The 284,084-nt window shown below is 42.1% G+C and overlaps 4 protein-coding genes across 9 annotated transcripts; all 4 read left to right on the top strand.

Moving 5' to 3' along the window:
* Positions 1–56,755: 56,755 nt before the first annotated feature.
* Positions 56,756–179,047, top strand: rapgef4a (Rap guanine nucleotide exchange factor 4a). Of its 3 annotated transcripts, XM_061235011.1 has the most exons (31): positions 56,756–57,208; positions 69,729–69,871; positions 74,838–74,926; positions 79,040–79,186; positions 115,736–115,808; positions 125,647–125,711; positions 127,518–127,568; positions 127,689–127,795; positions 130,343–130,464; positions 133,054–133,237; positions 136,657–136,741; positions 136,845–136,905; positions 140,596–140,672; positions 141,999–142,145; positions 148,403–148,518; positions 149,462–149,547; positions 150,212–150,290; positions 153,214–153,364; positions 154,716–154,804; positions 156,771–156,801; positions 158,274–158,352; positions 158,569–158,715; positions 159,535–159,632; positions 159,945–160,070; positions 160,185–160,363; positions 161,088–161,178; positions 161,447–161,497; positions 175,356–175,443; positions 177,147–177,211; positions 177,300–177,354; positions 177,968–179,047. In XM_061235011.1, exons 1-31 carry the CDS (start codon positions 57,126–57,128, stop codon positions 178,093–178,095), a joined length of 3,093 nt encoding a protein of 1,030 aa, XP_061090995.1. In that variant the 5' UTR covers positions 56,756–57,125; the 3' UTR covers positions 178,096–179,047. The 3 variants fall into 3 exon arrangements, with proteins under 3 accessions (XP_061090995.1, XP_061090997.1, XP_061090996.1); XM_061235013.1 differs by lacking the exon at positions 69,729–69,871 and having other exon boundaries at positions 56,758–57,208; XM_061235012.1 differs by lacking the exon at positions 127,518–127,568 and having other exon boundaries at positions 56,758–57,208.
* On the top strand, positions 105,491–108,229 carry LOC133125106 (uncharacterized protein K02A2.6-like). Its single transcript, XM_061236832.1, is given in 4 exon segments — positions 105,491–105,550; positions 105,782–106,175; positions 106,981–107,789; positions 108,179–108,229. Coding segments are annotated over 4 exon segments (1,314 nt in total).
* Positions 179,048–180,691: 1,644 nt separating the features above from the next.
* map3k20a (mitogen-activated protein kinase kinase kinase 20a) lies at positions 180,692–234,775 on the top strand. Of its 3 annotated transcripts, none has more exons than XM_061234384.1 (20): positions 180,692–180,780; positions 184,410–184,599; positions 185,750–185,837; positions 193,740–193,841; positions 194,285–194,350; positions 194,525–194,553; positions 194,702–194,839; positions 196,035–196,121; positions 198,500–198,574; positions 199,329–199,435; positions 203,273–203,408; positions 220,739–220,783; positions 221,004–221,037; positions 221,183–221,322; positions 221,685–221,747; positions 221,838–221,930; positions 227,647–227,763; positions 228,325–228,399; positions 228,675–228,825; positions 232,543–234,775. In XM_061234384.1, exons 2-20 carry the CDS (start codon positions 184,441–184,443, stop codon positions 233,193–233,195), a joined length of 2,358 nt encoding a protein of 785 aa, XP_061090368.1. In that variant the 5' UTR covers positions 180,692–180,780; positions 184,410–184,440; the 3' UTR covers positions 233,196–234,775. The 3 variants fall into 3 exon arrangements, with proteins under 3 accessions (XP_061090368.1, XP_061090371.1, XP_061090370.1); XM_061234386.1 differs by lacking the exon at positions 180,692–180,780 and adding an exon at positions 183,731–183,960; XM_061234387.1 differs by lacking the exons at positions 220,739–220,783; positions 221,004–221,037; positions 221,183–221,322; ... (4 more) ...; positions 228,675–228,825; positions 232,543–234,775 and adding an exon at positions 204,747–209,285.
* Positions 234,776–248,383: 13,608 nt separating this feature from the next.
* Positions 248,384–254,727, top strand: cdca7a (cell division cycle associated 7a). Of its 2 annotated transcripts, none has more exons than XM_061236412.1 (10): positions 248,384–248,465; positions 249,615–249,749; positions 249,926–250,048; positions 250,159–250,377; positions 250,462–250,539; positions 250,728–250,922; positions 252,108–252,242; positions 252,352–252,501; positions 253,838–253,974; positions 254,178–254,727. In XM_061236412.1, exons 2-10 carry the CDS (start codon positions 249,648–249,650, stop codon positions 254,206–254,208), a joined length of 1,170 nt encoding a protein of 389 aa, XP_061092396.1. In that variant the 5' UTR covers positions 248,384–248,465; positions 249,615–249,647; the 3' UTR covers positions 254,209–254,727. The 2 variants fall into 2 exon arrangements, with proteins under 2 accessions (XP_061092396.1, XP_061092395.1); XM_061236411.1 differs by having other exon boundaries at positions 248,400–248,545.
* The last annotated feature ends 29,357 nt before the right edge of the window (positions 254,728–284,084 follow it).

Here is a 284,084-nt window from a genome sequence, read left to right as displayed (position 1 = left end):
CAAAGGGATCTGCTGATCCAAGAACAACACCCCTTCTTCAAGCCATCTTGCCTCATGCTCCTGACCGTGATTCCAAGGCGCCAGGATGCTGTTCTGGCAGCGATCCACCAAGGCCCTTACTCTGGGCCAAACTTGGCTTTTGGCAGGACTGGGAATCAAACCCCGGTCCTCGATCTGCAACTGCAACAAACTGCAACTGCAAGTCTGCTGCATCTTAGCCTGTTGCACCACCACAGCCCTCATTCTGATGGTTGACGCTACTGACCCTGCCACACAATTGGCTGATTAGATAATCGCATGAATAAGTAGGTGTAATAGCAAAAGATTTCCTAATAAGGTGCTCAGTGAGTGTATATGACTTACATGTATCATTTCATGTTCATTAATTTGGTGTTCCTGGTCAAAAATGACTGCCCCATTATAGCTCATTATAAATCCATAATAGTATATATATTATCACCTAATGTTGTGTCAGATCTTTTTAGCAATTTAGATTCTTGTGATCATTATAAGTTTTGAACTTCTATTTGCTATTTATGGCCTATATGGACTATAACAAATACTCAGATTACATTTACATTTTAGTCATTTGGCAGACGCTTTTAATCCAAAGCGATTTACAAGTGCATAGGTTCTTCCACAAGTTAAAGCATCACATCCATAACTAGTAAAATACACAAAGTGTTACAGTGCAATTTTATATATATTTTTATTTTTATTTTGGGGGGGGTTAGGCAAGAGGGATAGGGATATCAGAAAGGGGGGCGGGGGAAATCAGGAGGGAGGACTAAGGTACAGTTTGAAAAGGTGTGTTTTTAGTCTGCGTCAAAATAGGGGGAGGGATTCTGCTGTCCTGACAGTGGCAAGTCATTCCACCACTGAGGAACCAGAATGGAAAACAGGCGTGAACGTGCAGCTTGACTGCCAGGTGCTCTTAGTGAGGGAACCATAAGGTGACCAGAGCTGACAGACCGGAGTGGTCTAGCTGGGGAGTAGGGAGTGATTAAGGATTGTATGTAAGGTGGGGCAGTCCCCTTAGCAGCCTGAAATGCCAACACTAGGGCCTTGAATCGGATGTGTGCGGCAATAGGAAGCCAGTGGAGGCTAATGAGGAGCAGGGTGACATGAGCCGACCTGGGCTGACTGGTGATCAGGCGGGCCGCAGCATTCTGGACCAGCTGGAGGGGCTTGATGGCACAAGCTGGGAGACCGGCTAGGGGGGAGTTGCAGTAATCCAGGCGGGAAATGACGAGCACCTGGACTAGGAGCTGGGTGGCTTTCTCCGTTAGGAGATGACGGATACGGCGTATATTGTAGAGGAAGAACCTGCAGGTTCTGGCAGTGGAGGATACTTGTGGAGCCAGGGCAGCTATCAAGAGTCACCCCAAGATTCTTTGCCGTATGGGAGGAGGAAACTACAAAGTCCTCAACAGTCAGTGAGAGGTCGATTGACGGAGAGGACTTAGCAGGGATGTAGAGAAGCTCAGTTTTGGCAAAGTTAAGCTTCAGGCGGTGGGAAGTCATCCACGCAGAGATATCAGCCAAGCAGGCAGTGATCTGTGTGGTGACCTGGGTATCGGGGGGGAAGGAAATAAAGAGTTGGGTGTCATCGGCGTAAGAGTGGTAAGAAAAGCCATGGGAAGAGATAACAGAACCAAGAGACATGGTGTATAGCGAGAAGAGGAGAGGACCAAGAACTGAGCCCTGATGGAAATAACACCATCAAGTGAGGAAGATGATACACTTCAACATGTTCAAGAAACAAATGAAGAAGTTATTCAAAATCTTCAAGAAGACACCAGCCTCTCCAAGAGAACAGCCATTCTCACCTCAGCAGGTAAATGTCCCTGCCATCAACTCAGTCCTAAAAGAAGAGACTGAGACAGAGACTGAGACTGAGACTGAGCAAATGAAATGTATTGTGGTATTTATTAAAGACTACTCTGTGTCAAAGTTTAACAAGGACATTGTTGAAAGTTTTTTTGAAAACATTTACAAATTTTAAATAGTGGCACAAAATAACATCAGTTGTGTTCCCGGTATGATTTTAGTAGTAAAGAAAGGACATAGGTGCAAAACTACACATGAAAACTTTACCATATTACAAAATTAATGTCTGAACACATTAAAGAACAACAGTAACAATAACAGTATTACTAACAATAACAAAAGCATTAAAATGTTCACAATCTGTCAATCAATGCTGGTTACATTTTGTGTGTTCTCATGCACATGTTGAACAATACGTGGTGGTTGTTGCCTGTGCCTTGCAAATATATGCACTGCATTTATGGCACACAATGCTCATTTTTATGCATGTCTTGGTGCACTTCCTTTTGTTCCAAGTTGGTCATGCTTACCACAATAGTTTTGATTGACTGTCAGGAACAGTTCGAAACAGGATTTTATGTCATCAGCCAATGGCGTATCTCGTTGGCCTTGGAGTCATTCTGATAACATTTTCAGCCGACAGCCAACCTCTCCTCTCAGGAGAGGATGAAGACCAGGAGAAATTCCCATTCTTTGACCTGAATGTAGCAATTTCAGCAGGGCCCTCTTCCTCATCACCGGATTGTTCCACATCGGTTGTCTAGATCATATTCTGTGTTGTCTTCAACCTCTGACACTTCCTCCTCTAATGTGTCTGCATTGCCAGTTCCCTGGCCTCTCTCCTCACCAGTGTCTTGATCAAAGATATGATCAGGATCCTCAAATACAGTTTATCATTTGATCATTGTGCTGCCACCAAATTAATTGTGAGCAAAGCCTCAAAAAAGCTTTACCAGAGCTGCAAGTTCTACTTATCATTGAAACAATGCCGTGATTGTTTGTGAGAATGCCAATAGGTGTGGTTTCAATGGGGGAAAAGAGTCTATTGGGGAAAGGATCCTGTGGGGGTTTCTATGGAAGCCAAGAAGGGGAGTGATGTGCGTGTGTGTGTGTATGTGTGTGTGTATGTGTGCTCAAACGCACATGCATGTGAGGGTCTGGGAGAGGAAGTGTGTCCATCTGATGAATGGGCATGTGCCTGAACCCATTCATTTCTAATGTCCGGTCATAGTTAAATACACCCCAAATCTTTTTTTTTTTTTTTTTGTTGATATTTTCAGCTTTATTGGACAGTATATAGTACAGAGAGACAGGAAGAATGGGAGCGAGAGAGAGGGGAAGACATGCGACAAATGTCAGACGGTCGGATTCGAACCGCCGACGTCGCAGCTCGCAATGAGCATGCAGTCAGTGTTCTACAGGCTGCACCGAGACACCCACATAAGACAATCTTATGACAATAAATTAACTACATTTTTCAGAGAGAAAACATTGAAATCGGTCAACTTCGACTAGAATACAACAGTAATTAAGTAATCTTTTTTTTTTTTCTGAAAAACATAGGTACCAAAATTACTTGCACCCCGAAGTTAAATTTGTTCAAATCAAACAAATGTACATGTTTAAAGGGCAATAAAAAAAAGAAAACATGGAATGCTCACAAACTTGCCAGGAAGAGGACGCAAGAGTACTTTGTCCCCACAGACGGCGATGAAGATGGTGAAAGAGGCCATAAAGAACCCAAGGATCATGGTTTAAGAATGGCAGAGAAGGGTTGCATTTTATAGTCACCAAGTCTCAAAAAGAACCTTACTGAGCAAAATAAATCATACCATACTCAGTGGCATAATGAATTCAAGAAAATACCAGGACATTCTGGCAGAAATTCTGGTTGTCTCTGCTACTAAGCTGAGACTTGGTGGCAGGTGGATTTTCCAACAGGACAATGACTCCAAACATACATCAAAATCCACACAGAAATGGTTAAATGAAAACAACATCCATGTTCTGCAATGGCCATCTCAGTCTCCAGACTTATGTCCCATCAAAAACCCGTGGTCTGAGGGTAGTCCATAAACTTAATTTGAAAAATGTAAGACCATTGAATTGAATAAAGCACACTATTGGAAAACAAAGTTTATGTCAATAATGGTATTATTTTTAGGTTTACTTTTTTTTTGTGCATGTATAAGTGTGCTAGTAATTAGGGGCCTGACTGTATATGCATATGCTCACTACCTACACACACAATCAATCAGCCAAAACTATAGATGGCCCCATGATGTGATTCACTCTTAATTTGAGGAAGAAATAATAAATTTGCTCTTATACTGACAGTATACCACGTACCTTTCCTGTGACTATTGCTCTCAGTCCAGTCTCAGACTATTCAAAGTGCATGAGAAATATTACAGAAATCATCATCATCATCTAAAAAAATTATTATTTTTAAGAACCTATTAAAACACAAGATTGCTGGGTGTCTCGGTGGCGCATCCTGTAGAGCACTGACCGCATGCTCAATGCGAGCCGCAACGTCAGCGGTTTGAATCCGACCGTCTGACATTTGTCGCATGTCTTCCCCTCTCTCTCGCTCCCATTCTTCCTGTCTCTCTATACTATACTGTCCAATAAAGCTGAAAAAGGCCTAAAAAATATCTAAAAAAAAAAACAAAAAACACAAGATTGCTATGAGATTGCATTAGGTGCTATATCACTGTTATCAAAGTCAAGAGACCCTTCTCGTTATTCTAGCTCAATGCTTTCAAGATCAGCTAAGAGGGGGGAAAAAGAAACATGAAGAAAACTATAAGAGATGAATAGGCATTTGGTCAGTCTGTCTTGTTGTGGGTTAGAATACTTGTTTACTAGCTGGCTCAGCCTGCCTCTCACCAGACTAATACATTCCAAAAAGGGCCATAAAGGGATGCACATGGTCAGCAACTATGCTCAGGTATGCTGTTTGATATTTGGTATTATGCTAATTTGGTATTAAGAGGCCTAATGTGTGCCAAGACATTCACCATTACACCAGCGGCAGGAGCAGCCTGCAATGTTGATACGAGGCAGGATGGATCCATGCTGTTTGCGCCAAATTGTGACCCAACCATCTGCATGTCACGTCAGAAATCGAGATTTGTCAGACCAAGCGAGTTTTGATGATCACGTGCCCACTGCAGCCTCATCTTCCCATTTGTAGGTGACAAAAGTGGAACCCAACAGGGTATTCTTCTGCTTTAGCCCATCCACTTCAAGGTCCGACATGTTGGATATTCAGACAGCACACTACAGCACATCACTGTTGTAAAACAGCTTGAATGAGTCTGCCTATTGTCCTCTGACCTCTCTCATTAGCAAGGGTTTTTTTCCCCACCAACTACTAAAAACTAGATGTTTTTTGTTGCAGATTGCACCATTTCTGTAAACTCAAGAGACTGTACTGCGTGAAAATCCCAGGATGGCAGCTGTGCATATGTTCATTTTGAGACTGTGTAGGAAGGAACATGTTTATATCATAAACCAAATCTCTTTGTTATGCAAAAACATTCAGATCTCAAGTAGTTTATCCTGATAAAAAAAAAAATACATAGGGAGCAAAACTGCAGTGGCAAGTAGATGATTTCAGTTAATCTTGGTGACACAAACATATAGATCAGCATCACCTGGCTCTCTGACATTTTCAGCAGAATCTGCATGGTGTGCCATTGCAGCGAAGACTACATATGTAGTTATAAAACAATACCACTTCGCTATCGGTATCAGGTGGATATTTGTAAATTCGGCAAGCTAGCTAATTGTTCATTTGCTTGTTGCTACTGATAACGAACTGGTATCATTTTATAACTAGATATATATTCTTCGCTTGGATAATAAGCAATAGTATTCAATGAGATGTTGAATGTTCTTTAATTCAATGAGTTTCAATGATCGCTTGTCTGGAGTGCAATTTATCTATTTACGTGTTCAATCATGCATGTTTAGCTAAACCTTTATTTGTCTCAAACTGTAATTTGCATTTGTGGTCAGTACACTATCATATCTTAGTTATATAGCCAGCTAGTTCCATAGTCAAATAAGTTGCTTGCTCATAATATAGACGGTTAGCTACACTGAAAACTTCAAAAAGACAAAATATATAAATATTGCTGTGCAGCACACTAAAGTCAACATTTCATAAAGTCACCTGTTCGGTGAACATTTTCTTACTAGAACATTACTAAAACACGGCAGGCTCTGTCACGTTTGTCACAGTGCCTGTTGTGATTTCAGGGTTTTTGTTTCTGCAATTCCTCTGCATTGTCGGAAAATAACCATGGAAGATGTTTCAAACGTAATGTAACTTGTGAGGAGAGAATGATCAAATGTTTACTGCGTAATTCACTCCGTAAAACAACAGAAAGTGGCGCAAGTATAGAGGAATATATTTAGACACGGAATGCCCAAGATGCTAAAATATATTTAGTAGCATGAAGTCCGTAATAGTTTAATATGTTGTTTTGCGGGACTGAATGAGAACGAGACATGCTGGCTGATTTTGACATCTGTGCTGTACTACAACTCAACAAAATATTGAGGTCTTTCTATGCTTCAGTTCAAAATGGGCTCCGTTCAGTTGCATGGCACTGAAGTCTGAAATGCAGCGTCAAATTTCTATAAATTGCTTAGTATTATTTTGCGAGCTAAGAGATTACATTACATTACATTATTGGCATTTGGCAGACGCTTTTATCCAGAGCAACGTACAGTTGATTAGACTAAGCAGGAGACAATCCTCCCCTGGAGCAATACAGGGTTAAGGGCCTTGCTCAAGGGCCCAACGGCTGTGCTAATCCTGGTGTAGCCACAATCTTATTGTGGCTACACCGGGATTAGAACCACCGAAGATTAGTTAATAGCCTAACGTTTTATTTTCTTTCAGTGATGGTGAAAAGAAATAGTGAACCGGTGCTTTAGTTGGATTTTAGTTGCAGCAGGCAATTTTAGGTTGTGTGAAGATTTGTTTTCTCACCAACAGGGACTATTTGCTATACCATTGCGTTTCAATTAAGACACACAAAAAAAAAACAAAAGCATGAGATATAACAACTGTACAGACAATGGCTGGTATCTAGCTTCCCCTCGAATACCGCAGTTTCTAAAGTTTTTATCATTCATGGTACTCTACCTACCTCCCTCGCTTTCTTGGGAGTGGCGACAACACCACCATATCCTCTAAACTGTCAAAATTGTTCATTATTTGCTTGATGCAGTCTACCTGCAGCAGCTACAGCAAGTGTAGTCCTACGGCACAAAGGATTCTGGTACTGTGGCTAATGAACTGTGTAGTGAAAAGTAGTAGAGTCCTACAGCACAGTGGCTCTGATACTGGGCTAATAAACTGCATGGTGAAGTAGTAGCAAATTAACATAATAATAATAATCACAATTGGGCATTTTGGAGAAAAAGAAAACATAAAAAATGTAAAAATATTCAATATACTGGATCTCAATAGATTTGTAATGTGACAAACCAGGGAATTAAAAGTAGCTTTGAGTATTAATAAGCTCCTTCAGACCTCACTAGCAAAACTGATTTAAGCCAGTACATAACTGAAAATTGATTATCTTAAATATTTTAAATTGCCTCAAACTAGCAATGTGAGCAAAGAATCATTGGTCAAACCAGAAGATTTTGTTGTATCTTCAAGAACATCAATGGTTTGATATCCTTTCAGAAATTGCTGGGTTCTTTTCAGACATTTCCAACAACATGCATCCCGCCATGCATATAATTCCAGCCAATGTGACAGTAACACCACCTTCACAAAATAGCCATGAGCTGAGCCAGACTTTTAAAAAGGAGGCAACTCACCTGAAAGCCAGTCTCTCCACCTGGAACAGAAAAGATCACCAGCAGAATTAAATGTGGCGTAGCAAGCTGCAGGGTCTTTGTGGAGGAAAAACAATAACAAAAAATAGTTCCAAGCAGCAGTGATGACATCTGATTTCAATCAGTAATCACTGTTCCACCTAAGATGCACAGAGCTATGTCCTTGAAACAAGCTCCAGTCTTTCCTGGAATGAAGTTAGCACCATTTCCCTGGTGGCCAAAGGACCTAGATTTCAAAAATACCACCCAATCAAAGTGGTAGGGGAAGAAGCTGCTTGAGGCTAGTGGGAGAAATGCTTTATACTTCATATTCATTGCTGATCTCTGTATTAGTATAATCTGTATGTTCAGATGTCCTTTCATAAAGTACACATGCAATATCTTTGTATTTTTTGTACTAGAGGTAGACAAGCAGTAACAATAAATTATTTATCTGAGAAAATCAACAAGTCAATGCTTTCAGACAGAGCAAGAGTGATAACTTCTGAAAGATCAATGGCACTATAGGATCAAGAGAAACTGTAAGTGTGAATCATTATTGTAGTGAGTTACGTCCTTCAGGCAGATTCCCAATCTGATGACCCCCTTCCCCTTTTTTGCAGTGTTCTAGTTTGAGGCTTTATAACTCCAGAGATGAGGATCATAGAGACATGAGAACTAGCTTAAATGAAGGAAGACACTTGTACCATTTACAGTACTAATTAATTTAGTTTTCATAATTTATTTATGAATAAAGTGCTACAAATACAAAACAAGGCGGCACGGATGGTGCAGTGGGTAGCACTGCCGCCTCACAGGAAGTAGGTCCTGGGTTCGAATCCCCGTCGGCCGGGGCCTCTCTGTGCGGAGTTTGCATGTTCTCCCCGTATCTGTGTGGGTTTCCTCCGGGTACTCCGGTTTCCTCCCACAGTCCAAAGACATGCAGGTTAGGCTGATTGGAGGGTCTAAATTGCCCATAGGTATGAGTGTGTGAGTGAATGGTGTGCGTGCCCTGCAATGGACTGGTGACCTGTCCAGGGTGTATTCCTGCCTTTCGCCCAATGTATGCTGGGATAGGCTCCAGCCCCCCTGCGACCCTGTTCAGGATAAGCGGGTTAAGATAATGGATGGATGGAAATACAAAACAATGTATGCCAAGTTAAGTTGTTCTCCTATATACTGAGTCACAAACAGGTAAGAGATAAACATATACATTTCCTGAATTATAAACTCCATGACCCCAAGAAAAATCTGAGGGTGATATGCAGAAGCAATAAATATCTATGGCGCAAAATGTGAGCAGTGTACCCTGGTGTCTCCAAATATATCCAAAATGGCTAAATTGTGCAATGCTGTATAATCAATAGCATATATATTTTACAACAATTCAACTGATTTGGCTCATGAAACTCACTTCTGCTTCATTTCAATGTGGGAATTACTATGTTTTCATCAGCATTAAATACAAGATACCGGTATGAATAAAATATTATTTCATTGTGAGTAGTATGAATTCTAACAAAGCATACCACTATGAGCCAGGATGCTTGCTTGCACAGCATGGAATCAGCATCAGTGTTAACATACAGTGGTGTGAAAAAGTGTTTGCCCCTTCCTGATTTCTTATTTTTTGCATGTTTGTCACACTTAAATGATTCAGATCAAACTAATTTCAATATTAGTCAAAGACAACACAAGTAAACACAAAATGCAGTTTTTAAATGAAGGTTTTTATTATTAAGGGAGAAAATAAATCCAAACCTACATGGCCCTGTGTGAAAAAGTGATTGCCCCCTAAACCTAATAACTGGTTGGGCCACCCTTAGCAGCAACAACTGCAATCAAGCATTTGCGATAACTTGCAATGGGTCGCTTACAGCGCTGTGGAGGAATTTTGGCCCACTCATCTTTGCAGAATTGTTGTAATTCAGCCACATTGGAGGGTTTTCGAGCATGAACCGCCTTTTTAAGGTCATGCCACAGCATCTCAATAAGATTCAGGTCAGGAATTTGACTAGACCAGTCATCATTTTGTTTTTCTTCAGCCATTCAGAGGTGGACTTGCTGGTGTGTTTTGCATCATTGTCCTGCTGCAGAACCCAAGTTCGTTTCAGCTTGAGGTCACGAACAGATGGCCGGACATTCTCCTTTAGGATTTTTTGGTCGACAGCAGAATTCATGGTTCCATTTATGACAGCAAGTCTTCCAGGTCCTGGTAGCAGCAAAACAGCCCCAGACTATCACACTACCACCACCATATTTTACTGTTGGTATGATGTTCTCTTTCTGAAATGCGGTATTACTTTTACGCCAGATGTAATGGGACACACACCTTCCAAAAAGTTCAACTTTTGTCTCGTCAGACCACAGAGTATTTTCCCAAAAGTCTTGGGGAACATCAAGATGTTTTCTGGCAAAATTGAGACAAGCCTTAATGTTCTTTTTGCCCAGCAGTGGTTTTCGTCTTGTCTTGTATGGTCGAGTCATGAACACTTACCTTAACTGAGGCAAGTGAGGCCTGCAGTTCTTTGGATGTTGTTGTGGGGTCTTTTGCAACCTCTTGGATGAGTCGTCGCTGCGCTCTTGGGGTAATTCTGGTTGGCCGGCCAGTCCTGGGAAGGTTCACCACTGTTCCATGTTTTCGCCATTTGTGGATAATGGCTCTCACTGTGGTTCGCTGAAGTCCCAAAGCTTTAGAAATGGCTTTATAACCTTTTCCAGACTGATAGATCTCAATCACTTTCTATCTCATTTGTTCCTGAATTTCTTTAGATCTCAGCATGATGTCTAGCTTTTGAGGACCATTTGGTCTACTTCACTTTGTCAGGCAGGTCCTATTTAAGTGATTTCTTGATTGAGAACAGATGTGGCAATAATCAGGCCTGGGTGTGGCTAGAGAAATTGAACTCAGGTTTGATAAACCACAGTTAAGTTATGTTTTAACAGGGGGGGAAATCACTTTTTCACACAGGGCCATGTAGGTTTGGATTTTTTTTCTCCCTTAATAATAAAAACCTTCATTTAAAAACTGCATTTTGTGTTTACTTGTGTTGTCTTTGACTAATATTTAAATTTGTTTGATGATCTGAAACATTTAAGTGTGACAAACGTGCAAAAAAATAAGAAATCAGTATCCGTATATAAGTAAACCAATTAAATTACCTGTTACTTGTTACTCGTACTCGGCAGTGTGCATGACATAGCCCCGAAGCGGTGTCATTTAAACAGTCCCCCATACTGCATTGTGATTTGCAGTACACTGAAACCAAGACTTTCACCTGAAGTAAACTACTAAAGCACCCTGTTATGCAGGTAAATCTCTATTGAATATTTATCTGGTTAATCTCAACATTAATTAAAAACCGGAACCATCAAAATAAATCAATGTGTGTAGGTGCATGAATAATCTTACAAGGAACTGTAAGATAGGCTGAGCCGTGTTAGATTTCAGTGTTTTATCAAGCTTCAAGATATAATTGATTTAAAATGTTTTACATGCAAGTTCCCACACCTTCAAATGCATGTTCCCACAGTCACCCTGTTTCACCACTGAATGAATTTCCTTTGGAGTGCTTTGATTTGAGGTCTAGGTGCTGATAACCATTTGTCTTTAGCCTAACCAGGAAACCTGTCAATAGAAATGATCATATCTAAGGGAGTGTTTTGAGGATGAAGCGCTTCCTTTCAGCTAGTTACCATTTGTTCAGATACTGCATAAAAAAAGGCATTCCCAGTAAGGATTGTGTACGTTTGGAGAAAGCTCAGGGGAACGTACATATTACCTGGAACCACAAATTAAGAGCTGAACTTGTCTTACACCCTCAAATTTCAACTAACGACTCTTTCTTTCCTGAAGGAAGAAGACACAAGCATTTCTTCAGCCTCCTTCCTGCTCATATCAAAACCACTATCCACGTTGTCATCACACTTGCCTCTTTAAACACACACACCCACGTTTTCTTAAAGCACTATATACTCTTAAGCAACACATCCGTCAGAATTTGTTACATAAAATAATGCAGAAAAAAATCACTCAATTTAAATACCCTAAAACACTCGTGTGACCAGCGACCACACACAGAAGCAATACACCTTATTCAATACACTGGGCTAGCATGGATTATCAGTATATGTTTCAAAATAAGTAACTTCTGAATAAAACTGCCCCATACGTTGCTATTGGGTCTATCCATCACCCACACTACAGTACAGTCAGCCTAAACTTGCCGGCTAGGCTACCAACCACTAAGGTTACAATACACAGGCTTATTTCAATTCAGGAGCTAAAAATGGATTAATTGACATGATCATTAAAACACTGTATTTACAAATACAGATTGATTTCTTTAACAACCCCAAATGGAGAATGCAGTAAATCTGACCCAGGTAGACAGCTCACTAAATACAAAGTGCCACCATTATGCTTTGAAGTATTTTGGGCGTTATGGCCTTATTCAGTGCAGTAATCCTGCTTTGTGAAATACCACCAGTTCAGATTGTTTGCTAGCTACAGCTGATACTGTAGCTAAAATAGAATTCTGTGCTATACATGCATGTAGCAACAGCAATAAGCCAACAAGTCCACCAAGATAAGTATTTGACATTATAGTAGACTAGCTGTTGTATTAACTAACATGAAGAACCAGAAATGTGGAGGTGTTGAGTAGTTAAACGAAGGTGGCTAGACATTTTAGGATTTTTAGATGTCCTCACACATTAAAGTGTGCTCAGATCACAGGTAATCTGACCAGGAAAATCAGTAGGACAGAACAAGCCAGCTCTATAGAATCCGAGATCCAGTATCTACAGCAATCTAGAAAATCCACCACAACATCACCGTGAACAACTTCAACAAACGAATCAAGCCGATGGCAAAATCACCCACACGTGTCACAGCACAATCCCAGTACCTATCTAGCTGGCTAGTAAACACGTTTAGTGAATAACTAAATAACAAAATTAACAAAATATACTACCTTACAACTAGCTAAAATAATGTCCATGGACACAAAATGGTGACTACATCCTCCGTCCTTACAAATAACTTAAACATGTTTAATCCTGTGGTGCCGATTTTTAGATAGTGGTAAGGTAGTACATTTTGTCAATTGCGCTTTTTTCTGGTGGTGATTCTAGCTATTTAGTTATTCACTTTTAAACGTGTTTAATAGCCAGCTAGCTGATTTCTCTGGTCAATACCTGTCATCTGAAGTGGTCTGAACGCACTACTCAGCGCCTCCGTTGGTCCTTCGTGTTACTTAATCTATTTAATCTATAGCACAGTTAGTGTACTATAAACGCTTGTTTTGGTGGACCCTGTTGGCTTATTGCTGTTGTTACTACATGCATGTATAGCATTTTAACTACAGTATCTGCTGTAGCTAGCTAGCAATCTGAACTGGTGGTACTTGACAAAGCAGGATTAGTGCATTCCCCTGTCAGGGTTGTTAAAGAAATCAATCATACTTAAGTACAGTGTTTTAATGATCGTGTTAATACATTTTTAGCTCTTAAAATGGTGAAGTAGGTGAATTGAAATAAGGCTGTTTATTGTAACGTTAACCGTATGTGGCGGTTGGTAGCCTAGCCATCTACTTTAGGCTCACTGCACTGTAGTGTACGTCAAACGTCACCCGATAGCATGGTATGGGGCAGTTTAGTACCAACATTAATTGAAACGTCCCGATAATCCATGCAAGGCCAGTTTATTGAATCACAGATTGCCATGAGAGTTAACGTTAGAGGTCCGAGGATCTGGACAGGAGTGTGGTCGCCGGCCACACAAGTGTTTGTGATTTATGGTATGTTATTTGAGAATTATTATTATTCTTTTTTTTTTTTTAAGATATTTTTTAGGCCTTTTTCAGCTTTATTGGACAGTATGTAGTAGTCGGATTCGAACCGCCGACGTCACGGCTCGCAATGAGCATGCGGTCAGTGCTCTGCAGGCTGCGCCACCGAGACACCCTATTTGAGAAATTTTTATCTGCATTATTTTACTAATGTAACAAACTGTGACGGATGTGTTGCTTAAGAGTATAGTGCTTTAGGACAACGCGGGTGTGTGTGATGATTTCATTCATGTTGAGATTAACCAGATAAAGATTTAATAGAGATTTACCTGCATAGCGGTACAAAACTGTAGTAGTTATGCTTCGGATGAAAGTCTTGGTTTCAATGTACTGCGCATCGGGGACTGTTTTAACGACACCACTTCTGGGTTATGTTACGCCCATTTCTGAGTACAAGTAACAAGTAACAGATACTTTAATTGGTTTACTCGTATACGGAAACAGATACAAGTAATACCCTACTCGCTCAACCGTAGTGAATGAAGTACAGAAACTCCTGATAAAACCCTTCACGGCATCCCATAAACTACGGGGATCATCCACAGAATTTTTGTTAAAAGCGATACGTTCATCCAGTTCGGACTGGAATTGTGTTTTCAATTTTTCATTTTTGCTATAAGGAAACATTAAAACGCCAACAAGGTGCACGGTTTTTTTCTGCAGTCAGAGTGGCCCTACTGATAACTGCCTTATCTGAAAGAGAAAGTGGGATCATATCAATATTTTCAAACATTTCAACATTTTCAAAAAGATCTTTGGAAACAAAAATATATTTGATTCTGGAGAACGTATGATGCATCGCAGAAAATAATGAAAAATCCCTGGCAGATGGATGAACAAGACGCCATAGGTCAATCACTGCAACATCCTGTGCCCATCTCGTCAAAGCTGCAGATGCCAGACTCTAATCCCTCCACTGCAGCAGTCCTATCAATTACGTGATCCCAAACGGCATTGAAATCAGCACCAATAAGTTCAAGCATCAATTTGTTAATAGTGCATACAAATTTGCATTAATACATTTGGAGTATAAACAGATACAAAATTAGCATTTTTTATTAGCGATAATTGTTTTAATAAAAGTTATTCTTTCATCTGGATCACCTCCTGTTCCTAAATTTGTAAACTCCAGGTTGCGTCTCACTAAAATAAGCACACCTTTAGTTTTTTAAGAGAGGAAGAGGATGCCAGGACATGGTAATGTTTGTTTTGCACTCTCTGTCTTTCTGTAAAAAATTTGAATTTCCCAAGAATCTCACCAAAATTAAAATAGAGGAAGTAATCAGTAGACAATCCCAGGGTTAGGCACTCCAGGTGCTTCTGTTATAATCCTTCCAAGAAAATTTGTCATATCGAAGCAGAAGATTCTCACAGAAAAAAAAAAAGAATAAGAGAAGGGTCATAACCATAATAACGCTATACCCAATAGCTATAGAACCAGATTTTAGAAGATGGAACAATACTCCACAAAGCAGGAGATAAATATCCACAAGATAAATATGGAAATAATGCAGCCACTGAATTAAGAGAGAGACAATCGCACTTAAGCTATCAGAAGCAAAAAGGAGACTTGAATTAATCTTGTGAGCGCAATTGAGAATCAGGTAGCAGGGTCTGTGCTGCTCTCTTGTGTTCTTGCAATGAATTTGATTGAGCGGCTGTCCAACTCCAGTGGAGATTTCCACGCTGCGTTGAGCAATAGGTCTCTATCGGTGTAGCGAAGACAAGGCACATTAATTTAGCAGTTTGCAACAGAAGCAGAATTCGAACACTAGAATTTGAACACTAGGAAATAATAAATTCCATTGAACCATTGAACTGGGAGTGGAGGAGAGAACACCAGGAAACGCTACGCAGCTATCCTCCTCAGATCACATGGCTCCTACTTGTCTATGTCTTTAATGTTCTTTGTTTGAGGTAGTTTACCCTTGTCATTAGACTTAGACATAGATATTATGTTGTAATTTAATAAAATCTTAATCTTAATTTGTGCATTTTGATACACATTGATCCAACGAGTTGATCTGCCTATTAAAAAATTCAGGAATTTATTTGGATAAGTGAAGGGTTTTACCAGTTGATACGCTTGTGTTCGGTATTCAGAGTATTGAACATTAAATGAGGGTGTTGATTGTTAAAATGGCTGGATTTGCAAATTGACAATATTTCACCTTAAACTTCACTCCCCTGACAGGATGATCATCATTATCTGACAGCACAGATAGAATTTTCAATTGTGGGACAAAGCATAGTGTAGTTACTGGGGTTAGACACTTCCCGGTTCCGGGAGCGACAGAAATGTCTGTCAGGGATTCAGGAGCGGATGCTATAGGCTCTCGCCTACTCTCTTGAGTGACTGACTTTGCCCTTGAACAGTCTCAGGAGGAAACACTGAGTTGAGTCACTGACCAAGTAATGAAGATTGATGGGAAGCTACCCAACCAGAGTTGCAGAGGCGCCATTTCATTTTTTCTTCCATGTGGGAATCCTGAAAGAGAATGTCATAAAACTTGTCCGGTCCCACATGACAGCCACCTGACTCCGGAGCAGCAAGTAGATTTAACTCAGTTATAACAATAATTTGCTGATGCTTTCAAACCCCTACCAGGAAGAACAAACCTTATAGAATACCGCATACATACCCCTATGGGCACTTTAGTTAGAAGTCGCCTGTATCAATTACCTGAACACAGGATTGGGCAAGATGCTGGAGTAATTGAGGGATCGCAGTGAGTGGTGCATTCCCATTGTGCTTGTTCCCAATCCAAATGTGTCTTCAATTCTGTGGGGATTACTGAAAGGTAAATGCAGTTTTGAAATTTGATGCCTATCCCATGCCTCCGGTGGACGAGCTGCTGGATTGGTTGGGCACTGCTCTTTTTTTTTGACACTGTATTTAACCTAGGACTACTGGCAGATTCCCCTGTCTCCAGGGCCCAGGAAAAAAAATGTCCTTCCCCACTCCTTTCAGTTTACACCAATTTGTCATTCTCTAGTTCGGTTTGCATGGGGTTTCCAGTGGACGGAGCAGTGCCAGGTGGCTTTCTGAGGATTAAAGCGTGGTTGTGTGGAAGTCCTCTTTTTATTACACTTTTTTAAACATTTTCTCCTGTAGACCGATGACTTGGATAGAGGACTTGGGGTGGTGTTGTCCCAGGTGTTGTCCCACTCTCCAGTCCTGGGGAAACACTTTGTCCTCTGTTCTGATTCTGACCCGCTCTAGTGGCGCCACCATATGACGGACACCAATGCCTGGATTACCCAGTGGTATCTGACCCTCCGGCCATTCCACTTCCGGGTAATTGTCGTCAAATGCTTGTGCCGATTTCCTCTCCCGGGAAGGGTGGGGAGCCACTCAAGGTGGAGGTGTGTGGCACATTGGCTCGGTTTGCAAGAAGGAAACAGGGCAAGACCACACCTACTGGTTAAGTAGGCGCACACCTGGACTATATTATGAATCTGTCCAGGAGTTCATAAAGTGGGCTTCTTTCCACAGTAGGCGGGTGAGACCAGGAAACCACAGAAGAGCAGAGAACCAATCTGAGACGAGACACCAGATCCTGTCAGGGTGAAGGCTGAAGACCTTTTGCTTATTTTTCCCGTTTGTTGGCGAGCTCTCTCTTTCCCATAACCAGCCCCCTTGAATAAATAAAGACTGGAAAATTCCAACTCTGTGTCCAGCTTTTCTGTCCCCCCAGGTGTGACACCAACATTAATTTTATATTTTAACCTTAAGTATCACCACTTTTCTTGACACAAGCTTGTGGTTGCTATTCTTGAACCCTTTTGACTACTGGCATAATCCTGGTCTATTATGAAAGGTAACCCTTTGGGGTGAAAGTGGAAGCTTTCTTTCTCAATGAAAATATGAAAACAGTGTCAGCGTCACCCTCTCCCTACCTCTCTCTGTCTCAACCTTCCTCTCCATGCACTCTCCTCAGACACCAACAGGTTGAGAAGATCATAAATAAGATATAGTAAAAATAAATACAATAATCACAATAATAACATCTGGTATACTAATATATTCCTGGAGGTCCATTGATTTTGATTTGTCAAACACCCAACCCCCATTAATAAGTCAAACACATTCCAGAATTTCACATGCTTTTTAAAATTAAAAAGCAGGCTGGCTCCTTATTGATAAACATACTGAATAAATACAATATTTTGAGAATCTATTTAGATGCTCACCAATATAAAATGGTTATGTTGCTTAAAACGCCCTCTGTTGTGGAGTCAAAGGAGTTTTCACTGTCTTCCTCAAAAAGATTCCTTGGAACTCCTCCAAAGGAAGTCCTCTATTTAGATATAGGCATCGCAAAACACATTTTTGTAAAGCTTCAACCTTTTTCAAATCTCAAGAACTGTTTGGCTAAAGCACAACAGTCTCATTGAAAATGCTAAGGTTTTGTTACACAGGTAAAGAAATGCTGTTTTGCTTTATGCAGGCCTAGCAAACTAGACACCTTTAGAAACATAATTTCATTAGCTGAAATGCTTTTCAGTTGTCACTTCGATAACAGCCCAGTAGCATTGTTGAGAAGAAGTTAGACTTTACTTTCATAAACACAAATGGGGGTAATTCTCTGCAACTGTATAACCGATACTGGTCAGAAAAGCTCATACGTGGGCTCATCGTTTTCCAGTGAGCCTACATAATGTAGATAATTGCATTCTTATCTACAATGACTTATGCAATGGCGAAACTGACAATGATAATTCCTTCTGAGAAATTCTAAGTGTACAATGGACATTCTCTCAACGTTTCTCAGAGTTAGCAGGTTTTTATAATTGGAAACTATAATGCATTTGATTCACTGGACCTTTGCTGTGAAAAGGACACTGACATTAACTTATTTCTTCTAGCATGTGGATTTTCAAAATGCAGAGAAGGCGAGGTCCCCCCACACTTGTTTTGCTACCCACATGTTACAAAATAAGGAACTGTTGTCGCTAAAGCAATGACATCCCAAAATCTGTTATACATTACATTACATTACAAGACATTTAGCAGACACTCTTATCCACAAATTCAGAACTCCACTTCGAACCCCCGGAAACTGTTCTCCATTTTCTCCTCTCTCCTCAACGCACCGCCTCCTCAACCTCAGTCCTCCTTCGCTGCTGATGACTTTGCTGATTTTTTCGATGAGAAGGTCACAGTTATCCACAGGTCCTTTACAACCACTGCCCCCCTTACTGTGCCCTTCCCCCCCTCTAGGCCCATCCCTTCCTTTTCCACTTTCTCCCCCCTTACAGACTCTGATGTTTCTCAACTCTTGCTCTCCCACCGCCCTACAACCTGTGCCCTTGACCCTATCCCCTCTTCTCTTCTCAAGACTATCACACCTGACATTCTCCCATTTGTCACCTCCCGTGTCAACTCCTCCCTGTCTTCCGCCTGTTTTCCAGCATCCTCCAAGAGGGCCCACATCACTCCACTGCTAAAAAAGCCTACTCTGGATCCCTTCATCATCCAGAACTACCGCCCGGTATCTCTTCTTCCTTTTCTTTCTAAAACCATAGAACGAGCCAACCTGCTAGACCCCCATCAGTCTGGCTTCAGATCGAGCCACTCGACAGAGACCGCGCTCCTCTCCGCCAGTGAGTCGCTCCATGCCGCACGAGCAGCCTCCCTCTCCTCTGTCCTCATTCTTCTAGATCTCTCTGCTGCCTTCAACACTGTGGATCACTCCATCCTCCTGTCCGCCCTGTCAGCAACGGGCATCTGTGGCACAGCCCTGGACTGGATTGAGTCCTATCTCTCTGGTCGCTCCTTCCAGGTTGCCTGGGCTGGTACGGTATCGACACCTCAGCCCCTTGCCACAGGAGTTCCCCAGGGCTCAGTCCTAGGCCCACTTCTTTTTTCTCTTTACACTCATTCCCTTGGCCCTGTGATCACTGCACATGGTCTATCCTACCACTGCTATGCGGACGATACCCAACTCTTCATCTCATTCCCACCATCTGATACACAGGTTTCTGCCCGTATCTCTGCTTGCCTGAGTGACATCCAGAACTGGATGGACAACCACCATCAACCCAGGTAAGACTGAAATGATATTCATCCCTGCTAATACCTCTCCCCATCTGGATCTCTCCATTTCCCTCAGGGATACCACACTCACGCCATCACCCAGTGCAAGGAACCTCAGCGTGGTGATGGACAGCAAACTGTCCCTTTCCGAGAACATTGCGGTGGTGACCCGGTCATGCAGGTTCTTCCTATACAACATACGGAGAATCCGCCCCTTTCTCACCCCCTACTTGACCCAGCTCCTGGTCCAAGCGATGGTTCTGTCCCGCCTGGACTACTGCAATTCCCTCTTGGCTGGCCTCCCAGTGTCCACCATCAGACCCCTCCAACTTATCCAGAATGCAGCAGCTTGTCTGGTCTTCAACCTTCCCAAATACTCACACGTCACCCCCCTGCCCCCTCCAAGCAGTTAAGGGGTCTTCCTCAGCTTACCCACAAAAAATCATCAGACCCTACATCCCTGCCAGACCTCTTCGTTCAGCCTCCACAGGCCGCTTGGCACCTCCCCCTCTCCGAACCTCCACCTCACGCTCACGACTACTGTCTGTTCTGGCTCCACGGTGGTGGAACGAACTCCCTGTTGAGCAGAACTGTAGAATCTCTCCCCACCTTCAAGCGCAAACTGAAGAAGCACCTCTTCAAGCAGCACCTCTCCCCATCCCTCCCTACCTCCCTGCGAACCTTAATTGTTGTCTTTGTGATTTACTTTGTGTTTCAGTATTTTTAGTTGGCTAGGTAAGCAGTGTTTGGATAGTTAAGTTTGGTCACTTTTGATTTGTTGTTTGTTTGTTTATTTGTTTGTTATAAAAACTTTTTTTTTTTTAATTGATATGCCCTGGTCCTTTGTTGTACGGGTAGCAATTGAAATTGTACTTCCCTCTAGGGTCTTTCAGCGCACTTATCCCTGGTTATGGGTATGCACTTTGTTTTGCTCTGGATAAGAGCGTCTGCCAAATGCCAATAATGTAATGTAATGTATCCAGAGCGACGTACAACAAAGTGCAGATCAAACACAAGTACATGTGTGAAGAGGACCTGAGAGGACAGTACGGTTCCGAGTCCTAGTGTGACCATACAGATACAATCAGAACCCTTGAAGAATACATCAACTTCCAAACTAGCATACCACAGTTCGCAGCTAGAATACCTCGAGGACGACAATACAATAGCTAATAGAAAACACAACAATATCTATATCTAACTATATAAGTGCCTTATAGTCTATGTCATATACAGTGGGGCAAAAAAGTATTTAGTCAGCCACCAATTGTGCAAGTTCTCCCACTTAAAAAGATGAGAGAGGCCTGTAATTTTCATCATAGGTACACTTCAACTATGAGAGACAGAATGGGGGGAAAGAATCCAGGAAATCACATTGTAGGATTTTTAATGAATTAATTGGTTAATTTCTGGCTCTCACAGACCTGTAACTTCTTGAAGAGGCTCCTCTGTCCTCCACTCGTTACCTGTATTAATGGCACCTGTTTGAACTTGTTATCAGTATAAAAGACACCTGTCCACAACCTCAAACAGTCACACTCCAAACTCCACTATGGCCAAGACCAAAGAGCTGTCAAAGGACACCAGAAACAAAATTGTAGACCTGCACCAGGCTGGGAAGCCTGAATCTGCAATAGGTAAGCAGCTTGGTGTAAAGAAATCAACTGTGGGAGCAATTATTAGAAAATGGAAGACATACAAGACCACTGATAATCTCCCTCGATCTGGGGCTCCACGCTAGATCTCACCCCGTGGGGTCAAAATGATCACAAGAACGGTGAGCAAAAATCCCAGAACCACACGGGGGGACCTAGTGAATGACCTGCAGAGAGCTGGGACCAAAGTAACAAAGGCTACCATCAGTAACACACTACGCCGCCAGGGACTCAAATCCTGCAGTGCCAGACGTGTCCCTCTGCTTAAGCCAGTACATGTCCAGGCCCGTCTGAAGTTTGCTAGAGAGCATTTGGATGATCCAGAAGAGGATTGGGAGAATGTCATATGGTCAGATGAAACCAAAATAGAACTTTTTGGTAAAAACTCAACTTGTCGTGTTTGGAGGAGAAAGAATGCTGAGTTGCATCCAAAGAACACCATACCTACTGTGAAGCATGGGGGTGGAAACATCATGCTTTGGGGCTGTTTTTCTGCAAAGGGACCAGGACGACTGATCCGTGTAAAGGAAAGAATGAATGGGGCCATGTATCGTGAGATTTTGAGTGAAAACCTCCTTCCATCAGCAAGGGCATTGAAGATGAAACGTGGCTGGGTCTTTCAGCATGACAATGATCCCAAACACACCGCCCGGGCAATGAAGGAGTGGCTTCGTAAGAAGCATTTCAAGGTCCTGGAGTGGCCTAGCCAGTCTCCAGATCTCAACCCCATAGAAAATCTTTGGAGGGAGTTGAAAGTCCGTGTTGCCCAGCAACAGCCCCAAAACATCACTGCTCTAGAGGAGATCTGCATGGAGGAATGGGCCAAAATACCAGCAACAGTGTGTGAAAACAGACTTACAGAAAACATTTGACCTCTGTCATTGCCAACAAAGGGTATATAACAAAGTATTGAGATGAACTTTTGTTATTGACCAAATACTTATTTTCCACCATAATTTGCAAATAAATTCTTTAAAAATCAGACAATGTGATTTTCTGGATTTTTTTCTTCTCATTTTGTCTCTCATAGTTGAGGTATACCTATGATGAAAATTACAGGCCTCTCATCTTTTTAAGTGGGAGAACATGCACAACTGGTGGCTGACTAAATACTTTTTTGCCCCACTGTATAAGGCTAATCATGGTGGTGAGTTTAGGAGGGAAAGGTATAGCCTGAAGAGATGAGTCTGCAGTCTGTGCTTGAAAGAGGTCAGAGACTCTGCCATTCTGACATCCACAGGGAGGTCATTCCACCACTGTGGACAGACAGCAGTCGAGAGTGAGAAGTGCAGGTATGGCGAGGGGGAGGTGCCAGATGGCACGAAGTGGTGGAATGGAGGGGTCTTGCTGGTGTATATGTCTTGATAAGCCATTGAATATATACAGGGGCTGATCCCTTAACTGCCTGTTACGCGAGCACCAAAGTTTTAAATTTGATGTGAGCCATAACAGGCAGCCAGTAGAGGTTGCTGAGCAGGGGGGTGACATGTGAATGTCTGAGAACATTGAATACCAGACTGGCTGCAGCATTCTGGATCAGTTGTCTGATCAGGGGTCTGATGGCAGATGCTGGAAGGCCAGCCAGCAGAGAATTGCAATAGTCCAGGTGGGACAGGACCAATGCTTGGACAAGGAGCTGAGTGGAGTAGGTGGTGAGAAAGGGTCGGATTCTCTGGATGTTGTATTGGAAGAACCTGCATGCCCGGGTCACCATAGCGATGTTCTCGGAGAACAACAGCCTGTTTTCCATCACCACTGCAAGGTTTCTTGCACTAGGGGATGAGGTCACTGTGGTATCCCCTAGTGAGATGGAAAAATCGGAGAAGGGAGAGGTTAGAGCAGGGTGTTGAGCTTTAGATGGTGGTTGCCCATCCAGCTCTGGATGTCTCTCAGGCAGGCGGAGATACGGGTAGATGGGGGGAAGGAGAGAAAGAGTTGGGTGTCATCGGCCTAATAATGATATGAGATGCCATGAGCAGAGATAACAGGGCCAAGGGATCTTGTGTAAATGGAAAAGAGGAGGGGTCCGAGGACTGAGCCCTGGGGGACTCCTATAACAATGGGGCGAGGGGTTGACACTCTTCCAGCCCAGGTTACCTGGGAGGACCTGCCAGAGAGATAAGCTTTAATCCAGTCTAAGGCTGTGCCACAGATCCAGCCAGAGGACAGAGAGGAGTTAACAAGGGAGGTGACAAATGGGAGGATGTCAGACATGATTGCCTGAAGGAGGTTTGAGGGGATGGGGTCCAGGGCACAATTAGTAGGGGGCGGGGGGAGAGCAGGAGGTAAGACACATCAGCATCTTTAAGGGGACAGAAAGAGGAGAAATGGGGCAGGCACAGAAAGGGAGGCAGGCACAATGCTTTCAAATGGTATATCCAGTTATAGCGATTGAAAATTGCACCAAGTTTCTATGGTCATCAAGATCTGAATGTTCAATCTAAAATCCACTTTTAGATTCCTTACAATTATTTTGGTTGTATAAGAGAGTCGGCTGCTTTTCTGAACACACTTGGACAACAATGACCAGGCAAATGGTGTTCTATTTAGCCCACCATATTTGTACAAAACTGTACAAAATACAGTTTTGTTTACCTTTACTAACAATAAAACAAAATCTAATGCAGACATGCAGATACATTTCTTGTGCCACATAATTTAACATGCAATGCTTAATTTCTAGCCAGCTGTCTCCTTTTGTGAGGTACCGTTCAGAGGACCCAGGCACAGACCAGGAGTATGCAAAAACATTGTCTTTATTCAGACCAATAACAAGCCAGGTAATCAGAGATCAACAATGCCAGAATCGAGATGCAAAAGAATAATCTAAAAACAAAGCAGAGGTCAAAAATCTGTGAAGTTAAAGGCTGAGGTACAAAAGGGCTAGGCAAAAACAGTCGACGAAGGCAGAATAAAAAAATCAAAAACCAAATAATCATATAACAGGAAGGGTAAGGCAAACTCGAAATCTAAGGCAAAAGGGTGTCGTTCAAGAATATCAAATAATCAGTCTTACTGGTAATTGGCTACTGAAAATTGATCAATGTTCTGACAAGGAATAAAGCAGAGACTGAGGTTTAAATACATAAGGGGAAGTGACATACTAGACAGGAAGGACTTGAAACCCAGAAATTTCCAAAACCACCCGAATAGTGCAACACGCAGACAGGGGAGTGACTTGGGCTCAGAAACATCCTGACACAGACATAACAGGGGATGACAAATTCAATGAACAGTGATAAACAGAAAACCAGATATGATGATGATAAATAATAAATTACAAGAAATAAACAAATAACTAACAGACAAATATTGTAAAAAGTGTTACGCAGAAAATCTGTTCCAATATATGTCTCTCAGAAATGTCAGTACACCAATGCTTAGACCAATTACACCAATGCTTTGGAACACAGCCAGAATGCACACATAAATTATGTTTTAAAAGGTCAAGAAATAAGCATAGAAGAAAATATGTACTGAATTAAAAAATATAACATTACAGTTTTTAAGCTGTGCATTTCACCACATAAAATTACACTTTTCCAAGTTAAAGATAGATCCATAAAAACATACATTCTGTGACCACTTTATTGCACACCAGGTTGTTAAAGCGACCGCATATTAACTATTATCTAATCATGTATCAACTCAATGCATAAAAGCATACATTTAGACATGGTTCAGAGGTTCAGTTTTTGTTCAGACCAAACATCAGAATAGGGGAGAAATGTGAACTAAGTGACTTTGTGTCATGGTGGAGGTAATGACTCTAGGTGGCCACCAGAGGGCTGGGGCTCATTGGTTGCACCTGGAGTTCATTAGCGCCAGAGGATTTCTCCTCCTAAAAGAGTACTTAAGGCCAGTGCTGGCAGTCCATCAACGCTTTTGTGTTCAACCGTTCGCCCTTGCACAAAGCCGGTAACGCACAAGGTAGGCTCTGCTAAATTACAAGTCGGGTACTGTGCTGGTGTGTGATTCTCAACTCAAGGTAAGGAAGGCGTTCAGCTGGTAGTGTTTCCTTCACTGGCGCCTTCCTTGAGAGTCTTGGTTTTCTTTTTTCTTTCTGGCTCGTGTGAGCCGGTGGTAGAGGGACGTTGTCCCCGGTAATGTATTTTGGTTTGCATTTTCTGTCCTGAGCTACGCCTCGAGGTTTTTATTTTCGTGCCTAGTTTTTCCCGCTAGGTTGTACTTTATTTTCATCCTCGGTCTGCGACCGTCAGTGCTCAGTTATTAGCACTTATTTTGGTTGAGTGGTTCGCCCTGTTTTCAAAGGGTTGTTTTATTTTCTATTAGCCATTTTTGGGCTTAATTTCTGTTTGTTTAAAAAAAAAAAAAGGCTTGTTCCTGTTATTTTCTTTTCCTCCCCCAGTTCTGATTTCATGGCTGTGTATCCCTATTCCCCTTCCTCCCGGGATTTAGTGGCGAACATGTTCACTTAGAAGGGTTTTACTCTTGGTCGCTTCTGGCTCTCCACCCAGCCTCAACATTACACTTTGACCATTTAATTATTGTTGGTGCTAGACAGGGTGGTTTGAGTATCTCAGGAACTGCTGAACTGAATTTTTACACAGGACAGGCTCTAGAGAGTTTAATGGTGTGGGGAAAAAACACATCCAGTGAGCGGCAGTTCTGTGGGCGAAACGCCAGTGGTCAGAGGAGAATGGCTTTGACTGGTCCAAGCTGACAGGGAGGTGGCAATAAATCAAATTACCACACATTACAACAGTGGTATGCAAAATAGCATCTCTGAAAGCACAACACGTTGAACCTTGAAGTGGAAGAGATACAGCAGCAAAAGACCAATAAGTCTAAAAATAAGACTAATAAATGCATAATAGTGGTCACTGAGTATAAATGGAAAAGGAACAAAGCCTGAGTGCATTTGTGCATGTATGCATTTACTGCTTCAACTGCACTGGATAATCTCCGTGCAACCATGCCTGGGATCTGAAGCCAGGCAGGCAGGCAGGCAGACAGCCACCAGTCTAGCATTTCTCCTGAGAGTTCAATAGAGGGCATTGCCATGCTTACTGTCTCCATGGCAACTTCTCAAACAGTTTTTTCTTTATTTGGTATCTGTACAGCAAGGGGAGACGGAAAGAGTCAAATTTGGCTGTTGGTTTACCAAGACAGATAATATGTGTTTTCAATCTGAATCAGATTACATGTGCCTGAGTGAAGGTGGGCATACAGCATATAAAGCAAAGGAAGTGTGAGAACTAGTTGGGAGTCAATCTGGACGTGTTCTTAACCTGGGGTTGTTTGGAAAGTAGATGAGGTATGAAAAGTAATTTGTAATTTGAGACATTAAGAGAAAATAAGAAAATTCAGATTCCCCGCGTGCTTCCTCTGGCAGTATCCAGCCACTGCTCTTGGAACATATAAATTAGCAAAGTGACCCAGAAAACAAAGTTCTCTTGTTTTCACAGGGCAGCCACTCATAGAAGAAAGTTGAGCAAACATGAAGCTCACCTGCTGTGGTTTGGTTGTCTTTCTATAAAATGGAACAAAGCAGGGTTCTATGGCAAAATGAAATGTCAATCTTTAGCCTTGCCAAGCGTATATACAGTACATATATACAGCAGATTTAGGTTGTGCTGTTGAGGACATAATTGCAGGCTTTAAGGAATGCACTTTCACGGTAAATGAATGGAACACATTCACAATGAAGATTTTATTTAACCAATCAATAAAAAAAAATAAAAAAAATGTGAAGGGGGCATAAAAATAATAACACATTTTAAAATAATATACAAACGTAACATTCTCAGGGGGGCATAAATTAATTACAATATACACTCACCAAATACTTTATTACACCTACTTATTCATGTGATTATCTAATCAGCCAATTGTGTGGCAGCAGTGCAATTCAATTATGTAGATACGGATCAGGAGCTTCAGTTAATGTTCACATCAACCATCAGAATGGGGAAAAATGTGTAGGATCCACATTTCCCACAATCCCACAGGACAATTCCGCGATGTCCACCCCGCATGACGTCTAGCTCGGTTCAGCCAATCCTGTAATGGCGGGAGCAATAAACTTTTCCGTATAAGAGCATGGTAAGCTCTCGGGAAATACCCCTATTTCCCATCCCTTCTTCGACGCACCCTCTTGGTCCATTCTCTTCACCTCATCTGCTCCGAGACTCGGACAGAGTCTGATTTCTGCACATCGCACTACCAGGCCTACGGACACACCTAGTTACCTTGCGGTAACTTAGTGGCCTATAGGGAGTGGAAACTGGTGTACACGGAACGCTACATCAATTCACTCCTGCGAAGCACAGCAACAAACTTTTCCACCCGGAAAAAGGACCAGCGAACATCTTTTCAGCAACCAAACGGACCTGACGACAGCGCGTGGCTGAGCCGGGAACACCCCAACTTTGAGCGCCTCTCCACTACATCATTCACATTACCATCGCCGCTTCTACAAGGACAGCACGTCTTTTGGATCCAGCAATGCGTATGAACTCAGTAAGACAACAAACATTCAGGCATAGCCAGTGTTTAGTTTAGTCTTAATTGATATTGTGATGTACGTGAATTGGTTCGGCGTCTTTCACGTATATATATAGAGTAAACTACGCAAGCAGTCTCTTCTCACAGCTAACACGCCCACTTTCCCCATTCCTTTGTCCAAGGGACACGTGTGCTTGCGCACGCATACACACATACCCTACTAACTTACCCTACTAACTTCCCGTTAGTTCATCTGTTCTGTGTTTGTACGTTTGTTTAATAAATATATTTTATTAAACCCGGTGTCTGTTTTGGCGTTACATAGACATGACAGCCGAGTTAAAGCAGTCTTTCAAAGAACTTATCTAGACTTAACTAGAGGTTATCGGTATGTTAAATCATTAATATTCAGGTTATTTTAATTATTGATTAAAATACAAAATTTGTGGTTAGATATTTCTGATAACAGTATTTTATGAGACTGATTACATTTTGCAGTTATACTGCTACACTACATTAATTGGGTTTAGTAGAGAGTAAAATCCCTACGTTATTTGGCAGCCCGTGCGAGGACCCTACAAATGTAAGCACCAGGAAATAAAAGCTGAAATTCTGAACTCGTCTCGTGTTCATCTTTTTATCTCAACCCCAAATGTATTCAGTGTAAAAACAAAGGAATTGACCTTGCTGTTCCAATACTTTTGGAGGGGACTGTACATGGTCTCCTTTGGAAAAAAATTACCAGATTTCATCCCTTATGCATGTTATAATCTGTCCAATTCTAACGTGAGAATGACAGGGTCAGATCATAATCATAAACTAAAAAGAGGTTGCTCTCTCGCCATGGCATCAGTGGTTATTTACTTTCTTTTAACTTGATATATATTTCTACGCAGTCTCATGGTGCATTATCATGCTGGAAGTAGCCATTAGAATATTGGTACATGGCATGTGGCATGGTCAGCAACAATACTCAAATAGGCTGTGGCATTCAAGCCATGATTGATTGGTATTAACGGGCTGAAGGTGTGCCAAGAAAACATTCCCCACATCAATACACCACCACCACCATCCTGGACTGTTGACACAAGGCAGGTTGGGTCCATGGATTCAAGCTGTTGGCGCTAACCTACCATCGGTATGCCTGATGGTAGAGATTCATCGGATCAAATCAAGATTCATCAGACCAGGCTATATTTTTCCAGTCCAGTGTGGAGATGCTTGATGACGGTTAAGTACTATGACAGTGCCGATTTATATAAAGGGTTTTACAACAATGCCTTGATTGAAGAATTGAAGTAGTTCATCAAAACATAAGTGGGTGTAGTTTGAGGAACCAATGGCAATGTCCAAGTCATCCCAATCTGCCAATTCAGCGTACAGATCCATCTCAGCTGGATGAACACGGAGGTAGGGGTCTTCATTGCAGATAAAATTTGCAGCATCTGGATACAGTCCAAAAAGATACACTGGTGTTTGTGTGTGCAGGTGTGGTGGAGGTTTCTATATCTATCTTGATACTTCTGTTGGGAGAGTAAGTGCCACAAAGCTTGCTAAACGCAACCTTTTACAGTTGTGTCTTAGAGGTAAAAATAGATTGCTGAATTGTTGAATTACGCACCTGATTTATCTCCCATCTCCAGGCCCAAACATGTGCCTGTCCTTCTCAACATTGAGGAGACCATTAATTCTGACCAAATTCCCAACTCCATTTGCAGAAATGCAGCCCCAAACCTGCAAGGAACCTCCACCATGCTTCACTGTTGCCTGCAGACACTCATTCTTGTACACTCTCCAGGCCTTTGGCGAACAAACTGCCTTCTGCTACAGCCAAATATTTCACATTTTGACTGCTAGAACCTGCTGCCATTTTTCTGCACCCCAGTTCCTGTGTTTTTGTGCATAGTTGAGTCGCTTGGCCTCATTTCCACATCGGGGGTATGGCATTTTGGCCGCAATTCTTCCGTGAAGACTGCTTCTGACCAGACTTCTCAGTAGATGGGTGTACACTGGTTTCTGCCAATTCTGAGCTGATGGCACTGCTGGACATCTTCCGATTGCGAAGGGAAGTAAGCATGATGTGTCTTTTGTCTGCTGCACTAAGTTTCCTTGGCTGACCACTGTGTCTACGGTCTTGCCATGGTCTTCAGCAACCTCACCTTGGAAGCAGAGTTTGGCTGTTCCTCACCCAGGTTTAACCCTCCTACACAGCTGTTTCTGTTTCAGTTAAGGATTGTGTTTCAACCTACATATTAAATTGATGATCATTAGCTCCTGTTTTGTATAATTGGTTCATCACACACCTGACTATACGCCTACAAAATCCCTGACTTTGCAAGTGTACCCAGAATAATTGATGCTGGTTTGAAGACAAAGGGTGGTCACACCAAATATTGATTTGATTTAGATTTTTCTTCTGTTCACTCACTCTGCATTTCTATTTTTGAAAGCATTCTTACTTTACAGCATTTTTTCACACCTGCCTATGTCCCCCAATCCAAAACAGGATAGTACAGTTAGGGTGGCTGAGATACGGAATTGGAAAATTGGAATTGGGTTTGAAATGGGGTGGGACAATAGAAGGCAAGAGGCAGCAATGCAGTGGGGGTATAGCTAAGAAAAGGAACCGGAATTAGGGTAAATGGAAAGGTGATTTCTAATATTGTATATATGTTGTGCTAGTATACATTCAATTGTATTCCCTGTCTCTCCTACATATTTTATACCACAGTGTTTACACTTTATAGCATATATGAGACGGGTGCGTGGGGGTTGGACCCAAAATGCACGACTCAGAAACAATAGTAAAATAAAGTCCCGTTAGGGCTTTATTCGGGACGAGTCCCAGGAGCGTAGTCAATACAAGCAAAGTCCATACACGAAGATCCAGCCAAACAAATACAAAACAAACAAAAAGCACGGTGCCGAGGGAAGAGGCAATCTCGTAGTCGGTAGGCGTGCAGGGAGGTCCGGTAGCAGGAGAGCTGTCAGCGAGGCAGATGAACAGGCGGACGGCAGGCAGAGGCGTAGTCGTGGGCGAAGCGGGAGTCGAAACCATGAAACAATCAGCGGGGCAAAAGTACAAAAACGGTAGGCGGGGACGTAGTCGAGAAACAAAACGAAGGTCACAAAACAGAAATCAATAGTCGATGGTCAGTAAACAGGTGTGGATCGTAACGTGTAATCAAACAGTAAATAATGCTCAAGAGTTGCGTGAAAAAACAGAGGCAGACAATTTCGCAGTGAACAGTTGCGCAACTGGGCTATAAATGCAGGTGTAGACAGGTGTAGACAATTAGTTAGAGCGTAGCAAGGAAATGGAAAACAGGTGCGATGGATGACAAGTTTAACAAGGAGATTAGTAATCGTTAGTAATAAACCTATCCTGCCCTAGCATTAGTAAATTAGTAAATGACATGCACGAGAAACGTAAGGAAACATGAACACATGATTAGTCTTGTTAGTTTCTACCCAATCCTGATCTAGCGTTAGTAGTTTTAGTAAATAGACAAATAGAAACATTAGGTGAGTGAAGGACAGAACGAGAGAGAGAGAGAGAGAGAGAAAAGGCGGAACGCAAGGTTTGCGGAAAAACATGTAAAAGTGTATGCATAACAACGACCAGTTAACGTAACAATAAACATACATCGAAACATAACACAAAGCGAAACTAAGACGATAATCACTCAACATAACCAGGTAATATAATCGTAACAAGAAATAAACTAAACAACATGACGAACCTAGACTAACATAATACATGATAAGACACTACGTGACTAAGACAACATGAAAAAACATAAATCAACATAAAACATGGTGAGACAGACCTGAAACGTGACAGGACCCCCCCCTTAACGACCGACTCCTGGCGGTCCTTGGAATTTATCAGGGTGGTCACGATGGAAGTCTCTGATGAGCGATTTGTCCAGAATGAGACTGGGAGCGACCCAGGAACGCTCCTCAGGGCCATAGCCCTCCCAGTCAACCAAGTATTGCACCCCACGGCCCCTCTTACGAATGTTCAAGAGTTTCTTAACCGTGAATGCGGGGTGGTTGTCAATAATGCGGGGGGGAGGTGGTGGGGGATCCGGGGGACATATGGGGTGAGAGGATACGGGCTTAATACATGAAACATGGAATGTGGGGTGAATCTTAAGGGAAGCAGGGAGTGACAGTTTAACAGAGGAAGGATTGATGATTTTGTGGATTTTAAAGGGACCAATAAAGCGGGGTTGCAGTTTGTGAGAGGTGGCTTGGAGGGGAATGTCCTTAGTGGACAGCCAGACGGAGTCACCTGGTTTGTAGACTGGAGCTGGAGTGCGGTGGCGATCAGCAAAACGCCGATTGCGGTCTGCCGTGCTTAGCAGCGCGGCCTTGGCATCCCTCCAAACCTTGGCGCACCGTTTCATGTGGATGGCGAGGGAGGGAACAGCGATCTCGGCTTCTTGGTCAGGGAACAGTGGAGGTTGGTAGCCCAGGGAGACCTCAAAAGGTGATTTCCCGGTGGCAGCGCAGGGTAGGGTGTTGTGAGCGTACTCCACCCAGGTAAGCATCTTGCTCCAGCCGGCTGGGTTCTTGGCCGATACGCAGCGTAGAGCGGCCCCCAGGTCCTGATTGGCCCTCTCAGTTTGGCCATTGGATTGAGGGTGGTAGCCCGAAGAGAGGCTAGCTGTGGCCCCGAGGGCCACGCAGAACGCTTTCCCGACTTGGGAAATGAATTGGGGACCGCGGTCAGATATGATGTCCGATGGGAGTCCGTGGATGCGGAACACCTCTCTCACCAGAACCTCCGCGGTCTCTTGGGCGGTGGGCAATCCAGCCAGGGGGATGAAGTGTGCCGCTTTGCTGAATCGGTCCACCACCGTCAGGATGGTGGTGTTACCCTCGGAAAGGGGAAGTCCGGTCACGAAGTCCACTCCGATGTGACTCCAGAGTCGGCTGGGCACCGGCAATGGTTGAAGCAGTCCAGCAGGGGCCTGGTGAGATGCTTTGCTTCTGGCGCATGTGGTGCAGGCCTTGATGAAGCGTCTGGTGTCGGGGATCATGGCACTCCACCAGAATCTCCGCTTCAGCACCGCCAAGGTGCGGGTAAAGCCGGGATGGCAGGAAAGGAGGGATGAATGGGCCCATTGCAGCACCTGTGTCCGAGCGGCTGAGGGGACGTATAGGCGTAATCCGGGGTTGGACCTGGGATCGGGCTCCTCCCGTAGAGCCCTCTGGATCACCGCCTCGATCTTCCATGTGACGGATCCGATGGTGCAGGGGGTAGGAAGGATGTTTTCGGGGATCTCACGCTCAGAACAGGTGTTGAATTGACGGGACAGGGCATCGGGCTTAACGTTCTTCGAACCTGGACGGTAGGTCAGAGAGAAGTTGAACCTCCCGAAGAACAGCGCCCATCTCGCCTGTCGAGAATTCAGCCTTTTGGCTGTCTGGAGGTATGCCAGGTTCTTGTGGTCGGTCCAAACGATGAACGGCTTCTCGGCCCCCTCCAGCCAATGTCTCCACTCCCCCAGTGCCAGTTTGACTGCCAGCAGCTCACGGTTTCCAACGTCGTAGTTCCTCTCCGCCGGGGACAGCTTCTTGGAGAAGAAGGCGCAGGGGTATAGTCGGTTGTCAGCGGCCGCCACCTGAGAGAGCACTGCTCCCACCCCTGTGTCGGAAGCATCCGTCTCGACCACAAACTGGCGGGTGGGGTCGGGGTGTACCAGGATGGGAGCGGAAGCGAACAGTCTCTTGACCTTGGTGAAGGCCGTCTCAGCTTCGGGGCTCCACCGGAATGGCACCGCTGGGGACGTGAGCTTGGTTAGGGGGGAGACCACTTGACTATAGGAACGGATGAACCTACGGTAGAAATTGGCGAATCCCAAGAAGCGCTGGAGTTGCTTGCGTGAGGTGGGTGTGGGCCAGTCGGTGACCGCCAGAATCTTCTTGGGATCCGCCCTGATCTGTCCCCTCTCAAGGATAAACCCAAGGAACTCAACTGTGTCGGAGTGGAAGACGCACTTCTCTGCCTTGACAAACAATTTGTTCTCTAGAAGCCTTTGTAGAACTTGCCTGACGTGGTTTTCATGATCCTTGGCATTAGTGGAGTAGATCAAGATGTCATCCAGGTAGACGAACACATGGCGACCCAACAAGTCCCGAAGAACGTCATTCACCAGGGCCTGGAACACAGCAGGAGCATTGGTGAGGCCGAATGGCATGACCAGGTATTCAAAGTGTCCGAGAGAGGTATTGAAGGCGGTCTTCCATTCATCGCCCTCACGGATCCGGACCAGGTGGTACGCGTTGCGAAGATCCAGCTTGGTGAAGATGGTGGCCTCGTGAAGTGGGTGGAACGCGGAGTCCATCAGGGGCAGAGGATACTTGTTCCTCACCGTGATGTTGTTCAGCTCCCTGTAGTCGATGCACGGGCGTAGGGAGCCATCCTTCTTCTGGACGAAGAAGAATCCCGCACCGACGGGAGAGGAAGAAGGGCGAATTAGTCCGTTAGCCAGGCAGTCACGGATGTATGTCTCCATAGCCTCCCTTTCAGGTCTGGAGACGTTGTAAAGGCGACTTGAGGGAAGTGACGAACCAGGAAGGAGCTCGATGGCGCAGTCGTAGGGTCGATGAGGCGGCAGAGACTGAGCTTGTATCTTGGAGAACACTGCGCCCAGGTCATGGTAAGGTGTGGGAACCCTTTCCAGGGAGGGCTTGGGAGTCTGTGGTGGAGCTGGTGCTCCCTCTGCTGGTGGTGGAGCGGAACGCAAGCAGGACAGATGACATCTAGAATCCCAGGCTTGAACTTGATTGAAACTCCAGTTGATCGTGGGGTTGTGTTTCTGGAGCCAGGGTAATCCCAAGATGAGTTGGTCATTGGGGGACTGGATGACGCGGAACTGGATCATCTCTCGATGGTTCCCAGAAATGACCAGTTGACAGGGAATGGTAATGTGCGTCATGCGGCAGAAAGTCCTTCCATCCAGCGACCGCGCATTCTCAGGGTGGGGTAGAGGGAGGGTGGGAATGTTCAGTTCGGACACCAACACTTCGTCGATGAGATTGGCGTCCGCTCCAGAATCCACCAACGCGTTAATCCGGGTTGTTCTGTCGGGAAGAATCAACAGCGTGGTGAGCGTGGGACGATGGTTCTCTCTGTCAGCACCCTCATGCCTGTCGACTGCTCTCACCTCTACTGGTCGCCTGGTCCTGAAGGAGCACCGAGCCTGGGTGTGACCCGGCCTCCCACAGTAGAAGCACGAACCGGTGGTTCTGCGGCGTGCTCGTTCCTCGGTAGAGACCCTGGTACCGGCCCGGGACAGGTCCATGGGTTCGGGTCCCTCCGACTGCTGCTCCTCACGTCGAGGACTTGGGCCCTGCCTGGGGTACAGGTTGCCGGGAAGGATCGGTCTCTCCGACCGGCGTTGTCTGGCGCGGTTGTCCAGGCGGATTGTGGTGCGCACGAGTTGGTCGAGCTGGGTGATGGGGTCCAGTCGCGCCAACTCATCCTGGAGCGTCTCGCTCAGGCTGGCCAGGAAGAGATTCGCCAAAGCTGCATCGTTCCAACTAGTAGCTGCTGCGAGGTGCGGAAGTCGATGGAGTGGTCTGCCGCGGTCTTCCGTCCCTGGCGCAGAGCAATCAGTCTCTGGGATGGCTCCTGGTCGCTGGATGCGTGTTGGAACTCCTTTCGAATCTCGTCGGCGAAGGCTGGGTAACGGGGAGGGAAAGAATCCCCGGACCACACTGCCGTAGCCCAATCCAACGCCCTCCCCTTGAGTAGTCCCATCACATAGCCAATCCGACGGTCGTCGCTGTTGTAGGTCTGGGGCTGTTGTCTGAATACAAACTCGCACTGGAGTAGGAACGCCTTGCACCTCTCAGGTTCTCCACCGAACCTCTCCGGGGGGGGTTGTTGGGGCTCCCAGAATTGCCAGGCTCCCGAGGGGTTGACCGCCGGGGAAGTGGGTGGGTGGGTGGGTTCCTCCCGTGGTTGTGGCAGGACCGCAACGGCGAGCCTCCTCATCTCTGCACACAGTTCACGAATCTCTAGGTGAAGCTCGGAGATTCCTTGTGAATGCTGCCGGACGATGGCTCCTTGTTCCTGGAGGGCGTGGAACATGGCAGTTGAGTCAGCAGGGTCCATAGTGGCGAAATTGTTCTGAGACGGGTGCGTGGGGGTTGGACCCAAAATGCACGACTCAGAAACAATAGTAAAATAAAGTCCCGTTAGGGCTTTATTCGGGACGAGTCCCAGGAGCGTAGTCAATACAAGCAAAGTCCATACACGAAGATCCAGCCAAACAAATACAAAACAAACAAAAAGCACGGTGCCGAGGGAAGAGGCAATCTCGTAGTCGGTAGGCGTGCAGGGAGGTCCGGTAGCAGGAGAGCTGTCAGCGGGGCAGATGAACAGGCGGACGGCAGGCAGAGGCGTAGTCGTGGGCGAAGCGGGAGTCGAAACCATGAAACAATCAGCGGGGCAAAAGTACAAAAACGGTAGGCGGGGACGTAGTCGAGAAACAAAACGAAGGTCACAAAACAGAAATCAATAGTCGATGGTCAGTAAACAGGTGTGGATCGTAACGTGTAATCAAACAGTAAATAATGCTCAAGAGTTGCGTGAAAAAACAGAGGCAGACAATTTCGCAGTGAACAGTTGCGCGACTGGGCTATAAATGCAGGTGTAGACAGGTGTAGACAATTAGTTAGAGCGTAGCAAGGAAATGGAAAACAGGTGCGATGGATGACAAGTTTAACAAGGAGATTAGTAATCGTTAGTAATAAACCTATCCTGCCCTAGCATTAGTAAATTAGTAAATGACATGCACGAGAAACGTAAGGAAACATGAACACATGATTAGTCTTGTTAGTTTCTACCCAATCCTGATCTAGCGTTAGTAGTTTTAGTAAATAGACAAAAAGAAACATTAGGGGAGTGAAGGACAGAACGAGAGAGAGAGAGAGAGAGAGAAAAGGCGGAACGCAAGGTTTGCGGAAAAACATGTAAAAGTGTATGCATAACAACGACCAGTTAACGTAACAATAAACATACATCGAAACATAACACAAAGCGAAACTAAGACGATAATCACACAACATAACCAGGTAATATAATCGTAACAAGAAATAAACTAAACAACATGACGAACCTAGACTAACATAATACATGATAAGACACTACGTGACTAAGACAACATGAAAAAACATAAATCAACATAAAACATGGTGAGACAGACCTGAAACGTGACAATATATGCAGTTTTTTGTGTTAGTAGTGGTGTTCCTGACTGTAGTGGCTTGTTCTTAGAATACTGGGCCCTGTGTAGGTATAGTGTTAATTTCTGGTACTTTGCTACTCACCAGATGGTCTTTAAGATTTTTATTCTTTTATATGCTGAGAATTTCATAGTCCTGGATTATGTTTGTGTTCTGTAGGGTGCAAGTTAGATTTTGTTCATTCTTTCTGTTCGCAGCTAGGCTAAATGCTGAGTACGTGGTGATTAGCGGGATGATTTTCCGCACATTTTGTTGTCTTGTGGTTACGAAGGTTTTCCAGACCTGTCTAGGGAAAGATCTGGAATACCCCCTTGGTTTTCATGCATTGAAGAGTGTCTTGGTAGCCTCTTCAAAATCTATAACCTGTGTGCAAATCCTGTTGAACCTGAGCAATTGTGATTTGATCAGGCCCTTGAAAGTGTGTTTAGGGTGGAGGCTGTTTTTATATGCATGTGTGTCTGTATCTTTGAAGAAAACTTTAGCATCTGAAGTATGTGTTTGGGTAAATGAGGGTCCCTTGTATGTGGTAGTGTCCAAGAAATCTATTTGTTGATTGGGCGTGGTGTATTTAACTGTTATAGCTCTATGGTGTGTATTGAGGATTTGTATAAAGCGTTTGAAGTCTTCTAAACTGTGTGTCCATGTTCCCCATATGTCGTCTAACCATCTAAAGTAATTTGTGGGTAGTAATTTTCTGATCTCTTAAAAAAAAAAGATAGTTTCAGTTTTCTGTGAAACTCCTCAGCTTCACCTCTGAGGGTTTCTTTTTGTTTTTTCCTTGTGTTTGCCATCGGTATAAATGATAGGCCTTTGTCCAGTAGACTAATTTGGTTTTGGGTTGGTGAAAAGTTTTGGGCCAGCAGTATAATATTCTTGTTCCCCTCCCTGTTTGTGTTTGGGTTTATGGGGATTCTCAGTTTAAATATTGTAGCCAGTGTTTCAACATCTTGCCAAGCTGTTCTCTCTGTCCAGTGGATGTCATCCTGTGTAGTGTGGAAGTCCCCCTCTGGAAGCTTGGGAACATGTGGCATGTTTTTTGAGGATGTGATTATTAATCTCCTCTTAGTTGGATTTCTGGCAGGGTTCCAGGTTCTGGGAGAAATCCTCAGCATGGTCTGCAGCTGTTTGATTGCTGTCTTTTTAGGGTGCTGGTCCTTGTTGTTTATTCCAGCGGACAGGATTATTCTCTGTAATCTTCTTCCATTTTCTCCAGAGGTCCTGCAATGTGGTAAAATGTTGGGTAGCTGTCAATCTGGAGGTCCCCCCTGGAGTGGGACTGGATCCTGGAGAGGAGTGTTACATCACACTCTAGGCATGACATCACACTGTGGGAGCATTACATCACACTGTAACACTCTTCAATTACTCTATACATCCTCTGCTTCGCACAGCTAAGTCAGGTGGTCTCGGTTGGGCGTCTGACGAAATGTTTTTGTCGCTTTTCAAGATAAACGTGGAAAAGCACTTCCGCCCATCCTTTGCTGTGGGATGCACATGCAGAAGATATTCTGTCCATCTGCCAACAGTTTACACACTTTCCTACTTTTTTAAAGCACCTTCAAAAGAAAATGAAACCTTTTATGAATTTGTATTGTGGATGTCTTTGCTGCAATTGAATTGGTTTATAATGGTGCATCATTTTCTGTAAAATGTTGAGTTCAGCATTTTCCATGTGATTCTTTTTGTGATGTTAGGATGTCCATGTTTAGGGCTGGCGCATATCAATCCTGTAAAAAGTAAACTGAGTTCAAAGACTGAAACTGCTCAATTTTCTGAAAAACAGAAACCTTGCAAAAGGGTCTGGTCTAGGTTTAAATTTATTTAACATCAGCATTGTGGCATGGAGCTTTAAGTTCTTGTTCCTCAACAAAAGGTTCAAACCCTTGCTGTGCTCATTCGGAGTGAAAGCTGTTTTCATTTAGCGTTCAGTACCTGAGATTGGAAGTACATGAGTGCAGGGTGGAATCTTTACATGGAGGGGTTTGTAGTGGAGGATTTGGCTCCCTCTGCTGGAAACCACCTGCATGTAGATTACAAATCAGAATTTGCCAATCAATTATTGACACAACAAGTTATATGAATGATCTATTGTGTATTAAGTCCAGTGGTCTTGGACTTGTCTGGTAGGGTCGGCTAGGCCATATTGGGTTGCAGTGGTAGCTGCTCCAATCCAGAATGACCGCCCACACTAGCGCTTGGGTGAGATTAAACATTTATACAGAACAGATCAGAGATGGGAACTGAATCAATGCCTACTCATTGGTACTCTGCTTTTGTACTGATAACAGTGCAGGATGGGAGAATTTCTCAAAGTTAGGGTCATGACACCAATTAAGTGAATCCCCACCACCAGCAGTGGAGATAAGTTTGCACATGACAGAAATATGCTGACAAATGTACAGACATTTCAATACAGGACATGATGGGATGCACAAAACACTTTGAGAAACAAAAGGAAAAGCCACCTAGGTGAATCATAGCCTTTTGTGTAGAGCTAACTGTTCTTGGAAAATTTTAGAAAATGTTTTGCTACATTTTGCTGCGTTTGAACGATAGGTTTCCTTCTAATGGTATGCAATGTTTTGCAACAGGCTTTGATGGGGCTGAACGTGGCCCTGGTAGAGTAAACCAATGCAGTCCGAGTCCAGTTCACAAGCAGTTCTGATCAGGATTGGCATGTCAATCGGATACCAATTGCTATGGGGCAGAGACACTGGAATTCCTGAAATCAGAATCAGGAGAGCATCAGTGATATTATTTTGCAGTCTGGTATGAGCATACCTCTAGCAATGAAATGATTTGTAACAAGTAGCCAGGTTAAGGCCTTTGCACATTGACTGTGATTTAGTCGCAAATAAATACTAAATGTGTGTATCACTCCTGAATTTTAATGTCTTGAACATAAAATACAAAACTTTGGAAAAGCCTAGCTAGCCTACATAATGTCAAGGTGAGCCAGTTCTGATAGTTTTGCTTCCCCAAAATAATGTTGGCACTTTTATAAAGGCATAATCGATACATGCACATACTGGTGGACACATGCTGGCTGGAATGGAGCAAACCCAGTCTAATTTTAGCTTTAGGCTTTGGAGTAAAACAAACCAATGCCGCGGACAGTAATTGGCATGGTTAAATTATGTCTTCTCAAAACGGCTTTATTTTGCCAGTATAAGGACATGCTTTGCAATGTAGATCTTGCTTCTTCTTTTTTTTTGCACAGGTGCTGGGTACAGACATGCTTCTGAGTTCCGAACACTAGGGGAATAATTGAAAGCATTAGTTAGGGCCTTTTGCAAACCTGGTTCCATGATGTTTAATAAACAGAATGGCAATGTGCAAAATACAGAAAACACAGTTTGAGGGAAATCATGTTATTCACACTAGGAATGTTCTGAAATAGAGAGAATACATAACATTACATTGTAGAAATGTTTAAGTTTCAAACGTGCTAAACACTTTTCTGTAAAAAAAAGAGCATGATAATTTGGTGTACTTTTGAAATACATACGTGTTTATCCTCGTCAAGGCGATTAGGTTTTAAACACTTTAAACTAAATCTTGCGTGATTGCAGACAATTATTTTTATAGATTAGATCGAGCTAGGGATAGAGCCGACACATTAAATGGAGCAGAAATTCCTATGGAAAATCACATGTTCATATGCTTTTTCAGTTACGTTAATCAGTCTTGACGTGACACTGCAGCAGGGGCGGTTCAAGGATTTTTTTACTGGGGTGCCCAAGGGGGGTGCAAGGGTTGTCTCGGGGTGGCCACTATATCACTAATCATTTTTGGGGTTATTTATGTTTATTTTGTATTGTTCCAAGTGTGAAAGCATTACAAGTCTACTAAGACTAAACATAAATGAATATCCTATAGGCTACAGATAAGCTAATGTACAGGATGACATTAACAATGACAAATAAATAGGCTATTGCCTCTTTTGTCATCAAAACCCTTCTCTGAGTTCAGTTAAGGCTTTTCAGTAGACAAAAGCTCTAAGTAAACCACCTTTTATCTTCCTATAAATTGACACAAAGGGCACAATTTTGAGGCTCTTACTTTAGTGTGCTGTGCACTAAAACAGGCAGTGTGGCAAAGTCTACACATACAATAGACTCAGAGCATTCCATTCCATTTTCCATGCCACACTGCCTGTTTTATGGCACTGAAGAGCCTCACAATTATTACTAATCTGAATTACATAGTATATCATACATTACATCATATATTGTTGTCATAAGACAATTCTATGTTTATGGACCAAGAATGTTTGACCATATTTAAGGCTATTAAAGTCATGGACTGTGCTCTGCGGAACAAACTATAAGGTGTAGACAATTCCTGCCATGGTACACCAACATAGTACTAATATTTACAGGCTTATTTCAATCTGAGAAGAAGACTAACATGAAGTGAATGGATAAGTAACACATGCATCAGAGCTGGTGAGAATGTGATTTTGGACAAAGTAAGAATGTGTATTACCATCATGATGTACCTGAGATGTAGCCTATTACAATAAATCATGTTCTGACCTGTAACTAAGCCTGTTCAAGAATTTATGGTCATGGATGTCTAACAAATTAACTCAATATGATTAAAATGATTAATTAAATTAATTTAAATGATGATAATACACATTGTTGCTTTGTCCAAAATCACATTCTCACCAGCTCTGATGCATGTTACTTATCCAGTCACTTCGTCTTCTTCTGAATTAATACAGAGAACGCAAACTCGACATTAGGACATAATAAAAAATATCTATTTCAATTAAATCTTTTAAAACAATAGAGGGGTCAGACACAGGGATGTCACAATGTGACATGAGAAGAATGTTTACATGTAACATTTTAAAGAGCTTTTGGAAGCTGTATGAATGAATTATTGTCTTGAGTACTTGCAACATGTCACACAAAATGTCTAAATATTATAAGAATTATGTACCAGTGCCTACACAGGGGGTACAATGTTATTATGTAAATACTGTCATATCCCATGTTTGCTCTGTCTTTGGCATTTGTTATTTGTTTTTTTCATGTCAATATTTTTGTCTGCACTCCCGCTCCATAAACTGCCTCATGTCATTCATTGTTTTCACCTGTGCTCTAAACATCGAACAAAAAGTTTGGAAATTTGTGTTTGGTAGATTATTTCTTTGTTGTAACAATGCTTCTTGGCAATACATTTTATACTGTTGGAAAGCCTGTTTATTTCCCTTTTAAATGGTGCCCCATTTTGTAAGGAACATGCATTTGTGGGATGAGCAGCACAGCTGAGTATGTGGGCTCATGTAAAATTAGCCAAATCTTCTCTGACAATGCCAAACAGCTTATTCTGCTGTTGCTATTGACTCTTGTTTGGTGGATTGGATGATTGACGTCTGTCAGTAACAAGGAAGAAACAAGACATACTGGCAATTTTACAATTGGCATTCCATTCTCTCTACTCCCAAATTCTGGAGGTAGTCTCTGATGAACCCTGCTCTGTGGGGGCAAACCTTGCCATCTTGGAGGAAGGAGTTCGGTCCCAGACTGTGGAGATATGGGATTGCCACTGGTTGCAGAATCTCATCTCAATATCTCTCTGCATTGAGATTGCCTCCAATGATGACAAGCCTCATTTTTCCAGTGATGGAGATGCCGCCCCACACCATCACACTGCCTCCACCAAAAGGTGTTACTCTTATCGGTGCAGCAATTAGTATAGCGTTCTCCCTGTCTTCTCCACACTTTGACCCGACGATCCAACTTCCGTTGGCAGAATCTGGACTCATCGCTGAACATAATGTTCATCCACATGTTCAGGTTCCAGTGCAGGTGTTGCCGACACCAGCGCAAATGGGCCTGACGGTGAAGGGCAGTCATGGCAGGCCTCCTGGCAGCCCTATGAGCCCAGAGATTGGCTGCGTGCAGTCTGTTCCGGATTGTCTGGGCCGAAAGCTGTGTGCCATATCATCCTGCAAACCTAGACTGCAAATCTGTAGAAGACAGCCTACGGTTCCTAAGTGCTGAAACATTTCATGAGCGCAACCCACATACTCAGCTGTGCTGCTCATCCCACAAATGCATGTTCCTTACAAATGGGGGACCATTTAAAAGGGAAATCAACAGGCTTTCCAAAGGTATAAAATGTATTGCCAAGAAGTATTGTCACAACAGAGAAATAATCAACCAAACACAAACTTCCAAACTTTTTGTTCAACGTTTATTTCCGCATTATCTGTTTACCTCATTTGTCTTGTGTAGCTATAGTATACAGGTATGTATACATCTTTTAGTTTGCTAGATTGTAATGTTATTTCGACTTACCTTCCAGTATTATTTTCATCGTCAGCTCTGTGTATTGACCTGTTTCTGTTTATTCTGACTATTGATTTCTGAACTCCATTTTTGTACTTCTGCTCCATCGGATAACTTCTGGCTTACAAACTTTGTTTGTGACCACGACCATCCCTTTGTTGACCCTCGTTGCAACTGTCTGCCGGTAATTGAACTCCAGTTAGAACTACAAAATAAAACCTTGACTTCTGGGTTGCGCTTGGTTTTTCTGTCCCCACCTGACAAATACACATTATTTCAAACCATCTGTGAAAACGTAACGTTAGCTTACTAACTAGATAAGTTAGCTATTTAGCTAGTAGTACACAAAGGGGCCATATTATATTAAAGAAGCACAGCATTCAAGTAATTTATTTTGTTCGTTAGCTATCTAGTCACTAGTCTTCAATTTAGTCAGCTAACGTTAGCTAATGTCATTTAATGATGAGATTTAAACAATATTTCTACCGTAATGTTACCATTGAACATATTCAATATTATAACCTGTCACACTGACAAGCGCAAAATAAAGTTTAGAGGCTTACAAACTGCACCATATAAGCTTCCAAGCTGTGCTTGTCTTGGTGATTCTGGCTTTTTACAACACATTTGTCTTGCAAGCGGAAGAGATGGTGTCTTCATGAAAATAGATTGACTGACAAAACAGCCAATAACGTGCAAATCAGATTGGCGCTTCTGACAGGTGCGCTTTTGATCCACATTTGGAAGGCAGTAAAACAGGAACGATGGTGATGTTATAACACACTGACTATGTGCGGGGTGACACTGGGGTGGTCAATCGGATTTTACCAGCCACCCCTTTAGAACCACCCTTGGCTTCAACCAATTAGCAATTAGCTTGCATGCACATCTGCCGGAATGTAAACAGGCCGTCACTTTATGACGTTAGCCATACAGACACTAATCGTCCATTGCCTTATGTAAGTTACAATGCAGGCACTTCTCATTTATTAGCAAAGGCTACCGGTTATTGATCAAGGTGGAGCAAAAAAAATATTGTCTAGAATTTAAATATTACTACATGCACATGCTCATGTTCATGTTCGCTAAGTATATATGCAGCCTCAACCACAGAATTGATGCTCTCCAGCTCTGAAGAAAACCCCTCGTGTTCTCCTTTGGATTCATTTTCAGCTAGGTGAGGATATGCCGTAGCCATGTTGATACAGTAGGTGGGTCATTCTACAGAAACGGTGGCATTCCTGTCTCTCACCTTTGCAGCAAGCAAAATACTTTAAATGGACTTAATGATCACATGTAATATATATTTTTGATAAATATATATATATTATAATAATAAAAACATATTTGAGTAATGTAATGACCAATTCTTGTTTTGTCATTTATATAAAATACCAAGGCGGCACGAATGGTTCAGTGGGTAGCACTGCCGCCTCACAGCAAGGAGGTCCTGGGTTCGAATCCCTGTCGGCCGGGGCCTCTCTGTGCGGAGTTTGCATGTTCTCTCCGTGTTTGCGTGGGTTTCCTCCAGGTACTCCGGTTTCCTCCCACAGTCCAAAGACATGCAGGTTATGCTGATTGGAGAGTCTAAATTGCCCATTGGTATGAGTGTGTGAGTGAATGGTGTGTGTGCCCTGCGATGGACTGGTGACCTGTCCAGGGTGTATTCCTGCCTTTCGCCCAATGTATGCTGTTATAGGCTCCAGCCCCCCTGCGACCCTGTTCAGGATAAGCGGGTTAGGATAATGAATGAATGAATGAATAAGCAATTTGCTTGTCACTCTGACCATGTATCAAAGTCTACTGCCATATTTAGAGTTTCAAAAAATATTTTTCTCCTACTTTAAATGTCATCAAGACAAATGTCACATGTATGGAATGGAAAACTTAAAAAGCGGAAATACCCTAAATATTATAAATAATATAGCGTTAAGAGTGGTCACCCTATTTCATGTTATTGGTGTTACTGCCTCACAAAACCTTTATTTAGAAAAATTATTTTATTTCTTTTAGAAGTACTTCCTGGGTCAAGAGGTCATTGAAGGAAGTGTGATGAACATATGCACATGGTGAGTCTGCTGTCTCTCTTCATTTTTTATAAATTTGATGATTTATGTGTTAATTCTTCACAAGGCTTTTAAATATGTCATTGGTGTTAGTCATTTCATAGGAAGAGAAAGGGGCAGATTCTCCTGATGTTATATAGGAGTAATCTGCATGACCGAGTCACTGGCGCGATGTTCTCGGAGAGGGACAGTCTGTTGTCCATCACCATGCCGGGTTTCCTTGCACAGGGTGATGGTGTCACTGAAGTATCCCCTAGGGAAATGGAGAGATCCAGATGGGGAGAGGTTAGAGCAGGAATAATCTTTACATTCTTACCTGGGTTGAGCTTTAGATGGTGGTTGTTCATCCAGCTCTGGATGTCACTCAGGCAAGCAGAGATGCAGGCTGAAACTTGTATCAGATGGTGGGAATGAGAAGAAGAGTTGGGTATCATCAGCGTAGCAGTGGTAGGATAGACCATGTGCAGTGATAACAGGGCCAAGGGAATGAGTGTAAAGAGAGAAAAGAAGCGGCCTAGGACTGAGCACCGGGGAACTCCTGTGGCAAGGGGTTGAGGTGTCGATACTGTACCAGGTCAGGCAACCTGGAAGGAGTGACCAGAGAGGTCAGACTCAATCCAGTTCAGGGCTGTGCGGCAGATCCCCATTGGTGCCAGGGAGGACAGGAGGATGGAGTGATCCACAGTGTCGAAGGCAGAAGAGAGAGGAGAGGGAGGTTACTTGCACGGCATGGAGTGCGGTCTCTGTTGAGTGGCCTGGTCTGAAGCCAGACTGATGGGGGTCTAACAGGTTGCTCTTAGAAAATAAAGAAGAGAGTTGATTAGAAGCAGCTTGTTCGATTGGTTTAGATAAAAAAGGAAGAAGAGATACCGGGCGGTACTTCTGGATGATAGAGGTGTCTAGGGTGGGCCTGCAGCAGGGAGATGTGGGCCCTCTTGGAGGATGATGGAAAACGGCCAGAAGACAGGGAGGAGTTCACAAGAGAGGTGAAAAATGGGAGGATGTCAGGTGTGATTCTCTGGAGGAGAGAAGGATAGGGTCAAGGGCACAGGTTGTAGGGCGGTGGGAGAGCAGGATTTGAGAAACATCAGAGTCTGTAAGGGGAGAGAAAGTGGAAAAGGAAGGGATGGGCCTAGAGGGGGGCCAGTGGTTGCAAAGTATCTGTGGATGTTTGTGATCTTCTCATCGAAAGACTCTGCAAAGTCATCAGCAGCGAAGGAGGAGAGGTAGAGGAGGAGGGGTGCTGAGGAGAGAGGAAAAATAGAGAACAGTTTCCGAGGGTTAGAAGTGGAGTTATGAATTTGTGTTTGATAGTATTTTACCTTGGCGGCAGTGACAGCAGAAGAGAATGCCCCCAGGAGATTGGTAGGTTGTGAGGTCCGACGGGCCTCTGGATTTCCCCCACTTCCTCTTAGCTGTGCAAGGGCTGGCCTTGGAGGTATGTAGGGTGTTGGACATCCCAGGACTGGGAGGGGGATATGTGAGGTGGCCTTCAGACAAGGGCACAGAGAGAGTCAAAGGCAGAGGAAAGGGATAAAAGGACAGTGGCAGATGCAGAGTCAGTGGGGAGTTGGAGAAGGATTCGAGAGGGGGGAGAGAGGCGGTGACAGTGGTGGCTGAGAGGGAGTTGAGGTTAAAGCAGGCTGAGGAAGTGGGGGTGGGAGGACAGGAGACAGGAGGGAGGATGCGGAGAAAGTATTGATGATCAGATGTATGCAGAGGGGTAGACATGAAATAGGAGCAAGACCAGTTCCTCACGAAGACAAGGTCTAGGATGTTGCCCACTTTGTCGGTTAGAGGAGAGTGTTGCATGGAGAGGTCGAAGGAGTGGAGTAGTGGTAGGAAGGCAGCACCCTTCAAGGTGGATATTGAAGTCTCCGACAAGGATCAGTGGGGTGCCATCCTCAGGGAAGGAGCTGAGAAGGGTGTCTAGTTCATCAAGGAGACTTCCAAGGGGCTCTGGAGGATGATAGACAATAGCAATAAGGAGAGTAGGATATTGCGACAGAATGGTACTCAAAAGTGGATATGGACAGGTCAAAGAGGGGGAGCACAAAGAATTTCCAAGAGGGGGAGATTAACCACCAGCACGGCCGGATGGCTGGGGAGTGTGAGAGAAGGAGAAGGAGGATGAGGGCAACATGAGAGGTGGTGTTGCCAGGTGTGATCCAGATCTCATGAAGAGCAAGGAATTGTAGGGACTGGAAAGAGGCTTATGCGGGGAGGATGTCAGCCTTCCGAGTGGCAGTCTGGCAGTTCCATAGTCCCCCTGTGACCACAAAGTTCTCACAGGGGGTCAGTAGGAGGTAGCAGAGGTTGGAGGGGTTCTGGCACCGTGGAGGCCCATGTTGCAGGGGGAGTCTTCTGTGAGGGAGAGAGCAGACTGGGATGGGGTGAAACATAACATAACAAACTGGGACGGTGTTGCTCTGAGCACACCTATAGGCTACGCTAAATTTCTTAAAATGAATACCAAATCAAGGCTAATCTAGTGACAAATACCCATGCTATCAAAACAATTTAACAATCACTTACCAGGTAGCCTACCAGTTTCAGTGATTCAAAGCACACTGATAAAACAAACAGTCTCAGCTGTTCAAAATAGCAATTTACAAAGTCTGTTTGTAACCTGGTCTAGTGGAACGGCCTGCAGCGATACCAACACAACTGGTTGAACACTTTTTATAACTAACATAAGGTATAAGAAATGAAAAGGGTGTTAAACATCTACTGTTTTGTGGACCCTTTTCTAAGAACCTTGATGACACGGTGAAGGCACATGTGGATGAAGCTGTGGCACTGGCGCCAGGAGAATCTCCAGGCACAGAACAGCCTCCAGCAGCAACCACACAAGGTGATGACAATGGAGATGGAGAGAGGAGCAGCACCCCTTCCATCACCAAGAGGTAGAGTTGGCATTTCCAATACCAGTATTGGAAATGCCTCCGATACAGTCTAAAATGCTGGATCGAGAGTGTAACGTTAGTCAGAGCTAGCGAAATGTCAGCAATTTGACAATATTTTACACTGGAAAATCCCACCAGTCAACCGGTGATGTGCACTGTATGCAAAGCTTTAGTTTTGAGGGGTGGCACTAGTTTTGCCAATTTCAACAACAGCAACCTTATAAAGCATTTGAAGATGCATCACACAAAAGAGCATGATGAGTTCGCCAAGGCAAAGCAGCAAAAAGGACAAACTGCAGCATTCCAACGATGTGATAAATTCCACAAAAACTGATAAACTTGTCAAATTCATTGGTTAGGACGACCAACCCCTGTTGGTTGTCAAAAAACGTGGGATTTCACAGCTTAGTGGATAATTTGGAACCACAGTACAGTTTGCCAGGTCACAAATATATCTCTGAAATTGCCCTTCCCAAACTATATGAGACAGTGAGGGAACACTTGATAACTGATATTTAGAGCTCCGACGTGTGCCCAATGTCTTTGCTCAGTTTAAATGCACAATGGGTGGACACAGCTGTGTGGTGCTGCAAGCAAACTAATTCCGTGGGTCATATACTGGCACGTCAATTGCCGAAAGCGATGGACAAGATGGACGTGTCGAGTTTGGGATGCTTCGCCCAATCGATCCAGCTAGTGGTGCACAAAGGGCTACTATGACAGCGAAGTGTGAGCAATGGTGAATGGTAGAAAGATCGTTGGGCACTTTAAACACTCGCTACTGGCTACTATACACCTGGAGGATATCCAAAAATTTGCAAATGGCCACCAAACGTCTGCAGCAAGACGTGGAGATTAGGTGGAACAGCACGTTCTATATGGTCGAGTCTACTGGAGCAGAAGTAATCGATTTCATCATATGGAGCTGACCACGACCTGCCAGCGACCCTGACAGCCAACCAGTGGGCTTTGCTGGAGAAAACCATTTGAAGAACTGACCAGGCAGATTAGCTCCTCCACCTCCTCTGCAGCTGATGTTATCCCCTCAGTCACTGTGCTAAAACGGCTGCTTGCTCAGGAGAACCCTTCTCGAGTCTATCAAAAAACGATTAATCCATTGAGGATGAGCCCTCGTATGCAGTTGTAACTCTCTTGGACCCACATCTCAAAGACAGGTATGTCTTGTGTTAGAATGTGGAAGTAATGAATATGAATATGAATATGAACATGATGTAAACAAAGTGTTACTAATTAGGTATTATGTTCCAATACTTTTGCTCACCTAAAAATTGGGTAGTCTGATACAATGTATATATATATATATATTTTACTCAAATAAGGGCGATGCAAAAATGAGTACACCCCACAACAAAAACTACTACATCTAGTACTTTGTATGGCCCCCATGATTTTTAATGACAGCACCAAGGCTTCTAGGCATGGAATGAAGAAGTAGACAACATTTTGCTACATAGATCTTTTTCCATTCTTCAAGAATGACCTCTTTTAGAGACTGGATGCTGGATGGAGAGTGATGCTCAACATGTCTCTTCAGAATTCCCCACAGGTGTTCAATTGGGTTCAGATCAGGAGACATACTTGGCCACTGAATCACTTTCACCCTGTTCTTCTTCAGAAATCCAACAGTGGCCTTAGATGTGTGTTTAGGATCATTGTCATGTTGGAAAAGTGCATGACGACCAAGGGCACAGAGTGATGGTAGCATCTTCTCTTTCAGTATAGAGCAATACATCTGTGAATTCATGATGCCATGAATGAAATGCAGCTCCCCGACACCAGCAGCACTCATGCAACCCCACATAAGGACACTGCCACCACCATGTTTCACTGTAGGCACCATGCATTTTTCTTCGTATTCCTCACCTTTGCGACTCCATACAGTTTTGAAGCCATCAGTTCCAAAAACATTTATCTTCATATCTACATTTGTCTCATCACTCCAGAGTATAGAGTCCCAGTAGTCTTCATCTTTGTCAGCATGGGCCCTGGCAAACTCTAGGCGGGCTTTTTTGTGCCTGGGCTTTAGGAGAGGCTTCCTTCGTGGAGGCACCCACGCATGCCATTCCTCTGCAGTGTACGCTGTATTGTGTCACGAGAAATAGTCACCCCAGTTTGGCTTTCTACTTCCTTAGATAACTGCAGTGAACTTGCATGCCGATTTTCTTCGACCCTTCTCATCAGAAGACGCTGCTTTCGAGGTGGTAACTTCCATGGACGGCCTGGACGTCTCTGTGAGATGGTTGCAGTTCCATCTTTTTTAAATTTTTGTATCACTTTTGCTATAGTATTCTGACTGATAAGTAAAGCTTTGCTGATCTTCTTGTAGCCTTCACCTTTGCGGTGTAAAGAAATTACTTTCTTTCTCAGGTCTCTCGACATTTCTCTTCCATGTGGTGCCATTGCTAACAACATGAAATGGGAAGGGAAGTAACACCCTTTTATAGTCAACAGTCTGCTGGACACCTGTGTAATGAATTAGACTCACCTGTGGTTGATTATTGTTAAATTAGACATTTGTAGTCTAAAATTTAGCTCCAGAGACTTTCAGTGGGGTGTATTCATTTTTGCATCACCCTAATTTGAGTAAAACTGAAAATTTTGTTCTCTAAGTTATATTATTAACCTTACTTTCATGTTATTAAACAGATGTTAAATAAAACTTAGTCTTGTCAACATTTTGGAAATTGTTTTTGTGTTCATTGAGATATTGTTTAAAATGTTACTTTTCGAAGGGGGTGTACTCATTTACGCTGAGCACTGTATATAAAATTTTTTAACGCACTGGTATCGGATCGGTACATAGAATCTGCTGATGCACAAGTTCAGGTATTGGAATCGGTATTGGGAATGAAAAGATTGTATCGGAACATGTTTACCATGCCAACCAAGTCTATCTGGATTGTTGCGAATCACCAATGCAAGACAGAACATGGTACCATCAGAAATTCCATTGCCATCACCACAAGAAAAAGTAGATTCTGAGGTGAAACTGCCTGCAATCAGTGCTGATGGTGACCCACTGGCTTGGTTGAAGGCACACGTGGAAGAAATACGACTCTTTCCAAAGTATACAGGAAGCTGATGTGCATCCTGGCTACTAGTGTGCCTTCTGGTCAAGACTGAGCACTGAAAATGTGAACATGCTCACATTTCTTCACCATAACATGGACTGAAAAGGCTGAAAATAGTTATGTTGGATAGTTGAACAATCCTGTTGCAGAAAAAGTGGTCCTGTTTATTTTGAAAATGTAGGTACAATATTGAATTCAGTTCTAAAATACAATACAGTTCTAAAATATACCTACTTTCCCCCCACCTTATTTATGTTTTTGATATTAGTTAGTGAATCTAGTGCATTTTCCACCAGCCGCCGGCAGTTTCGCTCGTTACTGTTATTCTGATCAGGTGATCAGAATCAGTTAGATACTTTGGATGCTGCAATTGTTAGGGTAATTATTAGATCGCTAGATTCCATTTGGTAATCAGCAGGTTATATAGGTGTGCTGTATAATGGAGAAGGACAGCTATAACCACTCAGAGGTTTATTGCACTGGCGGATAAGGTCACTGTGGTATCCCCTAATGAAATGGAAAGATCAGAGAAGGGAGAGGTTAGAGCAGGGATGAAGATTAGCTCCGTCTTGCCTGGGTTTAGCTTTAGATGGTGGTTGTCCATCTTGCTCTGGATGTCTCTCAGGCAGGCAGAGATATGGGTAGAGACCGGTGTGTTGGATGGGGGGAAGGAGAGAAAGAGTTGGGTGTCATCGTCATAACAATGATATGAGATGCCATGAGCAGAGATAACAGGGCCAAGGGATCTTGTGTAAATGGAGAAGAGGACTGGTCCGAGGACTGAGCCCTGGGGGACTCCTGTAACAAGGGGGCGAGGGGTTGACACTCTCCCAGCCCAGGACACCTGGGAGGACTGGCCAGAGAGATAAGATTTAATCCAGTCTAAGGCTGTGCCACAGATCCCTGTAGATGCCAGGGAGGATAGGAGGATGGAGTGGTTGACTGTGTCAAAGGCTGCAGAGAGGTCAAGAAGGATCAGAAAAGATAAGAGGGAGTCTGCAGCCTGAAGGGATTAATTGACAGAAAGGAGTGCAGTCTCCGTTGAGTGGCGAGGTCTGAAGCCGGACTGGTGTCGGCCGCCTTCGATACAGTCAATCATGAGATTCTGCTCTCATCGCTGTCTGGGATGGGTGTCACAGGATCTGCACTTGCTTGGTTTTCCTCCTACCTCTCTGGTCGTTCCTACCAGGTGACTTTGAGGGGCTCAGTCTCTGACCCTCACCTCCTACAAACTGGAGTCCCGCAGGGCTCAGTTCTTGGTCTTCTCCTCTTCTCACTATACACCATGTCTCTTGGTTCTGTTATCTCTTCCCATGGCTTTTCTTATCACTCTTACGCCGATGACACCCAACTTTTTAAAGAATCTTGGGGTGACTCTTGATAACTGCCTCACCCTGGCTCCACAAGTATCCTCCACTGCTAGAACCTGCAGGTTCTTTCTCTACAATATACGCCGTATCCGTCATCTCCTGACGGAGAAAGCCACCCAGCTCCTAGTATAGGCACTCATAATTTCCCGCCTGGATTACTGCAACTCCCTCCTAGCCGGCCTCCCAGCTTGTGCCATCAAGCCCCTCCAGCTGGTCCAGAATGCTGCAGCCCGCCTGATCACCAGTCAGCCCAGGTCGACTCATGTCACCCCGCTCCTCATTGGCCTCCACTGGCTTCCTATTGCCGCATGCATCCGATTCAAGGCCCTAGTGTTGGCATTTCAGGCTGCTAAGGGGACTGCCCCACCTTACATACAATCCTTAATCACTCCCTACTCCCCTGCTAGACCACTCCGGTCTGCCAGCTCTGGTCGCCTTATGGTTCCCTCTCTAAGAGCACCTGGCGGTCGAGCTGCACGTTCACACCTTTTTTCTGCTCTGGTTCCTCAGTGGTGGAATGACTTGCCTACCACTGTCAGGACAGCAGAATCCCTCCCCCTATTTCAACGGAGACTAAAAACACACCTTTTCAAACTGTACCTTAGTCCTCCCTCCTGATTTCCCCCGCCCCCCTTTCTGATATCCCTAAAAATTATAAAACAAAAGAAAAAAAAGAAAAAATAATAAGAAAAAAAAGAAAAAGAAATTGCACTTATGATGACTATGTTTAGAACAACACTTCATGTGTATTTTACTCGTTATGGATGTGATGCTTTAACTTGTGGAAGAACCTATGCACTTATGCGCTTACCAACCTATGCGCTTTGGATTAAAAGCGTCTGCTAAATGACTAAAATGTAATGTAAAATGGTGAGGGTCCAGCAGGTGATTCTATGAGAAGAAGGAAGAGAGTTGGTAAGAGGCAGCTTGTTCAATAGATTTGGATAGAAAAGGAAGGAGAGATAATTCTGTATGCAGGATGGGTCCAGAGTGGGCTTCTTCAGAAGTGCGGTAATGTAGGCCCTCTTTAAAGATGTGGGAAAGCATCCAGAAGACAGGGAGGAGTTCACAAGTGAGGTGACAAATCATTTGCAGAACCAAAAGAATGTTGTGAAAAACACAATAAAACATTTAATTATAAAATAATTGTTTTATCTTTGCCGGGGCCTCTCTGTGCGGAGTTTGCATGTTCTCCCCGTGTCTGCGTGGGTTTCCTCCGGGTACTCCGGTTTCCTCCCACAGTCCAAAGACATGCAGGTTAGGCTGATTGGAGAGTCTAAATTGCCCGTAGGTGTGAGTGAATGGTGTGTGTGCCCTGCGATGGACTGGCGACCTGTCCAGGGTGTATTCCTGCCTTTCGCCCAATGTACACTGGGATAGGCTCTAGCCCCCTGCGACCCTGTTCAGGATAAGCGGGTTAGGATAATGAATGAATGAATGAATGTTTTATTTTGCCTTCATAGTGTTACCAGATAATCGTAAAACCGTGAAATTGTGGTATCCTCTCAGACTATACCATCAAAATCTCATACCATGACATCCCTAGTGTATACCCAGCTAACACCCAATGCACACATAAAATGATGCGAACGAGTGAACAGCCGAACAAGGCAAAAAAATTAATAGAAAACATTTGTTTCAATGAAACAACGAACAGAGAGAGTTGTCTGTCTGAACCCAAATATTGCTCACTCTGTCTCAATTTCAATAATACTTGGTTTGTGACTGCCTCTAAATTGCTCCTATTGGTGGAAAACTAATGACCATCACAAAGGCCGCTGGTTTTTGATGAAAATTCTGTTTTGAAAAATGAAGGTTCCAATTTTGTCACGGCAAAATCATATCAAGACAGGTTTGTGATACGACAGCGCCCCCTGATCACTCACTTCGCAGTATGTTTGGATGTAGTGTAAAACTGAATTGAAATAAACATTTAATTTCATAAAATTGGCCATTTCAATGTCACTTTCAGAGTCTCAGATTTCGGAACAACCTTCATTCCCATGTTTGGCTCTCTGAGGTTCTACTGTATTTCTATAATATGGCGGAGAGGGCTGTGTGTTCAATCCATGAAATATGCTGCAAATCTGATTTGGGAAGGGCAAATAGAATATTTATATGATATGAATTGTCACGTTTCATGCTTGTCACATCATGTTTCATGTTTAGTTATTGTCTTAGTTATTTTACTGTCATGTCACGTATTCTGTTAGTTTTTATGTTTTATTTCTTGTTACGTTTCATTGTCATGTCATGTTACATTTCATGTTTAGTTGTTACGACTTAATTGTTAGTCTTGTCATGTCACGTTATATAGTTTTGCAAACTTGTTATGTCACGATTTATGTTTGTTTCATGTTATGTTCTGTTCATTGATTAGCATACACTTTTTTGTGTCTTTTTGCAAACGTTGCATTCATGCTTTTTCTCTCTCTCCCTTTCTGTCACTCACGCTTCCCTAATTGTTTCAATTTCTTCCTTGTTTTTCTTCCTTTGTTCTTACTAATCTACTAACTTTAGATCAGGACTGGCTAATACTAACATTCTAACCACGTGTTCATGTTTACCTTACGTTTCTTGTGCATGTCATTTACTAATTTACTAACGCTAGGGCAGGATAGGTTGACCACTGCCTGCCTGTACCATGAACTTTGTCTGCTGTTTTTGTGCTTTTGCCCCGCAGAGCAGACTTCGGTCTTGACTCTTGTGCCATCATTGACCCCGAGGCTGCCTACTGTCCATTTGCACTACTGCCCCGCTGACAACTTTCCTGGTTACTGGACTTTTTGCATGGTGTACCGATTACGAGACTGCCTTCTCCCTCGGTACTGTACTTTGGTTTTGGCTGGATTTCACGTGTATGAACTTTGCTTGTCTTTCGACTATGCTCACTGGACATTCCCTGAATAAAGCCCTGACGGGACTTTATTACATCTGTCGGAGTCCTGCATTTTGGGTCCAACCCCCCACGCACCCGTCTCATGAATAGATGAATGTGTGCATAGGTGTATGCAATGCATGCATGTACATGTGCGTGCAGAGGTGTGAGAGCAATTTAGAGATGAATGCAGTGTGACAAGAACTGAAGTCATTACTCCAAAAATAAAATTTCTAATCTATTTTTATCTTTTAGTAAAAATTAAAAACACCTCAGCCGAGTGGCTAAGGTGCATGACTGGGAACTGGAAAGTTGGTGGTTTGAGCTGCATGCAGCTGTTTGGGCCTTGAGCAAGGTCCTTAACTCCACATTGCTCCAGGGAAGACTGGTATCTGCTTAGTCTAACTGTTAGTCGCCCTGGATAAAAACATCAGATAAATAACTAAGGTAATGTAAAACAAATAATTTCATTAATCAACAGTGATTATTTCTCAGCATCATTATGGCTTCCTTTCCTTGAATTGGCTCTGGTCCCCATTTTGACAAACGTAAACTCCAAAGGCAATCAAAACCCTAGAATCAAGACAAATCAGAAATAGCTGAGAAGCCAAATGTCCAATTAATTTTGGTCCCCTAAAATGGAGGGACTGTGTATTAAAATAGATGTAAGTCCTAAATGGATCACCTGATATGGATGTAAATACCTTCAAATTAAAGATAACAGTTAACACTTTAACCTCATAATCAATTTCAAATTCAATGTGATGCACAGCCAAAATAACAGAAACTGTACCACTGTCCAAAAATTTATGGAGTGCACTTCAAAGATCCTAATTTGTTGCCGGATTTTACTATTTGAGAAGGTGGCACACAGGGGCCCCTATAATAAAGTGTCATCACATCAAGTATCAAGAAAACAGTTTGCACAGGAATAGAAAAAAAATACTTTTTCCTTTTTGTTCCGCAGAAGTTATTTTTCTTTGCAACATTTATTTATTTTCTCTCAATCAGAATTATTGTCAAATGATTACTTTGACAATTTTTACTCAAATATGATTCCGCGGTAAAAGTAGCCACTACCAACTACCTCCAGGCTACGCCGCGACTACCTCCCATGCAGACAGAATGCGACAGAGCGCCTATATCGACCATACGTCGCTTCTCACGACGTGCTGTCTGTTACAGCATGCAGCCACTTTCCAACGATTTATTTACTGTCCAACGAGTGTAGATATGACAGTGAAAGGCTACTAGTTTGCCATTTAGCCCTACTATGCTAGTTTGCACGCTATGTAATGTCTGATCCGAGTGATGGAAGAAATAAAAGATAAAAAAAGGAAAACAAACGAAACCAAAACAAAACACTGAGGCTGAAATATAATGCCATTACGTCCTGCTTTGCTATATACAAAGAACCCGCCAGTTCATTCGACGGGAATTGTCAGGCCAGCCAGAGTTTGAACGATGCTTCCTCTGAGCAGAGGGAATAGGAGAGAGAGAGCCCATTATCAAGTGAAGGTGATGTAAATCGTCTTCTAGCTACACCGGGTCCATGATTTCGCCAAAGATGGTAGCGGCTCACACTTCTGCCCATGCTTCTGCGTCTGCAGAATGGATTATTTGTCTCGATAAAAGGTGAGTCGCAGTATTTCAGTGCGATTAATTGGCTACGAAATCGCGTGTTACGAAAACGGAATTACTGATTCACAAGCAGAAAAGTAGGCCTAAACTGTAAGTTAACAGAAAACATTGAAAACCTGCGCACTGCCGGCTGTTGCTACCATTGTGTGCTGGATGGCTTAACGAACGTGTCAACAACTCATATTAATGTTAGCCTATTTTAATGGTTAATATGTAGGCCCATGTAGTACATGCCTGTATTTTACAGATAATGTAGGCTGAATTATTCTTGAAATCAAATTGGTAAATATGTCGATTGTATGATAATGTAGAATGCATCACAGCAGATAGCTTGTGTTTTAAGAAGCATGCAGGCTAACGTTATACAAATATATTAAATCTAATTTTAGACACATCGCGGGGCATGTCATTTCGAGACATATACTGGAAATGCAAGGACGCCTAATTTAGAGCGTCTGAACAAAATGTAATTCGTTTAGGCTACTTATAAAATCTATAGCTTAGCTTAGTTTAATTAATCGAGTATCAGTATCAATCAGAGTGAGGAGGGAAGGCAGAGCCGCAGTGGTTGCGTGCAGCAGACTCGATTCGGTAATCGAGGATAGCCTAATGTTCGTTACTGAATATTGTTTTCTGAACAGAATCAGTTTTGCTATAGCTTACTAACACATAGCCCATTTTGTTTGTACAGGCCTACCACCGAATACATTTGCCTAAACGTTCGTGTAGTCTGTTATCTTATGTCTCTCTTTTGTCATCAGTCAAATTGAGATGAAAAGAAAACATTGATCGCCAGAGTGATTCGTATTTTACCCCTCATACCCCATTTTTTTAAATGAGAAAGATGGTTCTAGGTTAATGTAGCCTACTGGACTTCTGTTCCATCTATACAGACGCACCGATCCTCACCACGTTATCTTGGAACATTTTAGCAGGATGCATCATGCAGAGCTCAGGCTAATTACCGTGTTGATGTGATCCGCGGGGAAGCCATTCTCAGATCCCTTCATAATGTATTTATGACACACGGGCTCCTCGCATTGACCTTTTAATGGACTCATGAACATGTGCAGCTCAAAGATGTTGCGGATCATCTCTCTGCAAATCAATACTCTAACATTTATTCGACAAATCCTCCTCCGGTTTGGAATGGCAGGATTTTCAAGTCGCATGATAATGATGATTAATACTGACCCCGCTCAGAAGCCAGAAATACGCTACCCTTTAATGTCAGGCATTTCGTGAGTTCTGAGTTCCTCTGAGAGGTATTTTAAGTCTTTGATCTAGTAGGTGCTGTAAATTCCACAGTTCCCTCACAAAGATGTGTTGACAATATAGAATGCATAGCACCTATGCCAAGCTATTTTAACAGTTTCCTTTTTTGATATTGAATAATGACTACTTAACAATAATACATTGGAAATGTATATATTCTAATACCAGAATACAAATTATTGATAAGTTATGTGTCTGATAAATGACTTGCCATACCCACTGCTGTATGTGGGAGTGGTCAGCGTAATCCAGCACCTCTCACCTTAGCTGCATGCTCTGTACACAAAAGCTGAGTTTGAACAGCTAGTGAAATGCAAAGATCAAAAAGCATGGAGGGATGATGAGGGCTGGCGACAAAGCAAAACACATGGCAGGTGATGAAGGCTGTTTTTTCTGCAGTCTCCTCTATACCATGAAACTTGTCAGTCCCACTTTATTTAATGTGGTGTGATGAGAAGCTACTTGTCTGAAAGATCACTCCTCTAACACAGATGAAGCATTTTCAACGAGCTTTTCCCGTTGCTGGCCCTGGGCAGAAGCAGTGGCTTTGTTCGCTCATTGCCGCATTCTATGTAGTGTCTCAGGAAGGCCCCAGCATTGAATGTGTTAGTGCAGTAGGGCTTGTGCTGTTTTCTCCTCTGTGAATGGGGCTAAACACAAACTGGTGGTTTTTGTGGTGTGTTACTATATGCTTGCAGCTCAGATCAGCAATGCACACGGGACTTTAGACCATGGACTTCACATTTAAAAAGGAGATTATCATGTTACGCTGATTCCAGTAAAAGGATACTGCTAGAAGCATCTAATTCTTAATAGGATATACAGCACAGTCCTTATCTGTTTGGACAGTGACAATATATTTTTTTGTTTTGGCTCTGTACTCCAATACACTGGATTAGAAATTAAACAGCACAGCGCTCGCCAGTGTCACTTTTCATGATCCGACCAATCACATCTAGGATGGGGCGGGACTTAAAAGCACCCCCACGACATAAACATTACCTGGCTTTGTAAAATTGTTTCAAATACAATGGCAAGAATATGGAGGCGAAGATTGCTTTAGCAGTGTCAGTGTCCTTCTATTTGTTGAACTCAGTAAATAAATAAACAAACAAGGAGCGATATCTTCCGCAATGGACCGACGGTATACGTTAGAATGTTTAGGTGAGATGTTGTCATTGATACATAACCCACGTGCACCTCTTTATTTCTCAGTGCACCGAAGGGTTTTTTTTTGCCGCATTGTCCCAGTTTAGTGGACCCCTAAAGTAAAGATTTTTTGCCTTAATTTGAGGGTACTTGCAACCATACTGGGTTCACTGTGTCACTTTTGAAATATGCATGTAAACTCAAGGCATTTCACTCATAAGCCAGGGCCTATATTAATTCATGACTACTGGTGATGTAGTAGAGAAGTCAAAATAATTTGGAATAATGTACATGCTGCAATTCTGAAAATGGCAGCTGGAGTCGGAAGCTTTTCAGCCAGTCAGTCTTTGAGGATGGAGCTTGAGGATTGAGGAGGGATGCAGAGATTAAAATTCACATATGACAAGTTTATTGTTTGGTTGCAGGGATCGCGCCCCTTGCACTCCAAAGGAGTTGCTCGTTCACTTTAAGGCACTGCTTACTGAAACCCTCCTGTGGCAGCTCAGTGAGCAGTTATGTGCTGCATGTAGGGCTGCCAGCAACACAGTAGGATTCAATTCTGGAAAGTCGGGCACATCACTGCACTGAGTGTGTGCGTTGCCCTCGATCATGGGTTTTTAGTATTATCCGGAAATGGCTGGATAACCCCTTTTTGTCACGGTTCTCGGCTTTATTCGAAGTATTGTTCAGGCACTACCTTTTTGCGCCGCTAGAGGGCCTTGTCACATTTCTGCCTATATGGCAATTCATTTCACTTTGGCAATGAACGGCGATTTGGTAATTCCCTTGTGCTGACAACTGATTCCAATTGTTTGCCATGTGTGGTCTTTCTATTTAACTTCCGTTTCTCATTGAATCGGGCTTGTTTGTTGATTTCCCCATAGCACATTATTTTTATTTTTCATTTCTGCATTATGTGAGGTGTGACTGACGTCCCAGTTACCTGTTGTGTCTGGGTTTATGGGAGCTGAACATGCAGCTATTCTTTGGCACTTTAGGGCAGTGGGGACAGTCTGTCCTGTTCACCTTTTATGGTGTGCACAAGTGTTAGACACCCTACACTTGGAGGATGGGCTTCCTCTGGGAGGTGGGACTTCAGATTCTTCCCTCTGTCAAAGCCAAGTGTTAGGATTCGGTTTTATAGCACCCTTTGCTGTATGCTTGCTGTCATGCTGTGCGTCCAACAGTTACCTTTGTCAAGTAAGGAGCTGTAGACTGAGTTGAAGGTGAATGGGTGAAGTGCTAATGCTCGCTTGTAATTAAAGAGGCTGGCTTAGACTTTCTATAATTTAGGGCAAGTGTAAGGGAGAAGACAATGTTCACCCTGTTCGTATGTGGAAATTGGACACACCATAAAGCCAAGACTGTTTCCTGTAGTGTGCGGTTTCCCTGTTTGGCAGCTGCCTGACTTTACTTTAGTATAGCGAGGTGTTTCTTTTTGTCACTTTCTAAACATGTTATTTTCGTTATTGTCGTCATCTATGTCTGTCATTGTATACACCACTAAGTCTCGATTCGCCACTGTCGTAGGTAACATCCGTATTAGAGAGACTCCTGCACACTCCCGATAGTCTGGGGATCTACATGAGAGATCCCCTTGGCGGATTGTTTAGTTGGGTTACTTTTACATAAGCCTTTTGGCCAAGGTACTTTTGTTCCCTTCTTCGTTTGTACGTATTACACTAAGGATATATACGCAAGTTTGGAGTTATCATTCCTGCCAGTAAGAACTGTGCAAAGCTCCGATAGCCCGGAGTTCTATATTGGAGATCTTCATGGCTGTTTGTGTATTTATGAATAATGTATTTGTCAAAACATTCCTTCAAGATGGTGCTACCCATACCATTAAGCCAGCTCCTGCAAGAAATAATAGATTGTTGCTGGAGATGAGAGACCATTTCTTCAAGCCGACAGCAAACCTCACATTATGCTGTTGAACTCGGAAAGTGCTTTGGTAATGACAGCATATATGTCAATAGTGAAAGATAAGGGCGACTTGGAAGACTCCTCTCCTGTTGACATCACGATTCTGGCTTTTGCTCACTGCAGCTACCTACTGGTAAAGAGTATCACTTCAAAGTTAGTCTTATCTATTGTGTAGCATTATGAAGTTTCAGACGCCACTCTTGAATATAATGTTAGCTGACGTTAGCCAGCTTTGTTTACATTGCTTCAACGCTGTACTTTGTTTTCACTTGTCATCAGCCTGTCTGGCGGCACGGATGGTGCAGTGGGTAGCACTGCCGCCTCACAGCAAGGAGGTCCTGGGTTTGAATCCCCGTTGGCCGGGGGGGCCAACGGGGGGGGCCCCGTTGCATGTTCTCCCCGTGTCTGCATGGGTTTCGTCTGGGTACTCCGGTTTCCTCCCACAGTCCAAAGACATGCAGGTTAGGCTGATTGGAGAGTCTAAATTTGCCCATTGGTATGAGTGTGTGAGTGAATGGTGTGTGTGCCCTGCGATGGACTGGCGGCCTTTCGCCCAATGTATGCTGGGATAGGCTCCAGCCCCCCTGCGACCCTGTTCAGGATAAGCGGGTTAGGATAATGAATGAATGAATGAATCAGCTTGTCTGGGGCACTGTGTAGAGCAAGTCTTGGCAAAGGCAAATAGTTTCAAGTGTCACTTTTAGACAAGCAGCATAACAGTCACAGACGTGGGATGTTCCAACAGACATACTGGACCAAGCCATTTACCTTGGGACCAGTCTGAGCAATATGAGCAAGGTTTGTGGTGTGTTTGTGTTTGAAATGCGAAAGTAGAGTACATGTGTTGGCACATTATTCAGAAGATGAGCTGATGTGTAGTGTAAAACTTGCAAGTTGCAAAAAGGCAGTGTTTTCATATTGTGTAGCAAATGGTATTTGTGTGTTTTTGTGTGTTTGGGCTTAAAAGCTGGCAATAACATTCGTCGAACTGAACTAGTCAAGCACTTGAAGTGTCATTTCTCATTGTCATTTATCCATTAAAAGCCATCTCATACTGGTTCTCATTTAATTTTGTTTTAGAGGTAATCCAAATACAACTGATGTTTCCGATTCTAATCAAATCCAAGATGAGCAGATTTTATTTTCCCAACTTCATCTTCGCTGTAGTCTTCTCCTTCTCTCCTTCTCTCCTTCTCCTTCTCAATTCTCTTATACGGGAAAGTTTATTGCTCCCGCCATTACGGGATTGGCTGAACCAAGCTAGACGTCATGCGGGGTGGACGTCACGGAATTGTCCTGTGGGAATGTGCATATCACCGGAATGATATGCTCACGTGAATCCGGGATGTTTATGTTTCTCCGCGGGGTTTCTTCCGCAAGCATGCGGCTCTCCCGTTGTCCTCCCTGAAATTGTTCCACGTCTTCCTCGAGTGGAGTTCAGTAGTTGCTTGGTAGAGGCTATCGTCCACACTGACGACACACTGGCTCCGGGTATCTCCTCTTCCGTCATGAGCCCCGCTCTGCGCTCGAGTTCTGCCTTTTGTAGGGCGTCGGTCTCATTCTTGAACTCGGTGCACCTGTGCCTGTTCAATTAGAAATTGTTAGTGGAGTGCATTCCACACGCGCCTCGCCCCGGTGGTGCTGGCCTTGGTGCTGATTCTCCCCCTGGGCTCTCTCCAAGGTGCCGGTCCCTTAAATGCGATATTGGGAAATACTCAGCATTAATTATTTTCCCCAGCTCCTGGCTCTTGGCGCCGGCGCACCGGCCGTTCCATTCCAGTGGTGTATCGATCCTCGATTGGGCCACCACATTTCCTCCCCCTCAACTCCAAGCCCTCGGTGGGAGCGTCACAATACAGGCCCTCGTTCATCTGGGACAGGGTGTCAGCATTTCCCTGGAGCCTCCCTGCTCTGTGCTGTGTAATTCCAGGAACCAACGGGTCACCCTGCTGTTAGTGTCTTTGCACCGATACATCCATTTCAGGGGGGCGTGGTCAGACACTAGGATGAATTCTCGCCCCAGGAGGTAATATTTCAGCTTACCCACCACCCATCTGATGGCCAGGCACTCCTTCTCCACTGTGCTGTAGTTCTTCTCGTGTTTCCGGCTGATGTACAGTGGTGTGAAAAAGTGTTGGCCCCCTTCCTGATTTCTTATTTTTTTAAATGTTTGTCACACTTAAATGTTTCAGATCATCAAACAAATTTAAATATTAGTCAAAGACAACACAAGTAAACACAAAATGCAGTTTTTAAATGAAGGTTTTTATTATTAAGGGAGAAAAAAATCCAAACCTACATGGCCCTGTGTGAAAAAGTGATTGCCCCCTAAACCTAATAACTGGTTGGGCCACCCTTAGCAGCAACAACTGCAATCAAGCATTTGTGATAACTTGCAATGAGTCTCTTACAGCGCTTTGGAGGAATTTCGGCCCACTCATCTTTGCAGAATTGTTGTAATTCAGCCACATTGGAGGGTTTTCGAGCATGAACCGCCTTTTTAAGGTCATGCCACAGCATCTCAATAGGATTCAGGTCAGGACTTTGACTAGGCCACTCCAAAGTCTTCATTTTGTTTTTCTTCAGCCATTCAGAGGTGGACTTCCTTGTGTGTTTTGGATCATTGTCCTGCTGCAGAACCCAAGTTCGTTTCAGCTTGAGGTCACGAACAGATGGCCGGATATTCACCTTCAGGATTTTTTGGTAGACAGCAGAATTCATGGTTCCATTTATCACAGCAAGTCTTCCAGGTCCTGAAGCATCAAAACAGCCCCAGACCATCACACTACCACCACCATATTTTACTGTTGGTATGATGTTCTTTTTCTGAAATGCGGTGTTACTTTTACGCCAGATGTAATGGGACACACACCTTCCAAAAAATTCAACTTTTGTCTCGTCAGACCACAGAGTATTTTCCCTAAAGTCTTGGGGATCATCAAGATGTTTTCTGGCAAAATTGAGACAAGCCTTAATGTTCTTTTTGCTCAGCAGTGGTTTTCGTCTTGGAACTCTGCCATGCAGGCCATTTTTGCCCAGTCTCTTTCTTATGGTGGAGTCATGAACACTGACCTTAACTGAGGCAAGTGAGGCCTGCAGTTCTTTGGATGTTGTTGTGGGGTCTTTTGTGACCTCTTGGGAAGGTTCACCACTGTTCCATTTGTGGATAATGGCTCTCACTGTGGTTCGCTGGATTCCCAAAGCTTTAGAAATGGCTTTATAACCTTTTCCAGACTGATAGAAAGTAATTGAGATCTTTCTCATTTGTTCCTGAATTTCTTGAGATCTCAGCATGATGTCTAGCTTTTGAGGATCATTTGGTCAACTTCACTTTGTCAGGCAGGTCCTATTTAAGTGATTTCTTGATTCAGAACAGGTGTGGCAGTAATCAGGCCTGGGTATGGCTAGAGAAATTGAACTCAGGTTTGATAAACCACAGTTAAGTTATGTTTTAACAGGGGGGGCAATCACTTTTTCACACAGGGCCATGTAGGTTTGGATTTTTTTTCTCCCTTAGTAATAAAAACCTTCATTTAAAAACTGCATTTTGTGTTTACTTGTGTTGTCTTTGACTAATATTTAAATTTGTTTGATGATCTGAAACATTTAAGTGTGACAAACATGCAAAAAAAAAAAAAAAAAAAAATAATAATAATAATAATAATAATAATCAGGAAGGGGGCAAACACTTTTTCACACCACTGTAGGTGATGGGGTGTTCTGTTGCATCGTGGATTTGTGACAGGACTGCTCCAAGTCCTGTGTCCGAAGCGTCAGTCTGTAACACAAATTTCTTAGTAGAAGTCCTCAGTTGTTTGACTTTGAGAGTAGCCGGCACATCTCCTTCATTACTCCCGACATAAAACAGGACCCCTGGTCAGTCAGGACCTCCTTGGCTATCCCGAACTTGGAAAATTCCCCGGTTCGGCCACCATGGGTTGCTGTGGGGTCGGGCCGTCCGGGGTTCCCGTGGGGGGTCGCGACGTTGGTCTTCCCTGGGCTTGGGGTGGGGTCTCCTCGCTGTCATTCTCCCCGGACGGGGCTGCCCAAACCGGGTGTGGCTCCAGGTGGCCCCTACGGCGGGATCGTGGGGTGGCGGCCAGCCTCTTCGGGGTTGGCCTCTCATCCCAGTAACTCAGAAACAGTGGACAGTCTCGTCCCAACAGCACCGCCACCGGTAGGTTTTCAACCACTCCCACCTTTCCGGGTGATTATGGTTACCTCGGTGATGGGGTAGTGTCGCACATCACCATGGATACAGGTGATGGTGATGGCTTCGCCTCGTCTCTCTCCTGCTAGGGCAGGTCTCACCAGCGTAATGGCACTCCCAGAGTCCAGTAGGGCCTCGGCGTCTTGGCCCCCAATCCGGATGGGCAGCCTTGGGGCGGCAGTGCCCTGGTGGCCATGGACTCCTCCCTACCGGGACAGTCCCAGCTCAGATGCCCCTCCTGGCCACAGGCGAAGCACCGCCTCGTCTCCCTCCTTCGGGGCGCCTCCACCCGGTCGTCCTCTTTCCACCTAGGTCTGGTCCGAAACTCAGGTCGGACCGCAGCTGGAGGTCTTCGTGGGCTGTCGGTTCTCGTCGTCCTGATCATCTCCTGTGCCACCTGGTGGTTCTCGAGGAGATTGACCAGGGCATCAATGGTCCGGGGTCCCTGTTCGGCCACATACTTTTTAACTTCTGGGGCCAGGGCCCGGACACAGCGGTCCAACACCACCTGGTCGAGTAGGGGCGGTCCGTCGCCCTCTACCAGCCAGCTCTTGGTCAGCCGTCCCAGGTCCATCACCTGGGCCCGCGCAGGGAGGGCGGGGTCATAGATCCACTGCTGGAACCTCTGGGCCCGGAAGGCTGTAACCATACTGGGCTAGAATGGTGGCCTTCAGGGTGGTGTAGTCATGGGCTTCGGCTGGGGGTAGGCCTCGGTAGGCTTTCTGTGCTTCCCCGCTGAGGAATGGCGCGAGGATGGAGCCCCAGGCATCTTGGGGCCATTTCTCCAGATGCGCCGTCCGCTCAAATGTCTCGAGGTACGCCTCAACCTTGTTGTCCGGCGTCTGCTTGAGCAGCTCATCCTTTGGAGCTCTGGGGGCTGCTGCCGGAACAGTCTTCAGTTTGGCCACGGCCTTCTGTAGGGCGCCTTGGGAGCGCAGTAGGGCGTTTATTGCTTCCTCCATGTTCAGGGGGCAGGGTTTAATTTTGCGTCGGTTCTCTCACACACTGTAACTGGGTTCACTTTGCCCGCATTCTCCACCATATGTGGTGACCCGCTGGTTGAGGGAGAGAGAGAGAGAAAGCAAAATTGGTAAACAAAAATTATTTTAATTTTTTGTTAGTGCCTTCAGGGCACATCTCAATTGTCCAGAGCAAAAAAAGAATTCCTTTTTTCCACACACGGCTGTGTTCACCTGTCTTTGTCCGTTGCAGGACCTTCCAATCGGAGTGGTTCCCCGGCCTCGGAAGTCCTCCTTCCCAGCGTAGTCGCCCGTTTGGAATGATCCCGTCTAGGGTTAGAGAGGGAGAGGTTAGTGGGCTTCTAGCCAGAATGATATGCTCACGTGAATCCGGGATGTTTATGTTTCTCCGCGGGGTTCCTTCCGCAAGCATGCGGCTCTCCCGTTGTCCTCCCTGAAATTGTTCCACGTCTTCCTCGAGTGGAGTTCAGTAGTTGCTTGGTAGAGGCTATCGTCCACACTGACGACACACTGGCTCCGGGTATCTCCTCTTCCGTCATGAGCCCCGCTCTGCGCTCAAGTTCTGCCTTTTGTAGGGCGTCGGTCTCATTCTCGAACTTGGTGCAGCTGTGCCTGTTTAATTACAAATTGTTAGTGGAGTGCGGAAAATGCATCTTGTTATCCTTTATATGTCATATCCCTAGTTCATGTTAACCTGTTTGCAAAAAACAAATATTGTATTCATTTATTGGAGATGGTGGTCACAGCTTGCATCGCCAAGAAGAGAGGCTCCCAGGGTTGCCAGGTCTTGCCAAATTTCCATCACAAAATCTACTCTAAATATTCTGTTCAATTTAGGTGTTTTAAACAGATAAAAGAGATCTTATTTGAATATATTTTCTTAATTTTCACAACTGGACTTTCAAACTGCAGACATGGCAACACTGGAGGCTCTCCCATCGCCTATTCACGTCATTTGGTCAAAACAAAGATAATAACGTGGCTAAGATAAAGCGCCTCTTTTGGAAAATCTTCACGGAAGACTTGATGGGGAAATGAGTGAGATTGTGTTGGGAGCAAATCGCGGGTTCAACGGCAGAAACCCATTGTGACAGCATTATCAAGTGAACGGAAAGTGCCAAGCTATGATTGGACCATCAATGATAAAGGGATTGGACTTAGTAATGGTGAAAGCAAATTCTAGCAATGCTGACATGGATTTGGGGTGTGAGTCAAAAGAAGAAGAGGAAGTATGAAGTCTAGGATATGAACATTGTGACGTATTCCTGCTTGTAACATTTGAATTATTTGCATTGTGTAGTGTTGCATACATTTCTGACCAGCTACCAGCTTTTCAATACATATAGTCCCATACAAAAGTATTGGAACAGCAAGGTCAATTCCTTTGTTTTTGCTATACACTGAAGACAATTGAGTTTGATGTCAAAATATGTAAAATATGTGCAAAAGTATTGGAACATGTGACTGACAGATGTTTCTTGTTGCCCAGATGTGTCCTGTTAGATTGATTGGTTAAATATATAGTTCTCAATGTTTACACTTGGTTTTAGCCTTGGGTTTTTCCTGTGAAGACTCCATTTGTGTTAGGTAAAATAAACCATGAAGACCAGAGAGCTGTCTTCGGGAGAAACGCAAGCCATTTTGAAGCTTAGAAAAGAGGGGAAATCGATCAGAGCCATTGCATAAGCATTGGGGATCGCTTGTACAACAACTTGGAATGTGCTGACAAATAAAGTAGCCACTGCCGTACTAAGCAACAGACATTGAACTGGTCGACCATGGAAAACAACAGCAGTTGACAGAAACATTGTGAGAGCTGTGAAGAAAAACCCCAGTACATCACCACAAGATGCAATCCACTCATCAGGTGTATGAAGTCGAGATTACAATTTGCAAAGAAGTACGGAGATAAGCCACAAAAGTTCTGGAACAGTTATGGACTGAGGACACCAAGATTAACCTCTACCAAAGTGATGGAAAGGCCAAAGTGTGGCGAAAGAAGGGATCTGCTTTTTTTTTTGCTACGAGCTCATTTGTATGGTGGTGGAAGTATCATGGCTTGGGCTTGCATGGCTGCTTCTGGAGAGTGCTCACTAATCTTTATTGATGATGTAATTCACGATGGTAGCAGGAGGATGAATTCAGAAGTGTACAAAAACATTCTGTCTGGCAACTTACAGAGGAATGCATCCAAACTAATTGGGAGGAACTTCCTCATGCAGCGTGACAATGCTAGCCTAGCTTGAACTGTTTTTTCAGTAGGGTAGTAATATAATGCGCATAACCACACATGGACATAATGTCAATTATTACAATAAATGTAAAACCAGAGTGGCTTAACCTCTGAGCCAATAGCTAGGCCTATTGCACGTCTCGGTGTCGCTTTGCTTGAGCAAACTGCAGAGCTAGTCTAACCTGCTTGCTTAGTCAGTGGTCAGGTGCTTTCGTGCTGCTAAAGCCAAATAGTTTTTCAAAAAAATCAATTTAAAATCTGTGTGGATTAACCTCTGACTTCAGCCAATGTATCCTTATCGCAAATTTCAATATTGCAAGAAAACATTGAGAGCCGGAACATGGATCTGTGTCCATGGGCGTGGCTTTTGATTGATATATATATATGTATGCTGTCGTGATGAATGATAAATGGAACGATAAATAGCATGTGGTGGTGATGAATAATACAAGGTGGATCTTTTTAAAATCAAATAAACACCACTTTAATCAAATCACATGCAGTCTTTTGTTAATTAATTTGTTGAGTTGCATGCGATGTGATGGATTGTTAATTTGAGTTCATTCATTTGAGTTTTCATGATTAGTCGCTGTCATTTGATAATTGGAAATGTGTCATGGAATAGTTTCCATAAAATGTAGGATTGGGAGTGGGATTGGTTTTTGTCAGAAGAGTGAACTGAGCTGTGAGGGACAATTATTTGGCTTGGTTTTAGTGTTATCACAAATTGTTGACCTCTAGGCCTGCAGAACGATCTGGAGAAGACATTGACATCATATTGGCCCGTCTGAAAGATGTGAAGGCCTTCGAGAAGTTCCACCCCAGCCTGCTTCAGCAGATCGGCCTCTGTGGTTTCTACGAATGCCTGGAAAAAGGGATCACATGTAGGTCATCTTCAGTTTCTAACAATGTCTAACTAACAGTGCCCTCGAAAAATGCTAAATAGATTATTATGAGGTGGTGAGTTGTGTTGCCACCATATTGTATTTGCAAGTTTTATTATTTTACAGTTTTGACAAAACCACCTGGTCTGTTTCCCAACAAAACTGAAACTTAAAGGGAAAGTTAACATTCAGTTTTATTTATATTATTAAAAATGAAATATAATTATTTAAAGTATCCTTCACTGCACAGAAAATGTGTCTGGACCAATCGAAAACATGCACAAGAACTGGAGCAATTTCAAAAAATGAACTATCCCTTTAAGCTTTTATGCTGGGACTTACAAAAGTCTTATAATGAATGTGCAAAATTTAAATGTGTCTAGCAAGATGCCAGGTGGAGTACATTATAGGATGATGGAGTAAAATGTATCATTTGAGGCAATGCCCCTCCTCTGGGTGATACATTTAAAACAAAAATGTTTTATGTTTTTATTTGTTCATTTGTTGGGGACAATGCAATGTCTTTGTTACAAGCGCAAAATAGATTTTCTGCCTATAAGGTTCATAGCATAGCAAAGGCTCATTTCTAACCCCCTTCAACAGCAGCAGCAGCAACAACAACAATGACAACAACAATAATTGTAATAATAATAATAAGCTTTTATTTCTCCATGGTCTGAGCGATTGCTGCATTTTCTTCATGCTAAAGTACTCAGACTATATTTGGTGCCGTGCTTCATTTCAGTGAGTTGATCACTGTGCTTCTACTAGAACAAAAATGAAACCAACATGAACAGAACTTACTAACTGCTGTAAAACATATGATGAGGACATTGTCTAATAAAAGTTTGGGAATTGACCCAGTTTTAAAATCATAAAATCTCTACATTTTACAAATGTCAAATACATTCACTGAGCACTTTATTAGGAACTTTATTACACCTGCTTATTCATGTGCTTATTCATGTGATCTAATCAGCCAATTGTGAGGTAGCAGTGCAATGCGAACAATCATGTAGATATGGGTCAGGAGCTTCAGTTAATGTTCATATCAACCATCAGAATGGAATGATTGTTGGTGGTGGACAGGGTGGTTTGAGTTTCTCAGAAACTGCTGATCTCCTGGGATTTTCATGGACACTAGTTTCCTCCCTTTAGAGTTGGTGCAAAAAAATAAAAAATCCAGCAGCAGTTCTGCAGACAGAAAAGTTGATTGTAGTCCATGCACCACAATTGTCTGAATTTGGCACTGATTGGCCACATAGAGTGGGCTCCAGAATGTTTGGGACAAAGACATTATTTGTCTCAGCACACCAGAATTTTAGATTTGTAATCAAACAATTCACATGTGGTTAAAGTGCACATTTAGTTTTTATTTAAGGGTATTTTCATACATTTTGTTTCACAATTTAGAAATGACAGATGTTTTTTTAAGATACTTAAATGTTTGTAATGTTTGGGAGATATTAATGTTATGTAAATGAATATAATCATATCTAGTACCTTATCACATATCCTTTGCTTGCAATGACTGCTTTAACCCTCCTATTATGTTTTGGGTCAATTTGACCCCATTGAGTGTTCTCTTAAAAACCAGTTAACCCTGGTTTTATAATTTTATAATTTGGTGGGATTAAATATAGTGAAAATACAATAAACATAATGCATAATGCTAAAGTCCTGTATTGACTTGGCATACAAATGTGTTCTGCACTGTTATTTCGACCCTCTGTAACTTTATGAAATGTAAGAAAAAATACAAACATTGATTTTTTTATCAGATTTATTTGTGAATGATTCTGGTGGCCCTTTTCATTACAGGTGCCAAACTTTTACTTACTTTTCCGTAGGCTTTAAAATGAGATGTTTCTGACAGATTTTTCATATTTATGGATAGAAGGCTAGTGATTTGGGAGACAATAAGAAGGTGACACACTATGTGTCAAAATTTGTCTATTAGAATATTTTTCTGTTTATTTAAACTGTTTGGCTCAATTTGACCCCAAACGAATAACCGGTCATAAAATCTTAACATAATAGGAGGGTTAAGTCTGTAACCCATATAGTGCCCTTTAAAAGTATTGGCACAGCAATTAAATTCCTTTGCTTTTGCTTTACACAGACAATTGAGGTCAAAATATGTACATGAGATCACAGATTCAAATTTCAGCTTTTACTTCCCAGTATTTTTATCTAGATTTGTTAAACAGCTTACAACGTAAAACCTTTGCATCAGTCCCAATTTTTAGGTGAGAAAAAGTATTGGAACTGACAGGTGTTCCTTGTTGCCATTTGATTACATTTGCTATGCTTTATGGGATGCATATTCCCATTAAGTACCGTTAAGTACACGGTCTGGTACCTTTGCCTTTTTTCTGTTTTAAATTAGTTAATGTAACGTCAAGGATGTGAATGTGCATACTTATGCAAATGTCCTAGTGTACAGTCGTGTGATTGCATTGTATCCACTAAGGGATCAAGATACTGATACAGAAAATATGTTAATATTATTGGTTTGCTAATTTAGTTGTGCTATAGAAAAAGAGTGCATTCACAATAACATAGGGTGCATTGCAATTGCACGTTGGTCATTTTTCTGTGAAAGACCCATTCCGAGTAAGCCATTCAAGAGTTGTAATGAAGCACCTTCATTTAAGGGGGAGCAGGGGATAAGGATGCAGTACCGGACTGAGGGACAAGTTAACCCAGAGGGATAACCACTGAAGTCAGCAAGTGATAGAAAGGGATAGGGAAAACAGAAATAGAGGAAAATGCTAAATAAGCGCTCCCACTACTAGTGGTCAATACAAAATGTAAGTAAATGCCGCCACGGTATATCTAATCGAATAGAAGGGCGAAGCGGAAAGCCAAAAAGGGAAACCAAGCGGGGAGCTAAAGAAAATGCCACATGCAGTCTGGTGAAACAAACAAAAGAGACAAGGGCAAACTGCCCTCTAGGAAACCCCTACACACTAAAGAGACAACAGAGGCTAGTGCTCTGTAGCAATTGGCAATGAGTCTGCACTGAGCCTAAGAAACAATAGAGTTTACACAGCTGAAACCCATCAGGAGTAATTAAGTTCAGAGAAACCAATGAGTGGGGGCCTCCCAGTGGCCCAGAGCAGAACCACATTGGCCACCTCACACCACCTCACAGGACCCCCTTGAAGTTAAACCTATTGAAGAAGAGGGTCCACCGAGCTTGCCGAGGGTTCAGGCCTTTGGCCTCCTGGATATTAAGTGAGTGAAGATTGCGCAGGGGTCAAGTTTATGGGGGAGATTGTTGGGACAAAACCATCCCAAACTCAACATCAGAGGCATTCGACTGACAACGAAGGGCAGAGAGGGATCAGGGTGGATGAGGATGGGAGTGAAGGTAAACCTCCTTTTTAGCTCTGTGGGGACCAACTGAACGGGGGGAAGGGGTGGTAGCCTTAATTGAGGGCAAGAGTGGCGCAGAAACTGAGCTGACATCCCTAATAAATCACTGGTAGGAGTTAACAAAGCCCAGAAATCGCTGGCCCTTGTCTGGCCGAAGCCACTCCAGTACTGCATTGACTTTGCTGGGGTCCATCTGCACACTACCCTGTGACACAATCTACAAAAACCTGACCATGGGTACGTGAAAAGCACACTTCCTAACCTTAAGATAGAGGTCACATGGGCAACATGATCCGGAGAGTATATTGTACATAGATGAATTGTTCGAGCATGTCCCTGAGCACGTCATTGACTAGTGTCTGGAAGACCGAGTTAGAGTTGGATAGCCCTAATGTCATGACCTGGTACTCATAATGCCCCCTAGGGGTGTTGAACGCTGTGTCCCACTCATCCCCTTCTCGTATGCACACTAATTGTAGACGTTTCTTAGGTCCAACTTGTGAACAGGTGCTCAAAAGCGGTGGTCATGAGGGGGAGTGGATAAGGGTTCTTCACCGGTATGATATTAAAGGAGTAGTTTTGCTGCATCATGGCCACTGATATCATGGTCAAACACTAATTTTGGCCATGAAAAGTGTAGAATTTGAAAAGATAGGAATATTCCATGAAAGAGCAGTGTCTGAGAGGAGCGAATTATGAATGCCACTCGGGCTTGATCAGTGCTGAGTGCTGTAACTCAAACACCAAGCTACAGGGAGTGATAAACCCTTTACATTTCCTGGAATGCCCATCATTATTAACAGGTGGTGGCACAGAATGCATTTCGGTTGGAGTTCGGGACTGTAGGTGCTTGTGTTACTGCAGTGTTAGGTGACTGAAACGAAGCAGATGGCCATAGCTTCTGTAGCTTCTGTAAATGTGTAAGTATTTCTCTTAATATCCTGGCATGAGTCTTTTTTTGGTCTGTGATTCTTTGGAGCATCTGCTCATGAGTGCTCAGCTTGATTCCCTGCATGGCAATAGCCTGCCCATGCCCTTGCCCAGCCATTTGGTTATGGAGTGGGGATAGACGTGCTGCGTTCGTCTTTCGCAGACTCATTCTGTCGGAATAGTGGGGAATAAAGTCGCAGTAGTGGGCTGAGGGAATCCATAAATTAACCCAGAGTGATAACCACTAAAATTGCAATAGGCATAGGGATATTCAAAGGGACAGAGAAAACACAAATAGAAGAAAACACTAAATAAGCGCTCCCCCTACTCTCTGAATCTTCTGTCAGTGGTCTATTAAACCCCTACACACTAGAGAGACAGCACTGTATAGTGCTCTGCAGCAGTTGGCAATGAATCTGCACTGAGCCTAGGAAATGGGGGAACTTAATATAGAGCTCACACAGCTGAAAGCCATCAGGGGTAATTAAGTTCAGAGAAACCAATGCGTGGGAGCCTCCCAGTGGCCACCACCTCACAGTTAAGGAAAATATGTATTTTATGCATTTTATTAGACAAAAGCTTTAACTATACGGTGGATTCTTTTGAAACTTACCCAAATAGTAATGATAATGATAAAGGTTGTGCTCTTTTTCAGTGTATCGTCAGGGAGACATTGGAACGAGCTGGTATGCAGTTCTCTCTGGTTCCCTTGATGTCAAAGTATCTGAGACGGCCAACCATCAGGCAAGTACAACCAACAATAACAGAGAAATAATGATGCAACTTAGGCTACTGAACTAGCTCCCAGAAAGCGACAGGTTTTAATCGTGGGTCTTCACTACAATTGTGGTATTGCTGGTGCTTACCTCTAAATCCATAATTAAAAACAAAAGCATATTGCATTGTGTGTTCAGTCAAAAACACATAACACTCAATAGTATATGGGGGGGCGGGTAATGTTTTTCAATGCTGTAGGGACCACAAAAATACATTTCTCGCAACCCCACAGGACAATTCTGCAACGTCCACCCCGGCATGACGTCTTGTTACGGTTAAGCCAATACCGTACCGGCGGGAGCAATAAACTTTCACAATATGAGAGCAAGGCACCCTCCTTTCTCTTTGCCCCCTCCTTCACCTCATCTGGCCTCCGGCTTCTACAACTGCATCAACGTTCTGCTCTCGACACTCAGACAGAGGCCTCCACACCGCACCACCAGGCCTTACGGGCAGACCCACCTTACCTTGCGGTAACTTAGTATAGTGAGTGGAAACTGGTGTACACGAACCGCTACGTCAGCTTACTACTACAAACTGCAGCAACAAACTTTTCCACATGGAAAACGGACCAGCGGACATGTTTCAGCACCAAACGGTTCGAATTACATTGCACAGCACACCCCAGCTGTGCGCATCTGCCCACGACAACAATTCACGGCCGCTTCTACAAGGACACCACCTCCTTTTGGATCCAGCAATGCAGTGGACTCAGTAAGGCTAAACAAACATTCCAGGCATAGCCAGTGTTTAGCTTAGCTTTAACTGAAATTGTTCATCTGTATTTTACTATTTGTTTTGTGCATTCTGTTGGCTGTGTATGTACGTGGATAGATTTTCACGTATGTATAGAATTAAACTACGCAAGTAGTCTCTCTCTTCTCACAGCTAACACTCTTTACACTCCTACCTAGAACTCTAACTACCCAAGCTAGCTACTTTTACCTTTCCTTTGTTCATGCACACACACACCTACCTTATCCTACTAACTTCCCGTTAGCTCGACCCTATATTTCTTCTGTGTTTGTACATCTGTTTAATAAATATATTTTATTAAATATATTTTATTAAACCCGGTGTCTGTTTTGGTGTCACATAGATATGAGTGCTGAGTCAAATCAGTCTTTCAAAGAACTTCCAACCTTCAGGTTATCGGTATATTTAATCATTGATTAATCATTGATTAAATATATGTCACATGTCTTCACTTAATAAAAACAAGGAAGTGTATACGACCACAGCTGGGTGCCACCGTTGCCTCCAGGAAGTCAATTCCGATCTTCAAATTGCGATTTGTTCTTCAGAAGATAGGCGGCAGAAGATTCTATTAATCATTGATATTGGTTATTTTAATACGAAATTTGTGGTTAGATATTTCTGATAATAGTAATTTTATGAGACTGATTCCTTTTTGCAGTTATCCTGCTACATAATATTAATTGGCGCCATACTTGAGGATTATGAGTATGAAACGTTGCATGTATCAATCCTAGCAATCTCCATATTACGTTTACATTTTAGTCATTTGGCAGATGCTTTTAATCCAAAGCGACTTATAAGTGCATAGGTTCTTCCACAAGTGAAAGCATCACATCCATTTGGGGTTAGACAAGGAGGATAGGGATATCAGAAAGGGGGGCGGGGGAAATCAGGGGGGAGGACTAAGGTAGAGTTTGAAAAGGTGTGTTTTTAGTCTGCGTCGAAATAGGGGGAGGGGTTCTGCTGTCCTGACAGTGGCAAGTCATTCCACCACTGAGGAACCAGAATGGAAAACAGGCGTGAACGTGCAGCTCGACCGCCAGGTGCTCTTAGTGAGGGAACCATAAGGCGACCAGAGCTGGCAGACCGGAGTGGTCTAGCTGGGGAGTAGGGAGTGATTAAGGATTGTATGTAAGGTGGGGCAGTCCCCTTAGCAGCCTGAAATGCCAACACTAGGGTCTTGAATCGGATGCTTGCGGCAATAGGAAGCCAGTGGAGGCCAATGAGAAGTGGGGTGACATGAGCCGACCTGGGCTGACTGGTGATCAGGCAGGCTGCAGCATTCTGCACCAGCTGGAGGGGCTTGATGGCACAAGCTGGGAGACCGGCTAGGAGGGAGTTGCAGTAATCCAGACGGGAAATGACGAGTGCCTGGACTAGGAGCTGGGTGGCTTTCTCCGTCAGGAGATGACGGATACGGCGTATATTGTAGAGAAAGAACCTGTAGGTTCTGGCAGTGGAGGATACTTGTGGAGCCAGGGTGAGGGAGTTATCAAGAGTCACCCCAAGATTCTTTGCCATACGGGAGGAGGAAACTACAAAGTTTTCCAAAGTCAGTGAGAGGTCGATTGACGGAGAGGACTTAGCAGGGATGTAGAGAAGCTCAGTTTTGGCCAGGTTGAGCTTCAGGTGGTGGGAAGTCATCCACGCAGAGATATCAGCCAAGTAGGCAGAGATCTGTGTGGTGACTTGGGTGTCGGGGGGGGAAGGAAATAAAGAGTTGGGTGTCATCGGCGTAAGAGTGATAAGAAAAGCCATGGGAAGAGATAACAGAACCAAGAGACATGGTGTATAGCGAGAAGAGGAGAGGACCAAGAACTGAGCCCTGCGGGACTCCAATTTGTAGGGGGTGAGGGTCAGAGACTGAGCCCCTCCAAGTCACCTGGTAGGAGCGACCAGAGGTAGGAGGAAAACCAAGCAAGTGCAGACCCTGTGACACCCATCCCAGACAGCCATGAGAGCAGAATCTCATGGTTGACCGTATCGAAGGCGGCCGACAGGTCGAGGAAGATGAGGACAGAGAGGGCTTTGGCTTTAGCAGAGTGGAGTGCCTCAGTGACCGGGAGCAGGGTGGTCTCAGTGGAGTGGCCACTCTTGAAGCCGGACTGGTTGGGGTCATGGAGATTGTTGTGAAGAAGATAAGTGGACAGTTGGGAGCAGACTGCCCGTTGCCAGAAGAGAGGAGAAGGTTGAAAACAGTTTGCGGGGATTAGAGGCGGCCGCGTTAATTTTCGAGTGAAAGAAGGAAGATTTAGCTTGAGAGACAGAGGAATGGAAAGATGATAAGAGGGCATGGAAGGAAGCCATATCACTGGAGAGACAGGACCTTTTCCATTTTCTCTCCACTGCCCGCAGTTCAGTTCGGACAGCTCGTAGAGCATCAGAAAGCCAAGGACTGGGGGGGGGAGGCCCGAGGACTGGGGGGGGCACATAGCGTGTATGGAGGGGCTTATCTCACAATTTGTGCGCCCTGTGCCAGGACTGAGATGTATAAGTTTCTAATAATCATCCTCACTATTTTGTTGAGTGTAAAATCCCTATGTTATTTTGCGGCCCGTGCGAGGACCCTGCAACGGCATTCCATAGTTTTCCTGCCACAATCAAATGTAATACTGACTTGAATTCTATTAACGGGACAACGCATAAAGCAGTCATTCTTCTTGTATTTATTGGACTGCAGAGTGGCGGGGAAATGGTCATGGTGCTGTGATAAAAACAATGATGATGCCCTACTCTGCAGTTCAATAGATACAATGACGAGGGTTGATTTGAATTGTGTCACATTCAGTGCGGCACCCAATGGTCACAGAGCAAAATGCAATCGGCACATTATAGAATAAATAAAATGTCTTCGCCCTTCTCCCTCACAGGTTCTGGTCAAAAACAACAAACTAATAATTAAACTAACATAACAAAGAGAAGAAAGCAAAACTGGGTGACACCTTGCCGCTCTACCCTGTCCAGCTTTTCAGCTGACCAGCTTTTTTTGGTTCTTTTTCTGACAAATAACCAAAATTTGGAATGCGGAATGTGGAAGTGTGGTTCCTTATTTGACCAGCTAATTTCAGGTGCAAAGCACTAATACACAGCCTTACTTCAGGGTGCTTTGTGTGTGAGATTCTTGACCTTAGGGCCTCACAGGGCCTTTTGGCCAGATTTAGCCTTCTCTTTGGGACGATTGGGGTGATTGGAGGAGAATGAACAAATATGTGTGAATTGGCTGAATCATCTTCCCACAAAATGACCAAATTAACCTAGAAGGAGGAGTGACTGCCAGGATTGTCACCACACATTGTGTTGTCTTTTTTGTGCTTTCTAAAGGATGCTGTCACTATCTGCACCCTGGGGATTGGCACAGCCTTTGGGGAGTCGATCCTCGACAACACTCCCCGGCACGCCACCATTGTCACGCGGGAGTTCAGTGAACTGTTGCGCATCGAGCAGAAGGAATTCAAATCACTGTGGGAGGTGAGTCTGTAGCAGGCTATTGTAGATGCTCTATTACTTAATCTATTAGTGTTATACTCTAATCAGTTGGTTGCATTTACAGGGATAATCGTTTTATTAAAGAATCCAATGTTTTCCCTGGTCAATGAAATAGCTGGTGATTTAGTGTAAAGAAGTGTAAGTGTTGCCACGTGGAAAAGGGGATAACATCGCACGGTTCTCAGTTTTACAGAATACTTAAAATACTGCGTCACATTCAATTTTGGTCAAAAATGAGATAAATGCAGATTTGGAATCTTCAAATACTTGTCTGTCATTCAGCTATAAATCCATTATGCCTCACAATGAGAAAATATTTTTTCAATGTAAAAATATGAAAGTCTACCATGAAGGTCGCATTTCCTGTTGGTCCTCCACATTCTTCTTTGTTGTTCTTTGCTGGTGCATCAGATGTAGCTTTGCAAATGAAGTGGTGATGAAAATGACATATGTTAATTGACCGTTCATAAGCCCCACCCACTGAAGCGACCACTGAAACATTCCTTCCAGATTGGGCTAACAAACTCAACATGTTCCCAACAGAACACAGGAAAGTGGCCGCTTCTTCCAGAAGTTTAGATCTGTAAAATAGTAGTTGGTAGCTAGCGCCAGCACAGGGGATGTGTATTGACCATCAGTCACAGTCTTTCTAACAGTGGATACACTCTTAGAAAGCCATATAAGGTGGTGTGAGGCGGGTGCGTGGGGGGTTCGACCCAAAATGCACAATTCAGACAACAGAAATGTAATAAAGTCCCGTCAGGGCTTTATTCAGGGAATGTCCAGTGAGCGTAGTCAAAAAACGAGCAAAGTTCATACGTGTGTGGTACAGGCAGGCAATGGTCAACATAACAGAAGTCAATAATCATTGGTCAACAGGCTTGGATTGTAACTGGTAGACAATAGCTTGACAAAACGCTTAAAAGTGCATTGACAAACAGGAGGCAACCATTTCGCAAAGACAAGACATTATATATATGCTTATATGCAGGTGCAGACAATTAGCTGGAGAGCAGCATGCGAATGGAAATCAGATGTGGAGGATTGACAAGTTAAGGAGATAATTAGTAATGTTAGTAATAAACCTATCCTGCCCTAGCATTAGTAAATTAGTAAATGACATGCACAAGAAACGTAAGGTAAACATTGAACACGTGGTTAGAATGTTAGTATTACCCAATCCTGATCTAAAGTTAGTAGATTAGTAAGAAGACAAGGGAAATTGAAACAGTTAGGGAAGCGTGAGTGACAGAAAGGGAGAGAGAGAAAAAGCATGAATGCAACGTTTTGGTTTCACCATGTAGAAATTACAGCAGTGTTTATACATTGTGGTGAACCCTCTGAGGTTATGATGGCATAGTCTTCTCTTGATGGTTGTCTTTGACACATCTACGCCAACATGGATGTAGGTGTATTTTTGATCATTTTTACATTACATTACATTATTGGCATTTGGCAGACGCTCTTGTCCAGAGCGACGTACAGTTGATTAGACTAAGCAGGAGACAATCCTCCCCTGGAGCAATGCAGGGTTAAGGGCCTTGCTCAAGGGCCCAAGAGCTGTGCGGATCTTATTGTGGCTACACCGGGATTAGAACCACCGACCTTGCGTTTCCCAGTCATGTACCTTAACCACTACGCTACAGGCTGCCCCTGTATCTTCACCTTTCGAAGTGCATTATTCTGTCATCCACTACACTAGTCTTCTGTGGTCTACCAGGTCGTTTACCATTGCTGAGCTCACCAGTGCATTCTTGCTTTTTAACCATGTACCAAACAGTGGATTTGACACACCTTATGTTAACGACAAATGATATAGTAAGTCTCGACCCACGTACAGGAAAGGACTGCATGCAACCTTTAGTGCCAGAAAGCCATTGGAAAATGGGTCTCCCTGCAATCTGATAAAGCAGGTGAAGCAGGGATAAAACACTGAACCTAATAATGGTCCAGTTTTATTGGGCAGGTATACAGGAAGACTGGTCTTCCCATCAAAAAGTGTTAAAAAGTAAATCCTGCAGCTAATCCAAAAGCACTTTTGCACCTATTATCCTTAATAGAGGTCCCTTTCGAAATAATTGGCGTGGACCATTAGAATGGAGCACAAAAGGAATATCTCTTTGTAGTAGTCACAGTAGACTGTGCAACCTGGTATCCGGAGGCAGTTCCCCTAAGCAGCATATCTGGATGGCAAGTCTATTAGAAGCAGCATCTACCACCATCAAACAGCGGTTCAATAAGACTCAGAAGACAATGATTTGTAAGTTTATATTTAAATTTTTGTCATTTTTGTCATTTGGCAGACGATTTTAATCCAAAGCGACCTGCAAGTGCATAGGTTCTTCCACAGGTTATAAAGCATCAAATTATAACTAGTGAAACACGCATGAAGCTGTTCTAATCAGGAGAGAGGACTAAGGTATAGTCTGAAAAGGTGTGTTTCTAGTCTGCGTTGAAATCTGGGGCGGGATTCTGCTGTCCTGACAGTAGTAGGTCATTCCACCACTGAGGAACCAGAACGGAAAACAGGCGTGAACGTGCAGCTCGACCTCCTGGTGCTTGTGACTGGTGGTCAGACGGGCTGCAGCATTCATTAATGGCATTTGGCAGATGCTCTCATCCTTACGCAAATAGCTATCGATCCACAAATGTGTATGGAAGACCAAAAGGGTCACAATTCACCAGGCTTTCTCCACGGTCCCTTTGCTCAGATGGTTAGTGCGCTTAAATAAACCTTAGCACTTGGTAACACTATTTTAATGTGTCTAACAATGGTTAGTTAGCTGACATGACCTTGCAAGGCAGTTTCTAAGGTGTATGTTAGGTGGTTGCTAAGGTGTTACTAGGTGGTTGCTAAAATGTTTCTTGGTGGTTGCTAAGGTGTTGCTAGGTGGTTGCTAGGGTGTTGCTAGGTGGTTGCTATAGCCTTTCTAGATGGTTGCTAGGGTGTGGCTATGTTGTTACTAGGATGTTTCTTGGTGGTTGCTATGGTGTTGCTAGGTCATTGCTCAGGTGATCCAAGATGGTTGTTAGGGTATTGCGCTGTGTTTGCTTAGATGTTGCAAGGTTGTTGCAAGGATGTTGATAGGTTGTTGCTAGCTGGTTGTTAAGGTGGTTGCTTGGGTGTTGCTCGGTGGTTGCCAGGTGGTTGGTGCTTGTTTGGGTTTTGCTAGCTGGTTACTATGGTGTTCCTAGGTGGTTGCGAGGGTGTTGCTAGATTGTTGCTATGGTGTTGTTTGGTGGTTGCTGGAGCATTGCTATATGGTTGCTAGGGTGTTGCTAGGTGGTTGCTAGGGTGTTCCTAGGTCATTGCTAAGGTTTTGCCAGGTGGTTGCCCAGGTGTTGCTAGGTGGTTGCTCAGTGGTTGCTAGGGATTTGCTAGGTGGTTGCAGGGTATTGCTAGCTGGTTGCTAAGGTGGTTGCTTGGTGTTTCTGGGGTGTTGCTAGGTGGTTGCTATGGTTTTACTAGGTGGTTGCTATGGTGTTACTAGGCGGTTGTTAAGGTGTTGCGAAGGTGATTGCTAAGGTGTTGCTAGGTGGTTGCTGCATGGTTGCTACGATGTTGCTAGGTGGGTGCTAGGTGGTTGCTATGGTGTTACTAGCTGGTTGCTAGGGTGCTGCTAAGTGGTTGCTAGGTTGTTGCTAAGGTGTTGCTAGATGGTTGCTTGGGTATTACTTGGTGGTTGCTAGGTGGTTCTTATGGTGTTACTAGGTCGTTGCTAGGGTATTAATACTCAGTTGTTCGGTGGTTGCTAGGTATTCATAACAGCCAATCAGAGAGGTGAAGTGCTATTACACCATAAAATGCAAATTGGCTAATGCATTAGACAGCCCTATCCAGAGCAACATATATTGTTGCTTGTAAGTCAATATGGATAGGACTGTTTGCAAAATAGAAGTAATGTCAGCTGTGAAGTAAACTATTAGCCTAGGTAGGCAGATGAGATTTAGTGATTTAGTGACTGGAGCACCTAATATGCTGCAAGATGACATTTTTTGTGACGTGCAGTTTACCCTAATTTACTCTAATTTGTCTGTGGTTAGTTTATCCGTTACAAGCTTACCTTCATAGCTACTACCAAGGTCAGGCTTCAAGCAATTTTCAATGACAACATGATTACCATTTGCATGTTCAACCTAGTTTAATTATGAATAGGCTTATACTTTATGGCATCAGCATACATACAAATACAAAGCAAATTATATAAAATAGGTGAACATTTAAATAAATGTAAAAATAGTGAATTGGTGGTTGGGTGGGGGCCTTTCTGAATAGGACAACAGTAGACCATGTTGGGAAATGGGCCAGTGGCTACACAATTGCATTAGGTAACACGCATGTATCTCTCCTTCCCTTCCTGCCCATCCCCCCAGCTCAATAAAATTCACCAACAGGAAGAGAGTGAAGACGGGATGTGACATGCTTTCTGCTGTTCCTATCTCAGTAGAGATAGTTTTCCTCCATGGGGGGGTCAGAGATCTCAAAGGCATAGAGAGTGCCTGTTGGAGCCATAATGATATGAGTTGATATTATATATGATATTATTATTTGTCTACCTATAGTAAGCCTCCCCCTTTTGGCCGGAGCCGCAACTGCATCTATTTAATCAGCCAAGTAATTTGCGGCACCTGTGTTAGTCCTAGGGAGACGGGGAGACGGAATAGTTTTTTGACCACACAAACAAAAGAAAGGATACAAAGAAAGAAACACACAAAAAAGGCCAAAGCAAAGTCTATTTTTGTTTATTGTAAAAAGTCAATTTGGAGAATATTGTTGTTCAATGTTTAAGCAGAATAAAATGCATTTTTTGTTTCAACTTGAAATCGGATCTCCACGATTGTTTGATTGTGCGTCAAACCCCCGCTCCGGCTTGGACAGTGGCTATTTTGAAGCATCAGTTTTTTAGACGAAATACGCCACTATAACAAGTAAAAAAACTCTCCGCAAAGGATTGACGGACGAAAGCTCAACGGACACAGCCAGATACCGTTTGCATCGGACAAAAGGACAGCCCCCGAACAAGGATTCGCCGGTCGTGAGTAACCGCAACAAATTATGTATGGGCTGATCTGCGTGAGGCAGTGGTTTGGTCAAACATATTAAAAGAAAGCGCCCCGTGCGCTATGAATGGAATGTTTGATGACGGTGGAAACGGGAATAATAACACAGTGCTGTGAATAATACGTTGCATTGCAGATATTGGATGAACCAAATAATTAAGGAGTTTAAAAGACACTATGTAAAGTAAAGACTGATTGCAACCGCGGTCATAACTATAAAGACGGACTGCTACGGCTGTTTTAATGCGCCAATAGAGCGGACTAAAAAAAAGCCACCGTCAGCAACGCACCACGTTATACAGTGTGATTACAGTAAAAATGACTGACAATACTGGGGCCGCTGGTGCGGCAGAGGAAATGTTAACTTCACTCATTGCAACTCGCAGGGGGAAACTGAGTGTATGCACACGCAGGATGAATGAATTAAAAACTTTTCTTGTGGATGATGGAGATGTGGAGAAAGTAAATGACGGCCTTGCAGCATTCAAACAGGCTGTAAAAGAATTTAATGATGTACATAAATCTGTGCAAATGCTCTTATCAGAGGAGGGGCAGGAGAATGAAAATGTGGACTGGTATGAACCCAGAATTACTATTTTTAAATATTTTTTGAATGAAGTACAAACCTGGAAAAAGGGTCAAATTGCACAATTACATGTCACCCCTCAGGACAGCATTTCTAATGTGTCACACAAATCCAACAAATCCCAGACAGGATCAAAAGCCTCCTCAGTCTCTTCAGCATGCAAGAAAGCAGTGGCAGAGCTGGCAGCTCTATTAGCCCGTGCTGAGGCCTTAAAGACCCAACATGCCTTAAGACTGGAAGAAGTTCAACTAAAAACAAGAATGGAAAGGTTGGAGCTGGAAACCAATATAGCAGCATCAGCCGCCAAAATAAAAGCCCTTCAGAGTTTTGAGATGGATGAGCAAATCCAAAAAGACGGCATGGACTCTTATTTTGAAGCCAGCAAGGAAAAGACCACTGAGCTTGTGGAATCAGAGCCGCCAGTGGCTGAATTTATTCAACTAGGTGCTCTTCCAAAAATACCACTTCAAAGGGTTGTTTTTGATCGCCAAGGCAGCAGTCAGCAACCTCCAGCAGGGTCCAATCCATCTAGATCTAATGAGAATACCAATGCAGCTACTAACCATGATGACATCACCACTGTTATGCAAAGACAGAGTGACATTGTTGATCTTATCATCATGCAACAAAAAATAGCCTTACTCCCCACTAGGGAGATCACAGTGTTTGACGGTGATCCGCTGACCTATCAATCTTTCATCCGAGCATTTGAACACTTAATTGAGGATAAGACAAGTAACTGTCAGGACAGGCTCTACTTTCTTGAGCAGTATACTTGTGGCCAGCCCAGGGATTTGGTCCGCAGCTGCCTACACATGGAAGCAAGCAGAGGCTATGCTAAAGCTCAACGACTATTAAAGGAGCACTTTGGGGATGAGATCAAAGTCACAAGTGCTTATTTGGAAAAGGCATTGAATTGGACAGTGATTAGACCTGAGGATGGAAAGGCACTGCACGCTTATGCACTCTACCTGAGAGGATGCTGTAACGCCATGCACGACTTGCACTATATGGAGGAGCTTGATATGCCCTCCAATCTAAGGCTGATTGCATCTAAGCTTCCTTACAAGCTACGTGAAAGATGGAGATCAGCAGCCTATGACACGTTTGAGAGGACCAATACGAGGGCTACATTCCAACACCTAGTGGGATTCATGGAGAAACAAGCTAGAATCCTTTTGGACCCACTGTTTGGGGATATACAAGATCCTCTCTCCAGTAAAAGGGTGGTTTTAAAGAGCAGGATAGCTGACCTTAAACAGCAATCAAGAATGCCAAAGAGTAGAGGGAGCAGCTTTGCCACTACAGTGGCAATAGTGGGTGATGGCAACACCAATGACAACTCTACTACTCTGTCATTCAAACAAAACCAACAAGGCAACACCCCAGGTGCTCGTACTGCCTCATGCAACTTTTGTCAGGGCAACCATTCAATAACTGATTGCCAACAGATCAAGGCACATACTCATGAGAAGAAGGTGGAGTTTGTGAAGATGAACGGCCTTTGCTTCGGATGTTTAACTAAGGGTCATCTAAGCAAAGACTGCAGAAGAAAGCTAACATGTCAAAAGTGTCAAAGGAGGCACCCAACTATATTACATATTGAAACAATGAAAACTTCAAACCAGGAACCTCCAAAGGAGGTGGGTCCTAAGAAATTGAAGAAAACATCAGTCAGCTGTGCTCTTGTTTCAGCTGGGGAAGTGACTGGGGCTGGTAAGGATTGTGCACTGGCTATTGTGCCAGTCAGAGTCAAAGTGGCCAAGGGAAACAAGTTTGTGTTAACTTATGCTTTCCTCGACCCTGGCAGCTCAGCAACATTCTGCACTGAGAACCTAATGAAGCAGCTGAATGCTAGCCAACGCAAAACAAATATTCTCCTTCGAACAATGGGGCAGAAGAGACCTGTCAGGAGCTATGAAGTCACTGGACTAGAAGTAGGCAGCCTGGATGGCAGCATATACCTTGACCTACCAAAAGTCTATACCCAGGATAAGATCCCAGTCTCAAAAGAAAACTTACTCACTCAAACTGAACTGGAAAGGTGGCCTTATCTACAGGGGATCCAATTAAAGGAAATTGATGCAGACGTTGAACTCCTGATAGGAATCAACGTTCCTAAGGCGATGGAACCCTGGCACATAATTAATAGCCAAGGGAATGGACCATATGTGGTGGAGACAGTTTTAGGATGGGTGGTCAACGGTCCACTCAATTATTGCACCGATATGGTAGGGTCTGGACCTCCTACAATGACGGCCAACCGAATATCGATTGCTGATCTGGGGGAACTCCTAGTCAGGCAATATAATCAGGACTTCTCAGAGAGAGCGTATGAGGAGAAAAGCGAAATGTCAGGTGAGGATCAAAAGTTCATGCAGATTGCATCCAGCTCAGTAATCCTCAAGAATGGTCACTACCACTTACCCTTACCTTTTCGCAACAAAGAAGTGGTCATGCCAGACAACCAAAAAATGGCAGAGCAGCGAGCCATGACCCTGGTAAAGAAATTCAAGAAAGATGAGGTCTATGCTGCAGAATATAAAGACTTCATGGAGGATGTAATCAGCAAAGGTTACGCAGAGAAAGTGCCCCGAGACCAACTCCACCGGAACGATGGCCAGGTCTGGTACATACCTCATCATGGTGTTTACCATAAGCAAAAGGCCAAGCTTAGAGTAGTGTTTGACTGTACATCATCGTACAAAGGCACATCTCTCAATAGAGAACTCCTCCAAGGCCCTGACCTGTCTAACACCCTCATTGGTGTCTTGCTCAGGTTCCGCCAAGAAAGAATTGCCATTATGGGAGACATTGAAGCAATGTTTTACCAAGTACATGTCCATAACAGCCACAGGGACTTTCTAAGATTCTTATGGTGGCCAGGTGGAGATACCAAAAAACACCTGGAACATTACAGAATGAAGGTCCACCTCTTTGGCGCTGTGTCATCTCCGAGCATCGCTAACTTCGCTTTACAACGGACAGCAGATGACAACAGTGGGAAGTATGATGAGGAGGTAATGGAGACAATCAAGCACAACTTCTATGTGGATGATTGCCTCAAGTCAGTAGCCACAGTAGAACAAGCCATTAGGCTCACCGAGGACCTCAGAGATGCATGCTCTCAGGGAGGCTTCACACTGACCAAATGGGTCAGTAATAGCCGCAGGGTCCTGGCATCCCTCCCTGATAAGCACAAAGCAACACTAGTAAAGGCACTGGACTTGGATAGAGAAAAGCTGCCTCTTGAAAGAGCACTTGGGATCCAATGGAATATTGAAAGTGACACATTTACCTTCAGAGTCACTATCAAGAGCAGACCTCATACGAGAAGAGGAATCCTCTCCACAGTCAGCTCAATATACGATCCATTGGGTTTCCTTTCTCCATACATCCTGAAGGCCAAGCAAATCCTCCAAGAGCTCTGCAAGGCAAAGTGTGGTTGGGATGAAATCATCCCAGAGAAATTATCCAAGCCATGGCAGAGATGGATTACAGAGTTAGATCAGCTGTGCAAATTCCAAGTTGATCGATGTGTGAAGCCTGAAAACTTCGGTCAGGTCAAGACATCAGAGCTGCATCACTTCTGTGATGCAAGTGAGCTGGGTTATGGCACTGTCAGCTACCTCAGGTTCACGAACAATGTGGAATAGGTCCACATTTCATTAATTCTGGGGAAATCTAGGGTGACTCCACTCAAACAGATGACGATCCCCAGACTGGAGATGGCAGCAGCAACGCTAGCTGTGAGGGTGGACAGGATGCTGAGAAGGGAGCTTCAGGTACAGCTTGAAAGCTCCACTTTCTGGACAGACAGCACATCCGTGCTGAAATACATCCTCAACCAAACAAAAAGATTCCATACTTATGTGGCCAACAGAGTTGCAGTGATATGTGACCTATCTCAAGAGAAACAATGGAGACATGTGAGCTCCAAAGATAACCCGGCTGACGACGCTTCACGTGGGTTAAAGGTAGAACCTTTCCTAAAATCCACAAGATGGCTGAAAGGTCCAGAATTCCTGAAGAGAAAGGAATGGCCACAGATCCCAGAAAAACTGGGACAAATCCCTCCGGAGGATCCAGAGGTAAGAAGAGACTTCACTGTGAACAGTGCTAGCGTAGATGAATATAATCCAACCAGCAAGCTAATTGAGTACTACTCATCATGGACCAGATTGCAGAAAGCTGTTGCCTGGATTTTGAAACTGAAAGGACTCCTTCTACTGCTAAGTCACAACAAGAAATCTCTAACAAAGACTGATCCAGCATCAGAGCTGACAACTTTAAAGTATTTAAAGGAACAAATGGACCAGTTCAAAGTTACATGTGGAGCACAAAACCTGTCTGTGGAGGACATGGACGAAGCAGAAAAGGCCATCATTCGCTTCGAGCAGAGACAGCACTTTAAAAAGGAACTGGCACTCTTGGATACAGGGAGACGGGTCAAGGCAAGCAGCTCCATCTGTAAACTGGATCCAATTGTGGATAAAGGAATTCTGAGGGTGGGAGGACGAATAAGCAAAGTGGCTATGCCATTAGAAGAGAAGAATCCAATCATCCTGCCCAAAGACTCTCATATATCCAAACTGATCCTACGACACATTCATCAACGAGTTGGACACTCCGGTAGAGGTCACATGCTCTCCAGACTAGGTCAGAGATTCTGGCTGCCTTGTGCCAACTCGTCTGCTAGGAAAATCACAAGGAGTTGTGTTTTCTGCAGGCGCATGCAAGCAAAGGTTGGAGAACAACAAATGGCTGATCTTCCAAAGGATTGTGTGTCTCCAGATCTACCACCCTTTACCCATGTTGGTATTGACTACTTCGGACCCATAGAGGTGAAGCGAGGCCGTGCTCACGTGAAACGGTGGGGAGTAATCTTTACCTGCCTGGTGAGTCGAGCCGTCCATTTAGAAGTTGCAAGCTACTTAGACACTGACTCCTGCATCAATGCCTTGCGCAGGTTCATATGTCGAAGAGGACCAGTAGCAAGCATTCGAACAGACAATGGGACCAACTTCATAGGAGCACAGACAGAGCTAAGAAAGGCTCTGAAAGAATTGGATCACAATAGGATTCAAAATGCATTACTCGAGGACAGAGTGAAATGGACATTCAACCCTCCCTTTGGAGCCCACCATGGTGGAGTATGGGAGAGGCTAATCAGACTTGTGAAGAAAATATTATATTCAGTCCTGAAGGAGCAAAGACTGGATGATGAGACATTACAGACCACTTTGTGCGAGGTGGAGGCAATAATGAATGACAGACCAATAACTACGGTGTCAAGTGAACCTAATGATCTAGAGCCTCTCACTCCAAACCACCTACTTCAGTTGAAAAACAAACCAGTTATGCCACCAGGACTATTTCAAAAAGGTGACCTGTACTCCCGGAGGAGATGGAAACAGGCACAATACCTTGCAGACCTCTTCTGGAGGAGATGGATTAGGGAATACCTCCCACTTATGCAGCAACGGAGCAAATGGAATAACCCTAAACGGAACCTCTGTCTAGGCGATCTTGTCGTCATAGTGGATAACATGGCACCCAGGAACTCATGGCTTATGGGCCGTGTAGTGAAGACCTTGTTAGGGTCCAAAGGTCTTATACGGAGTGTTTTAGTAAAAACCAAGACCAACATCTTGCAGAGACCAATTGATAAACTCTGTCTACTACTGGAGGCAGATGGCTAATCTCAGCCAGCTAAGATTAAGAGGTTTCCAGAGTCAACGGTCAAGATGCACCTATGGGAGTTATGTGCTGGTAGTCCCTGATTCCCAGAAACCAGCCCTATACATCCACATGCACATACATGCCCCTGACCCCTGAACTCTTGCCCCCTCTTGCACGCCTCTGACCCCTGGACTGCTGTATTCCACCTACACATAACTACATACACGTAGAACCTAAACATATATGGACTTTGAACATTCTGGAACATTCATGAATTATGATGTGTGTTATGTTTAATTTATTGGCTCCATTAAATTATGATTGATTAATTGTTTTGCTATGATGTTAACAATTAGGGGCCGGTATGTTGGAGCCATAATGATATGAGTTGATATTATATATGATATTATTATTTGTCTACCTATAGTAAGCCTCCCCCTTTTGGCCGGAGCCGCAACTGCATCTATTTAATCAGCCAAGTAATTTGCGGCACCTGTGTTAGTCCTAGGGAGACGGGGAGACGGAATAGTTTTTTGACCACACAAACAAAAGAAAGGATACAAAGAAAGAAACACACAAAAAAGGCCAAAGCAAAGTCTATTTTTGTTTATTGTAAAAAGTCAATTTGGAGAATATTGTTGTTCAATGTTTAAGCAGAATAAAATGCATTTTTTGTTTCAACTTGAAATTGGATCTCCACGATTGTTTGATTGTGCGTCAAACCCCCGCTCCGGCTTGGACAGTGGCTATTTTGAAGCACCACTTAAATTTACTGGGACCAGACCCTCTTTGTTCTGTAGATAAACATCTTGAATGGAATACATGCAGGGCACGCCATGTCCTGAGGAAACAGGGTTGTATGATAGGTTGGTCTGAGTTGTCCTTTGTTTGTCTGTCGTGCAGTGATTGTACATAGATCTGTGCTTGGTTGGCTAACTGTTTTCATTTTCTCTTCTGTTGTGTAAGTACATGTTTGCCCTCTGGTATGATTTTTTTTCATGGATAGACAGACTTTATGGAACATAAAGAACATGTGGTTGTTCTGATTGGTTCTGATTTTAGTCTAAAAGTTTGTGACTATGAAAATAAGTGGGTTTCCAATTTCTGTCCACTAAAAATGTAATGCACAGTATTGATACACGTCTTTTATCATGATTTTATTTTGTGTGCTATTTTCTACACTGCTTAGAAGAGAGCATCTGGGATGTTGCAGAAAAAGTGCCACAGACTACCCTCTGCATTTGAAACTTGAAGAATGCATGCCTGTTATTGTTGTTTTAGTTAGCAGGCCTATATGGCAGCGTAATATGCAAATACTTGGAATGCTACAGTGCTTAAAGTCTTTTTCCTGTTCCTGATTTCCTTTATTGTTGAATATTTGTCACACCGAATGGTTTCAGACCTTTACAAATTTAATATTAGTCAATGGGATCTGAATAAACAAAAAAACTTTCTATATAAATTCTATATTTTTATTTTTATTTCCCATTCATGTATGTACATTTTGTGTCAAAATTAATAACACAAACTGGGATTTCCACACTATAAAGGTAGCACAATTCAAATGGTTATCTAAATGTAAAAAGAAAAACAGAGCCAATTGTCTTTGCATTAAGGGCATTCACACACCATTCAAGAAAGCTGTCAATATTTAAATATATTTAGATACTCGCTAATATGAAATAGGCTCACGTCAATGAAAATGAAAATTCCAATTTTTTCATTCTAAAATGTCAACCTTTTTGGCCATAAAGTCTGATTTCGTTTCGTTACGCAAGCAGAAAAATGCTGTTGTTTTATGCAAGCCTAACAAACTATACATCGTTGGAAACGTAATGTCTTGAGCTAAAATGCTTCGCAGTCGTTACTTCAATACCATACTACTAGCCGGTTCTTCACGGAGCTGGAATTATACTGTATTTATTGCTCACAGATGGGGATCACGCCTTTACTGTGCAACTGGATTACCGATACTAGTCTTGTATGTGGGTTCATTCTGTTTCAGAGAGCCGATACAAAATGTAGACAATCACATTCCTAAGTACATTTGTAGAAGTATGCAATGGCGAAACACCCAACAATGGTCATCCCTCCAGAGAAATTCTATGGACATTCTATCAACGGTTTTGGAATTGCATTATTATGCAGTTGGTTTGCTGGGCGCTTGCAATGAAGAGGACACTGACATTACCTTATTTCTTGTAGTATATGAATTTCCAAAATGCAGAGAAGGGGAGGTCCCCCCGCGCTTGTTTTGCCACTGACATGTTACAAAATGAATTGCTAAAATAAGGGCATCTTAAAATAGTTTATAGAGATAGAAGCATGAATTTAACGCTTTCAAATGGTATATCCTGTTAGCATGGTGATTGACAATTGCACAGCGTTTCGCCTTTTATTTCCCTCTGTGCTTTCCGTAATCTATTTTCTGGTCATTCAAACTTATCTTAAGTTTCTCCTTTTCCCACTTTTTGATTGTCATGCACACCTGATTCTCGTTTCCCCTTGTCATCCGTTCTATATATACCAGTCTGTTTTGTTTGTTCAGTGCCAGCTCCTGCCATTCTATCTAGCGTTTCCTCTGTCTGACCAGTATTGTCTACTGACCAGTTTTGTTTTCCACCAATGCCTTTTGGATTCTCCTTCTGTTCGTGGACTTTGTTTGGATTACCAGTTAGAGTCGTTTGATTTCATTACTGATTATCTTTGGACTGCTGTATTGTTATCAAACTGCCTGTGACTATGTACAGAATTTTTTTTGCTGCACCTGTTTGCATTGTTACCGAACCCTTGCATGGATTATTGTTTACTGTAACTGTTTTGTCTGCTATACACCTGTTTGTCAGCCATCAACCTTCGCCTGTTTAACCCGCCCGAGAGCCAATAATTGGAATTCCTGTGGTTTCCTGATTGGGTTCATTGTTCTGACAGAACAATCTGGCCAAGTATGAACCCAGCAAACCCGACCCAAGAAGCTCTGAGACTCAGGGATAGAGGCTGGGCGTGCACGATACCAAGATGTGGCAAATCTACATCACCAGATGGCTACCCTGGCGTGCACCCAAGCTACTCAGTCCCCGACTGTTCCTGCTCCCAAGCCCATACGTGCCCACCCGGGACCCCGTCTGCCCCCACCTGAGCACTACGCTGGAGAATCTGACGCTTGCAGATCCTTCCTGATTTTCGAGCTGCAGCCTTCCACCTTCCCGACCGAGTGTTCCAGGGTTGCTTACGTCATCACCCTGCTGGCTGGGAGAGCACAAGAGGGTGATGACATAAGCAACGAGGCTGTCTCTGCCTCTACTGCACCAGATCGGGTCATCGTATCAGCAACTACCCGGTAAAAGACAGATGGACAGTTGTGATGGGTGGATCAATGGAGGCGCCTGTCAGGACCTCCCTGTTCAATTGATGGGCGCCTCCATTGATTCATCCCTCTCGAAGTCCCGATCCACCCTGCACGCCACTATTTCCTGGGAGGGGGTATGACACCAGGTGCAGGTCCTCCTTGACTCAGGAGCTGACGCCAATTTCATCTGCCTGACTCTGGTCCATTGGCAGGGAGTCCCCAACACCACTCTCACACAAGCCCTCCAGACCAATGCTCTTACGGGCATCCCCCTGGCTGAAGTAAACACTGTCACATCTCCTGTCAGCCTCCTGATCTCAGGGAACGACCAAGAGAAGTTTGCCTTTTACGTGATGAATTCACCCCTGATTCCTGTGGTTTTGGGCAGACCTTGGCTTCTACGCCACAACCCCACAAGTGGACTGGGTCCAAGGGACCATCTATCACAACATTGGTCAAGTCTTCAGCAAGTCATCAGCCTGCTCCCTGTCTCAGGTCCTATGACTGTGGCTCCACTCCCCCTTGGTGGTGTCAGTTCTTATTGTCTACTCCCTCGCTGCTGGTCTGATCCATCCATCCTCTTCGCCTGCTGGCACTGGATTCTTCTTTGTGTAGAAGAAGGAAAAGTGACTCCATCCCTTTATTGACTACCGAGGGCTCACGACATCACGGTGAAGAACTGCTACCCCATTCCGCTGATCTCCTCCGCCTTCTCCTCCCGTCCAAACTGCCAGTATTTCACCAAGCTAGACCTTCGTAATGCCTACCACCTTGTTTGCATTCATGAGGGGGACGAATGAAAGATGGTCTTCAACACCCATAATGGCCACTATGATTGCCTGGTCATACTGTTTGGGCTCAGTAATGCTCCTGTAGTCTTCCAGAACCTGATCAATGATGTCCTGAGAGACATGAACTTTGTTTACCTGGACGACTTCTTCTCTGCCACATCGGCCCTGGTCTCATGTTGCCCTGGAATTTGTTACTGACTTGGAGACTCCAAGAGAATGTCTGTGGTCCTCACCATCTTGGACAGATTTTCCAAGTTTGTTCACTTCATAGCCCTACCTATCCTCCAATGAGACAGCAGAGTTCCTGTTCCTCCATGTGTTCCGGCATCACGGCCTTGCCCTGGAGGTAACCACGGGCCCTCAGTTCTCCAGTAGCTTCTGAAAAATCCTTCTTGTACACTCATCGGTGCCAAAGCCCAGTTATCCTCCAGCTCCCACCCCCAAACCAGCGGCCACTTACTGACTTTTATCAGTAAATCGAAAAATACTTTAAAACATTACTCGCAAAACACAGATTTGTTAATAATTCTTGATGAAGTTTTGAATTTGTTATGCCACTCACACATGAAAAGCGCGTTGCTTTTTTTCAAGGACACCCTGGGAGAACTCGTGAGACTCCCAAGTATTGCATGTGGCATGTTAAATCCCCGACAAATCATTTAGCCTAGAAAAAATAATGTATCTAAAAACTATTTCCGCTAGTCTACCACAAATGTGTGTTTTTTTTTAGACATTAGCAGTTTTGGGAAAGTGATCTTGTGTTCTAGTACTTCTGGAAGTTAAATTTTTGTTGATTCAAAAGGATAGTCAAACTGCCTCAGTAGCCTAAATTACCTGTGGAATTATCACAGTTTCCATTTGGGGACATCGGTGCGGTTTTGGGAGACCTCATGTGGAATCTGAATGCCTGGAGTTATCTTTATCATATTTTTTACAGAAGTTGACATGATGTTTCTGCACACATATAAAGTAGTCGTGGGTTGGGCCTTGATCTCAAACCATCCAAACTATAGAAACATAAGGCATATGTATTATGACATAGATTTGTTCTGTCTCAAATTTTGGAATGCTACAAGCTTCTTTCTTGTGGCAGTAAATAGTTTTTGAGATATTGATACTTTTATAGGACAAGTCGAAATAGATGGAAATTACCCTCTAGGGCAGGGGTCGGCAACCCTTGTCCTGGAGAGCCGCAGGGTGTGCTGGCTTTTGTCGTTACTCAGCACTTAATTGATCGATTAAAGCAGTAGATTACACAGTTAACTCGCCTCACCTGGTTTCTGGGGTATGAATCAGTTGCTGGTATTAAGGCATAAACGAAAACCAGCACACCCTGCGGCTCTCCAGGACCAGGGTTGCCGACCCCTGCTCTAGGGGGACAAAGTGGAAAGGGTTAAAAAGTCATTAGTATTCACCTATTTCAAAGTGTCTTGGAAAGACGTGGTGCCTTCCTGAGTGAGAAACACACCCGCTGCCAATGCCTGAAGAGTCAACTCACATAATTCTTGGAGTAGCTCTTGAAAGATTTTCACAACATATTTTGGGAAACACTCTTGAAATTTTCATGAGCTGTCTTGAAATTGTGTGTGAAATACATTGTCCATTTTCAAGACTATTGGGAAACTCCAGCTTAGCGGGATGTCTACCAATTTCAGACAGTGGACCACCTTGCTATCTGGGTATTAACTAATCAGATTGCAAGATTTGTCCAGCCTGTTTTATAAAAGCACTTGTCTAATGAAAGTACACATCAGTGTTCAGTGTTACTACCTCTTAATATTTTTTAGAATTGATGTAGCTCTCTGCAGCCATTGTCTTTCAAAACCCCAGGAGCCTCTGTGTGCTCTCGTCTTTTCCAGTGGAGTGATGTCTGAGAGAAAGTGTACCCAGTGGGCCGCGATGATTGGAATACAGTAATCACAGAGTAAGTGATGCGTGAGGGAAGTCAGCTTCTTCTGGCTCCCGGCTCACGCATTGCATATGAGCTGTGGGTTTTGTGGGGGATCTGGAGCTGAGACTCCCATGCACTATGTAGAATAGCCGTTGTGCACTGGGCAGTCTTTGTCAATGTTCCAGCAGGATAAAGAGGATACAGAGATGACCCTTGTTTCTGGAGAATCACACATCTCTTGATAGACTACGTATTATCTGTCAGTTTGCATGGGGTGCTGATACCTCTCCGCTCCCGGGTGAGTTAAACAGGTTTTTCTAAAACTTTGGAAAAGCCGTCTTATTTAACTGCTATGCTATCTGCACTGATAATTTACGACCAGAGAAACTTTGCAAGCATACATATTCATACCTTTATGAGACGTATTTAGCTTGGCAGTTACTGAAGAGCCACCTGTATATATTGAACCATATGTAATCCTGGCAAATCATTCAGCATATGTAGTATATTGTGCATCCACTTGTGAAGTACTACCCAGACTTAAATATGCACAAGCATGTTTTTATTATACATTTTTAATGAGATTTTCAACATTTATATACTTTATAATGTAACATTATATTTATACTTGCCCAAACATATTTTTGACAGCAACTATAGGCAGAATTAAATATACACTGATCAGCCACAACATTAAAACCACATAAGTATGATGATATGTGTACTTATATAAGCAGATAATCATAAGTGAATTGCATTAAAAAATTAAATGAAAATGTAAAAATTAAATGGAAATTTTACATTTTAAATTAAAATGGAAACATGGTACATACTGGTGTTCATGATGATGATAAAACCACCCACGCTATTTAAAAATGGCATCTAATCCTACATCAGTTTCACCCTTCCTTCCCTCCATTGGAATTACATGGGACTGCATGTGGTGAAATTTATGTAGGAATATCCCATGCATTTCGAAACATGGCGGTGGCTTTATTATTATTATTTTTTTTAATTCTACAGGTCCTGGAGCTCCTGTTAAGATAGATCATGAACACCAGTACATACCAAGATAATGATTTTAATTAAAAAATGTATTTATTTATTATGATTATCTGCTTATCTGCTTATAACTACACATATCATATAATGAAATATTAAGTGTTTATAGACAAGTTTATACAGTTCATGAAAAAACTGGTTTAAGCATGTGGTTTTAATGTTGTGGCTGATTGGTGTATGTGGCAGTAGGTGTTCTGTGAATTCATTGGCTGACAAGGCATTCATGACAAGGCATTTATATTTTTTATTTGAACACAATCTTGCCTTAACCCAAGATACTCAATTTTGGGGAATAATTAGTGGCATTAAGTGTTTTATAGATTCACCAAGGACTTACCAATGATGAGTTCTCCATCTCATTTGCTGTTAATTCTTAGCAGCAGATGTTGCCTGTATAGGACAGTATTAGAACATATGGACAGTACTTTCCAAGATGTGTTTTCACTGAAGGGTTGTAAAGGTTTTTAGGAGTGACTTTACTGTTATGAAAGTTAGTCCTCTCTCCATTTTAGTGAAGTGACTGGCCCACATCAGAATTCAGTTTACTTCACACAGAAATATAGTGTTCTCTCGTTGTCACACCTAAGGCTGATTGGGGAGTCATTCTGCGCCTTTATGTACTCAGTAATGAAAAGGGTAGGTGACTAAATCTCTCACACCTTCGCCCTATGGCGTGGAGAGTCACGCGTCATAACAAATACTGATGTAGCCTTAACATTTCTGCCTTTTGTGTAGTAGCAATAGTAGTTGAGGCTGCCTGCTACTCATACTTTTAAAGTAAATAGGATATCCCACATTTTTTATATTTAAAAACAATCCAAAACAGATGTACAGTGCAGTCCTTAAGAATTTGGCAGTAGTACGATTTCTGTTCTTTTGGCTCTGTACTCCAGCACATTGGATTTGTAATGAAGCTATGAATATGATGTTAAACTGCAAACTATTACCTTTAATTTCATGGTAGGTACATACATCCATTTTGGGTGATCAGTGTACATTACATTACATTACATTATTGGCATTTGGCAGACGCTCTTATCCAGAGCGACATACAACAAAGTGCATACCCATAACCAGGGATAAGTTTGCTGAAAGACCCTAGAGGGAAGTACAATTTCAACTGCTACCTGTACAACAAAGATAAGGACGAGGGCCAATTATTATTTATTTTTATTTTTTTTTGAACAAAGAAACAAACAACAGAGCAAAAGTTACCAAAGTTAACTATACAAACACTGCTTACCTAGCCAACTAAAAATACCGATACACAAAGCAAGTCACAGAGACAACCATTAAGGTTCACAGGGAGGTAGGGAGGGATGGGGAGAGGTGCTGCATGAAGAGGTGTGTCTTCAGCTTGTGCTTGAAGGTGGGGAGAGATTCTACAGTTCTGACCTCAACGGGGAGTTCGTTCCACCACCGTGGAGCCAGAACAGACAGTAGTCGTGAGCGTGAGGTGGAGGTTCGGAGAGGGGGAGGTGCCAAGCGGCCTGTGGAGGCTGAACGAAGAGGTCTGGCAGGGGTGTAGGGTCTGATGATTTTTTGTAGATAAGCTGGGGAAGACCCCTTAACTGCTTGGAAGGCTAGCACCAATGCTTTGAATTTGATGCGAGCCATGACAGGCAGCCAGTGGAGGGAAGTAAGCAGGGGGGTGACGTGTGAGTATTTGGGAAGGTTGAAGACCAGACGAGCTGCTGCATTCTGGATAAGTTGGAGGGGTCTGATGGCGGATGCTGGGAGGCCAGCCAAGAGGGAATTGCAGTAGTCCAGGCGGGATTGAACCATCGCTTGGACCAGGAGCTGGGTCGAGTAGGGGGTGAGAAAGGGGCGGATTCTCCGTATGTTGTATAGGAAGAACCTGCAAGACCGGGTCACCGTCGCAATGTTCTCGGAAAGGGACAGTCTGCTGTCCATCACCACGCCGAGGTTCCTTGCACTGGGTGACGGCGTGAGTGTGGCATCCCCAAGGGAAATGGAGAGATCCAGATGAGGAGAGGTATTAGCAGGGATGAATATCATTTCAGTCTTGCCTGGGTTGAGCTTTAGATGGTGGTTGTCCATCCAGCTCTGGAACCAGCCCAGGAATTGCATCCCTTTTTAAACATCGTTCCCCCATTTTAGGGGACCAAATGTAATTGGACAGTTCGCTTAATCAGGTGTACTTTAGTGCAGGTAAAAGAAAGTTTCGTTATCAAGTCTTGATTCTAGGCTTTTGATATCCTTTGTAGTTTGTTCTTGGTGTTTGCAGGAGTGCGAGACGTAGTTGAAGAAGCGTGAACAGAGAATAAAGATTGCAGCAGAGAGAGAACAAAGAGAGAGATGAAAATGTAAACATCATAGAAGTTCACTATGGAATCCTGGGAAATGTGGTCCCTACATCCCCTCCTGTAGTCTCAGGATGGGGCTGAAGATTTCTTGAGAGCACAAAAGTCCACAGTTCCTGAAGTTCATTTTGCAGGTTACACAGTTCATAATTGACTTACACACATCCAGACATTGATCAATAATTACCTAACTGGCCTAAAACACATAACAAAACATAATGTAAAACACTGAAGTTGCACGGTGAAACGTGGTCCCAAAACATAAGAAACCTTGGTGAAAGGGTTTGGGTGGTTACAGAAGGTGGAGCACCAACAGGTATGACCCAGCAACTAAGGTGCTCAGAAGACATAGGGGTCTAGGATGGTGAGGCTGTAGCCTTTGGTAGTCTGTTTCAGAATGGCATTGTTCTGGAGGCCTCTTAATTCCTACTTAGGGAAGAGGATAATAGGTGTAATAGGAACGCACACTGGGTTGTGGCAATGCATTTGTAATGATTGCGCTGTAGTTCCTACATGCAATCATTTTCTGATGGCTCAGTCGGTGTTGAAAGACGCAATGAAAGATCTGTGTTCGCTGCTGCTACATGCTAACATGTTCTGTAAATTTGCTGTTGTTTCATTGCAGTGTTTGATAGTGCATGAATCCTATTGCCACTGCACCAATAGGCCCAAGGCCTTGTGCAATTGTTAACTTCTAGAGTTCCCTCTCAAGTTACTGATTTCCTGATTTAGCTGTGTGCTCTATTTGCGGTAGATGTGGAACCCATATCTTTTGAAAGCTTCCTTTCTTTCTTAGCCCAAGGCCTAGAACCTGATTATGTAGAATTCCTGAATCAGATGAACCTCACTGATTGTAGGAAAGAAGCTTCCTCGCTTATCAATGGGGAGGGTCACTTGTACAGTCAGTCACAAGACCTAATTCTCTCAGACAGATTAGTCTTGCTCTTCATAGTAACCAAGAAATTAAAGCAGAGATGGCATGCCTTAAAGCATGCCAACATGCCAGCCTTCTATTTGAGCTCCAGATAGTTGGCAAGAAAGCAGTTAAATATCTGCATGAGCTGCATTCTCCAATCATGATTCAGGGTTCTCTGACCCCTGTTCAACAGCTTGCTCTTAACAAGACTCCTCAGACTCCGGAGTTACAGGACAGAATTTAAACTGGAGATACGTTAGTAAATTAGTTACGTGCTTAAGTCTAAATTACCCCAAACTAGTGGCTGTTAGTGAATTAGTTAGATAGACAGTAAGTGTGTTAATATAATTAGTACTGTACAATATCGTTATTCGTTAGTTTAGTGCTATACAACATGGACTAGCAGGAAAGCAGGAAGTAAGGAAACGTGAGACTGGGTTGGAATCGTTGAAACCCGGAATTTACCGAAACCACCCGAATAGTGCAGCACGCAGACAGGGGAGTGACTCTGTCTTGGAAACATTCAGACACAGACATAATGGGAATGACAAATGCAATGAATAGTAATGTATAAATAAACAGAAGACCAGATATGATATGAAAAATAATAAATTAGAAGAATAACGATAATAAACTAACAGACAGACTCAGGAACATAACGGTTTGTGAAGTTTTTGGCAGAGAGTCACTGATGCATCCACACCTGCCTCCTGTGTTTCTGATCTGTTGCACAGGGTTATTCTTCGGTCATCAACTCCAGTGGTCTTCCTTGGGCTACCAGCCCTTTTGCAATTACTGAGTTCACCTGTGCTCTCTTTTTCATAATATTCCAAACAGTTTATTTTGGTAAGCCTATTATTTGACATATGTCTTTTTTTTATTGTTTATTTTTCTTATGTCTAACCTCATAATGGCTTATTTGACTGTCATTGGCACAACTCCGGGCCTCATGATGACAGACCAATAACAATAACAATCAAAATCTTGGAATAAAAACCAGATACATTGAAATCATTCTTATACATACACTAATCAAGCGATTGAATACACCTGATTGAAGAGACTTTCCAATTACCGAAATTAAAGGTGACAATCTAAATCCTGGACTACAGCATCAAAAGAACAAAAATTGTACCAATGTATCAATACCTAACTCACTGTATGCCATTTATTTAGGTTTAAAACAGACCCTTCTAATATCTTTTTTATGTCTTTAGCACAGAGAACAATGTCTCAGACTGTAAACGCCTAAATCTGCCATCATGATGGGATTACAAGCAAGAGATTTCATCATCCCAGCTTTATGCCACAATTGGTTTGATTTCATTTTTCATTTCAGGCAAAAATCATTGACACAGCAATTGGTTGTCTGCTTACCTATCCTGAAAAATACATTTGGGCTGTAAGGACTTGAACTCATTTGCTATTTCAAGATTCTTGCTGAGGTCAAATTGTGACAATTGTTGCTGGAAATCAACTGAGATTTAGTTTTGATAGGTGATACCGGGAAGTATGTTCAGTAATTATGCACATGCTTGTTCCCAGCAGACTGGCTATTTACAAATAGATAATGTCACATTCAGTTAGGATTATAACAATCATTTCCAGCATTTGAGACATGGAATTTGTATTTAGGATTAGAAGCATATGGTATTATGAATACCATAACATAATGCATGCTTTTAAACATATCGCATGCTTCCAAATGGGCTACCAACTGAAAGCTGTAGTGAGGGGTTTTTGCATTTGAGGAGAACTTGATTCACAGTACAAAGCCAGTCAACTGTCGCTCAATTGCCTCTGCCATCTGATCACCCTCAGACCACTTAAAAACAAGCCAATCATGGGCAAATGTCTATCTGGGCTGGAATATGTTGCTGTGGGGATATCTGATATCTGCCTTTCACTCAGCCTGGTAATCTTATCATCTTTTGGAAAAGCCAATATAATTTACAGTAATTGTTTAGCTGCAGGGCTCTCGCTCTCATCCTCTCCCTCTTGAAACAAGAGCATTGCTTAGCCTGGGCAACCATATGATGACAACGTCACCCATAATGCTCTGGTACTGTAGGTGTGTCTGCCCTTAATGACATGCTGGTAGCCTGTCATGTTCTGTCACTTCAGAGCTCTGCAATTACTCCTGTTATTTAGTAGCACTTCTTTTACATTTTTTCCATGGCTGAAGTGTCCATTTTCATGAGGGCAGAGTGTGCTAGTTGGCTGTATTGACCTGTTTTCATATGAAAAAGGATCTGGGAGCAGAGGGTTCCACTCTGAAAATTTCTCCATTGACATTCTAAGCAAATTGAATGTTTCCAGCTGCGAAGAGGAGTGTATGAGTGTGAACATCTAGCTGAACCTACAATGCGTCAAACCTCGAAGTGGATAGGCTACAGCAGCAGAAGACTTAATAAGTCTAATGAATACCTAAAAATGTGCTCACTGAGTGTATGACTAATGGTGGTTCAAGATAACGGTCAATGCAGGCGTGTTCTTTTGTGGTTAAAAACAAAATCATTTTCTCATGTGTACACAGTTATTTAACACTTATGCATAATAGAAATATGTTGAACAGTGGGTTTTGAACTATTATTCGGAACTTTAATCTGTCCCTGGATAGTTGCTCCAGCATTAGTTTGCTATTTGTTGTAGCTTAGCCACTGTATCAATGTCATAAAAAATGCAAACAACTCTTTTCAGAATCAAATAATGACAAACCCAGAAATCATGAGCTGGAAATAGTCTCCTCTGCTGAAATGCATTCTTATGCAAGGCCTGGTGCTGACTCTCCAAATGCTGTTCCCTGTACTCCGGATCCGAAAAAGGAAAGATGGAGCCCATACTTGGTGAGTTTATAAGACAACATTGTAAGAATGTTGGCAGAAAAAAAATAGAGAATGCGTGGAAGGTCTTGCACAGATGATTAAATCGAACACAGACACGATTGAAGCTTTAAAGGGGAACTCTCAATTCCTTCTTAAAGAGGTTCAGGAAATGAAAAAATATGTTCAGTTAAGGCAAGTGCAGACCATACAAAAAGACTTTCAGAATTAGAAGACAAGGTGAATGAGGCCAAGCGGTATCAGAGGAGATGGAATTTCAAATTGTGTGGATTGCCTGAAGCAGAGTGAGAGGATGTTAAGCAGCGTATCGTCAACATTTGCCGTACCATTATCACTGAAGCGGACAAAATGCTTCATTTCCACACTGATATCAGTCACAGCATAGGCTGGAGGGATGAAGGGAAAATTTGTCCCATCTTAACACGGTTTTCATCCAGATCGGCAAAGGAAAGTGTCATATATTGTGATATTGGGCGTTATACTCTGTTACTGCCACCTATTGGCAAGTGCCCTTACTAACAGTTCTGATTAAAAAGAGACCTCCGGGTCACATGTTGTATCTGGAAGTAAATAAATGGACGACCGTCCTTGTATTGTTCAAGTCCATCTCCGTCTGATTAATGTTATAGCTTAGAGTATAAACTGGAATAAAACTCAGGCAATATACAACAAAGTGGCGATGAGGATTATCGTGATCTGCGTGTGTTTCGATGCTTGTAAAGAAAAGTTTAGAGCGGACTGTTTTCCATGAATGAGGCTAGCGGATGATTAGCTTCATCGTTGGGAGGACGACAATGTTGGCAGTGAAATCAGTAAACAAAGGAGCGTGAGTACTTGCTAACAAGTAGCTAATGAGGCTAAAATGACAGGGATACTACGAAGCATTGGTGCCTTTGATGAAAATACGGAGTAGTGGAACTCCTACACAGAACGTTTTGAGTACTTTGCTAAAGAAAATGGAATTGAAGGCGAGAAGCATATAACTTGCTACGTGCCCTGGTCCAGCCAGACAAGCCCGGGACCAAAAGCTATGAAAGTATAGTGGCTGCCTTAACAGCTCACTTTTCACCTAAGCCCCTGGTGATTGCTAAGCGTTTTTGCTTCCATAAAAGGAACCAAGAGGAAGGGGAGTCCATAGCAGTGTTTGTAGCTGGCCTAAGAAAGCTAGCCGAACATTGTGAATTCAAGGGACAGGCTTGTGTGGGGCCTGAGGAGTGGAGCTTCTCAGAAACGCCTGCTAACTGAAAGTGCACTTACATTGGATAAAGCTATTGAAATTAGAGTGTCGATGGAATTAGCTGCCAGGGCGGCTCATCAGCTCAGTGAAAGCAGCGGAAAACTCCGCTGATGAAAAGAGAGCTCAGAGCAAATGTTACCAATGCGACAAAACAGGACATTTTGCTGCTGAGTGTTGGAGTAAGGATGTGGAGTGCAGGAAGTGTGGGGAAAAGGGGCACATTGAACGGGCGTGTCAAAGTCAGGGAATGAACAAAAATCCAAGACAGGACAACAAAAAGCCAAAGCCCAGATTCCAAAAGAGACAGTCTGTACATAGGGTGCAGCCAAGCCAAACAACGGCTGAGGCCAACAGTTCATTAGATGAGGCAGAAGTATGTGTACTGTCAGTAAAGGGAGGTCCTAGTGGATACTGGCAAACTCTGCTGCTGGAGGGAAGACCAGTGCACATGGAAATTGACACTGGTGCAGCAGTTTCCCTGGTGTCTTATGCTGTGTACAAAGAAACCTTGCAGCACCTTCCATTACAACCAACCAGTCTCAAAATGAAAACCTACACCGGCGAGTCAGTGCCGACCAAAGGCGTCATCAACGTCACAGTCCAGGTGAATGGGCAAACAGCTAAATTACCACTGTACGTGGTTGAGGGAAACTTGGCATCTCTGATGGGCGTTCATGGCTTGAGGAACTTAGACTGGACTGACCTACGATTCACAAGCTGTGCAAGGGTGGAAATGAATCACATCTGACAACTGTCCTGAACAAACATGCTGTGGTGTTCAAAGAGGAACTTGGAAAAATGAAGGACATAACAGTCAACCTGAACATCCTGACAGACCAAAGTCCCCTACGCCATAAAGCCAAAAGTCGAAGCAGAGCTGAAATCCTTGGTCAAGAGTGGGGTGCTGGAGCCGATCAGCCGTAGTGAATGGGCCACTCTGATCGTGCCAGTAATAAAAAAAGATAACTCGGTGAGAATCTGCGGAGTTTTCAAAGTCTCCATAAACCCAGTGCTAGAGGCTGAGCACTATCCACTTCCTCGCATCGAGGGTCTGTTCACCGGCTTGGCTGGAGGACAAAAATTCTGCAAAATTGACCTCAACCAAGCCTACCTCCAGATGCAGGTCGAAGAGAAGTCGAGAAAGCTGCTCACGATAATCACTCACAAGGGCCTCTACCGATACTGCAGACTACCCTTTGGAATAACATTGGCTCCAGCTCTCTTCCAGCGTGCGATGGACCAGATACTGAGCGGCTTAGCCGGAGTCCAATGTTATTTACGACATACTGGTCACCGGAAAAACAGAGCAAGAGCATCTGGAGAACCTGGATGCCACACTGCAGCGGCTGGAAGAATACAGACTTAGGGTCCGCAGATCAAAGTGTGAGTTTTTCCAGTCTTCATTTGAGTTCATTTGACTTCATTTGTTGTACGTCGCTCTGGATAAGAGCGTCTGCCAAATGCCAATAATGTAATGTAATGTAATGAGTATTTGGGACAGGTGATTGACTCTGAAGGCTTGCATAAGGCTTCATCCAAAATCAAGGCAATCATGGAAGCACCAGCGCCTCAGAATGTGAGTCAACTATGCTCTTGTCTGGGGCTCCTCAACTACTACGGAAAGTTCATCCAGAACCTGTCTTCTCTACTGAGACCACTGCACCAGCTGTTGTGCCACGGCAAAGCCTGGAAATGGACTCAGCAATGTGAGGTTGCATTTGTGCAATCAAAAAAAGCTGACACATTTTGACACTACACTGCCCTTACAACTCGCATGTGATGCTTCCCCTTATGGAGTGGGGGCAGTTGTTTCACACATCATGCCCAGTGGTGAAGAGCGACCTATCGCGTTCGCCTCATGCACACTAAGCCAAGCCGAGTGCAACTATGCACAAATAGAAACGAGAAGGACTGGGGATTGTTTTTGGTGTCAGGAAGTTTCATCAATATCTCTTTGGGAGAAAGTTTGTTCTTCTGACAGACCACTGCCCCTAACGACAATCTTCGGACCCCATACCGGCATTCCATCCTTAGCAGCTGGACGGATACAAAGATGGGCCTTGTTATTGTCTGCCCATGACTATGACATCAAATACCGCAAGTCTGAGCTGCATGCAAACGCAGATGGCCTCTCTAGACTACCCCTGCCTGTGGACCGTGCTGAGCCATCGCAGGCTGGCATTTTCTACTTCAGGCAAGTGGAGGAAGCTCCCATCACTGCTGAACAAGTGAAGAGACACACCTGGAATGACCCTGTGCTAGCGATGGATGCAGTGATCAACAGAGGAGGTATGGATCTCCCCGAGCTAAAGCCCTACCTCACAAGAAGGAATGAGCTCTCTGTGCAGGCAGGATGTCTCCTATGGGGACGCAGAGTGATTATCCCACTTGTGCTGCAGAAAAGGCTACTACAACAGCTACATGAGGGACACTGTGGGATTGTCTGCATTAAAGAGCTTGCCAGAAGCTACTTTTGGTGGCCTGGACTCAATGGGCAGATTGAAGAGACGGCAAGAACATCATGTCAACAAGTTCGCTGCATGCCAGAGGCACCATGGCAGCGCATTCATGTGGATTTTGCTGGCCCGTTTGAGGAGAGGATGTTCCTGGTGGTGGTGGATGCCCACAGCAAGTGGCCGGAAGTGTCCATAATGAGATCGACCACAGCAGAGAAGACCATAGAGAAAATGTTCAGTCGATTTGGGTTTCCAGAACAACTGGTGAGCGATAACGGCCACCAGTTCGTCTCACAAGAGTTTAAGAGATTCCTTGAGGAAAATGGAGTACAACACATCCGCTCTGCTCCCTATCACCCAGCTACCAATGGATTAGCTGAGAGATTTGTTGAGAGAATGAAAAATGCTCACAGGGACGAGGCTCTCTCCACCAGCGGCTGAACAGCTTCCTGCTGTCATACAGGAATGTTCCACACTCAACCACACAAGTTGCTCCTGCAGCACTTCTCATAAAGAGACAGCTCCACACCAACCTCGACCTTTTGAAACCACCAAAGACCAAAGAGACCATTCACCGGAAACAACAAGCCCAGGTTGAGAGACGTGAGCAAAGAGCGAAGGAAAGGACCTTCCGCCCTGGTGACAATGTAATTCAATCATGCGTGTTTAGCTAAACTTTTATTTGTCTCAAACTGTTACTTACAGTTGCATCGTTTGTGGTGGACTATATAGCCAGCTAGTTACATAGCCAAATACGTTGCTTGCTCATAATATAGTTGGTTAGCTAAAGTCAAAACCTCAAAAAGACAACAAATAGTGTTGTGTAGCACACTAAAGTCAACATTTCATTCAGTCACCTGTTCGCAAACATTTTCTTTCTAGAACACTAAGAAAAGACGGCAGGCTCTGTTGCGTTTGTAACTGTCAGCTTTCCAAAACAGTGCATGAGAACACTGAACTGTACAATAACGCTTTATATTTCGCATTATTCATAGACTGTGGGAAGTCAGCGTTGTGGTTTGAGGGTCTTTGTTGCTGCAATTCCTCTCTTGACTGTTAGGAGTCAGAAATTACCTATTGTACCTTTAACACAGCCTAGTTAAAGGTGGTTGAAAGTCTTTTTGCTATTCACCATCCTTTAAGAGGATCAACTGGGTCTTTTGCTCTAGAAACGCATGCATTAACATCAGATTTTTGGAAGAATCAATAGGGAGACAATATTTGGTTGTCGTATGCGAGTAACAGTTCTGCCCGGGTAGATATTCTAAAGCAGGGGTATCCAACTAAATTTCAAAGAGGTCCAGTTAGGGAAAATCTCCTCAAGCAAAGGTCCGGAACATCATAATGTCTAACTTGCGTTATGACAACGCCTGTAATCAACAATGGACTGTTAAATGAAGGAAAATACATTTAAATACATTTAAAAAACATTTCCACAACATTTATTGTTAATATTGAAACATAATACGCTACTTTAGATATAGCCTGTGTACAATCTTCTTCCATCATCAAGTTAAAGAAGGGCTACATTTAAAAATTAATTAAATGGCTAAATTTAATTAAATGGCTAAATTGTGAATCTTAAAACAAAGATTCACAATTTAATTTCAGAAAAAATAAAATAAAGTGTAGCAGCAGCTTGAGTTTCCCTTTTCTTTAACTTTCACATCTCGACTTAACAGTCTCAACCAATTTTACAACGGATAGATCTCAAGACATCTTAACAATTTTAAAGTTTCTCGTTCTTTCCCTCTTATATTCCACTTCCCCACTTTCTGTTATTCAGTGAGAGAATTGAGCTCTAGCTTGTCCTGCCAGGATTTTAAATCTGGGCTCAAATCATGTCAGGGCCATTCTCATACACATGTGCGGGTGCTCATTGGTGAGCTGGAACGATATTTCGTTTTAATTATGTTCATGGTGGAGAAAGCTGCCTCACAGCTGTATGTGGAGCCAAACATGGTCAAGATGTACAGGGATACTTTCCTCAGACCTGGGAAAGCTGTCTCAGAGACCATTTGGAGCCAGAAAGTGGCAGGGTCAGTTCTTCCAAACTGCTCTTTCAGGGCCACATCTGCTTTGAGATCAACCAGTTGCATCTGGAGAGGCCCAGCATTTGCCCACTTGAAGTGCTGTGTGACTTCCTTTGAGAACCCTCTGACATCGGTGATGAGAAATGGGTTCTGAATGAACATGGTGAGCTGCTCTCCAAAGCTGAAGCTGTCAAAACGTTTCCTGAAGTTTTCAATCAGCTTATCAACAAAGTCAACAAAAAAAGACACACCTCTCTGTCCCTGAACCTGTTCCTGCACTGCTGGGAAGTGTGCACAGTCTCCCTGCAGGTCTTCTTTGAACATCTCAAGTTTCCTCTGAAAGGAGCGGACAGCTGTCATCAGTTCACAAATTGAATTGCCCTTGCCCTGTAGCTTCAAATTTAGTTCATTCAGGTGTGAAGTGATATCAACCAAAAAGGCCACATTATCCATCTTTTTCTCATCATTTAAAAAGAGAGAAAAGTGTGTTGCTTTCTGACTTGTCAGCTCCGCCAAGAAAGCCATTAATTCCCTTCTGATGGACCAAAATCGCTCCAACACCCTGCCTTTGCTGAGCCATCTCACATTGTTGTGAAGCAAAAGATCATTAGCATTTGCATTAACTTCTCTGAGGAATTCCCTGAGCATGTGATGCTGACAAGAAGAGGATGCCCTGAGAAAATTTATCATTTTCATCATTGTGTTCATCACCTCAGCGTGCTCATCTGACAGGGTGGAGCATAGGACAGATTGATGAATGATGCAATGGTAAGAGATTAGGTCAGGATTGTCCTTTTTCATTCTTGCCACAGCTCCTTTCTCTCTGCCTATCATGGCAGGGGCTCCATCTGTGGTTATTGAAACCACCTGGTTTGGATCTATTCCTCGCTTTGTTAACATCTCCTTAATGGCCAGGTAGATGTCCTCTCCTCTTGTACTGGTCTGAAGGGAAGTTACACCTAACAGGTCTTCACAGAACTCATTCTTGTCTTTGTTGAGGAACCTTGCATGAACTAACAGCTGAGCATTGTCAGACACATCAGTGGACTCATCTACAGCCAATCCTACGCATGAATGGCTTCATCCAGCTGGGCTAGCACATCCTGGGCTAATATTTCATTTTTCTTTGTGGCTGATGATGCTGACATAGGTATTTGCTTTATTTTGTCACAAAGCTCTTCTTTTTGTTTACCCTCAAGTAATGCACGCATGCACTCCTTGACAACACCTACGTCTGTAAAGGGCTTTTTGTGTTGATCTAAAATCCAAGCAACTTTGAGGGAACATTCATGAGCACGTTGTTGGGCAATGAATGAATGTGTTAAGATCCTGGTGGATTGATCGTATTGGGCTCTGAGACTGCTAATTTTCTGGGACCTCAGTTCAGAATGGGGTGGGTATGATTGTTCAAAAGCTTTGTGCTTTGTCTCATAGTGGCGTTTCACATTGCCACTTTTAATAAGTGCCACGGTCTCTGAACATATGAGACACACTGGTTTTGTGCTCCCGACAGGAAGAATGAACATGTATGCGTCGGTCCATTCCGTCTTGAAAGCTCTGTTTTCGCTGTCTACTTTTCTCGTCTTAGAAAGCGCCATAGTTATTTTACATCTCCTGACTCCCACTCACTTGCTTGTCCGTCTTCTCTCCCTGTATCGTTACTTGTATCGTTAATCTTCTCGCCTGTCACTCGCCTCGCCTTTTTCTTCTATCTGCATTCAGAGTCACTCGCAATGTTGATCGCTTTGAATGCACAGATTTGATTGGCTGAGTAGCATCACGTGGGTGGGTTGACTCGCACGCGATTGGTTTGGTCAACTAATCCAGTGCCGTAAACTAAAATCTCGAAAGCTGTGCCGCTTAAAATATAAAAAAATAAAAATCATTTAATAATTTGTTGACTATTGGTCCGGGTCCGTATGGGATGGCGTCTGGGTCCGGACTCGGACCGCGGTCCGCCTGTTAGTGACCCCAGTTCTAAAGGGAGCATTTAAAGGAAAAGTGTTGAAATGTATTGCCCATGATTTAGGGAGATGGGTAATATTAATTGTTGAGATAATAGACAATATTTTTGTTTTGGGTAATATGATGGCACTAAATATATTTTCTAATTAGAGTCCAGCCGATACATGGATATTACCACCTGCAATTAAGATATTCAATGCATTAACTGCGCTGTCTAATGAGCTGTAGCCTTCATAATATAGTCTAAGTGGGAATGTATCTGACCCACTTTTCAGGAGCAAACTGTAAGAAGATTTAGTTTAAGGTTTTGATGAGCCTGTGAGTGAGGTTACCATAACAGCAGAAGTAGTGGTTTCTCCAGTTAATTGTAATAATAAAAACTCATCCATATTTCAGTGAATATGAACCATAACTTGCTCACTCATATGCAGTATTTTCATATTTTTAAGGTTCAAGGAATGCATTCACAATTCCTTTCTACCATGACAATTTACCCAGCGCTTACTGCAAGTGTACTGAGTATAATTCAAAGACAGACTTTGCCATCTCAATGCAGCCAAGCCATTTCTCATTTCCAAATGTAAACAGAGAAAAGTCAGTTTCTCTGTTTACAACATTACTATGAGCCGCTACAAGAGAGCTGGTACTGGTTATGAGTTAGCCGACCTAAAGTCTTTCTTTTCGAAAGTCGTATAAAATTTTAAACGTGGTACAGGGTGGAGCTGGTCCAGACTACAATTTAAAGTCCATAATACAATGTATTCGGAACGAGTGGTGTTATAGAAACGTGGATGTTGTTAATGTTAGCTCACCAGTACAAACTTAGCGTTCAGTAAACAAATGTTTGTTAAACATACAAGTTAGCTCACTGATGTTAGCTGTTGCTTCTAAAGCCGGAGAGGAATGTAATGTTGCAAGCAATATATGATAAAGTTTGTTAATGTCATGTCAATACATTTTTCACAGAAAACATAGTTTGTCAACATTTTTACTTAACAGCAGTGGTGATAAAACATACAAGAAGTAAGTACTACTGTGTTGTTGGCCTTTACTGGTCTCCATATGAGGTTAGTATGATGTAGTTAGCATCATACTAACCATACAATTTTTAACAGTACTTGGTCAGTAGAACAATAAAAACGAAATAATTAGATTACGGTCAATGGCACAAATCGATTTAAATCTTTGAAAGTTATATACAAGATGCCAGTGCTAACAAGGTTAAGTGGAAGGTGTACCCTATACCCTCACACTTGCCACTTGGCGGTTGTGTGAAATGCAAAATCTAAACCATTATGGATTATGACCATCTTGCAACAGGTGACCTCTCTGCCTGTTATAGGCCAAAATGCAACGCGATTGCGGACTGTCGGAACCAGAATTATTTTTTCCCCGCAGGCAAAATTCTTTTTGCGAAAGCAAATGAAACATGAAACCACTGTATATACACTTCATTAGGAACATTTAAACTATATTACACCTAATTATTCATGCGACTATCTAATCAGCCTAATCTAATCAGTGTGCATGCAATTATGTAGATACGGGTCAGGAGCTTCAGTTAATGTTTACATGAACCACAGAATGGGGAAAAAATATGATCTGAGTGACTTTGACCGTGGAATGATTGTTGGTAGCAGATGGGGTGATTTGAGTATCTGAGAAACTGCTGGGATTTTCACGCACACTAGTCTCTTGAGTTTGCAAAGAAAAAAAAACAAAACAAGTGAGCAGCAGTTCTGCAGACAGAAACGCCTTGTTAATGAGAGACGTCCGAGATGAATGGCCAGACTGGTCACAGCTGACAGGAAGGTGACAGTAAAATAACCACATTACAACAGTGGTATGCAGAAGAGAATCTCTGACCCCACAACGTGTCATAACTATAAGTAGATAGGCTACAGCAGAAGTCTAAAACATTTGTCTAATAAAGTGATTGGTGAGTGTATAAACCAACAGCAATACTACTATGGCAGCTAACTAACCTGTCCACATCCTGTTTTCATGTGGGCTAAAAACTCAAATTATAGCCTAACTGATCAACCTAACTTGACATTCACAGTAAGTTTCAATGTAGTCTATATTTCCTTATCATTGTTGAAAAAGGCCACAGCAGTGTCAATAAATGTAGATCTGTATGATGCACACACACACGCATTTGCTGGCTATTTAATTACATATTTAGTAAACACTCAGTTCAAATGAGAAAAAGGGACATCCTAACTTTCAGAACACTTTATATAATAAGTTATTATTATTGAAAGCAATAACCTAATATGTTATTAATTTTCTTTGAAATATGTGTTAATATTTAGCATCTGTGGTACAACACACCAACATACATTTGGGATTCATTTTAGTGTTAATGTTAGCTATGTATTTGCATGTGTTTGCGTGGCTGGATACACAAACAACTATGAACAACATATCTAGGTAGGTGGTCACAGTTTGCTGTTTGCTGTGTTCCCCTTTGAAGCATGAACTGTCCTGGCTGCACTGATTGCCTTCATTCTCAACAACAAAACAAACCATTCTTAAATAGCGTTAGCAAGTTCTGCCCACTTTTTTTCTGAAATAAATTAGTTAACAATTGCCTTCCTTTGTGTCCTTTGTCTCCCTTTCTTTTATCTTTTAGGCTGCTATCAAAAATGCCACTGCAAAGTGGCTGGTACCAAAAAAAGAGGCTAGTTCAAACCTATTATTGCTCCCCTGCACTGGTTAGTTTTAGAATAGATTTTAAGAACTTGATGTTTGTTTGTAAAGCACTTAATGGTTTAGCCACTTCCTATACAGTATCTCTGATCTTCTTCAACCCTACTCCACACCCAGGTTACCCACCCTACTCCACCCAATTTCTGCTTTTCGTTCCTAGATCTCAGTTAAAACTGTGGGTCTCTATTTTCAAAGTCTTAGTTCTATCTTACTTCTATTTGCATAGTCTAAAGCACAACATGCAAGTGCATTTAGGGCATGGTCTGACACACATTTGCTAGTCTGACAGCAGATAGTTCAAGCACAAAGCAAGGCCTAAGGTTCAGAAGGGCTAGACTTAGTGGCATAATGAATTGTGTCTTGGGTCTTCTATTGCCTTAAAAAAAAGCCTCCTGCATTTGGTGGATTGCTAATATTACGGCGATTTAGCAAGACTTCTTTATTAGAACTAAAAGTTTTTTGTTTTGTTGTTTTTTGTTATTTGTTACGGAGTAACTGGTGAACAATGGTTTTAATTGCTTAAAGCACAGAAATGTGGAGAAGAAGGAATAGGGTTAAAAATGTGTTACGGTAGTGAAATTCGAATTATTCTTTGCTTTATGAATCATATCCAGATGTAAAAAAAACAAAAAACTTAATGTACAGTGAATCCCCAGCACCATATTTGAAAAATATTGCAATGCATTATGGTGATTTAAATGTCTAAATAAATATTTGAAATGCAAATATAATAAATATTTTCTGGAAAACATTCTGCTATTTATTCAGTCAAATAAACCATTATTTCTGTATTTCAGTTAGTTAATTGGTCATGCAGTTCACATCACGCTTTCCAAAGTCCTGTATGTGTCCTAATTTATGTCTGAGACATCCATGGCTTTTGACTATGTTATGCAACACATAACATGCCGAAAGAATATTTGGCCAATTTATTCATCATTAATGCAATTGACTAATTTGGATATTTCAATATTAAGACAGTCCGTTGCGACATGTATTTTGTATTTTTAGAATTTTTCACATATACAATAATAATCTTTCACATTGTAATCTTTATATTTTTAAGGCATGTTTGTGTGTAACAGACAGGAGGGTCTATGCGCAGAGAATCTTCTAGAGATATTCAATGATGCAAGTTAACTGTATTGACACTCTTAAGACAATTCCTCCATTAAACAAAAATAGACAATAGATGAAACAAGGCTCATCTTATCCATCACTGACTCAGTCTATGGATATATGGGTGTCTCTTAACCACCTCCAACACCATTATCCCAGAAAGTCTGAACCCTTTATGAGCGTGTATCCGGCTTACATCGCAATCATTCTGGATCCGTTTGAAGTCCTCACTAAATGGGGCTCCGATCATAAAGCAGCCGAGTGCCTTTTCATGCCAGCTGTGAGACTCAGCTGTGTAATTACATAACCCTGAGTTGTTGTGTTCATTAAGATAAAAAGTGAGAGAGCATCCACTCACTGAGTAAAGAAGGATGTGTTTTATGGACAGGGACATGAAATGATAATCAAAATAAGCTCTCCCATCTATTTTTTTTTTTAATGATCAAAATTATTGTGAAGATGTGTGTTGGTCTGGAGCTCTTATTCACTTTCATTTTCTTGTAGAAATACCGCCAATGCATGGCTGGCCTCCTCGCCCCTCCTTACGGCGTTATGGAAAGTGGACCAAGCAGTGATAGTGAGTATTGGACTCTCCTTCTTCCTAGAGTACTGTACTTAGCCTTTCACTCACTCATTTTCTAATTTAAAACCCACCAGACTAGAGAAAATTTAACCACAGAATTTTGGTGTGTGGATGGACTATACTTATGCCGGTTTTACATGAGTAGACAGGAAATGAGAATATGATAGAGCACTGAACAGTCTTTGCCTTTGCTAGTAAAAAAGTATATCTGATTTTGTTCACCCACAGTTTTAGATATAGTAGATATAGTAATCAGGGAATCTGCAAATCCACTTTAAAAAGGAGCATTTTTGTTGATACGACTGCTATTGAACCTATAATAATGGCTGTGGTACTTTAATACTGCTTTATTATCTGCTCAAAAGGGACTTTTAAGAAAATCAAGATACATTTATTGCTTAAATGTACTTAATTTATTATGATCTTGGACAAATTGAATGTGCAACAGTAGCAGTAGAGATAAAAATGTTGAGTGATGATCCAAATGTGATATTGATAGTATTGTGTGAGAAGCCATTTATAATATCAATTCCAATCTGTTCCATATCACAGGCAGAGAGTTTATTAGACTGGTTTAGTGTACATGTACACAGGGTAGAATTTTACATATATACAGGGGTGGAACTTTAGAATTTTTTGTAATAGCCACTTGGGCTAGTGCAGTAAAAATTGCTTTAGTTTAACTGGCCCAAAATACGCAATTTAAACGTTTAATACACTAATAAACATCAAACGCTCATCTGCGGTCGTATAACTTTACAAACATGAAATGATGAGACATTATATCCGACCTTACCTGTTGTAAAACAAGTTAGGTAGCAATGTTACAGTAATAGGGTTTCCAATAACACTAGCTAGCTAGTTTGCACTGGTTATTCATGATAATGATGTGAAATCACCTGTGAAATCGTTCAGCAGTTTAAAATGTACTCTGATTACTATGTCTGGTATTAATCACGTGACAATTTCTTTGAGGATGATGTGTTGGAGGACAAGCGGCTATAGCAACCCATTCATTTTTGTGGTAAAACACAGGGGTTGAACTAGGCCTAGATGACATGGCATCCATACAAAATGATGGTGGTTCCCAGTCAATATCAGTTTTCGTATAAAGGTTGGATGGTTGACCTGTAACAGAAGAAAACAAAGAAACTTCACTGCTGCAGCAACCCTCTGTGTGCCTCTGTGTGGAACTGACTGTACTTCAGTTTAAACATATAGCTAAACATATACATATAACTTTAAATCCTACCAATACTCTTCATTTATGCATTACTAACATAAAAGTGGTGACACAACAGAAGTAAGCTAACACAGTAACTAGTCCTATAGCCTACATCTACACTCAGCAGGTGTAATCACACAGTCACTCACTAACTGTAAAACATATTGTCTGAACATAGCAACATTTTAAGTACATACAGCAACAAAATACTTAGCTAATTGATTTCTAGAAATTAATCAACTCTTTAAAGGTACAGTAGGTCATTTTGGCCTCCTAACGGCCAAGAGAGGAATTTCAGCAACAAAACCCTTAAACCACAAAATGTTTTAGGACGTTGACAGTGACAAACGTGACAGAGCCTGCCATCTTTTCATAGTGTTCTAGTAAGAAAATGTTAGCCGAACAGGTGACTTTATAGAATGTTGACTTTAGTGTGCTGCACAACACTATTTATATGTTTTGTCTTTTTTAAGTTTTCACTTTAGCTAACCAACTAGGTATTATGAGCAAGCAACGTATTTGGCTATGGAACTAGCTGGCTATATGACTAAGATATGATAGTGTACCTATCATAAACGATCCAACTTCAACTTACAGTTTAAGACAAATAGAGGTTTAGCTAAACACGCATGATTGAACACGTAAAGAGATAATAGGAACATGTAGCTGCCCAAATTGCACTCCAGACAAGCGATTGCTGAAACTCTGTATACTATTGCTCATCATCCAAGCAAAGAATACATATGTAGTTACTTATAAAACGATAGCAGTCCGTTATCGGTAGCAACAAGCAAATGTGCTATTAGCTAGCTTGCCGAATTTACAAATATGCACCTGAGGCACAACGCTTGTGCAACTATGCTCGCAACGCTTGCTACTATGTTTATATTGCCTCAGGTGAATATTTGTAAATTCATTGAGCTAACTGTGGCTAATTTGCTTGTTGCTACCGATAGCAAACTGGTATTGTTCTATGACTAAATGTGTAGTCTTTGCTTGGATAATAAACAGTTGTATACAGAGTTTTAGTGATAGCTTGTCTGGAGTGCAATTTGGGCTGCTACACGGGAACAATCAGAAAAAGCCCCCACACCATTGGCTGTGGCAATTAGAACCGATTTTCAACCAATGAGCTTGAATTATTGTACAGCTGTACCATGTTTCGGTACAAAGTGGAAGGGATTTACAATGGTCCTGTGTTATGACCTCTGTTGTAAGCTTTTGTGCTTGCGACCCCTTTTTGCTTTTGACTTTGGATTTGGATTTGGATTTGTGATTTGATGTACTTTTTCTTGACCATCCTCTCGTCTAGCCCTTTTGCTTTGTTTACCGTGTATGACCATTACCTCGTTTGTTTTCGAGTTTGATTCTTGTCTAGCCCATTTTGAACGGTTTGCTGATTGGATTTTGACCCTTGTATCCCTTACAACTCTGATTCCTGCCCAGCGCTTTTTGATCTGTTTGCCCCAGTACCTCACTCGTGATCGACCCTGTTCGCCCACCCTGACTGTAACTTTGATTTGCCTCTCTGCTTGCTATATAGTGACTCCGGTAAAGTTAAGTATCTACAGCTGGATTGCATCCTTCCAACAGGACACTGTTTGTAATTCTTTTGGGAGGGGACTTGATCTCTGTTGGGGGTTGGCTACACCCCACTTGAGCCCGGTAAACCTTTGACGACTAGCTGAGGGTTATTTAGATTTGTTTAGGCAGACAGGACCGGAGTTACTCATCGGTCTGCAGTGTTTGTTTCGTTCCCACCCACCATTCTACATTGCATCTCTCTCTCATCAAGGCCTGAACCTAGACTGGGTCGTAACACTTGTAATGTTTTAACACAAAAATCTTACCTATTGTACCTTTAAGTCCTGCTTTTTTCTGAAAATAATCTATTTGGTTGTTGATTCAAAGAGAATATTTGATTGAATCCTCAGCAGCCTGCCCAGTGGTGTTCTTATGCACCTCTGGTTCAGGTGCTGGATATTCTGAAGTACAGTCATGACAATTTAGTCTATTCTCCGCATTGCAGGGGTGGCAGTGTTTTTCCCTTATATATACAAGTATGAAGATGCAGCAATTTGTTTTATTAATGGAACGCTATTAAATGAGAATTTTCTGATTAATGGCATTTAATGTGACAAAAAATGTAATCAATGTAACAATGATTTAATACACTCGTATTCCAAGTCACATGCTATGCAGGTAATGTTTTTATGTGTAGGCTATTCACTTCATGTTGTTATTATATTTATTATAAATATAGGTTACCTGAATTTCTTTTTAATATGAGGCAACTACACTTTTCAGGTGATTGTAGGTTGTTATTACAGAAGTAGAAAGCGCCTGCATATTGTGTGTGCTGCCAGAGAGGCTGCGAGCGGTATCTTAAAGAGGTTCTTTGCTGTAATCAAGTGGTCATGATCGTGATATCTGACTAGGGAACTAAATAGACAGACATTCTTTTAATGTTCCCAGTTCTGTGCATTAGATGTGTGAATTTTGACACTGATTACTGCCGCCTTTTCCGTTTTCCAGAAACGTTCCCACTGCTGTGTAACCTTATCCAATATTTTATAAATCTGAGTACAGCCTTAAAGGAGTAACATGGTGGTTGAATGTGACACTTGCCAAATGTGCATTATATTTTTATTATTCAGTCATTTAAATGTATTTTAAAACTTATTTTTTTAAGCCTAAATTTTCAACGATAAAATTTCACCCGAATTGTCTGGACGTGGTAATGAGTAGGGATGTGAAAAATCATCCCATTTTTTAAAAGGTTAACTGGGTAACCGATACTTCCTATGACTGCTAGGGGTCGTATCTTTTTTTCTTTTTTAAAAAACTGAATTTCATTGCATTTCAAACTTTATTTTTGGCCATCTCAATAGTTAAATGTCAACATTGTAAGTCCGATAATAGTAAGTCAGCCTAATTGCCAAATTAAATATTAACATTGACATTTTACAGTGTAACCTCAGAGTTGCAGAAATCCCTGTAGTTTACGTCCACAGGTCGATCATGTCATTTGTTTTTATGCATCAGTTAAAATTATAATTCTTCATGTTTTTCATCCCTCATCCCTATGGTGTCTGCCTGATAGACTTGATTGGCATGTAATCTGTAAATAAGAAATTATTTGATAGCTCTAATACTGTAGCATTCAATTCCCTGTGGTGTTTGCATTTTAAACCCCCTGAAATGGACAGATTGCTTGCTCAAACTACTGAACCTTGTCGATTGCCAGTTTATAATAGTTTAGAACCACAATAACGTGCCTAGCGATGAACGTGCATTTATTTTAAACTGAGCTTCACCATCAGAAAAACACAAAACGGTTATTGGTTATCGATTTTTTGTAACCATCAGTTTCGGTTAACCGTTTAACCGTTCACACCCATAGTAATGAGGGATAAGGGGAGTGGTTATTTTCATGTGACGTACTACTAGGAGAGCATTCTCAACCAGTTGAAAATAGGACGATAAATTTAAAATTATTATTATTATCCGTTGGTCTGCTTTTGGGTCCCAAGTACCGTACATAACAAGACCGTCTGTCTCTATCCAGTCAATTTAAAAATACGACAATTAACCCACAACTGTCATGGCTCGAAATCATTCCCGTGAATTGTTCTGTATGCCATATATATTTTTTGCAATATAAATAAGTAAATAAATAAATACATAAAATAAAGTGGACGATAATGGACAGTTTATTGGAGATTCAACGTGGTCTGATCTAGTTACTGCTTGTTTCATTTTGCATAGTGAGTATTTGTGAAATACAGTGAGTGGAACATTGATAAACCTTCCTTTTAGGGAGAAACATAACCAGCATTGGCAGATGAGAAATATTAAATTATTATATGTGGGTTTAAAATGACGGATTAAAAAAAAAAAGTACTATCGTACATAGTCAAGCGATAATATGAGGTGCAATATGAAAATATATGCTTGTTAAAAAGTTGCATTGTGTTCTTCAACAACGTTGAGTGCATAATCTAGCGATTGGCTGGAGGAACAGTCACCTCCAAGCACTTTATTAGGAATATTTTAGCTTTATTACACCTACTTATTCATGCGATTATCTAATCAGCCCATTGTGTAGCAGCAGTGCAATGCATAGTCATGTAGATATTGGTCAGGAGCTTCAGTTAATGTTCACACCAACCATCAGAATGGAATGATTGTTGGTGGTGGACAGGGTAGTTTGAGTTTCTCAGAAACTGCTGATCACCTGGGAATTTCATGTCCTCTAGTCTCTAGAGTTTGCAAAGAATGGTGCAAAAAACAAAAAAAAAATTCCAGTGAGCAGCAGTTCTGCATAGAGAAACGGCTTCTTAATGAGAGACGTCAGAGGCCCAACTGGTAAAAGCTGACAGGAAGGTGACAATGTCGTGTCTAGGAAACGACAGAGTCCAAATCTTCAATTTGTCGAAAAACATCTTCGCGAGGGAAAAGACGACACCAGGCAGCAAGATCTTCAGGAAAATCAGAAAATCACCCATTTTATACACAGTTACTCCACCTACAACTCCTCCTCAAACCGCATTCTGGCAAATCACCCACACTTTTCTTATCGTAACTCCTCCCAACGCTCCTCCCACAACGTCATTGTGGCAAATTGCCAACGGTCCTTATGCTCTGCCAACTCTGTACAAAGTTCAGGGCATTCTGCCAACTACGTGTCCTCACTTCACCCCGCACCTGCTCTTGGCAAACTACCAGACCTCAGAAAGTTCTGGATGCCCTCCCTCTAACACGTCATCCATACACGTCACTCTGTATCTTTCGCTTTTATAAGACAAACTAAGCAGCAGTAATCATTGAAAATATACAGACAAACTAAACATTTCATTAATATTCACTTCTAACATACTTTTCTAATATACAGACATACTAAACATTTGATTAATTATTCTCTTCTAAGGGAATAAATGTACGTAGCATTCTTTGCTCTCATTTCAACAGTTTTCACTGTGGTTTCTTGCGTTTTCATAAGCTCAGCTATAATTAATGTTCTAGGTCAAATAGATACACTCCTGGCATAAAACATCGAGAGTCCCGGAGAAATCAGCTGTACAGTCATATCGTGTCCTTGACAGTTTGGTCTACACAGTTCAAGACGGGGCCCCCCCCTGCCAGCTGGCTGGGCTCACTGTGTAATCCTAGCACAATTTAGCAGTTAATCAGTTTGAAACTATACAGGGTACATATCATATTTTAATACAGATATATTGATAAACTTTTAGCACACATCGTCGAGAGTTTTGGAGGAACCAGCCTGCTCACTAAGGCGGAGTCTGATTTTGACTTGTGATTGGTTATCATGCTTTTAGGAGGGAGATCTTTCGTTCTGTGAATTTTCCCCTACATTCCCCCCTTTCGGGGTCAAAACCTATGGCCCCGAATATCTCCCTTGGCCAATGCACCATACTAAGTTGGGTTCCTGCACATCCCCTGCTGCTATAGCAGCATCCAATTGCCTCAGACTCAATATAACAGCGTTTCCATGGTTCCTCCAAAACTCTCGACGATGTGTGCTAAAAGTTTATCAATATATCTGTATTAAAGTATGATATGTACCCTGTATAGTTTCAAACTGATTAACTGCTAAAGTGTGCTAGGATTACACAGTGAGCCCAGCCAGCTGGCAGGGGGGGGCCGTCTTGAACTGTGTAGACCAAACTGTCAAGGACACGGGCAGAGCAAGATATGACTATACAGCTGATTTCTCCGGGACTCTCGATGTTTTATGCCAGGAGTGTATCTATTTGACCTAGAACATTAATTATAGCTGAGCTTATGAAAACGCAAGAAACCACAGTGAAAACTGTTGAAATGAGAGCAAAGAATGCTACGTACATTTATTCCCTTAGAAGAGAATAATTAATCAAATGTTTAGTATGTCTGTATATTAGAAAAGTATATTAGAAGTGAATATTAATGAAATGTTTAGTTTGTCTGTATATTTTCAATGATTACTGCTGCTTAGTTTGTCTTATAAAAGCGAAAGATACAGAGTGACGTGTATGGATGACGTGTTAGAGGGAGGGCATCCAGAACTTTATGAGGTCTGGTAGTTTGCCAAGAGCAGGTGCGGGGTGAAGTGAGGACACGTAGTTGGCAGAATGCCCTGAACTTTGTACAGAGTTGGCAGAGCATAAGGACCGTTGGCAATTTGCCACAATGACGTTGTGGGAGGAGCGTTGGGAGGAGTTACGATAAGAAAAGTGTGGGTGATTTGCCAGAATGCGGTTTGAGGAGGAGTTGTAGGTGGAGTAACTGTGTATAAAATGGGTGTACAAATGCCAGTCGGGGTTCAGTTCTGGAGAGCTGATCCGGCTTTATGCACGTGTGCTAATAAAGTCTGATTTTCCTGAAGATCTTGCTGCCTGGTGTCGTCTTTTCCCTCGCAAAGATGTTTTTCGACAAATTGAAGATTTGGACTCTGTCGTTTCCTAGACACGACATTTGGGGGCTCGTCCGGGATTTGAACCCGGGTCATGCAAATAACCACACATTACAACATTGGTATGCAGAAGAGCATCTCTGAACACACAACGCATCATAACTCTTAAGTTGAAGTAAAGAATGCCACAACTGATTTTAAATTAAACCCTTTCACAACAACTGCAACACAGGACATTCCTGGATCGTTGCTTCTGTGTGAAAGGGGTATAAGGGGCTACAGTAATAAGTCATATTAAAGTGTTTTATGTTTCTGAAACAATTTTGCAAGTTAAAGAAATATAAAATTATTATATGTGTATATAAACTCATTTTGTTTACGGTTTATATTTATTAAAATATGCCATAATAACCCTATAATGTAGCCTACCTGTTATTTTGAGTTTGAGTTCCTGATTTAATGTTTTTGTTGTTCTTAGCTCTGAAATAATTAGCTAAATTGCACATGAACGACTGTGTCTCCTTGCACCTCCTGGTGTTCTTGTCAACCATTGCAGGTCATTGCTGGAATTTCTTTCTTTTTTTTATTTTTTTTATTTTTTTACAATGACAGTGTCACCCAGGTATTTCCGCGGGATTTAAGAATCCTGCACTTTGAGTGTGGATGTTATATTTTCACATTAATTGTTATCTTTATTAAGCATATGCTGTGTGTCGCCTTCACTATTAAGCTCGCTGTGTTGACACATTGGCTGTGTCGAAAATGGCTGACTATTCACAAAACAGTATATTGGCCGTTAGCCATTTTATTCTAGTGTCCAGATTAAAAAATAACATTTTAGCGTACAAGAAATATCTCACAATGCACTGTAAAATGTATAAGTTGTAATAGATAATGGCGCGGTCCAGGAGCAGTTAAAATTAAAGAACAGCTTTTCTGAGTTTTGGCACATTGATGACAAATTAATTTCCCTTGAGCATTACCTTAATAAAGTACAACTATCATATTATAACCAAATATGTTGATTATTCTATAATCCAAAACCCTGTTTGTCCTTTAAGTGGCACTCTTTGTTAGCTAGCTAAAATAGTCTCTTCTTATAGTTGGCATTAACATTATTTGTTAAGAACATTTTGCAGTCCATCCAGTCTAATGCAATAGCAATATTCTTCATAACCCGTATTTTGTCAAATGTTTGGATATAAATGTTTAGGGGCAATGTGTTGTAGATGTTTATTCAGTGAAAATGTGTTCTTTTACATGTTCCGCACATGAAATAACCCAAGGCCACAGAGTCTCGTGTTTACAATAATTCACTTTTTATTTAGTAAACTATTTAGTGCACTATATGGACATTCACTAGTTAAGGATTATTGAGGATTATATGAGTGATTTCGGACCCAGCCGTAGGCAGTAGGTTCTACAGTTAGCAAGCTAAATAACATTAAAGTTGTACTATGCACAAAGTCCTGTATTTCTACCCAAAAACGTATACACCCCATTCTCAACCCTGCCTCTCTGTTGCAGATGACCATGTGTTATCGTAATAGTAATGAGCTAATGAGTGATGACCATGGTCTGATATGATCTGTAAAACATGAGCTTTAGTAGTCACTTTCCACAGAGGCCATAGCCACTGACACTAGTTCTAGCCCCAGTGGATTTAAGTCTGCTCTCTAGCCTGCCTGCACAATTCTGTAACATACACCTGCATACTCACAAACACATTGATTCATTGTTACCTTTTTTTTCATGAGTAATCAAGTCTTCTGAAAGTCCAGGAGTCTTTTGGATTTAGGCAGTAGCTCACTGCCCAGGGAGCAAATATTCCCGAAAGTATAAGCAGTAACATTAGTACAGTGCAGCTATCATGGCTAGCCAGTTGTGTATCATAGTAATGACTGAGCATGTAAACTTAAAAATTGCCAAATGAAATGGTCTAAAGTATAAACTTTCCTCAAAAACGTGACAGATGTTACATTAGCGTTGCAGTCAGGACCTAGAATTCTAGAATTGTGAATTGAAACATATCAGCATTACTATGAAATTACCCAGGTTTTGTTTGCTTCATGTTTGGATTATACCAGAGGATAACTTCTCTGCTGTGGAACTATAATGAAAATTGTTGATTTTGAAAACGGACTTTAAATATTGTTAAATTTTGGTATGAAGAGCTTTTGTTCATCTTTCCCCAGGAATGCCAGACAAAGAGAATATGAACAACCTCACCTTAGGTTCTATGCCAAAAAACCTGAATAAGGTAAGCCATCCCGTGAATATTGAGACTTATTTACAAACTTTAATGTCTGTAAAATGGCAACAGAAAGTGCTATTTATTCAAGCAGAATCTGGAACCATATTATTAATTGAGTTAAAGTAATTAAATTAATTCCAGGATTCAAATCTGAAACTTCAAAATGTTTTTTTGTTGTAGCACAGCAACAACATGATATGGCAAATATCACAGATGTGTATAATCCAATGTAATCTAAATATTCCACCTGGTTATGATGCTACGACTAACGTTAAAGTTTATTTCGTAATCCATTCAGCCATTTTCGAAAACTCGAACTGCCGGGACTATAAGTAAGCAAATGCCATCTTGAACTACTTGTTATTATTATGTAAATGCATTGCTCGGTCATTTCACTATCAAACTCATGTAAAACGTGGCATGGTTCTTGTGAGGGGTTTCCTACCCTTTCCAACAAGGCATAATGTGTCATATTCAGGCGATGGACAGTTGCGGAATATTACTGCATTCACATAGCAGAATTAATATACAGACGTGTGTCATTTCATGATTTTGACTTGCTATAGAGGTAACCCTGTAATTTTATTGGCTAACGGGGCTCTGGTTAACCTAATTTTTAAATAAATAAAATTTTTAAATGTGATGCAGAGTCATTAGAAAGTGTTAGGTTGACTTTACCATATTTTGTACACAAGTTGCCATTACATTTGTGCAGAAATAGAATGCAGTTCTGGGTTAGTCCTTGACTTTGGGATTGAGATATTCAGTGCTAAACTATGAAAACATAAGGTGCTTTGTATTGTATTTTAGTGTAACTTTTGTGTACATTCATTTGTTCTGTCTCAAATTTCTGTATGGTACAAGCCTCTTCTTTAATATAAGTCTTCAACCATCTGTGTGCAGTAAATAGATAGACACTTTTATAGGACTAGTACAAAATAGTGAGACATTTCCCTCTAAGGGGGAGAAAAATGGAATGGGTTAATGTAGTACATCAAAGGGAGCACTGGAAAAAGCACATAATCTCAGTATGATGAACGTTCCAGGAAATCCCTTCCAGATGGGAATGGAGATTCTTGTGAGAGACAAATGCTTAGCCAAACGTACATCCATTCTCAATGTATTCATCACTGAAGCATGGCAAATGCTTAGGTATTAACATTGTCACACTGATTGTATTTTAATGACTATCCTGTTGCATAACAAATCATGACCCTAGTGGGGGACTTGCTCTGTAGTAACTAGGGATCAAAAACCTCATGCACTAAATATCAGTCACTTAAGAGGGAGTAGTAAGCTGCAGATTAGCATTATTAGTATTGAAGTTAGCCTTTCTAAACATTAAAAAGTGTGGAGGGATAAATTAGTATGCATCATTGATTGATATTTATCCATAATGGCTGTGGAGCTGAGGAGCTTGTGCGTGTTAGGACAAGACATTCATCTATAGGAATAATTCTCTGCTCTTTTGTGTGCTCTGTGCATGTATGTGTATTATATAACAGTTACTTCTGGCCTTGTATTGTGATTGGCTGAGAGACATCCAAAGGAGTGACACTATTTTACGATAAGTCACTCCTAACTTAGCAAAACCAAACCGCTATTTTATGTTTGGTTGATTCATTCTATCAGATTTTTTTTCACACATATTTTCTTAAGAAAATGTGACCTTTGTAGTTCCTTCCTTTTAATTTCACATTTTTACCTGAGCCCTCTTTGTTAGTTTTCATTTTTGAGTGCGTTCCACATCCATCTTATTCTTATTTTTTTATTTTTCAGTTGGTGTTCACATTTCACTTTTTTTTTTTTCAGACCCCACTCATTGAAAGTCAGGCCAAACCTCGCCCTAAATCCATTCTTCAGGTATTTAGAGCTTTGCTTCTGACTGAGCTGAAGCCTTCACCTTTTGGAAAATCATCATTTTCAAATCTAATTTGCTTGCATACCCCTCAGAACTCACTAGCTGCTGTATCTTCATGTCAGGTTCCATCAGAAAAGATCCTGAGGGCTGGAAAGGTCTTGCGCAATGCCATCTTGTCCAGAGCCCCCCACATGATCCGAGATAGGAAATATCACTTGAAGACATACAGGTAGGTTTTCCACAGATAATTTTGATTTCTAATAGAAAGGCAATGACAATGGTACTGTTTTACAAAGTGCCTAGTCTGCCTTAGTGCTGAGTTGTTCATTGTGTGTAAGATAATGAGGAAGAGATGTAGAATGATATGAAGCATGCAAAAATTCACATTCACATTCTGTGTGATGACATGACACGACAGGGCCCCAAGAAGAACTGCCAGCAGAACTGCGGCTCACTGGATGCTTTTTGATTAGATGGTGTACATTGTGGTAACCCGCTGGTAGAGAGAGAGAGAGATATTATAATTTTTATATTATATTATAAAGTGCCTTCAGGGCACTTCTTGAGTGTCCAGAACAAACGAAAAAATTCCCTTCTCAAAACACGGGAATTAGTTACAAAAAGAAAAAAAAAGGAAAACTAGAAAATAAGTCGGTGCTCAAAAAATTATGGATTTCAAAAAAACGGCAAACGAAGGCGGACTTCATGCGGTGGGGTTCGCCTGTCTGTGTCCGCTGTGGGGCCGTTAACTCCCCGTGGTTTCCCGGCCTCGGAAGTCCTCTTCTCCCGCCTAGGCGTCTAGAATTTAAACAAACAGGTTAGTTGGCTTCTAGCCGGATTGATGGGCGCATGTGACTTTCACTCGCCCTGGCTCCTCTCGTTCGCCCCTGAGCCCCGCTCTGCTCCCGAGTTTGCCCTTTTGTAGGGTGTTGATCTCCCCTCCAACTCGGTGCAGCTGTGCCTGGTTAATTAGAGAGGTTAGTGACGTGCATTCCGCACGTGTTCCGGTGGTGCTAACCTTGGTGCTGATTCTTTCCTGCGCGACTCTCTCCAAGGTGCCGGTCCCTTAAATACGTATGCGGGAAATATTCAGCGTGAATTACTTTCCCCAGCTCCTGGCGCCGTCGCACAGCCCGCTCTCCTTCAGTGGTGTACTGATCCTCGATCGGACCACCACAACATGTCTACCTAATAAAGTTCTCACTGAGCGTTTATTATGGGTGTAATGGCACACACGAATCTTGTTTTGCCATCTACCTTGGTGTTGACTACATACCATTTGGTAGATTGTTGGGACAACAAAAAAAAAATGAAATGCAAAATATTAAATTGTGTCACGAATGCAGAACAGACCCAGTAGCAAGACCCAAGAGTAGCTTTCTGTTTAGAGTCTTTACTCAGAATTTTGCTGAGTAAACAGGCGGAGGTCAATAGCCAGCAAACCGGAATAGCAGGGCACAGGCATTTCATAGTACAGTGTCCAAGCAGAGGGTCAATACACTAGCAAAGAGATATATCAGGGATAATCAAAAATGAAGTCGAGGTCACAGGCAAAGGGTCGGTGACTATCGAGCAAACCAAACAAAAACAGAATCCAGAAACGACAGACAAACAGAGTTAGACAGAGGGGTTTAAATACACAAGTAACAAGAGGGAAATGGCAATCAGGTGTGGGAAACAATCAGGAAGTGAAACACAGGTGAAACGAATGAAGTGAACTGAACTGACAGACAGACTATGGTGTGCACAGAGGGTAACAAAACAACGAAAAACACAGAACATGACAAAATCGATTTTCACTCATAAAAAAATAGACAGTCACTAACTGGCCATAATTTCTCACTGAACAAAATAAAACCCATTAACACTTGCATATTTTTTTTCTTTTAGATATAAACATAAGTAAGTTTACAACAAAATGACTTTATGCCAATATTGTTGCAACTGTTGTTTGCTTGTTAAAACTTCATTTAAACACATTAAACTTTTAGTTTTTATTTCCAAAAACAAATTCAACTGAACAGTTTGTTTGCGGAGTTTGACTAACTGCCAAGCCCTAGGCTATACCACCATGGTTTGTCACGTCTATCAGTCTCTGGCCAGTTACATTACGTTGTTCTTCTATTTAGTGATTGTGTTGAACTTGCAGTTGTCTTAGTATGTGCAACTTTCGGGACAAATAACTAAGACATTATTTCCAGATCAGCTTTGGTTTTTGTGTGTGTAATTTATTCGGTTTTCACAAAAACTTGGTATGAGTCACATACGCGATCCATTTTAGCGTACAGTGACACTGTGACATTGTGGTTTGGAATTACTAACGAGATATTACATTCAAAGTGTGTTAGTGCCTGAGATAGTCAATAAGCAACCATATTCATAAACAAACTACCATTGAACGGATGGTAACTTCTGGTGGAAGTGGCCGCTTCCCTGTGTTCTGTTCGGAACACTGTAAGTTTACGTTATTAGATTTCTGTAATTATGAGTTTGTGAAATTATAGGTGGTGCTTCGGGCTATGATAACACCACAAACCTTTCCCAGGTCGTGCTATAGCACTAGAAGCACCACCCATTCCAGCGCTGTTGCATCTGGCCCTGTGCAAATGTTTCAAGCACAGGAAAAGTTATAAACATGCGCCAAAGCAAGACTTTAATTATTCGCTTTGTAGTCCCATACCAAATGGTCTGCTATGAATACCACCACACCCCTACTGCATATGAGTGTTGTGTGGGCAGAGCTGACTCATTGTATGTTTATATGTGTGTTCTGCAGGCAGTGTTGTGTGGGCACAGAGCTGGTGGACTGGCAGATGCAGCAGAGCCCTTGTGTTCACTCTCGCACCCAAGCTGTGGGCATGTGGCAGGTGCTGCTGGAGGAGGGCGTGCTCAACCATGGTGAGGTCTACATCCGCCTTCATCTGTCATATTTGTTTTTTGATTTGGCTCTGTACTTCTCAATTATCAAACAATTAACATGTGGTTAATGTGCAGATTCTTAGCTTTTGTACCACAGTCTTGGTGAATACTCTGATTTGATGCTAGGTGGTGGTTATAATCGTTCAATGGTTGGCAGGTAGTCCTGGTCAAGCCCAATCACCATTCTAAATTAATACCCTGCCTGCAATTAGAGACCCAAACCCATCGCTGTGATACGAGTTTGATTGCAAAATGGTTTTGTGAAGTACAGTAATGTTACTTTGAGATATTAATAGCCGTAAGCGCTAATGTTACTAGCTATGTGATGTTCTGAAATGGTTGTTTGTAGCTCAAACTCTCAATTATCGATAGAAAACCAAAAGGGAGCAGGCGGATGAGAACAATAGCCGATTTACTGATTGCCTACATGGACACGCTTGCGACATGTGTTTGATGCTTGCAATTGCGATTTCTATGTGAAACGCACCAAAAAGTGCAGGAGAAATCGGTCACATCTCGCAGATCTCTCCTCGCTTGTCGCAACTTTCATGAAACAAGGGTTATTTTAAGAGTGAATTTGCCAAATATATTGACGACCCCTGCTTATATTTTTTATCTTTTATCTTTGGAAAAGACCATGGTATAAGTGGAATAATCCACTCTGAGGTGTCATTACATGGTTTTAACGCACTTCGCGAAGGCAACCACCCAACAAGATACCTCCGCATCGTGCGTTAAAACCATGTAATAACCACCTCGTCGTGGATTATTTCTTACTAGGGTATTTTTATACTTGTTGGTTTCACCATGTAGACATTACAGCACTTTATACATAGACCAGCTATTGGCTGTTGACAGTGTAGGATTATAATAATATTATAAATTGCATTCTTGATCGTCACACACATTTTGGAGCAAGACGAATGACTTGTGATAATATTTATATTAATCGTTTCATTTTGTCAGAATGGTCAAGAGGAAAAAAAAAAAAAAAACTAACAGCTCTGACTGAGACTCACATCTAACAAGTTTCGCGACAGGAGTGTGATTTTACTCTGACTTGAATTTGCCTAAAACCCTGAAAACGCTTAAAATATCATTGAGTGTAAGGTCAGCATAAGTGTATTTTCAGTGTGGCCTTATAACGCTGGTGACAATAAATAAATAAAAACATTTCACACAGTAACTGGAAGACAGACTGAAAGTATTCTTTTTCATTAATCTTGCAGTCACACAACCCTGTATTTTATGTGATTGGATTTTTTGAACCCCACTTATTGCGTTATCATGGGGTTTTATTATAGGAATATGTGTAAGCTACAGGCATAAACCTCTCCACACACAAGGTTAAACATACTTTGTTTTTAGACCTGACATATAATCCATAATTTCACTGTGAGGAAAAAAGATCAGGTGGCTGCAGGGCTGGCCACTTTGTTAAATAATAGACCATATGCCTGACATGAAATGGCACCATGTTCGCTGGAGTAAGATTATATTCCTTACATTTTGCATGTGAAAGAACTTGTCTTCGATAATCATTGGCAGAGTGGACTAGTGTGCATTAAAAACCACATGAGTTTATGATTATGACCATGGCTTTATGACCATTGACTAGCAATGGTGCTGCTCTGTATGGCTGAAGCAAAAATTTACCATCACAACAATGCGCAGTGGATATATTCAGAGGCATAGATCAGGGCAAGGGTATAAATCAATTTCTAAAGGTAAAGTCCAGGAGCATAGTGGCCTCTAATTGTGAAATGGAAGAAGTTTGGAACCACCAGGACTGTCACTAGAGTTGGCCGGTCAGCCAAACTGAGTAACTGGGCAAGAAGGGCCTTGGTCAGGGAGATGACCAGGGAGAACCTGCAGGAAGGATGACCATCTCAGCAGCACTCTATCAATCAGGCCTTTAAGGTAGAGTCACAAGATTGACGCTATTCTTAGTAAAATGCATATGATAGCCCAGACGGCATTTAAAGGAAGCGTAAGCAAAATGATTCTCTGGTCTGATGAGACAAAAATGTAACTCTTTGGGCAGAACTCCAAGCACTATATCTGGCACTGGTGAATACAATCCCTACAGTGAAGCATGGTGGTGGCAGCATCCTGATGAGCTGGTTGGTTTTTTGCAAGGTAGCCAATTGAGTGTGAAAGGGTGAATTGGTGAATGAGAAGCATCAATTGTACAGCTCTTCAGATAAAGGTGCTATATAAATGCCAACCATTTTTGTTAACAAATGTGGTTAAGCCACATTTTCAGGGTTTTTGGGGGGGTATTTTATTTTATTTGAATCCAGTTTAAAATGCCTCAATGTGGTTGGAGACACACATGTCCCCCAAAACACATGCAGCTTCTCTTTCTGCTTAGCCAGTAATGCTTTGTCCCACAAGATTGGCATGTTCAGGATTCATTTCTGAATTGAAGGACACATCACATACAGTACCAATTAGAGTTGGCCAGCTGGCACATTACCGACTCTGTTTTCTCTGAACATACTAATCAGCAACCCCCATTGTCAACGCACATTTTAAACCTCAGTGTGTTCAATATGTTTGTGGCAGTGGACCAGGAGCTCAACTTCCAAGACAAGTACCTATTCTACCGGTTCCTGGATGATGAACGAGAGGATGCCCCGCTCCCCAGTGAGGAGGAAAAGAAGGAGAGTGAGGAGGAGCTGCAGGATACGCTCCTGCTCCTGTCCCAGATTGGCCCTGATGCCCACATGCGCATGATCCTCAGGAAACAGTGAGTATTCTAGGGGGAGCTCGCCATCTACAGGCTGGAGGCATTTTACCATGTTATTTTACCATCTTTTTATGAGCAGGGGTCCCGCAGGTCCTAAAAAATCTTCATTTTGGAAAAAATATTATTCATTATCATCATCTTTTTGATGATTATGCATGTACGTTTTGTTTGCAGTTTTGGTTTCATTGATTTTGACAGTTGTTTTTTCCTGTGCGAATCACCTGGTAAAGATGTAAAGCAGCAGACTGGGCCCTAAAGCTTTGGCATTCAAGTGCCAAGCAGTGTGCATTATTGTTCTGCAGTGGGTTGGTTGCATTTTCTCCTGGATTAGTTAAGTATTATTTGTTTGCTTGCTGATTCTAAATTCAGTTTAGTTGTCATTATAGTGTTCTGTTGTGTACTTGTTTGTTTGTTAGCTATTACAAGTGGTGTTTATTTAGATTCAGTGAAACTGGGTTAGGTGTTTGTTTCTCTCAGGTAAGCTAGGCTATTAAGTTAGGCTATTGTTTTACTGGCTGGCAGGCCACAGCTTTTGTTGTAGGAGGAGCCAATACTTTGCACCCTGCTCAAGCTATTAGTACTGGCACACCTGAACTCACTTCAGTGTGCATTATTGTTCTGCAGTGGGTTGGTTGCATTTTCTGTATTCGGCGTCAGTGTTACTTAAGCAGTTGTGTAGCGCACCAGCGGCAGCGGTGTGCGGCAGCCTCGGCTACTTGCCTCGGCGTACGAAGTCGCAGGTGTACAAAGTCGAGGGTGTCTATCTACGGGTGTCCATCGAGGCTGTCTGAGAGCCTGATGTTTGATTTTGTTTTTGCTGCCTGCCCTCATTCCACTGTGTAGTATTCCTCTTGTCCTCCCTAGTTCCCTCCATGTGTTTCCTTCCCATCCCTAATCCCCGCAAACTGTTTTCAACTTTCTCCTCTCTTCTGGCCCCCCCTCCCCCCCCCACCCCCCTCATCACTCACACCTGATGACTTCGTCTCCTTCTTTGAAAAGAAGGTCGATGCTATTCGCAATTCCTTCTCCCAACCCTCCACCCCTGCTGACCCTCCTACCCTCCCCAACTCCCTAACCTCCTTTTCTCCCCTCTCTGACGCCGACACACTGAAACTCCTTACTTCCCACCGCCCAACCACCTGTCCTCTTGACCCCATCCCCTCTCCCCTCCTACAATCTATATCTGAGGACATTCTCCCTTTTCTCTCCTCTCTAATCAACACCTCCCTCTCTTCCGGCACCATGCCCTCTTCCCTGAAGAGGGCCAGAGTCACTCCCCTCCTCAAAAAACCTACTCTTGACCCCTCTGCCCTGAACAACTACCGGCCTGTCTCTCTTCTTCCCTTTCTCGCAAAAACCCTGGAACGGGCGGTCTGCTCCCAACTGTCCACTTATCTTCTCCACAACAATCTCCATGACCCCAACCAGTCTGGCTTCAAGAGTGGCCACTCCACTGAAACCGCCCTGCTCGCGGTCACTGAGGCACTCCACTCTGCTAAAGCAAAATCCCTCTCCTCTGTCCTCATCTTCCTCGACCTATCAGCCGCCTTCGATACAGTCAACCATGAGATTCTGCTCTCATCGCTGTCTGGGATGGGTGTCACAGGTTCTGCACTCGCTTGGTTTTCCTCCTACCTCTCTGGTCGCTCCTACCAGGTGACTTGGAGGGGCGCAGTCTCCGACCCTCAACCCCTACGAACTGGAGTCCCGCAGGGCTCGGTTCTTGGGCCTCTCCTCTTCTCGCTATACACCATGTCTCTTGGTTCTGTTATCTCTTCCCACGGCTTCTCTTATCACTCCTACACTGATGACACCCAACTCTTCATTTCCTTCCCCCCCGACACCCAAATCACCACACAGATCTCTGCCTGCTTGGCTGATATCTCTGCGTGGATGACTTCCCATCACCTGAAGCTCAACCTTGCCAAAACTGAGCTTCTCTACATCCCTGCTAAGTCCTCTCCGTCAATCGACCTCTCACTGACTGTGGAGGACTTTGTAGTTTCCTCCTCCCGTACGGCAAAGAATCTTGGGGTGACTCTTGATAACTGCCTCTCCCTGGCTCCACAAGTATCCTCCACTGCCAGAACCTGCAGGTTCTTTCTGTATAATATACGCCGCATCCGTCATCTCCTGACGGAGAAAGCCACCCAGCTCCTAGTCCAGGCGCTCGTCATTTCCCGCCTAGATTACTGCAACTCCCTCCTAGCCGGTCTCCCAGCGTGCGCCATCAAGCCCCTCCAGCTGGTCCAGAATGCTGCAGCCCGCTTGATCACCAGTCAGCCCAGGTCGGCTCATGTCACCCCGCTTCTCATTGGCCTCCACTGGCTTCCTATTGCCGCACGCATCCGATTCAAGGCCCTAGTGTTGGCATTTCAGGCTGCTAAGGGGACTGCCCCACATTACATACAATCCCTGATCACTCCCTACTCCCCAGCTAGACCACTCCGGTCTGCCAGCTCTGGTCGCCTTACGGTTCCCTCTCTACGGGCACCTGGCGGTCGAGCTGCACGTTCACGCCTGTTTTCCGTTCTGGTTCCTCAGTGGTGGAATGACTTGCCTACCACTGTCAGGACAGCAGAATCCCTCCCCCTATTTCGACGCAGACTCAAAACACACCTCTTCAAACTCTACCGTAGTCCTCCCTCCTGATTTACCCCGCCCCCCCCTTCTGATACCCCTATCCCTGTCTAACCCCCCACCAAAAAAAAAAAAAAAAAAAAAAAAAAAAAAAAAAAAATTTGCACTTATGATGACGACTATATGTTTAGAACAGCAGTCCAGGTGTATTTTCCTAGTTCTGGATGTGATGCTTTGACTTGTGGTAGAACCTATGCACTTGTAAGTCGCTTTGGATTAAAAAGCGTCTGCCAAATGACTAAAATGTAAATGTAAATGTAAATAGGGAATTTGTTGTCTGTGACCAGGAGTCTGCAGTGGTAGGATTAATTTCATGAAGGTTCATGGGCCCCACGTCCTTTTATATTATTGCCAGGCTACCTGCAGGCTATATCACTTTATTATTATTATTATTATTATTATTATTATTATTATTATTATTATTAGTTGTAGGAGTAGTTATTATTATTAGTAGTAGCAGTGTTGTTTAAAATGATTGTCAAAACATCATCATTAGTTTGCTGTTTAAATGTGTTAATTTAAAGGTAGTCTGTCAAGAGCAGCTGCAACAGTAGCCATGCCACATGAATGAGTCACATCAAATTGTACAATTATTAATGAAGTTAGAAAATGCTAATGGAGTTTTTTACTGTGCATGAAGGGGCTGACTTTATGGCTGTAGCTCTTATGATAAGTGTCAGTCCTCTCACACATCACTTAATTGAAATTCTGCCCCTCCAGCCAAGAGATTGGTCTGATGTTAATGCTTTTTAACATGATACTAACTTCCTCTTCTGCAGGCCAGGACAGAGAACGGTGGATGATTTAGAAATTATATATGAAGAGCTTCTTCATATAAAGGCTTTATCTCACCTCTCTACCACTGTGAGTACAGTTTTTCCCTCTTTCTCTTTCTGAGTACTCTGATAGGGCTCAATTATTGTTTTGCTAAACGATTTGAAAATGTGCTTCCTGTTTTGTACCATAGGTAAAGAGGGAGTTAGCTGGCGTGCTGATATACGAATCCCATGCAAAAGCCGGAACAGTGTGTGAGTAGAGCAACCTCTGGGCTGACATACTACTGTGTACCTCTCCATCTTCATGTGTGAGTGAGGTGTCTGCCAAAGTGCTCGTCATAGTCACAAAGCCCTTCCCTTTGGGATGTGAAGATATTATTCTGAACCAAATTGCTTTGAGCCAACGGGGTGTGGTTTGTTGTGATGGGTTCTACCTAGGTTTCACCGACATCTGTTTAACTGTAGGTTTGCAACATCAGATCAGACTTGTTCACCTCTCCAATTTACACATTTGTATCATTATCAGGGTATACATTTGGGAGAAGAGTGAATGAATGCCTATAACACCCAGTCTTAGCAAAGGATATCTACAGTACAACTTGCAGTTGCTTTCACAACGATGAAAAAAAACAAGCACTGTTCAGGGTGAATTGGCAATATATATATATATATATATATATATATATATATATATATATATATATATATATATATATATATGAATTTTGGCTGCTGTAGGAGTCTGCTTCTTTATTTTTCAGGAACAATTACTGCAGTGAAATGGTGGCTTTGCCAGGTTATGTATTTATTTTCTGGGTGCCATTAAGGTGCTGTCCACCAGGGAGCAGCACCGACCCTATCAACAGGTATGGCCACTTATTGTAATCACCATCGCTGTGGCCACTTACCTAATTATTTGGCTATATAAGAGTTCTCAAGAGCCTGAGAAAGATGTTATGGGAAGTGAGCAGGGGAGTGAATGCTGGTGGTTTTGGGTTGCTGCTGAGGTTTTTTTTTTTTTTTTTTAATGGAAGCTTTGCTTCCCTGTTCCCCTAACTTGGATTACTTTGTTTGAAGGGTTTTGTTGTTTTTGTAATTTTTTCATGCTGCAAGTGGTTTATTGAACTTTTAAATGTCTGTTGACCACGTGACCAGTGGCCACCCCCAGCCCGGCATCACATTAGTTTTTTCCTTTGATTAAAAAAAAAAGTTATAAGGGAAATCTAAGACAATGCCTCTTACCCAATCTGTGGTGCAAAGGATGTGGGAACAGACACCATCCAGGTGCCTGTTCCAAGATGCAGCCAGAGACTGCTGCCCCGCCCAGAGGTCCCGCCAGAGGCCATAGCTTGTCCAGTGCAGTTGGAGCTAAAATATATATCCAGAAACACCCATAGTATGTACAGTGGGCTCCAGAATTATTGGTACCCTCAGTAAAAATGGAGGAAAAAGGCATATAATAAACAACATGGATAATGAAACTATGTACTTTTATTTTAATACATTTACTCTCATGTTTCTATGTTTCTTATTTTGTAAATTCATTTTTTTCTGGAAACCACAGGTGCCATAAGGATTTGCACCCCTAAAAATGATTGTGAATTGTTAACCTCTGTCTAAAGGAACTATATTGTTTAATTCCATCACTTCCTGTTTCATTAGAGGAGGTAACAAGCATGCAAAATCCCTTTGTCAGCCATTTCACAAAGCCAAAGGACACAATTCAGAAGACACAGATGGTAATTGGCCATTGCAAGTCAGGTAATGGGTCCAAATAAATTTGCCAGGAAGAGGATACAAGTGGATATTATCCCCACAGATTACATTACATTACATTATTGGCATTTGGCAGACGCTCTTATCCAGAGCGACGTACAGTTGATTAGACTAAGCAGGAGACAATCCTCCCCTGGAGCAATGCAGGGTTAAGGGCCTTGCTCAAGGGCCCAACGGCTGTGCGGATCTTATTGTGGCTACACTGGGATTAGACCACCGACCTTGCGTGTCCCAGTCATTTACCTGAACCACTACGCTACAGGCCGCCCCAGATGGTAAGGAAGATGGTGAGAGAGACCCAAGGATCGCAGTTTAAGAATTGCAGAGATTGGTAGTGTCTTGGAATGACCAAGTCTAAAAAAACAAACTCTTTGGAAGGGTGGCACAAAGACAGCCCTTCCTGAGCACAATAAACAAAACCAAGCATCTTGAGTTTGCCAAACCTCATTGGAATTATGATTGTAAGAGAGTGCTATGGTTAGATGACATCAACATTTTACATTTTGGCCATACACACCATCAGCATGTTTGACGGCAAAATTGAATGCAAAAGGAGAAGAACCTTATACCTACTGTCAAATGTGGTGGTGGGTAATAGATTTTTTGGAGATGTTTTGCTGTCAGTGGTAAAGGGGATCAATAGCACAATTAATTGAACCAGGAAATCTTGGCATTAAATTGTGTTGCCTCTGCTAGGAAGCTGAGACATGGTCGTAGGTAGTTTGTCCTGCAGGGACAAGTAAAAACAACAACCATGTACTGCATTGGCTATCTCAGTCTCCGGATGTAAATCCCATGAAAAACCTGTGATTTAAACTGAAGAATGGGGTATCCCAAGGATATCAATGATTCTGACATTCTGCATGAAGAATCACATTACACAATCTCTCTAAATGTGTTCTCTAAACTTATCACAAATTATATGACTCATGGCTGTCATCTTTGGCAAGGATGTTTGCACAAAGTATAAAACCAGGGGTGCCAATAACTGTGGAACCTGTTTTTTGAGGAAATATTTTGGTTGATTCCATTGAACAATTAATTTGCATATTTTGGAATTAAAGCTCATGTCAATAACATTATTATTATTTAGTTTACAGCAGTTTTGTGTATATTTATCAAGGGTGCTAATAATTATGGAGCGTGGTGTACGATGTGCCCCGTGTGTCAAAAAGTAAATCCTGCAGTCATTCCAAAAGCAACTTTGCATCCATTACTTTTAATGGAGATCCCCTTTGAAAGAATTAGCAGGGTCCTCATCGGACCATTAGACTATAGCACAAAAGCTTATCACTTTGTGTTAGACCTAGTCCTGGTAGACTACACCATCTGATATCCAGAGGCGGTCCCCCTCCACAATATATCCACTAAGACTATTGCAGTTTTTTTTTTCCCCCCCATCTGGGGTTCCTCTTGGGGCAGGGACAGGTCAGTCCTTTGGTCAATAAAACCATGTCCCCAACCCAAGTTAAAAAAAAAGGTGAGATCATTCCTGGCACTAGCAAATTACTATCGCTGGTTTATCCCAGATTTTTCTAGTCTCGCAAGTCCCTTGACTGACCTCACTTGAAAGGGAGCCTCAGATCTGGTCCAGTGGACGGAGCAGGTGGCATTTTTTCTCCCAATTTGGTTGCCAATTGTACCATTGTATTGTATTTCTCCCCGCTCCTCCAACAAATATAATGCTGGTGCAATCCAGTGTTTTCGTATTCCCCTCTGCCCTGCTCTTCTGTCCTCCTCGGGGTGTGTCAAGATGTGACATCAACATTTTAAAAATAATTATTGAGGTTCAGATTCAAAAGATTATTTCTAGCCTAATTTGGTGAGGATGGGCTAAATGGCTCCAGATTATCTTGCTGAAGTATAACAATTGTTGCTGAAATATATGTACTGGAAAATTAGTCAGGAGATACAATTGAAGCAATTGATATTATACTTTCAGAGACAATGTTGCAAGTAGCATGACAATTTACATTATAACCAGTCAGTGATATGTCCATTTAGTTGGACAAAGTAGTGTCGCACCATTGGAATGAGCACACTGCATCAGACCTATAGTTCTAGTTCTCTAGTTTTTCTCTGTTGTTTATTATGGAACATCAATTTCCCTTATGTTCATCTTGACTGACAGTGCTCTGAGGCTGTGTTGTTTTTTTCTGTCTGCAGTGTTTAACCAGGGAGAAGAAGGGACATCCTGGTACATCATCCTGAAGGGCTCTGTCAATGTCGTCATATATGGCAAGGTATGACTGCAGTCCTCATTGACTGCACTGGTACCACACTGCAAATTCCTACCCAAGACTACTCACCCACCCAAAGGCCAAATACCACATGCCCCCCCAAAAACCAGTACCCAAGGCTACTCACCTGGATACTAAGCTTAGTCACAAAATTACCTTTCATTGTATCTATGAGTCCAGCCTGTTGTTGCCATCAATCACTGAATTTTGACACAATATACTGTTGGAACTCCCCAAATACACCAAAAAGCAGAAGTATCTGAGAGGCAAAGGAAACATCTGTAGTCTTACCAGGCGCTACTGGAACAGGATGAATGAAATGTTTGCTCATGTGACTCAAAAATATTAGTTTAACCGCTCCTCTGTTCTAACAGTTAAACAAAAGGAATTGCAAATTTCCGCCGATAGTGTGGCTCTATACGATCACTATCTGTGTAGATGCGGACGTGCCTCTGGCCTGGATAGCCTACATTGATACAATTGCATATCGTGTGACGCCACTGATATGTAGGCGAGTGACTATGGGGTGCAGGTATCCTTGTGTATCTCTTTACGACTCTAAACTGCTAGGTGTGCAGTGGTATAGAGTCAAGTCAAGAGGATGCAGATTAAAATGAATGCAATTTATTTAACAGAATGTGCAATGTAGAAATAGAATGCCAATGCGGAAATGTGAAATATTAATGGCTATACGCAAGATCTGCAGAGAGGCACACTCATGTAAAGTGCCCTACAATACAAAATACAACTAATAGCCTTCTTAACCACAGATTTCACAAAGCACTGCATATAGCACAATGTAACATTTTTAAAATGAATCCAAAAATGAATCAATTTTTTTAAATGAATCCAAAAATGAATCAATTTTTTTAAATGAATCCAAAAATTGAACAGTAGCAACATGATATTGATTGAACAATGATACTACAGAGAGCTGATTACATAGAATGATAATAGTGGATAAATGAAAAGCGAATCCATTTATAAGGTTTTCACTTAGCCACATCTTTTCAAGGTTTGGACTTCTGAGATGGTACACATTTGTAGTTAGTAAGATGAAAATGGTTTGCCGCAGTATCCAAAGTTTAGCTTTATTCATTGTAATACAGCTTTAACATAATGTGAACAATCAGTTCTTAGAAAGAAAAAAAATAATGCAATAGGGTTTTTAAGAATCCTTCATCGCAAACCATCACCTTCTGACCTTGTTACTCACACTGTAGCCTATCACAGGTATCAATATGTATGAATTGGCTTTCATGATAGAGTTTGTATGGCATTAATGTACTGGCTATGTGACCAGATGGGCAGCTCTTCTCTCTCTTTTAGGGCGTTGTGTGCACGTTGCATGAGGGCGATGATTTTGGGAAACTGGCTCTGGTAAACGATGCCCCACGGGCTGCCTCCATCGTTCTGCGTGAGGACAACTGTCACTTCCTGCGGGTGGACAAGGAGGACTTCAACAGGATCCTGAGGGTGAGTCCACCAGGTCGCAACATCCATGGTATGGTTCTAGTAATTACTGCCACAAAATCCCTGGCCTCACCTCCAAACACCATGCTTTCTCCCAATTTGGTTGCCAATTGTACCCTGTTTATTTCAATCACCCATGTTTATTTGAGGAAACACCGTTATGACCCCGTCCCCCAGAAACCGGAAATAGATTGACATGCCTTGTTCAAGCCACATCGTCTCGAGCCCCGGGCCATGATTCCAAAGAGTTCAGGGTGCTTTTTGTATGCGCTGATCCTGCTGAGTGGCAGGACATTTATGGTGCTCCCTCATGTGCCGGACGTACTCTTGGCTTTTGCAGCACCGAGTGTTGCTCTATTCACCCAATAGATCAGTGGTCACCAACCCTGGTCCTGGAGAGCTTCTGGGTCTGCTGATTTTCATTGTTACTCTGCACTTATTAATTTGACAAGTCGATTACACAGTTAACTCGCCTCATCTGGTTACCTAGGTCTCAAAAGGTTGAGGATGAAGTCAATTGTCTGACAATACCAAATTGTCAATGCATACATTCTAGAAAAGACCTGAATACTGTGCAGTGAGCAGTCCTTGCTTCTCCACCATGGAATTGCCCTCTATGAGATTGCTGTGATCCACAGAAGCCAGTCAGTAAAGCTCTATAGGACCACATAAACTTCTCATCTTCTTAAGCACTGTACTGTACTGCACTGTAGTCCAAACTAGCTTTATTGACAAAGTTCCTCAATGCTGTGTTGCAGATGACTAATCAGTTTTATTCATTTGCTTTCTGAAACTGCTGCCATGTACAGTGGGCTCCAGAATTATTCCCACCCTTGATAAATAGCAAAAAAAATTATAGTTATTGACATAAGCTTTATTCTCCAACATGTGTAAAATATTGAGCTTTATTAATGATTCAATGGACACAACCGGCCAAAGTTTTACAATTATTGGCAGCCTTTGCGAACACCCCTGTCAAAGATGATAGCCAAGGGTATTTTCCTATAATTTGTGGTAAGGTTAGAGAGCACATTTGGAGGGATTCCTCAATGCAGAACTTTTAAGAATCATTGATATTCTTGGGTTTGCACTTCTGGACCCACCTCTTCAGTTCAGACCACAGAGTTTATAGAGCTTATAGTGCCCCTGGACCACTGGCAGCAAAACATCAATGATCCACCTCCATATTTGACATGACATGTTTCTCCTTGTATGCATTCTTGCCACCAAACATGGTGTGTATGGCCAAAACATTCAATTTTGGTCTGATCTGACCATCACACATAATGAAGTTTGGCAAACTGCAGATGCTTGGTTTTGTTTATTGTGCTCAGTGAGGACTGTCTTTGTAACATACTTTCAGAGTTTGTTGGTATGGAGGTGCCATTTTATGGTTCTTTTTGAGAATTGGTGACCCTAAGATTCAACCAATCTCTGCAATTCTTATACCTTGGGTTACTAATGGCCTCCCTCACCATTGTGTATTATGGCCCTTAGAGTGCTAACTGTGTGTGTTTAACCCTTTATTTATCTTTTTGTACCCATTACCAGACTTTTGATGGTGAATTCTGTCTCTTGACAGTCTTGTGGCTTTTCCCATGCTGATGGATGACACAGGGATTTTGCATGCTTGCTACATCATTTTTATACTCTAATTAAAAACGGGAAGTTTTTAAGTTTTAATATGCAATTTGTAGACGAGGGCATTTAAGAAACATGATGAAAGTATGAAATATTTTCATCCTTCAGTTTCGGAGAAGTAAGTATTTAAAATTTAACATCCTATTTTCAACCGGTTGAGAATGTTCTCCTCATAGCGTGACTATTTCTGCTTATGTTCATTTAGCTAGGTAGCTAATGTTAGCTAGCTAGCTAGTTGGCTTTCATAAGGTGACATTATTGATAATGTTAGCCAGCTAGTTTGCTTTCATAAGCATGTTATAGTTCTGCTTTTATCTTAACTTGCCTAGCAAGCAAGCAAAAATAATCATTGGAGTAGTCGGTGTCCTTACCTTAGCTATAGATAGTTGATATTCTAAGTTAGCTAGCTTGTGAAAATTCAGTCTCCCAAGATGTGCGCATGTCATGGAGGTAGCTATGGTAACAAACAACAATGTGTGGAAAGTGGGAGCATGGTCTGTCAATCATAGCTAATTGACAGGTCTCATTACCAGCCCATACAGTTTGTGTGAACCATACAGGCGACTCAGCTAGGGTTGATCTAGCCCCGGTCTACGTAGAGGTAGCACTACCACACCCACAGCTCACCTCTCCTGATCCACAGCCACCTTGACACAACTTCTGCTGCCTCGGTGGCCAACTTGATGGCCCTTCGCCTACTAGCCCCTGTGATGCCGAGCATGTTGTAGGCCTTGCTGAGGGACTGGCCTGCGAACCCTCTGCATCCCACCTCAATTGGCTCGCACCTCACTCGCCATCCATTGCTTCGGCATTCCTCCACCAGCTCAGCGTACTTCGCCCTCTTCCGTTGGCCTCCTGGATGCGGTCCTCCCAGGGAACAGTAAGTTCCAAGAAAATTACCTGCTTGGAGGCTTCTGAGATCAGCACCATGTCTGGCCTTTGTGTTGTTGTGGCAACAGTTTCTGGGAACTTCAGTAGCCTCCCCAGGAGGTGGTCCTGGCAGCAGATGTTGGCTTCTCACCAGCCCTGACGAAAGCGATGGTCTTCTTCACTGGGCGGAGGTGCTCGCAGTGGCTAATCCCGCTGCAGATGGTGTCCGCTATAACCTTCTGGACTAACTCTACCTTCAGCGATAGTGCCCCTTGCCCAGGGCTTTCAAACAGCAGCTGAGGATGTGCTCCAGGGTCCCTCTCTTCAGGCACAGAGGGCAAGCTGGTGACTCCACCTCCCCCCAGCAGAACAAGTTGGACGGGCTTGGTTGAACATCATAGCCTGGATTAAGAATTTTATTTGATGGGGTTGGGCTTTCCTAAACTCGGCCCATGAGAGCCCTGCGCTCCACTGCTTGCTCCCATCTTGTCCAGGCTTGTCCTGCTGCCGCATCCCAACCATCCTGCTGGCTCGCTCCTCCTCAATTGATACTTGGACCTCCTCCTGGATCAGCAACCTCCTGTCCTTCCCCTGCACCTTGTCGTAGCAAGGTGTTGTACTGCTACCCAGTACAGCCCTTCCCTGAGACACTGTGCCCACCAGCACCCTGTGCCTTAGCCGCGACTGAGCGACCTCCACGACTGCTGCCCTCCACTTCCATCCTGTCCTGACCTCGAAATAAGCCTGAGAGACTTCACAAGACTCTTGGTATTGCAGCACCTCCCTAGTACGGGTGACCATGAATTCTCCACTCCGGCTGCTGAAGGCGAGCTTCACCTTGTTGTTCTGCCCGTACAGGGCGATGCTGCTCAGGCTCTGAGGTAGTCCCAGCCACTTCCATAGCAACCTGCTGACCCTCCTCTCAGAGCCCTCAAATTTGGAGATTGGGACCTCATAGACCAAGAGGGGCACGAGAATCTGTGGGAGGATGCCATGTTGGTATATCCAGGCCTTAAACTTGCCAGGTAGACCTGACTTGTCCACTGCAGCTAGCCAGGCTTCCAGCACTTGGTTGGTCACTCCGATGGATGCTCTGTCTCTTACGCTGCAGTCAAACACGTTTCCCAAGCTCTTCACTGGTTTCTCAGTGATGGATGGTATCTGGGTGCTGCCAAGTGCGAAGCAGAACTTGTAGCTGGTCTTTCCGTTCTTTGGAACCAGGGATCTGGACTTCACTGGCTTGAAGCTCATATGAGCCCAGGTGATCAGCTCTTCAAGGCCCTTCAGGATCCACCTGCTCCCTGTGACAGATGTTGTTGTCATAGTCAGGTCATGCATAAAGGCCCTAATAGGTGGCTATCGGACACTGGACTACTGAGGGGCCCTCTGCACTGAACCTCAGCAGACTTCACCAGCCTGTTCATAGTGAGCGCAAAAAGGATCACTGAAATGGTACATCCCGTAATAATCCCCTTCTCAAGCTTGTGCCACTCTGAGGTTGTAGACCCAGCAGAGACTCTCAGACTGAAGCTGTTGTAGTAGTCCAGAATGAAGTCCCTGAACTTGCCTGGGATATAGTGCCAGTTCAGTTCCTCTTCGACCAGCTTGTGGGGTATGGACCTATAGGCGGTAGCAAAGGTCCAGCTACAGCACAACTAGCCCCCTTGTTCTCCCGGGCTTCCCTGATCAGCTGGGTGACCACGACTGTGTGCTCCAGACACCCTGGTACCTTCGGGATCCCTCCTTTTTGGACCTAGGTATCAATGTAGGAGTTCCTCAGGAGGTAATCTGTCAGGCGCCTGGCAACAGCACTGAAGATTATCTTTCCCTCAACACTGAGCAGCGAGATGGTTCTGAACTGATTGTGTTCTTTGACTCCTTTGGGATCCAAACCCCTTCCGCATATCTCCACTGATGAGCTACCTGGCCCCTCCTCCAGATCACCTTCAGGATCCTCCAGAGCCTGTGGAGTAACCTTGGACAGTTATTGTATACCTTGTAAGGTATCCCACTCGGTCGAGGGGCTGAGCTTTCTCTTGCCTTCTTGACCACCTCCTGGACCTCCTTCCAGCCGGGCTCCTTCCTGTTGAAGTCCAGAGTTGGTGCAGGTGGATTAATCAAGGACTTACAGTAGCCCAAATGTTGCTCTCTGGATTCATCACTGAAGGTGTCTCTGAGGTGGCGGTCAATCTCAGCTTTGGAGCAGGTGAGCTAGCCGCTTGTGCCCTAGCAGCTGTTTTGTGAACCCAAATGGGTTTGCTAGAAAGGCAGTTCGCTTCTTGGCCCTCTCCTTCCTCCGCCTCCTATGTCACTTGGCCTTCCTCAAGGTCATGAGCTTCTTGCGGAGGATGCTACGCAGCTCTGTGAGAGGTCCCCTCTCCTCCTCCCTCGCCTCCTTGAACTGCTGCCTCAATGTCTTCAGCTCCTGCCTGAGCTGATGGACCTTACTTGCGCTGTTGTTCATGGTGTAGGCGAGTTTCACTGCTCCCTTCTCCTCCAGCCTGAACCTGAACTGATGGTAGTCATTGTCCGGAGGTGTCGATCAGCTTCACCCTTTGCCGTTGCTTCCAGGATGGAATCGGTGTCCTCATCAAACTTCAGCCACTCCTTCTCCTTGCTAGCTTGGGGCTACTTGACCCGAGGATGTTCTGTTGCTCTGCGTGGGTCTGGGGCTTGTGTCACCTGGAGGTTCCGGGCACTGTGGGGTGACTCTGGGCCTGGCTCCTCCTGCGTCTCACCAGGGGTAGTTCCTGAGCGCTGTGACACTTGCACAAATTTCACCTTGGCCTGGTGGAACTAAATTAAGTAAACTTGTATTGCCAATATCACTTTGTTTACAGTAATTCTTAGGGCAAATTGAATTGATTGGACATAGTTTAGAAAGGCACTCACCTGTCTATATCAGGTCCTACAATTCACACTGCATTTCAGGACAAAACAAGCTAAGAAGTCCAAGGAACTCTCTGTAGTAAAATAAAAATTGTGGCAAGGCATACTGTACATCAGGGCAAGGGTAAAACATATTTCTAAAGCTTTGAGTGTTCCCAGGAGCACAGTGGCCTCAATAATTGTGAAATGGAATAAGTTTGGAATCTTCAGGACTGTTCCTAGAGTTGGCCATTGGAGGCCAAACTGTGTAGGGAAGGATGAATGCAGCCTAGTAAAGAGAGGTCCTTGAGGAAGACCTGCTCCAGAGTGCACACAACCCCACCAAAGCCCAGACTTAAACTCCATAGAACATTTGTGGAGAGACCTGAACATGGCAGTTCACAGACGCTTCTCATCCAATCTGACAGTGCTTGAGAGGATCTGCCAGGAATAATGGGATCAACTGCAAAATCCAGAGCTTGTAGAGTCTTACCCAAGAACACTGAAAGCTGTAATTGCTGTCAAAGGGGCTTCTACAATGTACTTCATACTTATGTACATAAATGCTATTTTTAGATTTTTAATGAATTTGCAAGAATTTCTAAAAACATGTTTTCTCTTTCATTGACATGGTTTATTGAGCATATGGGCAAAAATGGCAATTTTATACATTTAAAATGAAATCTACAACACAATAAAGTGTGCAAAAAGTACACTGTATTACATAAATAAACAATAAACTGTATGATGGCTTTTCCCTGGTGGAAATTATATCTCAGGATGATCAATAGGAGGGAAAATGTTTATGTTTTCTCTGATTATGGACCAGGACTTGCCTGGCTGTGTATTGGTGTGAATGACTGTGAGCAATGCTTCTGCAGGATGTGGAGGCAAACACAGTGCGTTTGAAGGAGCACGAGCAGGATGTGCTGGTTCTGGAGAAGAGCACTGCCAACAGCCGCAACTCCAGCCATGGGGCCACACCCTCCCACTTCAAGTACTGCAGCCTGTCACTTAAACTAAGGGGCCGATCCCACCAAATGCACTTTATCAGCTGGGGGTGCGCTTTTTATAATTCCCAATGGGCTTGAAGCGCTTTCCACGCTGCTTTTGCACACCAGGCACCAGGAACAAGCGCCCCACGTCAGTCATTCTTTTCTCTGCTCTCCAGTTGCATGAAAATAGCGGTGGGGTTTGTTTAGGTTGCATTGTAAACAAAGATGGAGGACAAGTTTGTTGCTATTTTGGCTGACACCGTTTCGGCCCATTCACATATGATTTCACAAAAGTTGTTTTGTGTTTCAACTCGTTTTGTCTCTCACTCTCCAAAATAGCAAAGCGAGTGCCCTCCACTTCTTTAACAGCACAACAAACTTTCAGGTGAAATCAGTTTGCCATTAATACCGTCAGAACATTGGGAAAATGATTGACAGGAGCTGAGTTTGGTTGCCTTGCAACAGCAGAAAAGACACGTCCAGCGATTTTTACAGAGTGGGCTTTATAAAATCATGTAGTGTGCCCTGCGTTTTCAAGCCGATAAAGCGCGTTCTGCCCGTTACTCAGCAAACATTAAATAGAACACTGGGGAACATTCTATTTTGATCTTCTTTCATATGTGGGATAAGGTTATAATGACAACACACCACAAACAATCTTAAAATGTGCTTAAGTGTAGCTTTTGCTATAATTGTTCATTCCTAACATGAAACTACGATTTCAATCTTAGATTTCCTAGTTAGCAGAAATGACAGTTTAGCTAATAAGTAGTAGGAAAAATATACATTATAAAAAACATTGTGAACAAATATCTGCTTTATGTGGCTGAATGCTGTTCATTGGCTTTTATGGTCTTGATGATGTTACACTAAGGAAGAAAAAAATGGCTTAACAATGACTGATTACCACAGTTATAGTGATGTGAATAATTTCTGGGATTACAGGTACACTGTGATGTCAGGAACACCAGAGAAGATCCTAGAACACTTTCTGGAGACTATGCGACTGGATTCCCACTTCACAGAGTCAGGTACTGGAATGCCCCGTTCTGATTTCAGCTGTCAGGCTGTTACTTGTTTCTTCTCATATGGTTATAGAATTCTATTATTTTACAGTGCAGAGATTACTAAAAGACACAACTCTCAGCTACAAATGCAATCATTCCTATTCCCATCGGCATCGCTTTAAAGTTTGATGGGTATCACGATTTGGTAACAGTAAGATCTGCTCAGTTGTGACCAAATGTGGTAAAGCAAAGAGCAGTGACGTATGTTTTTTGAAAAGTCCCTAACCCTGCCCCCAGAGCGCCCCACAGCCAAATAGTCAGCTCTCTGTGCTAACATTCAGCAACGACTTCTGATAATTACGCAAAAACATACATACTTACATGTCACATGGGAAATCGTTTTACAAACAGCTCAGAATAATAGCACTTTAAAAATGCATACTTTGATCAATATTATTACTTTTTTTTTTTTTTTTTATCACTATGGAAGACAAATTGAAAGCTCCAAGCTGGAATGTAATTTCTTTCATTAATGGTTGAGCCACAGCTGTATGTTATACTGACCTGTGTGCAAAGTGAGTTATGTGTCTCTTGAGGTCTCTGCTCTGTTACAAATTATGGAATCATACTGTGTCTGACTAAGGTCTTGCCCTAAGAAGGTGTGATGTGCCTCTTTCTGTTCCCACAGACCCTGCTCTGGATGACTTCATTCTTATGCACTGCATCTTCATACCCAATAGTCAGTTGTGTCCAATGCTCATGGCCCAATATCCTTACCACTCTCTTGCCTGTCACTGATTATCTATTAACTTAATTTTCTCTAAATGTTGTTTGTTCTTAATAATGAGGAGCATCAGTGGTCATTTTGTTTATTTCGGTTATTTTGTTTAAAAATATAGAAATTGTGGTTTGTGATAGGGCTAAAATACATAAGCTCTGGCATTTCTTCCTTCTTGCCTTTCAAAATATAAATAAATGGATGCAGAAATGCTAGCATGGTAAGGCCGAAACAGGATAGGGTAGGATAGGGAAGTGGGGTGTGGAAATGAACACTGCAGGCTGACCAGTAACTCCGGTCCTATCTGCCTATCAAAATCGAAATAAACCTTGCTAGTTTTCGAAGGTTTACCCGGCTCAAAGCAGGCGTGTAGCCAGTCCTCAATGGGGATCAGGGGCTTGTTTCATGGAAGTGATTTGCAAAGATTTTCACTTGCGGACCATAATATCTTATCGGAATGCATTAGACAAAAATTCATCCCTTGCGAATCAAAAATAAAACTGGGATGACAACAGACCTTTTTTTCCCCTCACAAATACACTGTTTCTTCTGATAGCCTGCTGTCTTTTCGTAGTGTTCTAGTCAGAAAATGTTTGCTGACACTCGTTGGGTTCATATACCAGGGATCATGGATCAGTTTGAATACATCAAAATGCTTGAAGAGATTATGTTGCCGTATGCCGTAGAGGAAATGCCCCTGAAATGGGTGTTTCAACAAGACAACGACCGCAAACACAGGAGTTAGCAAACAACATCTTGGTTCTAGACAAAAAGGATTGAGGTAATGGAGTGGCCAGCTCGATCCCCCAACCTCAACCCCATTGAAAACTTGTGGGGTGACATAAAAAATGCAGTTTCTGAAGCAAAACCCAAAAATTCACAGGAACTGTGGAATGTAGTTTGTTCATCCTGGGCTGACTTGCCTGTTTCTAGGTGCCAGAAGTTGGTTGACTCGATGCAACGCAGATGCGAAACAGTTATCAAAAACAATGGTTATGCAACTAAATATTAGTTCAGTAATTCAAAGTAAAGTTAAATCTTGAAAAATGTCTATTTTATGTCTAGTTTATACAGTTTGAAGAGAGTTTCAAGGGAAAAATGTCGACTGCCATTTTTTTGAACAGATTAATATTCCCTTTCTTTTTGGGCCACGGTGGTGCAACAGGCTAAGATGCAGCAGACTTGCGGTTGCAATTCGCTGCAGTTGCACACCGGGGACCGGGATTCGATTCTCGGTCCTGCCAAAAGCCAAGTTTGGCCGGCCCACGTGGAGCAGCATAATTGGCTCGCTGCTCCAGGGGGAGGGACTTGGCAGAGTTAGTAGATCACCACACAATAAAGCACCTCGGGCGCCTCAGAATCACGGTTACCAGCATGTGGCGAGACGGCTTGAAGAAGGCATGTCACTCTCGTAGGGCCGCCGAGGGACGGGGTGTGGGCGGTGTATCTAATACTAGCTCTAATTGAATTAGATGGGGTACAATTGGCTACCAAATTGGGAGAAAAAAATGAAAATAAAATGAAAAAAAATCATTAAAAAAAATATATATATATATTCCCTTTCTTTGCTTCCTGTAAAAGAATAACGCAGACTTGATAAAATTGGCTAATGCTTTGATTTGGAATTGAATGTGTAATGTTTCCACTACATTTGAAATATTGAACTAAAAGCTATTAAAAATATGGTTTGAAATGGGTGTTATTTTATGTAGGCCTATAATTCTCATTTAATCTAATTACAAGATGAATTCTTCTACCCCTCAGACACAAATGGGCAGCCCATGTAGAGCTTAGGAGTGTTAGGAGTGCACAAAAGTATGATACCAAACCATTGCTCCAAAAAGAGCAGGAGAAATCTATTGCGTCTCGCAGGTCATACACAGAATCCCATCAGTAAACAAATCAAAAGGGCTAAGTGAGAGTCGTAAGTTAAACAAAAATACGGTCATACACAAAGTCAAAGACGCAATGAAGAATTCACAAGTCTCACACAAAGGGGTTTGCAGAGCTAGTCTACAAAGAGCAATACAAACCAAGGCCTTTTCGGAAAAAAGAACCGCTTATGACAGAGGACAAAACACCAAACCATTGCTGTCTTGGGTCCTGCTTTCTGGCAGGCATTTTTAATAGATAGCAACACATTCTCCTATTCTGTCAGCCTTTGAGCACTTCTGCTGAAAAGTAGCAATTCTGTCAAACCAGCTTCTGTGGTATTTGCTGGCAACTGACATATTACTGGCTGGCCAATTACCCCTTACTTACTATTTCCCTTCAAATTGTTGCTGTTTTATGCTGTTGAAAATGGAACCTTTGGGCATGATTAGCATTATTTGCCTGCAGTTCAGATATGTGCGTGGGTGACAGCAGGTAACATTACTAGAATGGCAGTTGTATGCTAGTTAAACGGCAATCTTTCAACAACCATGCATATTTGGAATTTATGTAGAATTGTGATTTCATTCTATTCTATGACTGAAAGGGCTCCTAATTTATGTGACCTAGTTTTTGTTTAGCAAGTTTGATAACTAGGCATTATTCTGGTTAGAAATTATTAAAGTAGTTTGAAGTTGCCCATCACCATACCCATGGAAAAGGGCAAATGGTACCCTCACAAATGACACTGTCATTTTTATTACAGGTCGTAGATAAAGGCTGTATTTTAACAGAGTTGGAAAGAGGAATCATTTAGCCCATTTCTGATTACACTGGTTACACAATATCACGGGCGGAACACAAAAACACAAAGTCCAGCTGATAGCCACTAGAATTGGGGGAGATGAGATGACATTCAGATCAACATTTGCACTAGTAATAGAATAATAGAAGAGAGTTCATGTGAACTCTGGACACTGATAATGGACGACATTGGAATAGGGCATTTCATTGTGATTTCCTCCTTAACCATGGTGCACCTACCATGCTCAAGCATCCCAAGGCTCAGAGCAGGAGAAGCTGGACTACGCCCTGAACAACAAGCGACGCGTCATACGCCTGGTGCTGCAGTGGGCCTCCATCTACGGAGATCACCTCCAGGAGGAGGACAGTTCACTGGCCTTTCTCGAGGTCTGTCTGGCCCTTCACAGCCTTCTGTCCAAGTGTACTCACACACACACCATCCTCTCATAGAATTTAATCTTTTACATTTATCTTCTCATACGGTTTAATCTTTTACATCAATCAATAATTTGATAATTTTGATATTCATTTAATACGACTATAAATACAGAGTATACACACAACCCATCATCTCATACATTATTTAATCTGAGTCACGATTAATATAATATACATTTTACTAAAATGGACTATAAAGAAACAAAATATAATTGGCAGTTTTGGCAGACTATATTTGTTTTAGTTTAAGGGAATTTTACCCTTAACTTGTCCCATAAAATACCTTAGCTTTAAGTGAGTTGCTTATCACTATTTTAGTATTTAAGGATTTACTGAAGCATTTTCCTAAAGTATTTATTTCACTTAAGTATTCCCTTCTCATTCTTATGTTCTCATATTACACTGTGATCCCTTCTGTAAAGATAAAGAATTGCAATTAATGCAACAATCTTTTCATTTTACTTACATGACTGTTAAATCAGCTACAGTACTGGCACAAATTATGGATGGAGCAATTTCTTTCTTGGCATAATGAATGTAATAAATGTAATATCAACATGCAACAAATATGAAGACATAATTGCTGCTTGTATTAAACAAGCAAGAATCATTACACTTGAAATTATGTATTGGTTCATATACCAACATCGAGCAGCGAGCAGTCTTATGTATCTTGCTGTTAAGAGAGCTAAACAGCACAGTGATTCCAATATGCAGCAGTACTGCGTATGCAAGCCGCTGTACATGCATCTCCTTCTTAGCTAATATAATTTCATCCTGTTGTTAATGGGAAATTAAAACTTGCCCATAATAAACATTTAGGCAATGTTCTATTGAAATTCTCACAAGAAAATAATGTACAAATTCAAACAGATTTATCTTATTTATGACATTTGTTAGATTAGCCACAAAATAACATCTTGGGAGAAAGGAGTATCCTACTGTGTCCTCATCTTCCGTTGTAGTTGTATAGACTATGCAAATTGGCATTAAGCCCTAAGCAATATGCACAGATCTAAAAGGTAATGAGAAGAGTTAATTTGATTGGCTATGAATTGCACCACATCCACAGATATAGTCTTGCATAATCCATCCCATTTTCTACCTGCACCAAGCGCCTTGAGCTTTGTGCCCCTCGCTTCTTGTAATTCTGCGTATATACGCACTGCAAAGTTGATTCCAGAAAATAGAGCCCTTGGCATGCATGTAAAATAGTCATTATTCAGTGATAGTACTGGTCCCCTGGGGCCTGGTACTCTCTGCTTGTCTGTGAGTGATGGCTGGGTTTTCTGTGTTGCAGGAGTTCTATGTGTCTGTGTGCGATGACTCCAGGGTGATTTTGGCCCTGAAAGAGATGCTGCCAGAATTAGAGAAGATTGTTAAACAGAGGTATGCTAACAAAAAATATTGCCGTACTCGAGAGAAATGTTAGCCTTAGAATTAGCAAATGTAATTGGTGAAATAATGAAATATCCGTCAAGTTTATTTCTGCTTTGTATGTCTCAATTCTCCACCAAGAACGAAACTGCCAGGTACACATTACTGCCAAATACATTATAAAAATGATGTATTCAAAATGGAGAGGTAAAAAAGTGAAAGATTCACAATCAAGCGACTGAGACACTTGAGCAATCAGTTGCTGATGCAGCATGAAAGAAGCCCCGTATCTGAAATTAGGGGAATGCTTGTCTTCTTATGCCTGCAGTATAGGCTTGGCACAAAAGAAAATCACCTCAGCGCTCGTCCCAGTGCTACACAAATTCATTAATTCAATCCGCAATGAACAGGTGGTCACAACTACTACACTAGTAGAACCTTGAAAAGACTTTGTTAGCATGGGAAGCTAAGCTTGACTGAAACGTGGCTCTCACCAGAGAACACAGGCTGCCCTTTCCTCTGCCTCCTCTTTTTCCCACACACCCAGAACCTCTGGCAGAGGAGGTGGCACAGGTCTCCTAATCTCATCCTCATTGGGATCTAGTGTCTTCATCTCATCCTCATCCTTCTCTTTCTCCTCTTTTGAATTCCATGCGGTTTCTGTTACTTTCCTGTGCAAACTCTTTATTATTGTTGTTTATCGCCCCCCGGGTCCTCTGGGGAGCTCCTTGGATGAGATGGACATCCTCCTTAGCTCCTCACCAGTCAATCGCACTCCCCTGATCCTCCTGGGTGACTTCAGCCTCAACTCAGAGTCCACCCAGTCTACCTTTCTCTCCCTCCTTTCTTCTTTTGACCTTACCCTCACACTTTCCCCTCCCACCCACAAAGCAGGCAACCTTCTTGACCTCATCTTCACAAGGAGCTGCACAACGACCAACCTCTCTGTAACACCACTCCATATATCTGACCACTCCTTCATCTCTTTTTCTCTTCCACTCTCCTCTAACACCCATCCATCTCTCCCACCATCCACTGTCACCTGTCGGCGGAACCTACGCCACCTGTCTACCTCCACCCTCTCATCTACAATCCTCCCCTACCTACCATCCGCAGAGTCTTTCTCCCGACGATGCTGCTGCAACCCTCATGTCCTCCCTCTCATCTTCCTTTGACTCTCTGTGTCCCCTCACCACCAAACTAGCTTGGGCCTCCCCCCCCAAATCCCAAATCCCTCTCCTCTGTCCTCATCTTCCTTGACCTGTCGGCCGCCTTCGATACAGTTAACCATGAGATTCTGCTCTCATCGCTACCTGGGATGGGTGTCACAGGATCTGCACTTGCTTGGTTTTCCTCCTACCTCTCTGGTCGCTCCTACCAGGTGACGTGGGGGGGCTCAGTCTCTGACCCTCGCCCCCTACAAACTGGAGTCCCGCAGGGCTCAGTTCTTGGTCCTCTTCTCTTCTCGCTATACACCATGTCTCTTGGTTCTGTTATCTCTTCCCATGGCTTTTCTTACCACTCTTACGCCGATGACACCCAGCTCTTTATTTCCTTCCCCTCGATACCCAGGTCACCACACAGATCTCTGCCTGCTTGGCTGATATCTCTGCGTGGATGACTTCCCACCACCTGAAGCTTAACCTTGCCGAAACTGAGCTTCTCTACCTCCCTGCTAAGTCCTCTCCGACAATCGACCTCTCACTGACTGTTGAGGACTTTATAGTTTCCTCCTCCCATAAGGCAAAGAATCTTGGGGTGACTCTTGATAACTGCCTCACCCTGGCTGATAGATAATTCAATGCTGATTCATCATTTTTCGTACATATACACCTTTTTAGTACACTGAAGGTGCAAAAAAATATTTTGTAATGATCTGTACGTTCTGTGGATTATATCTTTCATGGTGTTTTTATTATTGTTTTATTTCCACACACATGTATTGAACAGTAAACACTGTATTTCTGTTCATTTCTAGCTCTGATGATGCAAAATCCTCACAAAAAAAGGTAAGATTAAATTCCTTTAGAAGACTTCTGTGTTCTTCAGATAAAATACTTATTTTCTAAAAAAAAAAAGATAAAAAAGAGTTTTGCAAAACATAATTTCAATTGTCACAGCAGAAGGATAGGACGTACAATTTCTGTTCTTTTGGCTCTGTACTCCAGCACATTGGATTTTAAATGAAGCAATGAGTATGAGGTTAAAGTGCAGACCCGATATGGATGTAAATACTCCGAAAACATGTTATGCGCTGGAGTACAGAGCCAAACGAAAATAAATTGTACCACTGTCCAAATTCTTACAGACTGCACTGTATATCTGATAGAGATACATCTGTATTATTGAGATTGACATACTAGGAATAACAGCATTGATCGGTACTTCAATAATGAATGAGGGGAAGTCAATGCAAATCTTTGCATATATTTGTATATATTTAATATTTAATCTAAATGGATAATCCTGCAGGTGCTGTAATAATAAATAAAACATGGCCAGCCACTATATTTTAAATGTAATTACATGCAACAGCATGCTTTTTTGTTTTTAGTATTTTCTTTTTCTCATTTTCTTTTTTGTCATGTCTTTCGTGGTGTATGCCTGAACAATGGAGAAGTGTTCTGTTCATGGGCAGTATATCTGGTTTTTTACTTATGTACTTGTAAATCGCTTGGATTAAAAGCATCTGCTAAATGACTAAAACATTTTTTAAATGTAGCAAAATCTAAATTAAACAGTGAAAAAATAGGTTTCGCCTAAAAATAATAATTTTTCCATTAATCCATTCTGTATATATGGAGAATGTGTATTCCCCTTATTCCCCAGATTTTGTGTCTGTGACGCTATGCATTGCTCCTCCAGTGCAACCTGAGTGTTGCAATGAAAACCAGATGTGCCAGCGTATAGGTTACTACGGTTGTTGGGACAACTATAGTGTGGATGGGGCTGGAGCAGAGGTGATCATGGGCTGTGATATAACACTGATTTCATGGAGAAACCTTCAGAGAGGTTGGAGATACTGTCTTCTATGAGTGTCTAGGATGCTCTTTTCTGGGAGTCATAGCTGGTCTCTACTGGGGTTCGCAGCTGGTCTCAACTGGGGGTCACAGCTGGTCTCTACTGGGGGTCACAGCTGGTCTCTACTGGGGATCGTAGCTGGTCTCTACTGGGGTCACAGCTGGTTTCTACTGGTAATCAAGACTGGTCTCTACCGGGAATCAAGGCTGGTCTCTACCGGGGTTCATAGCTGGTCTCTACTGGGGTTCATAGCTGGTCTTTATTGGGGATTATAGCTGGTCTCAATTGGGGATCACAGCTGATCTCTACTGGGCTTCACAGCAGGTCTCTACTGGGGGTCACAGCTGGTCTCTACTGGGAATCAAGGCTGGTCTCTAGCAGTTATGGCTTTGTTCTCTTCTGTAGTTTTCTCTCTCCTCTACCTGGTTGCAGCTCTAACACACCTCTTGTTTTATTGCAGCACAAAGTACTACTGCGGCAGTTTAGTATGGGCGATGAGCGGCTTCAGAAACGACAGCCAATCAAGAGCAATGATGAAAGTATGTTTGTACGGGGAATAACTGTCTCTCCTCCCGTTCATTTATTAACTTCATTGACAGTGTGTGGTGTTCATCATTACATACAGTAGTTGGAGTGTCTTGTTATGCATGCAGAAAAAAACCTTTCTCTCAGTGGTCCAGTGATATAATTTTAACAGTGTAACCCTAACCCTTGTATGTGTCCAGTCTCCTTACACCCTGTGTCCCGCTGTCCAGTACTGTTTAAGGTGTACTGCATAGACCACACTTACACCACCATCCGGGTACCAGTGGCAGCTTCAGTGAGAGAGGTAATCAGCGCTGTGGCTGACAAACTGGGGTCAGTGGAGGACCTCCTTCTGGTCCACTTGAGTTCTGCTGGAGGTGAGAATGACCACAGCTACATGCTAAAATAGAGCAAAGCGGGAATGAGAGAGAGACAAAGAGAGCCGTAATTACTTTACATTCAAGCACATGGACCATGATTGTCATATAACCATGAACTACCGATCAGTTTATTCGGAGGCTTGGAATGCATTTGTACAGTTCATAACATTCTAAGCCGTTCCACTGGTGCCCTTGTCCAGTGCGCGAGTATTACAATTTGTCTCCGTCTATACGACAGCGACCTCTGTGTCCATTGAAGCAGCCAGGTGTATTTAGCCAAGTGTAATCACAATAAAAATGTGTTATTTCTGAGATCACAATCACAAGTAACAAGTGTACTACAGTGTATGTTTTATTTTATTTTATTTATTTTTTGTTGTGCTTTTTTATTTTGTTTCTATGGGAATGTACATACTTAATAGTATACACTGTAAAGGTTGCTCTATAGTATCTACTGATACACTGTAATATAGAGGGAGACAATATTTATTTTACCTGAAAACTATTTGTGACTGCTGTGGCAACAAGAGCTCTGGAACCCCTCTATCATGTAACAATATCTGCCCCTCAGATTAGAGATAAGCTACAGGCTTCATGTAGGTTATTTTGAAAACAATATTTTACAGATTTTAACATTTGATACTTACTTTCTGTACTTAATTATTTATGTATATATAAATTAATGCATTTGCCTTTCTGTTTGATGTACATTTATTCGATAAAGACAGATTCTCACTGAAGCTGGGCTGTGTTGCTGAGCTAGTGCATGCATTGCCGTGTTATCACAAGGGGACACACTGTACCATTCTTTTACAGACAAGGTGGTGCTGAAGCCCAATGACATTTCAGTGTTCTCCACGCTTAGTATCAATGGACGCCTGTTTGCCTGCCCCAGGGACCAGATGGATTCACTGGTGTGTAAATGCCTCAAAAAAAATATCATATTACACTGCATGCTCAGCCAGAGTAAGGGGAATACTATGTAACATGATCATAAGCCAAACCATGAATGTGTCTAATTCCACTTTTACCTAAAACATTTTTCTAATTGCATTTTTTATCTTTCACCTAAACTAATATTTCAAGTGTTAGTTTAGCATGTTTTTTTTGTAATTTTCCATTAAAATGTATGAATTATGTTTTTTTTTTATCATTGTGTATAGAAATGTATCTAGCAGAATTGCACCAGGAAGCTAAATTAAATTGTACTATTAATTTTATATTAGACACCACTGCCTGAGCAAGAGGGGCCATCTCTGGGGACCATGGGAACTTTTGAGCTTATGAGTTCAAAAGACCTGGCCTATCAGATGACTGTTTACGACTGGGAACTCTTCAACTGCGTACATGAGGTTGGGCCCAGAATGCAAACTACTGTTGATAAATTATTGATCCTTGATGAAATATGTGACCAGCTCATTCCATCAGAATCTCGATACAATTTTATCACCTGCCTCCCTCCTCAGCATGAGCTGATATACCACACGTTCGGGCGGCAGAACTTCAAGAAAACTACAGCCAACCTGGACTTGTTCCTTCGGAGGTTTAATGAACTGCAGCTGTGGGTCGTCACAGAAGTGTGTCTGTGTGCCCAACTCAGCAAGCGTGTGCAACTGCTCAAGAAGTTCATCAAGATCGCAGCACAGTGAGTCACACCTCCCCATAGGCTTGGTTCCACACACAGCCCCTCCCACATGGCACACAACCACACCCACAGGAAACAGAGCCCCTCACACAGGCCACAGAGCCCCTCCCACAGGTCACAGCCACACCCTCAGGGCACACAGCCACACCCACAGGAAGCAGAGCCCCTCCCACAGGTCACACAGCCACACCCACAGGGCACAGAGCCCCTCCCACAGGGCACACAGCCCTTCCCACATGGCACACAGCCACACCCACAGGAAACCGAGCCCCTCCCACAGGTCACACAGCCACACCCACATGGCACAGAGCCCCTCCCACAGGTCACACAGCCACACCCACACCCACAGGGCACAGAGCCCCTCCCACAGGGCACACAGCCCCTCCCACATGGCACACAGCCACACCCACAGAAAACAGAGCCCCTCCCACAGGTCACACAGCCACACCCACACCCACAGGGCACAGAGCCCCTCCCACAGGGTACACAGCCTCTCCCACAGGTCACACAGCCACACCCACACCCACGGGGTACAGAGCCCCTCCCACAGGTCACACAGCCACACCCACAGGGCACAGAGCCCCTCCCACAGGGTACACAGCCTCTCCCACATGGCACACAGCCATACCCACAGGGCACACTCAATCACACACATACTCACACATAGCTCACACTTCCATCTCACACTTCAACCTGATCTGTGATTGTGGTTGTGTCTCTTCAGCTGTAAGGAAAATAAGAACCTGAACTCCTTCTTTGCCATCATCATGGGCATGGGTAACCCAGCTGTGAGCAGGCTGAGTCAGACTTGGGAGGTAGGTGTCCATACTGCGCCACTGTCACAACTGCTGCAAAACTAATTTACAACTTGTATTTGTCCGTGTTATTTACCATTGTCTACCATCATCACAGCCACATGCCACTCAAATGTACCTCTGTCACTCACTAATATTATATCCGTCTTTACACCATTGTTGTATATGGCTATTTACAGTACCATTCTCATATACTACACTGTATACTGTGAATGACTTTTCTTATGTTCTAGTATCTTCTGCTTTCTTCCCTCATTTTTGTTGGTAGAAACTTCCTAGCAAGTTCAAGAAGTTCTATGGGGAGTTTGAAAGTTTAATGGTGAGTAAGAAGTCAGCTCTAGCTTATCAGTTTTCCATAGTTGCATTCCCACACATTTCAAAAAGTAAACACACAGATACAGTTTTGTCCTCTGTCATAACCTGTTCTTTTTTCTGAAAAGGCCTTGGTTTGTATTGCTCTTTGTAGACTAGCTCTGCAAACCCCTTTGTGTGAGACTTGTGAATTCTTCATTGCGTCTTTGACTTTGTGTATGATCGTATTTTTGTTTAACTTACGACTCTCACTTAGCCCTTTTGATTTGTTTACTGATGGGATTCTGTGTATGACCTGCGAGATTTCTCCTGCTCTTTTTGGAGCAATGGTTTGGTATCATACTTTTGTGCACTGCAACACTCCTACGCTCTACATGGGCTGCCCATACATGTCTGAGGGGTAGATTAAATGAGAATTATAGGCCTACATAAAATAACACCCATTTCTACACAAAAGTGTGTTCGTTCTCAGTCGGTGCCTTGATGATTGTACACTATCAATTTCATCAAGGACTTTTTGGAGACCGTAGTTTCTTTGGCGCCTGTGTTGGGGCTTGGGAAACTGAATTAAATCAGTATTTACAGTTGTGTTCAAATAAATAGCAGTGCATTCAAAATATTTTTTAATAGCTTTTAGTTCAATATTTCAAATATAGTGGAAACATTACACATTACACAAATTTTATCAAGTCTGCATTATTCTTTTACAGGAAGCAAAGAACAGGAATATTAATCTGTTCAAAAAAATGGCAGTGTCAACATTTTTCTCTTCAAACTCTCTTCAAACTGTATAAACTGAAGACATTTTTCAAGATTTAACTTTACTTTAAATTACTGAACTAATATTTAGTTGCATATCCATAACCATCAAAACTGCATTTTTAATGTCACCCCACAAGTTTTCATTGGGGTTGAGGTTGGGGGATTGAGCTGGCCCACTCCATTAGCTCAATCCTTTTTGTCTGGAACCAAGATGTTGCTTGCTTACTCGTGTGTTTCGGGTTGTTGTCTTGTTGAAACACCCATTTCAGGGGCATTTCCTCTTCGGTATTTTGATGTATTCAAACTGATTCATGATCCCTGGTATACTAACCCAACACCGTAGTATGAAAAACATCCCCATACCATGATTTTTACACTAGCATGCTTCACAGTATACTGTGGCTTGAATTCAGTACCCGGGGGTCGTCTGACATACTGTCAATGACCACTAGACCCAAAAAGAACAATTTTACTCTCATCAGTCCACAGAATGTTACGCCATTTCTCTTTGGGCCAATCGATGTGTTCCTTGGCAAACTTTAACCGATTCTGCACATGCCCTTTTTTCAACAATGGTGCTTTACGGGGGCTTCTTGCTGATAGCTTAGCTTCGATCAAACGCCTTCTGACTGTAACAGCACTTACAGGAAATTGTAGATCATCTTTGATCTTTCTGGAGCTGATGAATGGCTGAATCTTTGCCATCCTGGCTATTCTTTGATCCGTTAAAACAGTAGTTGCTCGCTTTCTTCTGCTTGTATCGGGTTTTTGTTGCCATTTTAAAGCATTTGAGATCATTTTAGCTGAGCATCCTATAATTTCACTTCTTTATACACTTTCCCCTCTCCAATCAACTTCTTAATCAAATGATGTTGTTCCTCCGAACAATGATTGGAACGGCCCATTTTTCTTAGCAATTCAGAAGGAAATATATTTTATAACAATGTGTGAAACATTTACTTCCCTTCTTCCTTAATAAAGGACAATTAATTTTCACAAAATTAATGAATTCTCGAATTAAACTCCACACTGCTATTATTTTGAACACGCCCCTTTCAATAAATGAGTTAATTACTCAGAACAAGCAGCGTGCATGTCATGACAGTTGGGTCTGTTTTTTTTCTACTACACTACTACATCTACAAGTAAAATATTTCCCATGCAGAAATATCACTACTACTTATAACAGTTGTAAAACCCCACGCTAACCCAACGACGGAATTTAGCGAGGGCTGAAGTTATCAGCATGCTTGTCCTTCTGGTGTTGCTGAAGGAATGCTAATAGGTATTAGTAGTACCACTCTGCCTTCCACTCTTTACTGGTCCGGGCTGACCAAGAATCTCCACAATAGGGCCAATACATTCACATTGACTCCATTTTAGAATAATAATTTAGATTAGTTGTCCACATTTGGTGGATGTCTTATTCATAATTTTGACTTGATCGCTACGGGAATCCTGAACTGAGAAGAACTCTGAACAATCCTCTGCTGGTACCGCCGCATGTCACATCGCGCGGTATGTGCACGGCTCACGAACTGACTAGCTATCTGTAGTCATTACAGAGGTCGCAGGAATAGCTACTCTCGGGTATATCTGTTTACAGCCTAGGGACCCAAGCAGACCAACATAGCTACGGCTGTGCTCGACATGAATGAACTACCACGCGGAGGCGAGGGATTTACCATCATAGGTCTACGGGTGGTATACGCCGTGATACATTAAGCGTAAATATTCATCCTCCCTAGACCAGTTTGAGGGGGTAAACCAAGCATTCCTTGTATAACATTGAGTGTCAGTAAGCGAAACCACACAGATCAAGTTTTAACAGTTTATTTTACGAGGCAGGTTACATACGTAATTACACACTAGTTCCAAATCAAAAAACATTACAACGGAAACCAAATTACAGAGTGTTAAAAGTCATACCTGGTAATAAAAGCAACATACGGGAGTCTGGCTACAGACACCCTGTACATAGAAATTATGTGCATGGTGTGCACGGGAGAGACTGATTGCATCCTCCCAGATTGCTTAGTTTACTGTCCTTAAATCCAAAATCTGGCCTTTGATGTTAACCCTAAGAATGGGTCACCCATCTGGAATTTGGAGCCACGCCTCCCCAGGAAACACAGGGGGGTTCAGGCACATGGCTTTCACTGGGGCAGAGCTCCACACAGTTTCTCCCTGGTTCCTGGTTGGTATGATGTCCAGGGTGTCGTGAGCCATGGACCCCTTGCCGAGCTCAGACCTCACGTTCCCACGAGCAGTACCCCACGAGGAGGTGTCTCGGGGACGAACTCAAGTACTCCGAACGTTCTGGAGCCCTGGTAAGTTCTACTGAACTTCCAGCCCAGTCTCGAAGTGAAGGGTGTGATACAAATCTGGTATTCGATGTCCTGTATTCAATGTATTCCTCTAAAGAATCTTTATCACATATGATTATAGTAAGATATACTTTATTATAATCAATCAAAAGAATAGAGTTATACAGATTACAGTGTAAATATCATCTTTTCAGTTTGCTGATCACATGCAAGTTACATATACCCCTTTAGCTCTTTCTAATTTACCTTTCCACCATGATGTTTAAAAGTTAAGGTACACCCCTCAAATACCCATCATCCTCTTTGGCCTTAGCCTTATCCTATAGCTCCCCCTTTTGGACGTTTAAAAGAAACTATTCCTAGAATATTATATTTATCTAACTATAATAACTTCTCTACATTTTTCTACCTTATATAGTACCTTTAATGAGAAATAAAAGAAATAAAAGGAAACTTATAATGTATTACTTTTCCTACTTCTACAAGTAATATAGATTATAATTACCACTCCAGCTTGGTTATAGTTGTTCTGCGTGGCTCTTTCTTCAACAGCTCGTAGATATCTTCTGAAGCCAAATTCTAAGATCCTACCCTAAGGTCTAAAAGCTTATTCCTTATATATCTTTTTTGCATACAAAAGTGTACCTTTTTGAGAAGAAATGTCCCCAATATTTCAAGGGGGAAGACATTTATCTCTTATGTAACTTGTTTTTTAATGACCATATTCATTATTTCTGTTTTTCCAACTGTCATTTTCTCATACCTCAAAAGAAATTTCCCCAATATTTTATCTCATGTGTCCCTCTGGTTTGGGAATTTCCACCATCTTAATATACGAGTGGAAAAACACTAGCTTTTTTGGATTTTTTTAAGGAACCTATTCATCACTGGTGTCTGTTTCAATTTCACAGTCTCTCCTTGACTTCCTCCACACCTTGATCTCATGCAAGCCAGAAGTTAATGCCTGCCACCATCTCAATACACTCTTCAGGTGCCCCTTTTTGTGGCGCCTTAAGGGATCTACAAAGGACATCCAGCTAATAGCTAAGTGTAATTCGTCATTTAACTCCTCCACTGTTAGTCCTTTGAATCTATCCGATAAACTATTTGTGCTATAATCAGGACGGCCCTTGAAGCCTCTTAATCTTCTTTCGGTATTGACATCCTTTCCATTTTCCTTATCTCTCCTACATTTTTCCATCTCCTCATATTCTTTGATCTCCCAATTATCTTCATTGTTTTTCTCATCCTGTTGCTTTAACCAGGCCTTGTGCTCCTCCCCTGTAGGAGCAAGCCCACACGTGTCAACTAAGTATGTTATCACATCTACCGTCTCCTTGAATGCCAAACTCCCTGGGTCACCAATTTCCCGATCAGCTTGTTCAGCATCTTCCATGGTCATGCTAGAACACATTCTACGCATGGCGTCAGTCAGACCTTTAGCCTTGCTCTCTAAAACCCTGAATCTAAGTCCTCTGACTTCAGACTCCTCAGTATCCATATACGGTTGTACATTTATCTTGTACCATATACTTCTCCTCTTACGGGAGCTTTTACTCCTACCCCATTGGCGTGTGCGAGGGGTTAACAATGCATTCCTGCCTAACCCATCTTCTGTCAATCTCTCATCAGGCGGGCCTAGGGCCGGGTCCTCGACAAGGGTTTGCTGTTGCAGAAATGAAACCATTGCGCCAGTCGCACTGAAACAATCAGAATAATACCAAACATGAATATTATCTAAACTGACTTTGTCATGAAACATCCAGTGCTGTACACATCATTTAGTGACTGAGCAAGAGAGAGATCTGAGAGGGAGGGAGTAAGAAAGGGAGGTCGAAGGGAATAATGGGCCCAACAGGCCGTACCCTCTGAAACCTTCCCGTGCTGTAAAGGATGTTTCCCCTGTCGTAACAAGTTTTACGGCTGGAGGCCTGAGTAAACCCTGGGACAAGAGAGCTTCTCAAGAAAACAGATGCCTCCGTCTTCCCCCACAGGCTCCTGCCCGTATGGGTGCGGAGACGATGGGGGTTAATGGTGTATGCTCCTGGGGTGAAATTACTTTACAGCCACATATTGCCACAGTACCAGAGGAAGCCAACAAGCTGACCACAATGCCAGATTGTAATCATTTCCGCCTTACACAGTGGTTCATCAGGTTACTGATGTTGTACTGCTATTTTCTTGAACACAACTGTACATATGAATGATTAGCTAATTTTTCCTTTACTTATGCATGGAAATGATTAAAATATTGTCTTTCAACTTATTTTGACATTTGGAAGGTAGAATGCATTTGATGCATTTTTAAAAGTTTATTTTGTCAGACAAGAAAATCAGCAATAAGTTTGCTGCATGGAATACACCAACTCGACCATAGGTGGACAGTCTGCATGGTGTATGCGTGAAGTCGGTTGTGGCCCTTGTGAAAGGTATCGGGATCCCGTTTCTGGACGCTATTTAAAAAATGAATCAGGTGCTTGTCGGTCAGCCCAATCAAGAGTTTTGACGTAGGACAAGGGACATGGTGCGAAAGTGGAACACAGGCTGGTGCTTGAATAGGCCTTGGAAGTCTGACATAACCCGGAGCATAACCTTTGTCAATGTATGAATTTCCAGATCAAAGCATAATTTATCTTTGTAAAAAATGAATGGAAGTTTCACATAACCGTTTGTCAGTCTGTGATTTCAGATTTCAGACTGCTTAGCCAGTCAAGAAATTTAAAGCAACCACTCGAATAAATTAAGGAAATCACTGACAGGAACACCAGCAATGACAACAATAAAGATATTTATAGTGATATCCACGACTGCACGAAGTAGAAAAATGTGTCATTTATTACACTAACAGGTAATAGCCATCAGAAATGTGTGTGAATGGTAGCTGAAAATACAGCCCTGTGTGTGATGGTGTTATTGTGCTATGGGTTGCTAACCACGTAGACCACAGGTGTCAAACTCCAGTCCTGGAGGGCCGCAGTGTCTGCTGGTTTTCGGGCTGTTCCCGGCACCTGTGGTTCATTTAATTGACAGCTGATTGAAAGGCAACCACGAAAACCCACAGTCACTGCAGCTCCCTGGGAATTCAGCTTGACACCCCTGACGTAGAAGGTAGCAATTTGCTTTTTAAATGTACACGGAATTTTTCAAGATTAAAAAAACTGTATGAAAAGCATTATTTTTTCCATAAACAAACAAACGTCCAAATGCCAATATCTCAGGTGTATTGGGCCGATAAGCCTACTCACGTACATACAGTTTTAAATACTGTATTCCCTTGCTCTGGGGTGTGGTCCGAGTCGAACGTCATTGCTCTGAGTTTTTGCTACCACCAAGCTGATGGACTATCTCAACATACACCCCTTGTAGTCATGGGCTCCACTGCGTGCAAGCGTAAAAGTGGAGGGACCAGGATAGCCCTCTTTCCTATCCTGCTGTGGAAGGACAAATACAGCATTTTTTCCAGGACACCATCGATGCCATGATGGAGGCCAGAGCACTCATGTACAGATGACCTCCACTGAGGAGCACCTGACCAGGAGAATCCTGCGTGCCCTAGGAACTGGAGTCAATCCCTTCACCCAGAGTGTGGATGCTGCCCCAACCCCTATAGACCCCGCCTCTTCCCCTGTGGAGGACCCAGCCCTTTCCCTGTCAGCTTGCCTTTTGTTTCTGCAGATTCTGGAGCAGGCCACTGCTCAGCACGAGGGGGACAGCACTGTGAGATTGGCTAGATACAGAGAGTAAAGTAAAAACCCCCCCAGGACAACAGAGGAGAGCTAGTTACCAAACTGGCATTCTTGGAGGTGAAACTGGCAGCTTCCCACAATATCCCTCCCTCCATTTTTATTTTTATTTTTTACTTAGAACCATGTCCGGTTAAGTCCCTGTTCCTGAGCATAGATGCCCTCCAAGGCTGACTTTGTACACTTGTGGACAGGTCTGCCCCATTCCTGTGTTTCATTGGACTGAAAACTTAGTTCACATTATTCCCTTAGATGGATTACGTCCACTTTTCACATGTTGCTGTGAAGAAAAGGCCTAATGTCCAGCAGTTATCTCCTGAATGACCCCACAGACAAAGTGCTGGTGGGTCAATGCCCTGTCATTGGGAGCTGGCCTAAAGGGCTGCTGTCAGCAGTCCCACCCAAAGAACCCCGTCTACACAAGCCAAAGAGGATTCTGGGAATTTGGCGCCTCCACACCTAGCAGCTGAGAGATCTGAACTGCACCTTGCCACAACTGGGTCATCTGGCTTCCTGTCACTGGAGACAGAGGCCCTGCACGCTGTGTGTGATTTGGTAGACAGTTTTGCTAATGTGTTGCCTTTCAGTTCACAGAACTGCGACATTAACAGGGGAAAAGCATTGCATGTAATTCGAGAAAGTCCAGGGAACACCTTTTCCATTGCCAGTCAAAATACCCAAACACAGGAGAAAGAAAAGACAGGGAGTCACAACAGTGACGCAGAAGACTGTCCAAGAGAGTCCTTTGATGTCTCTGCACCGCAACTTATTCCAGTGTGCCCATACATTTGCTGGCCAACAGGTCATGATGGAACTTTTGAACTCTCACATGGACTAGATGTTTCAAAATGGTTCTTTTCTTGTTTGTCAATATGTGATATACAGTGGGGTGCAAAAGTTTGTTCGAAAGCAAACCTAAATGGTACAAGTCAAACATGAGACCTTTCTGCAAATTTTAAAGCAAGATTGCTTTTTATTTTCATTTTTTACTGGTTATAAATTATAAAAAAGGGAAAAAGCCCTGTACAAAAGTTTGGGAACCATTTTGGATTATTCTTTGTTGCTCATTAAAAAGATGATTACTAAGGCCCAGACCCAGGTGATTTACAGGTGACCCAGGTGGCTGTCCTGTCTGAACCATCGGTTCCTCTAAACATTTGTCCAAGGATTTCAGAATGAAGATGGTTCATTTCCACCAAGAAGGAGAAGGCTACAAAAAACTCTCGCAATGTTTCAAACTACCTATTTCCACTGTTAGAAACATTATTGGAAGATGGAAGATAAATGGAACAGTTAGGCAAGGCAAGATCTGGACAACCAAGAAAGATTTCAGATAGAATGGCCCGAGACCTGGTGAGAAATGCTCACACATCACTGCAAAAGAGCTGCAAAAAAGAGTAGCAGACACAGGTCTAGCAAGGGACAACAATACAACTTACTTTAAACAACAAAGACCTACATGGCAGAGTTGCCAGAAAGAACAACCTCAACACAGAATGAAGTATCTGAAGTATGCAAAAGAAAACATTGAGAAGCCTGAAGCCTTTTGGAACAATGTGCAACTTTTTGGCCACCACCAAAGAAGGTGTGTTTGGAGAAAAAAGGGTGAAGCCTTTGAAGAGAAGAACACCTTGCCGACTGTTAAGCATGGAGGTGGATCCACTATGCTTTTGGGCTGTGTCATAGCTGGGGGCACTGGAAATATTGTGCAAAGAATGGATTCCATGAAATAAAGAAATTCTAGAGGCTAATGTTCAAAGGTCAGTCCAGACATTGAAGTCGAAGAGGTTGGGTATTCCAGCTAGACAATGATCCAAAGCATACCTCGAAATCAACCATAAAGTACCTCCTGGAAAGACAGATAAGGGTTTTGGAATTCCCAACACAGTCCCCGTGAGTATTATTGAAAATCTGTGGAGAGATCTCAAACATGCAAGGAGGACATAGACTATTTCTGAGCTAGAGGTGTTCTGCGAGGAAGAATGGCAAAAGTGAGAATTGAAAGACTCTTAGCAGGCAACAGGAAGCGTTTATAAGCTGTTATAGTTGTAATATAGTTCTAATTAACAGGGTTCCCAAACTTTTGCACAGGGCCTTTGTCTTTTTTTCATTATTATTTTGAAAATAAAAGGTAATCTTGCTTTAAAATTTGAAGAAATATGTCATGTTTAACTATGTACCATTTAGAGGTCAGGTTTGCTTCTGTTCACTTAGATATTAATTGTAAAGGCCTTTTGACCAGGGGTGACCTAATTTTTGCACGCCACTATATACAGTATTTTTTTGTGCTAATGGAAAAAAGCTTTTAGTAGGTGCATGCGTTTTTTTTGTCGGGCAACTAGTTTCGATTATTGCCATTGAGCCCCAGGCAAAACCGTTAAATTACTTCATCAAACTTTCATTGTACACATGACTGAAGTAGCCTGCTTTGTTAATTATGTGGAATGCTGTCTGTTATGTCTCTATCACTACCCCCCCCCATCCCAAAACTATTCTGAGAGGTTATTACTTTATGACTTTGGAAGAAGAACACACCTGCCCCCCTAACCCTTCTGTGCAGCATTCCACATGCTGAATGGAACAAAGGTGAAGACATCTAACTGAAATCATTGATTGAAAATCTCAAAGTTGATACACAGATAATGGTTGAAATAAGCAATTCCAGCTTTGAGCAGAAACTAACGCAATATGATTTGGTTTTCTTACATGGAACACATGTTTCTTGAAAGTACAGGTTGCAACTGACTGTATTAAACAATTATTTGTCTACAAGTATCACCTCTATTGTTAGAAGCAGAAGGAAACTCTTCTTAGAGGTATACAAAAGCTTATACACTGAGCTTGTGTACCTCCTAGAATACTCATGTTTGGTCTCCTTAGAAAGGGACTAAAATCATGAATCTGAGGTTTGGCACTTTCTGTCATTATTATCTTTTGTGACTCTGCCTTTAAAGTTCCTTCTTTAAGGTAGTGGATGAATAAAATCTTAATCACAATTTCCTTGTGAGATGTACATTGATCTAACAGGTTGCTCTGCCTAGTACATTTCGCAATTTATTTGATAATTCTTATCAAAAGATATAAATTAACAAATTCAATTGAATACATTTATTTTACATGTAGGACAAGTAAAGGGTTTTAACAGTTGATGCAGGTATTCAGAGTGCCGAACGATAATACGAGGGTGTTAATTGTTAAAACTTCTGGATTTGGAAATGAAACATATTTCAGTTTAAACTTCACTTCCCCGACACACGTGTAGCCAATTTTTATTTATTTTTTTGCCTATTGTCATACCATTACTCCTTATTGCATTCTGCCACTTGTTAGTGGATCCAGGCACACGTTAGGCTATTTACCACAATAAGACTATAAGTTAGGCTGCTAGTTTGGATTTTGCGAACTAACATATAAACTATCATATAAAGGTAAATTACCTATAAATGTACAAGCAAACAGAGGACATCTGTCTCATCTGAGTGTATCCACTTATTGTGATTGACAAACTTTGTAAAACCTTATTAACCTCTTACCTTACCTCTTGTTAAAGATGTGTTAAACAACTTTCTTGAAGGTATATTTCTGTAAATTTTGCCAGATGCAACACAACTTGAACTGATTGTGTCCAGGTGGATGAATGAGGATAAATTACTCCTTCATTTAAGAGAAGAGCTTTTTGTTTGTGCTGTTGCAAGGATGTGACTTTTATTGGAAAATTGTGGGGTTAAGGAGTTTTTTATCGTTAATTTATAAAATTAAAATATGTCATATGCAGCTGTGGGAAGGATTTAAATAACATGCCCAAATGTAGCTAGAGAGTAGGCTAACAAGTGCTTTAAGTTTCTAATTAATCAGTCCCCCTTTCAAAAGAGATTGGGGTATTACTCATTAAATAAAGGTGAAATGAGAATAAAGAAAATCAAAGAAAAGTTTCTGGCTGCTATTATAGGACCATCCTGAAATACATTCACGCATTAATTAAAAAAGAGCATGCATGTTTGCCTTTAATTGAACAGAACTTTGTTAGAAATAGAGCATGCTGAAATTGCATTACTAAAATAAAACACGGTTACCAATATGCCCATGTTGTACATTCTGAGGTTTGAGTCTTTGATGAGCACCTATTGATGTTACCGTGGCCTGCTTTCTAATATTGAGGGGGTTATAATCCCTCTATCTCCCCATAGGTTACACACATGTGCTGGTGTATGGACGATATTAATAGCCCTTACACTGTACTTGTATATCTTCTATTTCCAGAGAAGGAGTTAAAATAGGGTGGACTCTCTCCAAACCCAATAAATACAATAGGCTAAATGACGACTTGTGCAAAGGCAAAGAATGCAAATCAATGCAAATGAGGAGGCAACTGTCGGGGCAGTGTGAACGCTTAGTCACAGGCACTCCTCAGCAGTGCCGACAAGCTTTGTGAAATACGCCCCAGTTAAGATGGCATGCCGGACATGGCAACAACAGTAATAAGCCAACAACAGGGTCCACCAAGATAAGCTTTTATAGTACGCCAACTGTTAGATTAACTTACATGAAGGACCAGCATGGAGGCGTTGAGCAGTTCAATGTATGCAAGGTATGGCTAGCCAGAATGAATCAAAAAGATTTCCAACCATCCTAATGTAAAACATGGCATGTTTCTTGTGGGGGATTTCCTACCATTTTTAACAAGGTATAATGTGTCATATCGCAGTGTTTAGGGATATTGCTGCATTAACATAGCAGAATGAATATACAGACGTGCACAATTACAGCAATTGGACTCTTTATAGATATTAACCTGTAATTGTACTGGGTAACTGGGCTAGCGGGGCTCTGGTTGACCTAATTTGGAAATAAAGTTCCATAAGTGTGATGCAGATTTGTCAGAAAGTGTTAGGTTGAGTAATCCTTTTCAGAGAGCTTTTAGAACACTTTGGAGCACTAAAAACATACTCATATATGTGAATAAAATAAGGTTAAAAGGTTAATTTTCTTTCCATTTTGTATCAAGAAAATTAGTTTTTCTGATCATTCATGCGTCTGGACAAAAATATATGCTGATGTTTTGTATTTGGGTAGATTTGGGGACACTTGAGGACAACAGGGTGCAGCTTTGGGAAAACTCATGTGGAATTTGAATGCCTGTCAATAGTTGGCATCAAATTTGTGCACAAATATAACATAGTTCTGGGTTAGTCCTTGACTTAGAAATTGAGATATTCCACTATGTTTGAGCTTCTGTTACTTTGTTTTAATAATACTCAAAGTAATTCTGACTCCAAAGGTTTACCTTTCTGAAGACACAGGGATTATGCCTGTAGTGAAAAGGGTTCAGGAATAGTAACCATTTAATTTTGGATATGTGATTTTCAAGCTTATGTTAAGTTAAGGGGTTAAAGGTTTTAATTTGGCAACTTTATCAGGTAGTGCTGTAGAGCTTTTTTGTTACAGAGAATAAAGTCATATCCCCTGCTGGACTACAGCAAGACAAGCAAGCACTGGCTTCACAGTCAAGGAAGGTTAGGCGTTTCTTTTTACTTCTGAATCAGGTTAAATCTGTCTATATGTTTCCTGTGTGTCTGTAGATTTTTTCTGGCTGTCACAAGTATCCAATTCATTTCCATTTGCGCTGCGTTTACCAATGGTGTCCAAAATGGTTGGTAGTAGTGGTGGCTGGTATAAATGGGCTAACAGGGTTAAGCGCTCCCTATCTTTTGAAGAAAAAATTGTGAAAATACTTTTAAAAAATGACCCTTGTGTAGGTCTCCTTTGTGATCGTATTTCATGTCAATAAAGGAATTGAAGCAATTTTGTTTGAAGTATGGAGAAACCAAGAACAACAGCACCGTCTAATAGTCATAAGGAAAACATAGGGTATGTCCAATATTTTAGCTACAGGGCTACTTGTTCTCAGCCCCTGGTGAGCATATTACAGTGTCAAGTGTGTGACATGCTTTACATATAAATACACGCCCCCTCAATTTGTTATCCAGTCAAGGCTTGTGAATAGTGGCAAATTAATGAAATGGCAGACACAAATATGAACAAGGTGGACTATATATTTTGCTTATCATCTATGATGTATTTGGAGGAAAAACTCATAATAAAGAGACCAAACAATATACAGCTTAGACAGCAGGACAAACAACTAAATCTTTTGTGTTTCTTGGTTTGAACAATAATAGTGAGCGTAGCTAAGAATGTACTTTTCTGCTTTCCATCTTTGCTTTTTGGAGTAGACACAGCATGGACATTACAGATTTGAAACATTTATTGGAGAAAATCTGTCAATGCAGGGTAAAGCTAACATAGCCTGTTAGCTTGATGAAGATAGCTAATTGTAACTCTGTACAGAGACATAATGAACTTGTTTAGAAAAATGCACTCACTGTCCAAAATCGTGGATTGTATTAAATTGAAGTTTTCTGTGTGATGAGTAGGATGAAACTACCACATCATTAGACCAGGGCATGTTTTTGGACTTGACTGACCAGTTCTCCTTTTTTAGATAGCCAGTTAGCCAATCACTTGTCACTAAGTTACACGTCAGAGACACGTCAAAATGAGCTGCTTGACTGTATGTGAAGAAACGGCAACATTTGCGGCTTTGCAAACTGATTAGATAACAGCGTTAGCCAGTGTGTAATTGTGCTTAGGTAGGCTACATTACTGACGGTTCAGTTATAGAGATTTCTCTTTAGTGCACCTACTATAGCAATGCTTGTTTTCGTAGTTTTAGTGCTAACAGAGTCGGGGCCTCTATTGTCGTCCTGTAGCTCCACTGGTAGTGCACGGCACAAACACTGCCAAGGTTATGGATTGAATTCCCACTCACTGATGCCAGCCATACTGAAAAGTATATGTGCTCATGGTATTGTAAGGTGCTTTGGATGAAAGCATTAATCAAGTGGTGTATTTGAATGGCATATTTTCAAATTCAGTAGTGGAGTGTGAGCTATTGATAGTCAATCCAGTGTCACCAATACCCGCCACTGTCTTCAGCAGCATAATAAATCACACTATCGACCTATTCCGCTAGGATCCATCCAGGAACCACCGGGCATACCGCTTCACAGTGGCCAAGCTGGACGCACCCATCATCCCCTTCATGCCCCTACTCATCAAAGGTAAGGGAGGACTCCACATACCTCAGCTCTGTAGTCTCTAACATTGAAGCTGAAATGTTCCAATTTACAGCATCTTGTGAAGGTGCAATCTAATAACAATACCATGCCATTTTATGTTCTATCCATGGGCATGCCCCTTCATTAATATTTAAAACTATAATAATTACTGGAAACTACAATACCAGTGACCAGGCCTCTACCAGCGAGGACCTCCACCTTGGCTTTCATGGAGGCTTTCAGGGTCCACCTGGGCAGGACGGATACAGTTGCACTTCTCACAAATTCTATATTGCAGTGTTTTCATATTGCTGTCCTGATTACTCATGCAGTTCCTTCCTGAATCCCATGTCAACAAACACCATTTTGACCACAAGGATATCTGTCAGTTTCAGAATTATTGTCGCTCTTGATAAAAACGAAGAAAAAAGGCTGGGTATAATAAACAACACCGATAATAATATACAGTGCAGTCTGTAAGTATTTGGACAGTGGTGTGATTTCTACTCCTTTGGCATGACTTAAGATCAAAGGCATAATTAATTCAACAAAGTACCAGGAAATCTAACATACATGTTCTGCAATGGCCCTCTCAATCCCCAGACTTAAATCCTATCAGAGACTTCTGAGCTGAAGAAAGTAGTCCATAAGTGCAAAACCCAAGGATATCAATGATCTTGAGAAGTTCTGCATGGAGGACTGGTCAAAAGCCCCTCCAAATGGGTGCACAAAGTATTAAACCATTACATTTTAATACTAAAGTATTACGTTTTTGATGAAATACATTTTTTATTTGAAAAATGTTAATACTTTGCTTGATTCCATTGAATCACTAATAAAGCACACTACTTCACACATATTGGAAAATAAAGGTTATATCAATAATGGTATTATTATTTTGTCTACAGTATTTTTTGTGCATATTCATCAAGGGTGGCAATAATTCTCGTCTATCTAAATCACTCATCAATGCTGGATAAAATACAGTCTGAACCAGTGCTGACTGTGGATGCATAGGCTAACGGTCCATAGCATTGCCCATGAACACGGGTTTAACACGGTATCACTTCCCTCAACACAGTGTAGCCGTGACCCTGATCTAGGGGCAAAACTGGCTCAGGTGGTAAGAGCAGTTGTCTGGCAGACGGAGGGTTGGGCAAAGTGTCCCTGGGCAAGGCACCTAACCTCCAAATGCTCCTGACAAGCTGGTTGGTGCCTTGCATGGCAGCCAATCACCGATGGTGTGCAAGTGTGTGTATGAATGGGTGAATGGGCCAGTAGCATACAGGGGTCCAAAAGGCCAACTGCCTGCATGCTTTTCAGGGGTGCATCCTCCCAAATCGATTAAATAGTTTGGCCATTCCGGCCATAGCCATGTTTTCCCAAAAAAGGATTGACTAATAAAATTTTGATGACAGTAACGTGCGCCCTTCTCGATAATTGTCAGACAAGAAATAATGCCAGAGGAACTTAAACCCAGCTAATAGAGGACTAAATAGGTGCTCCAAAGCCAGGACAGTCTAAATACATTCAGAAAGATCATTACTGTCCTGGGGAATAAGGAGAACACTCAAAACTAAGAAAAACAACACATTGAAACAGGGTAACAGACTTTTCAGTCCTTCTGTGTAGGTCATTATGTCCTATGTTACCCCGTCTATACTACTTCATGTGAAACATAATGTATATTCATTATATCTTTTCAGACATGACGTTCACTCATGAAGGCAACAAAACATTTACAGACAGTTTGGTCAATTTTGAAAAAATGGTAAGTAGGCACTGCACATTTTTATGGCGGTTTCTGTTGTGCATGGTGGTTTTGTTTCTGTACATGAGATCCTGTAATTTCTTTTCAGAGGATGATTGCCAACACAGTGAGGATAGTGAGATACTGCCGAAGCCAGCCATTCAGTGAGTCTGTGCCCATTTTTGTCTCTCCCAGTTTGCTGGTCCTATAGAAATCTGTGTGTTAAACCATGTAGCACAACACAACATGAATCCCACTTCACTTTTGAATACCAGGAGCTTCATGTCTTGTATTTGTCATTTTCCTTTTTCTTGTTTTATTTATGTCAGGGAGGCGGATGTATTGGACGCCAACTTGAACTTCCTGTTTTCTATGCCACTTAAATATGAATGGAGTATTATAGTTTGCATATCAGATTTAGTGCTGTTTAGCCTATGATAATGATGATGTGATTATAGAAGGCTGGGTAGCTATATCCTATCGTAGCTTTTTTGCTCTCTGCTTTTTAAGTTTTCATATTTTTTGCTTTTATTCAGACAGGGAGAAAGCAGAGAGATTAACAGATAGAGACGAGATCTCACCTCAGATAGTTCCATGGCAGGGGATCAAACACCTCAGAAAGCTGTGTGATTTTCAGTGTCGGGGTTTAATTCGGCTGACCTATGGACTGCACCACACATCTCGCTGCCCAGCGGCAGCCTTGTGTCCTGGACCTGGAAGGTTGTAGTCCTGCCGGTATTTTAGGTCTCCCCAATCTTCCTCTTTCTCCCTTCTCAGGTCCAGATACATCCCAAGCCAATAAGAATCACCAAGACGTGCGGAGCTACGTGCGACAGCTGAATGTGATCGACAACCAGAGGACCCTTTCCCAGCTCTCCCATAGACTGGAGCCCCGCCGGACCTGAGCCGCTGCCCAGTGAACCACACAATACTACTCATGCTGCTGCTCTACTGCCAAACATAACCATGCTTGATGTGTAACTTGTGTCATACTGTATCAACCCCCATTCATGCACCCAGGCTGCCCTGCCCATAGGAAAGCAGATCTGAGATCTCCTTCTATAACTCCTTTACTCAAAGGATATAGTGTTTCTCATGCCTGTTTTCAGTAGCATTCCCCTTTGCCCTTTCTTTTTTGTTTTGTATTTTTCTTTACATTATCTCTGCCAATGTACCTCCAATGTTCCACCATCGCTACTCTTGTGGTTTTAAATGCTGTTTAGTTCTGTCAGAACGTTCCTGCTTAGATGTGCAATTTACAGAAGTTTTGCAAGAATAAAAGATGAACGTTATTTACCACCCCCACCTCCACTCCCTCCAAACTGGTTCAAACATGTTTTAAAAGGTGTGTACAGAGCTGTACAGACTGAGAAGAGAAACGTGAAACATGTTCTGAACTTTTTTTGGGAGCTACTGTCATTCATGAAGACACAGATAGATACTGCCACAGGGGAGATTTTGTTTCATTACATTATTTGCCATTGGTATTTAGTGAGAATACTCCAGGAAATAGTAATAAACTGAAGATGTTAATATTCTTTCTATTCGCCTTTTAAAGGTTCATCCAATACTCATTTATTGACCCTTTGTTTTATGAATGGGCACCATCCTTTTTTCATCTTGGCATTCAGCTCTGTCCACGTGGTTTTGTAAATTAGTTTATTCATATTTTGGTTTGTGTGGCTGTTGTCATATGGTGAAAATGGCATTTATTTATTTATTTTGACCTCAGCATGCACAGATTAGAGAAAAACTTGAGAGCGGCTCCTTGTCAATGAGTCTGTGAGGTGTAGTGTCTATAGACTTTGTATTTTATGTTCATTCTGTAAATATTATGTATTAAATGTATTTGCTGAAGACTGCATTGTTTTATTTTTTAAGACAATTATTTTCAACAATTCTTATTTGAAAATATGTTTACACATTTTCACCCAAATTTACAATGCCCAATCACAACAGAATAGCTGGAACATCCTCTGTCAAATCAGGAAGACTGCACACTAGTATATGAATCCTCCAAAGTGTGTGGGTAACCACTTATTCTGCTCTGAAAGCATCCCAGAGGAGTCACTGGTGCTTGATTAGATAGAGGATACTCTGCTGACCAAGCCCCTCCCTTACCTGGACAATGCTGGCCAACCCCTCAGAACTCCCAGATTTGGTCAGGGATAAACAGTGCAGGTCTGTTCTGCACACAAGATACAGCATTAACTGCATTTATTTTTTCCATGAAGGTACACTAGCTCAAGTCCAATAGGTCACTAGTAAATTAACTTGTTCCCTTTATTCCTCCGTTGACACATTACTGTAGCTGCAGTGGCATGTTGATTTTTACTGGCATGCTTATGAAACTAATGTAATTTGGTCTGGATAAGAATGGCTGCTAAATAACTCAGTAAAACATAAGGTTTTATTATGTAGCCACACTCATAGCTATGTTAGGATTTCTGCTTTACAGCATAATCAACACTAAATCAAAACGCATGGTTGCACTACAGAGCTTCAACCTACGAGTATTAGTTTCTAACTTGCTGCCATTATCAAATGCCTTTATAGAAACATGTATAAATGGCCCATGGCAACAATGAACCAAGCAAATGGCAGTACTGCATTATAAAAATCTGTGTTACACATTTCCATATGGTGATGCAATTTGGTGTTTATTCACAGCTGAGCTGTGAACATGGGTATCTGCAGAAGTTCACCTCGATTGGCCTCATGGGGGAGCTACAACATGAAAGTTCCCTTAAAAAGTGTACATGTAAAATTCATCTATGGCACAACGCAGATATTGGACATTAAGTAAATTACCTTGGCTACCTGTATCAAGCTGTAAAAAATTAAAATCATCCATTATTTTGTGTCCCTTGAACATCGTAGAATTTATATTAGCATGATGCTGAATCTAAATTGGCCCAGTGAATTGGTTTACAAAAAATAGTTTAAAGTACAGACTTCTGCAATTGGTTTGTGTTTTGATATCATAGATATACATGTGATTCAATTACAAAATATATAGGCTAATTGGTATGTATGTTTTCGTAGACCAAGGCCTGAAGTGAAAGTAGCACAGATGGGAATTGTTTCATGCCAGTTTCATGGACACAGATTAATCTTAGTCCTTGAATAAATTGAGTTTGATATTGAATTAGGCTTAATCTGTCTGTATCAAACTGGCCCTTAATGTTTTATGTGTTATGTTCACATGAACAAGGTTGATATGTATATATTTTTTTTTAAACATAAATATTTCTATCAACATTTAATTAGGAGCAGAGGTCTACGGGACGTAACCTAATTGAACCGGAAAATTAAACACCGGGGGAAATAATGTCGCCTTTTCGAGTTACTGCCTCGATATTTCCAATTGGAGTCTGGACTGAACAGCAACAAAAACATGATTATATCTGTCCGATGGGTGGAGCTGTTGTCATTTCATTTTGTGTGGAAATCTGGACAGTCCTGTTAAGGAAGAAGTTCACCAACTCAGAAATCGCAGGGAAGAAAAGGAAGCGTCACGAGTACAAGATTTCATAAGAGGGCGAATCAATTTGGGACGTGACGTGATATCCGCGGAAGAGGAATAAAGGGTAGGCCTCCGTGTGTTCACAGTTCTTGATTTCTTAGATGTCATTGACAGAGACTGTTTTAAAGAATGAAATTGAATGTTAAATTTGAATTATACAGCTGATTTCCTGCTGGAGCAACATTGGTGACATTGCGGGGTTAACAGTCATTTAACTCGTCAATTTTATGAGTTTGATTACATGTTAATGCATTCCCTTCTTATCGTAGTTTTATTTTCAAGTCATACCTTATTTGTCCGCTTAGTCTGACTAACATTGCATAGCGAAAACTTTTCTACATTCAGGTTTGCACAACATGTGAGGACAGCGTTGGCGCTTGTCATTTCACTGGTGAAGACACAAGTCCCATAAGGCGCAGCTTGGTCGTAAACGGCCAAGACGCTTGTTAGTGACCGTAGAAAGCTTCGTTCTCGTGAAATTTGGATATATATTACAAGCTGATTTATTCTACAATCACTGTGAAATGACAGTGTATCCATAACCCCTAATATGTCGACTACTTATTAGGTTATTGCTTTTCTCTTGAAGTGCGTGACAGTCTCGTCAAGTGTCCCCATGAGAGCTGAATGTTTAAAACGCACTGGCTAATATGGAACTGTGCACTGTCAGTTAGTTATCTGTTGGCTTGCAGCATAATAATTTGCTTGATAGAACCCCCTGACCGATGAGTAAAGTATCGTATAAACAACTACAAAAAACATTTAGAAAACAGATCCAAAGAAATGCCAGTTAGGCTACTTGGGGCATTAGCAGGGCGTTGCTGTGAATGTGCATGTGTGCTCTATCTACCGACCCCGTATAAATAAAGCTTAAATAGATATACAATAATGTCTTGTGCGAAATGGTTACTACCACGCGTTTTTAAATCAACGGCACTCAAGATTGTGTTTTATGTGGCGTTCCTTCAATAAAACAAATAATCAGGCCATGCTACTTGTATTTGTTAAGCAAATCTTTCACTTTCATCTCGTACAGGACTGTGCCTACTGTAGGTACCATTCAGCAAGGCTACAATGATTGTTTTCCGAAGTAGCTATTATGAACTAATATAGGCTAAAGTAGGCTTATAGCAAATGCCCTTCCAACGACATTTAGTTTCATTATTTCTTTCACGAGAGTGACGAGACGAGTGGGAATACAGAGGATGTATTTTTCGAGCATTGGGACGCACCCTTCATTCAGGATCACTGAAAGTGCTCGTCCGGATGTCGTCTAGGCCAATGTCTATAGGCTACTCATGGGTGATGACCTGTGGGTTTATTGACTGGCTGACTGATTTTGGTGAATGACAGCGGGTGCGTCCCAATACTCGAAAATTGTATGCCATGATCCTTCACTCGCCGAGCCGATGTAGCCAACTGAAGGCAAGATTGTCTGTGCTTTGGCCATTAGGCCTACTACGATTGAGCGGCGATTCCGATTTTTTGATCAAAGAAAACGTCATTCGTTCTTTTTCACAGACTGTGCAAAGAAAAATAAAATATTATTTTCTAGAAGCCCTTTAGTTTGGAACAAAAATTAAAATATTTCAATAGATTTTTTTCTGTGCCTGTGCAAAATATCTGTTTTGTTCGATACATTTTTACAAAAGATCTTATAGCAGCGGTAAGCGACGTAAACGCTACCTACAGTAATAGCCCTACCTCGGAGCGCCGACATCCACCCAGATACCGCTTTTCTCAGGCTATGTGCATTAAGGAGGATGCATTTCACTGGGACGCACCCTGTGAAGGCGAGCTACTCGAGACTGGACAGCCTGCCTTCGTTCATTTGGGTTCAGGGGAAGTCCGGCGACCTTGAAGTTGGTGATATTTATTTGTGACCGTGTATGGTTATTGGCAAGAAAAATGTCGTAAAAGCATTAGACATAAAGAACACTGTGTATTCTTTTTGTGTCTATTATTTCTATTATTTGCTTCTTCAGATGGATCAAATTAGACCTGCTATTTAAGTGGTGTCCGTGGCTTAAGTAGGCTAATACTGTTTACTTTAGCACGGGGATACAACAGCACTGGATCTCTCCTCCATCGCGGTAACCCTGGCATTTCGAGTGGCTGTGGAGCTTGTTTCAGCATTTCGTGTGCTGAACAGGGCGGTAGGGGGCTAAATATAGCATGAATAGCAATCAATCACCCGAGAGCACTGGCTCCCCTCTGTGACAATGGAGGCATTTCCTGATGGTCTAGGTAGAAGTCTCAATTCAGATCCAGGTAACAGCCTCTTAAAAACCATAATTGCCCAGCCTTATGTATGAATTTCGTGATGCAATAAACAAGAAACAGTTTCTTGAAACATAGGGGTTATAGTGTATTTGGATGTTATGTGGGCTACAAATAACAATCGTCACCGTGATGTTGTTCGCCTTGCTGCCAGTCTAGTTTCCGCGTCCTTGTGTTTGTTGCCTACCTGAGGTTCACAACTAATGACTCGCCTAATGATCAGGCCTCGAATTTCAAAAGCTTGGCAAATCAGAGCTGATGATCTTGTTTATGGGAACGTGTGTCATAATTTGGAATACAGATGGTCCAATGCGATAGCATGCCTCACATATCTGAATTGGCAACAGGTGGTTCAATGTGTCGGTGGAACTGTATCACACACCTGGATTCAGGTGTTTGATTATATAAGATGTTGAGTAGCCTACATCAGGATGCAGGGCATGAGTATGTAAGATGTTATTGGTGGTTCAGCGTGTAAGATGTGCATGTATTAATCAACAGAAAAGTGTGTAAATGTCACATCTAGCCTGCGATGTGTGAGTGCATTATAGTATGTATGTGTGTGCATGTGTGGCATGCATGTGACTGAGAGTACAAATTCTCCTTGTATGCTTTACTTAGGCTACAGGCATGTGGTGCATCTCATATACCTAGACTGATCCACAAAGTGGCTGAATTCTTGGTGGCTTCAGCCATGTATATTTTGTGCAAAGTGATCACAGCATAGGGAGAATTCATAGCTAGCATGCCAGAAGCCTGACAGTGGATACTCGTCCTCTCTGGCACGCTGGCCATGGTGACTCACTGCTGCTGGTCTGGGGCAGGCGGATGGAACATACCGTAAATCACTGTCTCAGGTCGGCCATATCACAGTTTGTTCCTCCAGGATAGCCAGTGAAATCAGGGGGACTCGTTGCAAGGGTTGGTCCTAAACCCAGTGTGTCAGGGTGAGCCATTTGGAGAGGTATTGAAAAGATTTGGACTTTATATTGCGCTCTTGTCTTATTTTATTTAACTTGACTATTGCTGTCTCTTATCTTATTAGCCTAGTTATTGTAAATATGTTTGTACATATAACAGGGAATCATTTAAATGGATGTATCCTTGTTTTTTGTACTGGATATATCATTCACTCTTCATTTATTTAAAATGCTCATAAATGAGGTAAAGTCTCACTCTCAAACCTTAAGCTTTTCTGAATTATCATGTGGACAAGGTGTGAAGAATGGTGTCTTGGTGTAGCACACTTGTGAATTCCCACTGCGTTCTGTTTTTTTCTAATGTAACTTTATTATCTTCTCTTATTTCTTATTAAATTTTTATAGGTGACTGGCTCTTTTTATCGATAGCTGATAAATAAAGATAATTATTTTTAAAACTCTGCTTTATCTCTCTCTGTCTCTGGTTTTGCAGAACCTGAGCTGTTATTGAGTGTCACTATGCAATGTCGTCTCTCGGTACGTCCTTCGTGCAAATCAAGTTCGATGACATTCACTTCTACGAGAACTGCGGTGGAGGCAGCTTTGGAAGCGTCTACCGAGCCAAGTGGATCTCGCAGGACAAAGAAGTGGCAGTGAAAAAGCTGCTGAAGATCGAAAATGAGGTAGGAGTCATAATTGCTCACTCCTTTTCATATACTTTCTTTTTTTTATAATTGTCTGTATAACACTTTTAATTGCTCTCCCATTTAGTGGGTTGTAGTGACTTTTGTTCCTGTCAGTCGCTCGCATAGTCATTATACCCCCTCCTCTCACTGGAGGCTGCGCCTGTCTTTGAGCACTTCCTTTTCATATCGAGATATTCTCCTATGGGGAACATATCCTTTAGAGCAGAATTATTGGCAAATGAGATCATATTAGACCCAATTAAAGCACACATTCTGAGCCTGGAGATAATTGTGAGATGATACCTTTATTGTTTTAGGGGTAAAAAACTGATCTGAAACATCAATTCAAATGACTTCTTTGCCTTTGTTTCCATTATGTAGCTTTCCCCATGCACTTGTCACAGTTCATCTGTTTCCCTGACTGCACAGGTGATGCAGCAAAATCATTCATCATATATTATTATTTCCACAATTCCAGAGGGAAAGGGAAAGGGAAAGGGAAAGTTCAGGGAGTGCAATTAGAAAGTTGCTTCTTCACACAGGGGTCATGTGAAGTTAAGGATTTCTTATTCATACATATTAATTCATGAATTAGCTGTTTTCTTTCATGGGATGTTTTAGACAATATTATCAAATTGATTTTTAGCTGCTACATATTGTTTTCATATGCAGCAGCTAAAAATATTATTTTGCTGTGGGAACTTAGGTTCATTAATAATCATCCAGGGCGATTCAATGAGTTCTAATCAGTTGAAGTATTTGGTTGGACAAGTCAAGTATGTGTAAATAAATGCTGATTTGCTATGTGCTTTTCCTTCTAGCTAAATACTTTCTTTAGGCCTTGTTTTCAGTAATTTGTAACTTTCTCCTGTAAGCAACTTCTAGCTCAAAGTGTGCTTGTGAAATGACCACTTTTGCCAGAGAATAGCTCTCTAAGTACACTTGAACCATTTATTCTGTCACTAGTGATTGGAGGCTGCTTTGTGCGTTGATCTAAATTTAATCAGTACAAGCACATGTTGTTTTAAACCCAGGAAGAAGCTTAAGACAAGAAGCATTGGCCACTACATTTAGTGTCAGTAGTCCATCTACTGCAAGCATGTCTCTGACATATGGCCACACTGGCCTCTGTGTTCTCCCAAACCAGGCTGAAATCCTGAGTGTTCTGAGCCACAGAAACATTATTCAGTTCTTTGGAGTGATCTTGGAGGCACCCAACTATGGCATAGTGACAGGTAAGGCCCCCACCCATCCTTTCCTGTGTGAAAAACTCAGACCAGCCAACTGTCTCCTCTGTGTCTTCCCACCTTTTTGTTGACCTTAAATTGTGATAAAATCTCAATTTCTCCCTCTTTGCAGTTTACAGTTTTGCAATTAATGCAGTATTGGAGGGCTCTCTCTTTGGCCAGGTGCAGGAAGCCCTAATGATGGAAGGAATCTGTAATTCTGTGGTTTATTGGAGATGGTGGATGGTAGCTAATGCTGCCTTTGCGTCTGGTGCACCATCATGAAACTAGGTGACATTTCAGGGCAGCACAGTGGGGGACACTGCACAGCAGTCACACCATTCCATTTGCAGTGGTGATTGCACTCTTGACAAGGAAAGCTATGTATCCTCCCACAATGTTTGCCAAAGGCAGATTATTTATGATGGCCACAATCATTTCATTGTGCTTCTGTCAGAATGGCTTGTTGCATAAAAATATGGTACATGCCTCTGGATTGTTTTGCAAGGCCGCTGACTGATTCCCACCACAGTATGATAGAATTTGCCTCAGATATACAGAAATTGAAAAACGGCTGAACTGTAAAAAATATCCATAAATATTATGGTAAAAGTCTGTAAAATAGCAAAGGTATTAAACCGCAAACAGCTGGAATGTTTTTTACACCAATTATGTCATAATAAACCATTCACAACGCAGCAAAAGTGCATGAAAGACAAGTTATATGTGGTTTAGTTCTGTAGCATTGAGATGATGCACTCTCTTACATTGCATGATACAGACTGTCGGCCATGTGGGAGTATCTCATACAGTAGAGACTGGTTAGATATGGGATAGGGATTTGTGGAGAAGAATAAGTAGCATAAACCAATATGTAACTTGAAATAGCCTGCAAACACAGATTGGACTGTCTGCGATATATGTTCTATAAGATGTTGTCGGTTATATAAAATATGCAACCACCACGTTAGGAAATGTATTACCGATAACCCATACACTTTTTGCATGTAGAAATTGTCTCTTTCAGTAGGGAAGTAGAGTGGCTTCAGAAAGTATTCACACCCCTTCAGTTTTTGCACACTTAATTTAAATGGATAAAATTGCCATTTGTTTGTTCAACTTCATGCTATATCCACTGTTAGATTAGCAATCCGCAATGGGGCAAATACAGTTGGCTTTAAAGGGAATGGAAGATGATATTCTGATTCATCACTTTACATCCAAGTCACGTCTAATAATTAATTAAGCCACTAAGTCCAGCCCTTTTGAACCTTGCACCTTACTTTGTACTTGAACTATCCACCATGAAACTAGCATAATGTGTCTGGCCACACCCTAAATTGACTTGTATGGTGCATTTTAGACTATGCACTAAGACTATGAAGATTGAGCCAATCAACTGATGCAGTAGAGTTGAATAATAGTTGAGTTTAAGTGTGTAGAAGCAGAGGTTTAATATTGTCTTGACCCCAGGAATTGAGAAAAGCAAGGAAAGCTGCAAGCAAAACTGTTTACTGACTGATCCCTGCTTTTGGGGAAAATGACATATAGTACTGTGAGAGAAAAGTATTCTTGCTGTTTGTCAACATGAGGACCATAGTTGTGTCAATGAAAGCCAAAGCAGCCATTATGAAACTGATAAACAAGAATAAAACAGTTAGAGATATCAGCCAAACCTTAGGCTAAGCAAAATCAACTGTTTGGAACATAATTAAGAAAAAAGAGAGCACTGGTGGGCTTACTAATCCTTGGCAGGCCAAGGAAGACATCCTGAACTGACGACAGAAGAATTCTCTCCATAATAAAGAAAAAATCCCCGAACACATTTCCAACAGATCAGAAACCCTCTTCAGGTGTGGATTTGTCAATGACCACTGTCAGCAGAAGACATATACAGAAATACAGACACTACAATGCAAGATGCAAATCTCTGGTTAGCTGCAAAAACAGGATGGCCAGGTTACAGTTTGCCAAGAAGTACTTAAGTGGAAAAAGCTCTTGTGACGAAGATTAACTCATATCAGTGATAGAAGCGCAGTGTGCCCTTTATTAAAATTTGACAATGAGCACCTTTACCACAAGATTTTATTACAAATCTCAAATTGTGGAGTACAGAGGCAAATAAATAAATGATAGGTCTTCGTCCTGAACATTATGGAGGGCACTGTATGTGACATAGCGTAATGGTCTAGATGACAAGATGAGTGCATTCATATGATCTCCTCAAGATTTCAGTTAATCCCCTGTTAAACTGCTGTAATATTGCAGTGTTCCTTTTGACACCCACAATAGATTTAACCAGTTGTCAGGGAGATGCCATCTGCCATACTATTTATCAAAGCACAATCTAATTAGTCTGACCCTGACATTTCCACATTCATCAGTAGTGTTATAAATTTCCCCTGTTCACTCATTTATCATAAGCCAGAAATCCTGCCTGCCAACAAACGCTATTCATTGGTTGATCCCGTTTTTCTTCCCCTCTATGGGTCCGCCCTCCACCCCAGTAACTGTTAATGATTACCACCAACTGATAGCCAGATGCATACACTACTAACAAATTGTGATTTTGTAATAACCGGTAATGCTCTATGCCATTGTTTTAGTGGAAAAAAAAATGTTTGCATAAGGTTATTCAAATGGTTATTGTTACCCTTTTAAAAAGCCTTGCTGCAGTTTTGTTAATCAGAGCCGAAGTGTAGGGTAGCGAAGATTCCTAAGGCGTGTGTGGCTCATAATGATACCCAGAGAATGTGATCTGATTTCTTAACTTTCCATTTGAACGGTAAAAAAAACATTGCATCACGTAAGGAAGTGGCTGTACTTCTGCTCATTGTTAAGAAACCATTGTGAAGCAGGAATGTTACATAAAACATAGGTTATGGTTTTCTCATGGCAAGTAAAAGGAAAAAGCTGAAAATAGTGTATTTTAGGCTAAGGTACATGACTGGGACCCAGAAAGTAGCCACAATAAGATCTGCACAGCTGTTGGGCCCTTGAACAAGGCCCTTAATCCCACATTGCTCTTGTACCCCACATTGCACTTTTATCTAAAGTGTATATAACAATAAAAGCATCAGCTAATAACTAATCTAATGTACACTTACAACAAATGGTCCGTCAAATATTAGTACCATTAAAGCAGACTTGCTAGGTAATATACAGGTGCATATAGGGCATCCTGTAGCTTAGTGGTTAAGGTACATGACTGGGAGCCGCAAGTTTGGTGGTTTGATCCCTGGTGTAGCAACAATAAGATCTGCACAGCCATTAGGCCCTTGAGCAAAGCCCTTAACCCTGCATTGCTACAGGGGAGGATTGTCTCCAGCTTAGTCTATCAACTGTACGTCGCTCTGGATAAGAGCGTCTGCCAAATGCCATTAATGTAATGTAATGCATCTCAAAAAATTAGAATATCGTGGCAAAATCATTTTTTCCGTAATTGAATTCAAAAAGTGAAACTTTTATATGTTCTAGATTCCACATAAATTACACATGAAGTGAAATATTTAAAGCCTTTTTTTGTTTTAATCTTGATGATTATGGCTTACAGCTCATGAAAATAAAAAATCCAGTATTTCAAAATATTAGAATATTATATAAGACCAATCAAAAAAAAGATTTATAATACAGAAATGTTGAGATTCAGAAAAGCATGTTCATTTATGCACTCAATACTTGGTTGGGGCTCCTTTTGCACAAATTACTGCATCAGTGTGGTGTGGCATGGAGGAAATCAACCTGTGGCACAGCTGAGGTGGTATGGAAGCCCAGCTTGCTTTGATAGCGGCCTTCAGCTCGTCTGTATTATTGGGTCTGGTGTCTCTCATCTTCCTCTTGGCAATACTTCATAGATTCTCTATGGGGTTCAGGTGAGGCGAGTTGGCTGGCCAATCAAGCACAATAATACCATGGTCAACAAACCAGTTACTAGTAGTTTTGGCACCTTGGGCAGGTGCAAAGTCCTGCTGGAAAAGGAAATCAGCATCTCCATGAAGCTTGTCAGCAGATAGAAGCAAGAAGTGTTCTAAAATCTCCTGGTAGACAGCTGCGTTGACTCTGGCCTTGGTAAAACACAGTGGACCAACACCAGCAGATGACACGGCACCCCAAATCATCACTGACTGTGGAAACACTGGACTTCAAGAAACTTGGATTCTGTGCCTCTCTTCCTCCAGACTCTAGGACCTTGATTTCTGAATTAAATGCAAGATTTACTTTCATCTGAAAAGAGGACTTCGGACCACTGAGCAATGGTCCAGTTCTTTTTCTCCTGAGCTCAGGTAAGACGCTTCTGACATTGTCTCTGGTTCAGGTGTGGCTTGACACTAGGAATGCGACACTTGTAGCCCATTTCCTGGACACGTCTATGCGTGGTGGCTCTTGATGCACTGACTCCAGCCTCAGTCCACTCCTTGTGAAGCTCCCCTAGTTCTAGAATCGGCTTTGCTTGACAATCCTCTCAAGGCTGCGGTCATCCCTGTTGCTTGTGCACCTTTTCCTACCACACTTTTCCCTTCCAGTCTACTTTCCATGAATAGACTTTGATACAGCACTCTGCGAACATTCAGCCCTTTCAGCAATGACCTTCTGTGGCTTACTCTCCTTGTGGAGGGAGTCAATGAGTGTATTCTGGACAGCTGTGAAGTCAGTAGTCTTCCCCATGATTGCCCAACCAAGTAGTGCATAAATGAACATACTTTTCAGAAGGTCGACATTTCTGTATTATAAATCCTTTTTTTGATTGGTCTTATGTAATATTCTAATATTTTGTGAAACTAGATTTTTGAGCTGTAAACCGCAATCATCAAGATTAAAACAAAAGAAAGGCCTGAAATAAATAATGGAAAAATATGAACTTTTCCACGATATTCACATTTTTTGAGATGCACCTGTAGAATTACAGTAATGTAATAATAAAAAAGAAATGGTACTGTTAGAAATTGTGTTGGGGTGAATTCTACCCTCTAGACCTTGGGTAGGCAACCCTGGTCCTGCAGTGCCAGAGATGTTCCTGTTTTTTGTTCCAAAACTGAGACAAAAAAATTGGACTGACTATTAATGACCATCGACTGGTGGGACTCAAGCTCTTAATAATCCATCAAACTCTTGAAAACAAACTTTAAACAAAAGGCAGAAACATCACTGGCATTCCAGGACCAGGGTTGCCTACCACTGTTCTAGAAGACGCAGAAAACCAGGGTCCCAGTGCAGCAATTGTAACACCATTGTTTGGAGAGGCCTTTAATCTGAAGCGCTGACTCACTTTATATAAATATACCAAGGTTGCAAACAGTAGGTCTTTCCCTGGATGAATTGCAGATAAAGCTACCTCCAGGCAATTTAACAATGCCTTAAATTTAATCAACTAAATAGATACATTTCCTCTTGTAAGATGTGTGTACGAATGCAAAATGGTTTCCATACATGGGGATGAGTGTGTACTATAGAAGCCCATGGAGTTATGGACAAACCAATCAACTGAATGGGTATGAAAGATGAAGTAAAGTATACAGTTTTCAATACCAAGCACCTTACTATCACAAATACAAAAAGGTGAGCATAATACTAGCAGCAGAAACTACTAAACAATATTGTGTTGGAAAACAAAGGACCAAAATACAGTACATATGAAAATATAGGGTCACTAAAAAGGCAACATATTGCTTGTAGACCCAGTATCTAGGGAAATAATTGTTTTAATTAGGTATTGATTAAAGCTGGTTTGATTTTAACCCATTACGTATTTCCCCTTTTTCTTGACACAAGTTTGAAACTGACATACCCAAAACAAAAAACTATTCTTGAACCCTTGACCCTTTGTCTCCTCTGAAAGGTAACCCTTTGGGGTTTGTTATCCAATAGTCATAATCACTCCTAATATTACTAAAACAAAGGTACAGCAGCTCAAATGGTGAAAGTGGAAGCTTTTTTCTCACTGAAAAGATTCTTCTTTTTTTTTGACTATACAGACTATTGTGTCAGAACTGGGACAGAGGCAGTAGACTCAGGCATAAAGTGAAAACGGCAGGCTTTATAAAAGAATAAAAGAACCAAGGGCAGGTGGTGATTGTAATCCAGGTGAACAGGGTAAATGGGGAGAAACAAGTCTGTAATAGGAAAGGCAGGCAAAGTCCAAAACCAGGAGGGCAGTCCACACAAAGAAATGGTACAGAGATGCAATCCGAGAGACAGAATCCAAAATAGCCAGGCAGGGTCATGAACAGAAATCCAAAAACAGAACAGAATATGAACAGATGGACAGAAAACAGGAGATCTGACAAACTAGCAATGGAAACTGAAAAAGACATGTTTAAATATGCTTACAGATGAACTAAACGATGAACAGGTGACTAGAGACAACTAGCACCAGCTGTGACAAGACAGGAAGGAAATACAAATAAGGAGTGGGAGAGGGAGACACTTAATGGAGAGAGAGGGAAAACAAGGAGTGCAAGCACAGAGAAAGGAAGAAACCATTGGAAAAAAGGGACACAGATGTGACACTATTGTAACTGTGGCTGGTGCACAAAGAAACACAATGGAGCCAAGTCATAGCACTGGACAAATTTCCAAAATGCAGAGAGGGTGAGGTCGCCCTACACATGTATTACCACCAATGTTACGAAATAAGGAACTTTTCTCACTAAAGCAATGGCATCTTAAAGTGGGTTCCCCAGATAGAACTGTGAGTTGTAATGCTTTCAAACTGTATATCCTGTTACCATAGTGATTTTCAGAGGTCAGTGTTAACATGGACAGTGATGAAGTATAGGTTAAATGGAGAAAATACAATAGTAAAGTAGAGGGAGAGGGATTGAGGAACAAAATAACTGATAACTAACAACTAACTAATTTAAAAGATCAACAGGGTTCTCAAAAAGTGTCGAAAGGCTTTTGGCTCAGACGCAAAGTGCCAGATTACTGTTTCATTGTTTCACATATTTTTATATATGAATAGGTATAATACAAAATTTAAATGTGGCATATTCACTTGTTTTTAATACTAGAAACCTGTGTGTCTCTGTCAGTGCAATGTCTCGCTACGGACCTTCCTGGCAGTGGACCTGTAAACCCAGGATGCTTTCTAAGAGGAGGTTGTATATCATTGTAATGTAGGGATTCCCAACCCTGTTCTTGGAGATCTACCATCATCTAGGCTTTTGCTTCAACCCTGACAAAGCTCACCATATTCAACAGCTAGAGATCTCATTGATCTGCTAATTCAAAGAATCAGGTGTGGCAAATAAAACAATAAAGTAAAATGACTGAACTGTATGGGGTGTTTTGTTGCAACAGGAATCCATCAGTTCGCAATATTCTTAGTCTTGCAGGGGCAGTGTGCAAAACTGCTGTGCAGCTGCCAGTGTTTGCCCCGGGGGTAATTAGCCATGCTGATTGAATGGGGTTGACTGGATATGATCGTTGCTCAGGCGTTAACCTCAAGCTGCAATCAACAGCATTGTCCATTGAAAAGTTCACAGAACTCACACAACAAAATCAGTGCATTATATAGATTAATCATGTGGAAAATATGGTAACTGTAAACCCTTCTTTGTAGGAGATAGTGTTGTCATTTTAGAGCTGACGCTAAGATCGGTCTGCTTCAAACAGTGTGATAGACTCTCTCACAGTGCTAAGCGGTGTCCAGGTTTCTTCAATGATTGTGACAAAATGAATGTGCTCACTCCTGTTTGACAGGCCAATGACGGGTCACTCCCTCAAAAAGATCATCATTTACAATACAAACTTTTTTCTGGAGAAGGGCAGTGAATGTTTGTACAGTGCTTAGGGAAATTGGTAGGAGCAGGGTATTTGCAGAACATACAGAGCCTCTCTGACTGCAGGGGGCTGCCCTCAAGTGCATCCACCATCCCTCATGTGTGTGTGTTTGTCCATGCTGTGTTCCAGAGTATGCCAGCGGAGGATCCCTCTACGAATACCTGTCCAGCGAGGAGAGTGAGGAGATGGACATGGGGCAGGTCATGACCTGGGCCATGGAGATTGCCAAAGGTAAGGCTGCATGTTTATCAAAATCAATATGTGATGGCTGAAGAGATTGCCTGATTTCATTGGTGAGGAAAAGTGAGGGTTTTATTCCATTATATTAAAATATCCTCACTATTTGTCTGTCAGATAATTAATCTTATAAAGCTATGTCCTGCCCAAAACCTTGTTATTTGCCCAGTGTTCAATCATGTGTTTAATTAGCATGATACTGCAAGAACGCACTGTCATATCTCAAGCATGTCTTCCAGGCATGACTCATTTTCTTATCATTTTATCATTGAATGCTTACCCTCCTTCCAAAAAAACATGCTCTTGACACAAACCCAGTGGATCATTGACATTTGGAGTGAATTCTAGTGCCTCTTTTGAAGGGAACTGGAGGCATAAGGATGGTATAGTGTGGCTATTGTGAGTGTTCTTATTGGGATTGGGATCTTTCCCCTCAGGAATGCACTATTTACACTGCGAGGCCCCAGTGAGGGTAATCCACAGAGATCTGAAATCCCGCAATGGTAAGAAGCCAAAATGGCCCCCGAAGCTGCTTTGGAATGTTAAAATTCATCAATGGATTGCTCTTTGTAAGGTTTTATCTGTTCAGTCTGGCCATTATGTCTGTAAAAAGTAAACAATATGAGAATGAATCTTGTTCCTTATGACTGACTTTTAAACTATCTGTTCAATCATAGTGGTGGTCACCGCTGACAAAGTACTGAAGGTAATGTATGGGCCTATTTTCTAGAATGTCTTGCACATAGCTTTTCAGATTGTGGGTTTGTTTATTTGTTTGTTTGCATTCAGTGTGCCCTGGTTTGCTAATCACACAGGACATCTTCTAACCCAAATTCCCCTCATGCCCAATCCAGATCTGTGACTTCGGGGCCTCCCGGTTCCACTCCCACACCACACACATGTCCTTGGTGGGAACCTTTCCATGGATGGCCCCTGAGGTGATCCAGAGCCTGCCCGTTTCAGAGACTTGCGACACGTACTCCTATGGCGTGGTGAGTGACCCCTCAGAGTGCTGCAGTTTAGTTAACCAAGGAAAAAAGGAGCAATGTATTGCGAAAGTGTGGAGAAAGTGTTTGTTACTATACACAGCAAAGCTAAGAATTTACTGCCAGTGTATCATGATCAGTGACAGTCAGTTTCTCGCCTATCACACGGACTCTTTTCCATTTTTAATGCTTAACTTGAAGCATTAGTAATGCCAATGCTTTTTTTAAACTGAGTGTTCTGTCTTATTAATAGATAAAATGATATTAATAGCAGGCTGTGTTGAGAGCTGAGATGAAGCCTTCTCAGATTCCAGTATGCATGTGGGTGCATGTAAGTGTGTGCGGTAGTGGTGTGTGTGTGTGTGTGTGTATGTTTGTGGCGCTGTGAGCCTGCTCGCATTCCTCAGTCTGAGGGAGGATCGGCCGTGTGCAGGGTGACAGAATGAAATGGGCACGGCCTGTGTCACCTGGCCATACAGGGCCTTGGCTTCTGAGTGACAAGGCATTGGTGGACAAACAGCACAGGGAGTGAGTTAGTGCCAAGGTGGTGACCGGGAGTGTGTTTTGTAGTGTGGTGGCTTATGAGCTGAGCTTGCATGCCAAGAGGCTGAAGGTTCAGTTCAGTAAGATTAGCCTGAATTGTGTGCAAGTTATTGCAAATAAAGCTGCTAAGGAAATGTATAATCTTGATCTTTTGTACTTGTTGCAGTTGAATCACCTTTTTGGATCTGTAGTGTAGTTTCCGTTTCCACACTACCTTTTTTCTCCCTTACTGCTTCAGCTGTTTCTCCTGACAAATTTTGCTGTTGAATTCAATGAAAAAAATATTCAGGAGAAACAATTATTTTAGTATCGACTGCATATCTGACAGCAGAACGGTGGTTTGAGGCTCATTTGATACCTTGGACTCTTGATGACTTGAAGCCATTTAGCCAACAAATGTGTTCTATACTGTCTCAGCATAATTTACAGCTGAATCTAGTCCCATTCCCATAGATCCATCCAAATGCAAAGAGTTTTAGTATCGCTTGTAGGACAACCTGAAAATAAGATATCCAGAATCTAATTATGTTGATAGGTTACAGACATCAGAAAGCCATGGCCTGCAAAGGATATGCAACAAAATACTACTTGACTACTTTCATTACTTTCTGACTATGTTCACTTTTTAAATTTTAATTAATATCCTCTGATCTACCAGGTGCTATGGGAGATGCTGACAAGCGAGGTTCCATTTAAAGGACTGGAGGGACTACAAGTGGCCTGGCTGGTGGTGGAGAAAGGCGAGGTAAGATACAATGATCTCCTTGGTACTCTTAATATCCTTACGTTTTTCCTTGGGTTCAGCAGACCATAAACACTTGCCAGCTATATTCCTCAGAAAATAAACCTGTGTTTAATACATGGAAACAATATGATGCAATCATGAATTCCATTCTGAAGTCAACCTGGGTATTTTTAGCACTGATGTCAGGCATCCTGCACAGTTCTTGCCAGGACAGGCGTGTGAAGAGCCAGTGTATGGTATCTGCAGATGGTCGAGACATTAGCACTGAGCTCTCTATGTACACTTTAATTTGCCACCTTAACAATTCTTTGGTGTCGTCCTGTCGCAGCATTTATCTAGTTTTTTAAGGTCCTTGTCTTGTTATCTGTTGTAAATGTATTATATCAGTAATTCATGTGCATGTTCACTGTTACTCTGTGTTACTCACTGTTACTCAGTTCACTGTTACTCAGTTTGAGACCTTTCCCAAAATAATATAGCCATAGAGGGGGTGGGGTGGGTATCCACAGTTCCAGCATCTTAAATAAATACTACCTTATGACAAAGCTCCCAAAGTGATCAGCCTTATATAGTTTGGAATGGTTAAAGCAGAATTCTAAACTAAAATATATTTCTCGTTTTTACTGTCCTGTTGGTTGTATTTTTTGTAAATTCAATGGATATTTCACTTTCTGGAGTGTTCAAATGTGGGGGTTTTTATTAATCACCTGATAAATAAAAGTCCTCATGAAAATGCCTTTGACTCCACAGTAGAGGGTATTTTTGTGACTTGACCCCATATTATATTGGTGAGCATCTTATCTATATTCTCAAAATATTCAATAATTATTCAGTACACTTATGAATAAAGAGCAGGCTTGCTTTTGAATAAATGGCATAAAATCTCAAGAATAGTTTTTTGCCAATGCATAGCAGTCTCAGCTTGCTGAACTGTTGTCACTAAAGCAATGGCATAAAATAGGTTATACAGATAGAACCATGCATTTTAACATGCTCCAGAGTTATTGGCACCCAAAAAATGTGCTCAAAAAATGCACGAAACATAATACAGTTATTGTTATAAGTTTAAGTTTTATTTTCAAATATGTGTAAAGGTTTGCTTTATTAATGATTCAATGGAATTATTTTTCAAATAAAACATTTGGAGGGATGTTTGAGCATTCCTCCATGCGGAACTTTTCAGAATCATTAATATCCTTGGGATACTCTCCTCTTCAGTGCAGACAACCAATTTCCTGGAAGTCTGGGGACTGAGATGGCAATTGAAGAAAATGGTTGTTGTTTTTACTTAAAAACGTTTCTGTGTGTTTTGGAATCATTGTCCTGCTGGACAATCTACCTAAGACCAAGTCTCAACTTCCTAGCAGAGGCAACCAGTATGAGATGTTTCTCCTTGTCTGCATTCCATTTTGCCGACAAACATGTTGATTCGATTTTGGTCTCATCTGACCATAGCACTCTCTTCCAGTCATAATTCCAATGAGGTTTGGCAAACTCGAGATGCTTGTTTTTGTTTATTGTGCTCATTAAGGGCTGTCTTTGTGTCACCCTTCCAAAGAGTTTGTTGGTATGGAGGTGCCATTTCTTTTAGGCTTGGTGACCCCAAGACGCAACTAATCTCTGCAATTATTAAACAGTGATCCGTGGGTTACTTACTGTATGGCCTCCCTTACCATCCATGGGGATAATATCCTCTTCCTAGCCACATTCCATATGTTTTATGCCATTTTATTATTGCCCTTACAGTGCTAAGTAGTATGTTTAACCGTTCATGTATTTGTTTTGTACCCATCACCCGACAAGTGATGGTCAATTACCATCATTACCACCATTTTTATACTTTAGTGAAACAGTAAATGATGGAATAAGATAACATAGTTCCTTTAGACTGAGATTAACTAAATTAATATTATTTATTTATATTTAATTTATAATATTTGTTAGGTGTGCCAAATTTGGCACCTGTGATTTTCATCAAAAATCTGATTACTAAATGAAAAACATTGAAACATGACAGTGAATGTATTGAAATAAAAGTGTATCGTGATCCATGTTTAATTTATGCATCCTTTTTATTAAAGGTCCCAATAATTCTGGAGCCCCCCGTACATCCTGTTACCATAGTTTTAAAATGTATTTAAAATTTAGATTTAAAATTGCACCATGAAAAAAGAAATGAAAGAAATGAAAAAATGAAAGAAAAAAAAAAAACCCAACACGGGCCTAACCACATACCTGTGAAACTTAAGGGGTTTCTGAAAAAAGTAGCATTTTTTTAATGCTGACATTTTTATTGTGAACTGGTAGAGTGCTGAGCATTGCCAGTGTTCTAAGGTGACATACATGGCTGTAATGTTCTGACACTGAATGTCTTACAGAGGCTTACCATTCCCAGCAGCTGCCCAATTAGCTTTGCCGAGCTGATGAGGAAGTGCTGGATGACTGACCCCAAGGTAAGAGTCCACCCCCCTTTACATCCTGTGCATCATGGGACAGGTTCACATTGCCGGGAGCTGTAAACTATTGGGGTGGATGCACTTTGTCAAAGGTAAACTACATTTCTGGCTTGGTAATGATTAGTGCTGAATATGCGGTAAAGATTGTAAAGGGTCGCTTCATGTTTCTTCTTACCCAGAGTAGTAGATTTCCCTCCAGATAGTTTTGCTGAAATGTGTTGTATTTTCTAAATAATTGCTGTTGTTTACCCTGGTAAAGCGGATCATGTCTTGTCCTGTGGCTTCAAAGTGCCAAACCTTTACATTTGAAAACATTCAACAGTAACATCCGTTCCTAAATATAATCGCAGTTAAGAATGAACATCCACAGAGTTTATTTTCTGCAAGGTTCCATTGAACTTGCAGAAGTGGTAGTGACGGGACATGGTGGAATGCAAGGTTTTGTAGTTTCAATATAAAAACTTGCTTGCATAATTAAACAAGTTATATTGTAGTCTCCCCCCATCAAAAAAAACTGTCTAATAAATTGGTCACTGAGTGTAGAGTTAAAGCCTTTCCAGTGCACAAGAAGTAGCTCCTAATTCCAGTTCTTTCATGTGCAGTTTGGTGTTTAATTTGATACGTTTTGAAACCAACAATGCCATCCTTTGAATTGAAATATAAAGCAATTGCATCAAATAAATGTGCCTTTTGATTCTATTATTTGAATTAAAAGTGAACAGATACTTTGTTTTTTGTTTTTTTGTCCCAGGAAAGACCAATGTTTAAACAGATCCTGGCGACTCTGGAGTCCATGTTAAATGACAGCCAGCTTCCTGACCAGTGCAATTCCTTCCTACATAACAAGGCCGAGTGGAGGTGCTGTACCTTTCATCCATACAATTTTAACTGTGGGTCAATTATAAATGCCATTGTGAACACATTTGCATCAGCACATTTGCAAATCCTTACCGGATTTACCTGCGGAATTTTAGCAGAACTGGCTACCCTGGGGGCTTGAACCACCAACCTTCTGGGTCCTATGTACTGTAGTCACTATGCTACAGGCTGTCCCATCTGCTGTTACTTCTGTAGGGTCCTCGCACGGGCCGCCAAATAATGTAGGGATATAACTGCAAAAAGTAATCAGTCTCATAAAATGACTGTTATCAGAAATATCTAACCACTAATTTAGTATTTTAATTAATAATTAAAATAACCAATATTAATGATTAAACATACCGATAACCTGAAGGTTGGAAGTTCTTCGAAAGACTGCTTTAACTTGGCTCTCATGTCTATGTGACACCAAAACAGACACCGGGTTTAAAAAATATATTTATTAAACAAACGTACAAACACAGAACAGATAAATTAACGGGAAGTTAGTAGGGTAAGTTAGTAGGGTGTGTGTGTGCGTGTCCCTTGAACAAAGGAAAGTAAAAGCGGGTGTGTTAGTTATTGTTAGCTGTGAGAAGACTACTTGCGTAGTTTACTCTATATATGCGCAAAAGACAGCGAATCAATTCACGTACCGTAAATCCTCAAATTGTGGCCGGGGTCTTTTATTTACTTAGGCTGCACAAAGCACAGGCCTTTATTTGGGGCAGGCTTGTATTCGAGGCAGGCCTTTATTTCTTATTAGGCTTCTGTTGTAGAATTTTATTCTTAAGGATCTTAAGAAGTGCGTTTTATTGTGAGACATACATTTCGTTTGGAGCAGCATACCGATAGGCTATCAAAAGATTTTCGCTTTGGTTTGGAATTTAATTGACTTTTGGACTGTTTGATTCTATTGCTAAATGTTGGGACTGATGGGCACTGAAATCTGGGGGGTATTTGGTGGCTCACTGTTAAGCTTTGAAAGAGTGTCAGGATTTCCACCCGTCTGTTTATTGCGAGCCAAGGCAGCCGCTTTCATTCATTCATTGAACGTGCGCTGTGCTGTAAATACATGGAAACCTTATTGCATAGCCAAGTAGCCTAAAGTGAGTTAATTTTTCCACAATTTGAGGATTTACAGTACCTATATATATATAGCGAACAAAATACATTCCAATGATAAGACGGCAAATATGGAAACAAAGATTCACAGAAACAGTTAAGACTAACCTAAACACAGGCTATGGCTGAATGTTTGTAGTCTTACTGAGTCCATACGCATTGGATCCAAAAGATAGGAGCCGCGATGGTGCTGTGAATGATGTCCTGGAGAGGTGCGCAAAGCTCGGGTGTTCCCGTCTTAGCCGCGCGTTGTCGTCTGGTCCGCTCGGTTTCTGGAAGGATGTTCGCTGGTCCTATTTCCGGGTGGAAAAGTTTGTTGCTGTTGTTCGTTGGTGAGCTTTGCAGGGGTAAACTGATGTAGCGCTCCACGTACACCAGTTTCCACTCGCTATAGGCCACGAAGTTACCGCGAGGTAACTAGGTGTGTCCGTAGGCCTGGTAGTGCGCTGTGCAGCATTCAGCCTCTGTCCGAGTCTCGGAGCAGATAAGCTGAAGCGAATGGCCAAAAAGGGTGCATCGAAAATAAGTGGGAAGAAGAGAAAAAGAAGAGGGGGATCCCGAGAACATGTCTTGCTCTTATACGGGAAAGTTTATTGCTCCCGCCATTACGGGATTGGCTGAACCGAGCTAGACGTCATGCGGGGTGGACATCGCGGAATTGTCCTGTGGGATTGTGGGAAATGTGGATCCTACACTTCCAACTGCCACACATCACATCTCAAAAGAGTCCAAAAGTTGCAAGTGAAAGTTCTTAATTAGGCTCAGGCTGTAGGGGGATTTGGATCCTACAGAGCTTGTGAACCAGCTGTTACCTCCGCTTTATCTATGTGCTGCATTGCTTTCTGGCAGAACATGGTATTGCATTATGATCTTGCTTAGAAGACAAATCCCACTACAGTTCACCTGCTGGAAATGGGTGTCACCGGAGACAGTAATTACTCCCGTGTAGGCCGCTGCTGTTCGAGCCCCTTATAGGCTGATACTGCTGTGTCTGTTAGAGCCCCTTATAGGCTGTTACTGTTGTGTCTGTTAGAGCCCCATGTAGGCTGTTACTGCTGTGTCTGTTAGTGCCCCTTATAGGCTGATACTGCTGTGTCTGTTAGAGCCCCTTATAGGCTGTTACTGCTGTGTCTGTTAGAGCCCCATGTAGGCTGCTGCTGCTGCAATTTTGGCCCCTCACATGTCTCTGCTTCAGTCTGATGCTACACTAATAAGCATTATAACAGTCTGAGGGAGCTCAAAGAGCAAATGCACACACACGTGCACACACACATGCACACACATACATGCACCCGTGCACACACGCACACACTTATCCCATGTGACATATAGAATGTCCCCTCCTGTTCATCCAGCTGAGATACAGACCCAGAAGGCTCTGGTTATGGTCTATTTTAAGGCTGCCTGGAAACAGGCCAGGAGACTTCTCTGTTGTCCATGTTTCCACTGCAGCTGTCTAAAGTAAAAGGAGAAACGGAGAGAAATTTTTAGATGGAGGAGAGAGAAAGGTGTAGAAGGAGGACAGGGAGAAAGACATGTAGAAGAACATAATAAAAAATAAGATGAAGAGGTCTGAGGTGAGAGAAGAGTCAGAGAGAAAAGGTGGGGACAGAGGGACCAAAAGCGCAAGAGCTGGTAGGAAATGCAAGATGTCGAAAAAGAATCTGGGGCAACAGAACCGAATGGATAAGTGTGAAATTCCGAGAAAGTTTGCCAGGAAAGTGACAAGCAAGAAAAACAATTACGAGGGAAGTTTCAAGCACGAGTGGAAAGACTGTGCTGAGTGTGTATGGGGGTAGGCTAGTAAGGAGGGGTGGGAGGTTTGGTTTGCGTCACATTCCTGTTTATAAATAACAGCTGTGGGAGCTCACTGCAAGTGGCTCTGACTCAGCGTGAGTACCCATCATGCACCACATAGCCCCACCTGCTGGGCAAAGCAGACCACGATATGTGTTGAAATGTCTACACAGTGTCAACACAGTCAATCACACCACTCCTTACCCCCACCCCCGCTTTACAGGTTATATTTCACACATCGGCGTGTTAGGGTGCTAGGACCATCTTGTCCAGGGGCAGCATTTGGAGCTCCAGGGGATGGCATCCCCTAGCTTCTTGGTCTAGTTTGCATATTTTCTCCACCTCTGTACCCTCCAAATCAACATACATCATACATCATCTCCAAATGCTAAAATCTGATCAACATCAGTGAGATGTGTCAGGAAAAAACAAACACAATAGAGGTTAAATTTACCAGAACAACCAAATCAAAAAAGTCTCATTAATCCTCAAATGTAATTAAAACAGATATATAACATTTACAACGATTCAAACACTTCAAGTTCAAATTCCACAAGTGGTATTGCCAGCTTTCGTGAGACAAATAATGGAACTCACAGTCAAAATAAGCCCAAACAAGTGGGTAGAGTTTTTCAAATTGTGTGTTAGACTTTGTCTTCCGCGACACTGAAAGCTGGTGCAATTTACAGTAAGCTGATCGATTAACCTCTTAAGTTGCACTGTACTATTGAGACCAATGAATTGTCTTAAATTATTTTAACTTGCAGAAAAGGAATTGCTGCCACGTGAGCCTCAGAGAAAAGAGATTATCTGCCAATGCAAAAGATAGGAAGACAGGATGACAGGATGACAGGTTGTCATGTCTGCAGATATAATGACCCCAGTGCGTTTAAGATGTAACTATGCCCCCTGCAGGTGTGAGATTGAGGCCACACTGGTGAGACTGAAGAAGCTGGAGAGAGACCTGAGCACTAAGGAGCAGGAGTTGAAGGAGAGGGAGCAGCGACTCAAGCTGTGGGAACGCAAGCTGATCGAGCAGTCCAACACCCCTGTGAGTCATTCAACACTGCCTGAGCACGACACACTGAACACCAACAGCCCTGTGTGTCATTCAAGACTGCCTGTGCACAGACACACTGAACACAGCCACCCCTGTCAGTCATGTAACACTGCCTAAATAACTATACACTAAACACTCATGTGAGTCACTTAACACTGCACACTGGATACTAACAGGCTGAGCATCAGTGAGATGCTCATTAAATCCCCAGCCAATGAATATGGTCTCTGCTCACAGCTATCACTTCATCACTCCACGATGTGTTTGTTGCATTGTGCAGTAGAAAGCACTAAAGGATGATGGATGAGCAAGCTCCATTGTATCTGTATCTGACTGAGGCTTTTGTTTGGAGAGCGTAATGGCTGCAGGGATATTACAGCGCTCAGTGGGAGGTATGGATGTGTAACTGTAGAGACCAGCTACAGGTGTGTGTGTGGAATCTGCTGTCGGAGGATCTATACGATTCTGCTGTCCTACAGGTGAAAGCTCTACCCTCAATTTCAATGTCAGCGAAAATATTAACTTATTAGCTGCACTGTCCTTGAGAATGGCGTGTATTGCTGCACAATGTCAGTATGTGCTAAAAGGGACAACCTGTGGGAATTGTGGGTATTTCCTTGGCACTCATGCTTGCATCTACACAGTTATGTGGCCATTTACACTGTCTTGTGCTAGCATTATGTTACACATGTTGTGGAATGAAATGCCCTTTGATGCCAATGTCATTGCATGGTGTTCAGAACCCAATTTGCATTTACACTGGAGTGTGTTGCACTTACTTATAATGTGTCATATGGACACCCAAACCCAGTTTCTGCCTGATGTATTGTCTGTAGTTACTTTTAGTTAAAGCCATTGTTTGAAGTTTCCTTAATCATTGTTATCTTATGATAACGGGTAACAGGATTTTAACTCAATACAAGATGCAATTTCATCTAAGGGAATTACACCAAAGAAAGTTAATTTGGTTTAATTCTGTAATTGTTATTGTTAGCGTAACATGCCTTTATATAACAAATCTGATCAAATAAAAATATATTTTGCAAGACAGAGCTTTTTAAAATTCTGATCTGGCAGATTATTGGTTGAGTGTCCTTCATTCTCCAGTGGTTTCTCACATTTCTTTTTCATTGCCTGTCCTGTTCATTTTAACTCTTGTGCTGTTTCTCAATTCATCACCGCTGCCTTCTTGAAAAGCTCAAAATCTAAATATTTAAAATCGAATCAACCTCAGAATTTCCTTCTGATGTTTGGTCTGAATGTAACCTTGCCTTTCTTTCCACCTTTTCTCTCCTTATCTTTCTCTCCCTCTGCCCCTTCCTCTCCTAGCTTTTCTTACCTGTTGCTGCGAAGATCAGCGCGGAGTCTTTCTATGAGTCTAGGACGGAGGAGTCGAACAGTTCTGAGATGTCGTGTCAGATCACGGCCTGCAGTAACGGGGAAGTAGGGGGTGTGAGCCTGCAGGCCATGATGAAGGGATTTGGGGACATGTTCTCCATGGAGCCTGTCCGCCATTCGGGTATGCAGGTCAACATGCAGGCCAAGCAGAACTCTTCCAAGTCCAGAAGCGTCAGAGAGGGACGCAAAATGAACATGGCAATTGAGAGGGAGCCGTTCGGCTGGTCCGATGACAGTGACTAGGGCCCTCTCTCCTCAGGAGGGCCGGGTGGGGCTCCGATGGGCAGGTGGGGTTAGAGCGGTCGTCATCCAACAACACTGGCCTTTGTTAAAACTGCCGCCACAGCTGCGCTGCTACACCCTCGTAGGAGGTCACAGCACCATGGATGAGAGTGCCTTCAGGACTCGCACGGTTGTCAGAAGTGCCTTTTCATTTAAAGTTTTTTTTGCTGCTCTTTTGATCGATCTCATTTATATCAAATGATTAGCCATTTCCAAGGAGGTGTTTTTCACGAGAGCTATCATTTATTCCTTTTTTTGCATTTAGTTCTATGGGAAGCCTCAATCACTTGATTTCTTTTTTAAAAGAGTGATCAGGCATATCAAAACCAATGGCAGCAGGCTTTAGAAATCTTTTGAATTCCTTCCTGGTGCTATGTATAGAATGTTTTAGGGGGCCGTATGCCTTCACAGTTCTTACAGATGTCAGCTGGGTCTAATGTACTGCATATATAGTGCACCATGCTGTGCAGAAAGAGCCAAGAGAGGAAGTTGTATTGAAGAGGCAATACATCCATAATAAAGTGACATTTCACTGACATTAAGATTGGCCTATTATAGGAGTGGATAGCACGCGATGCAGTCTCACTCCAGGACAGATTCTGAGACAGCCCCCACTGACCCGAGAGAACTCCTGTCGCGACAGTGGGAGTGGAACGAGCCGTAATCATAATTCGCATCCAGCCTCTGCCACTTGGAGGCCGTGCTTGCATAGCACCTATTTGTGCGCTTTGGCTACCAAGCCCGCTCCAACAAAATGCTTTTGTGTGAGCTGTTGAGCCATGCCCCACATGACACCTAATCAGCTTGTTTGGTTTTGGTCACATGATGGGGTTTCAGTCAACAGGTGTCATAGATAATAGGACACAGACCATAGGGTGTGAACACCTGGAGGAGGTATCCTATGATGGCATAGGGGGTGGGGAAAAACATATACAACACTCATATATGTTTATGTCTGCATGTCTTTACCTGTCATTCTGGAGGATTTTTTTATTTAAATACTTTTTATTTCTTAGTTTTTTCTTAGAGGAGAAAATAATACATTTTAGCAATTTGAAACTAATGACAGTCCACTAATATCAAATACAACAGAAAAGAAATCCAAAGTACAGTATACAATATAAAACTCCACAAAACATTCAAACAGTCACCCCATTCCTCTTTTTACCAAACCTGACACTTTATGTTTGCTTTGGTCAGCTCTCCCATTTAAAGGTGCAGATTTTGAACCTCTGTATTGCCACTGTTTCTAAACCAAACTCAATACCATTTTGCAGGTCGACTATGGTCACCATGGGCTGCCCAAATACTGATTTTGGAATCGCTACATTATGCCATTATTATGTTGTGGATTCCCCTAAAAAATGTGTATAAAAATTTCCTTTCCTTCATATCGCTCTGGCTTGCCAAGTTAGATTCCGTGATATTTGTATGCTAACTTTATTGTATTCTCGCGGGGGTGTTATGTGATCGCCTGGATGGCCATCCATAAACCAGTCTCTGCATTCAAGGGTGAAGTTTAAGTGCCCATTACCTTCTGGGAAACACAGGCTGGAGATTCAAGCTAAACACATCCAGTGATGCCCTTAGAAGTTTTGCCCCATATTTAGGAAACTGCTATACTGACAGTGATTTTAAAAATGCCTACACACATAAGCATTTAATCCAATTGAAATAACCGAGACTGAGAGTATAATAAAAGAGTCCAAAACTGAAATAATAAAAAGTCTTCACCTGCAATTTATATGACAATATTATATTATAGATATTATTAACATTATTAATGCAAAATGTACATTTCAGGTTTGGATGACAGAGAAGACTATAGCCCCTTGCAGAAGGGTAACCTAGAATCTTACAGCAAATATATGAAAGACCAGGGATTTATTCTTATAAAGAAATGGCATATTTCTGCTTTTATTGCTGTTATAGCCTACTCCTTTTGCTGTTGTATTCCGACTCAAATATTTTCCCAATTAATTAAACGAACGGAAAACGCGGCTTTGAACTTAACTTTAGTTTATGAATGTGATTAATAGTAAAATAGTATTCACTGCTTCCTGTCTCCATTCAGATCAATCTCAGGTTTCCACTTCCCTAAATTAGGCACTCTGTAGTTAACAATGTTACTTAGGGCTCAAGCCGTTATTGATCATATCCTAAATGACAATGGTATTTTATCATCAGTAGACACCACTTTATCCTCATCACCCTCATCGGCAATAACTATAGAAAGTAGGTCGAATGAAACCAGAGTAAACAACAAAGTCAGGCACATATTTCAAGTGCCAATGCATGTTCCAGGGCATGCATGTCATTCTTGCAAATATCATGTTATATGGTTAGGATTACAGTAGGAAAATAAAAATAACGAAATTATTGAAAACATCGTAACACCGTATATGTGGTGTCTAGTTTACACTGGCTTTTGAACTGTTTGGCTCTCCATAGAAAATACCCCATCATATTGCTAACCAGCTCAGTGTCTCTAGCTAGTCAACAGTAGCTAATAACGTTAACATATTTGACTTTAAATTAATCAGTAAATGTGTATACTCCTGGCTGCATGTCTTGCTGTTGCTGGAACTTACTGGAGCTGGGTTACTTTTTTTATCCTCCACTCCAACGTTTGCTACAATGATAGCTATCTATCCTACTCAGTCCCAGTCCTCACAAGCTGTCAAATTAATGATACCGCTTGCATTGAATTTGCACCGAATCATCCAGGGCTGAAGCAGTTGTCGATGATACATTACATTACATTATTGGCATTTGGCAGATGATCTTATCCAGAACGATGTACAAAAATGTTCATACCCATAACCAGGAACAAGTGCGCTGAAATGTAGGATGATTGATGCTTACGTAAGAACAACAAACCAGTTACATAGCCAAATGAATGTAGCAAAAATAGCATCCTAGTGAACATAAGTAATGACACACTATTGAGAACTGAAAAATAACAAATACTGGGAGGTAGATTCTCCAGATTTTTCATAGGACACCGCTGCGATGTTCTCGGAGAGGGACAGTCTGTTGTCCATCACCACTCCGAGGTTCCTTGCACAGGGTGGTGGAGGTCTAGCTGGCTGTTCTGGGAAAATAAATAAGAAACTTGGTTAAAAGTTAAATTGTTTTGGATAAGAAAGGATGGTAGTTCTGGATGATGGAGGTGTCCAGGGTGGGCTTTTTCAGCAATGGGGTGATCTGGGCCCCCTTGAAGAACGATGAAGCAGCCAGAAGACAGGGAGGAGCTACACGTTGATGGGGAACAGGCTGATGTCAGTGTTGGGGCTGATCGATTTAATTTCGGCAAATGCAAACATTTCACTTAAAATATAGTTTTTGTAATTAATGTAGCTGTAGTAACATGTGGTGCTTAAGCAAACACAGTTTTGAACACAGGCCAGTGTTTGGGTTGATGGCGTCCAAACTAAGCTGTTAGGATGCCCCCCCCTCCTTTCTCTGTATCAAAGTTATGTCTGAATCTGTAGAGAACACTGCACATACAAACTGCCTTTGAGACCTTTACAGCATTCCAGACAGTTAGTCAGGAGCGCTTTTCCATTTGAGTCCAGCATGATGATCCCCTCCTTGTTTAACAAAACAGTGTGGCCTCTCAGGCACTCAGTGCCATCAAAGTAGTGAGCAAAGTGAGCAAAGACTCACCAAAAAGGATATCTTGTGTGGAAATGTTTCTTTCTTTCTGACGCTACAGTGAATAACATACCATAGGACTGTGGGAAATGAAGGAAGCATCTTTTGGTGAAAGTTAAATGAAATCCCAGTGAAGGTGGTAGTTTTGAAAGGGAGGCCCAGCTCAGCTGAAAGAGCTGGCTGTATGTATTTGCTTTTTAACCATGCTGCTGAATACTTAAATGGCTTCCTCTATATATGTGTCTGTTACCATTGGCCTATCACTTTCAGTAAAATTACTCTGTCTCATTTATTTTTCTTTTTTTAATTTGGCCGCTTTTATTTTCAAGTATTAATATGTAGAATTGCAGTTTTATTTTGCATCTAGGATTTACCTCCAGTAATTCTTCCCCAGATATAACGACTGAATTCATACTGTGACACAATCCTATTTACAGTATTTTCCACATCTTTTTGACAGGCCTTTTGATGTGAATTTATTTTTCTGCTTTCTCCTCTCTGTTCTTTTTTCAATAAACATTTGACATGAAAGCCTGCTCCTTTATTCTTATTTTTATTGTTTTTCCTCTAGCTTCTTGTGATTTATCCAAAAGAAACCAGATTATTTCTTGCCTTCTTGGCCTTGTGAATTTCTTGGCTGCAAAACTACATACTTACGTTTCAGTAGTCTATTTGTTTTTTTCAGAAAACCATAGGCATAAAAAATATTGGCACCCTTAACAATTATTGTAAATAAAATCAAAGTGAAATTAACTAAATACATTTTTTATTGCCATTTTCAGTCTAAAGGAACTATATTGTGATACAGAAATGGGTAACAAGCATGCAAAATCCCTTTGTCATCCATCAGCATGGGAAAAGCTAAAGAACATTAAATTCAGAAGAGACAGGTGGAAATTGACTGTTACAAGTCTGGTAATGGGTACAAAGTAAATATCGAAACAAAACAGTTAGTACTGCAATAATAAAAACATTAAAAATATGTGTAATGGTTGCAAACTTTGCCAGGAAGAGGACTCAAATGCACATTGTCCCCATGGACAGTTAATCCATTCTATTTCCTTTTTTCCCGCTCCTTTTTATTTCTTTCTGCCCTTTGTCTTTTTTTTAATGTGGCCTACCACCAACCCTCAGCCTGTCTGATTTTATCCCATTTTGAACCATACAAACTATATTATTTCCCTGAGATACCAAGGTTTCTACTCTGCTGTGATGTTTAACAGTTAATTAGGTAGGCTTGAAAATAAATATTTTGCCAAGAAGTATAATAATATTTACTCTTAGATTTATATTTTTGTGTCTGTACATTAATTTCAGCCTTGATATTATGGTTTCCTAGGGCTCACTATGGGACAGTACCAAAAACAATGTTGAATAGATTCATCTTGGCATAATCTATATACAGGAAATTGTTCAATACCCAATCTATGCAACATTTCTTTGGTGGGTAAAATTCTATACAATCCTTTCAACTGAATTTCATATGGTATAATATTAAATGCTCCTTTATTTTTTGAATAAAAAAGGGACGTTTCTTTAGCAATGCAAAAAAACCCTCGATGTGTAAGAAAATCCAGTATAACTTCAGCTCATCAAAGAACTACGGGCATGTTATTGAAGTGACGACTAAAAAATATTTGTTAATGACATATATAATTTGTTAGGCTTGCATGAAACAACGCAGCATTTTTTAACTTGCGTAACAAAACTATCATTTTAAGTATGCATGCAGAGTCTGTTGCAGAACAGTTCTTGAGATTTTACAACAAAGAAATACTACATGTAAGTGCTTCCTTTGGACGAGTTCAGTGAAAACACCATTGACAACACAATAGAGAGGGCATTTTCAGTGGCTTGACCCCATTTCATATCGGTGAGCATCTAAATACATTCTCACAATATTAAATTATTATTTAGTATGCTCACAAATAAGGAGCCAGTCTGCTTTTGAATAATAAATAGCATGTAAAATTTTGGAATGTGTTTGACTTGTGGATGGGGGTTGGGTATTTAAGAAAAACTTAAATCAATGGACTTTGGGACAGAGAGGTAGGGGAGGGTGACAGGCGGGTGGAAGTGCAAACACTTTTCTGGATAAAAGCGTTGTATGTTTTAGCACTGAAACAGTCAGGATTTGAGCAAAGTTTCCCAATTAATGATGACTTCAAATAAGAATTGAATACTTTAATATTTAATAATGGGCGGCACGGATGGTGCAGTGGGTAGCACTCACAGCACCCCTGCGACCCTGTCCAGGATACGCGGGTTAGGATAATGAATGAATGAATTCATATTTAATAATTGTATCCCTCCACATTCATGTTTATTATGCAGATATGTTCGCTTGATTTTTTCTGGTTTCCCTTTCCAGATAGACTTAAATATTTTCTGTTCATAGACTTTAAAAAAGGAATCTCCTGGACTAGGTAAAGACTAAGTATATAAACTCTGTGGTTACTAGAGTTTATTACTGCTGTTCTGCCATATACTTAAGTGATTGCCTTGCCATGCTTGCAGTAGCTTATCAATTTCTGATATGAATGAATCTGAATTTTCTTTTAAAGTTTATTGAGAACTCACTCGAGTTCTCGAGGACACCATCTGTCCATGTAATTGATATCTAGACCATTAGTTTTGGTATTGTCTCTGATCTGGCTTTGCTAAAGTTTCGATAGCAATTATGAATAAATATGGTAAGAGGGGACACCCTTGTTTTACACCCCTTACTAGTTCAAAAACCCTACTAAGAATGCATTTTGCATTGCTACACATAACACATTTTATTAATGATGGTCAAAAATAAAAAAAAACATTTATAAATAAAATCCAATCTTACCCTATCGCCTTTTCAAAGTCAACGATAAATATTCGGCCTGGTTTCTTTGCTAGGATCACAGTTTAAGAATTGCACAGGTTGCATCTTGGGTTCACAAGTCTCATAAAGAACCATAAAATGGTTCCATACCAACAAACTCTTTGGAAGGGTGGCACGAGAACAGCCCTTACTGAGCAAAATAAATATAACCAAGCATCTGGAGTTTGTCTAACCTCATTGGAATAACTAGAAGAGAGTGCTATGGTTGATGAGACCAGACCTGAACGTTTTGGTCATACACACCATTGACATGTTTGAAGGAAGCGGAAAAGCGGAAAAAGGCCATTCGTCCATGGGCGCTATTTAAGATCAATGGCACAATGTATCAGAAAATTTTGGCAGAAAATCTACGTAAATCCTCAAATTGTGTCCGGGATTCTATTTGAAGCCGGGCCTCGGATAATATCCGGGGGCGTGGCCAATTCGGACAAATAAAGGCCGGCCCCCAAATACAAACCGGGGTAATATTGCCTCCCAGTAGGGCTATCAGTCCATGAGCACTTGAAGACATTGTTTCGATTTAACTCAATGAAATAAAAGAGCTCTTCTTAATATTTTATATTGCTGGTTGGTTTAACACATTGTTCTCAAGCTACCAGTCGCTTGCCGCCCCCTTCTAAGTAGCTTGCCAAAGGCTGAAGCAGTATACATTTAAACACAATTGTTGCCGTGAGGCATTCCAGCCTACGAATTTAATAAAAAGTAAATCAGGCAAAATTAAAAATTAACTCAATTTAGGCTACTTGGCTACGCAATAAGGTTTCCAAGTATTTACAGCACAGCGCACGTTCAATGAATGAATGAAACCGGCTTCCTTGGCTTGCAATAAACAGACGGGTGGAAATCCCGAAACTCTTTCAACTACATAAAACTTAACAGTGAACCATCAAATACCCCCCAGATTTCAGTGCCCATCAGTCCCAACATGCAATAGAATAGCAATAGAATTAAACAGTCCAAAAGTAAATTAAATCCCAAACCAAAGCGAAAATCTTTTGATAGCCTACCGGTATGCTGCTCCAAACTAAATGCATGTCTCACAATAAAATGCACTTTAGGATCCTTAACTTGCTGTTATCTACGCTAATTTGTTATTGTTCATGAAAGCGTGTCTGGCAAGTATTTTATGGATTCTGGACTTGCATGTGATTTATTGTGTTTGACAATATTTGCAATAAACTAAGTCTGTTAAGACTGACACTGACTTACCAAACAGTGTTTCCTGATTAGCCTACACAAATTGATTTCTGAATGGTTACAGGAAGTATTGAACATTGTTAGCCCACTTTAAGTGTAGCCTTTTACTTTATTTCTAAGAATAAAATTCTACAACAGAAGCCTAATAAGAAATAAAGGCCTGCCTCGAATACAAGCCTGCCCCAAATAAAGGCCTGTGCTTTGTGCAGCCTAAGTAAATAAAAGACCCCGGACACAATTTGAGGATTTACGGTAGTTGCCTGGTCATTGGAAGATCGTCCAGCAGGACAATGACTGCATATATTATTAAGAGAAAACAGCATCCATGTACTGCAGTGGTCAGGAGGGCCCTTAAGTGCAACCCCAAGGATATCAATGGTGAATAATCCCTCAAAAATGATAGGGCTCATTGCGGTCATTTTTGCCAGGGATGTTTGCACAAAGTGTTTAGCCAAGGGTGGCAATCATTGTTTTGGGAGGGGGAAATGGACACTCACCGAGCACTTTATTAGGAACATTTTTACTTTATTACACCTACTTATGCATGTGATTATCTAATCAGCCAATTGTGTGGCAGCAGTGCAATGCATACAAGTCGATACAGATCAGGAGCTTCAGTTAATGTTCACATCAACCATCAGAATGGAGAAACAATACTGGTGGCAGAAAGGGTTGTTTTATCTCAGAAACTGCTGATCTCCTGGGATTTTCACGCATACAAGTCTCTAAATTTTGCAAAGATTGCTGCAAAAAAAAAAAAAAAAGTGAGCAGAAGTTCAGCAGACAGAAACACCTTGTTAATGAGAGATGTCAGAGGAAAATGGCAGACTGGTCAAAGCTGACAAGAAGGTAACAGTAACACAAATAACCATACATTACAACAGTGGTATGCAGAAGAGCATCTCTGAACACATCATATATTGGTTAGCAGTAGAAGTAAAAAAAATAAATATAATAAATTCCTAATAGCTCAGTGCTCAGTGAGTGTATGTTTTAATTGAAAAAATGCTATGGTTGATTCAGCTGAATCATTAAGAAAGTCCACTACTTTATACATGCTGGAAAATACGGCTTATGTGAATAACTATTCTTTTTTTAGTTCACAGTATTTTTTGCAAATACTGTTTTACTTAATGGAAATTTGTAATTGCTACCACACTATCAGGAGATATGTGTTATTGCCCTAAAATGGCCTGCTTGGAACATGAACAGTCATATACCAAGCACTAAATGTGATTTCCTAGGATGTGGCCTTCTTCACAGCATGTGGCAAAAAAAAAAAAAAAAAAACAAAGCAAAAAATATTTGCCCTTCTGTTTGCTTGCAGGGAGAGAAACTGAGCAGTACTGAAGTGGACCTTTATATCTAATGCAAGATAAATTTGTATCTGAAAAAGGAATCAACCATCAAGAACATAACATAACAAGTGACATAACCTTCATTTCAAAAGTGGTGGAAGCCATTTTTATTGGTCAGAGGAAGAGGGGCGAGAAACAATTATAATTTTATTAGATGTTACTTCAAAAAGTGACGTGGACATATGTTCAAATGAAATATTTGGTGATGAACTAAGTCCTAGTTGGGTAAATTACTTGTGGGTTACATTACTCAAGCTTCCCCGTATCACAGGGGGGCTGTTTTGAATGAACTAGTGAACTCTCCAAGCAGTTAGTACTGTCCTGGCTTGTGAATAGAATTTCAATTGCTGAGAAATGTGTGCTGATTCCACCATTCAGTGTTGATATGGATCTGTTTGTCATTGTCAACAATATGCTTTGGATTTTAACAAAATGATGGAAATCATTTGCGAAATATGGGAGGGCTCCATGAAGTGCAATATTGATGTCATTTTAATTAAACAATTTATGTAATGGAACCTTGTTGTTTATTTTTTATGTTTTTATAGTGCTGGAGCAAGCAGAAGTTTCCGCCATATTTACAGGGGTTTACAAGCAGAAGGTTTTCATATGACTGCAATTCTGAAGTAATGCCTTTGAGGGAGATGGTGTTTCCCAAATGTGCGGCCCTGTTATGAGATGATGGCAAGCGATAATTCATTCAGTCAGATATTCTCTCTTCAGTTTTCCGGTGCAATAATCCTGTCGCCACATATTGTTTGAATAATACCGTTTCAGGCAAATCATTATTTTTGCAGCTGATTTTCTGTCTAATTACACTAAGTGGTCAATAAATTGCCTGCCAGCAAGATAGGCCAAGAAAGACAGACATACTACAATCTTTCTGTTTTATGAACCTTTAACATAGTCATAGTGTGAATTTAAAAACAGGATATATTATATACAGAATTGATCTCAGACATCATTTAAATCCAGATGATCCCAATGGTCACCATTTTGCTGTTATTTTCCGGCTCTGCTGTGGGCCAGTACTTCCAACATTATTTCAAAATCTGATTTGGCAGATTTAGCTGATTGAATGGGCAGCTTCAGACATGTTAAAGATTTTCCCCAAATTTCTCCCAGTTTGGAAAGTTCTGCCCTGGCCCATTCCTGCAGCTTCCTTTGTCAATTTGAGAAGGCAAACACTCTGAAACACTGCCACATGCTATATCATGCACTACTTTTTTCACTGAGCTGAGCACCTGATACTGCTATTCCTCCCTGGTCTTCACTATATGATCATGGTCATGACATTTCTTCCCCATTCTGACATTTGGTCTGAAAAACAGCTGAACCTCTTGACCATCTGCATGCTTTTATGATTAAATATTTGCATTCACACGCTGTTGTACAGGTCTACCTAATAAAGTGGTCACTGGACACATCCCTTGCTTGCATCAAGCCTGCAACCAGATCACCAAACTATTGCATTCTTCTTTTGTGATGCTTTTCCAGGCTTTTACAGCAGCCTCTTTCGGTTGTTGTAAGTACCAGGAAATAAAAGCTTAAATTCTGAACTCTTGTCTTGTGTTCATATTTTTATTTCAACCCCAAATGTATTCACTGTATTGCCAAAACAAAGGAATTGGCCTACTTTTGGAGGGAACTGTAAAACCATGAAAAATATACTTTGAATCCAGACTTCAATGTTATGTAGTTTGCTTATATTTAGCTTTCGCTCCATTTAATAGGGAGCAGTATTCCGGATGGATAACGACTCTGGCTCTGCAGCCTACTGACATTGAGGAATATGAGTAACAGTGTCATTTAACCAAGTCAATGTTGGAATATACAAATAATAATTAATTGTCAAATCGGACATATGAGAATGTTTGTAAACAAAGGTCACTAATGCCTCTTTTCGACCGGGAGTTCCTGGGAATTTAACTCCCAGGAACAAGTACGCAATGAACAAAAGGTTCCTTCAGCCTGCATTTCCACCGGGGGCTAAAGACCCCGGGGAGTTTACGCAAATTTTAGTCTGAAGAAAAAAAGTGAAAACGTTCCACGTTTTGCAACGCTTACGCCGGTCTGTCTGCTAGCGAGCTAAACTAATAGCAAGCTGTTGTTCTTATGCTACACTGGGTGTGGGTGTGAAACTAATGAAAACCCACCGCAGTTAAGCAGGAGTTGCAAATACTGATTTCGAAAGGAGACAGACTCAGAATTGAAAAAATGTTGCATTTATTCACTTGTTATGGTTTCACATTGCACATAAGTAAAGCCACAGTCCAAATCGAAAACAACAGTCACACTACAATGTGTTGAGAAACACCATTAGACCTGTACGTGCGTCTACATCGTTGCAAAACGCCGGTCTTTTAGCTATCGTTAAATAGCTATCGCTACATAATCGCTTGCTAGCGGGCAGACCGGCGTAAGCATTATGTGCTCGTACAGTAAATTGAGGAACTAAGGTGTTGTGATACAACAGACAAAACAAGCTCTGTAGCAGGCATTTAAAAATGCCGCCTGGAATACAATGCACGTAAACTCGCCCAATCAGAAATGACCTGCGCTGCTAGCCACACCCACGCTAGTTCCTGGCCATCAGAAAGCTCTACCTCCTGAGCAGGGGCTTTTTTAGGGCTGAATAACGGCCCCCGAACGATGAGATTTGCCAGGCACGTGGTATGAAAACGCGTCGACTTCCGGCGAAATACCTTAGTTCCGGGGTAAAGTTCCACCGGTGGAAATGCGCCAAAAGATATGTCTGGGTAGCCACTCGCCGTGGAACGAAATAACATTACTTCAAAATAAACTGAACCAAAGCTGTGTAGAAACAGCTGGATAACTATGCCAAAATCATGTTTTGGACTGTAATGCCAATATGTAATCAGGCACACAGTGGCCTTTTTCCGATTCTTAACCCAGATCCAGTCCGTTTACAGGGCGGTCTCAATTTTGACAGGCGCTTGGCACAGTCAATGACTGACATAAGTTTCAAAGTGTCAGAAACATTTGAAACAAAACCAGAAATTCTGATTGTATTTCTCATGTCCTTCACAAATGTTGGTGGCAGCTAACATAATAAACACTAGATGCTCATCGGCGGCCGTACAGAGAAACAAAACAAAAATGAAGCAATGAAATGTTAAATCCGACCTTACCTGTTGTAAATCTAGTTACCTAGCTAACTAGTTTAACGTAACAGTAACGTTACAGTAATGGGGTTTCCATTAACACTAGGTAGTTAGTTTGCACTGGTTATTCATGTTAATGATGTTGGTTAGCTAATGTTAGTAACGTTAGGGGGGTGCTGACAGCTAACATTAATGTTACATTAGCTAGCTAGAACACATCGTATAAATCATATAATTGTTATATGATTATTGTTAATCATTAATTGTTGTTTGCTGTTCTGACATCACGCCGATTGAATCTATACCACGGTTTTGGTGAATACTCAATTCTGATTGGATGCTAGGTGGTGGTTATTTTCACATAATTGTTCAACATTTGGCGGGTAGTCCCAGTCAAGTCCTTCTAAATTAATAATACCTACAACTTTAACCCATCACTTTGATAAAAGTTAAAAGTTTTTTTTTATTGACCACGACTTGGTCATGCCAATAAAACCACTTGCGATTACAAATTGTGAAATGCTTTTGTGAAGTACAGTAACGTTACATCGAGATAGTAATGGCCATAAGTACTGTAATGTTTTGCTAGTTTGGTAGCTAACGTTAGGTGCTATATGACGTTCTTAAATGGTTGTTTGTAGCTCAAATTATCTATAATCTTTTCCTACAGTGCCTAGCTATCACCAGCACAAAACAGAGAAGCTGGCTATGTTGGCTAAATTGTGTGATATAGCTAGTTGTGTAACGTGTAGGCCTACATGATTTTGGGATTTAAAACTTGTCAGTGGAAATTACTCATAGGCAGTTACAACACGGGTAAAAAAAATGTGAGCTGGACCAGGAATTACGAATGTGAAGTGACAAGTAAGGAACCAATTTAAGCCTAAAAATAATCAACACCGGACGTAGCCATCTGCTACACTGATGCAGAAGTATAAATCAGGCTTAAGGCCCGGACACACCAAACCGACGGTCGGCCGCGGAGCGCCAACAAAGATCGCCTCGCGTAGATACGCGTCGTTAATGTTGGCTGTGCCGAACACACCGCAACGACGGTCCGCCGACGGCCGAGTTGCACATACGTTCTGCGCCTGCGTGAGAGGTAATAACTCTTGTCTTTCAAAAAATGGAAACCGGAAGACCGGGGAATGCGTTTGCATGCATAACTTTGGAATGGCTTGCTTTCGTTGCTTCCATTTCTCTTCTCGTGTACTGATTCGCTAGCTGGACAGCCAATCAGAGAGCTCTCTCTCATCGACGTCGGAACCCTCCAAAACACGCCGACGGAGTGTCGGCGTGCGGGACACACCGGAAAGACTCAGCCGACAGGGCGCCACCGACGGCCGACCATCGGTTTGGTGTGTCCGGGCCTTTAAGAACTGTGATTGGTCCGCTTGATAGCATTGCATTATGCATTTCCCACTGCTCCGCCATTGATCATTTTCAGTCGCGTGTGCTGTGTCCGAAACCTCGAAAGTCTCCTTGCCTGATTAGTAATCTGTCCTTCAAAAAAGGCGACTTTGGAGGTGTGTTCGCAGCACGCGATTGAGATGCACTTTGAAGGCAGAAAGTTGTCAGCGTGAAAGTAAAGTGATTACGTGATGCATAATTACAAGCAATTTAGCTGGCTAGCTCAAAGGCTTAAAATGTTACATACATTATTTCAGTGTGTTAAGCAATTAAAATGTTGTTCATAAAGTATAACTAAAACAAGACGTCAAACTCGTTGTGTACTTGCACTTGTGGACAAGCTCTTTTACAGTTCTTTGTGAACTTTGTGAACGCTGTTTTCAGCCGCCATTAATTTAACAGAAGTAAGATCCATACAGTTAATCGCAAATGATTATGGGATTGAATTACAACGAAAACTAGCGTTTTGGTGGTGTAATTACAGGGCGACGCAGACACCCCAACGCACAAGTATAAATGCTCTGAACCATAGCTCTCAACGATGTAGGGGCTACGTGTAGGGCTACACTGTAGCCTCCACGTAGACTCGACGCAGAAGTATAAATCAAGCTTAACGGCCTGAAGTAATTCGTTTTATGCTTATATTTTCATCTTTTGGAAAAGACTACGGTATAAGCGGAATACTCCACTCCGAGGTGGTCATTAGCCTACTTAAGCGTTATGGAACCCGGGGTATATTGGGCTATTGGCACAGCGAGTGGGGTGGTTTGCGTCATGCCATTACACCCCCTAGCTGTGGTAATATCAACGATATACCACGAGTTCTTGTTCCATAATGCTTTTATACAACATTTAACACATTTATCTTTCAAACTTTCACTAAAGAAAGACAAGACAAACTTAAATTAATGTATTTTTAATTGAACTGTGTTTTATGGTAAATGTATTTTTCCACTGAACAGTAGATTATTGGTTGCTAAGCAATGGTATTGTGAACGTTAGCTTGCAATAATATAGGCTATCCCCACTGCATTAACCTTAGCTTAGCAATGTTATTGCAATAATGTATCCCCACTGCATTAACGTTAGCTAGCTTGCTAGTTTATGTTACACCATACCACACTGACACACACAAGTCATTTTTTGTTTTGTTTTTGTAGACGTTTATCAAGACAATGCCAGATAACGTGCAGTTATTGAAATAACTCATAGTGTCGTTATGGGTCATCATTTACTTCACCGGGGTTTGGTGGTCTTGCTGGTATTTCGATCCAAGGATGTTGCCTAAGTTGTATTTTTTTTGTTCCTACTCCTTTCCAAATCAAAAAATTTTAAACACACATTTTATTTTACTTTGGTAGGCTACTAGCGGCGAGATGAAGTTACGTTCATTTTGATTACACTGTAGATAACAGTGATCTACAAACGCGTAATATTAATATAAAATATTAATATAGTAATATTAAAAGATTCTCTTTATAATAGCCGTGTGTATAGCGTGGATATTGTCATGGCTGGAATGCAAAACTGACCAATAGAGACAATGAACCGGATCTATCCATTGCATAAACGGTTTTAACGAATTCCGCGGAGGCAACCGTCTCCCTATCGCGCGTTAAAACCGTGTAATGGCCACCTCGTCGTGGTTTACTTAACCATTTCTGTGTGGATTTTGATGCATGTTTGGAGGAATTATTTCGGCAGGACAATCTAACTATGACCAAGTTTCAGCTTCCTAGCAGAGACAATTTTAGGAAATGAGTTTACTTAATAAAAACATTGAAACATGAGAGGAAAGGTATTGAAATAAAAATAATAGTTTTCACATATGTTTGAACATAACATATACATAGATTGTTATCTGTGTTGTTTATTATATGCAGCCTTTTTTCTTAATTTTGATTAAGAATGCCAATCATTCTGGAGCCCACTGTATATATGCAGACGGGTGACAAATTAGCCTATGTGTCTTGCGGAAATTACCTCTGCACTACTGCTATATCTTCTTTCCTCCTGCAGCTTCTACCAGCCCTCAATATCTATGCCTGGACAGAAGAGCATGTGGTGAGTTACAAAATCATGGCCATTGGCATATCTCTCTTCACAGTATGATAAATTATTTTCAGTTTTATATTGAAGATTTAAAAATGCCAATGCTGTCATACTGGAAATGTATAATTCAAAGTCAAGGACATATCTCCATGTGGTAGGATATACTTCAACTCTGAATCATGAATATGTGTAATATTCTACTGCCTTCTGATTTAAATTTTGTCTTCCACAGCATTTCTGGATGAGCCAGATGAATTTTGGAGCAGGTGGGTTAACTCATGTACAGTCTCTGTACATAAATAAGAATGTACATAAATAAGAATAAGTAAAATCTCAGCCAGTTACAGCTTTTGTTAATGTGTATGCCCCTGTGCCTGTATGCATGCATGTCTGTGTTTTCCTTGTTTTCAGGCCAGGGGGTATGTGATATGCAGATGTATGCAGAACTGTTTAAGGAGAACCACATCACAGGGAGGAGGTTGCTCCTGCTCACAGAGACAGACATGAAGGACCTGGGGGTCAGGTCAAAGGGTCACATCATTCATCTTAAGGTACTAAAGAGAAAAAACTGAAGTAGGGCTTCCTAAATGCATACTATGCAGGATTCTAAGCCTTGCTGTCTTCCTGTGATTACAATAAAACAAGACTCATCCTCCGTCCTCAGCCCTGCCCAGTCATTTTTATCTTAATACTATGTATCCCTTTTCCATAACTTTCCAGCAAATGCAAGTCTTTTTAAAGTTGTCTCTTGTTTTTGAACGAGCCCTGTTGACTTGTTATTTCACTTCGCTGCTCTTTTGCTTCTTCACCTCCATCATTGTAGTAGCTAGCTAGCTAGCTCCTGCATAGTATGTCTTAGGAGTATAGGAGTAAATCTGGGAACAGGTGGATAATGATTGGTTTCTCTTTTCAGAGTGAGATCGAGAAGTTAACCAACGATTACTTGGGATTGTTCCATTTCCCACCATTAAGGAAGGTAAATTCTATCATTTTTATACCATAATGGCGTTATACAAGATTATTTGCCATTTTTAAGTATCTTATCTGGGCAACAACTCTTGCACAGGATGAGGGGGCGGAAGAAGAGGAAGATGAGAAGAAGGTTATTGGCCTGGAGCTCGTCTTTGGCTACCACTGGAAACCTGGAACAGGGCCACAGGTACGTCCCCTGCTGGTAGCATTACTGAAGTGACCAAAGTCACAGCGCAAGAATGGGAAAAGAAAAAATCTTTAAGTGACCATCTACAATTTCCTCAGTTTTTGTTGATTTTGCGGCCACCCATGGTGACATAAGATTCTACACTTCCCATAGTTCCCCGCAACATGCAGCCTTCTCACACATTTTCCTTCTTCTGATTGTGGGTGTGGTTTCCTTTTTTGGTCACTTTACAACTTGTACTTTCATCCATTGTTGTAAAGTTACTGCAAACAAACACAACTGTGCTCAAACTATACATTTCCATAAATGGCTGGAACATTTTTAAATAACCATAAATTATCACAGAGGAGTGTATCCACTACACATCCACCGAATATACATATATTCAAAGTAATGTATATAGCTATAATAACATACATTTCAAATCAGACATAAATTCTGTATTGAAAATGTCAATGAGTGATTATATGGGTGTGGTCTGGATTGCCTCACCACCCTACCTCCCACCTCAACTCTTCCAAAAATGCCACCTACAAGAAAATTTTATTTCAGAAGGAGGGATACTGGGAGAGGGATAGAGTCAGGAGAGGGATTAAGAATTGAAAAATAGCAAGATTCAACCTCTACACAGAAAGGCCCCCCAGTCCAGATTCGACCCTTGACGTTGTTGTGTGGCAACAGTGTTACCCACTGCACCGCCATGCCACCAAACAACTCATGCTACAAAATTCTCTATAAAAAAAACCTCTATGTACAAATCTCATGAAACTTTGGGAGGAGATTATTTAAACATGTATTTGCCATTATGTCAGGGAATTCTTGAATTCAAGGACCATGATCCAATAGCTTAATCTGATAATAAATTGACCTCCACCCATTCAATCCCCACATAGGAATATATGGAAATGTTTAGACTGATAGAAGTTGATATTGCAATGCATTTGATTTAATTCTAATTGTGCTGATGCTTAATACATACTTTAATAACCCTAATCAATGTAGGTTGATGCCATTAACAAATTGACCTTTCCAGTCACTTTTAAAATAAAATAAATAAATTTTAATATATAGACATGGAATTAAGCTATTCAAATGGTCTCAGTGGTCATTGCGAGAGAAATGCCAATGCCTCAACTATGGTATGAAAAAATCATAGATTGCCACTTTAAAATACATGGTCAACAGAACGAAAGAAAATATTTTGTGAATGAAATATATGTGAAACATTCATCAGTACCCATATTCATTGTTCTGATTGTTGTAAAGACCTATCATTTTGAATATATACATGTATTATGTCATTTCCATTGCTGGAACACAACCTGTTGTGATCATTGTAGCTAATAAGCAGTCAGTCCTATTTGAGTCTGAGGCTTTCGTTCAATGTCAGTATGGCAGTTCTATGTATGTTGCAAATGTGCAATTTCTATATTCATGCTATAAGGTGCCTATTATTGTCCCCATCAACCACTGGCAAATATCGACCACTGTCATGTTACGCATGTTTTCTTTTGCACAACAAAACATTTATTGCTCTTTTTTATATTTAAAAAAGAAATGAAATAGGCTAGACGACTCTTTCATCTAAAGTAATGCTTCAAATTCATTCCCACTTGCTCCAGGTCTTTTGTCCGGGTCTTAAAAAGAGTGGAGGAGGCTGCTGCAGCACTTGGCTGTTTGAATATAATCAAAAATGCCCCATTCAGCCAGAAGTCATTTTCTTTTTAAAAGGCAAATGTTATTTAATCTTTCAGCTGTTCATTGTCCCATCATAAATAGTCTCTTTTCAGTGCATTCGGTGGGGCTGAAACGAGCCCGTTAATTGCCTCCCATTTCAACTGACATGTGGTGGTTTAGTGGGGAGAAAACACAGCAGGGAGAAGGAAACAGGAGGCTGAGAAAATGAGAGCTAATTATTTTTCCCTGCCTGGTGTCAGGTCTCGTGTCAGCCTTGTTTTTACAAACTGGAAGGTTTTTTGCACTAAATAAAACAAACCCGCGCCATGTTTTTTTTCACCCCTCTTCGCTGGCGGTGTCATGGAAGCAGCTGCACTTCTCAAACACAAAATGAGGGCCTTGCAATTGTGCGGCCACCATCTGACAGCCACCGAGGGTCCCTGCTAATGAGGATATCACCGAGCTGCCAAGCGAAAGGTGCTGAATTATGTATGAATCTTCATTAGAAGCGCTCTGGTCCTGTGCATCATTACTAGACATTGTTTCTGCCGGAGTGATTAGACCGATCGTGGACTGCGCACCCCTGAGCGACTTGACAGGGCCGGCGCAGGGTCATTAGAGCGTCTGTGAGCCGAAAGTTTCCCGAAGCTTCTACTTTGAGCCCCATCAAGCCCCTTGGGACTGCACCAGAGTGGGTCATGACTTATCTGGCGAGGGCGTTAGCATCACTCTGTGATCTGTTCCCCTATGATCCCCGTGATACAGATTGGCCGGGATCATGAACTCTGCATGGTTAAACTGTGACCTGTGGCATAATATCATAGCTGCATTGTGGGAAAGATAGAAAAGCGTGAATCATTATGCCTTTGTCAGCATGCAAAACGCTGGCCTGGTGCTCTGTTGAGGTACACAGTTCTTACTGCGGGATTTTCTCGCCATCTCAGTAATGTACTGAAAGATAGTATAGAGGCACATTATGCAGTGAACATGGTTCAGCATTTCAGGTGTTGGTATCTCAGATTTTTCAAGATATAACATTTTTTACATTATTGTGGCAGATATTGTATTTAAATTTAGAATAATATAGTATAGATTGATAACAAAAAACATGTAAGCACTCTTTATTAATGCCTTTATTAATGCAGCATATCCACAGAGGAGATTATAAACCATGTTGTAGCTATCTATGCATTTTGCTGATTTAGCCTTTGTAAGTGTTATATGTGTACTTGTTTCCCTTCCAATAGCATTTAACTTACACAAATGGTTCAGGAATCTCACTCATTATGGTTTGTGGCTCCTTGGTGGGGAGTACTGCACTCTCAGTTTTACGAATATGTTTTTCTGTAGACCATCATTTTCAAGACGTTCTCTTTTGCATCCTCCATTATATCTTTCATGCTTGATAACTGTGCTATCCGGCATCAAGCAGTAAGCTAAATCTGTGATATCATTCAAAACTTTGATAAAAGAAGAAACTCCCCTTTATAAACTGTCAAAAGGAGTATGTGACAGTGAATTCAATCATTCTTTCAGTCACAAAACATATTTTTAAGCAATTTGTATAAAACTTATAGGAAATGGAATTCAACATTACTGTTATCATTACATTACTCATATCTCTGAGGCTTTCATCTCTTGAAACACGGGTTGTTAAATGTTTTATATCAGAAACAAATTAATACAATTTGTGATTCTTCATTAAGCATCCTGATTTTGAATTTATTGTACAGAGGGAAACATTCATTTACCTACCTTAATCTCCTTATTCGAGCACTACATGTTTGCTTGGTTGAAAAAATATATCCCAATGTCAATGCAATAGCAACGGGCTTGCCAACTACTGATTTTGGTATAGCTACGTTATGCCATTTCTGTGTTATGGATACCTGAAGACTTTTCTTGTGCAAAAATAACTCAATTTAAATCCAATGGATCCCAACACAAGACCACTCATTATGTCTGTAATTCAGAGGCATACAAGCTTTCTCTAAGTTCATGACTATACATTTCATAACATTTGATGATGACTTGTCCATAGACTTAACATGGAGAGACACAATGCTAACATGAATCAGCCTAATCTAAAGTTCTAAATGAACATGAGCCTGCTATGTTCAGCAACGTTAATGTGTGCAGGTAGTAGCTAAATGAGGTTACAACATCACCAGAGTCTGGACATGTTATTTTCAGGTTGTCCTACAATCGTTATTAAAACTCTTTGCATTTGAATGGATTTCAGTGGGAATTGGGGGGTGGGAATAGATTCAGCCAAATGGCTTTAAGTCATGAAGGGTCCAATTTATCAAATGAGCCTCAATGCTATCATGCTGCTGGCAGATATGCAGTAGATATGACAAGAATTGTTTCTCCTAATGAATTTTGGAAAAAATATTCAGGAGAAACAATAATTGTATCTACTGCATATCTGACAGCAGCACAGTGGTTTGAGGCTCATTTGATACCTTGGACCCTTGATGACTTAAAACCATTTAGCCAACAAATGTGTTCCATAATGAAGTTCTCAGCCAAGGGTTTTATATTTTGTGCATATTTACAATGACCAATCAAGTAATAATTTAACATCCCCGTGTAAAAACTAAGGAAATGAATCACAAAAACAGTTTTAAGTGAAATGTTTGCATTTACTGAAAGCTTCGAAAGACAGGACATTCAGTTGATCAGCCCTAACACTAACAGCCTGCTCTCCATCAAGTTATCAGCACAGACATGCTACAGCCCTGTAGTTTATATTCATATTGTGCAGATCAGGTCTTTCTCATGTATTCCTAAGTATTTGCATAGCATTAACTTGGCAGCGTATTATTATTTTGATAAATTCAACAGATAAAAAATGTATTGTATGTATTACATAGAACATTATAACATTTATTCCTACAGTGATTTGTGGGTGACACTATCATTGAGTTAATTTGAATGCAAGTAGTTAGCCATGACTTTATTTAATTGGTAAATTACTTTTGGACAAATATGAATAATTGTGTATAAGCCCATATACTTACATACTGTAAGCTATATATCTGCTTCTACACTTTTGTCCAGAATGGCATACAGTACGCCTATATAAATGAGAGCATAGCAATGTCCACTCTATACTCTACAATATACACTTTAATGCAGGATCTATCAGTGAATCGAGCTATTTAAAAAATGGTATGCTATGTACCGACATAGTTTGTGGGCAAGCTATGTTGAAAGAGTGATACAAGATATATGGTCCCAAATAGGACCACAAGTATAAACAGGTATATTGCCTCTAAGTACAAAATGGCCAATGCACTTTACAGTGCACTGCTCACAGATTATTAATTATTTCAGAGGTTTGGATCTTAAACAATCTTCCCAGTGGTGAGTACATGTTGTTTGATGTGCAGTAAACATTATACATGGCTGTAACAGTTGTCAGAAATCCGTGCTGATGTTAGCCTTTGGGCTGGGCAATTTAATTTCTTGTCTTTTGAGGCTTTCAGCAAATGCAAGCATTTCACTTAAATCATTGTTTTTGTGATTAATTTTATTGAAAATAATTAGCAACCCAAGTTTCTATGGTAAACAAACTTTTGAAAAAAAAGTTGACAAAATATATGACTTTAAAATGCATCTGGACCGTATGCACAATTTACAATTACGTGTAAGTGTCCTCTAGGCTGTGCTGTTGGTTTAAGTTTGACAGATATTTTTTCCTTGATAGTCTCCCTGAACTCACTGCTGGATTTAGCTTATTATTGCTGAGATTTTCTCTGCTTTATTGCCCAGTTTGCACACCTACAAAGGGCACAGTTGATGCTTGTTTAACTTGAAATACGAATGAAGAATGTCCAAATAAACTTGCAGGCCCATGCCCATTGCAAACTGAAGGAAATGCAATTTTCTCAAAGCTGTGTAGCTAGCCATCTATTGCTTCCTTTCATTCTGTCTGCATCCACCACTCACTCATGAGGTAACAGGGACCAGTTAATTTAACAGGGTAGTCTCCAAGCTCTGGATTTCACTCTACATCATTTATTCTCTCTTTCAGGACTGCAAGTGGAAAATGTATATGGAGTTGGATGGAGATGAGGTTGCAATTACCTACATTAAGGATGTCACGTTCAATGCCAACAGGCCCGATGTGGATGCTGTAAAGATGACCAAGGTATGATCTCATCGATATGCTGGCCTAATGGGTGTGAGCAGGCCAGGAAGAGAAGCATTCGTCACATCACATCTTTGATCACTGTTTGGGTTCCCTGTATACTGTAAGCACACTTGAGAACACCACTAGGTTGCATTTTCGAGTTTCTTCCCCACTGGTGCACTTCAAAAGGAATACTTTCACTTCAAACTGTCCCTGGTATACACCAGTCGTTCCAAAACATTTTGTTTTTGCAGGCTCTTAAACAAATTTGACAGTGTTTTGCTCAACCCCTGCAAGCAGATATTCTTGTAACCTACTTGATACATTAGCTAATTTGTTTTTGCACTTGCATCAGTATGCTCATTCTTAAACTTTGAACAACACATTACAGCACATCAAAAAAACATTTATTAGATTAATATGCTAATACATGCTTCTCATAGAGATATTATGGGCAGGGATTACACACATTTAAAAACTAGTTGCTTATTCAGTCTATTTCGTACTTGCTACTTACTGCCTGTTGATTTCAGACTGTGGATTACAGTAAGTCTACAAAGCATTTATTTCTGTCTGCAGCCACCATTTGTAATGGACAAATGGATAGTCGGACTGTTGGATAACCAGGTTGTTGACTGCATGGTTAATTATGAGGTAAGCCGTATTTAATGCATATTGGATGTTTTCAATAAGACCACCCTATTGCCCAGCCTATGCACATCATTGCCACAGTCATTTACAGTACATGTAGCAATATGTGATCCATTATTTTCATTACTATCATAATGAATTTTATGCATCACACAGGTATTATGATTTCTATGTTTTTTTAAAAGCAACCATAGAAAATAGTCCACAATGTACTTTTCTTTTTTTTACAAAAAACAAAATGGCCACTGATTTAGTCATTTCATTTGTTTCCACTTCAGAATGATGTGAGATCCCCCAAGGTCACTAGACACAGCCACCTTATTCAGTGGAACCCCTTCAGTGGCCGAGATGACATCATCACCTTGGAGCTGGTGATACAGTCTGCACAGTCTGACATGGAGGGGAAGGCTAGGAGCAGGTCCAACTCAGGTATTTTCCCGCAGGATGTTGTTTGATGTTACATCAATATGCCATGTTTAAAAAGATAAAACTGCCGCCCTGGCAGAAGAGAGTTCAGTAAGCTAAATTCTAGACAAAAGGTGAGCTCTCTGTGCCAGAGAACTACAGTATTTAAAGGGTAAGCATGTCATAACATCCCCCAAAGATAGAGCAGACCAATTATTTTCATGATATGTGTTTTTCAAAAATTAAGATGAAATTGTGGTTAGTATTGTTAATTTGACAAGGGTGTCACTGCCATGAAAATGTATTACATACTACCAAAAAATGTATCTCATTACTCAGCCTGAACAGTCATCTTGGCTCTCATAGGCTTCTGTGGGTTCTGTAGGGTGGCCTGTATCGTAGTGGTTAAGGTAAATGACTAGGACATGCAAGGTTGGTGGTTCTAATCCCGGTGTAGCCGCACTAAGATCCGCACAGCCGTTGGGCCCTTGAGCAAGGCCCTTAACCATGCATTGCTCCAGAGGAGGATTGTCTCCTGCTTAGTCTAACCAACTGTATGTTGCTCTGGATAAGAGCGTCTGCCAAAATGCCAATAATGTATTGTAATGGTTTCTGTTCAAGATTCCCTTCCAAGATTCCATCACTGTTCCCCTCACACTATTTTGGGTTGTAAATAGGGATGACCCAGAGCAAATCAGGAGGGTTACCATTCCGTCTGTAAACACCTTATACAACATGACAGGATAATCTGGGCTGAAAATCAGTTCAGACCAACCTCAAATCTGGAACACCCTCGCAATTGTCAGGAGGGGGGAAACGGGCACAAAATGGGCCTGTTTGTCCTGTAATGTGCACCAGGCTTTAGTCAAGCGAAATCCAAGATAGCCGGGTCAAGAAATCCTTAATTGAGCCCCTAGAGGGCAATTTCCACCTATTTTGTACTAGTCCTATAGAAGTGTCAATATCTCAAAAACTATTTACTGCACACACATGGTTAAGGACTTAAATTAAAGAACCATTCAGAAATTTGAGAAATAAGAGCATGTACACAAATGATACACTAAAATACAAACAAATCACCAAATGCCTTATATTTTTATAGTTTAGCACTGAATATCTAAATTTCTAAGTCATGGACTAACCCAGAACTACTTTATATTTATTTGTGGACAAACGTGATGTCAATCTGTGTAGAAAATGTGGTAAAGATATTCAAATATCCACATGAATTTTCCCAGAACCGCACCCAGATGTCCTCAAGTGTCCCCAAATCTCTCCAAATACAAAACATCTGCAGATCTTTTTGTCCAGACACATGAACAATCAGAAAAGCTTATTTTTCTATTAAAGCAGATATGAAATGTAAAGACAATTAACCTTCATGTTTTATTCACATACAGTACTGTGCAAAAGTTTTAGGCAAGTGTGGGAAAAAATGCTGTAAAGTAACAATGCTTTCAAAAGTAGAAATGTTAATAGTTTATTTTTTATCAATTAACAAAATGTGAGTGAGTGCACAAAAGAAAATTCAAATCAATATTTGGTGTGAACTTTGCCTTCAAACCAGGATCAATTCTTCTAGGTACACTTACACAAGTCAGGGATTTTGTAGGCATATAGTCAGGTGTGCGATTATTATTATACCAAACAGGAGCTGATCAATTTAATATGTAGGTTGAAACACAATCATTAACTGAAACAGAAACAGCTGTGTAGGAGGGTTAAAACTGGGTGAGGAACAGCCAAACTCTGATTCCAAGGTGAGGTTGCTGAATACAGTTCAGTGTCAGAAGTCATACACCATGGCAAGACTGAGCACAGCAACAAGACATAGGGTATTTATACTGCATCAGCAAGGTCTCTCCCAGGCAGAAATTTCAAGGCAGACAGGGGTTTACAGATGTGCTTTCCAAGCTCGGTTGAAGAAGCAGAAATAAACAAGGTACGTTGAGGACTGTAGACGCAGTGGTCAGCCAAGGAAACTTAGTGCAGCAGATGACAGACACATCATGCTTATTTCCCTTCGCAATCGGAGGATGTCCAGCAGTGGAGCAGGAAGAATTACAGCCAAAAACCCATACCTCCAACATGGAAACGTGGAAAGGCCAAGCGACTCAACTATGCACGAAAACACAGGAACTGGGTAGCAGAAAAATGGCAGCAGGTTCTCTCAACTGATAAGTCCAAATTTGAAATATTTGGCTGTAGCAGAAGGCAGTTTGTTTGCCGAAGGGCTGGAGAGCGATACAAGAATGAGTGTCTGCAGGCAACAGTGAAGCATGGTTCAGGTTCCTTGCAAGTTTGGGGCTGCAAATGGAGTTGGGATTTGGTGATAATTAATGGTCTCCTCAATGCTGTGAAGTACAGGCAGATACTTATTCATCATGCAATACCATCAGGGAGGCATCTGATTGGCCCCAAATTTATTCTGCAGCAGGACAACGACCCCAAACATACAGAGTCTGTCTGGGATTGCATGAAGAGACAGAAGCATTTGAGTCTGCCTAAATCCACAGAAGAACTATGGCTAGTTCTCCAAGATGTTTGGAACAACCTACCTGCTGAGTTACTTCAAAAACTGTGTGCAAGTATACCTAGAAGAATTGATGCTGTTTTGAAGGCAAAGGGTGGTCACACCAAATATTGATTTGATTTAGATTTTTCTTCTGTTCATGCATTTTGTTAATTGATAAAAATAAACGATCAACATTTTTATTTTTCAAAGCATTCTTATTTGACAGCATCTTTTCACACCTGCCTAAAACTGCACAGTACTGTATGTATATGAGAGTATGTTTTTAGAAAGCATACACCAAAGCTAATGTGGTTTTGGCAGGCCATTGTAACCACTTTGACATTTCCTCTGCACACTAGTGACCTCACCTGCACATTTCACTTTTCGGTTTCTTAAATTGCGATTGTCCATCAATTTCACTTTGTCATTGGTGCACATTGCTGATTTGTTGGAGAATTCTGCCCACTCATGGGTATCAAAGAGTAGGTGCTGAATTCCAGGAGACTCCCGGACCTTTTCGGGAGAGGTGGGATGTCTGCTGTTCAGAACAGTCGTTTCCATCCAACTGTTTTTACCCTCCCCCAGATCTCTGGCTGGCCTCAGATAGCAGCCTTTTGATTATATGATCTTGTTCCGCCCTTCAGTACATTCGCAAAACAGTAGTTAATGGAAACGCACACTGATCTGCATTTTATTTTGGCGACTTTTTGGAAATTCGTTTCACATTTCCGAAATATTTGGATGGAGACATAGCTAGTCACAGAAGCAGGATAGTTTTCCCGCTGATGTGTTGCCGATTGGTTCTATCCATCATGCTTCCATCCTTCCCCAATTTTCATCCTTTCAAATTGTGAAGTAGGTAGAGACAGGCCAAAGCCGGTCTTGCTGTAAACTTTAATGCAGCTGGTGCATGCAGACTGCAAGCGCCCAGCTAACCAGGAGTTTTCTTGTGGGATGCCCTGCCAATTGAAACCCTTCCTACCTGGGTGATGCTGTAGCCATTGTATGCCACCCTGTGGGGCTGTTGGCACAGTCAGGATTTTATTGTTGACTGTGGGATACATCACTGAACCAAAGACTAGTGCTTTAGCTGGAGAACCACTAGGAAGCCATCATGAATCTAAAGTTAATTTCAGTTGATCTGAAGTATGTGAAAATATACACTTCAGCTGTAGAGCTGCTGTTCTTTTTTTCTAACTAGCATCATATTCTCTGTCTCTTCCCAGATGTTGATCCCTTGTGGATGTTTCGCCTGAGGCAGAAGCAGCTGAAGAGTGAGTCTGAGCAGCAGTCCATGGCGGTGACTCCTTCCAGCTGCTCTGAGGCAAAAACCCTGCCACAGTTCCTCAGTATGTGTGGAAATCAGTCCTCCTACGCAGCGGCCGTAAGAAAGTCGCCGAGTCGCAGCCCGTTATTGCCCTGGACAGATACCGGGAGCTTATCCCCCAACTCTGGGCTGTCCAAAAGGCTCTCGTCCACTCACTTGGGGTCAAAGGGCAGCAGCCCCTCCAGCACCACCTCTGAGAGCGCTTCTGAAAAAGAGCGCCCCCTTAGGGGCGGCGGCTGGCCTGGAAACCGCAAGAACAGCTGCCCTGGCCATTTGTCAATGGTGACCAGAGGGAATAGCAGAGACATGCGTGGCACCACTGGAAGCAGGCCTGGAAGAGGGCGGCCCAGGTCACTCAGTTCCAGTGCACAACCAACAAGAATTATACCTGGCATATCTTTGCTCCCAACCAGGACAGAACCTGAGGAGGCCAAGAATAGTGAATGTGGATGGATCAAAGTGGAACGTTCAAAAAAAACACAGAAACAGGATAATAAACAGGTTAGAGGTCGGCCCTGGAGAGGTGGGAGAGGGTTCCGTGGGCGGAGCTGAAGCATTCTTTGGAACTGAAAACATAAGCTGAAAACTGAATTTACATAGTCCTTGTGTTTTAACAGAACAGTAGATTTACAAGGCTGCTCTTTAAAAGAAAGGAAAGACTACTATTATTTTTCAGAAACATAAAAAAACGTCAATGAGAACTGTGGGAATTGTTTCTTCTACTCTATGGAGGCACCTAGTTTGCAAGAAAAGACTCTGGTGTGATTCTAAAATCGACACAATCCACACTATTTCCACACACGTTTCTACATTGTAAAAGTAATCCCTGCACTGTGTTTGGAAAACACTACTCCAAAGACTGCATATCTACTGCATAGTAACCTAGTGAGTATGTAAAAAAAAAAAAAACTTGTATTCTTCCAGATATGTATATTTATTGAAGTGTGATTAATATATTTTGGCAATATTTTATTGGATTCATTGTGTATGGTGGTAGGCTACTGGGATGCTATGCTAGGTCACCCCAATAGGACATTTTTAATCTAAAAGAAATCTCAGAACCTTTGTACATAATGTAGACAGACAGGGGTGTTGACTGAGGCAGATAATGAGCCCATAGCGGCAGCCGCCTCAAAACAAGACAGATATCTAAATATCTGATTACATTAAAGGTAACGGAGCTTATGCTTATGTTTTTTAACATGTAGACTATATTTTTCACTGTAGGTTTCTATTCTCTAATTAATTTGTGTGTTTATCTAGGACATGGCCTATCATGCTAGCGAGTGGTTAAGAGTGAATGTATAGTTTATTTAGGATAGGCTGTATTTGTTAATTTAGTTATTAACTGTTTGTCAAATTGATGAATGGCCATTTTGTCTCATTGCATTTTTGGACGATCTGTTCAAGCAGATAGTAGTAGATAGATGTATAGCCTTCTGTTTTTGCTGGCTACATGCTACACAAAAATGCATTGCAGGATAAAACAAGACTATTGTCTCTAAAATAAGCCGTGCAAGTGGAGTTGGTGTTAGTCTGCTTTAGAGATAGGGTTTTAATGTTCTGGGAAAATGTCCCTTTTTGAGGAATTTTGAGAGAATTTGGGGAATTCATACTGTTAATATTTTTTAAGTAAGTATGTCTTTGTTTTTTATGAATCGGATCTATTTTAGGAGTCACTGAAAATACTTTGCACACATGGTTAGGGAGAAAACCATGGGTTTTAACAAATGTCAACAAACATGACAATGTTTTTTTTTTCAAATGCAGTTCAACAAAAAGCATATTAAAGAAATGTATAGGGTTCTCCCCAAACAATGTCACAGCGGCAGTGCGCAAGTCTGTGCCCTCACTTGCATTACTGTGGAGCAAAAAGAGTAGCCTGTGACATCTCTGTCGTTGATGCTCTACCTACAAGCAATCAGGAGAGAGGTGGCTTCTGTGAAACAGCGGAGCGAGTCTAATCAGAAAAGCATCACTGTTTACTTTGTCAAGGCTATTTCCTTCAGTACTGGACTTTTGGTTTGACATGCACAGTAACCCAAACAATTTCAATTTTGCTTTAACACACGTGCATACAATGTTTTTTGTGTGTTGACCTTAAATTAAAAACTGATAGTTCATCCAAATGACTCGTGAGCGTTAATGTGCCTAATTTTGTTCTGAAAGAAATTGTGGCCAGTTTGACACTGTTTACATTTTCATAAATATGAAACACAATTTTATGTTTTGTATTTGTGTCTCTGCTCTGTTGAACGTATACCAAAACATTAAGTCAAAATGGAGGTACACTGAACCAAGATTTTTTTGTACCATGACACCCATCAAGCCCCGTCTTTACATATTTCATAATATTTCCTATAGTAGTTTCTTTAATGTTTAAGAGAGATTCATCTTTCACCTTCACTTTGAATAATTATTTTATTTTGGAGTAAATCATAAATCTCTTTTATTGTCCTTTTTATTATCCATTATTATCTAACCTGTCTGAATAAGATTACTAAATAAAGATTATAGGGTTTAAAGATTTTTAAAAAAACATTTTGGGTGGTTTTAATGCCCCAGAAAGCAGGAAATGACTTAGGGTGCAAAAACTTATGATCCTAAATACCCAACTTTTAAAATTGTGACATAGCTTAATTATTTATCTCAACCACTGCTAACTTCATCTTCTCATGAGATTGAAAATTCCCCAAATTAGTGAACATTTCTGAAAGTTACCTGGAAAATGTATTGACAGGTAATTTAATTTGATCATTTTCATATTTCCCATTTAAGTCTTTGTTATTCAACTAAATTAAGCTGTTTCTCCAGCACTCCAGCTTTGGTGTGTTCCACTACTGTTGTAGGATAGGCAGGCAGCAAGGTCAGCAACATCTTCCTCAGTGAGGAATACAATACTTGTAATACAGCATGTTCACAGGTGAAAAGTGATATAACAACTCATACAATTCTCATATAGTATATAGAGGAATTGTAAGTTATTGGTGCTTTAATATTTTTAGGACATCTACATAAGTAGTTGGTAGCAGCATATGATACTGTTCTCAAAAGCAACCAGAAATGGGCATTTACATGCAGTAGTGTGCAGTGATGATTATACACCACCACGTTTGTCTAAAAGGGGTCCTAATATACTTCTTTAAAAAAAATTGGTGAAAATGTATTGAACAATAGTATTGTAGGCAATGAGAACCAAAAAATAATTCCCACAATTACATTTTGGTAAACGTATGGCTAATAAACAGAAACACCTGAAAACATTTATTACAAATAACCATTTAGTGTTAACCCTTATTACTATTAGACCACTTTCTGAATTAAGTGCTTACTAGGAGTCTTTCTCTGTCTCTCTCCCAGCAGACAGACAACCTTTGACCTTAATGTCTCTGCTTCTCAGCCAGCACATTCTGGTATTACAGCAAGGTCAACAAGGGGTATTCAGAAGACAAAATACTGATAAATGTTCGTGGCCAGCTTCATGTGTTTTTGTTTTGGTAAAGCCCCCCCTTCTGGAAAAGTGTGTATAAGAGTCTTACTATGTCTGATTCAAATTAGAAAGCCGGTAAGCTTTCTCACTTTCCGTCATTTCTTTGCAAATAAATACGAAAGTTAATTCAAGTATAGCTATCGTTGTTTTTACTAGGATCTGTTTCATCAGACAATGCTCACCTGTGAAACTAGTGAATCTGTTCAGAATCATTTATATCCTTGGTTTACGTGTATCGACCCCCCTCTTTAGTTCAAACCACATGTTTTTGATGGGATTTAAGTTTAAGTAGTTTTCACTTTTCACCATTTCGCCATTTCTGTTTGGATTTTGATGTATGTTTGGCATCATTGTCCTGCTGGACAATCTACCTACGACCAAGTCTCAGCTTCCTGATTCCAAACATACCAATGCTGTTAAATTTGGTCTCATCTGACCACAGTATCTTTCATAACTTAAATGGCCAAATTGGACCAAAATGTTATGTTTTGGTCAGATACAGCATCGGCATGTTTGGCAATGAAACAAAGATGAAAAAAAGGAGGTGCACCATGTCATACCCATAGTGAAATATGGTGGTGGGTCAATGATGTTTCGTGGCTGTTTTAATTCCAGAGGTCCATGGGCACTGGTGCAAATAATGGATTCCATCAAGTATCAGGCCATTTTTCCTTGACAATCTGGTTACTACAAGGCTGGGACTTGGCTTACCAGCAAGATAATTACCCAAAGCATACCTCAAAATCCACACAGAAATGGTTCTGTCACAGAACAGAATCTATGTTCTGCAATGATCATCTCAGGCGCTGGACCTCAATCCAGTCGAAAACCTGTGGGCTGAACTGAAGAGGGCAGTTGATATACACAAACATAAGAATATGAAGGATCTTGCTTGGATCTACATAGAGAAATTGTCCAAAAACTCTCAAAATGTGTTCCTTAACCTCAAGCATTACAGGAAAAGACTCCATGCTGTTATCCTTGCCAGAAGTGGATGCCAATAATTATGTAACCTTGATTTTGGTGGAATAAATGTTTTTATTAAATAAATGTTTGAATTTGGTTGGTTCCATCAAACATTCATAAAGTACAGTATTTTTCACATGGTGGCATTTTTGAGTTCATCAATAATTATGTGGTATTTTTTGCACATTGCCAGTCTGGGGTGCCAATAATTCCTGAGTCTACTGTACCTATTAAAAGTAAGGTATAATAATGTAATGTAAAATTACTATAATAGCACACATTTTAATTCAGATATTAATTCTGCATTGAAAACAATGTCAGGATCGTATGGACGTGATCTGGACTGCCTCACCACCCCACCTCTGCTCTCAACTCAAAATTTACCCCAAACAACTAAATTGTATTGAGAAGGAGGGAGACTGGGAGAGGGATATTAGTTGGTACCAAGGAGGTTGGTTGACAGTGGTCTCCAACACTGGTCCTGGAGAGCTACTGGGTTTGCTGTTTTTTGTTACTCTGCACTTAATTAATCAATTAGAATAGTTGATTACACACTTAACTCACCTCACCTGGTTACCCGGGTCTCAGCTGGGTGAAAACAAAAACCAGCAGATCCATCGCAATTGAGTACCAGATATCTTGGATTACTCGAAGACAATCAAAATCTTCATAGACACTGCGGCCCACCAGGACTGGATTTTGAGACCCCTGGACTGTCAGGTTCTGTGTTTTTCTGTTATCTGTTTTATATCTAAGTCCCCAGCGTTTTTGCCTTTTGTTACCTCTGTGCTTTCCGTAGCCTGCTTCCTGCTCCATTCACTTTCATCTATTTGTTTCAGCTGTGTCCCGTTTCGTGTCTCCGCCTCCCCACTCCTTATATGGACTTCCTTCCTGTAATTTCTGCCATTTCTCTCACCTGTGTCTCGTTGTCTGTCAATCAATTGTGTATTTAAATCTGTTGTTTTCAGGTTCTTGTTGCAAGTTCGTCTTTCTGATATTTTGTTCCCTACCCCGGTTCTAGCTTCCCCGTACCTCTGCTCTTGGATTTTATGGTTTTGATCTCTGCCTGGTTTTTGGACTCTGTTTTGGTTTTTGTACTTGTACCTTTGCTTGTTTGGACTTCCTGGTTTAAGAACTCTGCCTGTTTCTTGGCTTTGCTCTGCCTGCCCCTTATTCACATTATCCCTGAGTTTGTGACCGGTTCCTCTGTGCCGAACCCTGACAGCTACATCATTTCAGTGACAATTAATATGAAATGTTGTTGAAAAGATACAACAGCCAAATAATAATATGGAAATGTTGGAGTTGTTTAACCAGCGACACTCTGAAAAGACACATTACAACTGACAGTGGTCATTATAGCGGTTTCATTTTGAAATGGGGAAAAAAATCTGTGTGTGAATTTCATTTAGAAAATAACAACGGTGTTAATTTAAGGCAGCCGCACAGTGCAAGGTACCTTGTCCATTCTAGAGCCTGTAACCTGCTTATTTGCCATCGTAGTGTGTGGTCGGTAACGTTGTTATAACCTATATTTAATGTTGGTGTTAACAGCTGACTATATTAGGCATTTTATCATGTCTTTTGTGAAGTCCAGATGGGGCACACTTTCGTTATTTTGCCCTGAGAGGACCCTGATTGCCTGGCGCCAGCCCTGCCAACAAGTTCCAACCATACCAGCCTTACAATGATAGAACTGTAGAATTACATTTTTATTTTTGATAGATATTTAAGGTACTATATTTTTATGAACAGCTGATTCTGGAAAATGGTAAAACATACACATGTAAATACCATGAAATAAAAGCTGATTGTCTCATACTCAACTTGAATCCAAAATTACCACTACACAACCAAGAGGTGCTAAAGCTTTTCCTCTCAAGCTTCCCTGCAACACGACTCTACTTAATATCTTTATATTAATTTATATTTTATTTTTATGAGTATTTATTGAGATAACCATTCCAGTATGCATGCCTTCCCTGTTACTCTCAAAAAGTAACATGGTTGACAGTAACAGGGTTGACTATTTGAGGCTAATCCGTGGGCTCCAGAATTATTTAATAAAAATTGATAAAAAAGGCTGTATATAATAAACAACATGGAAATGATCTGTATTTTATGTTCAAACATAGAGGAAAACTAAATATATATTATTACTAAATATATATTAAATATATTTTAATTTCAATATATCATTACACACTTTCATGTTTCAATATTTTTTTATTTAACAATCAAATGTTTTCTGAAAACCACTGGTGCCAAAATTATTGGCATCTCTAACAATTGTAAATTAAATTACTGTCAAATATGGCAGAGGGTCACTGATGTTGTGGAGTTGTTTTGCTGCCAGTGGTCCAGGGGCACTCTTTAAGATCAATGGCACAATGAATTCAACAAAGCATCAGGAAATCTTGGCAGAAAATCTGGGTGCCTCAGCTAAGAAGCTTGGTCGTAGGTAGATTGTGTCCAGTAGAACAATGACTCCAGGCATACATGAAAATCCACACAGAAAAGTAAAAACAACAAATGGTTGGCATTTATATAGCGCCTTTATCCAAAGCGCTGTACAATTGATGTTTCTCATTCACCCATTCATACACACACTCACACACCGACGGTGATTGGCTGCCATGCAAGGTGCCGACCAGCTCGTCAGGAGCATTTGGGGGTTAGGTGTCTTGCTCAGGGACACTTCGACACAGGGGGATCGAACCGGCAACCCTCCGACTGCCAGACGACTGCTCTTACCGCCAGACAACTGCTCTTACTGCCAGACAACTGCTCTTACTGCCTGAACCATGTCGCCCCAGTAAAAACAACAACCATGTTCTGCAATGGCTATCTCAGTCTCCAGACTAAAATCCCATGAAGAACCAGTGGTCTGAACTGAAGAGGGGGGTATCCCAAGTACATCAATGATTCTGAAAAGTTCTGCATGGAGACATGGTAAAAAAATCTCTCCAAATGTGTTCTCTAACCTCATCACAAATTATAGGAAAACACTCATGGCTGTTATCTTTGCCAGGGGTGTTTGCACAAAATATTAAAATAGTGCTAATAATTGTGGAACCAGTTTTTTTTCGGAAATAAAGACTTGGTTGATTCAATAGAGCGTACTACTTTATGCACATTGGAAAATAAAGCTTATGTCAATAATTGTATTTTTATTTAGTTTACAGCACTTTTTGTGAATATTTATAATCAGCAAGGTCACAGGGACATATGGTATGCACTAAAAATGTGATTATTTTTCACATGAAGACCAATTTCTACAAACAAACAACTAACAGCTTATACACAAACGGTGTTGATAGGTAAGGGATGCAAGGGTCAAAATCCAATCAGCAAACAGTTCCAAAACGGGTTAGGCTATAATCAAAGTCAAACAAACGAGGCAATGCTCATACACAGTAACCAAATCAAAAGGGCTAGGTGAGAGTCGAGGGTCAAACAAAAATAGGGTCATACAAAAATTCAAATCCAAATCCAAATCCAAAGTCAAACGCAAAAGAGGGCGCAGAGCTAGTCTACCCTGATCAGGAGGATTGGCTGTCTTTTTAAATGAACGACCCGGTAGTGGAAATGACCGATTCTGTGAGAAACCTGAAGTAAACAAAGATAGTTGTGCATCCAGAAAATACAAAAAGCTTAGGTCGTAACAACTTCAGAACAGATCAGACAGGTATGGGTCGACTTCCAGCTAACAGTTGTGACAGATCAGGCAGTTCAAAAACGAGAGTCCAGGCAAAGATTCGGTACACAAGCAAACAGGTACAGCAGGGATAATCCAACACACAAGAAAAGGGTTTAAAGCAAACCAAACCAAAGCAGAATCCAAAATGAAAAACCGAACAGACAAACTTTTATGTTAGTAATGCATAAATTAGAGTATTAGTAGCAATTTAAGTTGTCGCATGTCACGTTTCATGCTTGTCATGTCACGTTTCATGTTTAGTTATTGTCTTAGTTATATTATTGTCATATCACGTACTATGTTAGTCCAGTCTCGCCACGTTTTTATGTTGTATTTCTTGTTACATTTCATTTTCATGTCATGTTATGTTTCATGTTTAGTTCTTGTTACGATTAATTTCTTAGTCTTGCCATATCACCCTATATAATTTATTCATGTCACAGTTCGCAAACTTATGTCATGATTTATGTTGTTTCATGTTATGTTGTTCTGTTCATTGTTTAGCATACACTTTTTCGTGTCTTTCTGCAAACCTTGCATTCATGCTTTCTCTCTCTCCCTGTCACTCATGCTTCCCTAATTGTTTCAATTTCCCTTGTCTTCTTACTAATCTACTAACGCTAGATCAAGATTGGGTAATACTAACATTCTAACCATGTGTTCATGTTTACCTTACATTTCTTGTGAATGTCATTTACTAATTTACTAACGCTAGGGCAGGATAGGTTTATTACTAACGATTACTAATTATCTTGTTAACTTGTTTCCATTTGCATGCTGCTCTCAACAGTCTACACCTGTCTACATCTGCATATAAGTTCAGTTCCATGTCATGTCTTTGTAAAATTGTTGCCTCCTGTTCGTCAGTTCACTTTTAAGTGGTTTGTCAAGCTATTGTCTACCTGTTAAGATCAAGCCTGTTTATTGACCATTGTTATTGACTTCTGTTTTGTTGACCATTGCCTGCCTGTACCATGAACTTTGCCTGCTGTCTTTGTGCTTCTGCCCTGTGGAGCGGACTTCGGTCTTGCTGTCATCGACCCCCGAGCGTGCCTGCCGTCCGTCTACCCCGCTGACAGCTTTCCTGGTTACTGGAATTTTTGCATGGTGTACCTATTACGAGACTGCCTTCTCCCTCGGTACTGTACTTTGGTTTTGGCTGGATTTCACGTGTATGAACTTTGCTTGTTTTTTGACTATGCTCACTGGACATTCCCTGAATAAAGCCCTGACGGGACTTTATTACATCTCTGTTGTCTGAGTCGTGCATTTTGGGTCCAACCCCCCATCTCATCAACCATCCAACCTTTATATGAAAACTGATATTGGCTGGGCACCATCATAATACTTTTTAATGGATGCCATCTCATCTAGGCCTAGTTTAACCCAACTAAACTGAATGAGGTGCTACGGGTTGCTACTGCCGCTTGTCCTCCAACATGGTCCAGAATCTCTTCATCAAGAAAATTGTCACATGATTAGAACGATCCATGGGCTACTTTACTGCAGGCTACATCCTACATTCTTGTTTTTATTGATAAAAATCTAAATGTGTACAGTACGTTTGAACATTTGGCATAAGACTGTTCAACACATTTTATGTATCGTAACTGTGTAAGGAATGTGTATCAAATATATATATATATATATATATATATATATAGTGGTGCCACAGGGTGCCCTCGGGGTACCACTGGGCCAGCCTGCCGCTGGAGGATACCTCTTGGTCAGGTGATTGAAGGAAAGTATTTTCCTGCTGATATGCTGGAGGGCTTTAGGACCATGGAGAGAAACGCAGTGCCAGTCTTGAGGACAATAATTGAAGGACTGAAGCTGATCAGGACCCAACAAGGCACACCTGGTGATGGTGAACTGCTCCTGGCCACACCCCCTCAAGCACAGATGGGCTGCGTTGGAGTGATGAGGACAAGAGCTTTAAGGACAGGAATTGTGAGAGTGTGTGATGGTGTATTCTGTGACGGTGCTGAATTTTTGTGATCTTTTCTCCAGTTTGCCACAGGCCCGGAGTAGTACCGAGCCCACTAACCCAAGGGAAGCTTGGGAACTGGGAACCTTTGGAAAATCAGCTCATGAAAATCAAAAATCCAGTATCTCAAAATATTAGAATGTTACATAAGGCCAATCAAAAAAAGGATTTATAATACCAAAATGTCGACCTTCTGAAAAGTATGTTCATTTATGCACTCAATGCTTGGCCGGGGCTCCTTTTGCACAAATTACTGCATCAATGTGGTGTGGCATGAAGGCAATCAGCCTGTGGCACTGCTGAGGTGTTATGGAAGCCTAGGCTGCTTTGATAGCGGCCTTCAGCTCATCTGTATTGTTGGGTCTGGTGTCTCTCATCTTCCTCTTGACAATGTGGTTCAGGTCAGGCCAGTTTGCTGGCCAATCAAGCACAGTAATACCATGACAGTTACTAGTAGTTTTGGCACTGTGGGCAGGTGCCAAGTCCTGCTGGAAAAGAATATAAGCATCTCCATAAAGCTTGTCAGCAGACGGAAGCATGAAGTGCTTCTCCTGGTAGACGGTTGCGTTGACTCTGGACTTGATAAAACACAGTGGACCAACACCAGCAGATGACATGGTACCCCAAATCATCACTGACTGTGGAAACTTCCCACTGGACTTCAAGCAACTTGGATTCTGTGCCTCTCCACTGTTCCTCCAGACTCTGGGACCTTGATTTCCGAATGAAATGCTAAATTTACTTTCATCTGGAAAGAGGACTTGATACGGCCACATGAGAACCAAGTTACCTTGCCCGGAAAAGGGAAACCGGGACCCCCTTCTGTAGCCAGACCCGGGAGGGGAGCTCGTCGGCGAGCATCTGATGGCCGGGCCTTATCCCATGGGGCCCGGCCGGGCACAGCCCGAATTGGTCACATGGGGCCGCCGCCCTGTGGGCTCACCACCTGCAGGGGTCGGCATCGGAGTCGGGTGCTTTGCCCAATGGGCAAATCTGGGCGTGCTGATCCTCGGCATCGCAGACTAGTTCTGGGGACGTGGAACGTAACCTCTCTGGTGGGGAAGGAACTGGAGCAAGTGCGTGAGACGGAGCGGTACCAACTAGATATAGTTGGGCTCACCTCCACGCACAGCACTGGTTCCGGAACCAAACTCCTGGAGAGGGGCTGGACTCTGTTCTTTTCTGGAGTTGCTCAAGGTGAGAGGCGCCGGGCGGGTGTGGGGATACTCACAAGCCACCGGCTGAGCGCCACTGTGTTGGAGTTCCACCCGGGGAACAAGAGGGTCACCTCTCTGCGACTATGTGTTGCTGGGGGGAAAGCTCTGACTGTTGTTTGTGCTTATGCACCAAACGGCAGTTCAGAGTATCCGGCCTTCTTGGAGTCACTGGGCGGCATCCTGGAAAGGGTGCCACCTGGAGACTCCATAGTTCTGCTGGGCGACTTCAACGCTCATGTGGGCAATGACGGAGAAACCTGGAAGGGGGTGATTGGGAGGAATGGCCTGCCTGATCTTAACCCAAGTGGTGTTTTGTTATTGGACTTCTGTGCTGGTCATGGATTGTGGATAACAAACACCATGTTCAAGCATAGGGTAGCTCATAAGTGTACTTGGTACCAGAGCACCTCAGACCAAATATCGATGATCGACTTTGTGGTTGTATCATCAGATCTGCGGCCGTATGTCTTGGACACTCGGGTGAAGAGAGGAGCAGAGCTGTCAACTGATCACCACCTGGTGGTGAGTTGGATCAAGTGGCCGGGAGGCTGCCGGACAGACCCGGTAAACCCAAACATGTAGTGAGGGTGAACTGGGAACGTCTGGCGGAGGCCCCCGTCCGTGAGGTCTTCAACTCCCACCTCCGGAGGAACTTCTCACGCATCCCGGGAGAGGCTGGGGACATGGAGTCCGAGTGGGCCATGTTCAAAGCCTCCATTTCAGAGGCGGTAAGCAGAAGGTCATCGGTGCCTGTCGGGGCAGCAACCCAAGAACCTGCTGGTGGACACCAGCGGTGAGGGACGCCGTCAAACTTGGCTGGCCCGGGGGTCCCCTGAAGCAGCAGACAGGTACCGGGTGGCCAGAAGCGCCACGGCTTCGGCAGTCACTGAAGCAAAAACCCGGGTATGGGAGGACTTTCGGTTGGCCTCGAGGAAGTTCTGGCAAACCATCCGACGCCTCAGAAAGGGAAAGCAGGGCTTTTCTCAGGCTGTTTTCAGCAGAGGAGGAGAACTGCTGACCCAGACTGGGGATGTTGTCGGGCGGTGGAAAGAGCACTTCGAGGAGCTCCTGAACCCGAACAACACGTCCTCTGTGGAAGAGGCAGAGCCCGAAGACTCGGGGCAGTCTGCACCTATATCCCTGGCGGAAGTTGCTGAGGTAGTCAAAAAGCTCCTCAGCAGCAAGTCGCCGGGTGTGGATGAGATTCTCCCTGAGATGCTGAAGGCTCTGGACATTGTTGGGCTGTCTTGGCTGACAAGCCTCTTCAGTGTCACCTGCAGTACCTGCAGAGTGGCAGACCGGGGTGGTGGTCCCCATTTTCAAGAAGGGGGGCCGGAGGGTGTGCTCCAATTATCGGGGTATCACACTCCTCAGCCTCCCCGGGAAAGCTTACTCTAGGCTGCAGGAAAGGAGGCTCTGACCGATGGTCGAACCTCAGATTCAGGAGGAGCAATGTGGTTCTGTCCTGGTCGTGGAACAGTGGACCAGCTCTTTACCTTGGCGGGGTTGCTGGCGGGGTCATGGGAGTTTGCCCATCCAGTCCACGTGTCCCCCGGGGAACCCTGTGGGGGGTACTGTGGGAGTATGGGGTACCGGGGCCGTTGTTACGAGCCATCCGGTCCCTGTATAACCAAAGTGAGAGCTGTGTCCGCATCCTCAGCACAAAGTCAAGCACGTTTCCAGTGGGTGTTGGACTCCGCCAAGGTTGCCCCTTGTCACCGGTCCTGTTTGTAATATTCATGGACAGGATCTCAAGGCACAGCCGAGGTGAGGAGAGTGTCCGGTTTGGTGACCTCAGAATTGCATCTCTGCTTTTTGCGGATGACGTGGTTCGGCTGGCTTCATCGGACCGTGACCTTCAGCATGCACTGGAGCGATTTGCAGCCAAGTGTGAAGTGGCCAGGATGAGAGTCAGCACCTCCAAGTCCGAGGCCATGGTTCTCTGCCGGAAAACAGTGGATTGCTCCCTCCGGGTTGGGAACGAGTCATTGCCCCAAGTGAAGGAGTTCAAGTATCTCAGGGTTTTGTTCATGAGTGAGGGTAGAAGGGAGCGTGAGATCAACAGGCGGATCAGTGCAGTGTCAGCAGTAATGTGGGCATTGTACCGGACCGTTGTGGTGAAGAGGTCGATTTACCGATTTACCGATTTACCGGATTTACCGGTCGATCTACGTCCCAACCCTATGGTCACAAGCTTTGGGTAGTGACCGAAAGAACAATATCGCGTATACAAGCGGCTAGGGATGTGTATCTTTAGGATTATTGATACCGATACCAATACCGATACCGATACATCGGTGCCGGTATTTATCGATACTCTTATCGATACCACAGCGTGTAATTTAGTGTATAAAATAAAGACGTTAGAAGATGGTAAAAGATTCAATCGTTTTTTATTACCACAAGGGGGGTAACACCAGCAACATCATTGAACAACTTACAGCACCTGCCTTTTAAGCCCTTAGCAAGTCAACATGTGCAGTGCGAGGTATGTCAAAAAAATGAGCAGGCAGCTCCATACAGCCTTAAAGGTAACTGTCAATGTGATAATGCTTCAACAGAACAGAAGCTTAACTTAAAATTACAAATGCTTCTCAGAATAGATGAAATAAAAAAAAAACCTAGGGAGATGACCAAAGCCCTTGCCTACATGTTCAACCCAACAGACACATACATGTAAACAGAACGGTGTAGGGGAGGCGCTTCTCCTGACGCATTTAGCCCTCACAGTTTTTGTTAAGGAAAAGCAACATATTTACTTTCTCTGGCAGCAGCCGAGATCGCTCTGGACAGAGTGACGTCACGCTATACACTCGGATAAAATGGCACTGCGCATGTTTTAAAAAAGGGTAATTTAATTACTTATTATTTTTAATCCATCTTTACTGGCAGTCTTAAACCTTTAAGGATGTATATATTGGGAATCAATCTTGTAAATTATTAACTTAATCTAGTATTTCACTTCCCCTATAATGATTCATACACTCACCGTGACTTGATGAAGAAGCACTGTCAGAGTCTGCCTGCACGGAGGAGGGCACAGTGTTGTTAGCATCTGCCGGGTTGCTAACTTTAGATGCGTTGTTTAGGCAGTAAAACACGCTGCACTCCTTCAGCTTTATGCTATGGGTAGACTGCAAGTGTTTCACAATGTTGCTGGTGTTACCCCCCTTTGACGCAACTACTTTCTTGCATATATTGCATTGAGCCGAGGATTCATTGAGTTTGATGAAGTGAGCCTATACCTTGGAGCGCTTAGCTCTTACGGCCCACATATTGACTACTAGAGAAAACAACGGGGCGCTGTGTCATAACCTGTCGACGGCGGCAGTGTCATAATTACGCGACGGTTAGGTAGACTCTTAAAAAATACCAAAAACAGTATACCAAGGTACCAAGAAATACCGGCTCTCGGTACACATCCCTACAAGCGGCCGAAATGAGCTTCCTCCGTAGGGTGGCCGGGCTCAGCCTTAGAGATAGGGTGAGGAGCTCGGACATCCAGAGGGAGCTCGGGGTAGAGCTGCTGCTCCTTTGCGTCGAAAGGAGCCAATTGAGGTGGTTCGGGCATCTGATCAGGATGCCTCCCGGGCGCCCCCCTTTGGAGGTTTTTCGGGCTCGTCCAACTGGGCGGAGACCCCGAGGTAGACCCAGAACCCGCTGGAGAGATTATATATCTCTCCTGGCCTGGGAACGCCTCAGGATCCCCCAGGAGGAGCTGGAATGCGTTGCTGGGGAGAGGGACACCTGGAATACCCAGCTTAGTTTACTGCCACCGCGACCCGACTCCGGATAAGCGGCTGATAATGGATGGATGGATGGGATGGATTTTTTATTTTCATGAGCTGCAAGCCGTAATAATCAAGATTAAAACAAAAAAAAGGCTTGAAATATTTAACTTTGTGTAATGAATCTAGAATATATGAAAGTTTTACTTTTTGAATTAAATTATGGAAAAAATTAACTTTTCCATGATATTATTATTTTTTGAGACGTACATTTACATCTCAAAAATATATATATCATATATACAATATAATATATACATAATCTCTATATATATATATATATCTCAAAAAAATAATATATATATTTATTTAAACGAGGAGGAGACACAGTGTGCCCTTCTTGTCCAGCCCCTTTTGCAAATCAACAAGTATAATTTAGCGCCACGGCGCAGGACCTGGAATAAGTTACATATATGAAGTTATGGACAGAGGCAAATAAACCAATAACATATACATATTTGGCTGATACATTAAATATATTACGAAAAAAGAGCTTTAATAATTTTATTATACGCTGGTAATGAAGATTTATTTTAAAAATCTAAATATACGTATGTGTATCTGTCAGGAAGCTATGCAGGCGCGGGAAATCTCTGCTTTGGGTTTCTCTGAGTGGGTGTTCCTCTCTACTACTGCCACTCTTGCTGCAAGAGACCACAGAAGTGACAGTGCCGGTGCGTCTTAGCTTAGTAACTTATTTGTTTATTCTTTAGAATATATCCCACATAATTAAATGGCTCCTTCTCGCACAAAGGTAAGAAATAATAACAGTCTAGTCACGCATTTGTTTTTTGTGAAAGTGTGAAGTTGTTTTGTCGTTAGAGGTGTACAAACGTTAGTGGAAGCAGTGGTTTTTAACTTACATTTTTCAAGATAGAAAAGCTACCTTAACTGGGCTTGCGACTCCAACTAACTAGCTAGCTAGATATACCTATTGCAAAATGCATCGATAAGTGCCATCAAGCTAGTTTGATGGGTGAAAAGCTATTTCAACATGCATCGTTTCTACTAGCATAGTAACGAGCTAGCTACATAGTTTGGCAGTTGGCTTGCGAATTGTGGGTTCATAAATTGGGCACACGCAATGCAATTACAGCGCAGTTTGTATAGCTATTTCCAGTTTCCATTTTTGCTCTGACATTGACTTATGTGTGATTATGACTGCATAACAATTACTTGCAGTCTTCTCGCAAGCTCACCTTCAAACCTGGTTAAAGTATTTGGGGCGGGGACAGAGCTTTTCGCGCGAAATTTCGCTGGCGTGGCTGAGGGGGGAGGCATTCAACTTTTTTTTTTCCACGCGATTCTCTCGGTCCGGTATTAAATTGAAATGTCTGGACACAGAAATGTGCCCACTGTTAGCTAGCATATCCATTGCTGTTGGCATAAATATTGCCCACTGTTAGCTTATCCATTGTTGTACAGCTGACAAAAGATGAACATTTTTGCACTTGTAACCTGAACTGTTGCCCCATCAGTTGAGGCAAAAGGGGCAAGTGCTCAGTCAGGCAGAGCCACCCCCTGTGCACATGCCTGTTTGTCTGTGCAGGCATTATGGCAAACATAATGATTGGTTACCCTGCTGGATATCGATTCGATAATTGTGCCAGATATTTACTGCCAGTTGCAGTACTCGATCGTAACAGCCTGTTAGTTAGCAAAGCTCCCATTCAAGTTTCCAAAGTAGGTATTGTAACAAATTTGGAAGACAGACTGAAGAAATATCAGTGATTGATCAGTCTTCTTGCATTGTTTGCTCTGTAACATCTTGCCTGTTAGAAGATAGCATTGTTAATTTTGACTTCCTGGCTTCTGTGATCCAGCGGCAGCAGGCCCCTGTCATTGCAAGCACCAAGATGAATTTGCGGAGCTTTCGGAACGTCCCGCTGGTTCCCATGGAAACTTCCTCGTCTGATGACAGCTGTGACAGCTTTGGTTCTGACTGCTGCTCTAATAACGTAAGCAGATTCACTTTAGTCTGACTTTAGTCTCTTGTAGTTGGTGTCAGTTTCCCAATGCAATAACTGGGCGGATTGCATGTTGCCCTCCTACACTTCAGAAGCTGTAAATGGTTTGTTTTGACAGTTCGGTGATGTAATGCTTATGGACATGCATTCTATTTCTCCCATTATAGAAGAAACCATACACCAGGGCTAGGGTGATGGCAAAGATGTCCAAGGTGTTTGAGGCCACTTCAGATGAAGAGACATCTGATGGGTTTGCAGCAAAAGATGTAACCAGTGTGATGGAGACCATGGTGAGTTCTGAGTTATGTGGATATGAGGAATATGTGCAGCTACTAATGGCCCAATAATAAGAAATTGCGTATTTTTGCGTGTCTTTGTAAGCCTGGGTTCTGCGTTACAGAATGTCAACTGTGACTCAGAGGGCTCAGAACCTCTTCGGCGTGTCCGACGTTCACAAACCTTGAAGGTGGCCTTGAAGTTTCCCAGCAGGAAAACGGTCCACAAGAAGGCACCCCCCACAGAGGCCCTCCCTCAGGCCAAAGGCCCAGAGTCTGACTCTGAGGAGGGTGAAAACTTCTTGGACAAGAGGGCGCTCAACATCAGGGAGAACAAAGCGATGGTAAGCATGGTGCAGTCACATCGGTACCATAGAGGCGCAGTGTTTAATGAGGTCTCACTGACTTGATGATCTTTGTCTTTTCAGCTTTCAAAACTGATGGCCGAGTTGAACAAAGTGCCTGGGCTGATTCCCAGAAGGGCATCTCTTCTTGCAGGCAATATGGTGAGGATACAGATAATGAAATGTTTTGGCCGCTTTTATGGGCATAGAAATCTTACATCAGGGATGTATGCTGTCATTTTACCACCAATTCTCTAGAGCAGAGTAATTAAGTGCGCGAGTGCATTTCCTTCAGTCTTCACCCAGATTTCCTTTTCTCTCACGCAAAAATGTCTGCCTCAAATTTACAGTCTCGTCGTGCCCCCCGTCATTCTGTGGGAACCCCAGGCTCCCACAGGAGGAACCCTGAGCGCACCTCTCGAATGCAGACTCGCTCCCGCTCTCTCATCGACGGCCCCCCCTCACCTCCGCCTGAGGAAGACCCAGAGGACAAGTTCAGTCTGGTGCGCAGGAGCCGCAACTATGAAGAGTTCATGGAAGAAGAGGTGAGTGTTCTGTCTGAATGACGTCTAAATCAACCGAGTGGCGAGTTTACAGTGTTGTAATGGCACATAATCTGCGCAGTGGCATACCGTGCAATGTAGAACTAGGTATTTAGTAACCGTGCCTATAAACGTACGAACCCCTTTCCGTTTACTTTGCCTGATTAGTAATCAGACTATTTGCTCAAAAACAAAGACCAATAGGTTAAAATTATTACGCGTTTATTTTGAGATGGCAGTATTGTTCTGTGTCATCAATTGGAGTATTTCTCTATCCACATTTATCCACTCTTTATGATGTACATTTTAAAATTGCATCAGACGATTCTGTCAATGTAATTGCTCACGAAACAGCACAGATTTTCCTAAATTTGTTTGTTAGCCTGAATTACAACCGTTTCACACCAGTGTGAAACTCTATGGTGCATTGTTACTCACCAAGGTTTTTCCACTTTAAATGTATGCTTTCTAATACTTGCATAGTTTTGACTGAATGGAGTGCCATCTTCAATCTAATGACATTCTGTAACATAATGAGAAGATGAGAATGCTACATCAGGTGATTTGCCATCAGTGTTGAGCCATTTCATAACATTGTAGTTATCTGTCACTATCACTTCTTAATTGTTTCAGCTACTTATTGGTCTTGATTATTCAGCAAATAAATTATTTGATTTGTAATCGAGCTAAATAAATGGAAACGTAGCTTACTGCTCTGTTGCTTTGTGCCATTTTTTGCAACACAATGGCTGTCACTACACCTATATTTAAATGTTACATAATTTTACAACTCAAATTGCTATATTTATTGATATGTGTTATTCAGTTGTTTAATTGCTTGATTCATAATAAAAAGGTAATGGAAACAGGTCTACTTGTTTGTTGAATTTGCCTACTCTAACTAGCCGCTATTCTACTGATATGTCGAGAAACGATGGCATGAGAAAACAATTATCTTAATAACCTGTGAAATATTTTGCTAGTTATTTCGATATTTTATGGAGTTCTGAATTCACTCTCACCTCGATGTTGGTCCAATTTGTTAACACTTGAATGACAAACTGCGCAATGTCATTTTAAACCGGTTAATGCCACTTTTCAACGTTACCTTGCGACAGTCGGATTTCTTATTTTTCTTTTTCATCGATTTTCATTTCTTTTTCAACTGTCACATGTTATGATTGTTAGAGGGAGCCTCGTCGGCGCAGCTACAATGGGGTGATGGCCATTCCTCATTTGGTCCGTCCTGTGGAGGACGTTACACAGGCTGAACTGGATAACATTTGTTTCAACGTCCGAGACAAGGTCTACGACCGCTCCACTGTGAGTCCCTTTGTTCATGCTTCTTGTGGGTCAATGGCCATATGGGTCTGATGCGCACTGTTATAAGTGTTTTTTTTTTTGTTTTTTGTTTTTTTTCCGGGCCCCATAGGGATCCACTTGCCACCAGTGTCGGCAGAAGACCAAGGACACCAAGACAAACTGCCGTAACCCCGAGTGTGTTGGAGTGAGGGGTCAGTTCTGTGGCCCATGTCTCAGAAACCGTTATGGAGAAGAGGTTCAAGATGCCCTACTGGACCCAGTGAGTACTGGACCTTTTTTTGGTCTACAAATGGGAAGTGTCTGTGATCAAAAGGCTACATTTAGATTCATCTCACCCACTTCAGATATGTGTCTGATTGCTGCTGTGATCGTCAGCTCTGTTTAAAGGAACGTGTATGAGAAATTGTGGTAATAGAGTGATAGATTTGCTAAATAGGTGCTAAAACAGATTTAACTTTTCAAATCGCTCTGCCACTCCCACTCACAAGAGAAGCGTGTTGCTATAATACCCATCATTCTTGTGCAAATGCAACTATCCAAAATCCGCATGTTTAAATATGCCCCTTGTTGGTTGTGCCCCGGTCTCCCCTACATTTTTACCCTCAAATTTCCGATATCATTTAGATCTATCCTAGGTCATAATGCTGTCACTAGGTAAAAAATATCAATACAAAAATTGCATTCGCTGGCACCTACGTGGTGCGCACTAGTACTTCTGAATTTTCAGCTGGCACAGCTGTAAGTGTACCAGCAGATGGTGGACGGTATATTTTTCAATGTCATGTCTGTCACGTGGGCTCACGACAGCTAGGAGTAAAGCGCTCACATTTGCCACCTGGTGGTGGTTGTGCGAAAAACAACCAAAGGATTATGGGTAGCCTGCAAATGATGAATGCAAATCAGAACTAAGCAATCCAATATGTGGTGATTCCTCCAGGGGCTTGTTTCATGAGCTGAGATCTGGCTGATGCAACACATTTCTACTGCACTTTTTGGGAGTGTTTCATATAGAAATCAGTGTTGCATCAAACGCAAGTCGCTAGCGTGTTCATGTAGGCAACCAGTATATCGTTCTCATCCCTGCTTTTTGTTTTCTGTCAAACTTTTGCATTTTGTTCAGCATTAGTGCTCCTAAGCTATGTGGGCAGGCTATCGGTGTTAAAAATGATCTACTTTGTAAAATAATGTCATTTTAATGGTTTGTTTTATTTTAACTATTACCTGGTAGTACCTGGTACACCTAATATCACATAGCCTACTCTTTATAGTAACGGTAGTTTTGTTATTTGTAATAACCAAATTAAAGCCAACACTGTCACCTCAAAATACTTGCAAGTCGCTTTTGTGAAATGACCCTCAGCATAGCACATGAATCAAGGACACATGGTAGCTCATCCATATAGCTCATTACCTCCTTTGTTTATTTTATACAGCCATCTTTACCCTTTTTCCAAGGGTGTGAATAATTTTGGAGGGCACTGTTGTGTCTGTAAAATTGGCTCAAGACCAAGTGTGAGAAGTCTGGTCTCAATGGTTCAATGGGGTTTAATTATTTCACCACTCACTGCCTGTAATTTTCTTGCCTGTCTGTTCAGGAATGGCGCTGCCCCCCATGCAGAGGAATCTGCAACTGTAGCTTCTGCAGAGCTCGGGATGGACGCTGTGCCACTGGTGTGCTTGTATATCTTGCGAAATACCATGGTCATGACAATGTGCATGCCTACCTGCTCAGGTGAACAATTTATCCACCTTTGGTTGAATCTGTTTTGGGGGCAGGGGCAGGGTTCATGAGAGGGTTGAGTGGTATTTACCATTAACATTCTGCATGTTGAGCATTCTTTATTTTATTTTTTAAAGATAATGAACTATTGCACACGCTCAATTGTCTAGTAACCAAGGTTCTGGTGTGGGTAACACCTCTTTTTCTTTCTACAGTCTGAAACGAGAGTTGGAAGGGAGCCTGTGAACCGGTCTTGAGGCAGCCCATACTGTTTTTGGCCACTGGCATCTCTTGAAGCTCTCTGATGTGGCTACCTTGCATAGCGTTTATTCTGTGCCCAATGTGCTTTCCTGTTCCTGTATTCCAGCCCAGTTCTAATTACATTGTTCTAAATGTATAATGTTCAACAACCCTTAAGCAAAATCAGTTAAGCAAACCTAATGTTATGAAATGCAATGTACCTGTTTTTTTGTTTCAATTATTATGAACTCGAACATTAAAGTTTGCTTGGTTATTTTATACATTGCTGAAAACTGAGTATCTTGTAGCTCATTAATTACATGAGCCTTTTATCTTTCTGGTTTCTCCATCCATGTACATGTTCATGTTAAACCAAGATGGTGGAGAATTTAGATCATTTTACCATGGCCTGTTGATAAATAGATATTGTTTAAAAAAATACCCTATTGCATTAAATGTTATATTTAATCTAGTGTTCATTCTTTGGCATTCTTTCAAATACAATTCTGATTTTTATTTGTAAAAGCTGCAGCATTCAGTAAATTGTTTTTTTTAGTTCCTTTGCATATGCACTTCTTTGAATTTGGTGTCCACCTGAAAAGTCTTATCAATTTCTATTTAGCAGACTGTTGTCTGTATGATATTGCCACAATATTTATTTTGATAAAAATTCTTCTGAGGTGAACATGTGCATTTATTACATAGATACAAAAAATAATAATGCAAAAAAAAAAAAAAAACTAATGCAAGCTTGTCAATTTTGGTTTGTATTTATACTGGGCCTGGGGTATATGCTTAATTGGCTGACAGAAAGCGGTTTCATTGTCTGAATTAATTGTGCCATTGATCTTAATTAGTCCACTGGCAGAAAAACATCAATGATCCACCTCCATGTTGACAGTAGGTATGAGGTGCTTCTTTCCTTTTGTATGCATTCCTGTTTTGCCGCCAAACATGTGGATGGTTTGTATGGCCAAAACATCCAATTTTGGTCCAGACCATAGCACTCTTCCAGTCATAATTTCAATGAGGGTGGGCAAACTCCACATGCTTGGTTTTGTTTATTATGCTCAGTAACGGTTCTCTTCATGTCACCTTTTCAAAGAGTTTGTTGTTATGCAGGTGGTGTTTTATGATTCTTTTTGAGACTGATTCAACCAATCTGCAATTCTTGAACTGGGATTTTTGTACGCTCATGAAACGGGCAGTGATGAAATGACACAATGTACTTCCTTTAGACTGAGATTAACTAAAATAAAATATTTTTAGGATCATGTTATGCACATTTGTGAATAATATTGAGACTAATGTCTCTCCCATTAAGCCTGTTGCTTGCTATGTTGTATCTGCAATGTAGATAAATAACCCATTTCTTTTTTCTATATCTTACAAGAAGTCAGGGTAAGGTATTTTTCTTGAACAAGGGACACGCGTCAACTTAAGTTACATCTTATCAAGAGCATTGAAATCTACAGTCATGCGGATGACTAGAGGGCCATAGCTACATCAGCACTTTCTCTGAGTCTCATTGGGGTGGGGTCGGTGAAGACAATAAAGAAAACTGATCTGAAACCTCACTTTATCCCTCAAGTTCCCAAGACAGTAAACCCACAGCCAAAAACGAACAATATTGTTTTCTGGTTGCTTATAACGTTACAAATATACAGTACTGTGCAGAAGTCTTAGGCACCCAAGACTTTATTATATATAAGTTTATTTTTTTGTGTGTTGGTATAAAAGAACACATTTGAGATTTCCAAATATTTTACAAAAGATTTAATTTTACAGAGACATTTTTGTATTAACATATTACTGTAAGCAATTTACTACTTCTTACATAAAAACTTGATCAAGGCTGTCTGTGATCAGAAGCAAGGAGCCAACCAACGTCTGCAGAAGAACTGTGGCAAGTTCTCCAACATGCTTGGAACAACCTCCCCGCTGATTTTAGTTGGCTAGGTAAGCAGTGTTTGGATAGTTAACTTTGGTCACTTTTGCTCTTTGTTTGTTCAAAAAAAAAAAAAAAAAGGCCCTTGTCCTTATCTTTGTTATACAGGTAGCAGTTGAAATTGTACTTCCCTCTAGGGTCTTTCAGCGAACTTATCCCTGGTTATGGGTATGCACTTTGTTGTACGTCGCTCTGGATAAGAGCGTCTGCCAAATGCCAGTAATGTAATGAGTGTCTTAGCCAACGCTGTCCTGTAGTTCTATATCTCAGAGAAGTGATTCAGTCAACTATTCTGCCAAATTAAATAAAAAAATTTAAATGTAATGTAACATGTATAGTATGTTTATTTATTTATTTATTGAATTATTTTTGAAAGAATCTGTACAGAATGGGCTTTCTGAAATGATGAGATTACTGAATAAAAAACATTGAAACATTACATTACATTATTGGCATTTGGCAGACACTCTTATCCAGAGCGACGTACAGTTGATTAGACTAAGCTGGAGACAATCCTCCCCTGGAGCAATGCAGGGTTAAGGGCCTTACTCAACGGCTGTGCGGATCTTATTGTGGCTACACCGGGGATTGAACCACCTTGCATGTCCCAGTCATTTTCCTTAACCACTACGCTACAGGCTGCCCACTGAAAGTAAATATTGAAATAAAAGTATATAGTTTTCACTGTATATGCTATGTAGGGTCCTCGCACAGGCCGCCAAATATCGTAGGGATTTTACTCTCTACGAAACCGGGGCGCCAAGTGTATTGCTCCCGCCATTACGGGATTGGCTGAACCAAGCTAGACATCATGCGGGGTGGATGTCGCGGAATTGTCCTGTGGGATTGTGGTTCCAACAGCTATGTTTGAACAAAACGCATACAGTGGCTTCAAAAAGTATTCAGACCCCTTCACTTTTTTCACACTTTATTGTGTTGTAGTGTAGGGGAAAATTCACAGAACGAAAGATCTCCCTCCTAAAAGCATGATAACCAATCACAAGTCAAAATCAGACTCCACCTTAGTGAGCAGGCTGGTTCCTCCAAAACCCTCGACGATGTGTGCTAAAAGTTTATCGATATATCTGTATTAAAGTATGATATGTACCCTGTATAGTTTCTAACTGATTAACTGCTAAATTGTGCTAGAATTACACAGCAGCCAGCTGGCAGAGGGGGGGGGGGTCCGTCTTGAACTGTGTAGACCAAACTGTCAAGGACACGGGCAGAGCAAGATATGACTGTACAGCTGATTTCTCCGGGACTCTCGATGTTTTATGCCAGAAGTGTATCTATTTGACCTAGAACAGTAATTATAGCTGAGCTTATGAAAACGTAAGAAACCACAGTGAAAACTGTTGAAATGAGAGCAAAGAATGCTACGTACATTTACTCCCGTAGAAGAGAATAATTAATGAAATGTTTAGTATGTCTGTATATTAGAAAAGTATATTAGAAGTGAATATTGATGAAATGTTTAGTTTGTCTGTATATTTTCAATGATTACTGCTGCTTAGTTCGTCTTATAAAAGCGAAAGATACAGAGTGACGTGTATGGATGATGTGTTAGAGGGAGGGCATCCAGAACTTTATGAGGTCTGGTAGTTTGCCAAGAGCAGGTGCGGGATGAAGTGAGGACACAAACTTTGTTCTAGTTGGCAGACCGCCCTGAACTTTGTACAGAGTTGGCAGAGCATAAGGACTGTTGGCAATTTGCCACAATGATGTTGTGGGAGGAGCGTTGGGAGGAGTTACGATAAGAACAGTGTGGGTGATTTGCCAGAATGAGGTTTGAGGAGGAGTTGTAGGTGGAGTAACTGTGTATAAAATGGGTGTACAAATGACAGTCGGGGTTCAGTTCTGGAGAGCTGATCCGGCTTTATGTGCTGCTGCTAATAAAGTCTGATTTTCCTGAAGATCTTACTGCCTGGTGTCATCTTTTCCCTCGCAAAGATGTTTTTCGACAAATTGAAGATTTGGACTCTGTCGTTTCCTAGACACGACAGTAGATTTAGTTTTTAATGGATAAAATTGCCATTTTTGCCCATCAATCTACAAACAATAGCCCATAATGACAAATGAAAACATTCATTCATTCATTATCCTAACCCGCTTATCCTGAACAGGGTCGCAGGGGGGCTGGAGCCTATCCCAGCATACATTGGGCAAAAGGCAGGAATACACCCTGGACAGGTCGCCAGTCCATCGCAGGGCACACATACCATTCACTCACATACTCATACCTATGGGCAAATTTAGACTCTCCAATCAGCCTAACCTGCATGTCTTTGGACTGTGGGAGGAAACCGGAGTACCCAGAGGAAACCCATGCAAACACAGGGAGAACATGCAAAGATTCAAACCCAGGACCTCCTTGCTGTGAGGCGGCAGTGCTACCCACTGCACCATCCGTGCCGCCCCAAATGAAAACATGCTTTTTCGAAATTTAAAATTGAAATATCTAATTTATGTAAGTATTTAGCAGGGGTGGAAAGTACTTGGATAATTGTACTTTGTTACTACACTTAAGTATTATTTGGGGGGATTTGTACTTTAATCAAGCGTTTTGTAAACTTGTACTTTCACTCAGTTACATTTTAGAGAAAAATATCATATTTTTTACTCCTTACATTTTTTATTTACACCTTCAAATACTTGTAACCTGTAATTTTTGCTGGTCCAACGACAAACTTTTTTTTTCTCTGGCCAAAATATCAATCCCTGTTTTGTTTTTTTAAAGGGTAAAGATTCCCCAGCTATATTGGGCTTCTTGCCAATTAAATAAAAGTGTAAATCTGGGTTTTGAATCTATGTTCTGTGCGCTAAGCCACACAGTTGTGGTTTTGAAAATTGCTATGATTTTAATATGCATATGACTACATGTTGCGCTCACTTAAAGACTTGTAATTGACCGCTTGATTTATCTCCTGTGGAGACACTGCCAGAGTTTCCCCCTCAGGGCGTGAGCTTGGAGAGATTCTGACATTTTTGTGGGTGTGTCCGCTCTTGACAACTGGATCAACAAGAGGGGTGGAGTTAAAACTCAAAAACAAACATTTAACTGATGTTACCTAAAATGTTAAATGGCAGGCATTTATATAGCGCCTTTATCCAAAGCACTGTACAATTAATACTCCTCATTCACCCATTCATACACGCACTCAAACACCAACGGAGATTGTCTGCCATGCAAGGCACCAACCAGCTCGTCAGGACCATTTCTTTATGGGGGGGGTAAGGTGTCTTGCTCAGGGACACTTAGACACACCCAAGGCGGTCATCGAACCGGCAATCCTCCTACTGCCAGATGACTGCTTGAGCCTTGAGCCAATGTCGCTCCCAAAATAGGATTAAACTCATGTCAATGAAAAAAAAAAATTGCCCTCTGTCCCATAATTTCAGCATTGATTCTCCCTAGCAATTAAAAATTTTACTTTTTAATATTTAAGTGCATTTAAAAGTAGAGACTTTTTACATTCATTCAAGTATATTTTTAGCTAGATACTGACTTTTAATTGAGTGAGATTTTTATACTTTAACTTAAGTATAATTTCCGGGTATTTTTTCCATTCATTTCATTACCTTTAATTCAGTACTTTTTGTAAGCCCCTTTGGCTGTAAATTACAGCTTCAAGTCTTCTTGGGTAAGTCTCTACAAGCTTTGCACACCTGGATTTGAGCAGTTTATCCAATTCTTCCCGGCAGATCCTTTCAAACTCGTAAGATTGGATAGAAGTGTGTGTGAACTGCCAACTTCAGGTATCTCCACAGATGTTCTATGGAGTTTAAGTCTGAGCTTTGGCTGAGCCACTAAAGGACAGTTGTCCTCCAACATTGTCTTGGCTGTATGCTTTGGGTCATTGTCATTCTGAAAGGTGAACTGTCACCCCAGTCTGAGGTTGTGTGCACTCTGGAGCAGATTTACTTCAAGGACCTCTATGTATTTGGCTGGATTCATCCTTCCCTAAATTCTGACCAGCCTCTCTGTCCCCAAGAAGCAGCCCCATAGCATGATGCTGCCCCCACCATGCTTCACCGTAGGGATGGTATTAGCCAGGTGATGAGCAGTGCATGCTGTTCAACAGACATAGTGCATGGAGTTCTGCCTAAAGAGTTTAATTTTTGTCCCATCAGACCAGATAATCTTTTTCCTCATGCTCTTCGAGTCCCAATCAAGTTCTAGACACATCTCACAGGATGGACCTGATCACAATTTTCAGTGCCACAGCAAAGGGTCTGAATACATGAGAGATTTCAGTTTTTGATTTTTAATACATTTGCAAAAATTTGTATAAACTTGTTTTCACTTTGTCATTGTGGGTAATTGTGTCCATTTTTCTACCACTGTAGATTGTTACATTATACGGTATGTTATATCCCTTTTCTTCATTTTTATCAAGGGTAACAATAATTCTGGAGCCCAGTGTATATTATGTGTATGATGTCCTCAATTAAAAAAGAAATTAATTGTATTACAACAGAAAAATATTTGGTTTATAAACTAGGATTAATGTTACTTTTCCACCGGAACTGTATAATAGGATTTGAAATCTTATTATAAACACAGTGTATAGACTGTTAGTCTTGATCCAGGACTGCAACTCTACAGAACCAAACCATTGCTCAGTCTGTGCAGGGAACCTTGTACCTGTAATTTGTGTTGCACAAATATGATGTGCACATGTGGCGTGGCCACCTTGAATGAGGCTTTGGTGGTATCCCCCCCTGCTGGGTCCAAAAGAGGAGAAAGTGCAGTGGCCCATTATCCTCCCAGCAGAACCCACAGAGAGGAGCGGCATGATATACGGCAGTGCCTGCTGGAATACTTCATTATATAACTGCCACTAATGGGGTGGAAACAATTAATGGGAACCTCATATCTGTAAATCATGTTACGCTTATAAAGCTATCTCTCTCTTCCTCACTTCTACATATTTTTTCTCACTCTGCTTTCTTCCCACTCTGTGCAGTTAGGATCATCAATGCAGGGTGCAGCAATAATCTTGCTACTGGTAGGAGTCATTACATGCTTTGTGAAATACCTGTGCCATGTGCACATGCATGTTATGGTCTTAGGATTGTGACCAGTATATCTAGAGCACAAGTCCCAGTGTTACAATGCTATTAGTTACTACATTTGATAGAAACCCAAATTAATATGTGAATATGTTAATATGTTAATTTGAGTCACATATATTACGCCTGAAATTAATTAATGGCCTCTTGAGCAGGGTTGGGTTTTCCAATAACGTTGGATTTTTGGATCAAGTGTGTTTACGAGGTTATTACACACTTATTTGGAGGACCCTTTAGTAGGTGATATAGTACAGTCTGTAAGTATTTGTACAGTCACATATTTTCTGTTGTTTTCACTCCAGCTAACAGTTGAAATAAAACAATCACTATGTGGTTAAGGTGCACTTTCAGCTTTAATTTGAATGTTTTTACATCCATATTCATATCCATATTGTTGGAATTACAGCACTTTTTATACATATGAAATTAATAATAATAATAATAATAATAATAATAATAATAATAATAATAATAATAATAATAATTGCTGTATTGGCGGCACGGATGGTGCAGTGGGTAGCACTGCCGCCTCACAGCAAGGAGGTCCTGGGTTCGAATCCCAGTCGGCCGGGGCCTCTCTGTGTGGAGTTTGCATGTTCTCCCCGTGTCTGCGTGGGTTTCCTCCGGGTACTCCGGTTTCCTCCCACAGTCCAAAGACATGCAGGTTAGGCTGATTGGAGAGTCTAAATTGCCCATAGGTATGAGTGTGTGAGTGAATGGTGTGTGTGCCCTGTGATGGACTGGCGACCTGTCCAGGGTGTATTCCTGCCTTTCGCCCAATGTATGCTGGGATAGGCTCCAGCCCCCCTGCGACCCTGTTCAGGATAAGCGGGTTAAGATAATGGATGGATGGATGGATTGATGTATTTATATAGCACTTTTCAAGCATGTTGCACAAACTTCACAAAACAGTTCACAAAACAATAAATCATTGCAATAAAATGTTACATCATATAAAAACAGTTATAAAACAGTCAAAGTAAAATATGTGTAAAATAATAACTATTGCTACTACTGCTATGGTGTTTACATACACTGCTCAAAAAAATTAAGGGAACACTTAAGGGACACATCAGATCTTGATGAACGATTTATTCAAGTTAAAGTCATTACTGATGTACATTGTATAATTTGTTGAGAACAAAATGACATAACGGTCAAAGGAAACCAAAATCATCAACCCATTGAGGGCTGATCCAACTTGTGAATTTTATCACGGCAACTCATAATGTGACTCAGTAGTGTGTATGGCCTCCGCGTGCCTGTACGCCCTCCCGACAACGTCTGGGCATGCTCCTGATGGTGTCCTGGGGGAATCTCCTCCCAGACCTGGATCAGGGCATCAGTGGGCTCCTGGAGAGTCTGTGGCGGTACTTGGCGGCATCTGATTCACCGATACATAATGTCCCATAGGTGCTCAATTGGATTTAGGTCAGGGGAACATGAGGGCCAGTCAATGGCATCAATGCCTTCCTCATCCAGGAACTGCCTACACACTCTGGCCACATGAGGCTGGGCATTGTCCTGCACCAGGAGGAACCCGGGGTGCGCTGCACCAGTGTAAGGTCTGACAATCGGTCTGAGGATTTCATCCTCATAGCAGTCCGTTGGCTATGACATGGAGGTCTGTATGACCCTCCAAGGATATGCCTCCCCAGACCATCACCGACCCACCGCCAAACCGGTCATGCTGGATGATGTTACAGGCAGCATAATTTTCACCACGGCGTCTCCAGACTCTTTCACGCCTGTCACATGTGCTCAGTGTGAACCTGCTCTCATCTGTGAAGAGAACAGGGCGCCAATGGCAGACCTGCCAATTCTGGTGGTCTCTTGTGAATGCCAATCGAGCTGCTCGGTGCTGGGCTGTGAACACAGGTCCCACTAAAGGATGTCAGGCCCTCATGTCACTCTGATGGAGTCTAATCAGAAACATGTGTAGCCGGGTGCATAAATGTAAGGTTCAACCTAAAGTACGCCCAGTCACACAATATAACAGAGGCCCCCTCTACAGTTTGTTAATAACAAGACAGAGACGTGGTCTAAGTTAAATGCAATTACTTTATTAAATCAATTCTGATGCTGGAAGGCAATAATGAGGTTAAGACAAATGCTCATATTCGTATAAAAATATATATTTTTTGAACATCAATTTTACCAGAATAAATAGGAATAAAGTAGATTGATGTAAAGGTTAAGGATGGTGGGTGACGACGCTGATGGGATGGGGCATACTCACCTTCAGGGCTCCCAATGTGTAGTTACAACCCAGTGCTCTCTCACAGCAAGCCTTACTGCAAACAAGGTGATACTATATGTGATTCAGGTGCCATTAACACTAATGCTCTATAACACGTGAGGAGGGCACCCCGATTGACTAACCCCGCCACCAATCAGCGCCGAGCCCACCATACAACAAGAGACAAGTCCTAGGAGTCCAATGAATAACCTAACTACAGCCTACCTATACCAGTTGCTTCAATACATGAAAATAAAGAAAATAAAGGAAATAGAAAGGTACAAGTGCGCCTCTAAGAAGCCACGCCAAGAAGACTCCAGGCACAGAGGTGTTATATAGGCCACTCACCACGCGCACCAGCCGCTACGCACCTTAGGTCGTCCGGCCAACAACTAGTCTATAGCCGTGCGAAACACTAGCGAACGTGCTCGACAGCAGGCGGGTTCCGCCTGCCTGACAAGCGCAACCAAACGAACTTCAAACAAAACAGCACCGAGGCAAAACAGCAGTGACTGTTGCACTTACAAAGTGAAGAAAGAGCCATTGTTAATCTGGTATTTTATAGTTAAAATCCAATCGGAATATACACACAGCGAAACGGTACATTACCAAACAATCTGTGGAATTCTAGGCTGCGTGAGTTGTTTCTTCCGTGTTTCGGAGAAGACTCCGCAAACAGACGCATCTTAATAAATGAATTAGAAGAGAATATAATGTTACTGTCGATGAATGCCAAGTAATTACAGCTATACAAATATAGCCCACCTACCGAAATCAGGGGACACAGCTAAATCGCGACGAATTACCCAACAGACAAAGGACAGCAAGCTGCAACCAAAGCATTGCGTTAGTCTGCGGTGTTCCTAACCCACGCAATATTATCGGGGGGGGAACAGAATAGATGTTTTCTTACCTCTCGTGGTAAGGCAGGCAGACATGAGGAGAGGACGAGACAGGAAACAGGAAATCGATCAGAGAGATCACAGGAAGAGAAAGGAAAAACATTTAAAAGGTAGGGAGCCAAGAGATTGGTTCAACAGATGAGATCCTGCCAGTGCCACTCCCCCCACCCCAATTACTGCACCATTGGGGACAACAGCGAGTCTAAAGGCCCGGACACACCAAACCGACGGTCGGACGTCGGTGGCGCCCTGTCGGCCGAGTCTTTCCGGTGTGTCCCGCACGCCGACACTCCTTCGGCGTGTTTTGAAGGGCTCCGACGCCGATTCAACATGCTGAATCGGCGTCGGAGCCCCCGGAGCCGTCGATGAGAGAGAGCTCTCTGATTGGCTGTCCAGCTAGCGAATCAGTGCACGAGAAGAGAAACGGAAGCAACGAAAGCAAGCCATTCCAAAGTTACTATCACTACCAGACATAATTTTCGATTAGTATTACTAAATAGCGAGAGAACAAGGAAATTGCTGCAAACTGTTTGTTGTGAGCGAGACAATGGCTGCTTCTAGGTCCAACGCAATGCAAACGCATTCCCCGGTCTTCCGGTTTCCATTTTTTTAAAGACAAATACAGACTACCGCCACCTGCTGGTGTGGAGAGTTATTACCTCTCACACAGGCGCAGAACGTACATGCAACTCGGCCGTCGGCGGACCGTCGTTGCGGTGTGTTCGGCACAGCCAACATTAACGACGCGTATCGACGCGAGGCGATCTTTGTCGGCGCTCCGCGGCCGACCGTCGGTTTGGTGTGTCCAGGCCTTAACTTGCCTTGTCACACATGCACACCAGTAGCCTGCTGGAGGTCATTTTGGCAGTGCTCCTCCTGTTCCTTCTCACACAAAGGAGCACATACCGGTCCTGCTGCTGGGTTGATGCCCTTCTACAGCCCTGTTCAGCTCTCCTTGTGTAATGGCCAGTCTCCTGGTATCAGCTCCATGCTCTTGAGACTGTGCTGGGAGACACAGCAAACCTTCTTGCGACCACACATATGGATGTCCCATCCTGGAGGAGCTGGACTACCTGTGCAACCTGATTGGGCTGCAGGTACCGCCTCATGCTACCAGTAGTGACAAGGACACTAGCAGAAGACAAAACTAGAGAAGAATCAGTCAGGAAGGATAGGGAGAGAGCAATTGTCTGTGACCACCACATGCAAAACCCTTACCTTTTTAGGGGTTGTCTTGCTTTTGCATCTCCATTGCACCTGATGTCACTTTCATTTGCACCAAAGCAGGTGAAATTGATTCACAATCACTTGTGTTTCCTAAATGGACAGATTGATATCCCTGAAGTTTAACTGACTTGGTGTTACACTGTAATGATGAAGTGTTCCCTTATTTTTTTGAGCAGTGTATTTGCATTTACAAGCTGGTGTCCAGGTGTATCTAATAAAGTGGTCACTGAGTGTATATGAACTCTTCCAGAGGGCAGAGGCTGTTGTGACATCACAGGCTTTCATGAGCACACAGCTCATTTGCATATCAATAGTGGATTGGCTGAACTGCATAATGTCACCAGAGTGAGAAGAAAGCTGTTCTCAAACAAATGCTCATAATTCAAAAAGTATAAGTTCTTCTCAGAAATTGTCAACATTGTGAGAATCAGGATGACATGCTGAACATTTGATGCAATATATGTATGCAGTGTAGAAATTCAGATTAATTCAAATGCGATTTTGGCAAGCCTTTCTCCAGCCATCTTGAGAAAGGCTTTGCCAAAACATTGGCTCAGGGGTGGTAGTTCATTCATATATCCATCCATCCATCCATCGTCACCCGCTTATCCGGAGTCGGGTCGCGGGGGCAGTAGGCAAAGCCGGGTATTCCAGGCGTCCCTCTCCCCAGCAACGCATTCTAGCTCCTCCTGGGGGATCCCGAGGCGTTCCCTGGCCAGGAGAGATATATAATCTATCCAGCGGGCTCTGGGTCTCCCTCGGGGTCTCCGCCCAGTTGGACGAGCCCGGAAAACCTCCAAAGGGAGGCGCCCGGGAGGCATCCTGATCAGATGCCCGAACCACCTCAATTGGCTCCTTTCGATGCGAAGGAGCAGCGGCTCTACTCCGAGCTCCCTCCGGATGTCCGAGCTCCTCACCCTATCTCTAAGGCTGAGCCCGGCCACCCTACGGAGGAAGCTCATTTCGGCCGCTTGTATACGCGATCTCGTTCTTTCGGTCACTACCCAAAGCTCGTGACCATAGGTGAGGGTTGGGACGTAGATCGACCAGTAAATCGAGAGCTTCGCCTTCCGGCTCAGCTCCTTCTTCACCACAACGGTCCGGTGCAACGCCCGCATTACTGCTGACGCTGCACCGATCCGCCTGTCGATCTCACGCTCCCTTCTACCCTCACTCGTGAACAAGACCCCGAGATACTTGAACTCCTTCACTTGGGGCAAAGACTCGTTCCAACCCGGAGGGAGCAATCCACCGTTTTCCGGCAGAGAACCATGGCCTCGGACTTGGAGGTGCTGACTCTCATCCCGGCCGCTTCACACTCGGCTGCAAACCGCTCCAGTGCGTGCTGAAGGTCACGGTCCGATGAAGCCAGCAGAACCACATCATCCGCAAAAAGCAGAGATGCGATTCTGAGGTCACCAAACCGGACACTCTCCTCACCTCGGCTGCGCCTTGAGATCCTGTCCATGAATACCACAAACAGGACCGGTGACAAGGGGCAACCTTGGCGGAGTCCAACACCCACCGGAAACGTGCTTGACTTTGTGCCGAGAATGCGGACACAGCTCTCACTTTGGTTATACAGGGACCTGATGGCTCGTAACAACGGCCCCGGTACCCCATACTCCCGCAGTACACCCCACAGGGTTCCCCGGGGGACACGGTCGAAAGCCTTCTCCAAGTCCACAAAGCACATGTGGACTGGATGGGCAAACTCCCATGACCCCGCCAGCAACCCTGCCAAGGTAAAGAGCTGGTCCACTGTTCCACGGCCAGGACGGAAGCCACATTGCTCCTCCTGAATCCGAGGTTCGACCGTCGGTCGGAGCCTCCTTTCCAGTACCCTAGAGTAAGCTTTCCCAGGGAGGCTGAGGAGTGTGATACCCCAGTAATTGGAGCACACCCTCTGGTCCCCCTTCTTGAAAATGTCTGCCACTCTACAGGTACTGTCCCCGATCTCCACGCGACACTGAAGAGGCGTGTCAGCCAAGACAGCCCAACAATGTCCAGAGCCTTCAGCATCTCAGGGCGAATCTCATCTACACCCGGCGACTTGCCACTGAGGAGCTTTTTGACTACCTCAGCAACTTCCGCCAGGGATATAGGTGCAGATTCCCCCGAGTCTTCAGGCTCTGCCTCTTCCACAGAGGACGTGTTGTTCGGGTTCAGGAGCTCCTCGAAGTGCTCTTTCCACCGCCCGACAATATCCCCAGTCCGGGTCAGCAGTTCTCCTCCCCTGCTGAAAACAGCCTGAGACAAGCCCTGCTTTCCCTTTCTGAGTCGTCGGATGGTTTGCCAGAACTTCCTCGAGGCCAACCGAAAGGCCTTCTCCATAGCCTCCCCGAACTCCTCCCATACCCGGGTTTTTGCTTCAGCGACTGCCGAAGCTGCAGCCCTTCTGGCCACCCGGTACCTGTCTGCTGCTTCAGGGGACCCCCGGGCCAGCCAAGCCCGAAAGGCCTCCTTCTTCAGCTTGACGGCCTCCCTCACCGCTGGTGTCCACCAGCGGATTCTTGGGTTGCCGCCCCGACAGGCACCGATGACCTTCTGGCCACAGCTCCTGCTTGCCGCCTCTGCAATGGAGGCTTTGAACATGGCCCACTCGGACTCCATGTCCCCAGCTTCCCCCGGGATGCGTGAGAAGTTCTTCCGGAGGTGGGAGTTGAAGACCTCGCGAACAGGGGCCTCCGCCAGACGTTCCCAGTTCACCCTCACTACACGTTTGGGTTTACCGGGTCTGTCAGGCAGCCTCCCCGGCCACTTGATCCAACTCACCACCAGGTGGTGATCAGTTGACAGCTCTGCTCCTCTCTTCACCCGAGTGTCCAAGACATACGGCCGCAGGTCTGATGATACGACCACAAAGTCGATCATCGATCTTTGGCCTAAGGTGCTCTGGTACCAAGTACACTTATGAGCTACCCTATGCTCGAACATGGTGTTTGTTATCGACAATCCATGGCCAGCACAGAAGTCCAATAACAAAACACCGCTTGGGTTCAGATCAGGCAAGCCGTTCCTCCCAATCACCCCCCTCCAGGTTTCTCCGTCATTGCCCACGTGAGCGTTGAAGTCGCCCAGCAGAACTATGGAGTCTCCGGGTGGCACCCTTTCCAGGATGCCACCCAGTGACTCCAAGAAGGCCGGATACTCTGAACTGCCATTTGGTGCATATATGAATAAATTAATTAATTACTATTACAATTACTATCTTTTTGTGTGCCCCTGATAATACTGCTTCTTCAGTTGTCACACACTTGATGTCATATACAGTACTGTGCCAAAGTTTTAGGCAGGTGTGAAAAAATGCTGTAAAATAAGAATGCAATTAACAAAATGCATGAACAGAAGAAGTGAATGAACCAGAGATGTGACCAAGTCCCTCTTATCCAAGTCACAAGTAAGTCTCAAGTCATTTGGTCCAAGTCTCAAGCAAGTCCCAAGTATTTTTTTCTTGGGCAAGTCAAGTCAAGTCAAGTCACAGGTTATGTCAAGTCAAGTCAAGTCGAGTCCTTGGTTACAGCAAGTCAAGTCCCAAGTCGAGTCACTCCCACAACGGTGACACAACAATAGCTTTTGCTGGTTTACTTCACGCGCTCATACATGGCAGTTGGTGGCAGTTCGAACTGTCAAAAGTGTAACTGTAGCCAGGTCAATATTTTTGCTGGGTACTCGGTATGTCCAGCCTTATAAGTCCAAAGTCCCTGGTTACTTTTTCATAGTTTCAATGGATTTTGACAATAGACATGTCAGACTTCAATCATGTTAACGCTCTCGAGCGTACGTCAAAGTTTAGGTAGCAAATAACAGTGCTGTATCCTTCTGACGTCATTTACATAGCTACAGAACTGTCCGATCACGCCGAATCACTGATAGAAACAAGATGAATTAATGACGATTCAGAAAATGTATAACTTTTAAAGATTTAAATAAATCCTATGGTGGGACTTTTGCCATTTATGGACGGTACGACAGAAAATTCCGGTGCCGTCGAACTTAATCGAATGCTTTTATTTATATCGTTCGAATGACCAAGTGCCGTTAAAAAGCAAATTGTATGGCTTTGTGCTATTCGCGTATGCTAGCTACATCATGCTAACATCGTACAGGGACCAGTAAAGGCTTAGAACACACTAGCAGTTAGTTTGACTTAGTAAGTTTGATCACCTCTACTGTAAAGTAAAAAAGTGGACAAATTACGTTTTCTGTGAGAAATCTATTGGCGAGCTCACGTGCACACACAGCGGTCTACATTCTAAAGCTCCATTTTGCCCTCCCTACTAACTAATATCACCTGCGCCTATTTAGGAATCAGTCTGTTTGTTGTTTGCAACTGAGAGAGGGTGCCGATATTTCTGTTGACCACTAAACGCTAACACTAACATCTAAGTCCAAATGCAATACCATCTATGCAGAGCAATGTTTTGTCGTAGTATCAATAAACACTCTTTAACTGCAGCTACGGACTCATGCTCGTTCTTTGGACTCGTGTCGGACAGATCTCCCTGTACTCGCCCTCTCAGCGGCTTATAGTTGGTTTTGATAGTCGCATTACAGCCACTAAATTAATCAGCCGTTCCTCCACGACACCGTGTCCTACAGCGCTTTCAAAGCGCGGGGCAGGAGGTACGGGGAAGTAGAAACGGCTTCTGACAAACGTTTAGTACAAGTTATGTTTATTAAATGTGTTATTTAATGTGCATTTGGTGTCTGTGGTCTGTTTTGGGAGCTGGTAATGGAGAGTATTGGGGGTGCAATTGTGTGGGGGCAGCATCACGGTCGGGTGCTGTGGCGGCAACCGAAGGACACACGAAGAAGTAATGCTCACTGAGCATACCCACAGTGTTCAGACTAAAATAACCGGTAACTTTTTGAAGCAACAAGGATTCCGATCAGAGAGTAGAGCAGAAGTCAATACAAACTAACTTAGCCCAATGTATGGGATGTCCCGGCTAATACGGGATAGTTGGTAACTCTTGGCGGCGTTCGAGGACTTTTTTTTCTCCCCCTGACGCGACGGAACAGCAGCCTCTTTTTGTATCGGGACCTCCTGATTTACAAACTAAGCACTGGTTATTTCATTTTATCTGGCTAACGTTAGCTAACATGAGCCACCCCTCACACTTACCGATCCGAATGAGTCCTCAAATGACGAACAAAGTTTGATGTTGTACTCTGGCTGTCAGAAATCGTTGTTGAGCAGGTCTTGCATTCAGCAGTTCGTTTTTTTCCATCACATTTGAAATTTTTAAATCCAAAAGTGATGACTCTTGGCACAGTCGCGGTCGCCATGATCAGATCACATTCACATGACAGGGCAGTCATCCAATCATGACCATGCCATTCCCAGTGTACGCGCTCGCATACCGGTAACCTTGACAACTTGAACATTTGAATAATATTTAAACTGAAAACAAAATGAACACAAACAAGTCATTCGAGTCATCATGTCTCAAGTCACATCAAGTCTCAAGTCTTTAACTTCCAAGTCCAAGTCGAGTCTCAAGTAAATTATTTTCTGTCAAGTCAAGTTGCAAGTCGTCAAAAAGGTGACTTGAGTCGACTCGAGTCCGAGTCACAATGACTCGAGTCCACATCTCTGGAATGAACAGAATAAAAATCTAAATCAAATCAATATTTGGTGTGACCACCCTTTGCCTTCAAAACAGCATCAATTATTCTAGGTACACTTGCACATAGTTTTTGAAGGAACTCGGCAGGTAGGTTGTTCCAAACTTCTCGGAGAACTAGCTGCAGTTCTTCAGTGGATTTAGGCAGCCTCAAATGCTTCTGTCTCTTCATGCAATCCCAGAAAGTCTCAATGTTGTTGAGATCAGGGCTCTGTGGGGGCCATACCATCACTTCCAGGACTCCTTGTTCTTCTTTACACTGAAGATAGTTCTTAATGACATTGGCTGTATGTTTGGGTTCATTGTCCTGCTGCAGAATAAATTTGGGGCCAATCAGATGCCTCCCAGATGGTATTGCATGATGGATAATTATCTGCCTGTACTTCTCAGCATTGAGGAGACCATTAATTCTGACCAAATCCCCAACTTAATTTGCAGAAATGCAGCCCCAAACTTGCAAGGAACCTGTACCGTGCTTCACTGTTGCCTGCAGACACTCATTCTTGTACCACTCTCCAGCCCCAAAACTGCCTTCTGCTACAGTTAAATATTTCAAATTTGGACTTATTACTCCAGAGAACCTGCTGCCATTTTTATGCACCCTAGCTCCTGTGTTTTCGTGCATAGTTGAGTCGCTTGGCCTTGTTTCCACGTCGGAGGTATGGCTTTTTGGCCGCAATTCTTCCATGAAGACCACTTCTGACCAGACTTCTCTGCACAGTAGATGGGTGTACCTGGGTCTCACTGGTTTCTGCCAATTCTGAGCTGATGGCACTGCTGGACATCTTCTGATTGCGAAGGGAAGTAAGCATGATGTTTCCTTGGCCGACCATTGCGTCTACGGTCCTCAAAGTTGCCTGTTTCTTTGTGCTTCTTCAACAGAGCTTGGACAGCACATCTGTAAACCCCTGTCTGCCTTGAAATTTCTGCCTGGGAGAGACCTTGCTGATGCAGTGTAACTACCTTGTGTCTTGTTGCTGTGCTCAGTCTTGCCATGGTGTATGACTGACATTAAATTGTCTTCAGCAACCACACCTAGAATACTACAAATGGCTCCGGATTAGGGAGTGAACAATTGCACAGAATCAGGAGATGCAGTGATAGCGGGAGGCAGGTGTGAACACTTTGCTGAATCAAAGCGAGTAATCAATGATAATAGAGAGGTGTTACAGAACAGAATCGAAACTGGAGATGATAAATTTAATTTACCCACTGTAAGTTAATTAGTTAGACAGACAGTTAGTGCATTAATATGATTAGAACTGTACAATATCTATGTTAGTTGTTATTAGTAAGTTTAGTGCTATTGTCGTGAGCCACGGACCCCTTGCCGAGCTCAGACCTCACGTTCCCACGAGCAGTACCTCACCATGAGGTGTCTCGGGGACAAACTCAAGTACTCCGAACGTCCTGGAGCCCTGGTAAGTTCTACTGAACTTCCAGCCCAGTCTCGAAGTGAAGGGTGTGAGGCAAATCTGGTAATCGATGTCCTGTATTCAATGTATTCCTCTAAAGACTCTTTATCACATATGATTAAAGTAAGATATACTTTATTATAATCAATCAAAAGAATAGAGTTATACAGATTACAGTGTACATATCATCTTTTGCAGTTTGCTAATCACATGCAAGTTACATATACCCCTTTAGCTCTTTCTAATTTACCTTTCCACCATGATGTTTAAAAATCAAGGTACACTCCTCCAATATCCATCCTCTTTGGCCTTAGCCTTATCCTATAGCTCCCCCTTCTGGACGTTTAAAAAGAAACTATTTCTAGAATATTATATTTATCTAACTATGATAACTTCTCTACATTTTTCTACCTTATATAGTACCTTAATGAGAAATTAAAGATATTAAAATAAAAGGAAACTTATAATGTGTTACTTTTCCTACTTCTACAAGTAATATAGATTATAATTACCACTCCAGCTTGGTTATAGTTGTTCTGCGTGGCTCTTTCTTCAACAGCTCGTAGATATCTTCTGAAGCCAAATTCTAAGATCCTGCTCTAAGGTCTAAAAGCTTATTCCTTATATATCTTTTTTGCATACAAAAGTGTACCTTTTTTGATAAGAAATGTCCCCAATATTTCAAGCGGGAAGACATTTATCTCTTATGTAACTTGTTTTTTAATGATCATATTAATTATTTCTGTTTTTCCAATTGTCATTTTCTCATACCTCAAAAGAAATGTCCCCAATATTTTATTTCATGTGCCCCTCCGGTTTGGGAATTTCCACCATCTTAATATACGAGTGGAAAAACACTAGCTCTTATGTCATTTTTTATTAACCTATTCATCACTGGTGTTTGTTTCAATTTCATAATCTCTCCTTGACTTCCTCCAAACTTTGATCTCATGCAAGCCAGAAGTTAAAGCCTGCCACCATCTGAACACCCTCTTCAGGTGCCCCTTTTTGTGGCGCCTTAAGGGATCTACAAAGGACATCCAGCTAATAGCTGAGTGTAATTCATCATTTAACTCCTCTATAGTCAGTCCTTTGAATCTATCCGATAAATTATTTGTGTTATAATCAGGAAGGCCCTTGAAGCCTCTTAATCTTCTTTCGGTATTGACATCCTTTCCATTTTCCTTATCTCTTTTACATTTTTCAATCTCCTCCTGCTCTTTGATCTCCCAATTATCTTCATTGTCTTTCTCATCCTGTTGCTTTAACCAGGCCTCGTGCTCCTCCCCTGTAGGAGCCAGCCCACACGTGTCAACCAAGTATGTTATCACATCTATCGTCTCCTTGAATGCAAAACTCCCTGGGTCTCCAATTTTCCGTTCTGCGTGTTCAGCATCTTCCATGGTCATGCTAGAACACATTCTACGCATGGCCTCAGTCAGGCCTTTAGCCTTGCTCTCTAAAACCCTGAATCTAAGTCCTCTGACTTCAGACTCCTCAGTATCCATATACGGTTGTACATTTATCTTGTACCATATACTTCTCCTCTTACGGGAGCTTTTACTCCTACCCCATTGGCGTGTGCGAGGGGTTAACAATGCATTCCTGCCTAACCCATCTTCTGTCAATCTCTCATCAGGCGGGCCTAGGGCCGGGTCCTCGACACTATACAACAGGGGTCTCCAATCTTATCCAGAAAGGGCCGGTGTGTGTGCAGGTTGTTGTTTTAGCACAGGACTAAGACAGCTGATTCTACTCATCTAGGTCTTGATTAAAGACCACGATTAGTTCATTAGTATAATCAGGTGTGTTACTGCTGGGTGGTTAAAACAAAAACCTGCACCCACGCCGGCCCTTTTAGGATAAGATTGGAGACCCCTGCTATACAACATGAACTAGCGAATAAGCAGGAAGTAAGGAAATGGTAAAATAACTGTAAAACCATCAGCAAAAGGCATAGATCCCATGCATTTTGAAATATGGCAGGTGGTCTTTATTTTTAAAAAATATGAAACACAGATCCTAGGAGTGATAGCAGTGTCTGATTAAACTGCTCACAGGCTGTTACCCTGTGGATTGTGCAACACATCATTTTTTTGTGCAAACCTCCAGTTTTTAAAAGAATGCGACCAAGAGGACTTGAATGCCATCCCCCAATCAAAGAGGAGCTGCTCCTCTTTGAGAAATGGGTAATATAAAACCATCAACAAACAATAAAATCACTCAAACCAGAAAAAAAACTGTCAATAAAAAAAAATTTTCAGTACAAAAATGATAAAAACCCAATAAAAAACATTCAACCAAATAATACAGGAAATAAATGAATCCCATATAATCAATAAAAACAATAAAACAAAATATAAATATCATATCAAGCCTGGTCTTGAAAACCCCAGAGTTTCTGCTTCCATAACATAACCTGGCAAGCTATTCCATTCTCAGTGTGAAAAAATGCTTCCTAATGTCTGTCCTCACCCCAGGAGTTTTCCCATTAGATCTGTATCCTTTTTAAAAACCCTTTGCAGTGCCTCATACCTCTTCCTCGCTGCAGGTCTGTCTGGTTACTTCTATGTCTTACTGTATACATTGTGTATTCTAAGCATGTGAGAACAAAACCTTTTCATGGTTATATTATAGCTATAAGGAGAATATATCTGTGTATCAAATTGATTCATTGTTTTAAGGTTGTTTTTTGCCAAGGATCTTTTTTTATTTGTTCACAATTCACCTTCAAAAAACAAATGCTTCGAAACGATTAGCATGATAAAGATGCACTTGAAAATACCAGTATTAAATACCAATGATCATCCACTTTGGGGTGATGAATATTTAGGGAAATAATTGTTTACGACGCTCAAGCATTGAGCTGGTCTAGTAATCAAGCTATGAAATACAATATTTATTCATTAGAGCGGATTTAATGAGGCCTTGCGGCGCTAATTATGAAAACTACTGTAGCAGTAAATTAGTAACGAGTGGCGGCGGTACCAATGAGGGAGGACTGTGGGGGCTGAGGAGATCAGGGAACTGCTGGGGAATGTAAGGACGCATGTCCAGCTCCCTGCTGCGCAACTGCTATAGCCGTGTACAGGTGAGTCACAGCGCTCTCGTTATTGCCTTGTGGCCATGTGCACCTGTCTAATTATACCAATATTACTTGTTATCATGAGCGTCTTCGTTTCCATTATTTTACTTCGGAGAATTAAATCGGTTATGGTATACGCAAAACCTAAACTAAAACCAGTTTTTGTTTATTTTTTCTATGTTATCAACATCAACTAAAACCCAGCCAAATATGTTTTCGTCAGTGTCACGCGAGTTCTTCAGGTCCCAAGTGCTGTAGGCTTGTCAGCGACATGTTATTATTTAGATGTATGACTGATGTTTACAGTAATTATTGCCTTTTGTGCGGATTATAGAGTTCAGTGTTCAACTTCTTCCGTTTACCTTAATGCAGAACTTCACCCGATGTCAGCATTTCGAAGCTACTATAAAACCTACCCTGGGTATTTTCTCACATTTTTATAAGCAGTCTCTCATTTTTAAATAGACAATATTGTTTCACAGATGTACACTGATGCAATTTTTGGAATCGAAAATCGTCAGTTGACACGAGTACACATTGTTGCGGGTTATCCATTTTAGGTTTTGGAGCCTGAAAACACACGTCAAAATGTTTGTCTTATCCCAAAACTAAGACACCTGATTCTAATTATTCAGTTCTTGATTGATTGACTTGAAGCCGGTGTCCTAGTACTGGGTTAAAACAAAAGGCTGCACCTACATCAGCCCTGCATGCAGTAGTTTGCTCTTTTCCCCTTGTAATTCAGAATAAATCTAATCCAGTAATAGGTAGGTCGAAGTGTGTTTTTGTTCTGTACTCCAGCACATTGGATTTGAAATGAAACATTGAATATGAGGTTACAGTGCAAACTGTTAACTCTGATTTGACTGTATATACATCCATATTTTGTGATTACAGTCTTTATTTTATACATAATGACCCCCCACCCCTTTGTCCAGTAATAATACTGCTCTATACACGGTTACCTGTGATAGGCATGTACACACAGTAGGCCAGTAGGCTAATATTTAGCTAGCAAGTAGCTCTGCCCAATGCTAGGTAGCTATAGGTCAGGGATGGGCAACTCCAAGTCCTGGAGCGCCGTTGTGGATGCAGGATTTTCCTGGCACAATGAGCTAATTAACCATATGCGCCATGACCAATTCACTCATAAATTAGACCACAATAAAATGCTACAAGATAATTTATCAGCTCCTGTTTATATCACAGAATATGGCTAAAAATGACAGATCATGTATATGATTGAGCTAATTACATAAGAGTAGAAGTTGGTCTGAAGTCCAGAAACAGGTGTAGCCTGCCTCAGTGGCGGTACCATCATCAGGCTTCAGCCGAGAATCTTTTAGTGTTCTCGCTGTGTGCAGAGTTGTTTGTTAACTTCCCAACTGACTGATACAAACATAAGCACTGATTTCGTCCTCACTCCTGTGATTGACATTGCGTAACTGTGGGCGGGCCGTTTGAGACTACTCCAGCCTTATAACGTGTCTGCCAGTTTCTCCACAATTCAAGCCATTGAACTGTGATTCAAGCAGACTCAACTCTGGATGTTATGCTGCATTCCATTTACCATCAGAGCTTACAATTTCCCAGTTGAAATGTCCAACTTCTGACCTATGAGCGTTCCCTGTGTACGACGCCAATGTAAACAAAAAACATGACTGACCATTAAAATTTTGGGAGTTGGTAACATAATTTCGAGAAAAGTAAGATGAACAAAATACCTACTGCTTAAATGGTTATACAAATAAGTCTTTCAATCCAACCTACTGTTGTCATCAGGCTCATTGTTTATTTTATTCATACAGTGGGCTCAAAAATTATTGGCACCCCTGACAGAAAATGAACAAACAATACTCTAAAATTGTAAACAATATATTTATAGACAAACTCAAAATACCAACATGTGATAAATACTGTGCTTTATTAATGTTTCAGTGGAACCAACAAAAATCATTTAGTGATTTAATAAAAAATCAATTTCCTCCAAATCAATGTTTCACAATTATTGGCACCCTTATTATTGTAAATAACACCTACCAAAATTAAACCAGGTATTAAATTCCACTTATTTAAGTTTATCTATGTGTTAAGGAACTGTATTGAGTGATTACATCACTTCCTGTTTCACTAGGGTATAAAAATGAGGTAACACACATGCAATATCCCTTTGTCATCCAACAACATGAAGAAAACAAAAGAATTGGCAGTTCAAAAAGAACCATCAGACGCCACCTTCATAACCACAGCCTTATTGGAAGGGTTGCCAGAAGAAAGCCTTTTCTGACCACAAGGCACAGGAGAAAGCGCTTGGAGTTTGCCAAACGTCATTTACATTATGACTGGAGCAAGTTTCTCTGGTCAGATGAGACCAAAATTGAACGTTTTGGTTAGATACAGCATCGGTATGTTTGGCGTAGGAACAGAGATGCATACAAGGAGAAGCACCTCATACCCACAGTGAAATATGGTGGTGGGTCAGTCATGTTTTGGGGCTGTTTTAATTCCAGAGGTCCAGGGGCACTGGTTAGGGCATAATGAATTCCAGCAAGTATCAGGCAATTTTGGCTGAAAATCTGGTTCCCTCTGCCAGAAGTCTGGGACTTGGTCGTAGGAGGACTTTCCAACAAGACAATGACCCAAAACATACCTCAAGATCCACACAGAAATGCTTCCGTGACAACGAAATCAACATTCTGCAATGGCCATCTCAGTCACCAGACCTCAATCCAATCAAAAACCTGTCGGCTGAGTTGAAGAGGTCAGTTGATAAGGACAAACCCAAGAATGTGAAGGATCTTGCAAAGAGGAATGGTCCAAAATCCCTCCAAATGTGTTCCTTAATCTTGTCCATGCTGTTATCCTTGCCAGAGGTGGTTGCACTAAGTACTAGGTGAAGGATGCCAATAATTCTGAAACCTGAAATTCTGAAATTTTTTATTAAATGATTGTTATGATTTTGGTTGTTTCCATTGAAACATGAATAAAGTACAGTATTTGTGCATTGCTGGTGAGGGGTGCCAATAATTCTTGAGCCCACTGTACATACAGATCCATAAACATTAGAGCAATTTAACCCTGTAGGCCTGAAGGTAAAATGCATGGAACTCAGCCAGAAGTGACTTTGGCTCAGCCCCAAATGTATTCAAACCTTGGTGATGCCCCTGGCACAAGATTTATTTTATTTTATTTTATTTTATTTTATTTTATTTTATTTTATTTTATTTTATTTTATTTTATTTTATTTTATTTTATTTTATGTAGAAGCCCCTTTGGCTGCAATTACAGCTTTGAGTCTTCTTGGGCTTTGCACACCTGGCTTTGGGCAGTTTATCCCATTCTTCCTGGAAAATCCTCTCAAGCTCTGTCAGATTGGATGGGAAGCAACTATGAACTTTGGCTGGGCCACTCAAGGACAGTCAGAGACTTGTCCCGAAGCCACTTGAGCGTTGTCTTGGCTGTATGCTTCGGGCATACCTGTGGGAACATGTTTTAAGTGGGGGGTGTTGAGGATATGACGTTATATATATATATATATTTTCCCCTCTTTTTTGGGGGGGGGGGGGGGGCGAGGGGTGGACGTTGTATGACGTTGATGATAATACAGCAACCACTGACACGGTTATTTACTCGCAAAGCAAAGTATAGGCTACGCGCAGACACACACACACACACACACACACAACAGTAGCAGCAGCATCAGGGCACTGGCTCATAGGAAAGACAGATTTACGCAATAAATGATGATAAAACAGTGTCCACTGACACTCTCAATGCAGGCGATGATCGGATAGCAAGCATAGTATACACAAACATAATACAACAGCAGCTATGCACTGCAGTGTTATGGAAGCCAGATTTACAAAATATCTTGATGAGAAGAGCATCAACCACTGTATTCACAGACAAAGCAACAAGCACATCTGATCATCAAACTAACAGTTAACTACTAAAGTGCAGATCTCCACCAGGAGAGCACACAGCTGATATGTGATTTGTTTACATGGTGAAACCATGCGCCTTTACGCACAGCCAACATTCACTCATACAGTGGACTAGGAAGGCTATATAGACAGCTCATTTGCATTTAGGCCTACTGCACGGCGGCAGTGAATGAAAAAGTGGCCTTTCCTTTAGGGGTCGACCGATATGCATTTTTCAGGGCCGATACCGATACCGATATCTGATGGCCTAGAGTGGCCAATATCGATATTTGGCCGATATTCTAGGCCGATATTAATTTATCATATTTGACTTTTTCAAAAACAAAAAATGATTAAGGATATTGAATTTCTATTCTAAATATTGTCTATAAGGAATAAGAAACAATATAAAGAGTTGAAAATGTTGAAAATGTAAAGCAACAAAAAGACATTTGTCTTAAGTCCATTTAAATGTTGTTTTATTTGATGGTCATATAACTGTACAAGAGTGGACTGAATGGCAGTTTTAGTGGCAGATGACCTCTTTTGTTTTTCCTGTGCTGCCTTGTAGAGATCAGTGTGATGAACTTTTAGATGAGACCACATGTTTGAGGTGTTTTTAGTTTTAGATGTTTCAGAGCCAAGTTTGACAGAGTTGTTGCATTCTTTGCAGAGTGCAGTTCCTGGTGGTTGTTCTGTAAAGTGCTCCCAAACAACACTCTTCGGTCTACTTTTTTGTCCATAAGTCTGTAATTAGAAAAGGAATAATAATTAATTAAATATACTTGAGACAGTTAAATTGACATGTTTATTAGCCTACCTACACTATGTTATAGTAACCTTTTCATTACCACAGATGCACATAGCCAGGACATAGATATGCCTTATGCTGATACTCCAAAGGTGTTCTTTCGCTCCGGATTCACACTGATGAAACTCCTCATCATCTCCTGTATGTCCAGTTGTTCCAGGATGCATCAGTGTCAGGTGGGTTAGTCACTTCTGGGACATGGTGCTCCTCAACCAGGTTTTGAGGCATCTGTGTGTAGAGAAACTTCTCTCTGAAGAAGTGACTGATATGGGTAGGCACATGCAGAGCTTTATTAGTTTCTCTAGTCCTCCAAAAAGAGCTCTGGTTTGAGGATGCAGTTTGGAGAGACCTGAGGCGACCTCAGTCTGCCAGCTCTGGTCGCCTTATGGTTCCCTCACTACGAGCACCTGGCAATCGAGCTGCACGTTCACGCCTGTTTTCCATTCTGGTTCCTCAGTCGTGGAATGACTTGCCTACCACTGCACAGCAGAATCCCTCCCCCTATTTTGACGCAGACTAAAAACACACCTTTTCAAACTGTACCGTAGTCCTCCCTCCTGACCCCCCCGCCCCCCCCCCCCCCCAATCCGATATCCCTCATGTATAACCCAAGAAAAAATCTCTGTATTTGGCTGCATTCATCCTTCTATCAATTCTGATCTGATTGATGGCGTGCTGCTGAGACGGCCTTCCGGCAGGTTCGCCCATCTCTGCAAAGGACTTCCAAAACTGTTAGATTCTTGGTCACCTCCCTGACCAAAGCCCTTCATGCAGTGTAATCTGTGGGACTTTATACACCTGACCACAATTTGGAGTGCCACAGCAAAGGGTCTGAATACTGAATAGAGAAATTTCGTTTTAGATTTTGAATAAATTTGCAAATATTGCAAATGGCAATTTTATCAATTTAAAATTAAATCTGCTACCCAATAAAGTGTGCAAAAAGTGAAGGGGTCTCAATACTTTTTGAAGCCACTGTAGATTACTTACAATGATTTTAAAGGTATATCTGTGCAGACTACTGTATATTGTATGGAGTTATTATCATATGTATGATGCATCAACAATAGTGCAATAAATTAATTACATTGCACTATCCATTACATTACATTACATTAATGGCATTTGGCAGACACTCTTATCCAGAGCAACGTACAACAAAGTGCAAAGTGCAAAGTGCATACCCATAACCAGGGATAAGTGCGCTGAAAGACCCTAGAGGGAAGTACAATTTCAACTGCTACCTGTACAACAAAGATAAGAACCAGGGCCTATTTGATCATCGGATTTAAACAACTTATAATTTTTTTAAATACCGCAACACGCAATTGTATGAACAAACCACTTACCTAGCCAAACACTGCTTATCTAGACAAAAAAAAAATCCTAACGCACAAGTAAATATCACAGGTAAAGACAACAATTATGGTTTACAGGGAGGTAGGGAGAGGTGCAGCTTGAAGAGGTGCGTCTTCAGTCTGCGCTTGAAGATAGCAAGAGATTCTGCTGTTCTGACCTCCATGGGGAGTTTGTTCCACCACCGTGGAGCCAGACCAGACAGTAGTCGTGAGCAGGAGGTGGAAGTTCAGAGAGGGGGAGGCACCAGGCCACTTACAATCAGCTCCAGAATGATTGGCCCCCTTGATAAATATGGATAAACATTATTGACATAAGCTGTGTATAGTATGTTCAAAGTAGTGTGCTTTATTAATGATTCAATTGAATCAACCAAAGTCTTGATTTTTTCAAATAAAAAAAGGTATCTCCCCAAAAAACCTGTATCACAATTATTGGCACCCCTAGTTTAATACTTTGTGCCAACACCCCTGGCAAAGATGACAGTAACCTTTATCAGAAATTATAGGAAAGTATCAGGATTCAGGACAGGGGGAACCAAGAGCAGACTCAGGGATGATGTTAAAAAGACAGGCTTTAATGACCGAAACGTAACTTTACCTGTCCAAAACGTAATCCACAAACAGGCAATGGTCGTGATCCAAGCAGACAGGTATATGTGGGGTAGACAGAGCGTAATAAGGAAACAGGCAGAGTTAAAAAACCAGGACATCTAAACAAGCGAAGGTACAAGTCCAAAAACCAGGCAGAGATCAAAACCAGAAAATCCAAAAGCAGATTAGAACTCAACAGAAAATAACAGGGCACAGGTATGGGGTACAGGAAGCTAGAACAGGAAACAGAATAACATAAAGACGAACTAGCAATAAGAAACTAAAAACGACACTACTAACAAGCACTAAACAAGAAACAGGTGGAATCAAAGACTGGAAGGGAGTACATATAAGGAGTGGGCAGGCGGAGACATGAAATAGGACACAGCTGAAACAAATGCATGAAGGTGACTGGAGCAGGTAACAGACTACGGTGGTCACAGATGGCAACAAGGAACAAAAACGCTGGGGACTTAGACATAAAACAGGTAACAGAAAAACACAGAACCTGACAGATAAGGTCAGAGAATGAAGAATGTTGGTAACCCAGATTCTATGAATGAAGGTCAACATATAGGTCAAGACTCACCGAGGTTGAACTGTTTGGAGACAGAATAAAAAAATTAACCACTCCCCCCACCTGCGTGGAATACAAATACAGGTGAGTCTGCAGGCTCATTCTCTTTTTTGCTGACTGCCGCCACGCAGTTCCCCGAGTGACCACGCTGTGTGGCGTGTTGCCCTTCATTCATAAAACCTGGGTTACCTATGTAACCCTTCGTTCTATTTAATTTTGCCACCGTATGGATCAATTGAAGTCCCAAATTAAGTCAGGAGGGGAATGTAGCAGGAGGAAACCCAAGGGATTCCAGGACTACCATTTCTCGCAAAGCAAATAACTCATATCCTGATCTGATGGAAAAATCCCACAAATGAAGGGTAAAATACCAAACATAGCCACCAGGCAAGAATGTCCTGATGCATACAAAAAAATGGGGCTCTGCTACTTATAGAACAAAGGACGCCACAGACGAGGCCACGTTCAGGCGAGAGAACCTGGCAAATACCAGTGAGGAAGCCCAACCAGCTCCTGCACAAACATCTTCCAAGAAAGAATTTCTGAACAGTGCCCAAGAGTTTGCCACCCCTCTAGTGGGCCCCCAGTCCTGTGGAAGGGGGCAAACAGCATCGCTGTAGGCCAACTCTATCGCACTGATCACTCAGCAAGCCCACTGCTGCTTAGAAACAGCCTGGCCTCACACTGAATTCCCAAAACAGACAGAAAGCTGATCTGTCTGTCTAATCGAGCAGGTGCGCGCAGTGCAACTCCTCAGTGCCCAAACTGGGCAGAGTCGATGCAGCCTAGCCACCTCTGGAGACCTGTGAGCAGAATGAAAGGGGTCCAAACCAAAGAGTGAGGCAGAACCTTAGGCGGGAATACTAAGTTATGGAAGAGAGAGATGCCAGAGCCTTCACCTCCCAAACATGCTGGGTGCACCGGCAGAGCATGGAGCTCTGTAAGGGCATTTAAGGCCACTCTCAGCTTCCATTAGGGAATACCAACAAATCTTTGGTGGGCAAAGCTTCTGTGCCCCCTCAAGAGGCAGCTAAATAAGGACTGACAGCCCACCATTAGGCAATTGACAGGCCCCTCCACTCTCCAGAAGGGACTGAAGA

The sequence above is a fragment of the Conger conger genome, chromosome 3 (genome assembly GCF_963514075.1).
Source record: "Conger conger chromosome 3, fConCon1.1, whole genome shotgun sequence".
Taxonomy (NCBI): Eukaryota; Metazoa; Chordata; class Actinopteri; order Anguilliformes; family Congridae; genus Conger; species Conger conger.
Note: the sequence above shows the minus strand (reverse complement) of the source record. Positions and strands in the feature narration are given on the sequence as shown.

Bases quoted from the DNA above. Each gene is read 5' to 3' on its own strand.
- rapgef4a (XM_061235011.1), top strand. From the start codon at position 57,126: ATGATTTCGCCAAAGATGGTAGCGGCTCACACTTCTGCCCATGCTTCT. The intron at 125,712-127,517 runs GTAAGCCATCCC...TTTTTTTTTCAG, and splicing joins TGCCAAAAAACCTGAATAAG to ACCCCACTCATTGAAAGTCA. The intron at 161,179-161,446 runs GTAGGTGTCCAT...TTTTGTTGGTAG, and splicing joins GGCTGAGTCAGACTTGGGAG to AAACTTCCTAGCAAGTTCAA.
- map3k20a (XM_061234384.1), top strand. From the start codon at position 184,441: ATGTCGTCTCTCGGTACGTCCTTCGTGCAAATCAAGTTCGATGACATT. The intron at 203,409-220,738 runs GTGAGTCATTCA...TTCCTCCTGCAG, and splicing joins TCGAGCAGTCCAACACCCCT to CTTCTACCAGCCCTCAATAT. The intron at 227,764-228,324 runs GTATGATCTCAT...TTCTGTCTGCAG, and splicing joins ATGCTGTAAAGATGACCAAG to CCACCATTTGTAATGGACAA.
- cdca7a (XM_061236411.1), top strand. From the start codon at position 248,525: ATGGCTCCTTCTCGCACAAAG. The intron at 249,750-249,925 runs GTAAGCAGATTC...CTCCCATTATAG, and splicing joins CTGACTGCTGCTCTAATAAC to AAGAAACCATACACCAGGGC. The intron at 250,540-250,727 runs GTGAGGATACAG...TCAAATTTACAG, and splicing joins CTCTTCTTGCAGGCAATATG to TCTCGTCGTGCCCCCCGTCA.